We start from the raw sequence: 288,358 nt of genomic DNA on the forward strand, positions 1-288,358 counted from the left end.
CTCCCCAGGAAAAAGACTTTGTCTATTTATCCTGCCCATGCCCCTCATGATTTTGTAAACCTCTATAAGGTCACTCCTCAGCCTCCGACGCTCCAGGGAAAACAGCCCCAGCGGGCGGCAGGGTGGCTCAGTGGTTAGCACTGCTGCCTCACAGTGCCAGAGACCCGGGTTCAATTCCCACCTCGGCCAACTGTCTGGGTGGAGTTTGCACATTCTCCCCGTGTCTGTGTGGGTTTCCTCCAGGTGCTCCGGTTTCCTCCCACAGTCCAAAGATGTGCAGGTTATGTGAATTGGCCATGCTAAATTGCCCGTAGTGTTAGCTGAAGGGGTAAATGTAGGGGAATGGGTCTGGGTGGGTTGCTCTTTGGAGGATCGGTGTGGACTTGTTAGGCCGAAGGGCCTGTTTCCACACTGTAAGTAATCTAATCTATTCAACCTCTCCCTATAGCTCAAATCCTCCAACTCTGGCAACATCCTCGTAAATCTTTTCTGAACCCTTTCAAGTTTCACAACATCTTTCTGATAGGAAGGAGACCAGAATTGCATATAATATTCCAACAGTGGCCTATCCAATGTCCTGTACAGCCGCAACATGACCTCCCAACTCCTGTACTCAATACTCTGACCAATAAAGGAAAGCATACCAAACGCCTTCTTCACTATCCTATCTACCTGCAACTCCACTTTCAAGGAGCTATGTACCTGCACTCCAAAATCTCTTTGTTCAGCAACATCCCTAGGACCTTACCATTAAGTGTATAAGTCCTGCTCAGATTTGCTTTCCCAAAATGCAGCACCTCGCATTTATCTGAATTAAACTCCATCTGCCTCTCCTCAGTCCATTGGCCCATCTGGTCCAGATCCTGTTGTAATCTGAGGTAACCCTCTTCGCTGTCCACTACACCTCCAATTTTGGTGTCACCAGCAAACTTACTGACTGTACCTCTTATGCTCGCATCCAAATCATTCATCTAAATGACAAAAAGTAGAGGGCCCAGCACCGATCCTTGTGGCACTCCACTGGTCACAGGCCTCCAGTCTGAAAAACAACTCTCCACCACCACCCTCTGTCTTCTACCTTTGAGCGAGTTGTGTATCCAAATGGCTAGTTCTCCCTGTATTCCATGAGATCTAACCTTGCTAACCAGTCTCCCATGGGGAACCTTGTCGAACGCCTTACTGAAGTCCATATAGATCACATCTACTGCTCTGCCCTCATCAATCCTCTTTGTTACTTCTTCAAAAAATTTAATCAAGTTTGTGAGACATGATTTCCCACGCACAAAGCCATGTTGACTATCCCTAATCAGTCCTTGCCTTTCCAAATACATGTACATCCTGTCCCTCAGGATTCCCTCCAACAACTTGCCCACCACTGATATCAGGCTCACCGGTCTATAGTTCCCTAGCTTGCTCTTACCACCCTTCTTAAACAGTGGCACCACATCCAGTCTTCTGGCACCTCACCTGTGACTATCGATGATACAAATATCTCAGTAAGAGGCCCAACAATGACTTCTCTCGCTTCCCACAGAATTCTAGGGTACACCTGATCAGGTCCTGGGGATTTATCCACTTTTATGTGTTTCAAGACATCCAACACTTCCTCCTTTGTAATAATGACATTTTTCAAGATGTCACCATCTATTTCCCTACAGTCTATATCTTCCATGTTCTTTTCCACAGTAAATACTGATGCAAAATACTCGATTAATATCTCCCCCATCTCCTGCGGTTCCACACAAAGGCCACTTTGCTGATCTTAGAGGGGCCCTATTCTCTCCCTAGTTATCCTTTTGTCCTTAGTGTATGTGTAAAAGCCCTTTGATTCTCTTTAACTCTATTTGCCAAAGCTATCTCATGTCCCCATTTTGCCCCCTGATTTTCCTCTTAAGTATACTCCGACTTCCTTTATACTCTTCTAAGGATTCACTCGATCTATCCTGTCTGTACCTGACACATACTTCCTTCTTTTCCTTAACCAAACCCTCAATTTCTTTAGTCATCCAGCACTCCCTATACCTACCAGCCTTCCCTTTCACCCTGACAGGAATATACTTTCTCTGGATTCTCGTTATCTCAGTACTGAAGGCTTCCCATTTTCCAGCCGTCCCTTAACCTGCGAACATCTGCCTCCAATCAGCTTTCGAAAGTTCTCGCCTAATACTGTCAAAATTGGCCTTTCTCCAATTTAGAACTTCAGCTTTTAGATCTGGTCTATCCTTTTCCATCACTATTTTAAAACGAATAGAATTATGGTCGCTGGCCCCAAAGTGTACCCCACTGACACCTCAGTCACCGGCCCTGCCTTATTTCCCAAGAGTAGGTCAAGTTTTGCACCTTCTCTAGTAGGTACATCCACATACTGAATCAGAAAATTGTCTTGTACACACTTAACAAATTCCTCTCCATCTAAACCCTTACACTATGACAGTCCCAATCTATGTTTGGAAAGTTAAAATCCTCAACCATAACCACCTTATTATTCTTCCAGATAACTGAGATCTCATTACAAATCTGTTCCTCAATTTCTCTCTGACTATTAGGGGGTCTATAATACAATCCCAATAAGGTGATCATCCCTTTCTTATTTCTCAGTTCCACCCAAATAACTTCCCTGGATGTATTTCCAGGAATATCCTCCCTCAGCACAGCTGTAATGTTCATGTGAAGAACAAGAGGATGGCCAGTACGAGGGTAGGGTTGATCGCAGATAGTGGGGGGAATTTGCACCTGGTGTTGGAGGAGGTAGGGGAAGTCGTTAATAAACACTGAGCTTCAGCATTCACTGCTGAGAGGGACCTTGTCGTTTATGAGGACAGCGTGAAACAGGCTGATATGCTCAAACAGGTTGATGTTAATAAGGAGGATGTGCTGAAAAGTTTGAAAAACAAAAGGATAGATAAGTCCCCTGGGCCAGATGGGATATAGGGTGGAGAGTATGGTGCTGGAAAAGCACAGCAGGTCAGGCAACATCCAAGGAGCAGGAAAATCGACATTTTGGGCATAAACCCTTCATCAGGAATTATGCCTGAAACATTGACTCTCCTGCTCCCCTGACCTGCTGCGCTTTTCCAGCACCTCATTCTCAACTCTAATCTCCAGCATCTGCAGTCCTCACTTTCTCCCAACTGGGATACGCCCAAAGTTACTACAGGAAGTTTGGGAAGAGATTGCTGCGCCTTTGACGATAATCTTTGCGTCCTCATTGTCCACTGCACTAGTGCCAGATCATTGGACGGTGGCACATATTATTCCCTTGGTCAAGAAAGGGAATGGGGATAATCCTGGGAATTACAGACCGGTCAGTCTCACGTCAGCAGTGGGCAAATTATTGGAGAGGATTCTGAGAGACAGGATTTACGATTACTTGGAAAACCATAGTTCGATTAGAGAGAGCCAGCATGGTTTTGTGAGGGGCAGGTCATGCCTCACAAACCTGATTGAATTCTTTGAGGATGTGACAAAACACATTGTTGAAGGTAGAGCACTGGATGGGATGTTCATGGATTTTAGCAAGGCGTTTAATAAGGTTCCCCATGGTGGGTAAATTAAGAAAGTAAGGAGGCATGGGATACAGGAAAACCTGTCTGTCTGGATAGAGAATTGGCTGGCCCATAGAGGACAGAGAGTGGTGGTAGATGGAAAGTATCCAGCCTGGAGTTCAGTGACCAGTGGTGTCCGGCAGGGATCTGTTCTGAGACCACTGCTCTTTATTATAAATGACTTGGATGAGGAAGTGGAAGGGTGGGTTAGTAAGATTACCAATGACATGAAGGTTGGTGGAATTGTGGTGGGTAGTGTGGAGGGCTGTTGTAGGTTACAACGGGATATTGACAGGATGCAGAACTGGGCTGAGAAGTGGCAAATGGAGTTCAGCCTGGAAAAGTGTGAAGTGATTCACTTTGGAAGGTCAAATTTGAATGCAGAATACAGGGTTAAAGGCAGGATTCTTGGCAGTGTGGAGGATCAGAGGGATCTTGGAGTCCACATCCATAGATCCCTCAAAATTGCCACCCAAGTTGTTTGGATTGTTAAGTAGGTGTACGGTGTGTTGGCTTTCATTAGTGGGGGATTGATTTTAAGAGCAGGGAGGTTATGCTGCAGCTCTATAGAGCCTTGGTTAGACCACACTTGGAATATTGTGTTCAGTTCTGGTCACCTCATTACAGGAAAGATGTGGAAGTTTTAGAGAGGGTGCAGAGGAGATTTACCAGGATGCTGCCTGGACTGGAGGGCATGTCTTATGAAGAAAGGTTGAGAGAGTGAGGGCTTTTCTCATTGGAGCGAAGAAGGATGAGAGGTGACTTGATGGAGTGTACAAGGTAATGAGAGGGATAGATAGAGTGGATAGCCAGAGACTTTTCCCCAGGGTGGAAATAGCTATTACGAAAGGACATAATTTTAAGGTGATTGGAGGAAGATTTAGGGGTGATGTCAGAGGTAGGTTCTTTACACAGAGAGTGGTGGGTGTGTGGAATGCACTGCCAGCAGTGGGAGTAGGGTCAGATACATTAGGGATGTTTAAGCGACTCTTGGATAGGCACCTGGAAGATAGTACAATGAAGGGTATGTAGGTTAGTCTGATCTTAGAGTAGGATATAAGGCTGGCACAGCATCGAGGGCTGAAGGGCCTGTACTGTGCTGTACTGTTCTATGTTCTATGTTGTTCTGTGTATCTGCTGCCCTTGTCCTTATAGATCGGTTGTTGTTTTCAGAGGTGATGGGGATTATCTTTTACACCAAGAGTAGTGGAGATTTGGAATCTTCTCCCTCTTTCATAATCCAAAGGAAATCGGTAACAAAAACAGGGAGAGACCAGGAGAGGTGAGGGGGATTGGGCTCAGGCTGACACAGGCTGGGTGGTCTCCTCATGTACTGAGCCTCTGTCGAACCCAAAGTCAGAAGTCACACAAAACAGGGTTATAGTGCAATAGGTTTATTCGAAATCACAAGCTTTCGGAGCGCTGCCCCTTCATCAGGCGGAGTGTTTAGAACCCAAGACGTATTGTCCACCAGGAGCTATGAAGCTTTGTAAAGAGTTGGGGGGGGGGGGGGTATGAGGGGATTATACACATGATCACGATAAACTGAAATGCCAAATGAATGAATGAATGATTTTAGTGTTTCGTGTATTTTAGTGAGAAAAACAGTCAAATACAGTGAAAGGCTTTCCCACTGTCACCGTGATCATTTTCAGTAGTTTATGATTAGGAAATAAAAAATAGAAAGAACGAGCTTAAAGAGAGTCCATGGGTCCTGAGCAGCTCATCATCAAAGATGCCGGGGCCGTTATTTCTCTCCTCCACCGCCATCACCACCATCACCGCCATCATCACCGCCATCACCACCACCACCGCCATCACCGCCATCATCACTGCCATCATCACCGCCACCACCGCCACCACCGCCACCACAGCCATCACCGCCACCACCGCCATCACCGCCATCATCACCGCCATCACCGCCATCATCACCGCCATCACCACCATCATCACCACCATCATCACCGCCATCACCACCATCATCACCACCATCATCACCACCATCATCACCACCATCATCACCGCCATCACCACCATCATCACCACCATCATCACCGCCATCATCACCGCCATCACCACCATCACCACCATCATCACCGCCATCATCACCGCCATCACCACCATCATCACCACCATCATCACCACCATCATCACCATCACCACCATCATCACCACCATCATCAACACCATCATCACCGCCATCACCACCATCATCACCACCATCATCACCGCCATCATCACCGCCATCACCACCATCACCACCATCACCACCACTGGCAGTCTCTCGCAGTCGAGGATGACTCTCTCAGGGTGAGTCTGCAGGTGGCTGTACAGACCGATGGGCCTACCGCAGGCCCTGTTACACTGGGGGCAGGAGGTGGTCATGGGAAGGGGGTGGGTGGGGCGTTGGTGAGGCAGCGTGCTCCTTTCGCCCGGCTTCCGCTTCTTCCCGACGGCAAGTCTCCAGGTGCTCCACGCCTTCCCGGATGCCCCTCCTCCACTGTGGACGGTCTCGGCCCAGTGATTCCCAGGTGTCTGTGGGAAGGCCGCACTCGGCCCAGAGAGGCCTTGAGGGTATCACTGAGGTGCTCCCTCTGTCCCAGCTGGGGCTGGCCTGCCGTTTGAGAGCAGTGCTGGTGGGACTGCTCCACCGCCTGGAGGTCCCGGCTGTAGACCAATTGCATCTCAGAGCCATCCAGGAGGGCGGGAACCAGCACAACTCTGTAAACCATCAGCCTCTTTCCACACAGTTGGGGTTCTAGGTGCTAATCTCATCTGATCCATCTCCCGTGCGATTATTCTCTTCCTTAAATAGGGAGACCAGGAGTGCACATAATATTAATCTCACTGATGGGATGTGGAGAGATCCACACTGGAAACGTTAGCAAGTTCTCTCTCCGTGGGTGCTGCCTGACCCGCTGTGATCTCCCAGCGTTTGTTGTTTTCAGTAAGTGCAATGGAATCTCCCTCCATTTAGATTCCGCTCCTCTGCTGAACCTGTTGAGCGAGATGTCTTAATTCAGCTGCAATCCTTGACTCAGTGTCTTTTACTCATGGGGCAAGATGAAACGCAACACTCTATATCTGGTTTCTGACATTCAAGGATTGAAAATGCTGATAAGGTGATGGAGATCAGAAGATCAGTCTGGGATGATTCACCATCCCCTTAATGGGGGGGGGGGGGGGGGGGGGAGGGGGGTGAGAACCGAAAGCACAATCTGCAGGGAGAGTCAAAACGAAAGCAAAAGTCCTCACTGTGATAAAAATTTGTGCAACTGCCTCTTCCGAGCCCATCCCCTCTCGTCTTAATCTGGGTGCTGTACATCAAAGACAGGAGGTGTGTTTGTTTACGCACTCGGGCAAGGTGGGCAAAGCTGGCAAGGCCAGTATTTGTTGCCCGTCCCAAATTGCCCCTTGAGAAGGTGGTGGTGAGCTGCCTTCTTGAACTGCAAAGCATTAAACAGCAACCCATCTGGACAGCAGATAAATGGGAACACCCCCCCCCCCCCCCCCCCCACTCCCCCCCCCCCCCCCGCAAGTTCCCCTCCACTCACCATCCCGACTCGGAAATATACCATCGTTCCTTCCCTGTCAGAAGAGTCAAGGTGTTACAGAGATGTACATCACAGAAACAGACCCTTCAGTCAAACCCATCCATGCCAGCCAGATATCCTAAATTAATCTAGCCCCACCTGCTAGCACTTGGCCCATATCCCTCCAAACCCTTCCTATTCATTTACCCATCCAAATGCCTCTTAAATGTTGCAATTGTACCAGCCTCCACCACTTCCTCTGGCAGCTCATTCCACGCACCACACTCTGCATGAAAAAGTTGCCCCTTAGGTCCCTTTTAAATCTTTCCCCTCTCACCCTTAGGTCCCTCTAGTTCTGGACTCCCCCACCCCAAGGAACATTTTGTCTATTTACTCGATCCATGCCCCTCATAATTTTGTAAACCTCTATAAGGTCACCCCTCAGCCTCCGACACTCCAGGGAAAACAGCCCCAGCCTGTTCAGCCTCTCCCTGTAGCTCAAATCCTCCAACCCTGGCAACTTTCTTGTAAATCTTTTCTGAACCCTTTCAAGTTTCATAACATCTATCCGATAGGAAGGAGACCAGAATTGCACGTAATATTCCAACAGTGGCCTAACCAATGTCCTGTACAGCCACAACATGACCTCCCAACTCCTGTACTCAATACTCTGACCAATAAAGGAAAGCATACCAAACGCCTTCTTCACTATCCTATCTACCTGCGACTCCACTTTCAAGGAGCTATGAACCTGCACTCCAAGGTCTCTTTGTTCAGCAACACTCCCTAGGACATTACCATTAAGTGTATAAGTCCTGCTAAGATTTGCTTTCCTAAAAGGCAGCACCTCACATTTATCTGAATTAAACTCCATCTGCCACTTCTCAGCCCATTGGCCCATCTGGTCCAGATCCTGTTGCAATCTGAGGTAACCTTCTTCGCTGTCCACTACACCTCCAATTTTGTTGTTATCTGCAAACTTACTAACTGTACCTCTTATGTTCACATCCAAATCATTTATTTAAATGATGAAAAGTAGAGGACCCAGCACCGATCCTTGTGGCACTCCACTGGTCACAGGTCTCCAGTCTGAAAAACAACCCTCCACCACCACACTCTGTCTTCTACCTTTGAGCCAATTCTGTATCCGAATGGCTAGTTCTCCCTGTATTCCGTGAGATCTAACCTTGCTAATCAGTCTCCCATGGGGAACCTTGTTGAACGCCTTACTGAAGTCCATACAGATCACATCCACCCCTCTGCCCTCATCAATCCTCTTTGTCATTTCCTCAAAAAACTCAATCAAGATTGTGAGACATGATTTCCTACGTACAAAACCATGTTGACTATCCCTAATCAGTCCTTGCCTTTCCAAATACACGTACATCCCGTCCCTCAGGATTTCGTCCAACAACTTGCCCACCACCGAGGTCAGGCTCACCGGACTATAGTTCCCTGGCTTGTCCTTACCACCCTTCTTAAACAGTGGCACCACGTTTGCCAACCTCCAGTCTTCCGGCACCTCACCTGTGACTATCGATGATACAAATATCTCAGCAAGAGGCTCAGCAATCACTTCTCTAGCTTCCCACAGAGTTCTCGGTACACCTGATCAGGTCCTGAGGATTTTTAGATTAGATTAGATTACTTACAGTGTGGAAACAGGCCCTTTGGCCCAACAAGTCCACACTGACCCGCCGAAGCGCAACCCACCCATACCCCTACATTTATCCCTTATTAACGTAACACTACGGGCAATTTAGCATGGCCAATTCACCTAACTCGCACATCTTTGTGACTGTGGGAGGAAACCGGAGCACCCGGAGGAAACCCACGCAGACACGGGGAGAATGTGCAAACTCCACACAGTCAGTCGCCTGAGGCGGGAATTGAACCCGGGTCTCTGGCGCTGTGAGGCAGCAGTGCTAACCACTGTGCCACCGTGCCGCCCACAAGGAGAAGTATTTGTCCACCTAAAAGTATTTTAAGACATCCAGCACGTCCTCCTCTGCAAAATAGATACATTTTAGGATAGCACTATTTATGTCCATGTGTCCTCTATCTTCCATATCCTTCTCCACAGTAAACACTGTCGTATCTCCCCCATCTCCTGCAGTTCCTACTTTGATGATCATTAAGGAGCCTATTCTCTCCCTAGTTATCCTTTTGTCCCTAATGTATTGAAAGAATCCCTTTGGATTCTCCTTAACCTTATTTTGAGCATAAAATTACTCACTTCCACCCTTTGTATGAGAACCATTTCCAGATTGCCTTGTTAGTTACAAAACCGGGACAACCACCTGAAACACGAGATTCAGAAAGATATAAACAAACTGCATGTTAATTATATTGTTAAGACACAATAGAGACCTTTGTTTTAATTACCTTTGCATGGAGCACTTATAAAGAGGGGCTGCACATCTGCACACACACAACGTGGGGGCTGGGGAAAAGATAAGCACTACCGCAGTTAGGCGGGAGTGTGGGGAAAAAAATAAAGAAAACACAGGGATGTCAGAGGTTCTGTTCACTCTGAGAGCTAGCTCTGAGGGAGCTGGACCAGTGTAGAAAAAAAGAGAAAAAAAAAATATATAAACAGGAGAAGAAGAAAAAATAAACAAGAGTGTTCTCGCACAGCATTGCCTTTTGTGAGGGGCAGTGCTTGTCACTGGCCATCCGGGTGTTTTCCTATCTTCCTGGTGGTGGAAATTGAGTAAAGATTCATGCACCTTGTGTCTCTCACTGTGTCTCACACCTGCACACACACACACCATGGGTGCTGGGGAAAAGATAAGCACTACCGCGGTTAGGCGGGAGTCTGGGGGTTTTAAAAAAAAGGACCGTCAAAGAAAAAATAAAGAGGGACTGTTGGTACACTTATAGATAGAAAGCAGTCTGAGTCAATTTTTAAAAGTAATGTTTACTTTTAATCCATTCATGGGCTAGGCACAGCATTTATTGCCCTAATTGCCCCAGAGGGCACATAAGGGTCAAACACATCGCTGTGGGTCTGGAGTCACGTGTAGGCCAGACCAGGTAAGGATGGCAGTTTCCTTCCCAAAATGGACGTTAGTGACTCAGGTGGATTTTCCCAACAATCGACAATGGACTCATGGTTACCATTAGTCTCTTAATTCGAGTTTTTATTGAATTTAAATTCCACCATTTGCTGTGGTGGGAATCGAACTCGGATCCCCAGAACGTTACCAACAATAAAAACGGAAATTGCTGGAAAAGCTCAGCAGGTCTGACAGCATCTGCGGAGAGAAATCAGAGTGAACGTTTCATGTCCAGCGACCCTTCCTCAGAACTGGACCCGAAACGTTCACTCTGATTTCTCTCCACAGCTGCTGCCAGACCTGCTGAGCTTTTCTAGCAATTCCCATTTTTATTTCTGATTTCCAGCGTTCATAATTCTTTTTGGTTTTTATTACCCTGAGTCTCTGAGTTAACAGTCCAATGATAATACCACTAGGGCATTGCCTTCCTGAATGTGTATTTGCATCTTTCAAAATAACAAGACCTACTCAGAAATATCAGGGAACGCCATTTTTAGAAGATTGTAACATAACATTTACGACATCATGTGTAGCTTGAATAATTATTTTTCACTTCCATCTCCATCGTTAATGGAATTGGTTTGATTGCTCATATGTCACTGTAATCTTACCAGATCAGAGGGGCCATTCTCTCATTAGAGAGAGAAGCAACTGGTGGTGATTTAACCTGAGGGTCACCAGAGCTCAGGGTTGAGAAGGTAACCTCAAACAGGTGATGGGAGTTGAACCCATGTTGTTAGCATCACAGTGCTCTGCAAACTGACAATCCAGCTAACTGAGCTAAACCAACTCCCCTGTCTGCTTCGGTAAAAAAAATCACACAACACCAGGTTATAGTCCAACAGGTTTAATTGGAAGCACACTAGCTTTCGGAGTGTGCTTCTAATTAAACCTGTTGGGTACAGGACATTGGTTAGGCCACTGTTGGAATACTGAGTGCAATTCTGGTCTCCTTCCTATCGGAAAGATGTTGTGAAACTTGAAAGGGTTCAGAAAAGATTTACAAGGATGTTGCCAGGGTTGGATGATCTGAGCTACAGGGAGAGGCTGAACAGGCTGGGGCTGTTTTCCCTGGAGGGTCGGAGGCTGAGGGGTGACCTTATAGAGGTTTACAAAACTATGAGGGCATGGATAGGATAAATAGACAAAGTCCTTTCCCTCTGGTGGGGGAATCCAGAACTAGAGGCATAGGTTTAGGGTGAGAGGGGAAAGATATAAAAAAGACCTAAGGGGCAACTTTTTCACATATAGGGTGGTACGTATATGGAATGAGCTGCCAGAGGATGTAGTGGAGGCTGGTACAATTGCAACATTTAAGAGGCATTTGGATGGGTTTATGAATAGGAAGGGTTTGGAGGGATATGGGCAAGTGGGACTAGATTGGATTGGGATATCTGGTCGGCATGGACGGGTTGGACCGAAGGGTCTGTTTCCATGCTGTACATCTCTATGACTCTCTGACTCTATGACTATAACCTGGTGTTGTGTGATTTTTAACTTTCTGCACCCCAGTCCAACACCGGCATCTCTAAATCATGTCTGATTAGATGCCTTAGAAGAATGTTGGGAGATCTCATGACTGCAAAGGTGCTACACAAATTTAGGTCATTGTTATCCAGGCACGGTGGCATTCAAAGTTGAGGTATTGCGTTGTAAGTGGACTGGTGTTGTGCAGTCTGCTACTTTACCAGTGTGCCCCTGGGGGAGGGGTGAAGGGAGCTAAAGAATGCGGCTCAAGTTGCTCTTGGCTGCGTCAAATGGGAATCTGACCTTCTCATTGTCCTTTTCGGTGGCATCAAGAAAAATCGCCAGGCACCGTCTGGAGTCATAACTGAACAGGTTTCCAGGCACTGTTTGAATCACGGCTGAAGCAGTAAACGTTTAGTCAGAGGCTACAGAGCAACAAGCTAACTCCCAGAGGTGACAGCTCGACAGAAATCCAGAAAACTCGTGAAAAAAAAAATCTGCATTCAATTCAAAGCTAAACGGAAGTTCCTGACTCAGGGACTTTTATCAAACTTTCCAGTAAATAATTAAAGGCGTACATAATACCAATAAAAACACCAGAATGACTTCTGCACCCGAATAAAAGAAAGACGCAGTGAATTTGGAGACCACAGTACTGTTCAGATTTGAGAGGTTTGTGCAAGGTGCTGAGATACCCGAACGCACATTATGAAAGTGGCGATACCGCATGGGTTGAAACCAGTGTGTGTCTAACGTGGTGTACCAATCTTTCCAGTTTTATGACACTTGCTGTGATTTCTCAAAACATGACCTGGCACAATCATGTCTGACTTTAGTGTGGCCCTCATGGTTCAGTCGCTGTGGGCGGTGGTGGATACGTTACAAACTCCATCCCACATGAAGAGCATGCTGTAAGTTGTGGTCAGATTCACTGGAACTTTCTGAGTTCCACTTCGGTTTGTGATGCAACACCAACGTGGTGTGTTTCTGTCCCAGCGCCATTTCAGTGTTGCTCCTTGACAGAGGGGTAAGTGCTCACCCAGAGGTTAATCGTGCTGACCAATCGCTTCTCTCTGATGACAGAGGAGCCTATTAGCCTCTCCCTTGTGAAGATATTCTCCACAGGCTTGCCTAGTTTCTGCCTCAGGAGATTTGAAGAAGGGGCTGGGGGATGGTGGGGGTGGGGGGTTGCATTGTCGATTAGCTCAGTTGGCTGGACGGCTGATTTGCCAACATGGATTCAGTTGCCATCCCAGCTGAGATTACTGGTTCGGTACTGCCTCAGTGTGGTCTCCCGGTCTCGAGGTGATTCCAGATCGGTCTCCCAGCCTCAAGATGAAGCGCAGCTCAGTCTGGAGTCTAGGCCCAGGACAGGAAGCTAGATAGCAGGGTGGTCTGGGTTGGAAGACCCTTGTCCTGACCTTCTATATTCTCCATTTTTGTAAGTTATTCCCAAAACCTGTATTGCTGGACTTTTCACTTCTTTATTTATCTGAGAACTGTAACTGCAAAATCGTACACAGGGATCCTTGTAGCTAAGATGACGGTGACTTATCTACTCCTCGCTGTACTCCCAGGGCAATGAAGTGAATTCTCATTTAGGAAGGACTCGTGCTCCCCTCACTCTGGGTGAGGTCACTCCCAGGTTGAGCTGCTCTCTCTCTCTCTCTCTTTACAGAGGAGTAGCCTATGGGACTGTGGTGGCTTTCACTTCCAAGTGTGATGTCGGGACACTGTAGTAGTGTTCCCTACCTCCGAGCCGGGAGGTCTGAGCTCAAGTCCTACGTGCTCTGGAGGCATGTTATAAGATGTTCAAACTCTTTGATTTGAACAGGCACTCTACCTCAAGCGCTCTCTTGGAGACTCAACGTCCACCTCAGGACCCTCCAACCACACGGGATCAATGTCAACTTCACCAGTTTCCTCATCTCCCCTCCCCCCACCTCATCCAAGATCCAACCCTCCAACTTGGCACCGCCCTCTTGAACTGTCCTACCTGTCCATCATCCTTCCCAACTATCCGCCCGGTCCTATCACCATCACCTCCCACTTTCACCCACCTATCGCATTCCCGGCTAACTTCCCCCAGCCCCACCCCCCCCTCACATTTATCTCTCAGCCCCCTTGGCACCCCTGCATTCCTGATGAAGGGTTTGTGCTCAAAACGTCGATTCTCCTGCCCCTCGGATGCTGCCTGACCGGCTGTGCTTTTCCAGCACCACCTTTTTTGACGTTGGTTTGGGGCAGTTGACTCTGAGCCCCAGTAGCTCAGTCAGTAGAGCATCAGCCTCTTTATCAGAGGGTCCAAGGTCAAGTCCCTGTCAGGGTGCTGGCTAGCATCACGGAGTGACACCAACAATATGGGTTCAATTCCCAGAGCAGCTGAGGTCACCAGGAAAGACTCTCCCCTTATGGGGTGTGGTGACCCTCAGGTTAAACCACCACCAGCTCTCACCCTCTCCCATGAGAGAGCAGCCCTAATCTCTGGTAGGACTATGGTCTCTTTAGTGCTTGGTTCTGGATTATCAGTAACAGGGTGGGTTGACAAGATGACATCAATTGCTTTCTCCATGGTAACACCTCAACTAATGTGCAACTGAGGAGTGCACGGTAAAAGGCCTTAACAGGGGCATAGGGGCGGGCTGAGGGGCATAGGGGCGGGCTGCCTTAGAGTGGCCGGAAGGTGGGAGGGACGGGCGGGCCTAGCTGGGAGTCTGCATTGTATGCACTGTTTTTTATGTAATTGGACTGTCTTGTATGTACAAATGTCATCATTACTGTTTTGTGATGATTGAAACTGGGATTTGAGGTTTGTCCTCATTTCCCTGAAAACTAGTTGAATGGTCGGGTTTGGGGCCTGGCTTTGCCATTCCCCTCCCTTGTAAATTGCTGTTTCTCTGGATACAGCTGTTAATGTTAATTGTTTTGTAAACTGTGTATTGTTTAATAAATTTAACAAGGCCTTGACAGTATATCTACTGATTCAGCAAATTGGTGGCTCAGTGGTTAGCGCCGCTGCCTCACAGCGCCAGGGACCCGGGTTCGATTCCAGTCTCGGACGATTGTGTGTGTGGAGTTTGCACATTCTCCCCGTGTGGATTTCCTCCCACAGTCCAAAGATGTGCAGGTTAGGGTGGATTGGTCATGAGTTCAGGGATGTGCAGGTTAGGGTGGATTGGTCATGAGTTCAGGGATGTGCAGGTTAGGGTGGATTGGTCATGAGTTCAGGGATGTGCAGGTTAGGGTGGATTGGTCATGAGTTCAGGGATGTGCAGGTTAGGGTGGATTGGTCATGAGTTCAGGGATGTGCAGGTTAGGGTGGATTGGTCATGAGTTCAGGGATGTGCAGGTTAGGGTGGATTGGTCATGAGTTCAGGGATGTGTCGGTTAGGGGACATGTAGAGAAATAGGGAATGGGTGGGTGGGATTCTCTGCGCAGGGTCGGTGTGTACTTGTTGGGCCCAAAGGCCTTTCTACATTGTGGAGTTTCTACTCTATTCTCTCGAGGGGCAATTAGGGACAGGCAACAAAATGTTGGGCCTACCAATGGTGAACACGTGCAGTGAATAGGACTGGCACGATACGGAGAGGCGTGGGTGGAGTGGACGTGGAGAAGATGTTTCCATCAGTAGGAGGGACTAGGATCCAATGGCACAGCCTCAGAGTGAAAGGTCAGCCCTTTAGGACTGAGATTAGATTACTTACAGTGTGGAAACAGGCCCTTCGGCCCAACAAGTCCACACCGCCCCGCCGAAGCGCAATGCAGAGGAGTTTCTTCAGCCAGAGGGTGGGGAATCTGTGGGACTCGTTACCAGTGAAGGCTGAGGAGGCCTTTATCTTTAAACCCAGGAAAGACAGATCCTTGGGTGATCAAGGGTTAAAGGGAGAAGGCAGGAGTACAGGGCTGAGAAATCAGTCCTGATACATTGGCAGAACAGATTCAAGGGGCAGCACGCCTTCGAGGGACAGAACGGTTGGTGTCGTATGGAATGGAATTTTAAAAATAGCTCCCAAATACATTTCATGATGTGAGAATGCTTCCATATTTTATTTGATCAAATGTACACATACAACATAAACTTTATTTTCTTTAAAAAAAAAACAAACTGCAGCGCAGCTAAAAAGCCATCTTATATTTCAGTTTCCCCAGCCTTATGGCATGACAGTATGTTTTGGTTATAAAGATTTTTCTGCTAGGATTATAAAAATACCATACATACACTGTACAGGTCTGTATACACTGTCCCTGACCTCCAGCAAGCGGAATATCTCAGTCTTACACAGCAATGTTAAATTTGCCAATCCAGGTTTCGACGGGTCACTGTCCTTTTCACTGATTGCCCTCCGGGAAAGTTTGGCCCGATTCTAGAAGGTAGGGTGGGTGACAGGTAGTGTTGGCACTCAATCACCCTAGGGGGTGACATCTCTGCCAAAATATCACACTGCCCACAGTTCATTCTCAATTCCCACATCCCAATTGTGACAGACTTTGCCTCGCTCCCATTATTTTCTTTCTCAAGCACTTGATAACTGTCCAAGTTTGGAGAGAATCTAGTCAAAACAAAAGCTTCAAAATACTAGCCTCTGGTACGGAAGGCAGAGTGTAGATGCCCTTACCTCCCTCTCTCCAGGCCCTCAGCTCCCAGCCAGTCCAGTAACCGGTCGCCCATCAGCCAGTTGCCCTTGCTCCTGTCAATGGCAATCCCAGGTATTGGTGCTACCTGACAGTGCTGAACCACCCTCCATATTGAGACAGCATGTCACTTAAACCAAGACAATGCAGTGAAAACGAAAGCATTGTTGCTCCATGATTGGGCAATTACAGGAAGGATGTTCCTGGTGACCAGGGGAGCCCAGAACCATGGGCCCACATTCTAAGGATGTGGGGTAGGACTGAGATGAGGAGAAATGTCTTCACCCAGAGAGTGGGGAGCCTCGGTCATAGAGATGTACAGCACAGAAACAGACCCTTTCGTCCAACTTGTCCACGCTGACCAGATATCCTAAATTAATCTATTCCCACTGGCCAGCATTTGGCCCTTTTCCCTCTAAACCCTTCCTGTTCATGTACCCATCCAAATGCCTTTTAAATGCTGTAATTGCACCAGCCTCCACCACTTCCTCTGGCAGCTCATTCCATACACACACCACCCTCTGCGTGAAAAAGTTGCCCCTTTCATAGCTTTCCCCTCACCCTAAACCTCTGCCTTCTACTTGGAATTCCCTACCACAGAAAGCAGTTGAGGCCAAAACATTGAATTTTTCCAAGGAGAAGTCAGATACAGTTCTTAGGGCTAAAGGGATCAAACGCTATGGGAAGAACGCAGGAATAGAGGATTGAGTTGGATGGTCAACCCTGATCATAGTGAACAACTCGAAAGGACTGATTCGATCAGCAACTGGAGGAAAGGTTCTTTCTCCGTTTAATCCTGTTCCACCCTTCAACAGATCATGACTCATCTACCTAAAACTCCAGTTCCCTCATTATCCTTCAGCACACCCAAGGCTATTGATCTCTATCGTGAACATAAATGGCTAAGCATCCATTGCTCTCCAGTAGAGAATTGCACGCAGCCACAAGGATTTGAGTGAATCCAATTTCATCCTAGTCCTGGACCCTTACCTAGAGTTTGTGGACTTTCAGGACAGCAGTTACTGCATTTACTGGCCCCAAAGTTCAGACCAACCACCCAAGGAGCAGGGTTCGACATCCCCTCACCTCAGGGGTTAGGCATATTCCCGGAGTTGTCATTGATGGTTAGCACGGAAGGAGGCCATTTGGCCCTTTGTGTCCAGGCCAACACTAAGACTAACACAGCTACTGCTCACCTCCATTATGTTGCCATCAAATTCCCTCATGAGAGCTTCGACAGAAACGGGCCTCCAGCCACATTCTTGGATTGTGCCTTCCACATCCCAACAACTCACTCTATACAATGCTTGTTCCTCACCACACCTTTGGTTCTACATCCAATCACTTTCTATCAGGGCTCGCTAGGCCTTGGCCTGTCCACCAATATTCCCCACACCCCTCTCTATTCTGCCCAGGACCCTCGATCGAATCTCCGCACAACCCTCTCCAAAGAGAAACAGGTCCAACACCTCCAGTCCATCTACATAACTGAAGTCACACAACGTGGAACTACCTTCTTGTAATTCACAGAATCCCTGCAATGCGGGAAGAGGCCATTCAGCCCATCGGGTCTGCATCGACTCTCCAAAAGCATGCCAGCCAGACCCACCCCATCCCTACATTTCCCATGGCTAACTCACTGAGCATGAACACCATGAGTAATTTAGCGTGGCCAACCATCCTAACCTGCCCACCTTTGGACTGAGGGAGGAAACCAGAGCACCCGGAGGAAACCTACACAGATACAGGTAGAACATGCAGACTCCGCACAGACAGTCACCACAGAGGCTGGAATTGAACCCGGCTCCCTGATGCTGTGAACCCTTCACTTGAGGAGCACTATTTTGTTTAGTAAAGGGTGCACTGAATGCAAAAGACCCAGAATATTGGCATTGAGTACAATTGCACTTCCATTGTTCACACTGAGTGAGCAAACACTGGCTGAGCTAGATGCAGCATGAAATTCTACCCCAATTCCACACCTCAAGCCTCACCATGATAAAAGTCCCTCTACTCCCCAATATGACAGTGTCCCCATTTCCTACTTGTGCCCAGCTGTTGACTCCGACCTAGGATTGTTAATTTAGTGTCAAATTCAGGCCATCCTGACCAGTGGGCTTGAATTGAAAATAGGGAGAGATTCCTACAGCCAGCAACACATCTCTACGGTAGAGAGAAACCTCGATTATCCGAAGGACACGGGAGGGGTGTATTTTGTTTGGTTAATCAAATTCCGGATAATAGAGTGCGGGATAACAGTTTAACCAAGCATTGGGACCTTGTGATCTTGCCGGATAATCCGATGTTCGGATAATCGAGGTTCCTCTGTAGTTAGTGCTGGCTACAAAATTCAGAACCGGAGAACAAATGCATTACATTGAAGTCCTTTGTTAATGGAACTGGTCTGATTATTTTTTCTCCTCTTCCAGGACCCATGAATCGATGGCATCATAACGTACAAGATCACAGGATGTGGGAGAAGGAGGCTATTCAGCCCATCGTGTCTGTTCCACCATTCAGGGAGGTCCCGGATGATCTGATACCCCTCAGCTGCACTTGCCTGCCTTTTCCCCATAATCCTGGATTCTTTTACAGAGCAAACATCTCTCACAACCTTGACTTTACTTACAGCCCTCTGCGGTAAAAAGTTCCACAGATTCATTCCCCTCTGACAAGAAATTCCTCCTCATCTCGGTCTTCAATGGGTGAGCTCTTATTTGGGGAAGATGGCCTTCCGATCCTTGACTCTCCCACAAGGAGATCCACATCTGCACCTACCCTGTCAAGTTGCACAGAACGGGGAGCCTAACCTGCTGTGCTTTTCCAACACCACTCTAATCTAAACTCTGGTTTCCAGCATCTGCAGTCCTCACTTTTGCCCAGTGTTATAACAAGCTTCCAATCATTTTGCTAAATTCCAATGAGTACAGGCCCAACCTACACAAACGCTCCTCATAAGACAGTCCCTCCATACCTGCGAGTGAACCGTTTCTGGACTGCCTTTAATGCCAGAACATTTCCTCCGATAAAGGTCTGATTAGTGCCTTGTATAGTTTTAGCAAGACCTCCCTACTTTTACATTTTATTCCTTTTGATGAAAAAAAATCATGAATTTGTCTAGTTCAACACCAATCATCAGGTCTCGTTAACCTTCCTTTGTTTTAGTCGAGTCAATATGTTTGTCCTTTAACTGAACACACAAGGACCCAGCCTCAAACCAAACCACCAACATTCGTTTCAGTGTCTATGAGCCGGCAAGCCTCTCCAACACCCACTCCTTCCTACTCCGTGTTGAGCCACGTAAGGTCGTAGAGATGTACAGCATGGAAACAGACCCTTCAGTCCAACCCGTCCATGCCGACCAGATATCCCAACCCAATCTAGTCCCACCTGCCAGCACCCGGCCCACATCCCTCCAAACCCTTCCTATTCATAAACCCATCCAGCTGCCTCTTAAACGTTGTAATTGTACCAGACTCCACCACATCCTCTGACAGCTCATTCCATACACGTACCACCCTCTGTGCGAAAAAGTTACCCCTTAGGTCTCTTTTATATCTTTCCCCTCTCACCCCAAACCTATGCCCTCTAGTTCTGGACTCCCTGACCCCAGAGAAAAGACTTTGTCTATTCCCCCTATCCATGCCCCTCATGATTCTATAAACCTCTATAAGGTCACCCCTCAGCCTCCGACACTCCAGGGAAAACAGCCCCAGCCTGTTCAGCCTCTCCCTGTAGCTCAAATCCTCCAACCCTGGCAACATCCTTGTAAAATCATTCCTTTCTGTTGCTTTCGTGACGATTTTGCCTTCTCTCCTAGGAGATCCTCTCACTAGGTCTAGCAGCAACGACAGGGGAAAAAAAAAGGGTTTGAAGCACCATTAGAGAAACCAGTTGGAAGGGTTGCACAGCGGTTTGTATGCTGCTCAGCAGCGAAACACAGAGACAAGATTTTTGAGAAACTGCATAGAGGGTTATTTTTTGCTTTCCACTTTTAGGAGAGAAGGTGAAGTCCAGAGCTCAAGGAACTTTCAATTTAACTCTCCATGTTGCAGGACGTGTTACTAAAAATTCATCTCTTCACTTGAATCGCCAGCGCTTCACCTCACTGATGATTGAAGCTGGTTGTCAGTTGCCTGACTGCTGCGGTGTTTGGGCACTGCCACGTTCCTAGGACGGATGACAGATCCAGGTTTGGTCAGATTGGAGAGTAGAAGCTTGGCATCAGGCTCCATTTCGATCCAGACCACCTTCAGTTCGGCAGCAACCGCCCATCACTCAAACTATGTAGGCAATAAATCCCCACCCCCACCCACAAGGCGGGGGGGAGGGGGGAAGCTAGATGAGAAATTAGAGTAAGCAAAAAAAATGGTTGGTGATGTGCTATATAGGTTCCCACTTAGTTACAAAACACATCACTAAACAAAGAGCACCAATACGTCATTCAGGCACTAATGAAGGAACTGCTGTGCGTTGCAAACACATTCAGGCTCACTTTGAAAGAAGCATTAGATTCCCTGCAACAAAAATAAAACAGGCAACTTTCTTAAAAAAAAACCCTGGTAATGATGCCTTTACATCAGAGATTAAATGATGTCTTCAGTAGGACTTTAAATTTGCATCTCCCCAATACCCAATGAAATGGCATGCTTTCATGGGTATCTTCAGCCAATCAGAATTCTTCCACAAATAGGCAATTTTTGAGTGAGTGCAGGGATGGGGGGGGGGGATGGGGGGGGAAAAAAAAATGCTGGTTGGCAAGCCCAGGAATGACACAAACAAAGCAGGATGATTTCTTACCATTGGCACTTCGGGATTTTGGCATGTTTACCACAGCGACTGAAGCAAAGAGGGTTTGCGGCTGAACTATAAAATACAGGAGAAATTTAGGCCAATTAGCCCCCATGCCATCAGACTGTGGCCGGATTGCAGTGAGAACCCCCCACATTCTGTCTGGCCCTGCTCTCTTCTCCATTAACTCTTCACTCCCTATTCAAAAAAAAACACACACAAACCTTGAACTAAAACAGAAAATGGCTGGAAAAAGCTCAGCAGGACTTGCAGCATCTGAGAGGTCAGGTCCTCAGAGCAGTTCTGAGGAAGGGTCACTGGACCTGAAACATTAACTCCGATTTCTCTCCACAGATGCTGCCAGACCCGCTGAGTTTTTCTGAGCAATTTCTGTTTTGGTTTCTGATTTCCAGCATAGGCTGTTCTTTCAGGGTTTTAATCAACATTGAATGAATTCATCAACACAACCTCCACTACTTTCTGGGAAAGAGAATTCCACAGACCGATCACTCTCAGGAACAAAAAAACTACTGAGAGTCCTTCAGGAGATCTGGGCATCACTGGCAAAGGCCAGTGTTTGTTGCTTATTCCTAAATGTCCTTGAACCAAGCCACTTGTTCGGTTAAGAATCAACGATGTGGCTATAGTTCTCGAGCCACATGTAGGCCCAAGCTGCTAAACGTCATTAACTTTTATTCACTCGTGGGAGTTGCTGGCTGGGACACCATTTAGTGCCCATCCCTAGACACCCTTAATGAACTAGATGGGTTTTATGACAATGGATAATTCTGGTGCCATTGAATAGGTTTAAATTCTGGATTTCTAGCCACATCAAGAACCGAACCCAGTGTTCTCCAAGCATTCTGGATTACTGCTCGGTCTACGTTGGTCAACGAGACGCTGGGTTGGGGTCGGGGGGGGCTTGTCAGGTAGTGTTCACTTTGGTCACAGCCCCAGCACAGACAAGATGGGCCGAATGTCTTCCTTTCTGGAAACATGCATTCAAAGAAAAAAAAAAGTTAATGATGCTATATCTCTACAAAGAGGGAATAAAAAAGGGAAGTTTCCCCTTGTCACCTACTCTTTCTGAGAAATAGGAAGTTTGATTCTAAAATGAAGAGTTACTGGTGACTCGCAGGACTCCCGCGAGTGCTTGGAAGGATGTTGATTCTTGTGAAGGTTCTAACACACTGACCACTGACACAGGCCTCTCGACCGGGTTTAGGGACTTGCAGGAAAAAATTGCAATTGTACTTGTTGATACAGCCTCCACAAAATAGAGACATCTTCAAAAAAAAAAAGTTAATTCTCTACAGTGGAGAAACACATTCATTTTCCATTTGTATTTCTTCATTGTGATCCTTAAATCAGTTAAGTTGTATACACTTTTTAAAAAAAAAAGTCCATTCTCAGAATGTGGGGGAGATTGGTGAGATCAGATTTATAAATGACAGTGAGAGAGAGCACATTTGAGGAGCATCAGGAGGGATTTAAACCATGGTTCAGCCAAAACAGGTAGAGGGTAACAAATGTATTCGGGAATCCGTTAACAACCAAACGGCTTTGCTGCTGTCAACCAGGCCTTTACCTGATAAATCCCATCCAACTGCTTTAGTTGGGTGTCAAGGTGATGGCCGTGTGGTGTTGCCGGGTCAGCAGATTGATAACATTGGCACTTAAATGGTGCGAATGGAAGTTTAGTGCATACACGTTTGTTACTGTGCTTAGAAACAGCAATATAAAAGGATAATGGCCTGTTAGACAGGCTTTCCCGGTTGTAAATCCATAGTGTGGAAATAGGATCAGAGCCTGTGGCTATCTAATCAAACTTTGGGCTTGGGGGGTGGTAGAAAAAGAGGGAAAAAACACACTCATTTGGAAGATGTGTTAGTCCAACAAGAAAGTGAATTCCCATGAGCCAGTTGGGTTCCCATGGTGACACAGACTTGATGGGCTGAAGGGCCTCTTCCATGCTACATGATTGATCGAGGGACTGCAGTCAACATGGCAAAAGCAAAAACACTTCTTAACCCCACACCTCTCACTTAAAATAACAAACCCAAGTACTATCTTGTGGGACTAGTCTGGGAATCCCAAACTAGGTGACAATCGGAGAGAAACAAATATCGAATGGTCAGCCATGACATTTTCAGCAGATTTAGAAAATAAATTGAATACAAGAGAACTATTTTTGCCCGTTTGGTTGACTCCTGATGGTTTTAGACAGAGGGGGTCCCCGTGAAGATTCCCCACGGGCTTGAAAAGGGTCTGTCGCAGAATTGGAAACAGTGTCCCGTCCTTCAGCAGAGAGGGTGAGGAAAAGGCTCCCAGAGTTTTCACTGCTTTGGGCCATCCGTTTGAACGTAGCAGGAAGGCAACTTTGGGAGAGGTGGTGGGTCAGAGATGGAAATGCCTCAAAATCCCAGTTTGGAGACCTAGGGTGGCGCAGACCCCTTTAAACAACCCCCCCAAAAAAAAAAACACAGGCCAGGGTAGTGTTGGCGCAAATCAAATCGATCAATCATCAGACTAATCAGGATAGCCTTGGAGCAACAATAGACCTGTGCCCTCTCCTACACACCCCCTTACCCTTGTAGGGTCCAGCTGAGAGAGTGGTTTGCAGGATTCCTTTGGAATAGAATCCCTACAGGAACCAGCTGCTTACAAAAAGGGATCTCCAGAATGGATTCTTATATTGATTTTTTAAAAAAAAATGCAATGACTTTAGCACAGCAGGGGTGATGGAGACAGACTGCGAATCATTTCAATGCAGCTATAGGACTGTCCGAGTTGGAACTGGCCCAAGGAGGCTAAAGAAATTTTTTAAAAGCCATAGTGCAGGTGCTGAGGGTAGGGGAAGAGCAATAGATACCCCGTCTGCTTCCCACTAAAAAAATAAATTCAGCAAAACCGCAAAACAAAAGAGAATTGATGACTAATGAGGCACTGAAGGATGGAATCTTGCTGTGCAGTGCCCTGGCACCTCCCAACCCACACGGCTGGATTGCATCACTGGATAAAGTACGGTAACCTAAGCGACGCTCCACTGAATGACACTCATGTCCTTCCCACCAGTGGAGATCAGACTGGCGTTGTCATGGAGAAAGGCAATGTTGGTCACATGACTGCTGTGGCCACTGTACTTGTGACTTGGCGCCTGTAACAGAAACAGAGAACAGTGACAAGTCATTGCAGAGAGAACCCTTTATTAGTTGGTTTGCATGTCTAAGTATTTGCTAACCTACCTGTTCAGGGATGTTAGACACACCCTCTGGACCAGGTGAGACTTCAACTCAGGCCTTCAGGCTCAGGGCTAGAGACAGTACCACTGTACCACGATTGGGTGTTCATCGATCTACATAGGGTCTGTTTCCGTGCTGTAGGACTCTTCGGTCCAACCAATCCCAAAATAAACTAGTCCCATCTGCCTGCTCCTGGCCCATATCCCTCCAATCCTTTCCTATCCATGAACTTATCCAAATGTCTTTTAAACATTGTAACTGTACCCACTTCCTCCGTCACTTCATTCCAAATAAAATTGCCCCTCATCTTAAAAATCTCTCTCCTCTCACCTTAAAAATATGCCCACTAGTCTGGAAATCCCCGCATCCTATGGAAAAGACACCAACCATTTACCTTCTCTATACCCCTCATGATTTTATAAACCTCGATAAAAGGTCACCTGCTCAACCTCCAGTGAAAAAGTCCCAGTCTTTCTTTATAATTCAAACCTTCCATGTCCCGCAACATCCTGGGAAATCTCTTTCTGAACCCTCTCCAGTTTTAATATCCTTCCTATAACCGGGTGACCAGAATGAAATCTTCGATCTTGCTGCTCATTAGCTGCTCCCCAATGTGGATCTCTGTCCTAAGTCAGCCAAAGGGAAAGGGTGACAAACCAGTGTGAAAATTCATAATGCACCTGCCTGACAAAATAAAACCTTGAGAAAGGAAACAAAAGGCAGTTAAAATGAAGTGACCATACAAATCTGCCATGATTCAACTGAATGGCAGGACAAGCCTGATGTGCTGACACAAACAGAATAGGCCATTCGGCCCTTCGAGCCTGTTCTCCCATTCAATACAATCATGGCTGGTTGTCCAATTCAGTGCTTGGTCCCAACTTTCACCTCATACCTGTTGATTCTTTTCTCCCTCAGAACAATATCTAACTCTTTGAAAACATTCAATGTTTTGGCCCCGACTGCTTTCTGTCACAAAGAATTCCACAGACTCCCCCACTCTCTGGGTGAAGAGATTTCTCCTCATCTCAGTCCTACCCTGTATCCTTTAGATATTGACCCCCTGGTCATCAGGAACATTCTTCCTGCATTGACCCAGTCTAGTCCAGGAGAATTTTATAGGTTTCTGAGATTTATTTATTAATTTTATTGTCACATGTACTCAAAAGTACAGGAGTACAGTAAAGAGTGCATAATGTCACTAGCCAAGTGCCATCTAAGTACATTAGTACAGAATCTTAGGAGCAACGTGGAAAGAAAGAGTAAAGTTAAAGTTAAACATTGCAAGTGATTATAGTACAGTGATGCCTTCTTAGTTTTAAGTAGAAAAAAAAAAGAAATAAAGCTTCAAGTTCAAACATTTCCCCCCCCCCCTCAAAACTCGAGTGAATATAATCCTATACTGGAAATTAAAATGGTCTTCTCAGGTGTCCTTTCAGGGTGTGTCTCAAACACTCTGGGATAGTTAAAAGGTGGATGTGACAGAAGTGTCCATTGTTTTGTTTTGAGAGAAAAAAAGAGATCTCATGAGCCTGAAATGAGTAATGGTTAGTCTGTGCTGGCGCTGTGAGATACAATACACAGTAAAGAGAAGTGACGGGTTCACCTGCTTTTATTGTTTGTCAGCCACTGCAAATGGTCAGGACTCACTCCTCTCAGACCTAAACGTTTGGCCCCTTATCCAGAGACTGTGCCTCCCACGGTCTATATTCCCCAGTCAAGTCGGACAGTGCAGCATTTGGAGCGTCCGCCAGGATTGTGAACAAGAGCTTATATTTGCAAAAGCACTTAATGTCATAAAAATGTTCCAAGGTGACTCATGGCTACATTATGAATGATGCTTCATACCATCCTGCAATGTTGATGAGCCAGAGCAGTGTGGAGGAACAAAGATGGACTTTCTTTCATTTATAGCCTTCTATTCTTCAACTACACAAAATGGCACCAGATTGTGTTGACAGTTGAAACTTTAACTGTATTTTGCGGTGTTGTTCATTGCAGAGTGCAAGTCACTATTATTCAATCAATCATTCAACTGACGAAGGTGCAGTACTTCGAGAGCTTGTGGTTTTAACTAAACCTGTTGGATTATAACCTGGTGTTGGGTGACTTCTTAGTGTGGAAACAGGCTCCTCGGCCCAACAAGTCCACACCGACCCTCCAAAGAGTAACCCACCTAGACCCATTCCCCTACATTTACCCCTGACTAATGCACCTAACATCATTCAGTTCGCTCTGACTGAGCTCCAAGTTTTCCAAGAAGAGGTTTAAAAAGGAGTATCTTTAAAAAGGAGGAATAAACTGAAGGCGGAGGGGTTTGAGGAGGGAATTTAGTGCTAGATGGTTGAAGGTAGCACAGCCAATGGTGGAAGTGATTAAAATCAAAATGACGGTGAAGCTAAAGAGGCAGGAATTGGAAAATCATAGACTTCAGAGACTTGCAAGGTTGGGGGCCTTTACAAAGATCGAGAAGGATGAGACTGTGGAGAGATTGAAAATAAAAGACGAACATCATTTTGTTTTTAAAAAAAAAAAATCAAAAATGAGGCATTACTTCACCCAAACCAGTGTCAGTCAATAGGGGATTTGGAGAGATTGAAGAGATTGCAGAGTTTGGCATGACCAGAGTTTACAGAGGGTAGGGCCTGGGTACCAAGCCAGACACGTGCTTGAAGAGTCGAGGGCAGAGGTCACCAAGGTGTGAACGAGGGCTTCAACAGCCAATCAGCCGAGATGGCAGTAGAGTTAACAGAGGGAAGCTTGGAAACAGCAGGATTTGTCTGATTGGAAGCTCATTGGAGGGTGCAAACATGGTCTGGCCGAGTGTCAGACAGTTGCCAGGGCTGAAGTTAGTAGCTAGGGACTGAAAACAATGGCTTCCATATTCAACTGGAGGAAGGATTTCTGGTCAGCCTGAATCCAGTGTGCAGCCAGACACCACAATAACTGTGGCACGGTGGCTCATAGTGCTAGGGACTTGGGTTTGATTCCAGCCTAGGGTGACTGTGCAAACTCCACACAGACAGACATTCTCCCAGTGTCTGCGTGGGTTTTCTCCGGGTGCTCCGGTTTCCTCCCACAATCCAAAGACGTGCAGGTCAGGTAAATTGGCCACGCTAATTTGCCAAGTCAGGGGTAAATTATAGGGTCTAGATGGGTTACTCTTCAGAGGATCAGTGTGGACTTGTTGGGCCGAAGGGCCTGTTTCCACACTGCAGCGAATCTAATCCTGACTCTGCAGAGTGCCAGAATATTCAGAGGGTGGGAAAAGTAGTGATATGATAATCATGACATTTAAAAGCAAATAGGTCACCTACAAATGTGACTTAAAAATGTTTAATAATTCCTTTCCCCTCCCTCTGCTTAAAAGTAAATCCACCTTCAAAACAGACAGACTGAGATGATGCGGAGGGGAGTGAGCGAGATTAATAGAATAAAAAGGCACTGAATTAATTGAGCGCACACATTAATGCGAAGCGAGATTACTGGACTGTCACAGGCTGCTGATAGCCATTAATTTTGCTATATTAAAACCACAGCAGAAAGCCATAGGTTGATAGAATTCTTTGAGAGAGAACTTTCAGGAAGAATCGGAGCTCAGTAAGTAGAATTCATATGGTTCTCTCTCGCTCTCTCTCGAAGCCAGAGATGAATTTGTTGATTCTCAAATTGGCAAACCATGAGTTTTCTGAAAAAACAAGGCAAATAGCAAAAAACCAAAGACAGTGGGGCGATACGGTGGCTCAATGGTCAGCACTGCTGCCTCACAGTACCAGGGTCCCAGGTTCAATTCCACCCTCGGGCGACTGTCTGTGTGGAGTTTGCACATTCTCCCAGTGTCTGCGTGGGTTTCCTCCGGGTGCTCCAGTTTCCTCCCACAGTCCAAAGATGTGCAGGTTAGGGTGGATTGGCCGTGCTAAATCGCCCATTAGTCAGAGGGAAATGGGTCGGAGTGGGTTACTCTTCGGAGGGTCAGTGTAGACTGGTTGGGCCGAAGAGCCAGTTTCCACGCTGTAGGGAATCTAATCTAATCCTACTGAACTGACCAATGGCCAAGGGCTATGCACTGAAGTAGAGACAGCTGCTGCCATGTCACAGTGGGGACAGACCACTGTCTGAGGTCTTCCTGCTGCAAGTAAATGGGGGTCCGTTCAGTTATTGGACCCTCATGGTGCCCTCATTAAAGTCCTGCATGTGTAAGAGATGACTTTAGTCTGTTGGGATAGAGTCAAACTCGAACGGTTTGTTGGATATGCTACTGCATTCGTGATTGTGTACGTACACAGAGATTTGTTTTAGGAATATCTGAAATTTAAAGAAAAGCCAAGGGCTACTTTGTGCTGTTTTTACAGACAAAAGAAATGGCAGGCAGCAGGAAACTGGGATTTAAAAAAAGGGTTATTCTGACCAGATCCAGAAAGAAATAGGAGCTGGCCCACTCTCCTTCAGTCAGCTCTGCCATTTTTAACTCAGTCATGACCGATCCAGTTCAGTGCTATTTCAGAATCCCTACAGTGTGGAAACAGGCCATTTGGCCCAACAAGTCCACACCAACCCTCCAAAGGGTATCCCACCCACAACTCTACATTTACCCCTGACTCGCACACCTAACATGCACATCTTTGGACACTATGGGAAAATTTAGCATGGCCAATCCACTCTAACCTTGTTGTGGAAGAATCACTCAATGTTCTATAAAAGAATTACTAGGAGACACAGAAAATCCTTCATGAACTTAAACTTTAATCTTGCAAAATCAAAGCTGTGGGAGCCAGCAAAAGGTCTTCCCTGACTCGCCCCAAGCTTTGTTCTTCCCCTGGTTATATAATTGTTGGTCCCGAGCTTATCTGATAACGTTAGCATAGCCAACCATGCTGGCATGCCTTATCGTTCTAAAGAAATCATCTATCGCACTGGTTCCCTCCATCACACTACAAACACCAGCATTAGGTCATCTACCAGTGAAGTAACTAGCCTAACACAATGCACCACCATTATCTGGTGCTAGAGCCCTGTAACATGAGCTCAGGCACACACTGCAACACTAAGTTAATGACATAACTGTCAGAGTAACTTCCATAACCTGGACCTGCTTGGACTGTGGGAGGAAACCCACGCAGACACAGGGAGAACGTGCAAACTCCACAAAGACAGTTGCCTGAGGGTGGAATCGATCCTGGGCCCCTGGCGCTGTGAAGCAGCAGTGCTAACCACTGAGCCACGGTGCTGCACATTTTCTCACACTAAACTCCATACCCTTTGATGGTTTTTAAATGTCAACAAAAAGAATTTTGAATACTTTCAGCAACTGAAGCACATTTTTTGTTAAAGACTAAGCGAATTGCAGGAGGATGAGGGGATTGGGGGACGTTTTTCCGCCCCCTAGTCTTCCAGCTGATGTTACGAAAGTGAACTGCACTGACCGGGAGGGTAGTTGCAGCAAGAGCCCGCAATCTTTTTTCAAAAGGAAAATGGAAAACCAGGTATCGTAACATTCATGGATCGAGTGCAGGAAAGTGGCACTGGTGTAGACTTACAGCAATTTGTGTCACGGCAGATTTCCTGGGGCTGAAGGGCCTTTTCTGTACTGCCACAATTCTGTAACTATTTCAGTGAATTCCAGTGGAGCCTGTGAAATTTTCCAGTTTGAAAATAAAAGAGACTTGCAAAGAGTCCCAGGCATTAGGGGACATAGCAGTATTTTCCATTTTTCCCAGGCAATTCCCCCCGAATCTGCTAGGCAGGGGTTCTGCAGAGCACAGAGACACAGACACAGAGACACAGACACAGAGACACAGACACAGAGACACAGACACAGAGACACAGACACAGAGACACAGACACAGAGACACAGACACAGAGACACAGACACAGAGACACAGACACACGCCCCTCCCATTGACACTGGACAAATGACTGCCTGGCCGTTGGGAAAATCAGGGGGGCAAAATTTAACTTCAGGGCCCAATAGGACTCTTCTTTGTAAGAGAGGATTCTTGAACTTGCAAAAGAGGGAAAAGGATTCTAAAAACTAAAAGGTGATAGTTGGGGGGGGGGGGAAGGGAATAAAAAAGGGACTTAGCTGTTGGATCAGTACCAGTGAGCAGAGAGCATACTGGAGGACAGTATGAGGAGAGGTTGATCTGGATGATGAAGGTCAATGAACAAATGTGGATGAGCTACAGAGGAGCGAGAGCTAACAGGGTAACAAGAGGCAGCAACTGCATATCGAGGGAGACCACTAGGTACCAATGTTCACTCTACACTTACCCGAGGGTGCAAGCACGGATAGGAAAACAAATTCACTTTCCCAAAGTCATCTGCTGTGACAAGGAGTTGATCATCGGACGACCTGCAAATGGCATTGATATCAGTCCCGTCAGCTCCCTCTGGCCAGACACCTGGGAAAAATAAAACCAGGAATGAGCTGGGCACAATGCCCACTAGGGGGAGGCAATGGGCTAGTGGTATGTTCACTGGACTATTAACCCAGGGACCCAGGTAATGTGCTGAGGAGCATGTTATTGCAGAAACTGGAATCTGTACAGGAAACAACAAATGCTGGATCTCACAGCGGGTCAGCCACCATCCATGAGAGAGAGCGCACGCTAATGCTTGGAGTCTAGATGACTCTTTAGAGCTAATGTTCTGAGGACCCAGGTTTAAATCCCACTGTGGCAGACAGAGGAATCGGAATTCAATTAAAAATCTGGAATTAAAGAGTCTAGTGATGACCATGAAGCAGTTATGATGCTGGAAAAACTCACCTGGTTCATTAAATGCCCTTTAGGGAAGGAAACTGCCATCCTTACCTGATCTGGCCTACATGTGACTCCAGACCCACAGCAATGGGGGTGACTCAATTACCCACTGGGCAATAGAGTGGAGGAAACTTATTTAAAGTTGGTTTCTTGGCATCAATATGTGGCTACTGCTTTCCTCTGGTAACCACTTTGCAGTTTTAAAAAAATCTATATTGACTGCTGCTGGTCTGGAGAGAAGTCCTTAAGCAGGTTTGCCATTTTTAAGACAAGGCGCTATCCCGTGAAGGAATAATAAACACACTCTGGGATGAGATGTACACGTGTGACCAGTTTAGCCACCACATTTCACACCAGCATGCACAATTAAAATACCTCAAGCAGCTACGAAGAGCGAGCAAACATCACCCTTGCTATTTACATGGCTCTGCCCTGTCCTTCCATGGGAGATTGAGGGGTTTCCTATACACCGGTTTCTGCTGCTGCTGCTGTCCATTTGTCACTCCCGCGCCCTCTGTTTGGACATGCCCTGGCACTTTTTGACTGGCTGTTTGGAAATGGCACAACATTCCCCAATCCCCCCACTCCCCAAAACCAAACACCTTGCCAATCAGGCTATCGTAATGCAGCAATCTCAGTTTCCCCCTTTCTTGTACAGAGTTGCTCAGCTGCAAGTTCTACAAAGGAAGGCAGATCCCATGTTCTAGTGCCGGATACAGTTAACAGAAATTTATTTACCAAGTGGTGGCCAATCCCTTGTATATGGTTGGTGCCTTGTTTTCAAGCAACACAAGTTTAAAGACTTCTCATAAGACAAACAGCAATCAATATATTAAAAAAACAAAGTGGTTACCCAAGGAAGGCAACAGCCATACACATTGATGACAGGAAGCCAACTTTGAGTGGCTACCCCTCTAATGCCATTTCCAAAATGAATGGCGGCAGCACGGTGGCACAGTGGTTAGCGCTGCTGCATCAACACCAGAGACCCGGGTTCAATTCCTGCCTCAGGCGATTCGGTGTGGAGTTTGCACATTCTCCCCGTGTCTGCGTGGGTTTCCTCTGGTTTCCTCCCACAATCCAAAAATGTGCAGGTCAGGTGAATTGGCTATGCTAAATTGCCCGTAGTGTTAGGTGAAAGGGTAAATGTAGGGGAATGGGTCTGGGTGGGTAGCGGGTCGGTATGGACTTGTTGGGCCGAAGGGCCTGTTTCCACACTAAGTAATCTAATCTAAAATATCATTGTACTGATAATATAGGACTTGGATAAGGGGAGGAGCCAGGCTTCACTTTAATACTCACCAAAGACCTGGAAGGACAGTACACAGGAAGAAGTTGCCCACTCCAAGTCCCGCACCACATCCATGCTCGTCACCTGTTTACAGTTAGGAGTCCCTATTGGAGGGAAGGAAGGGTTAGAGACGTCACTTAGAGACACAAGCCTTAGAGAAAGGAAGAAACAGAATCACAAAAATCAGAACACGGGCTACAACAGAAAGGTTTTAACTTTTTCCTGAGAGGGATCTAAGAATTAGCCAAGCATTACAAGTGAGTCTGAAGTAGGATGAAACTTTTTCTCTAAACTCAATCAAAAAGCAGGTACAAGGAATATGGAGTTAGGTGACAAAATCAGCCAGGGTTGCTTTTGACCGGTGAGACAGGACTGAGGGGACAAATGGAATTCTACTCAGAATATACAAACTAGTACACTCGCTCCTCACCATCCACAAATTCACTGCCCTCCCCATTCACTCGTCTAATCTGACCACGCTGGCCTTCACTGTCGATAGGAGAGTTACAGTGTACCAGTATTCACTGGTTGGTAGTCATTGTGTTGCCATAGTCTTACCAGACCATTAGAGAGAAGCAACAGGTGACGATTTAACCAGAGGGCCACAAGAGCTCAGCTGAGGGAAGGGGTTGAGAAGCAGAGTCCTTCATGGTAACCTAAAACCGGTGATGGGAATTGAACCCATGCTGTTGGCATCACCCTGCTCAGCAAACTGAGAACCAAGCCAACTGAGCTAAACAGATTCCCAAGTTTGGTGGCATCCATGGGAGATCTAAAGCTCCTCTGTCCCACGGATAACAAGGATTTGGTGCAAAAGGGAGTTTTGGGTCAGTGTTGACCCAATTTCCAAATAGATAGCTACAGATTAAATATAGTTCGGAAACACAAATTGCTGGAGAAACTCGGCAGGTCTGGCAACAGAAAGCAAAGTCAAACGTTTCTGGTCCTAAAACTCTTCATCTCGCTTGACATTTTAACAAAAGTTTCTGATGAAGGGTCACTGGACAGGAATCATTTATTCTGCTTTCTCTGCCCCCAGACTGGCTGAGTTTCTCCAGCAATTTCAGTTTTTGTTTCAGATTTCCAACATCCACAGTTCTTTGTATTTTATTTTAAACTATGGTTCTAAAAACGGTTTATTATTTTATTATAAAATCAAGATCAAAGAGTTACAAATGTTAATGCTAAAATTTGAAAAAAGTAGGCCATTCAGCCCCTTGAGGCTGTTCCACCATAGATCATATAGTGGCCCCAATTTCACTTTCTGGTCTAATCCAAAATCCTGTGACCCCCTTACGGCCGAGATTCTCTCCCCGCCTTAGGGGATATTTAGTGACCTGGTCTCTACCACTCAGTCACGAGTTCAGCATGTTTCCCTTAATTTCTTGTCCCAACTCCTATACTCAAAAGGCTATCATGTTGATGTTTTAGAGAGGACATTGTTCCAGAAGAGGCCTCATCATTGTGTCCAGTTCTGGTCACCCTGTTATAGGAAGGATATTAAGCTGAAGAGAGTTACCAGGTCATTGCTGGGAATGGAGGGCTTGAGTTATAAAGAAAGACTGGGACTTTTTTCACTGGCGTGTAGGAGGTTGAGGAGTGACCTTAAAAGTTTAAAATCATAAGGGGTATGGACAGAGTTAATGATGGTTATCTTTTCCCTAGAATGGTGGGGAGGGGGGGGGGGGAAACTTCAAGACTCATGGACATATCGAGGGGAGAGAAGAGGGAGAGATTTAAGAAAATACATGAGGGGCAATTTTTTTCTTCTTTAAGAGGGTGGTTTGCATGTAGAGTGAACCTCCTGAGGAAGTGGTAGATGTGGGTACAACTACAACGTTTAAATGCCACTTGGATAAGTACATGAAGAGGAAAGGTTTGGAGGGATATGGGCCAGGAGCAGGCAGGTGGGACTAGTTTAGTTCGAGATTACGTTTGCAATGGACTGATTGGACCAAAGGGTCTGTTTCCGTACTGTATGAGTCGTGAGAACTTTCTTACCCAAGGTATTTCTCAATTTGTCTGAAATGGAAGCCCCCTCATTTGTAAACATGTACTAACCTCTCCCAAAAAAGGGGAACAGCCTACCAGCATCTACTCTGTCAAGTTTCCCTCAGGACTTTACATATTTCATTTGGATCACCTCTTATTCCTCTCCATTCCAGTGGATACAGGCTCAGACACAAGCTGTACAACCTCCCCACACAAATAATTCCTCCTTCCTCAGGGATCCATCAACTGAACCTCCTTAGAACTGTTTCTAAAGCAATTATGTTCTTTTTATTAATAATGAGACCAAAATTGTACACATTACTCTAGATATGGTCTCACCAATGTGCAGTTCAACGGTGTCAAGGAGTGTGGTACTGGAAAAGCACAGCAGGTCAGGCAGCGTCCGAGCAGCAGGAGAGTCGACGTTTCAGGCATAAGCCCTTCATCAGGAATGAGGGGATGGCCCAAGGAGGCTGAGAGATAAATGGAGGGGGGTTGTGGTGGTGGTTGTGGTGTTGGAGGGAAGCTAGCTGAGGAGGTGATAGGTCAGAGGCGGAAGGTGGAACAGAGGTGGGAAGGAAGGTAGACAGGTAGGACAATGCAAAAGGGTGGTGCCTAGTTGGCAGGTTGGATCTGGGATAAGGGTGAGGGGAGGGGAGATGAGGACACTGATGAAGTCCACATTGATCCCATGTGGTTGGAGGGTCCCAAGGTGGAAAGTGAGGCGTTCTTTCTCCAGGTGTTGGGTGGCTAGAGTTTGGCAGTGGAGGTGGCCCAAGACTTGCATGTCCTTGGCGGAGTGGCAGGGGGAGTTAGTTTTTGGCCACAGGGCAGTGGGTGTCCCAGAGATGTTCTGAAATGTTCCACGAACAGGTGTCCTGTCTCCCCAATGTAGAGACGACCACATCGAGAGCAACTGGACACACTAATTGTGGCAAAACATCCCCGCTCTACAGTTTATCCCCCTCACAAAAAACAGCATGCTAGGAAGGAGTCACGCACTCAACATAGTTACCATCTGAATAAGAGACCAGACATTTGTGAAGACTTTCCCCAGGTTTAAGTAGCATCTGCAGAATTTGACAACAATGTTAGAGGCTCTATACTCACAGAAGAGGACCTCATAGTCTCCAGAGTTTGTGACTATGTAGCGACTGTCAGTCGACCAGTCCAGATGTGTTAGAAAACTCGAGTGTCCCTATACCAGAATAAAAGAAATTCTTTGGTTAGGAATCAAATAAAGATAGATTTCCACAGCCCTCCTCTGGAAAGAGCAGCAAAAATATGGGAATAAAACAGGGAATGCTGGGAAATTACACAGCTGCTGCCAGACAGAGAGAGAGACAGACAGAGAGAGACACAGAGAGAGAGAGACAGAGAGAGAGAGACAGAGAGAGAGAGACAGAGAGAGAGAGACAGAGACAGAGAGACAGAGACAGAGAGACAGAGACAGAGAGACAGAGACAGAGAGACAGAGACAGAGAGACAGACAGAGAGACAGACAGAGAGACAGAGACAGACAGAGAGACAGAGACAGACAGAGAGACAGAGACAGACAGAGAGACAGAGACAGACAGACAGACAGACAGAGACAGACAGAGAGAGAGGAAGGAGTTAACATTAAGTACAATATGACACTTCTTCAGAATTCAGAACATTTATGGCTGTTCTGAAGAACTGGATTCTGAATATTAGTGGGATTAGAATAGATAGTTGCTTGATGACTGGTGTGGATATGATGGGCCAAAGGGCTTCATGACAGTAGCTTTAAAACAAAAACTCAAGAGAGTGTGTGGTGCTGGAAAAGCACAGCAGGTCAGGCAGCATCCGATGAGCAGGAGAATCGACTGTTTGGGCATGAGCCCTTCAGCAGTAATAATGAAGGGCTTATGCCTGAAACATCAATTCTCCTGCTCCTCGGATGCTGCCTGACCTGCTGTGCTTTTCCAGCACCACACTCCACTCTGAACACGAGCATCTGCAGTTCTCACTTTCTCCCCATTGAAAAAAAACTGACATTTTCCAGCCCTTTCTGACCTAGAGAAGAGTCCTGTTTGTCTCTCCACAATTGCAGAGTTTCTCCAGCATTATTTTGTTTTGGGTCCAGATTTCCAGCATCAACAGAATTTTGCATTCAGTGAAAATAAAGTTCTGTGCCTCAAACTGCCACCCTTAGTTGCTGGAGATAAACCTTGACAAGCAAGCTAGCAATATGGAGAGACACCACATCAACATGTTCAGGCTACCCCAGACCAGGGAAGTAGATTGGGAGAAAGGGCTCAGGCTTGTAACATTCACAGACAATCCAACAAATACAGGAGCGAGGAGGAAGACATGCCCACTCACTTGCGAGGGATTTTAATAAACGGAAGTATTTGGTGTTTTAATGGCAGAGGTAAACCGTCCAGCCCAGAGATGGGACTTGAACCCAAAGCACCCGGCTCAGAAATGGTGACTCTATGGCAGTACCACCAGGGGCTGCTGCAACTGTACAATAAGCCAAATGGCTCTCCTCTTAATCTTAACGTTCTCAAAACTGGTCACATGTTGTTTGCAGAACATTAAGGGGGGAAAAGCTGCAGTTTGTTTAGATGCATTGCCAGATGGTCACTGCAGTTTGATCAGGCATTGACCAGCTCCAGGGTGAGGGTGGGGGTGGGGCACCATTTTACTTACGGAACATCTTCCCACTCGATTGTACTTCCTGCCATTTTCAGCCACTGTGTACATGTAAACATAGTTGTCGTGCGATCCAATGGCCAGGTAATTGCCATCTGTGGACAAAGAAAGCAAGATACACTTGGAATATGGTGTACAGTTCTGGTCCCCATATTTTGGGAAGGATGTGGAAGCATTGGAAAAGGTGCAGAGGAGATTTACCAGGATGTTGCCTGGTCTGGAGGGAAGGTCTTATGAGGAAAGGCTGGGAGACTTGAACCTGTTCTCATTGGCAAGAAGGCTAAGAGGGGATTTGATAGAGACATACTAGATGATCAGAGGATTAGATAGGGTGGACAGCGAGTCTTTTTCCTAGGATGATGATGTCAGCTTGTACGAGGGGGCATAACTACAAATTGAGGGGTGATAGATTTAAGACAGATATCAGAGGCAGGTTCTTTACGCAGAGAGAGTGGTAAGGGCGTGGAATGCATTACCTGCTAATGGAGTTAACTCAGCCACATTAGGGGCATTTAAACAATCCTTGGATAAGCACATGGATGATTTTGGGATAGTGTAGTGGGGACGAGCTGAGAATAGTTCACAGATTGACACAACATCAAGGGCCGAAGGGCCTGTTCTGCGCTGGATTGTTCCATGTTCTGTGATAAATGAAGATCTTCAGAGTCTGGATGAATGGCTTCAAGCTAGCCAGGGACACAAGGCCTTATCTCCCATCACAAATTGACATTTTAGTTAGGGTGGCATGGTGGCTCAGTGGTTAGCATTGCTGCCTCACAGCGCCAGAGATCCAGTTCAATTCCAGCTTTGGGTAACTGCCCATGTGGTGTTTGTACATTCTCCCCGTGTCTGCGTGGGTTTCCTCCGGGTGCTCCAGTTTCCTCCCACAATCCAAAGATGTGCAGGCGAGATGGATTGGCCATGCTAAATTGCCCCATAGTGTCCAGTGATAAGTCCATGAATAAGACATGTTTGGAGGGATATGGGTCAAGGACAGGCAGATGAGATTACAGCGGAACCTCAATTATCTGAACAACACAGGAGGGGAATATTTTGTTCAGATAGTAGATTGCCAAATAACAGTTTAGCCAAACGTTGGGACCTTGCAATCTTGTCAGATTATCCGAATTTCGGATAATCGAGACTCCTCTGTATTTTAGTTTGGGAAGATGGTGGCTGTGGACTGTTTGGATTGAGGAGTCTGCTCTAGTGATGTATGAACATCAGCCACAATTCTGTTGAATGGCAGAATAAGCTCAAGGGGCCCACTGGCCTACCCCTCTTCCTATTAATATTTTCTATGCAGTACTGAGGGAGTGCCGTACTGTCAGTCAGAGATACTCTCTTTTCTGAGTATGTTCTGTGCCGTCACCAACATCAACGATAAACACAGTAACACAAACTAAGCAGCCAAGATCAGAAGAAACTACACTCAACAGGGTCGGAAGGATGCCATTCAGCCCATTAGACTAAAAGCAAGCAACAACCAAAAAAAGTACTCTGAAGTTAGTTCTGTAAATTCTCCTACTATCCTTTTCAAAATGGCCGACGTTTAAATGGCCAGCCAAACTGATCACATGATTTTAACCAAAATGGATAAGACAGCAGCATTCAATGGGAAGGCGCGAAAAAATAAAAACCTTCAAATCTGAAACTCGCTTCAGCTAGAATTCTCTGGTTTACCCGGAGTGGACTGGTCAGCTCCAGGCTGCGCCCGAGAGCTCTCGTACCTGGAGAATAGCTCATCACAGACAGCTTCTCATTCCCATCGGTGTGCACAGTAATGGGATCCTTTGTTTCAGCATCAATTACCATCCACCTGCAGGAGACAAGAGCCAGGGAGAGAGTCACTGTCGATGCTACCACTTGGATGTAATTAAGCGCCCAAAAAAGAGAAAAAAAAAGTTTCCATACAGGAGTGCGGTCAAACAAACTTTGAAGCACACAAAGAGAGATAGGACAGGCAATTGAAAGCGTGGCCAAGAGGCGTTAGTGTTAAATAGGAGAGGAGAGAGAAACAGATTTTAAAAAGGAGTTCTAGAGCTTGGTGCTCCAATAACTGAAAGCCCGGCTGTCAATAGCAGAGCAATTAAAAATCAGGCTACTCACGTGGTTAGAATTAGGGGAATCTGGATATTGAAGGGACTGGGAAACATGGATTTTACCCCTCTCCCCCCCATTTAACTCGAGCTTTGCCAGATCAGGAACCAGTGTAGGTCAGTGCAGAAAAAGTCAATGGGACCGAGAGCGCGTTTGGGTTTGTTGGATAGAGTCAAACTCCCGATGTTTTATTTCTTGTATGGTACTGTACAGAACTGGACTGTGTTTGTGACTGCTTATACAGAAAATATCTTAAATGTATTTTTGAAATAAATAGGGAAGTAGTAAAAAGCAAAAAAAAAAAAAGTGTAGAAACAAAAATCAGAAATTGCTGGAAAAGCACAGCAGGTCTGGCAACATCCAGACAGTGAAATCAGAGTTAACGTTTCAGATCGAGTTCTGAGATAGGGTCACCAGACCAGAAACATTAAGTCCGATTCCTCCCCACGGATGCTGCTAAACGTGCTGAGCATTGCCAGCAATTTTGAGTTTTGTTTCGGATTAACAGCATTTACAGTTCCTTTGGTTAAGAGCAAAAGTAGCCTTGCGTATAATTCACTCCACAGAGAGTTGTACAAACAATTGCCTCAGTGTTACAGCTTTGTGTTACAACTGTTGTAGATAGAACCTCACTGAAGAGCTATTCCCTTGGACCCAGGCTGAAATTGAGAGTGTTGACAGGTCATTCAAGCAGAGGAAGGTCACATACAAACCAAACCCCACTGTGTTCAAGGGACAGAAATATTTCCTTTGCTCATCAGCAAGTACTTGTGAATGCAATGCACCCACAGGCAGAGACAAGGACAAGGTGGCATATGGTTACTGTTAGAATGATACACCATTTAAGAAAACCAACACTAATTAGGGATTGGTCAACATCACGGATTAGTTTATACGATGTACAGGCACACACACACACACACACACACACACACACACAGAAAGGAGACATCGTTGGAAAAGGTCAAGTATACAGGTCATTCTGTATTGGTAACACAAATTCCCTGTAACACGATTGATGAACTGGGGACACTGTTTCTAAAGCAGGAACTTTTAAAAACAGGTGTTGGCTGTATTGAGATTACATCATTGACACTAAGCGCTGCTTCTAATGTGCGATTTTTCTCTAATGTGCGAAAGCAATTATCGCGTTAGAAGAAACTGTACCCACAACTACTAGTAATCCAGAGGCCCGAATTAAGACGACAATAAGACAGAAGCAGGCCATTCAGCCCATCAAACCTGTTTTGCCATTCAAGGAGATCAAAACCAATCTAATAACCTTTAGCTCTACTTCCCTGGCTTGCCCACCCCTGCTTTTTAAAAAAATTGGTTTTTCTCAGCCTTGAGTATACTTGACATAGCCTAGTTTAAAAAAAGCACATCAGGTTATAGTCCAACAGGTGTAATTGGAAGCACTAGCTTTCAGAGCGCTGCTCCTTCATCAGGTGGTTGTCAAACAAACACATGACTTAACCTATACAGCCTTATGGGTTAAAGGATTCTACAGGTTCACTCCACAGACTACAGCATCTGGGGGAGATCTGGTTCATGAAAACTAGTCATCACAAAATGGAGAGAGAGAGAGAGAGACATCATTCACCCATTTGCAGCCTTTACTTGGTCTGGCCTAGAGGGGAGTCCAGATCTGCAGCAATGTTCTTTTTTCTGAAATGGCTACAGCTGAAAACTGCTACACTGTTAGGGTAAACAGCACGGTGGGTTTACACATGCCATGGACTTCAATGGTTCAATGTAGCAGCTCACCAACCTGCCGCCCCCCGCCCCCCAAGATTAATTAGGGATAGGCTGCAAACGCTGGCTTAGCCAACATTCATATGAAAAGTAAAAGTGACAGATATGGCACTGGGGAACTACAGGCTTGATATGAAATAATACATTTAAATAAAGTGAGGAGTTTTAGAAATTTCACTTCAAACTGTTATTTTTATCATAATAAACTTTTCTTTTGCTTTCAGTTCCTTTTGCCTCTGTACCAGGCCACCGTGTTCTCAACTCTTCATGGCCAGCCTGGCACAGGAGGGAGGAAAGGCTTTAAAGACACTATTGACACTGTCCCTGATCACAGCATTAGTGACCAGGGAAACAGCGCACTCCCAAAATCATTCAAACTGTTGACATGCCCATCAAAGCTGAACCTTATTTAGTCTCAATCTTAAATACTGGAGGTGGAGAAGAAAATTAAACATGGAAGCAATCCTGCTCTCCCAGTGAGGTGTCCTGCTCCAGGTGCCCAGCTGAACAGCAGATCCAGAATTGGCCTGTCGAATCAGGTGAAGTCCCACAGCACAACGTGACTCTGAGACAGTCAGACAGCACAGAAATGGACCCTGTAGTCCCAACAGGCTGTGTCAACCATGTTCCCAAACAAAACTAGTCCCACCTACCTGTATTAGGCCCATATCCCTCCAAGGAGGAAGAAGTGAGGACTGCAGATGCTGGAGATCAGAGTCAAGAAACAGTGGGGCTGGAAAAGCAGCATCCGGGGTGCTCGAAATGTCGACTCCCCTGCTCCTTGAATGCTACCTGACCGGCTGCGTTTTTCTAGCACCACACTCCTTGATGCATATCCCTCAGAGCCTTTCCTATTCATGTACTTATCCAAAATGCCTTTTAAAACATTGCAACTGTACCTGCATCCACCACTTCCCCAGGAAGTGGATTCCACACTTGAAACACCCGTGTAAAAAAGTTGCCCGTCATGTCAGTTATTAAACCTTTCTCCCCTCATCTTGGATATATGACCCTGGTTTTGAACTCCCCTCCCAGCCAGGGGAAGACTCTTGTCATTCACTTTACCTATGCCTTTTTCGCCTGTAAATTGAGGAACTTCAACAACCGACTGCACCCCAGTCGTGCCTTCTCAAAAGCGCTAGTGTTATTGCGTTAGAACAGATATGAAAATTAAAGAGACTCTGCTAGATGTGCCTGCAGCACGATCAACGAGTACCTGGTTTGTACTTAGCAATTACCTGGAGCATGCTTACCTTGCAGTTTGCATTCCCACTGCGATAACAGACCCACTGGGATGGAAACCAACTGACTGAGCTGCATCCTGGCAAGAAATAAAGGTGGGGGGGGTGCAGGTGGGGATAAACAAAAAAAAATATGTATAGTAAACCTCAAAATATAACTCATCCATTTCCTTCTGAAAATCAGATATAAGTAGAGCCTGTTATGGACCATACCAGACCCCTGCAAATATTTTAAAAAGGTGGTATCCTGGACCCTAACCTTTTCTTAGTTTATAAAGACAAATATAAAGCCTTGCGTTCCAGATGCAACTGGACTACTCCACATTAAGCAAGACACAAATTTATTCAAACGCTAGTTAAAACAAAAACAACAAAAAAGGAGGAAGAACTTGAAATAATAGATACAGTAATTATTACTAATTAACTGTTCCAATATAGTACCATCCCATAAACACACCCCTTGGCAAAAAGGCAAATTCAGACACAGATTGTCTCACATGTAATCCAGCAGAATAAAAGCACCAAGTGGAAACTCCGTAGCAGTAAGGAGACATTTACTGCAGCTTCCAACTCTGCTGAGACCCCAGCAGCAACTGCTGCCTAATCTTCAAAGCTAACTAAAAATCCTTGGTCTAAAACAGCTTGACCACACCCCTTCAGGCTGCTTCTATTGTTCCAACTTTAATAAGCCCTCAAGGCCCCACAAATTGTCTATCTTCTCACAGACCTGTCCCCCAATCTCTCTAAAAGAAAACAGGACAAAAACACACCTCAAAGCCACAGTATCATCACAGGATCAAGACAGCACTTTGCAAAACGTTAAGCACGCACATCTTTATGTTGCCAGTTTATCAAACGTGAAGGCCACCATGAACATCTTGGGATTGAGTCTCTTGTCCTATTGCTTTCTGACCAGGTTGTTATGTGCGAATTTGCGTGCGGAGGAATATCTCAAGAATTAGCAGGAGTTGACCCCATGGCTCCTAGAGCCCACTCGAATATTCAAAATGATATGACCAACACCTTAACTCAACCTTCCCGCCTCCTCCCTTGGCTCCCTGAAGGGCCGAGAGAGGGTGTCTGAATCACTGCCTCAAGAAGTTTTCAATCATGGAGCAGAAACAAATCTGAGGAGGTGGAGGAGGAGAGAACTCCAAAATATTCACAACCTTTTCAGGGACATCGTTTCTCCCCCTTTTGGTCCTAACCGACCAGTCCTTCATCTGGAGACTGCGGACCCCTGTTCTAAATTTCCCAGTGGGTGGGGAGAGCACTGTTCCTCAGCGTCTACCCTGAGAAGACCCTTCACTCAACCAAACCCCCAGAGGTCAGTCACATTTACTCACCCACATGACAGGAGACCCCCCTCACTGAAGTTGTCGTGTAATATATACAGTTACCGACGGTGACATCGCAAGGACTATTCTCAGCATTTAAATAAAGCCATTAGAGGTAGCGGCAGAAGTAGGCCATTTAGCCCACTGAGACTATCCCGCTGTCCAATGACATCATGGCTGATCTGATAATCCTCAACTCCACTTTCCCACCCAACCCTTAAGCGAAATCAACCCTTAGCTAGATCGTACAATCGAGTTCTGGAGGAGGGTTACTGGACCTGAAACATTAACTCTGCTTTTTCTCCAGAGGTTTCTAGACTGGTGGAGTTTTGCTGATTTTGTTTCCAAGTACAATTACTGACCTGACTCTGGAAATGGCAGGTCAAAAGGAAAAAGCAAGAAAAAAAAACGTCAGAGCACAGGAACCAACTCTTCCATTCAACCAGTCCATGCCGACCATAATCCCAAACTAAACTAGTCCCACCTGCCTGCTCCTGGCCCATATGCCCCCCCAAACCTTTCCTATTCACGTACCAATACAAATATCTTTTAAGCGTTGTGACTGTACTAGCATCCACCATTTCCTCTAGAACTGTGAACAGTGTAAAAAAAGAAATTGCCTCTTGTGTCCTTTCTCTGCTTACCTTAAAAATATGCCCCCCCCCCCAATTTTGAACTCCTCCCATCCTAGGGAAGAGGTTCTCCTTATCCTTGCCCCTCATGGTTTTATAAGCCTCTATAAAAGGTCACCCCTCAGCCTCCTAACCCCCAGTGAAAAAAGTCCCAGTCTCTCCTTATTACTCAAACTGGTAAATCTTTTCTGAACCCTCCCCAGCTTAATAATATCCTTCCTATAACAGGGCAACCAGAACTGTACACAGTACTGCAGAAGAGGCCTCACCCATATTATCACCTTCCACTGTATAATCAAAGCATTTTACAGACAACCGCACAGTTTCCATCTCAGAATCATAACAGGCAATTTACAGACAGCAAGCTCCAACATTTAGAAAGATGATAATACCCAAGCACCTCCCTGCAATTTTTCAAAATAGTGATGGTAGTATCTTTTACATTCCCCAGACCTCAGAGGCTAGATGTCTGCTTTCATGCCTGACAGCACATCAGACACAGCAGCTTTCCCTCAGAATTATCACTGGAGGGTTAGGCTAGATTAATTGTCCATTTTGGTTTAAATCAGAGTAGGACGTGAACCGACAGCAGACTGAGACGAGAGCATTACCACTTGCTCACACCTTTTTACTGGTGGGTACCTGGACTCCAGGTGCCTGGTTATTTCTTTCCTTTATGCTGCCATGTGATGGGGGAATTGTTGGAAAGGCTAACATTTGTAGCAGACCCCTAACTGAACTTGAACAGTGGCCTGCCGGGGTTATTTCGGATGGCAGTTAAGAATCAAATCCCATTGCTGTGGGTTTGGAGATAAATGTAGGCTGGGCCCAGATAAGTACAGACAACTTCCTATTCTCAAAAGAAAAAAAAGTGAACCAAATTAGTTTTTACAACAATTAATAGCATTACCCAGTCATTATGACAGAGACTACCTTTATAATTCCAGATTTACTAACTGAATTCACATTCAGATGTGGTGGGATTTGAACCAAAGGGGGTTAGACTGGACCCTTCCAGATTTACTGCAGCATCAGCACCATCTACACCTTCATCACCAGCTGCCTAGCACTGCACATCTGAGCCCTAGTGATAAAGTAAAGTAATGACTTGTACTTTCTCAGTGACTTACATCGAGAATCTTACTCCAGACTGGCTGGTGTGACTTGGAGTCCCAGAAATGGATCAACTTGTCTTGCCCACATGTCACAAACCTGTCCTCACCCGGGTGTGCAGAGAGTCCCCACAGCTCATCAGTATGACCCTGCGGAGGAAGAGTAACACCATGACACAAGAATCAAGTAGGGGGTTAGCATACACCTTCATCCTGAGAAACAGAAAGGCTTAAGTTTGTCCCCACACACCATTCAGTCTCTGGTCTAGAACAGGAGCAAAAAACAAAAAAAAAATGAACATATGATTTTTTTAATATCTTTGAGGAACAGCCAAAGAGGAGGATTCTGAAAAGAAATAGCTGGTCAAAGATGTACAGCATGGAAAGAGACCCTTCGGTCCAACTCGTCCATGCTGACCAGATATCCTAACTTACTCTAGTCCCATTTGCCAGCCCCTGGCCCATATCCCTCTAAACCCTTCCTATTCATATACCTACCCAGATGCCTTCTGAATGCTATAATTGTATCAGCCTCCACCACTTCCTCCTGCAGCTCATTCCATGCTCAGCAAGAAGTTGCCCCTCAAGTTCCCTTTTAAATATTTCTCCTTTCATCTTAAAGGGTATGCCCTCTAGTTTTGGACCCCCCTACCCGGAGAAAGAAAAATGACCTTGGCTATTCACACACCTCATGATTTTTATAAATCTCTAAAGGTTCCCTCCTCAGCCTCTGACACTCCAGGGAAAACAACCCCAGCCTATTCAATCACTCCCTATTGCTGAAACCCTCCAACCCTGGCAACCACCTTGTAAATCTTTTCTGAACCCTTTCAACATCCTTCCTATAGCAGGGAGGGCAGAATTGAACAGCTTTTCAAAAGTGGCCTAACCAATGTCTTGTATAGCTGCAACATGACCTCCCAACCCCTATACTCAATGCTCTAACCAATAAAGGAGAGTGTACCAAACATCATCTTGCCAGTGATGCTGCCTGACCTGCTGTGCTTTTCCAGCACCACTCTAATCTAGACTCTGGTTTCCAGCATCTGCAGTCCTTGTTTTTACCTAGTTGATTTTAACCCTACTGCAAATCCTCTTGCAAGGATGCCTGCCTTGAAGAAGTTTTCCTCCTCTCTCTACAAGAATCTGAGTGTCTCTCTCTCAATGGTCATCTCCTCTGCCCTGAAGCTCTTCAACCATGTCTTCTCTGACCCATCACCTCCATCCCCACCCCCATTCACCTATTGTACTCTATGCTACTTTCTCCCCACCCCCACTCATTTATCTTTCCACTCTGCAGGCTCCCAGCCTCATTCCTGATGAAGGGCTTTTGCCTGAAACGTCGATTTCCCTGCTCCTCGGATGCTGCCTGACCTGCTGTGCTTTTCCAGCACCGCTCTGATCTAGACTCTGTGCCTCCTCTGTCAAGGATCATGATTGGCCCATTTTTCCAAATGACTGGTCATGGCAACTATTTACTTCCTGCCCTCACTCCCCACATCTAGTGGGGACATATATTTCACGGTAGGCAAGAATAAACAATTATACTGCACCTTGCAGAGTGAAGAGGTTACCAAAAGGTACTTCATTGGGGCTTTCGAAAATTAAACACGACACTGACAAAAGGAAATATTTGGAATTTTGGGCATCCGATTTTTTTTTTATAAAAAGGAGGAGACATTTTAAAGAAAAAGTCTTGAAGAAAACAAAAAAAAAGGACAGAGAGAGATAGACAGGTGGAGGGAGTTAGAGAGAACTTCAGAGCATGGGGCTCAGGGAACTGAAGGCACAGTGACTGGTGGTGGATGCTCACGAGGCCAAGATTGGGGAAGAGCTGAGATTTCAGAGGGCAAGGAAAAACACAAAGATAGGCTACAGTGATTTGAAAACAAGCATGAGAACTTTACAATTGGAACCACTGTTCAAAGGGCCTAGGCAGATCAGCGAGCACTGGGTGGGTGGGGGTCGGGGATGTTGGGAGAGAGTAAAACAGAACATGGCACAAACTAAAGGCACTGTTTTGATTACCTTCACTTCAGAGAATCAGAGGACACTGAAGTCATACAAAAACAAACCCACTGGTAAAAATCGTCTTTCTTCTTCAAAACGCTCAGAGCCAGCACAGGAGCTAACTAGGACCAGGTGTTTCATTTAACATGAATTCGCTTTATGGTTGTGGCCCGTAGCTCAGTGACACCCTCCATACAGTAGCCCCTTCACCCTTCGTTCCTCTTCCAGCATTGTTCCTTTAAAAAAGTGTTACACACTGCCCAATTAAAACAACCTCACCATCTTGCCTCAGCACCTTGGGAAAGCAGTCGACACTCAACCCTTTTCGCCAACCTCCCTCTCAACCAGCATTCATTCATTAGCTGCCTGAAGCATACCAGAGTACCAAAGATGCTACGCTGACTGCAGTTTAAAAAAAAGTCTTTTCCCCCCCAGGACAGAGAGCTAAAGACAATCAACATGAAAAAGGGTGAGGGGAGGGTAAAATAAAAAGGATTTTGTTCAACATTTGCAGTTTCTTACTTGTACAATAGGGCAGTATCCCCCGCTCAGTGTGCCTTGAAGGATGCAGTTCCTTGTTGTGCCAATAAATAATCCATCACCTTTTCCTTCTGCAATTGTCCTCACCGGGCCAAAGGCCTCAGGGATCTGTGTTTAATAAAAAACAAATACACAAGACAGACATTAAGGGAAACACAATTTGGATGCACCGGTGTCATCTAATAGTTGGAAGCAGAGTTATTAGGGTCATTTAAGCGACTGCTGGATATGCACGTGGATAGCAGTGAATTGAGGGGTGCGTAGATTAAATTATTTTATATTAGGATTAAATCTCGGCACAACATCGTGGGCCAAATGGCCTGTTCTGTGCTGTACTTTTCTATCTATGTTTAGCCTCTCCACTAGTCAATCCACTACAGAAGGAACGTAGCGAGGTTTACACCACACCCAAAAAAAAAGGAGACTATTCAGCCCATCATATTCACACTAGCTGGAAACAAGTGGTCCTGCCCAAAACTCAGCTTCCAGTTCTTGGCCTATAGCACCCTGACAGGGACAGCACCTCAAGTCCACATCTAAAGCAGTTTTCTTTATATAATGATGAGGGTTTCCACCTTCCAGGCAGTGAGCTCCAAGCCTCCACCATCCTGTGGATTTCCAAGTTCCCTCTAACCACAGGAGATACACAGTCTCAGGATAAAGGGTCAAATCATTTAGGATCGAGGAGGAGAAATTACTTTATTCCAAAAAAAAAAAGGTTGTCTCTCTTTGGAGCTCAAGCACAAAAGGCTGTGGAGTCTCCATCACTGATAGAGAAAAGGATTTTGGTATCTCACGGAATGGCAAATATTGACTTTAAAGCTGCCCTCATATGGGGCAAGTTTGGTCTCACAGGAGACAGTGAGGACTGCAAATGCCAGCGATCAGTAAAAAGTGTGTGGTGCTGGAAAAGCACAGCAGGTCAGGCAGCAGCCGAGGAGCAGGAGAGTTGACATTTCAGGCAAAAGCTCTTCATCAGGAATGAGGTTATGCTTGAAACATTGACTCTCCTGCCCCTCAGATGCTGCCTGAGCGGCTGTGCTTTTCCAGCACCACTCTTAGACTGGGGTTAGTCACAGGGAGACCCACAGTGGCTCGTCAGCAAGGTTACCCCAGAGGGAACCTGCCATCCCAGAGTTGAATCGGAGCACTGAAACGGGCTTCCTAATCACCTCGGTTTCCTGGACCTTGTGGTACTGCCTGTCCCAGAGGATGACTTTGCGATCTTTCCCTCCACCGGACACAAGAGTCCCATCATTCAGCACGCAGAGGCTGAAAATGCCACCTTCGTGAGCCCCCTGAACCGCTGAGCTGATCCGGTTAGTTCCTGCAAAAAAAAAGAGAGAGAGAGATGAACCACATAGCAGGGAGGATAAACCATTTAGCAGAAACCAGGGGACTGCAAATAAGAAAGAAAGAGTGGGTAAAAGAGAGAATGAAATGCTAATCTATACCCTCCGAAAACAGGATGCACCACAGAAACAGTGGGAGTATATCTTGTTCCAATGTTTAAAAAAAAACTGAAAAAGACATTTAGTTAAAATTGCCTGAATTTGCTGTTGGGGTTTTAGTCATTGAAGTGAGAACATCTTTCTCATTGATGGTCTATAATTTAAGAGGAGACGTCTTATCAGAATGCCTCTACCTTCTCCTCAGAGGGAGAGGAACCCATTTCTGCTTTATCTTGGGACTTTAAGCCAGTTCTGCTCCCTGGCCGTGGAAGAACTCCGGTCTGGGGCATCACTGGGATGTTTCCCCATATTAAAACAAGCAGCAGGCAGCCTAGGAGGAGTGCAAGTAAGACTTTTGAGCTACATAGGTAAAGCACAATCTTAATTTACAGCCATATCAAGTAGATGCCCAACCCCAATACCTTACTGTCCAAGTCAAAATGTGGGGCACTGGGACAGCACAACAGGTCAGGCAGCACCTTACTGTCCAAGTCAGCCACCCTGTCACTTGCTCGTTCTAGACTGGTATCTTCTCTTACTGATGAAAGTCAAGTGATCAGCTGCAGGCATTAACATGGGGCAGCACAGTGGCTAGCACTGCTGCCTCACAGTGCCAGGGGCCTGGGTTCGATTCCCACCTCAGGCAACTGCCTGTGTGATGTTTGCACATTCTCCCAGTGTCTGTGTGGGTTTCCTCCCACAGTCCAAAGATGTGCAGGTTAGGAGAATTGGCTGTGCTAAATTGCCTAGTAGATTAGATTAGATTACATTACAGTATGGAAACAGGCCCAACAAGTCCACACCGACCCGCCAAAGCGTAACCCACCCATACCCCTACATTTACCCCTTACCTAACACTACGGGCAATTTACCATGGCCAATTCACCTGACCTGCACATCTTTGGACTGTGGGAGGAAACCGGAGCACCCGGAGGAAACCCACGCAGACCCGGGGTGTTAGGTGTATTAGTCAGGGGTAAACGTAGGGGAATGGATTACTCTTCAGAGATGTGGTGTGGGCTTGTTGAGCTGAAGACCCTGTTTCCATACTGTAGGCAATCATTTACATGATCCTCATTATACTCAAATTATGGGCACCCTTGTCCGAAAAGTAGAAGTTGGGATTGGTCACAGAGAGCAACAACTGATGGCAACTTTAACCTGAGTGTCAACATGCCTCAGATGAGGGCTGAGATTTGGAAGGCAGGATCTTGAAGGTAAGCTCAACTGGAGAGAGAGCTGAACCCACACTGTTGGCATCACTGTTGTAAGCCAGCTGTCTAGCTAACTGGCACTTCCTCTCCTCCACCTCCAGCTTTGTAGTAATCAGCTGTTCAATAATAGCATGACTGATCTGCAGCACAACTCCATCCACCAGGCTTGGGTCCATGATCCTTAAAAACTCTTGAGCCCAAAATCCCACTGTTAAAGCATTTCATGTCTTCCTCTCCCAGTCAGGATCATAAGTTTCCACTTCCCGTGTTGGTATATGGGATACACCATGGTTGGCTGTCCTATGTGATGGTGATGCCTCTTAGTCCTGGACTCACTCCCCCAACCCCATGAAGAGGCAACACTTTCTCTCTATATCTAACCAAACTTCTTAAATACACATACGCACATCAAGGGGACTGCCCCTCAAGGTCATACAATTCAGGAACAAGTTTAGGGTGAGAGGGGAAAGATTTAAAAGGGACCTAAGGGGCATCATTTTCACACAGAGGGTGGTGCGTGTATGGAATGAGCTGCCAGAGGAAGTGGTGGAGGCTGGTACAATTACAACATTTAAAAGGCATCTGGATGGGTATATGAATAGGAAGGGTTTGGAGGGATATAGGCCAAGTGCTGGAAAATGGAACTAGATTAATGTAGGAAAGCTGATTGATGTGGGCTGGTTAGACTGAAGGGTTTCCATGCTGTACATCTCGGACCATTCAGCCCATTGTGCCTACTCTTGCAGTCAACAGTATCAACAGATTGGTCTGAAGGCTGTCTCAGAGTTCCTTTCCTTTCTGTTCTCTATAACCATGGACTCACTTTTGAGTTACACAGGTCTGTCCGATAACCCAACTTCACTGCTTTCCTTGGAGGGAAAAGGGAGGAGGAGTGACAGCAAGAGAGAATCCCAAAGACTAAAGACCCCCAGATGAAACTCCAACTCACCTCCAGGTGAGAAACCCCCTCAGTTTAGTTCTACAAGCCCCCATAACCAGAAACATCCTCTCAGCATCCACACTGTCAGAATCTTAGGTTTCAAGAAGATCACATCAGACTCTCGCAAACTCCAACGAGTACAGGCCTAACCTACTCAACCTGGCCTCAAGAGGCAACAGATTCACCCCAGGAATCAGCAGAGTGATCTTTCCCTGAACAACTACCAAAGTTTAATCCTTTAAAAGGTTCCCAGAATTGTACTCCGTACTCCAGGTGCAGTCTCAAGGCCCCGTCAAGTCAGATCAAAACTTTCAAACTTCACTCTCAATGCAATAAAGGCCGATATTGATTGGCCTGCCTCAAATGCATGCAGGTACGACAAGTTGTGACTCATAACACCCAGACTCCCCTGCACCTCAGCATTCTGCAATCCCTCACACATTAAACCTCAAAATCAGTTGCAAAGTACACTGGCATGGCCAGAGACCACACAAAAAAAAAAGGCATCATGCAAATGTACATGCCTTTCAGTTTCTGTTGTCTTTACAGCAGATTCCAGAACAGCAGGTCCAGGAACACTAGCCAGTTCTGCAATCATTACCAGTTACTTCCTTACCTTTTCCCCAAACAACCAGATTTCCACTTGAGTCACCAGTGATCACATCCCCGTTTTCAGAAAAAGCCAAACACAGAAGGTATTTGGGTTTCTCTTGCTTCTGTAAAAACAAAAAATAAAGTTTCAAAAAAATAAAAAGAATCAAGTGATTGACAGCCCCAAAAATAAAAGGCCATTCGGTCCATCACAGCTGCGCTGGCTCTTTGAAACAGTCGTCCAAATAGTCCGACATGCCTTCCGCTTTCCCCATAGCCCTGCAAATTTTCTCCTTCAGAAAAAAAAAAAGGACCAATCGATGTAGGGGCAGCACAGTGGCTAGCACTACTGCCTCACAGCACCAGGGACCTGGGTTCGATTCCAGCCTCAGTGTGGAGTTTGCACATTCTCCCTGCGTCTGCGTAGGGATGCTCTGGTTTCCTCCCACAGTCCAAAGGTGTGCAGGTTAGGATGGATTGGCCAAGGGAACTTGCTCCATAGTGTCCAGAGATGCACAGGCTAGGTGGATTGGCCATGAGAATTATAGGGGGTGGGATGTTTTTTGGAGGGTTGTGGACTCTATGGGCTGAATGGCCTGCTTCCACACTATTGAATAAAATAGCCAGAGCTCCCCAAATGGGTTTGTTAACCTGGGCCTATCAAGGATCTCAGTCAACTAGATCTACTCGGCCCTTGTTCCAATGACCACACGGACAGAGGCAGGAAATTGGAGTTGAGGGTTATTAGATCAGCCATGATCTCATTGAGTCCGCATTGCTGTTCAATGGGCTGAATGGTCTGCTTTTGCTCCTGTGTCATCTGGTCCCTTACATTCCCAAAAGTGCAAAAGGCTGGTGGGACTGGATTGGGTTGGGATATCCAGACAGCACGGACGCGTTGGACCAAAGGGTCTGTTTCCATGCTGTACATCTCTATGACTCTATGGCTATTTTGCCTCGACCCCGAATAAACCCAGCAGATGAGCTCTGAGATAGATTAATTTGAATCTTTCGAATACTCTAAAAAAAAACTTCATCTCCAACTTAAAATAGATATCCTTTATTATGAAGCTGTCGGTCCTATTTCTAGATTCCCCAGTGGGGAGGTTTGAAGGGGGAAGAGAGAGTGGGGGAAAATCAAAGTCTTCACTATACTGGGTAGAGCCAAAGACAGCGACTGGGTCGACAGATTTATCACCTGGACAGGGACCCCTACCCTTGTCCCTACAGTCTCAGGCCCCAGTTATATGGTCTCAGAAGAGAAAGAAAAGTTTGTCTCAAAAGATTCATTATTTACAAAATGTCAAAAACTTTTGCTTTTGATTTAAGCATAATAAAAGCACAGACTGTATACAGGCCATGTTTTAAGCTCTGCAGGCAAGACAGGACCAACTCCCAGTCTACATGTAATCGTCCCAATGACCACGTAAACTAATTGCCTACTAACATTTTTACATGTCCACAATTTTAAAAAGGAACACCGCACAAATCCCAGAGAGATGGGACAGTGAGGGAGTGCCATTCTCAATGACTTGTATCTCAGATATTTCCTGAAAAAACAAATTGTACTGAACAACTGACCTGATGGAATTTTACAAGAGTGCGAAAGGCATGGATAAAATGGATGGTCAGAGACCCCCACCCTCCCAGGGTGGAAACGTCAGTTACTAAGAGGATGCAGGTTTAAGGTATAAAGGAGGTGGTGGAGGGGGGATGGTGTTGATGAAGATTTGATGTATTTTTGAATGCTCGAATGGATGTTGAAATTTGATTGATCTAGAAATCCCAGCGCAGGGCTGCTATCTACCCTACACAAAATGGTGTGATGTAGATCCCCTCTTGCTCTGTGACCCTCGATCAGAGTTCCCCTTACCTCCAGCCTGGTGTTCTCATTGGGACGGGGGTTTATGAAGAGTTGGAGTGGAAAGCAGGTTGGCCACTCCCTCTGTCCGACTGAGCAGCCAATTAAGTATCACCTGAAAGGGAAGGTGCTGTTGGGATGGACTCCACACCCAATGCGACATCTAGGCCATGACATCATCGCCACAAGTTTATAAAGGACCACCGCTCAAATCCCACAGAGATGGGACAGTGACGGAGTGCCATTCTCAATAGCTTGCATCCCAGACACCTCCTGCAAAAATATTCCACTGAACAACTGGGTGGCACAATGGTTAGTACTGCTGCCTCACAGTGCCAGAGGCCTGGGTTCGATTCCTGCCTCAGACGACTGTCTCTGTGGAGTTTGCACATTCGCCCCGTATCTGCGTGGGTTTCCTCCCACAGTCCAAAAATGTGCAGGTTAGGTGAATTGGCCATGCTAAATTGTCCATAGTGTTAGGTGTAGGGGAATGGGTCTGGTGGGTGGCAGGTCGGTGTAGACTTGTTGGGCCAAAGGGCCTGTTTCCACACTAAGTAATCTAATCTAAACTGTTCTGATGGAATTTTACAAGATGGAGAGAGGCATGGATAGAATGAGTGGTCAGAGATTTTCCACCAGGCTAGGGTGGTAGGGTGGCATGGTGGCTCAGTGGTTAGCACTGCTGCCTCACAGCGCCAGAGACCCAGGTTCAATTCCCGCCTCAGGCGACTGACTGTGTGGAGTTTGCACATTCTCCCCGTGTCTGTGTGGGTTTCCTCTGGGTGCTCCGGTTTCCTCCCACAGTCCAAAGATGTGCAAGTCAGGTGAATCGGCCATGTTAAAGTGCCCCATAGTGTTAGGTGGGTCAGTCAGAGGGAAATGGGTCTGGGTGGGTGACCCTTCAGAGGGTCAGTGTGGACTGGTTGGGCTGAAGGGCCTGTTTCCACACTGTAGGGGAATCTAACCTTAAGGATAGAAATTAGAGTTACTAAGGGATGCAGGTTTAAGGCATAAAGGGGGGGGAATTAAAAGATGAGAGAGACTTTTTTTTTGTTTTTTAAAAAATAGTGCAACAAGTGTCTGGAATACACTGCCAGAGGTGGTGATAGGAACAGATAATAACAATGTTTACAATGCATCTGGACAGATGTAGGAATAGAGGGATATGGATTGTGTACAGGCAAACGGTTTTTAGTTTAGAAAGGTGTCATGTGTCAGTGCAGGGTTAGTGGGCCGAAGGGCCTGTCCCTGAGCAGCTCTTCCAGTAGCACAGGGGCTTTCCCACCACCCATCTGCAAGAACAAAGCAGCTCACCTCAAAAATGCCATGCCTCTTGGAAAGAGTGTTGCCTTCCATAGTCCAGAAGCAAATGTGGGATTTGCCGCAGGTGATGAGGAGCTGGGCTTCAGTGGGGTGGAAACTCACTGCCAGCACTGACTCGTTGGAACACTGTTTAAAAACAAAAGAATGTGGAACACACAGACAGAGGTTAGACAGACAGTCACCTGCACACAAGGAGCAAGTCATGGAGAAACTCCCTTCCAATGGGCACAAGGTGGCTACAGGGCATTACATGACTGTAAGAAATACAAAAAGCAGGAGTGTGCCATTCAGCCCATTGAGCCTATACTCAATGTGATATGGCCTTGGCTAATCTGGGGCTTCAATTCCACTTCCCCCCGACTGCTCCCCAGTCTTTAACATACTCAATGACAGAACATGAGGCAGCCTTCGATTTGATGGTCTTGGGATGAGTTGAGAGCACTCTTTAAATGAGATCCCTTTTATGTTGAGTCTGATGAGCTCAGAATGCTGACACCAATGGTGCCTGCTAAAATGGCAGGTGTCTTTGTTGGGTTTATTTTGAAGGCGGCCACTTATTTCTAAGTCTCTCTTTTTCCAACAATAACACTACAGGACGGGTTCAATCCATCAGAATACAAAGGCCTGCTTCCAGGGAAGGTACATGACATCGTTAACAGAAGGGATGGGGCTCGGGTGTTGGTAAATATTTTGTAATTCTGTTTATTTATTCATCCCTTTTTTTTCAAAATCTCACACAACGGAGTGCTTTCCCACCGCCAAAATCACCATGACTGGTTTTTTTGTTTTCCCTTTTTAAACATTAACCACCACCAGTAACACAGCCATGTAGCCAATTAGATCATACAATCCCTACAGTGTGGAAGCTGGCCATTTGGCCCATCAAGTTCACACCAACCCTCCAAAGAGCATCTCACCTGGACCCACCCTCCAATCCTATCCCTGTAACCCTACATTCCCCATGGCCAATCCACCCTAACCTGCACATCTTTGGGCTGTGGGAGAAACCAGAGCACCTGAAGGAAACCCACATGGAGACATGGGAAGAATGTGCAGACTGCATACAGAGACTGCATACAGAGCCCGAGGCTGGAATCGAACCCAGGTCCCTAGTGCTGTGAGGCAGCAGTGCTAGCCACTGAGTCACCATGCCACTTTAGGGCTCGTCCAGGACCTTTCACATGTCTACAATGTAGAAAGCCCTAAGCCAGGATCACACGCCTAGACCAATGAGCTATTGCCACATGTTTATGTGCAAAGCCCATTGAGGGCAATGCAAAGCATGAAAAGGTGAAGGGGAGATGGGAAGAGAAGAGAGGGACTAAAATGGTTACATTAGTTCAACATCTTTTATAAAGATCTCAGGCTAGACCCAAGACTAAATATTCCTCATACCTGATGAAGGGCTTATGCCTGAAACATCGATTCTCCTGCTCCTTGGATGATGTCTGACCTGTGCTTTCCCAGCACCACACTCTCGACTCTAATCTCCAGCATCTGCAGTCCTCACTTTCTCCTTACGACTAAATATGCATTACTGATAGCTATGGAACTTAACACTGAACTGGAACTGAACTAAATCTGGTCAGCTTCTCCCAGGGAAAGAGTCCTTTCATAGTTGGGCCTTATCTTGACATTATTCAACTCTACTCTAATAAATGGGCCTTTTACAAAACATTAACATCGAACAGAGACTTCAATTTTATTTATTATTCATTCACAGGATGGGTGCCTCACTGGTTCGGCTAGCATTTATTGCCCACTCCAGTACAGATGTAGTGATGATGTGCCAACAGAGAGGGAGATGGTGTGATTGCCATGTGACATTGTATGCCTCACAGGAAATGAGGCAATCTCATTTGCAAATGATGCAGTCATCCTTGTGAATTACTGAGAGCTGTGGCACATTTCAAACCAGTCACAATAAAAACACAACCAAAAACATGGTGCCCTACCTTCACGTCAGCCACTTTTAGCTCTTTCTGCCAGTCCCACACAGACAGGACATGTTCGTTGGAATCATCCACTGCACACAGGTGAACCCCTCCATTCTGCTCAATTCAAATATAGGGAGAAAAGAAATACACCAGATTCAACATCAGACAGTGACAGAATTGGGAATAGTTCCTGTGTGGGTACCTATATGGAAGATGTATCGACACAGGGATCTGTGTGTGTAGCACTACCTGGGAACTGTCCTCCCTGCTCCTGTAGGAATAGCCAAAGGTTAAGAGGCCTGGCACAGAAGCAGATTCAGGAATTGAAGAGGATTTCACCCACCTCCAGAATCTAATGGCACAGCGAGTAGAACCTCACAGCTAAGTAGTATCAGGCTCAAGTGCCCACTCCAGGACTTGTTTTGTCCATGCTCAACATAAAAGTTAGAAACAGGAGTAAGCCTCTGAGCTTGCTCTGCCATTCAACAAGATCATGGCTGACCACTTCAACTCCACATTCCTGTCTGCTGTGGTATGTGCATGTTCATATTGCAGTTGTTAATAATTAGCCAGCTAAATCTCTCAGTGCATACACTTCACTCCTATTTTGGAGAATAGTGAAGGTACAAACTAAGTTGAAACAGACTCGCTACTACAGTCACATTTGCTTCCTCAGTGCCTGCCCCCGTAACCAACTCATCCCACACGGACTCCGGGCCACCTTTAAACCAGCAGAGTTCGGATCCGATCAGGACAAACAGTACAGACTACGGATTCAAAAACACCAGCAACTGGTTCCCCTTCAAGATCCTCCGCTCCACGTTTGCAGCAATGCGCCGGTACCTAACTTCTCTCAGCACCGTCCCCATGACTTGTCCTACCTGCCTATTTTCTTTTCCACCTATCCACTCCACCCTCCTCTCTGACCTATCACCTCCATCCCCACCCCCATTCACCCATTGTACTCTTTGCTACCCTCCCCCACCCTCCTCTGACCCATCACCTTCATCCCCACCCCCACTCACCTATTGTACTCTATGCTACTTTCTTCCTCACCCCCACCCTCCTCTCATTTATCTCTCCACCCTTCAGGCACTCTGCCTGTATTCCTGATGAAGGGCTTTTGCCCGAAATGTCGATTTTCCTGCTCCTCGGATGCTGCCTGACCTGCTGCGCTTTTCCAGCACCACTCTAATCCAGAATCTGGTTTCCAGCATCTGCAGTTATTGTTTTTACAAACTAAAAACTTATCCCTCTGACTTTTAACATTGTAAAGTGGTTTTGGCTCACATTTCACGTGTGTGTGTGTGTGTGGCCTCCTAGCCCACAGAGGGGGAAATATTTCCAAAATGGGAATACATTAAGCGAATGCACAATGGCCTTGAAAACAAATCAATGAATGACACTTACGGACTTGGAGAAGGACACGCAAGAAATGCCTCGTTCGAAGACTCCGGATCCGATAACGTGCAGCGTGCTGAGGCTCACTGAATCCCACACACGCACGTGAGGTGGAAGATGCTGTTCGGGAAGGGTAGAAAGTTACTTAACAAGTGTCATAACTGAGATAACTCCATGAAGGCCGGTATCCTGTCACCAAGCCACCCATTATTTACACTAGCATAGTGCTTGACACTGATCCAGCTCCCTCAGAGAGCTCTGAGTGAACAGGACCCCTGACACTTCTGTTTATATTGGTCAGCCAGGGCTCCCTGATTGGAGCAGATCAACAGCCCCAACCAGGGAACTAATTCTATGAGAGATTCACCCGGCTGACATCTTTCATGGGCAAAGTTAAAAATCACACAACACCAGGTTATCGTCCAACAGTTTTATTTGGAAGCACTAGCTTTTGGAGCGCTGCTCCTTCATCAAGTGGTTGTGGAGAATAAGACCGTAAGACACAGAATGTTAGCAAAAGGTTACAGTGTCATGCAACTGAAATTATATATTGAACAAGCCTGATTTAGACTGAGGGAGTACTGCGTTTAAGTGGAAGATCCCTTCTCTTTAAAAAGACACTGATGAGAAAGAATCTCTTCTCTCGGGAGAAGATTGTGGAGAATCCCACGACCAGTTCCATCTAGAAGGACAAGAGCAGCAGATACATGGGAACACCACCCCCTGCAAGTTCCCCATCACTCACCATCCTGCCTTGGAAATAGATCAGCATTCCTTCAGTGTCTCCGGGTCAGAATTCAGAAATTCCCTCCCTAAGGGCATTATAGCTTGACCCACAGCAGGTGGACTGCAATGGTTCAAGACAACAGCTCACCGCCCCCTCCTCAAGGGCAATTAGGGACGGGTAATAAATGCTGACCCAGCCAACAACGCTCACATCCCACAAATGAGTATTTAAACAAGGAAGCTGGCTGGGTTGTATGGCCTCTTCCTGTTCCCATTTCATATCGTCCCAGCAGCGTTTACTGATTCCACAGTGAGTAGTAAGCAGACAAAAAGCCTTTTCCTTGTGTGATAATGTCTAAATAACAAGGAAAACTTCACCACTTTCCACATTTCTCACTAAATTCTTCCATATATGGTTCCGTAATTGGGATATCGTGTAGCATTAACAGACTGCATATCTTTCCCACCAGATCCACAGCTCACTTTCAGAACATGCTAGAATGATTACAATAGAGGACCCAATGAAAAGAAACCGGATCAGGCAAGTCTGCCTAGAGCCTGCTCCGCCATTCAATATGTTCATGGCCAATCTTTTATTTAATACAACCGTTCCTCATTATCCCAAAATCTTTTAACTCCTTACTATGTGAAATTCTGTAACCTCAGCCTTGAATCTTCATAATGGTTATTCACAGCTGATGGAGTTTGTTTTGGAGGACGTAACCAAAAACGATAGAGGGCAGAGTTGTTGATGTTGTTTAATGGACTTTAGTGAAGCCTTCTGCAAGGTTCAACATGGTAGACTAATTAGTAAAGTTAGATCACATGGGATTCAGTTAGAGCTTATCAACTAGATACAAAATTGGCTTGACAATAGGTGACGGAGGATTGTTTTTCAAACTGGAGGCCTGTGACCAGCGATGTTCCACAGAGATCAGTGCTGGGTCTACTGTTCTTGGTCATTTATATAAATGATTGAGGAAACTATTTGAGGCAATGGTTAGTAAGTTTGCAGATGACACCAAAATTGATGGTATAGTGGACAGTGAAGAAGGTTACCTAAGATTCCAAAGGGATCAATTGGGCAAATGGGCTGAGGACTGGCAGATGGAGCTTAATTTGATTAAATGCAAGGAATTGCACGTTGGTAAAATGAACAAGGGTATGAGTTACACAGTTAAACGGTAAGACCCTGGGTAGTGTTATCAAACAGACAAACCCAAGGGTTCCGTTATATTGTTTTTTAAAAGTCATGTCACAGGTAGACAGGCCGTTTAACACACACCGTCATCGCTCAGACCATTGAGTATAGGAGTTGGGACGTCATGTTGAGGTTATACAGGACATTGGGGAAGTCACTTTTGGAGTACTGTGTGCACTTCTGGTCGCCCTACTATAGGAAGGGTATTATTAAATTGAAAAGGGTTCAGAAAGGAGTTAACAGGACTGGAGAGGTTGAGTTATATAACAAAAAAGGACAAAAAAGGCTGGGACTTTTTTTAAAGAAACACTGAGCATAGGAGGTTGACAGGTGACCTTATAAAAAGATTTATAAAATCACGGAGTGGCATAGATAAGTTGGCACTGAAAAAGCACATCAGGTCAAGCAGTGTCTGAGGAGCAGGAGAGTCAATGTTTAAGGCATAAGCCCTTCATCAGGAAAGACTATGCTCCTCAGATGCCGCCTGACCTGCTGCGCTTTTCCAGCGTCACAGTCTTCAACTGACTCTCCAGCACCTGCAGTCCTCACTTTCTCCTAGGGAGATAGATATAGGTGAATCTGAGACTTGGGGACATATTTACAAAGTACCATTAAATCCTTCAGGAGTGACACTAGGAAACACCTCTCTAGGGCCAAGTCGGGTAGAAACTTGGAGCTTTCTTCCAAAAGAAGAGAAATCAATGTTAGATTGCAAATTGAGAAACTGAGACAGATAATACTTTCAGTTGATCGAACTCTAAATGGTACCAAGCCAAAAAAGTGTCAAGTCACGGCACGGTGGCACGGTGGTTAGGACTGCTGCCTCACAGCGCCAGAGACCCGGGTTCAATTCCCGCCTCAGGCGACTGACTGTGTGGAGTTTGCACGTTCTCCCAGTGTCTGCGTGGGTTTGCTCCGGTTTCCTCCCACAGTCCAAAAATGTGCAGGTCAGGTGAATTGGCCGTTCTAAATTGCCCGTAGTGTAGGGGAATGGGTCTGGGTGGGGGCGGGTCAGTGTGGAAACTGAAAATGTGTCGCTGGAAAAGCGCAGCAAGTCAGGCAGCATCCAAGGAACAGGAGAATCGACCTTACGGGCATAAGCCTCCTGAAGAAGGGCTTTATGCCCGAAAGGTCGATTCTCCTGTTCCTCGGATGCTGCCTGACCTGCTGCGCTTTTCCAGCAACACATTTTCAGCTCTGATCTCCAGCATCTGCAGTCCTCACTTTCTCCGCGAGTCAGTGTGGACTTGTTGGGCCGAAGGGCCTGTTTCCACACTAAGTAATCTAATCTTAGTGAATAGAATGATGACCTGAGGGACTGAGTGTCCTCCTCCTGTTCCTATGCCCCTTGCTTTCTGCAGTTTAAGATAATAGGTCCTTTGTTGGGTCAATGTTATAGCAGAGAACTCAGAAACCCAATAGGCAAATATACCTTCTTTATTTAAAGAACAGAAATTGAAATTTGAATAGATTGTACCTTTCCATCTTTTGTGGTTCCTGCCACCTGCCCTGTTGCCATGGTGACTCTGTCAGGATGTACTGCAAGGCTGAGAGAGAGAGGAATGAGTCACAATGTTGGCCTTTAATTCCTCATCAATAACAGTGCTAGGTCCAGAATAAAGCCAGAGTCATAGCAAGAGGCCCAGTCACATGCTGTGTACAACCTTTAACCATGTTACTGTTTCTACTTAACTTCTGCTTCCCTTTCACTTTGTTAGTATTATTTTATTGCATAAGGTTTCATGAACAATACTCAGTCCCTAACCAAGGCATAAATTGGACATTTACAAAAAAAGGAAAAAAAAAGCTGTGAATTTCACCACACAGTAGGGGGCAGTGATTGTCCAAGTGGCTGATGAGAACCCTTTCCAAATGGTGGCCATTGTGTTCTCTTCCCATCCCAAATCCTGATAGTCCTTGGATCAATAGCGAACACGCCACACCACCGTGGAGGCTCAAGAGTACCAAGGCTGTCACCAACACAAGGCGATTGGGTCAAAATCCTGGAATTCCCTCCCTAATGGGAGTGTGGGTCAACCTATAGCATTTGGACTGCAGTGGTTAAAGAAGGCAGCTCATCATCACCTTCTCAAGGGGCAACTAGGGACTGGCAATAAATACTGGCCCAGCCAGTGACACCCACATCTGAGGGAGAGGTTAAAAACTTCTAATGCATGAAACTGCGACTGAACTACTCCTGCAGTAATGGTGAGAGTCCGCAGAGTTAGCAATGACACACGTGGCTCACAGATAGGATTCAACCCTTCTGGTTGGCTGACAGTGAAGAAAGTTTGGCACTGACAAAACACGCGAGTCACCAATGCCCTCCGTTTGCCAATGCCAGTAAACTCCAGGCAATCTCACAGTAAGGAGACCATATGGCAAAAAAAGCTTGTGGTTGTGAAGAAAGGCAATGCAACTAGCCAGCAGCAACTCATCATCGCGATGAGATCACTTGCAGAATGCTGCCTGACCTGCTGTGCTTTCCCAACACCACACTCTCGAGTCTAATCTCCAGCGTCTGCAGTCCTCACTTTCTCTTGAAGTTTACACACTGTCCAGTCAACGCTAGAAATGTCATCGACTTAGGTTCAAGGTCCCCATGGACCACAAACTTCAGCGATATCGTTCATTAAAAAGTGCATCACTGCACAGACACGTAGGCAGAGGGTCAGTGGTGCATGTGTTACCAAGAGACAACGAGGGGGAAGGTTTCCATTCACTACAATGAAAACGGTTTTGGTATCAACCTTTTACTTGACAATGCAGGTAAAAAGGAGATTGGTCCACACAGTGGACACAAGGAAAAAAAATAAAAATGTAATAAAAATCAACCTGTTTGGATATAGCACTGGGGCAGGTGGCACTTGAGTCTTGTAGCCTAGAAGCAGAGACCACCATGAGATACTCACCATTTCACATCGTCATTATGTCCAAGGTAATGACGCTGCAGCTGCTCTTCTACGTTGTAGAGCACAACAACCGATGCGATAAAGTAAACAATCTCGCCTGTCGGTAGGAGATAGAGATTGGACCGGCAATCGCGCCCTCGATAACCATACCTGGATCGAATGGTTAAGGTAACAATACAAGGAGACTGAAGTCAGTGTACCACTATACAGAACAGTGTACAGTGGAATCCTCATGGGGGTCAAACATCAGAGTCCTAGAACTGCATAGCACAGAAACAGACCCTTCGGTCCAACTTGTCTATGCCAACCAGATATCCTAACCTAATCTAGTCCCATTTGCCACCAGTTGGCCCATATCCCTCCAAACCCTTCCTATTCATATACCCATCCAGATGCCTTTTAAATGCTGTAATTGTATCAGCCTCCACCACCTCCTCTGGTAGATCATTCCATACACGCACCACCCTCTGCATGAAATTGATAAACTTTTGACATTTACAACAAAAGAGTTAAACATATGAAGAATAAAAGCATAGTCCGCAAACAGGAGATTTATCATGTTCACATTTCAGTCAATAATCAGTTTTGATTAACATGACCTGGAATGTTAACTTAGTATCTCTGTACAGAGATACTGTCTGAGCTGTAGACTATTTCCGGCTCTTAGTTCAGATTAGCAGCATGAGTGCAATTTTCTTTTGCACTGGATTCAAGAATGTTCATCTCAAAAAAAAAAAGACATCACTGCCAGGGAAAAAAGAAGTTTAAAAATAATAAAATATATTTATCCTCAACATTAAGGGCTTGTAAACACGTGTAAAAGTAGTTGCAAATTAGTCCGTCAAAGAAATGGTCAATTTTTAAACCAGTGAGATTTGAGAGGTTGAGACTTATTCCCCATCACCACCCAAACCCATGAACTCTAACCATGTAGAAGGGCAAAGTCAGAGGACAGCAGGTTATAGTCCAACAGGTTTATTCAAAAATCACAGGCTTTCAGAGCACTGCCCCTTTGTCACCTGTGATTTCAAATAAACCTGTTGGACTACAAGTTGGTGTCGCGAGACGTCCGATTTTGCCCAACCCAGTCCGACACCGGAGCCTTCACAAATCACCTCCACAAAATCGTGTTGAAGAGCAGCAGCTAACTGGGAGCCCCACCACCCTTCTGTTTCTCGCTAAGCCATTCACCATCTCCATTTAGCATTGGATCAGCCATTCCCTCACCATCGGATTAAAACCCTAGAAATTCCTCCCCCATCAGCCCAGCGGGTGCCCCTACACCCGAAGAAATGCCATGGTTCAAGAAAGCAGCTTACCACTAGCTGACCTAGCTAGTGACGCCCGTATCTCAGGAATAGACAAATGCCCTTTGCCATCAATCGCTCTTTTGATTCGGAGATGCTGGTGTTGGACTGGGGTGTACAAAGTTAAAAATCACAACACCAGGTTACAGTCCAACAGGTTTAATTGGAAGCACTAGCTTTCAGAGCGCTGCTCCTTCATCAGGTGGTTGTGGAGTATAAGATTGTAAGATGCAGAATTTATAGCAAAAGTTTAGAGTGTGATGTAACTGAAATTATATATTGAAAACGACCTGGATTGTGTTATAATTTCAATATATAATTTCAGTTACATCACACTGTAAACTTTTGCTATAAATTCTGTCTTACAATCTTATACACCATGACCACCTGATGAAGGAGCAGCCCTCCGAAAACTAGTGCTTCCAATTAAACCTGTTGGACTATAACCTGGTGTTGTGTGACTTTTAATCTTGCAGAGTTGCCAGGCTGTTCCTGCCACCTGCAAACGAAAGTAAAACAAAAAATCTCAGAATTATTAGATGCAAACGAAGACCATTTAACCTATTGGGCCTGCACTAGATCTTCAAAACGAGCATCAATACATTGAACCTGTCTCCTGCTGTTTCAACCCTTGTTTCTAATCTAAACTGGATTGGTTGACCCATTGAGCACAATAGCCACCTGGATGGCCTGCTGTTCTATGTATAACACGGTGGTTTGTACCAGAGGCCGTCTGACTTCCGCAGTGAGAGAGAGGGTGGCAAGCACAAAATATATTGGATTTCAACCAAAAATATCAGGAGGTACGTGAAAAAGAAAAAGCTTACAGGCCAGAAGTCAGCGTTTACACAAGATTGACCGTGACTCATATGTCTAGTAGGCATTTTTAATGTAGGATAGATATTCTGCAATGCAATGATTTGAGACAGAGATAGGATTTCTCGTCAGCAACAAACCACCCAGAAACTCCTGGAGAAGCTCAGCAGGTTTGACAGCATCCAGAAAGAAATCAGAGTTAACGTTTCAGGTCGAATGACCCTTCCTGAGAACTGATGGGTGAGGAAAAGTCACCTGACCTGAAACATTAACCCTGATGTCTCTCCACAGCTGCTGCCAGACCTGCTGAGCTTCTCACAGCATCCACAGTTGTTTTTTCAGTTTTTAAATAGGTTGTCTGGTGGAGGAGAGCATAAACTCCTAAAACAAAAAAAATGAGAGATGAAAGCGACACCAGCCAGAATACAAACTGCAGGAAACTCTGGATCCTTCTATCCACTGAAGTGAGAGGCAGAAACTCACTAGAAAAGAGAGAATTAAGAAATATTTAAGTGGCTATTTTGCAGATCCTGCAACATATTGGAAAACGTCTGAAAGGAAAAGAAACAAATCTGTTGTAAGGTGGAGGATACACCCATTCCATCTTCAGTTTGCAGGCTGGTAATTCAGTCGTGGCCTGCAACTTGTATGTTCCAGTCAGTGCCTGTGGCATGTACAGAGTGATGGGTCGGCCACGTAGGAACATCTTCACATAGCCATCCTCTGTAAAAACAACAGCAGAGAGAGAGAGAGAAAAAAGAAGAGGGTGAGACACACAGTGACCGGCTGTCTGCTTCTAAAGCAGAAAAAGTTATCCCGCTTCATCACCTTCAGAAATCAATCCTCAGGTACTGCACCACCTCACCTTCAGGAAACATCTGGAGAAATTTTTTAAATGGCAAACCTGCCGATACAAATGGAAATTAGATTTCGGCTCTGATGACTGCAGCTCAGTGGATAGCAGGTCCTGTTGCGAATGAAGGAGGTTGCAGGTTCAATTCCTGCTCGAATTGTCTACAGTGTGCAACCCAGACAGAAAACAAGTGCAGTACTGGCAATGCTGAGTAGCATCATTACCTCCAAGCCAGGAGGCCCAGGTTCAAGTCCCACCCATTCCAGAGGGATGTAATACATCCAAAAAGGCTAGAGTTATAGAGATGTCCAGCACAGAAACAGACCCTTCAGTCCAACCCGCTCATGCTGACCAGATGTCCTAAATTAATCTAGTCGCATTTGGCTCAAATCCCTCTAAACTTTATAAAATCATAAAAAAAAAAGAGTCATGGATAGGGTAAACAGACAAGGGGTGGGTGAGTCCTTAACTTTAGGGCATAGATTTAAGTTGAGAGGGGAAGATATGAGAGACCTAACGGGCAATCCTTTCACCCAGAGGGTGGTGTGTGTATGGAACGAGCTGCCAGAGGAAGTGGTGAAGGAGGGTACAATTACAACATTTAAAAGGCATCTGTTATATGATTATTGTATATGTATAGGAAGGGTTTGGAGGAATATGGGCTGGGTACCAGCAAGTGGGACTAGATTAGATTGGGATATCTGGTTGGCATGGAGATGTTGTACATCTCTAAGACTCTACAAACTTTTCCTATTCATATCCCCATCCAGATACCTTTTAAATACTGTAATTGTACCAGACTCCAGATTTGGGAATCATCCAACCTGGGGAAGGGACTTTGGGTTTTCATTCATGGATAATGTGAATACTATCCTGACAGAACGCTGCACCATCTCCAATGCCAACTTTGATGAACCCAAAAAAAGGTTCCATCCGCTCTCAAAAGTGGTTGTAAAGATCTGGTGGCATTACAGGGTGACCCCTGTATCCGTGGAATTGTTTTCTGCAGTTTCCTGTGGGCTGAACATACTACAGGGAACCTTCTAGAAGCAGGAGGCTGTCGGGAAGGTAAATTTTCCCACTGAAATGAATGGGTTCACTCCTATCCCCGGTAGGTCAGGGAACCTACTATATTTTAAACAGAATGGAGGTCCCTCCTGATCAATCTCTATTTCTCAAAAGCATGGGTGTCCAAAAACCAAAACTACTACAGATGCTGGAAACCATAGCTAATAACAAACAGAAGGGAAAAAAAAGAGGAATTCAGGTCAGGAAGCAGCTACGAGGAGAAACAGTTTGTTTCAGGTTAATGATCTCTCAGAATTTGTTCTAATGAGAGACCACCCAACTGAAATGATTCAGGGAGGGAGGGAGAGAAACCAATATATCTTTTCCACGTGTGTGATCTCTGAAGATCTGAAAAAGGTCAACCTGAAACATTAACTGTTCCTCTTCACAGCTGCTTCCGGATTTAAATTTTCCCTTTTCTTAAAAAAAAAAATTGCTACTGGTTCAACCCAGTTTCCTACTTTCCGTTAACAATTTGAGAAGTTATTTGACTGTGTAGAATTTTGGGATGGTCAGTGGATACAAACATTACCCACTTAAATGCAAGTGTTTAGCAAATCCATTTTGATATACATCAGAAGGAATGCGGTGATCACAGCTCAAACATTTGAAGGTACATAGATTAGATTAGATTCTCTACAGCGTGGAAACAGGCCCTTCGGCCCAACTAGTCCACACCGACCCTCCAAAGAACAACTCATCCAGACCCATTCCCCTCTAAATAATGCACCTAACTCTATGGGTAATTTAGCAATTCACCTGACCTGCACATCTTTGGACTGTGGGACGAAACCACAACACCTGGAGGAAACCCACGCAGAGAATGTGCAAACTCCACACAGACAGTGGCCAGAGGCTGGAATCGAACCCGGGTCCCTGTAAGGCAGCAGTGCTAACCACTGAGCCACCATGCCGCCCCAGCTAGCTTTAAAAAAAATGGTGGGGTCTCTCTAAGAAGAGCATTTTTCCCCCACCCATCCCTCTTTCCAGATGTTGAGCATTTCTGAAACTTAGTCTAAAAACTTGGACTGGATGGTGGCTCAGTAGTTAGCGTTTCTGCCTCTCAGTACCAGGGATCGGAGTTCAATTCCACATTCTGGCAACTGTGTGGAGTTTGCACATTCCCCCTGTGTCTGTGCGGATTTCCTTCCAAAGATGGGCAGGTTAGGGTGGATAGGCCAGGCTAGGTTGCCCACAATGTCCAGGGATGTGCAGGCAAAGTGGATTAGTCATGGTAAATGTGGGCCTACAGGGATGGGGTGGGATGCTGTGCAGGTCAGTGTGGACTGGATGGGCTGAATGGCCTGCCCCCACACTATAGGTATTCGAAACTATTGCAAGTGACACTGTCATATTCTAACTGGGTTTGCAAGTGTGTAAATCACTCCAGATTGATCTCATCCATACTGCCATTGATTGTAACAGTGTGCTCACAGAGCACACAGAGGTTGTGAATAAGAGTTACATAGAACAAAAAGGATAAACTCTTTATGGTTTTGTTATTGCTTTACTCTGGATTAATTACTGACAGACTCAAAGTCATTTACATTTGGGATTTTGGCCAAAATCCCAATCATTTACAGCTGGAAGGGTCTGTCAAAAGGACATACATAAAGCATGGAACCTGAACAAGTCAGTAACAGGAGACACACTGACTCATCTGATCATTAACTCGAAGTTCTACATCCTAACAGTGAACATAGTAAGTTGGTTATAAAAGGATGCCATTGATCACTTTGCCCTGGGCAAGCCCAGTACAGAAAACTGTCCAAATGAATTTGGAGGACACAAGTGAAGAAATAAATATGCTCAATGATTTTGTAATAAAAAAGTTTAATGATGTGAGTAGTTAAAGATGGGATAGTAGGCAGATAGGACAAGGCTAGCAGGCTGACGAGGTCATAGCAGACATCGGTGTTTTTCTAGCAACATAAAGTGTCAAAAAGGAAAAGCAGAGACAGAATACCTGACCTCATGCTTGCTAGTCTAGCCGTTACAGATTCACCTGTCCATGACAGTACTGAGGGAGCACTATAGTCCCTGGAGATGAGGCCCAGTCTGTATAGTGGCGATACCCTTTCTCATCTGTCCAATGGGACAGTTGTTTTCCCCCTACCCCCATTCACTCATGGGACATTGGCATCTCTGGCTAAACCAGTATTTATTGCCCAACGGGCAGTCAAGAGTCAGCCACATTGCTATGGGTCTGGAGTCGCGTGTAGGCCAGAAGAGGTAAGGATGGCAGTTTCCTTCCCTAAAGAACACTTAGTGAACCAGATGGGTTTTTCTGACAAATCAGTGGTTATGGTCATTATTAGACTTTTAATTCCAGATTTTTTTTTTTATAAAACAGAATTCAAGTTCCAACAGCTGCCATGGCAGGATTTGAACCTGGATCCCCAGGTTACTTGGTTTCACAGATTCTGACTACAGCTAGCAACTCAAAACCCAGCATTCGTGAGATGCTATGGACCATCAGCAGATTTGTGTTCATTCATAATCTGGAACCTCATGATCCAGCATATCTCCATTCTACTGGTGGTGCCATCAGGCTGGGAGGTGGGGGGAGGGGCTGGTTGATGATTATCCATGGTTCCAAAGAGCATCACAGCAGGGCATGCCAGGAGCAGTACAAAGCATTGTCTTTGTGATGTGACAATACTGGAATACTTGCACGATAAACAGCAGAATCGGCTTACAATAGACAGAGCCAAGAGGTCTCAAAAACAATGAATCCTTACTGGTTGGAGTCATAACCAATGCTAAGGAAGCCAGTCATTGTTGGAGGTCAATCCTCCCTCTGGGACATTTTTGCAGGAGTTCCTCAGGGCAATGTCCTCAGCTCAAACCAACATCTTTAATGACCTTCCCTCTAACACAAGGTCAGAAGTGAGGATGTTTGCAATGGTGCAATTGATCAGCACCATTTGTGAATCTTCAGGTCCTGAAGCAGTCCAATGTCCAAACGCAACAAGACCTAGACAGTCAGGCTTGGGCTGATGATCGGAACGTTGCTTGCCACTTAAGTGCGAGAGAATGACCATCTGATTATTACCATCACTGAATGCCCCACTATCAAACAATCTGGGGGTTACCATTGACCATGGACTAGCCATATCAATACAGTGGCTACAGAGAGTAGCTCAGAGGCTGGGAATCCTGCAGTGAGTAACTTGCCTCCTGACACCCCCCCCCCCAAAGCCTGTCCACCAATCAGGAGTGTTACAGAACACTCCCCACTTGCCCTGGACGGGTGCAGCTCCAACCCCACTCAAGAAGCTTAACACCATCCAGGACAAAGCAACCTCATTTGATTGGATTAAAAGTCACAACATCAGATTATAGTCCAACAGGTTTAATTGGAAGCAAATCATTTGATTGGTATCACATTTGCTACCTTCCAAAATTCATCCCCTCCACCGCCAAAAACAGTAGCAGCAGCAAGTATCATCTACGAGACACACTGCAACAACCCTCCAAGGCCTCCCTGACAGCATTTTCCAAACCTGTGACCTCTATCTCCTGGAAGGACAAGGGCAGCAGATACATGGGAACACCACCCCCCTGCAAAGTTCCTCCCTCAACCACTCACCATCCTGACTTGGAAATATATCAGCATTCCTTCAGTGTTGCTGGGTCAAAACTCACAGCTCCCTCCCTCCAACTACACAGTCTACATAGTGTTCCAAAACAAGAGGCAGCTCACCAAACCCACTCCCCCTCCAGGGCAATAAATACTGGCCTATTTAATAATACCATCATCCCACAAAACAAATTTAATTTAAAAACCCCAAATTCTCACCCTGTTTCAAATCTCTCCATGGGGTTGTCTTCCCCAATCTCTAATGTCCTCCAGTTCAACAGCAGATCTCTGGCCTGTTGCGTCTACCCAATGTAAACACTTCATGGGTGATTGTCCCTTCAGCTGCCTGGCTCCAACCCCTGCAATTCCTGTCCTACACTTTTCCACCTCAATTTTCTCCTTTAAAACACCCTTAAAAGCCTACTTTAGCTGCACTTAAGACCCGTTATTAGATCATAGTCATTCCGAGCTCTTTTATAGCATTTCTATAGCTTTTATAATGTGGAGAGAAGATTGCATATTGCCCAAGGGGCTAGATAAATACAAATAGATCGGTTTTTAACATACTCATTCAGGCTACAGAAAGTGCCTTGGTTTTTGTCAGGGGCAGTGGTCCTTATGTCACTTGGTGATGAATGAGAGATGTGGACAACCTACTAGTAATGGGTCAACTGGTAAGAAGAATTGCATTGATCAGAGATCTGTTTGTAGTATTACCTGGCCACCAGATAAAATTCCCCATCAGCAGCATGTTCTGGCAAGATGATGCATGCCAGGTATCAAGGCCATGTCCAGCAGAATTTCAGCTTGACCAGGTCAGTCATACAGTTTGGACAGGGCCTTCTGGATACTCTAGGCTGTGCCCTTCAGATCAGAAGAACTTGCACCTCTAGATATCCCAAAACGTTGACAAAGATGGTCTGAAAAATCCAACCTCAGAGCTTGCAAGCTGGAGCCCCAAGACACAGGGTAAAACAACTTGAACAGAAACTCCTCCATGTGGCTCTATTGAGTGACTGCAACATTTGGAGGGAGAAGAGAAAGTCAAGCATATTTAGGATGAGGGAATACACCAGAAAAACATCGCTATCTGTCCCTCCAAAACAAATTTCACATGCAGCGCTTGTAATTAGATATGCAAATCAAGGTGTGGTCCAATGTCACAGGAGACATCAGCCTGGATTGTAACTGTTTCATTTCAGCTGGAACTTTGTCTGAAGTGATGGGAGAACCCATTGTTCTTGGTGTACTGTCACACCCCATTTGGGAACGTGAGCGGAGACAAGCCCCGCTCTTCCTATGGCTGTCACTGAAATTAAAGATTTAATCAAAGTGTACAAAGCACCTAATTTGCCAAACTGAAAATACTGATTCCTGTTATGACCTACTAAACCATTACAAATAAGTTCTAGCCACAAGTAAACAAAAATGAACTCCCAACTACTAGTTGAAACTAACCCCCTTTGTAAACACACTAAACAATGGGCGTTATAGGTGAAAGGAAAACTCTGGGGAAACATAGTTCAATAGCACCAGTCCACAGGCTTCAATGAGAAGTTTGTTGTTTTCCTTCCTTCTGTTCTGTTCTTCATCCAAGCTCTTGGTCAAAGAGGTACAGTGGATGGATACACTTTTCAGTTTCACAAATCACCAGTTAGAGACAGCAGCTTAGAGCAAGAGGTAGAGAGAGAGTCTGACCTCGGAAAGACCTGGTTCAAGTCTCACCAGCCCTGGAGAGGTGTCGTAGCATATCTGACCAGGGTGATTTCAGTAAAGTTAAAATGATCCTATTGGATCTAGTATAGATCTGACGCAGAGACATGGAGACCTTCAAAAAGCATTTCATTGACTGGAGTGCTCTTTGGGAAGCCTTGTGAACCAAGAGTTTCAGGTTCAGGTCCCACCCAATGGGTGTTTTATTGCAACACGCCCAAACCACTTGGTTATCAAGCTGCATCTCCACAGCGGGCAATAAGTGGGAGAGTCTCCCAATCAGCCAGGACTGATGTGGAATGGCCTCGCCTTAAACTACAGCATCTAGTCCCCTGTTCCAGAGAAAACAAGCTATGGGAACACAAAAGTACATGTGTTTTTTTCCTTGCCTTGTATGTTACTAGGCTTGGGAAGAAAGTGACACACAAGTGCTTTGGAATGTCCGTACTTGCAAAAACAACTCAGTTGAAATGTTAACATGGAGGGGCCATGGTGTTATTGCTGGACTATTGATCTGGATAATGTTCTGGGGACCTGGGTTCGAATCTCACCATGGCAGGATGGTGGAATTTGAATTCAATAAAAAGAAAATCTGGAATTAAGAGTCTAATGATAACCATGGGTCCATGGTCGGTTGTCAGGAAAATCCCATCTGGGTCACTAACCCCTTTTAGGGAAGGAAGCTCCCATTCTTATCTCGTCTGGCCGACAAAAGGCACGGGGCGGCATGGTGACTTAGTGGTTAGCCCTGCTGCCTCAGCGCCAGGCTCCCAGGTTCAATTCCAGCCTCAGGCGACTGTGTGGAGTTTGCACATTCTCTCCCAGTGCTCTGGTTTCCTTCCACAGTCCAAAGATGTGCAGGTTCAGGTGAATTGGCCATGCTAAATTACCCAAAGTGCTAGATGCATTAGTCAGAGGGAAATGGTTCTGGGTTGGTTATTCTTCGGAGGGTCAGTGTGGACTGGTTGGGCTGAAGGGCCTGTTTCCACACTGTAGGGAATCTAATCTACATGTGACTCCAGACCCACAGCAATGGGGTTGACTCTTAACTGCCCTCTGGATAATAAATGCTGGGCCTAGCCAGTGACACCCTCATCCTGTGAATTAATAAAGAAAAATTCCACAGTGTATGATGCACTTCAGAAAGATTTGTGCAGAGAATTAAGGCTCAGATAGAGTCAATTCTTGTTTGCTTGCATTCAGCAGTCCAGCTTAACATGCAGTTCACATGTAGAAATGATGGGACAACACTCCGGTCAAAGCCATGATCAACAGCCAAAGTAAATCAGTGAAACAAAATTAGTGCAGTGTCTTAAATAAAGACCAAAGAAAATTTACAGCCCAGGAACAGGCCCTTCGGCCCTCCAAGCCTGAGCCAATCCAAATCCACTGACTAAACCTATCGCCCAATTCCTAAGCATCTGTATCCCTCTGCTCCCCTCCTACTCATGCATCTGTCCAGACGCACCTTAAATGAATCCCCCGTTTCTGCCTCTACCGGCAACGTGTTCCAGGCACCTATCACCCTGTGTGAAGTACTTGCCGCGTGTATCCCCCTTAAACTTCTCACCTTGAAACATGACCTCCCGTTATTGAATCCTTCACCCTGGGAAAAAGCTTATCTCTACCCTCGCTATACACGTCATTATTTTGTAAACCTCAATCAGGTTTCCCCTCCCCCCCCGATCTCCTTTTTTTCCCCCCAATGAAAACAATCCTAACCTACTCAACCTCTTCATAGCGAGCACCTTCCATACCATCCTCAAACCTTCTCTGCACCCTCTCCAAAGCGCCTACATCGTTTTGGTATGTGGCAACCGGAACGGTACACAGTATTCTAAATGCGGCAGAACCAAAGTCTTGTACAATTTTAACATGACCTGCCAGCTCTTATACTCAATACCACGTCCGATGAAGGCAAACATACTATATGCCTTCTTGACCACTCTATCCACCTGTGCAGCAACATTCAGGGTACAATGGACCTGCGCTCACAGATCTCTGCATAGGACCTGAACTCCCAGATCTCAAGCTTAAAAGCATGTAGCCGATGTCCTGAAGAGAGACATGTGTACAGCTAGACCAGTATATTTACCAGTAAATGTATTAATAACAGTTGTATTTAATTTTTACTTCTAAGCCATTTGGATGGAGAAAGGCAAAGACACCTAACTTTTCTTCATTTAGAGTTTGGCTTGTTTCGTCTTACTCCTCATGGAGATTTTCTAAATATAGAAACAGCTTGTTTAGCAATATTACAGACACATCTGGGGAGCAGGTGCGACTTGAGTCTGGGCCTCCTGATTCAGATGTAGTGACACTACCACTGCACCAGAGCAACCACCCCTTTGTCTAATAATCTGTGCTCAAGCTTGCTTTTCTAAAAGAAAACTAGCCTGTTTCTTAATCAACCTGTTCAGAGATGTTATTACACACCTCTGGAGCAGGTGGGTGTGGATTCTGGGCCCTTCAGTCCAGGGGTAGGGACACTACCACTGCACCACAGGAGGACCTTTGCTCAAGTTCCCTTACATGTACTCAAAGATAATTAAAGCCAACCAATCTTCAATGACATTGACAAAAACCAAGCATTTTCTTTTCGTAAGAGATCGTATATGAAGTGCAACTTAGAAGCAGCTGTGTTCAAGTGGTAACGGTCTATCAAGTTATGGTTGGTGTTCAATGTTTGTCTTTCCAGAGGCAGTATCCAGTGGATGGGAAAATTAATGACGAGAGTGTTTTAATGCTATGTTAAAAAATCAATGAGGGGATCATGCCTTTACCACAGGGAGGGGCAGAGACTATCAAGTCAAGCTACAACTATTCCACTGGGTAGCTGATTTCCTATTGAAGTGATATGCATTAAATCAACAACTCATTTCATACAATATTCATGAACTGCAGCTGGATGGCATCCAGCTTAGAGACGTCCATTTCCGCATAAAATGGTTCTTTTAAAAACACAAAGGGCCTTTGGCCTAGCACTTTGGAAATTAGTCCCACATTCGCACAGCCATTGGAAAATAAAACAGCTATGCAATTAAATCTGCTTTCACAGAGGGGAACAGGCTTCACTGGTCCAGGAGTCTAGGTCAAGGGAGAGATTTAGAGTCAGAGTTGTACAGCACAGAAACTGACCCATTGTATCAACTCGTTCATGCCAACCAGATATCCAAGATTAATCTAAGTTAAAAAAAAAATCACAACACCAGGTTATAGTCCAACAGGTTTATTTGGAAGCATTAGCTTTCAGGGCGTTGCTCCTTCATCAAGTAGTCGCGGAGTATAAGATTGTAAGATGCAGAATTTATAGCAAAAGTTTACACTGCGTGATGTGACTACAGTTGGGGAACACTTCATCAGTCTGGGACATTCGATCTTCAGGTGACCATCCTCCAAAGCCGACTTCAGGACAGGCAATACCATAAAGTGGCCGTGCAGAGGCTGATAGCCAAGTTGGGTACCCCGTTGGGATGGCCTCAACCAGGACCTGGGGTTCATGTCACACTACAGGTTACCCCAATGCACTATACTCAGACCCTCCCACATACACAGCCCCCCCTCCCCACAGACTTCTACCCCTTTACACTCAAGTTTGTGGGGTGAAGTTGTACTTGCAGAATTACATTTTATTTTGCACAAAAACTGCATTAATCCATGCAAGATTCTATAAATCCCTTTAGGGATAGAATTAGGCTGAACATTGGGACACAGACAGATTTTAACCTCACACCTTCAATGCATTATCGGTGCTGACATGGCACTTATTGTTAAAGTTCATTTGAGAATGGAGTTTTAAAAAAGTTCCGGGTTTACATATGAAAGAACTGAAGCCATTCTAAAAGCTGAGAGACTTAACAATCTAAGTCTTTTTCAATACATCATTTGAGTTGCACCACACTAAACGTTTGCTTAGATCTTACGATCCATTTCCGCATAAAATGGTTCTTTTAAAAACACAAAGGGCCTTTGGCCTAGCACTTTGGAAATTAGTCCCACATTCGCACAGCCATATCTAATACAGATACGTTTGGAAAATAAAACAGCTATGCAATTAAATCTGCTTTCACAGAGGGGAACAGGCTTCACTAGTCCAGGAGTCTAGGTCAAGGGAGAGATTTAGAGTCAGAGTTGGGGAGTCAGAGTTGTTCTTACGATCTTATACTCCACAGCTACCTGATGAAGGAGCAGCACTCCGAAAGTTAGTTCTTCCAAATAAACCTGTTGGACTATAACCTGGTGTTGTGTGATTTTTAAACTTTGTTCACCCCAGTCCAACACTGGCATCACCAAATCAAGATTAATCTAGTCCCATTTGCCAGCACTTGGCCCATATCTCTCCAAACCCTTCCTATTCATATACCCATCCAGATGCCTCTTAAATACTTTAATTGTACCAGCCTCCATCACTTCCTCTGGTAGCTCATTCCATACACATACCACCCTCTGCGTGCAAAAGTTGCCCCTCTTTTGTATCTTTCCCCTCTCACCCTATACCCTGTAGTTTTGGACTCCCCTACCTTGGGAAAAAGACCTGACTATTCATCCTATCCATACCCCTCCTGATTTTATAAACTTCTGTAAGGTCACCCCTCAGCTTCTGATGCTCCAGGGAAAACAGCCCCAACCTAGTCAGCCTCTCCAGATAGCTCAAACCCTCCAGCCTCAGCAACATCCTTGTAAACTTGAAATGATTCAGAGAAGATTTAACAACATCTTTCCTATAGCAGGGAACATTGCCACACAATCAGGCAGAAGAGGTTTGGAATGACCTTCTGCCAATGGGTGATAGATTAATTGTTATTTTTAAATCAAATGTTAGGGTATTCCTCCCCCCCCTGCACACAAGGGGTATTAAAGGCAATAGAGCGTATATGGAGCTAGGTCACAGATAGGTCATGACCTGATTGACTGGTCATCTAGGATTGAGGGGCTGAATGGCCTACTCCTGTTCCTACATTTTGATGGTACACTCCAGTCCCTCCAGGGTGCCAATGTGGACTGTGATCCCAAAGACCTCTTGCATTGTAAGTTACTCGGAGATTGTAACTTCTTGTTTTTTGGGAGTTGAGCACTGTTATATTTTCAGGCAGATACTGTATTCAGATCCAGATGACTGGATACAGAAACAAAATCTCATATCACCTTTATAACTGGTACAGAGCTGTGCTGGAAAGATTACTTTTATTACAGACAATTTAGTTCCCTACAGTCACAAGATGACTAAAGATGTAACATTAACACTCACCTGCACTGAAGATGGAGTCTTTATGTTTGCTGCAAAAACAAAAAGACGGAAATTAAAGACATTTCTAACTCAAAAGACTAACGGCATGTTGTCTCAATAGAGTACAGTCAAACCCTTTGATGTGGTTCATCACTGCAGGAAGTTCTAAAACCCTTCATTCCATCGATTTCTCCCAGACCCCTCAAGGAGCTCAAAGTCATGATTTAACCTCATCTGTCTCTTCTCTAAAGGAAGGGAACTACGTGTCATCGAATTCCTATATAGTGTCGAAGCAGGCCATTCAGCCCATCGAGTCCACACTGACCCTCTGAAGAGCATCCCATCAAGACCCACCCATTCCTGTAACCCTGTATTTCCCATGGCTAACCCACCTAGCATGCACATCCCTGGACATTATGATCAATTTAGGGGAGAAAGTGAGGTCTGCAGATGCTGGAGATCAGAGCTGAAAAGGTGTTGCTGGAAAAGCGCAGCAGGTCAGGCAGCATCCAGGGAACAGGGGAATCGACGTTTCGGGCATAAGCCCTTCTTCAGGAATGAGGAAAGTTTGTCCAGCAGGCTAAGATAAAAGGTAGGGAGGAGGGACTTGGGGGAGGGGCGTCAGAAATGCGATAGGTGGAAAGAGGTCAAGGTGAGGGTGATAGGTCAGACTGGGGTGGGGGCGGAGAGGTCGGGAAGAAGATTGCAGGTTAGGAAGGCGGTGCTGAGTTCGATGATCTCATTATGATTCAATTTAGCAAGGCCAATCCACATCTTTTGAGAGGAAACCAAAGGAAACGGGGAGAACATGCAAACTTCACAGACAGTTGCCCAAGAGTGGAATCAAATCCAGGTCCCTGGCCCAGTGCTAACCACTGAGCCACCCATGTGCCCAATGTATTCACGTGTCTGATTTTAGAGATGAGGAATGGCAGTCTTGTGCATCGCATGCTCAAAACGCAATCAGACATATTTATTAATTAAAAACGTAGTCAGTCAATCTATTTCCCACAATAAAAGGCCGTCAATCCACTCAGATTTTTTTAGTAAAAAGCAAAATCAACTTTTATTTTGTGATGTTCTTTTTAAAAAGTCAGTCACAGTTAAAACCTCACCCTGCCTGCAGGCATCAATTTTCTGTGTTCCAGTAATTACTAACGTACACAGCCTGACTGACTGACAGGCAACTTTGTTTGTTTAGCTAAAGGCCTCATGATCAGAAACCTTTCTATATATAAAAAAAGGAGACAGAAAGAGACACAGAAAATAATGCACCATGACAACAGCTTCCAAAATGTGGTTAATGAAGAAACAAACAAGAAAGCAGAGGGAGGGTTAATGAATATTTGAGAATAAACAGTTTCGTTAGGTGAGAGCTACAGAACTAAAAAGAGTGTTGATGGAACAAAGTTACAGTTCAGCCAAGAATCTGATTGAACAACGTAATAGGGTGGATGAGCTATGTGTCTACTTCAAATGTTTACAAGTTAATATCCACATATAAATTTTAGATAAGTAGATCATGTCAGGGAACTATAACAACCACTTATGTTGCTGTTCAGCTGAGGTTCAGTGGATAGTCGTTTTCACCCGAGTCATAATGGGCCTGGGCTTCACTGCCACCCCAGCAAGTGAGGACTACAACAAGGCAGAGTTGTTCCCAGAGCAGTACAGACAGAGTGCCACACTGTTGGAGTCACCATCTTTCAAAGAGATTTTAATCAGGCATGTGGGGGAAAACATCCCACAGCACTATTTTGAAAGGGAGCTCTCCCTGAGAATGTGGCCATTTCAGCCCAGATTACACAAGGAATTGGTCATTATCCCCTGACAATTTGTGGGAGCTTACTGTATGAAACTTGGCTGCCACATTTCGTACGCTGTAACAGTGGATACAAAGATATTTAATTAGCTGTAAAGCCCAGTGAGGTGGCCAGAGGACATGGAAAGCACTATATAAAACAGCAAGACTCTTTTCTTTGACTGCTAGGTCCTATAATGTAAATTGGGGAAGCAATGGCCTACTGGTATTATTGCTGGAGTGTTAATCCAGAGACTCAGATAACACCCTGGAGACCTGGGTTCAAACCCCATCATGGCAGATGGCGGAATTTGAATTTCAATAAGTTTATTGAATTAAGAGTCTAATGATAAACATAAATCCATTGCCAATTGTTGTGGAAGAGCCCATCTTGTTCATGAAGTGTCCTTTAGGGAAGGAAACGGTTATCCTTACCTGGTCATGGATGAATGTGGGTTAGATGGGCTTCAGATGGGTATGACAGGTCGGCATAACTTGAGGGCCGAAGGGTCTGTACTGCGCTGTAATGTTCTATGTTCAATGGCCTACACATGACTCCAGACCCACTGCAGTGCGGTTGACTCTTAACAGCCCTCTGGGTAAGAAATGCAGGCCTAGCCAGAGATGCCCTCATCCCATGAGGGAATAAGAGAAGTTTGTGCCCACATATTGGTGCCTGCACCAATTTCTGATCATTTTCCCCCAATGTCCCCACAAGTGGGCACCAAGAGAGATCCTTCTTCCCAGAGTCATTTTAAGGTCACAGGCATTTTAAATTGTTGGAATGCAGAGAATACTGGTGAGACCAACCTAGCTTTCCAGTTGGATTGACATCTATCCTGTTGTATCAGACAGCTACAGAGATGGATTTTGGTGGGATGACGACATTGATTAAAACTGTGGAGCTCTTTAATGCCAAAACCCTAATCATGCCTTTTCTGTTCCATTATTAGTACCAATATCTTTGGCCCTCAAATCTGAAAGGTTCCCTCTCCACCACAATTTACAGCAATAGCTCATGTTTGACTAGTGATTAGCCACTCACATGCATTAAAGAAACAAAATTAAAATGCCCACAATAATATTAGAGCAGATGACCAAAATGTTTAGTCATAGATGTGGTTTTAAAAGGGAGTATCTTAAAAAGACAAAGTACTTTCAAGAGAAATCCTAGACCATAGAGTCTGGCTGGCTGAAAGCTCAGGCACCAATGATGGCATAATTAAATTCAGGCATGCTCCCAAGAAACTAGAATTAGAGGAGCACAGATCCCCAAAGGATTTTAGAGCTTTTTTCTTTTAAAATTTACTTGTGGGACTTGGGTGTTGCTGGCTGGTCTTGCCCATTCCTAGTTGCTCTTTGAGCAAGTGGTGAGCTGCCTTCTTGAACCACTGTAGGTAGATTCACAATCCCATTAGGTAGGGAATTCCAGGTTTTGGACCCAGCAACGGTGAAGGAATGGCGATATATTTCCAAGTCAGGGTGGTGAGTGCTTTGGAGGAAAACTTAAAGGTGCTAATGCTCCCATGTATCTGCTCTCCAGGTCCTTCAGGATGGTAGAGGTCATGGATTTGGAAGGTGCTGTCTTGGGTAAATTTCTGCAGTGAATCTGGTACATGGCGCTACTAGGTAAAAACAATGACTGCAGATGCTGGAAACCAGAATCTAGATTAGAGTGGTGCTGGAAAAGCACAGCAGTTCAGGCAGCATCCGAGGAGCAGTAAAAATCGACGTTTCGGGCAAAAGCCCTTCATCAAGAATACAGCTGCATTCTACATGGTGCTGCTGAAAGGTGGAGGGAGGAGATGCAGTGTCCTGGATGGTGTTGAGCTTCTTGAGTGTTGTTGGGGCTACCTCCATCCAGGGCAAGTGGGGAGCATTCCATCACACTCCTGACTTGTGCCTTGTTGATGGCAGACAGGCTTTGGGGAGTCAGGAGGGGAGTTACTTGCCAAAGGATTCCTTGCCTCTGACCTGCTTTTGTTTATGTGGTGAGTCCAGGTGAGTTTGTGGTCAATGGTAACCCCCAGAATGGTGGGTGATTCAATGATGGTAACAGCAAGGGCAGTGATTAGAATGTCTCTTGTTGGAGATGGTCACTGACTGGCATCTCTGGAGAAAGGAAGTAGTGATGCCATGATACAGTTTGAAAAAGAGGGGGAGAAGATTAGATTACTTACAGTGTGGAAACAGGCCCTTCAGCCCAACAAGTCCACACCGACCCGCCGAAGCACAACCCACCCATACCCCTACATTTACCCCTTTAACCTAACACTACGGGCAATTTAGCATGGCCAATTCACCTGACCCGCACATCTTTGGACTGTGGGAGGAAACCAGAGCACCCGGAGGAAACCCACGCAGACACGGGGAGAATGTGCAAACTCCACACAGTCAGTCGCCTGAGTCGGGAATTGAACCCGGGTCTACAGGCGCTGTGAGGCAGCAGTGCTAACCACTGGGCCACCGTGCCGCCCACTTCTTAAAAAACAACAAGGCATTGTGCAACCAAGAGCCAGCATGTGGAGGATACGAGAGGGGAATGGAACTTGGTGTAAATTAGGATACAATAAAAGAAAATAAAAAACAGTCACATTTTTGGGAGAGTCATTTTAAAACAAAAGCTCCTGGCATTATGAGCATCACTGGTGAGGATAACACTTAGTGCCTTTGAGAAAAATAGCAATCAGCCACCTTCTTGAGCCACTGAACTCCCTGGGGTGTAGGGACACCCACAATGCTGTTCGTTAGACAAAGTTCCAGAATTTTGACATTGAACGAATAGCAATAGAATTCCAGCCTCAGGTGACTGTCTGCATGGAGGGTGCATGTTCTCCCCATGTCTGTGTGGGCTTCCTCCCACAGTCCAAAGATGTGCAGGTTAGGGTGGATTGGCTGTGCTAAATTTCCCCGTAGTGTTCAGGGATGTGCTAAGTGGGGTATCCATGGGGTTACAGGGATTGGGATGGAGAGTCAGTGCAGACTCAATGGGCCGAATGGCCTCTCCCCAGAATGTAGGGATTCTGAGTCAGGATGATGGGTAGCTCAGAGCAGAATCTTCAGATGGTGGCGTTTCCTTGTCCTTCTCGATGGAAGTGGTCGAGGGTTTGGAAGGTGCTGTCTAATGGAGCCTTGGTGAATTTCTGCAGTGCATTGTGCAGATGGTACACACTGCTGCTACTGAGGATGTGGTGCTAGTCACAACAGGTTGCTTTGTCCTGGATGATAAAGCTTCAAGTGTTGTTGGAGCTGCACTCATCCAGTGATTCCCAACATCACTCTTGCTCTTGAAGCTAAAAAGCAAGCTCCAAAGCAACTGAAGGAACTAACAACTACACAGGACAGTTGAAGACCGACTCAAGACAACTATGTTGGTGTGGGCGTGAAACATACTACAAATAATATTTCAGCAAGTTACCTGTATTACTACATCATGCAACTGGAAGTTGCAGATATGTGGTCACTTTTGGAATACTGCACTCAATTCATGTCTCCCTGCTTTAGGAGGGGTGTTGCAAAAACTGAAAGGGCTCAGAAAAGATTTACAAGGATGTTGCCAGGGTTGGAGGATCTGAGCTACAGGTTTAGGCTGAACAGGCTGGGGCTGTTTTCCCGGGAGCGTCGGAGGCTGAGGAGTGACCTTATAGAGCTTTATAAAATCATGAGGGGCACAGATAGGGTAAATGATCAAGGTCTTTTTACTCAGTTATGGGAGTCCAAAACAAGAAAGCATAGTTTAAAGGAGAGGAAAGATTTAGAAGGCCCCAAAGCAGCAACCTTTCATGGGAAGAGTGGTGCCTGAATGGGGTGATCTGTCAGAGAAAGTTTTCATAGAATCCCTACAGTGTGGGAACAGGCCCTTTGGCCCAACAAGTACACACCGACCCTCCGAAGAGTAACCCACCCAATCCCATTCCCCTGACTAATGCACCTAACCTACAGGTCCCTGAACACTGAGCAATTTAGCATGGCCAATCCACCCTAACCTGCACATCTTTGTGCTCATGGGAGGAAACCGGAGTACCTGGAGGAAACCCGTGCAGAAACAGGGATGCAAACTTTACACAGACAGTCGCCAGAGGCTGGAATCGAACCAGGGTTCCTGGCGCTGTGAGGCAGCAGTGCTAACCACTGAATCAGCATGCCACCCATGGAGGAGGCTGGTACAATTATAACATATAAAAGGCATCTGGATGGGTATATAAATAGGAAGGGGTTAGAGGGATATGGGGCTAATGGGACTGGATGTATATAGGATAGCCAGCCAGCAATGACAAGTTGGACTTAAGGGTCTGTTTCCACGCTGTACAACTATGAATTTCTGTTGCATGTGCTGCAGTAGGTCATTGTTTTTAAACATATAGTTTGAGTAGTAAAGCTGGTCAGCCAGATTTCAAAAATCAACAATTTAATTCTGTAATTGGAGACTCACTTTATACAAATTGGAAGAGAGAGAACAAGTTAGCATTTTGAACACAAGTGAAAAAAAAGTTGGCTTTGCGTCTAAAAACTCATTAAATATTTCTTCTCAGAAACCAAACACGATTAAAATGCTACAAAAGTAACTCTCAAGATTGCAGTTTTGAATAAGATACACCCATTGTGCAAAACAAGCCAAACTGGAATTGAAAAAAAACAAGAAAATACTAAGAATGTATCCTGGCAACAGAAAAACCACACAAACTTTTCACTATCTTAAGAAAGACAGACCCTTTTTGAGAGGGATATCATGCTTTACAAGTCAAATAGACCAAACAGATTACTGGGAGTAGCAGCTTAAAAATAGACCAGCAAAGTGAAACACAGTTGCGCAGCGACAGTGGTCAGCCACATCCTGTAGTCTTTAAACTACATTTTACAAAGTTGGAAAAGCAAACAAGAATAAGACACCTACTTCAAAGCAGCTTTGCTCATCTTTCTGGATGAGGGAGGAAGAATTGGGTCAGGATTTTAAATACAAGCTACAAACTCTGACACCCAAGAGGGCAGACTTCAGAACACTTTGCTTCCCAACAGTCGGTCTGTTATATACAGCAAATTGACTCAATCAGCTTGTAAAGTCAGTCCAGGCCAATCAGATGCCACTTCCTATTGGATGAGTGCCAACTGGATTTCCAGCATCACCTGATAGCAGTGAAACCACAAGCACAGGGTGAGTGCCTGGAGGTAACAGAAAATATTCGTAAACTGTTTCAGCACAATTTGATTTCGAAATCGACAATTTTGTTCTATAAACATGAAAAGATTATTTTCAAACTGCCCTCCCCATTAACCTTTTGGACTCTCAGCAGTCCCAGGGAAAGATGGATTGACAGAGCGTCACGCAACAACTGAGCATGTTCAGCCCTTCTTCAGGGGTTAGCGCTGCTGCTACATAGCACCAGGGACCTGGGTTCGATTCCAGTCTCAGGCGATTGTGCACATTCTTCCCCGTGTCTGCGTGGGTTTCCTTCAGGTGCTCCGGTTTCCTCCCACAGACCAAAGGTGTGCAGGTTAGGGTGGATTGGCCATGCTAAATTGTCCGTAGTGTCCGGGGATGTGTAGGTTAAGTGGATTAGCTGTGGGGAATGCAAGGATAGGGCGGAGGCGGTGGGGTGGGTCTGGTTGGGATGCTCTTTGGAGGGTCAGTCTGGACTCAATGGGCTGAATGACCTGCTTCCACACTGTAGGGATTCTATGATTGTGCCAACTTTTTGGTGCGGCACTCCAATTGGTCACCATTTCCCTCATCGTTATCTGTAACGACCACAAATGTTTCCTCTTCAGCTATTGAGGCGGTTCCAATTTGAATACCATACTGAACCATGCCCTGCAACCCCCTCAGCTGTCTCCCAGGGCAACAGCTCACTCCATTAGAACAAAGGTTTCCTTGTGTTGTAGCTTTGAGTATACATAAATGGTCTGGAAGAAGGTATAGGTAGCCTGATTAGCAAGTTTGCTGGTGACACTAAGATTGGTGGAGGAGCAGATAGTGTAGGGGACTGTCAGAGAATGCAGCAGAATATAGATAGATTGGAGAGATGGGCAGAGAAATGGTAGATGGAGTTCAATCCAGGAAAAATGTGAGGTGAAGCATTTTGGAAGATCCAATTCAAGAGCGAACTGTACAGTAAGTGGAAAAGTCCTGGGAAAAACAGAGAGATCTGGGTGGTCAGGTCCATTTTACCCTGAAGGTGGCAATGGAGGTCGATAGAGTGGTCAAGGAGGCAGACGGCACGCTTTCCTTCATTGGACAGGGTATTGAGTACAAGGAGAAAGTGAGGTCTGCAGATGCTGGAGATCAAAGCTGAAAATGTGTTGCTGGTAAAACACAGCAGGTCAGGCAGCATCCAAGGAACAGGAGAATCGACGTTTCGGGCATAAGCCCTTCATCAGGAATGCAAGAGTTCTGCATTGAGTACAAGAGTTGGCAGGTCCTGTTAGAGTTGTATAGGACTTTGGCTTGGCCACATTTGGAATACTGCGTACATTCTTGGTTGCCACATTACCAAAGGACGTGGATGCTTTGGAGAGGGTGTAGAGGGGTTTTAAGCAAGATGTTGCCTCATTTGGAGGGTGTTACCTATGAAGAAAAGTTGAGTAGATTAGGATTATTTTCATTAGAAAGACAAAGGTTGACGGGGTCCTGAGTGAGGACTACAAAATCATGAGAGCTATAGATAGGGTGGATAGCAAGAAGTTTTTTTCCCCAGAGTGGGGGTCTCAATTACTAAAGGTAATAGGTGAAAGGGGAAAAGTTTAAGGGAGATATGTGTGGAAAGTTCTTTACGCAGAGGGTGGTGAGTGCCTGGAACGCATTGCCAACGGAGGTGGTAGAGGCGGGTATGATAGCATCATTTAAGATGTAGCTGGACAGATACACGAAAGGGCAAGGAGCAGAGAGATACAGATTCTTAGAAAACCGACGACAGGTTTAGATAGAGGATCTGGATCGGTGCAGGCTTGGAGGGCTGAAGGGCCGGTTCCCATGCTGTAATGTTTTTTGTTCTTTGAATTTGCTTTCACCTCATGGTACCTGAAAATTGAGATACTCAAAATATGATTTCTTTAAAATTCAGACATGCTAGTGCACATTTTGAGAACATTAAACATTGCTCCAGTTAACCTGAGTAAGTGGCCTCTGATCACACATTTCTTTCCATTTTCTCAGTTCTGTTTTTATCTCAGCTTCTCTTGTTTCTTCAGATTCCTGTAATTATTCCTTTGTCTCCCATTCAGAGCCGAGAATTCTGACTCTTCTACTGCTCAGATGAACTAGCCATGTCTCCACGGTATTATCTTCTTGTCCCTGGTTCACGTCCCACGTGGGAGACCTGAGCCCTATGTCTAAGCCAACATTCAATACTGAGGGAGTGCTACACTGTTGGAGATTCAATCCCTCAGAGGAGACATTAAATCAGGGCCCTGTCTGCTCTTTAGATAAGAATAAAAGTTCTCTTATTGAACACTATATCAAAAAAAGGGAGGTGATAGTCTAATAATAATACCACTAGGCTACTAATCCAGAAACTCGCTAAAATTCTGGTGACCTGAGTTCAAATCCCACAATGGCCGATAGTAGCATTTGGATTCATGAAAAAAAATCTGGAATTAAGAATTTAATGATGACCATTGCTGACTTTCAGGATGTACCCATCTGGGTCACTAATGTCCTGTAGGGAAAGGAATCTGCCATCCTTATCTGGTCTGGCCTACACGTGACTCCAGACCCACAGCCAATGTTGTTGACTTACTGCCCTCTAGGGCAATTGGAAATGGACAATAAATGCTGCCTAGCCAGCGATGCCTATGTCCTGCAAATGAATGAAAATAAATGCAGGGAGTACTCCCAGGTTAATATTTATCCTCAAAATTTAATGGATTATTTAATGGACTTTGAACCAAATGCTGAATTAGGTGGCAAAAGCTTTTCAGAGATTTTATTGTAAATCTACAATGTATCGCAAACTCGTTTCCACCTTTCTCATCTGGAAACAACTCTTCATTAGGGAAGAACCCAGTGTGATTTTGGAATATTAATCACCCTAATTCACAAAATTGCCATGTTAACAAATTATTAACGGGGCAGCACAGAAATAACAAATATCAAAAAGATGTAGTCGAATTATGGGTTGGGAGCACATCAAGATGGTGTTGGTGGGTGTAGTGATTGGAACCAGGTGGATCTTGTTGAGCATGAGATCCCTGATTGGGGTTGTTAACCTGGATCAGTCAGAGAGCCCTGGCTGACAGATATAAATAGGGGAGGATGCCCAGTGGAGGGCTCTCTACATGGGAGTCCTCCCCCTTTCCCTGAGGGATCTGGGGTGGAGGGTGCTGCACGCAGCAGTCCCCTGCAACCGCAGATTGCGGTGGTTCACAGACTCCCAGCCCAGTTGCTTGTTCTGTGGCGCTGTGGAGTCTGTGGACCATGTATATATTGGGTGTGGGCGCTTACACTCCCTTTTTGATTTTCTAAAAAACCTTTTTCTCTGCTTTTGGCTGCACTTCAGTCCCACGCTCCTGATCTTTGGGCACCCGGTACGGAGGGGGGAGGGCAGGTCTGAAGACCTCCTCGTGGGTCTGCTCCTGGGCCTGGCCAAACTGGCCATCAACAGGTCCAGGCAGCGGGCCGTAGAGGGGTCGTTAGGGCCGACTGCCTGCCCCTCTTCCGTGGTTACGTTAGGGCCCGGGTGTCCTTGGAGAAGGAGCACGCGGTGTCCACCAACACCCTGGAGTTGTTCAGGGAGAGGTGGGCGCCGCAGGGATTGGAGTGCATTATTTCTCCCTCCAACTCTATTTTGTTCAATCCCTGCCCTTCCCTTCACTGTTTGATCACACAGCATTGCCCTTTGATGGCCATTAACAGGTCCAGGCAGTGGGCCTTGGAGGGATTGTTAGGACCGACTGCCTACCCCTCTTCCATGGGTCCGGGTGTCCATGGAGAAGGAGCACACGGTCTCTACCAACACCTTCAAGATTTTCAGGGAGAGGTGGGCATCGTGGGGTGTGGGGTGCTCTATTTCCCCCTTTGACTCTATTTTGATTTAATCCCTGTCCTCCCTTTCACGTTTTCAATCACTCAGCATTGCCCTCGTTGAGAAGGGCACTGCTTGGCACTAGCCACTCGGATGTTTCCTTTCTTCCTGCTGGTGGAATATAAATATTTACGCACTTGTTGTTCTTCACTATGTCCTAAAAAGAGAAAAAAATATATAACTAGGGGATTATTAGAAATTCCTCAGTTCAGGGGCTGACTCTGAGCTGGCAACCACTGTACTTTGCATGAGTAAATAAAGGGTGACTTGGTGAGGGAATACCAGCCTCTGTGCAGTTTTATTTCTGTGGGAGAGCTGTTGTATGCTAGTCACCATCCTGCTCACTCATCCCAAAAGGAAAACTGCAGCTCTTTCTCCAGAAGTGCTCTGACAAAAAACCCAACATTTCTTTTTTCACCATCACCAAATCACCCGTGATATTTTTTCCACCGCCAGTAAGTCACCCATTTTCCAATTGATTAATCTATGCCCAAGGCCCTGTTAAGGACAATGCTAACCATCAAAGGTGATTAAGAGGTCGGGAGAAAATGAGGGGGCTAAGTCAAAATGGTTTGGAAGGGGTGATAAAGAGTCCCACCACCCTCTGGTGCCCACCTCTCACTACAGAATATTGGTGACACCATATGCTCCCTCTCCAAGGACACGCAGGCATGAACGTAGCCGCGGAAGAGATGTGGGTAGGTAGCAATTAGGACATTTTCCACAGCCTGCTGCCCGGGCCTGTTAATGGTCAGACCCCAGCTTTTGATATTTTTCATCAATCCATTCAAACACGTTATTACACACTAACTAAAAACTGAAAGAACTGTGGATGCTGTAAATCAGAAACAAAAACAGGAACAGAAATTGCTGGAAAAGCTCAGCAGGTCTGGCAGCATCTGAGGAAAGAAATCAGAGTTAACGTTTCTGGGTCGAGTGACCATTCCTCAGAACCTCTTTCTCTTCTCCATCACCAAATCACCTGTGTTTTTTAAAAAAATAATCTATTAACCAGTTAGCAGACCATGGGGGCTTCTCTCATTGGACAGAAGCAACTGGTGGTGATTTAACCTGAGGGTCACCACATCTCGGGCAAGGAAGAGGTTGAGAAGGAGAGTCCTTCACTGTAATCTCCAAGCTATATGAATCAAACCCATATTGTTGGCATCACACTACTCTGTAAACCAGCAATCCAGCCAGCTGAGCTACACTGATTCCTAAGTTGAAAAGTGTGGTGCTGGAAAAACACAGCAGGCCAGGCAGCATCGGGTGCTGTGTTTTTCCAGCACCACACTTTTCAACTCTGGTCTCCAGTATCTGCAGTCCTCACTTTCTCCTAAACTGATTCCTAATCTATTAACCACCATCAGTAAATCACCATTTTTTTTCCAATCGACTAAGGCCATCCAAGGACAAAAAAAGAAGCTCTTAAATCCAAAGTCTATTTGGCATCACTTGTTCTCAATCAACTCTAGAGCTGTTCTGGTTGACCTTTGCATTTCTGGCTCTGAAATTAGTAAACTACACCCTTTCCTTGTCTCAGTCTGCAATTGTTCTGGAAAAGGGATGGACAGAATCACATCAAAATCTCAGCGGCAACGCAGAAATAGATGATATAACTGGTGAAAAAGGCACACCCTTTTGTTTGCCTCAGTGTGTCCTCACCCTCAGTGTCTGTTCACAATTCATTGAGTTGTTTGTGACATGACAGAACAATTTGAAATAATCTGGTCAAAATTCAAATTAGCAACAGCTCATGTAGCGGTTCTAATGGAAATACAGCGACAGGTGCTGCAATAGATGCTCACCTCAGATCATCATTTATTAAAATGCATTCAATAGTTTCAGGGAAAACGGCTATTGGTTGGACAAAGACTTCCATCCTTTTAGGATGTGGAGATGCCATTGTTGGACTGGGGTGGACCAAGTTAAAAATCACACAACACCAGGTTATAGCCCAACAGGTTTATTTGGAAGCACTTGCTTTTGGAACGCAGCTCTATCAGCTGGTTACCACCTGTTGAAGGAGCTGTGCTCCGAAAGCTAGTGCTTCTAAATAAACCTGTTGGGCTATAATCTGTATTGTGTGATTCATCCTTTTATGGTTCTTTCCCATGCCTAGTGAGACAGTGACAGGTAAAAAACATGCAGATTTCTGTCTCAGTGGCTAGTTTGTTATTGCTGGGATAAGTCATTAGTCTATTCTCAGAAGCAGTAGTGTGAACTTGGTGGGGGAGACATTCTACATTAACGATGGTGCTCCTCTTCCATCTTACTGCCTTCTGTCGGCATATCCAATGGTTTACCGGTTGATGATCACTTTCTAACGCTTCTCTTTCGTCATCAGGACCTGCAGTGTGTCTTGAACCAGAGCCAACAACGCTACTCACTGGGCCACAAAACTGGGGAGATGACTACGCTATTTGAAAAAAAAGGAACATTGCCAAGGAATTAGAATCTAAAATTAAACAACAAATTGAAGTTTCTCAAGTCACACATCAGCTGGTACAAGGATCTTTTCAGAAACAAGGAATTTGAGAATCCAGGGTCATTCTGCCAAGTTAAGTCTATCCTGAACCAGTTGGTAAAGCATGAAATCTAACACTATTATATTTTTCCAGATGATAGCTTTATTGAAAAATGTAGCATTACACATGCCCAATTCACAACTGAAACCCCCGTGTTCCTGCAGACTCTCTATAAACTATTTTAATTAACCAATTAAGCCAAATCAAACAAATTCACAGGGTGAAAGAACTTTAGATTAGGTTCCCTACAGTGTGGAAACAGGCCCTTTGGCCCAACAAGTCCACACTGACCCGCCGAAGAGCAACCCACCCAGACCCATTCCCCTACATCCACCCCTGACTAATGCGCCTAACACTACGGGCAATTTAGCATGGCCAATTCACCTGACGTGCACATCTTTGGACTGTGGGAGGAAACCGGAGCACACGGAGGAAACCCACGTAGACAGGGGGAGAATGTGCAAACTCTACACTGACACTGCCCGAGGTGGGAATTGAATCTGGGTCCCTGGTGCTGTGAGGCAGCAATGCTAACTATTGAGGCACCACGCCACCCATTTAAAAGGACATTGCAACACAAATCGACAAATCAAAAGAAACATTAATGCAGGTTTCTGGAAAACTATTCCAGTGACATAACCAATATGTGACAATAACAGCAGTTTCTCTTTCGAAGTTCTCTGGGTATTTTATCTTTTAACTCAACCTATTTTTCTAACCAAACTCTTTAGAGACATTATTACCCACTTCTGCAGCAGGTGAGACTTGAACAGGGGCGTCCTGGTCCAGGAGTAGGGACACTGCACCACATGAGGGCCCTTTGTTTTATTTCACCTATTTTACTAATCAACCCATGCAGAGATGTTATTACACACCTTTGGAGAGGTAGCACACGAACTCAGGTCCAAGGGTAGGGACACTACTGCTATGCCACAGCCAGCCTAGAAGTGTTCTAGGCACTTACTTAGATAATGCCCTTCATTTATGGATCTTAAAAATATAATAGAAGTGTCTATAATATAGTAGGCTGATGAGAAGGGCCTTACGGTGCAGTGGTAGCATCCCTACTTCTGGGCTAAAAGGCCTGATTTTCAAGCCCTCCCTGCTCCAGAGATGTATTGTAACATACCCAAACAGATTTCTTCAAAATATTGTGCACGCAGATGACCTGACACACAATGGCCAGGGAAGCAGTTCAGACTAAAGAAAGGAAATCTAGCAAAGGAAGGAGGGACTAAAAAAATGGAGTGAGAGGGGAATAATGCACCTCGGTGATGAGGGGAGACAGTGACCTAGTGGTATTATTGCTGGACTGTTAAACCAGAGACCCAGATAATGTTCTGGGCACCCAAGTTCAAATCCTGCCAGGGCAGATGGTAGAATTTGAATTCAATAAAAACCAGGAACAAAAAGTCTAATGATGACCATGAATCCACTGTCAGAAAATCTCATCTGGTTCATTAATGTCCTTTAGGGAAGGAACCTGCCATCCTTATCTGGTCTGGATCACACGTGACTCCAGACCCTCAGCGATGCGGTTGACTCTTACACTGCCCTTCTGGGCAATTAGGGACGGGTAATAAATGCAGCCTAGCCAGTCACGCCCACATCCCATGAATGAATAAAGATTAGATTAGATTCAATTCCCTACAGTGTGAAAACAGTCCCTTTGGCCCAACAGGTCCATACCAACCCTCTGAAGAGTAACCCACCCAGACCCATTTCCTTCTGACTAATGCACCTAACACTACGGGCAATTTAGCATGGCCAATCCACCCTAACCTGCACATCTTAGGACTGTGGGAGGGAACCAGAGCACTCAGAGGAAACCCACGCAGACACGGGGAGAATGTGCAAACTCCACACAGACAGTCGCCCGAGGGTGGAATCGAACCTGGGTCCCTGGTGCTAACCACTGAGCCACCGTGCTGTGCCGCACAGAGTGTTTGTCTAAGAGAAGAAAATGCCCAGTGGGACCCACCCATCTTCAATATAAGGGTGTCATTAGCCAGGCCCGCATCTATCACCCCCTCAACTGAGTAGGTTGCTCAGCCATTTCAGGGGACAATTAAAAGTCAAACACCTCGATGTGGATATGGACCTACATGTAGGGTAAGAGCAGCAGATTTATTGTCGTAAAAGGCATTAGAGAATCAGATTTTTAAAGAATAATAAATAGACATTTCCTCGCTGAGATGAGCTTTGTATTCCAAACTTATTTGTTGAATTTATAATTCCACCAGTTGCCATGGCAAAATTTGAAGTCATGCACCCAAAGCATTAAGCCGGGCCTCTGGATTACCACTCCAGCATCATTGCCAAGTGCTATTGCATCCGCTGTAGCAAAGAAATAGACATTATTACTGGCACAGGTACATTGTACAGAAGGATTGGGATTTGTTAGGAAAACACTCCGGTCAAGAGGTGGCTGAATGAATGCTATGAATGGTGAATAACTCACCTTCTGACTCCCCAAAGCCTGTCCACCATCTATGAGACACAGTCAGGAGTGTGATGGAACACCCCCCAATTGCCCTGGATGGGGACAGCTCCAACAACACTCAAGAAGCTCAACATCATCCAGGACAAAACAGCCTGCATTCCACTCCCTCCCTCTACAGTCGCTCAATAGCAGTGGTGTGTACTAACTATATGATGCAGTGAGGAAATTCACCAAAGATCCTCAGACAGCACCTTCCAAACCCACGACCACTTCCATCTGGAAGGACATGGGCAGTAGATACAGGGAACACCACCACCTTCAAGTTCCCCTCCACTCACCATCCTGACTTGGAAATATATCACTGTTCCCAGTGTCACTGGGTCAAAATCCGAGAGTTCCCTCTCCAATAGCATTGTGGGTCTAACCACAGCATGCGGACTGCAGCGGTTCAAGAAGGCAGCTCAACCCCAAGGGGAAATTAGGGACGAGCAATAAATGCTGGGCCCAGTCAGTGATACCGATGTCCCATGAATTAATAATGTGAGGGAAGATTCACAATACAAGCTACAAGCCATTCTACGAGAGGACTGCTTCCGATTAAGTAGTCTGTGCTCAAACAACAATTTTCTCCCTTGTGTGTCTTAACCGATGTAGTGGTGCCGGTGTTGGACTGGGACGGACAAAGACAGGAGTCACATGACACCAGGTTATGGTCCAACAGGTTTATTTGAAATCACAATATCTTTCGGAGCGTTGCCCCTTCCTTAGGTGAAGCCACCTGACTTCACTTCACCTGACGAAGGAGCAGCCCTCTGAAAGTTTGTGATTGCAAATAAACCTGTTGGACCATAACATGGCGTCGACTGACTTTGATGATGGGGTTTGAATGATCTCAGCACCCTACCATTTTCAAAACCTCCAACTTGATGCATCCTGTAAACATCTTCAGCAGGAATCGATTGTGGGTTATTTGCCATGCTGAATGTAATGCAAGGGAGGCAAGCAGACAGTTTTCCTTCAAATGGTTGCTAAGTGCTTTCTTCTCTGTTGACATAGAACCTCCCGGGGGACGTTAACTAACACTCCAATATCAGATTGGCAATGATGCATAATTGAAGAGAAGTATAATTGCAAAACAATTACCTAAGTGAACACTTTGGATGAAAGAGTATTCTTGAAAGTGTTTGTAAGAACCACAATACAGGTTTGTATGAAAGAATGCCCTCCTGGCTAATTTCACATATCTTTGCTGAATATCTACAGCTTCTCTGTCACAGCATCACCTGTTCCTTAAACAAGGTGTGCCTCCTAAGCACCTGAGACATGCGAAAACAGCACGCCATCAGTCTTTACCCAATAAAAACCGAAAGAACTGTGGAAGCTGTAAATCAGAAACAAAAATGGAAATATTTGGAAAAGCTCAGCAGGTCTGGCAGCATCTGTGGAGAGAAATCAGAGTTAACGTTTTGGGTCGAGCGAGGAATTCTGAGGTAGGATCACTCGTCCCGAGTGATTTCTCTCCGCAGATGCTGTCAGTCCTGCTGAGCTTTTTCAATTATTTCCATTTTCGTTTCAGTCTTTGCTCACTTGGCACCGTCACCTAAATCGTAGGGTGCTGGGTTCACATCCCACTCAGGGCTCCAACATAACAATTCCCTCTCATACCCAGTGCGGCGCTGAGGTAGTGCTGCACTGTTGGAGGCGCAGCCTTGCAGATGCAATGATCCAATGAAGCCAGTGGGGGTGGGTATAACGTATATCACATCACAACCTCAAAGAAGAGTAGGACAGTTTCTCAGTGCATTCCTGACGAGGGCGACTCTCCTGCTCCTCAGATGCTGCCTGATCTGCTGTGCTTTTCCAGCGCCACCCTTTACAACTTTGAATATTTATCCCTCAAACAAACAGCAATCCAGGGCATGGTAAAATTGCTATAGTTTTCCTTTTTACCGGTAAAGCCAGCATTGATTGCCTCACTAAGCTTTTGCAGGAGACTGTTCAGAGTCAAGCATACCATTGTGGGTCTGAAGTCACATGCAGGGCAGACTGGGTAAAGATGGAAGAGTTAGTTAGGCAGTTGTTTTTGACTCAATGGGCTCCTGTATCGTCAACCTCAATACCTCTACTTTCTCCCCTAATGGATATGAGTGAACTAGAGCTGAAAATGTGTTGCTGGAAAAGCGCAGCAGGTCAGGCAGCATCCAGGGAACAGGAGAATCGACGTTTCGGGCATAAGCCCTTCTTCAGGAATGAACTAGATTCTGCTCATCATTAAAACCGAAAGAACTGCGGATGCTGAAAATCAAAAACAAAAACAGAAACTGCGGGAAAAGTTTTGAGGGAGGGTCACTTGACCCAAAAGATTAACTCTGATTCCTCTCCACAGATGCAGCCAGACCTACTGAGCTTTTCCAGCAATTTCTGCTTTTGCTGCTAGTCATCATTACCAGGGCTAGCTTTATATTCAAAATTTATTCATTGAATTTTTATTGGTCCGTGCATTGATTTTAGGAGCTATGATGTCATGTTGTGGCTCTACAGGACATTGGTTAGGCCACTTTTGAAATACTATGTTTAGTTCTGGTCTCCCTGCTGTAGGAAAGAGGTTGTGAAACTTGAAAGGGTTCAGAAAAGATCGACAAGGATGTTGCCAGGGTTGGAGGGATTGAGCGATGGGGAGATGCTGAATAAACTGGGGCTGTTTTCCCTGGAGCGTCAGAGGCTGAAGGGTGACCTCATAAAGGTTTATAAAATCATGAAGGGCACAAATAGGGTGAACAGCCAATGTCTTTTTCCCAGGGTAGGGGAGTCCAAGACTAGAGGGCATAGGTTTAAAGTCAGAAGGGAAAGATGGGGGTGGCACAGTTGCTCAAGTGGTTAGCACTGCTGTCTCAGTGGTTAGCGCCAGGGCCCCAGGTTCGATTCCCGCCTCAGGCAACTGTCTGTGTGGAGTTTGCACATTCATCCCGTGTCTCTGTGGGTTCACAGTTTCCTACAGTTACCTCCCACAGTCCAAAGATGTGCAGGTCAGGTGAATTAGCCGTGCTAAATTGCCCATAGTGTTAGGTGCATTAGTCAGGGGTAAATATAGGGGTCTGGGTGGGTTACTCTTCAGAGGGTTGGTGCGGACTTGTTGGGCTGAAGGGCCTGTTTCCACACTGTAGGCAATCTAATCTAGTATAAAAAGGACCTTAGGGGCAACATTTTCACACAGAGGGTGGTATGTGTATGGAATGAGCTGCCAGAGGAAGTGGTGGAGGCTGGCACAATTACAACATTTAAAAGGCATCTGGATGGGTAGATGAAAAGGAAGGGTTTAGAGGGAAACTAACAAATTAACTTGAGTCGCAAGAACAAAGGGGCGAGGTATGACAGGAATTCCACAGAAAATTTAGAGAATGTTACACTTACCTTCCTCACCTGCAAGCTGTTTTACTCAGTAATTAACTCTGCTTGTCTCCTGTTCCTTCGAGGCTGTCATTTTAAAACCTGAAGGTCCTAATCCTGCAATATGCTTGTTTCTTGAATTTGAAAAGTAAGGCTTTGCTTTTTGATCATTTTAAGTTTAGCTCGATCGAGTATGGACATTAAAGATGTTTATTGAATAGACAGGAAAGCTGGTCATTTTCGATATGCTACTTAGCATCAGTGCTGGGCCAGAGTTTTGGATGGGGTGGGCTGTTATATTGTTAATCATCCATTGACTGAAACAGGAGTCAGTCTGTCGGCCACAACTGCATTTCATTGTTCAATTCAAACATCAAACTGCTTTATCCACTTCCTGCAATCCCTTTTAGTCAGAATTTTTTTAAAAAAACAAGCCTTTAAATATATGATCATCTGCTCTCTGTTATTGAGATTAAAATGGTGTTGGAAAGGTATGGGGGAGAAAGTAGGAGATTGGCATTTGGAAATGATGCTCATTTGAAGAGACGGTATAGGTGCGATGGAATGAATGGCCTCCTTCAGGGCTGTAACACTTCTGTGGTTTCAGCAGCATGCCTCGGCTCATTCTTAAAGGGACCATCACTTGCAACATTGTCAGAGGACTGCGTACTGAATGGAATGAGGTCAGCCAGCTGGTCCTTACAGAATCTGAGGAGAAAGTGGGGACTGCAGATGCTGGAGAGTCAGGTTCGAAGAGTGTGGCGCTGGAAAAGCACAGCCGGTCAGGCAGCATCCGAGGGGCAAGAGAATCAATGTTTCAAGCATGAGCTCTTCCATGAAATGTCAACTCGAGATTCAAGATGGTCTACTGTGAACAGTCTACTGTGTTGGTCTCTGAGCCATACTCCAGGCAAGGTGGGCTCCTACCATCCTCCCGCCATTAATCACCCCTGAGGAAAGTCTGTAGTTTAAAATAAATAGAATACCTAGAGCCTCTTTAAATCAGGATTTGGAAGATTAGATTACCTACAGTGTGGAAGCAGGCCCTTCGGCCCAACCAGTCCACACCAACCCTCCGAAGAGTAACCCACTTCCCTCTGACTAATGCACCTAATGGCACTATGGGCAATTTAGCACGGCCAATTCACCTGACCTGCACATCTTTGGACTGTGGGAGGAAACTGGAGCACCCAGAGGAAACCCACACAGACACAGGGAGAATGTGCAAACTTCACACAGACAGTCGCCCGAGGCTGGAATCGAATCTGGGACCCTGGTGCTAACCACCGAGACAGCAGTGCTAACCACTTGAGCAACTGTGCCACCCGTATCTTGAGCAACTGTGCCACCCCTTCGTGCTGTGAGACAGCAGTGCTAACCACTGAGCCACCGTGCACCCTGATTTGGAGCTAATATGAAGATGTTGAAATGAAAAGGGCCTAGGGGAGAGCAGCAAGCAGGGCACTCCCCTACTACATCGGGTACACCCACGGCCGTTACCTATACTCCTTAGGCGGTGCCCTTGAGTTCAATGGAGCAGCAGCAGTTACTAACGGAGTTTACAAAACTCCGTGAAAAGATTGAGGGAGTGCTGGAACCAATCACTGCCATGTTGGCGAACCTGAGCAAGGAGACCCAGGCTTTGGATCAGCACATGGAGGCGATGAAGCAGAGGACTGCAGCCTCAGAGGGCGCGACGGAGAGCTCCGAGGGGTGGGTCTGAACCCTGGAAGGCCAGGTTTGGGCCCTGCAGGAACAAGTTGATGACCTCGAAAATCGAGGTCAGAGAAAAAAAATCTACACATCTTGGGCTTACTGGAATGTGAAGAAGGTGAAAACCTCGCTGACTTCCTCGAGGGTCGACTTCCAGGGTTGCTGGGCTGGGAGATTGAGTTAGGCCAGGTCAGTGTGGAGTGGGCCTACCAGATCGCATTGTGCAGATCCAGGTGGGCCCAGCGCCCCTGTCCAGTCCTAGTGCGACTCCAGCATTACAAGAAAAAGCACTTAATAATAGAAACAGCCAGAAGACTGGGAAAAGATCCACAGGCTTTGGCTTATAAAGGCTCGAAAATAATGTTTTTCATTAGTTTTCTGGGGCTATAATTAAGAAAAGGAAGGTCTAGTGTAAAGAAAAAAACTGAGAGATTTAAACATTCAATACTCTCTGAGGTAACCTGCAGAGCTATGTTTCAGTTATGGGGGATCTGTCTACAACTTCGATTTGGCAGAAAATGTAAAAGGATGTTTGGACTCACTGCAATGATAGATTTTGGCCAAGAAGGAAGAAAAGAGGTGAATGGACAATGGCATACCTTTCTTTTGTATCTTCTTTCTCTTTGTTCTTTTCCCTTTTGTGGTTTCAGGCTTTATAGGCTTGATATTGCTCAGGTGTAAAGTCCGGTGTGTTTTATATTATATCTGTTTTGAGGTTATTAATTATTCTATTGTTCTGTTTTGCTGGGTGAGGGGTGGTTACTCCTTTGTTCTAAAGATGTGTGGGGTTGAGATGAGGAGGGGGAGGGGTGGCCATCCATTGTTAACTGGTGGGAGTGTAAATAATAATAATAATAATAATATGTGCTTTTTTCCATTGCTTGGGTTTTGGGTGCGGTCTTATCTGGAAGGTGTTCGGATGGTTATGAAGTTGGGAGTGAATGCCCCCTATGGGCAAGGCGGGGTGGGGGGAATCTCTGGAAATTTGTGTTTATTTGTTTAAGTTAGGAGTAGAGGTTAGTTTGTTTAGTTTTGGTAGTTCTAGTAGTGCTATTGGAATAGTCTTCAGATTTGATAAAGTCTGTTTTTTCTCCACTCGTCGCACATTGAATGGGCTTTCTCTTCGCTGGGGACTACGGGCTGTAGTGTGTGGTCATGGGTAGTGATCGGTTCAGGTGGTGCACCTGGAATATAAAGGGAAGCCACTCCCCAATAAAAGGAAAAAGGTGTTCTCAAATCTTAAGGAGGAAACGGTTGACATTGCGCTGTTGCAAGAGACACATCTGACTGATAGGGAACATCTGAATTTACAGCAGGCAGGGATATGATAGGCTACTCCTTTCCTCCTTTAACTAAAGTAGAAGAGTGGCCATACTGGTACGAAAGAACCTCCTATTCCAGGTGACAGATCAAATCAAGGATGACTATAGACGGTTCGTCATTCATGAGGCGCTGATACACGGAGAAGAGTATAGCATCCTGAATGTTTACTGTCCCCCAGCACACCCTCTCAAGTTTTTACTTGATGCAGTTGCTAAGTTAATGGCTCTTGGGGCGTGCCATACAATTATTGGAGGGGACTTTAATGGACCCTGGGGTAGACAAGATACCAAAAGGGCTGTCGGGTACACCTCAGCAGTCTAGACAGTTAGTGGACTTGTGTAAGGAACTGGGGCTAGTGGATGTGTGGAGGAATCTCCACCTAAACGGAAGGGAGTTTACCTTCTCCTCCAGCCCACACAAGTGCCACACAGAACTGATATGTTCGTTGTCCCGTCGGTTTGTTCAGATTTGGTATTAGCTTGCAGAATTGGGAGCATAACTATTTCGGACCCTGCGGCAGTATACTTAGATGTCATGACCAACGGTAGTGGGGCAGGCACACGGTAGTGGGGTGCATGGATCCGTTTTTGATGAAGGATGGCAACTTTGTTCACAATGGAGTTCATGACTTTTTGGGACATCATTCGGGGTATGGCCGGCAATCCATCAGTGCTCTGGGAGACCACCAGAGCATTCTTAAGGGGTATGAGAAGGCGAAGGAGCTGGAGGGGGGAGCAGCGGCGGATGCTTGAGGCCTAGTTGAAGGCAGCCAAGTCGGCATATTACACCAGACCATCCGTGGTCAAATTACAACGGGTCATGGCTCTCTGGGCTGCTCTGGACTCAGTGCTCACACAAGTGGCGAAGAGAGGGGTCTCCTTTGCAAAGCAATGGCTGTTTGAGTATGGGGATAAGCCAGGTGGATACCTGGCTTACCAGGCTAGGAAGGAAAGTGCTCCACAATCCACACTGTCGATCAGGGAGTGAGCCGGTAACGTCAATCGTGAATTGAGGAATATCAATGCCAGATTCCAGGAGTTTTATACAGATGTGGGGATGAAAATGCAAGGATGGAATCCTTCTTGGAAAACTTGGACCTCCCTAGAATAAACGCAAATCAAGCCTCTCTTTTAAATGCAGCTCTAACAGTGCAGGAGGTGCAGGAGGTGGTAATGCAGCTCTAACAGTGCAGGAGGTGCAGGAGGTGGTAATGCAGCTCCAAAGTGGTAAGGCACCCAGTCTAGGCGGATTCCCGAGTGAATTTTACAAGGGGTTCATATACATGTTGGCTGAACCACTGCTGGAGATGTATAGTCACTCATATAACCAGGACAGGATGTTCAGGTATTTGGAAAGGCAAGGTCCGATTAGGGATAGTCAGCATGGCTTTGTGTGTGGGAAATCATGTCTCACAAACTTGATTGAGTTTTTTTGAAGAAGTAACTGCAAGCGGGCATCAGAGCCATCCCGCATTTTCCACGGGACTTTGCCTACATCGGTAAAACTATAGGAATTCATTTTGTGTTTTAAACGGCAGCCGCAGCTTAAACCCACAGAACTCAGCAGCTGCCGGTCCGCCCATGTGACCGGGAGATGGGAGCCAGAGGACAGATCAAATCCACACTAGGCCAGACACTAACCATGACTCATAGACCGAAACTCCGGAGCTAATTAATATGGAAACCCATCTCCTAATCACATCAAGAGACTGACTGAAACACACCCATATTCATCAATACAGAACCGTCCTGACACAAAGGACAGGCATCCACCAGACAGGAACGAACAGACTAATACACACCAGCATCCCAAGGGAACAAAGGGGGGTGCTAGCCCCCAGCCCTCCAGAGAGAGACAAGCAGATAGTACCCGGACCCGTTTACATAATCCAATTAGCACCCTATTGTGTGTACACTCCTGGGACGACAGGAAACCCACCATTTGCACCTACTCCAGCGATGATGGGGAACTATCATCCCATTCATACTCAAAATCCTCACATCCTGACAAAGAAAGGTATATAATGTGTAGCAGCGCGCGGGAACAGCAGACCAGCCGAGATTCGGACCTCGGTTGGTCTCCGCCGGTGTTACTGTATCAATAAACGTTACCGATTGTTGAACCGCACTCTGGGCTCGGACTGATATCATTTCATCCGCGCTAACATAACAAAGAGGATTAATGAGGGCAGAGCAGTAGATGTGATCTATATGGACTTCAGTAAGGTGTTTGACAAGGCTCCCCATGGGAGACTGGTTAGCAAGGTTAGATCTCATGGAATAAAGGGAGGCCTAGCCATTTGGATACAGAACTGGCTCAAAGTTAGAAGACAGAGGGTGGTGGTGGAGGGTTGTTTTTCAGACTGGAGGCCTGTGACCAGTGGAGATCCACAAGGATCAGTGCTGGATCCAGTACTTTTTGTCATTTACATAAATGATTTGGATGCGAGCATAAGAGGTACAGTTAGTAAGTTTGAAGATGACCCCAAAATTGGAGGTGTAGTGGACAGCGAAGACGGTTACCTCAGATTACAATGGGATCTTGATCAGATGGACCAATGGGCTGATAAGTGGCAGATGGAGTTTAATTCAGATAAATGTGAGGTGCTGCATTTTGGGAAAGCAAATCTTAGCAGGACTTATACACTTAATGGTAAGGTCTTAGAGATCTTGGAGTGCAGGCTTACAGCTCCTTGAAAGTGGAGTCGCAGGTAGATAAAATAGTGAAGAAGGCGTATGTATGCTTTCTTTTATTGGTCAGAGTACTGAGCACAGGATTTGGGAGGTCATGTTGTGGCTGTACAGGACATTGGTTAGGCCACTGTTGGAATATTGCGTACAATTCTGGTGTCCTTCCTATCAGAAGGATGTTGTGAAACTTGAAAGGATTCAGAAAAGATTTACAAGGATGTTGTCAGGGTTGGAGGATTTGAGCTATAGGGAGAGGTTGAATAGGCTGGGGCTGTTTTCCCTAGAGCATCAGAGGATGATGTTATAGAGGTTTATAAAATCATGAGGGGGGGGGGTAGATAGGATAAATAGACAAAGTCTCTTCCCTGGGGTGGGGGAGTACAGAACTGGAGGACATGTGTTTAGGGTGAGAGAGGAAAGATATAAAAGAGACTTTTTTCACACAGAGGGTGGTGCGTGTATGGAATGAGCTGCCAGAGGAAGTGGTGGAGGCTGGTACAATTACACATTTAAAAGGCATCTGGATGGGTATATGAATAGGAAGGGTTTGGAGGGATATGGGCCAAGTGCTGGTAAATGGGACTAGATTAGTTTAGGATATCTGGTCGGCATGACCGAAGGGTCTGTTTTCATGCTGTACGTCTCTGTGACTCTATGACTGTTTTCCGTCCTCTCTTAGGGAGGCTAATATCTCCCTTATCTTAAAGAAAGGGAAAGACCCCAAGGATTGCGCATCATACAGACCCATCTTATTGTTGAATGTGGATTTTAAAATTCTATCAAAGGTGTTGGCTCTGAGGTTGGAGACAGTGCTGCCCATTATTATAAAAAAGGACCAGGCGGGTATTTATCAAGGGCTGCAGCTCCTCCACAATATCAGGCAGGTGTTGAATATCATGCAAATATGTCAGCAGAGAACAGTTCCAGGTTTGGTCGTCTCCTGGATACAGAAGAGGCTTTTGATGGGGTGGAATGGTCGTATCTCTTTGCTGTTCTGGATCGTTTTGGTCTGGGAGGGGCCTTCGTCTGGTGGGTGGCAGTGTTATATAAAGACCCCAAGGCGACAGTTGTCACAAATGGGGTTAAATTGCGCAACGTTGGTGTGGGGAGGGGTAGCCAGCCAGGATCCCCTTGTCGTCGCTACTGTTCACCTTGGTACTTGAACCACTGGTGGAGAATATCCAAAAAGACCCTGAAATAACAGCATTGGAAGTGAGAGTTGGGGAACACAAAATCATTCTCTGTGTGAACGAGGTCCTTTTGTTTTTAGCTAACCAAAAAAAAAAATCCACACCCCGGTAAAAAAAAACTAAATTATTCAATGTCTACAAATGTTACAAAATTGGAGGTCATACCCATGGGGCGGATGGGTGGTGGAGGTACTGAAGCTGGAAGGCAGAATGGAATTTCCCTTGAGGTGATTACAGAAAGGTTTTCATCTTTATCTGGGGAATTTTTATTATCCCTCGCTTCCGGTAGCTGTACAGAGCTAACTTTGTGCATCTATTTGAGAGGATCAAGCAGGACTTGCAGCGATGGGAGGGACTACACATGTCATGGCTTGGCTGTGTAGCCTTGATTAAAATGAATGTTCTTCCTCGGCTGCTATATCCTATGAGGATGCTCCCGTTATAATACTGTCACAAAGCTAGTCCCTTTTTTTCTAAAAGCTGTTCCTTGGCTCAAGGATACTCTGTATTTGATTTTTTTCAGAGGGGTAATAAACCAGGCCGGGCTCCCATCAGTCTGGTTTGGTACAGAGATGAAAAGGATTTTGAGAGGCCTTTTGTTTATATGTAAACAGATGAGACTTCAGGCCAAAGTGGTCATGTTTTAGAAGTGACCTGTATAATGAACGGGGAGTAGTCAGCTCTCTCGCTGAGCAGTTTAGTTCAGTCTTGAACTGGTGAGGAGTTCAACATGGAGCTGTGTGGAAACTCTCTCTCTCTGTCACTTTCTGCCCTTCAACTTCAATCTGTAAGCATGTGTTCCATTTATATTGGGTTTTAAAGGGAGTTTGATTATCGGGACTGTTGTGTATATTCAGAACAGCATAATTAAGTCTCGTTTGGACAGACTGAGTTCTGTAGAGGTTCCTTATTCTGTTCTTTGTGTTTCATTGCGTAATTTTGTGAATAAACGTTTTTCTGTTTTTAAATCTAGTAGTCAACCTAACTAATTTAATCCGGGTAATTTTCATTGTACACTTAGCGAAATAAATTGCGAAGTTATGGTCTCAGCTGCCTGCTTCAGAATGTTTTGAGTGGTCTGGCTTAGTCCATAACGATACCCAAACAGGTGTTGCAGAGGTTTGTGGGATGGCTTGGATCATTTATTTGGTGCTGGAGGTATCCCTAAATTAAATTTGCAGCTTCCACAAAATGTAGGGGGAATGGACCTCCCGGATTTGAAGAAATATCAAAGAGGCACTTTGTTGTCATATGGAGGTGAATGGGTGCACAATGACCCAAAATCGATATGGCTTGATGTGGAGGCCTAGTAGGCAAAGTGTCCCGTCATAAACTTACCGTTCATGGATAAGATGAGGTTGGTGGTTGAGCACTGTGAAAGTCCGATTATCATAACTACGGTAAAAGCATGGAGGATGATGCAGCAGGGTGAGGGCAATTTGTTTAAGACTTCGCCGTTCACCCAATTAGTGGGAGCCCCAGGATTTAGACTGGGGTCAATGGAGTCCAGCTTCAGAGCTTGGGAGGGTAAAAGAATCTCCTGTCTGGGAGACCTATTTGAGGGGAAGTCTTGATGTCTTTTTAGCCAATTAGGTCAGAAATACAGAATCCCAAATGGGGACCTTTTCCGATATTTCTAAGTTAGGGGCACGTACAGAGGAAAACCACGCTCTTGACCCAGCCCCACAAGTCGGATGTAGGACAAAGTGTGCTCTGATGTGGGAACGCTCTCTCAGTCAATACCATATATCATCTGCAGAGAGGGAATGCCTTGGGGGATATGGAGACACTCCAGGAGATTTGGAATCAGGGGTCAGGGGAAGAAATCTCATCGGAAACGTGGGAGGATATATGGGGGAATGTAAAGAAGATTTTAATATCCAATAAGGCGCAAGCAATGCAATTGAAGCTCCTCCACAGGGCCCATATGGCGCCAGAGAGACTAGCAAATTTTAAGAAAGGATCCTCCCCAAAATGTCCCAAATGTTAAAACAGTATTGGCACCCTTACACATTGCTTTTGGTCCTGTAACAAGATCTGTGGATACTGGGGGGCCATAGTGAATGAGCTGGAGAGGATCCTGGGATCTGGTGTCCCTCCCCTTGGGACTACCAAAGTTTCCCTCTCTGGATGGGCACTGGAAGAGGTTGTTTAATATCCTGATGCACTGTGCAAGGAAGACGGTCCGAATGAACTGGATATCAGAAAAACCTCCAGGTCTTGCAGGAAGGCATGGACTTGTGATGGAGCACATCCCTCAGGATTACCTGACAGGTATGGTGCACCACGGAATGGAGCAATTTTATAAGACATGGCGGCCCTTTCTAAATTATATAGACATGGATCTGTTGGCGGTATTAATCAGGCATTTTATATAGCCACAAGGGCTGTATGTGGTGGTCCGGGGTCTCCAAGGGTGGGCAGAGAGGCCTACTAAATCTGGGTTAAATTACTGTTGCTCCAATGGACGGGAGCTCTGATGGAAGTGCAGTGGGTGGAGCAATGTAATATAATATAGTACAATGTAGTGCAATTTAATTTTTTGGATTGTAATTTAGTTTAGTGTTATCTCATTTAATTTGAGTCTGCGCTAATTTGGTTTAAGTAAATATGCATTGACTGTATCTTGGAGAATAGTAGGCAGTTTATTGTCAATGTTCCTGTAATAACAATAGCATGATATCATTTCTACGTTTCTGTACTTTTGTACTTTCATAATTTTGTTTTTTTCTGGTTTGTATATTTGTAACAAAAAAAGGGAAAATTTTTTTTTCAATAAATACATCCATTAAAGAAAAGGAAACATCGACTCTCCTGCTTCTCAGATGCTGCCTTACTGGCTGTGCTTTTCCAGCACCACACTTTTCAACTCACAGAATATGAGTTCCCTGATTGGGGCTGCTAACCTGGTCCAATCAGGGAGCCCTGGCTGACAGATTTAAACAGGAGTGTCAGGGGTTCTGTTCACTCTGAGAGCTGGCTCTGAGGGAGCTGGACCAGTGTCAAGGACGCACCATGTATAAGTGAAGGGTGACTTGGTGGTGGGATACTGGCCTCTGTGTAGCTATTTCAGAGGGGTGACAGTGAGCAATGGGGGAGGGGAGCAGGGGTTGGGAAGAGGGGTATCCAGAATTTGGGAGACTTATTTAACAAAACATGTTGTGAGTGAGTTGCAAGTCAAAAAGTTCAATACTTTTGGTAATAGTGCTGTATCTTTCTAAAGAAGACTTTGAAAATAATTCAGCATAAATTCAGGAGGTTGACTGCATCAAGTCCAAAGATGCACAGGTTAGGGTGGACTGGCCTTGCTAAATTGTCCCATAGTGCCCAGGGATGTGCAGGTTAGGGTGGATTGGCCGTGCTAAATTGTCCCATAGTGCCCAGGGGTGCGCAGGCTAAGTGTTAGCCATGGGAAATGTTGGTTACAGTGATGGAGACTGGTTCTGGGTGAAAGGGCCAGTGTGGACTCGATGGGCCAAATGGCGTCTTTCTGCATGTAGGCGTTCTATGATTCTATGATGAAGTAAGCGAGAATGATGAAAGTGCCTCTGAAAATCAGAAAGTGGCCGACATGAAAATCTCATGAGGCGACATGAGATAAGAAGTTATTTTGACATCTGTGCTTCAGTCTGACTGAGGTCCAGCAGCCACCACAGAGTTCAGAACTAACAATTGGTATTTGCAATTACTCAGTTATCTCCCCCCACCACAAATGACATCTGTGAACAATTTTGGTTTCCTTGTTTGAAAAAAATCTATAATTGTTTTAGAAGTAGCCCAGAAAAGATTCACTCATAAGGACGAACAGGTCAGTTATATCGGATGACCAGGAGGTAACAATAGATAGTTTACTCGCCATAGGTAGGCGGAAATAACCTCTGGGCCAAATTTAACAGCTCTCCCTACCTTTTTGCAGAGGACGTCTCCTTCCTGGGTGAGGATGGTGACTGAGGTATAGCATTGCTTCTTTTCGGAGGTGTTGCAGTCCCATTGGTGAGGGTGTGCCGCGAGGGCAATGTTTGCATGAAGAGACGGGCTACGGAGGACGGGGTGGGGGTAAGAAAGAGCAGATTGTAAATCAACGACATTTCCCCAGGAACGTTAAACCCACGCCAACCTCCAACCCAGACTGCATCTCCTATGTACTATTGAGCAGTGCTCCTCACAGAGTGATTCACAGAGTGGAGGCTCCTCTGGGCAGTCCAGAGTTCGAGAGCAGCCACAAATTATTGTGGATGCTGGAATCTAAACTGAAAACAAAATGTGCTGGAGATAACAGCAGGTCAGGCAGCATCTACGGAGAGAGAGTAAGCTAACATTTCAAGCATCTAGACTCTCCCTCCATGGATGCTGCCTGACCCGCTGTGATCTCCAATAATTTTTGTTTTGAGTTCAAAGGGCAAGTTGGCGATGGGCAATGCTACGGTCAAGGATATATACAAGAGAACGTTCCGAATTCTGGTCCCCAAAACAAATTGTGAGAGGAAGGGTTCTTTTTTAAAGAATTAATTCATTGGATGTAGACGTTGCTGGCTGGGCCAGTGTTTATTGACCATGCCCTTGAGAAAGTGAGGGCTGAGCTGTCTTCCTGAATCACTGCAGTCCATTTGCTGATGGTACACTCAGAAGTGCGGTTAGAGAGGGGAGTTCCAGGATTTAGACCCAACGATATCAAAGAAGCAAAGATTTACTGCAGATGTATGGAGCATAGGTAAGACCACATCTGGAGTGCTGTGTATAATTTTAGTCTCAAAAGCAGAAATTGCTGGAAAAGCTCTGCAGGTATGGCAGCATCCGTGGAGAGAAAGCAGCGTTAGCTTTTCAAATCAATGCCTCTTTTTCAGAACTGTTGGTAGGTAGGAAAGTGTCGGTTTTCAGGGAGGGAGTAAGGAGTAAATGATAGGTGGGGATAGAGTCTAAAGACATTTGGACAGACGGAGTGGGTAATGATCTGGCTTGGAGGGCGAATAGCTATTAATGGGAACTGTTAGTGGCTAACAATGGGTTGTGTGTAATAGCAGATAATGTGATAACAAGGGGCCTGGTGTGTGGGGGTTGGGGTAAGGATGTGGGAGAGCTCAAGCCCTGAAGTTGTTGAACTCGATGTTGAGTCCAAAAGGCTGCAGGGTCCCTGAGGGGAAAATGAGGTGCTTTTTTCCAGCTTGCCCTGAGCTTCACTGGAGCACTGCAGCAAGCCTGAGATGGGGGATGTTGGCCAGGGAGCAGGACGGGGTGTTGAAGTGACAGGCAACAGGAAGCTCAGGGTCTTTTTTCCGGTCACCCAGTCTACGCTTTGTTTCCCCAATGTACAGGAGACCATTACATTGTGAGCAGTGGATGCAGTCAACTGGATTATGGGAAGTGCAGGTAAAGTGGTCCTCTTGCATGGGAGTCTAAAACTGGGGGACATAATTTAAGAATAAGAGGTCTCCCTTTTAACACAGAGGTGAGGAGAATATGATTTCTCTCAGAGGGTTGGAAAAGCACAGCTGATTAGGCAGCATCCGAGGAGCAGGAGAGTTGACGTTTCAAGCATAAGCTCTTCAACACACATTCCCGATGAAGGGCTTATGCCCGAAATGTCAACACTCCTGCTCCTCGGATGCTGCCTGACCGGCTGTGCTTTTCCAGCGCCCCACATTTTGACTCTGATCTCCAGGGTCTGCAGTCCTCACTTTCTCCTTCCTTCAGAGGGTCGTTTGAGTGTGGAACTCTCTCTCCCAGAGGCAGTGGAAAGCTGGGTGTTTAAAATTTAGTCGAGGTTGCATCAGAGAGATTTTCGGTGGATGAGGCTGATGGGGTTAGGAGACAGGAGAGTGAAGCTGAGACCACAGCCAGATCAGCCGCCACCTTATTGGATGGTGGAGCAGACCTGAAGGGCTGAATGGTCTCTTCGTGACCTTGAGTCCTACCTTTCCTCACTGGACTGGCTTGGATATGTGCACCATGAGACACCTGAAGCATAAGCAACAGCAAGGTCGTCTCTTTAGCGCAACGTGTGTGACTGTCGGGTTTGGCTGATTAATATGGATGGAAACATTACTTTCTCTGAGGAATAGGATCACTCGGGAGAGAAACATGATGTCAAAGCTTTCTAAACTGCACTCATCAGGACCAACACAAGAATGCCAAATATCAGACAACCGCAACAACTTGTTTATATCATTTACCACAAGTTATTTATTTACGGATAAGAAGAATGTTGTGACGATTTTATAGCATTTATTAGAATGTTACAAATAAATATATGGAACACTAATATTTAAAAAACAAAAAGGCTACACTTTTATTTCTGACAGGATATCATAACATATGGTTAATAAGAAAAATAAATATATATCAATTTATTACATTCAGTAGCACGTAAGCTGCAAAACCTTTGCAGTTCCCACAAGTTCTCCCTTATTGAAGGGGCACATGAAAATATGCAGAACAGGCCTCATCAACGTCCTGTACAACCTCAACATGACGTCCCAACTCCAATACTCAAAGGTCTGAGCAATGAGGGCAAGTGTGCTAAACACTTTTTTAACCACTCTGACTATAGAGTCATAGAGATGTACAGCACGGAAACAGACCCTTCGGTCCAACCCGTCCATGACGACCCGATATCCCAACCCAATCTAGTCCCACCTGCCAGCACCCGGCCCATATCCCTCCAAACCCTTCCTATTCATATACCCATCCAGATCCCTCTAAAATGTTGCAATTGTACCAGCCTCCACCACTTCCTCTGGCAGCTCATTCCATAACCGTACCACACTCTGTGTGGAAAAAGTTGCCCTTTAGGTCTCTTTTATATCTTTCCCCTCTCACCCTAAACCTATGCCCTCTAGTTCTGGACTCCCCGACCCCAGGGAAAAGACTTTGCCTATTGACCCTATCCATGCCCCTCATAATTTTGTAAGCCTCTATAAGATCACCCCTCAGCCTCCGACGATGTTAAACAAACTTCAACAATTATGTACGTGAACCCGTAGATCTCTCTGTTTTACAATGTCAAGGTTAGAGTGGTGCTGGAAAAGCACAGCAGGTCAGGCAGCATCCGAGGAGCAGGAGAGTCAATGTTTCGGGCAAAAGCCTCTCTGGTCTATAACTCGGGCAAAAGCCCTCCTTTTAAATTGTATGAGTCCTGCCTTTGTTTGTTTTACCAAAATGCAATACCTCGCATTTATCCATGGATAGTGGATGGTGCATAGACTAAAGGTTTAAGAAACATTATTATGGAAAGGTAATGTTCAGTAACAGAGAAGGAATTTGGAAAGGGTTTGAGATGGTGTAACAGCCACAATTTGCACTTATGTAACACTGTGGAAATGGGCAAAGCATCGCAAGGATGCTTTGCAGAAGAATTCGGGAACATTTGAGTCACGCGATGAGGATGTGATGCAACATCAACCAAAACACGCAAAGGCTCTATTGGGTATTGGGTGATGCCAGGTATTCAGAGGCTTTGTTCTAAGGGAACCAGGATGGGGATTGGGAAGTGGGGATTGGAGGTGGAACAAGGCAAGACGGAGTTATATCTCTGTCCATTGTCCCATTGAGAAGCAGACAGACAGAGAAAGAGACACAGAGAGAGAGAGAGAGAAAGAGAGACAAAAAGAGAGAGAGAGAGAGCAAGAGAGTGTGGGGGGGAAAGAGAGAGAGAGAAACAGAGAATGAGACAGAGACGGTGTGGTGGGCGGAAGAGAGAGGGGAGAGAGAGAGAGGGGGAGAGAGAGGAGGACAGAGAGAGAGAGAGAAAAGAGAGAGAGAGAGAGAGATGGGATGTGGGCGGAAGAGAGACAGAGAGAGAGAGAGAGAGAAAGAGGAGGGCAGAGAGAGAGAGAGAGAGAGAGGAGAGTGGGCAGCACTTCAGAGGCAAAGGAACAGAGTGTGCAGCTAGAGGCAGGCACCTGTTGGGAACAAACGCAGACAATAAGAGACTGTGAAAGATTTCAAAACAGATGGCATGATCCTGAATTCAATCCAACGGCAGAACCAGTGTGGTGGGTATTGCAACATCTAGGAGCACTCTATTTTGGATACCTTGGGATAGTAAGATTCACTGAATAAACTTCCTTGTATTGTGGTACAGAACATTCTGTGATTGTCAAAATATGTCTGAACCTTTGAAAGGGAAAAGTACGATTGCTTTTCGTTTTTGGTTTTATGTACAAGAAGTTTTTAAGAAGAAAATAAATGACAATTGGTCATCAGCTCTAAATGATTATGGTATAACTTTAGTTAGGCTAGAACAGTAATTGTATGTAGAGGGATTTATTAACTACAGTAACAAATATTGTGACAACAAAAGCAGATTAAAGTCTAGAAATCCTTCAGTGAGTAACTCCTGACTCCCCAAAGCCTGTCCACCATCTACAAGGCACAAGTCAGGAGTGTGATGGAATACTCCCCACTTGCCCCGGATGGGGGCAGCTCCAACAACACTCAAGATGCTCGACACCATCCAGGACAAAGCAGCCCCCGCTTGATTGGCACCACATCCACAAACATCCACTTCCTCCACCGCTGACGCTCAGTAGCAGCAGGGTGTACTGTCTACAAGATACACCGGCCTAATCAGCGACAGCCACATCCCATGAATACATTCTTAAAAATGGAAGACAATGCTTCAGAAGATACATTCTGTAAAAGGGATTCAGAATATTTGCACCAGGAATGTTTGTTGAGAGAAACAGCTGGAGCGTAAAGAACTAAAAGGGTCACATGAATAGAGTTACAGAACCATTGGTTATAACACAGATGAAGACCAATCAGCCCATGATTCTCATCCTGCAAGAACTTATCCCACTTACTCCACAACCTTGCAACATTTCAAATAATAATTAATACACTCTTGAATGTCTGGATTGAACCATCCTCCACTGCATTCTCAACCAGCACCTTCTCGATCCTAACCACTCACTGCAGTGAGAAATTTTCCTCATGTATTCATTGGTTCCTTTCTCAAACATTTTAAGTTTGCGTCCCCTGGTCTTGACCCTGACTGTCATCCACACAGATATAGAAATGAAAGCCAACCCCCACTTCCCGATCCCCACCCTGGTTCTCTTAGAACAAAGCCTCTGAACACCTGGCTTCACCCAACAGAGACTTTGCGTGTTTTGGTTGGTGTTTCATCACACCCTCATCGCGTGGTTCAAATGTCCCCTAACTCTTCTGCAAAGCATCCTTGCGATGCTTTGCCCATTTCCACAGTGTTACATAAGTGCAAATTGTGGCTGTAATTTGCTGAGGTCGCAGTTGACTGGGATGTGGCCTCAACTCCACTTTCTGATCTACACCTGATAACCCTCACCGACCTTGACAGATGCACTATAGAAAGCATTCTATCTGGATGCATCATGGCTTTGTAAGGCAACCGCTCTGCCCGGGCCCGTAAGAAACTACAGGCAGTTGCGAACTCAGCCCAGTCCAACATGCAAGCCATTCTGTTGTGTTTCTTCCCAACATGTGTCTTTGCCTCTGAAGTGCTGCCCACTCTCCTCTCTCTCTCTGTGTCTCTTTCTCTTCTCACCTCGCTCTTTCCATCCATTGACTCCATTTATAATTCTTGCAGCTTCCAGTAAGCAGCCAGCATCAAAGACCCCCTCCCACCCTGGATATAATCTCTTCCAAACACTTCTGTCAGGCAGAAGATACAAAAGATTAAACACACATATCAACAGATTGAAGAACAGCTTCTTCCTCTCAAATTTCTAATCTCATTCTGATCTTGCTTTTTGTACACCTTCTCTACAGCTGTAACATTATATTCCTCGCTCTGTTTGATCACCCTATGATCGTTGTATGGTATGATCTGCGTGTACTGCTCGCAAAACAAAACTTTTCACTGTACCGAGGTACATGTGACAATAATAAATCCAATCAAACTTTTAATTTCCTTGTTGGTCAAGAACCTACTGCCTTGTAGCAATTACAAAACTTCAACATCTTCTGTGTGCCTGAAACATTTTGTTGTGTGTGAGGACGGTGAGGGGGAGGAGGGCAGGAGCAGGCAGAGAGTGGATGAATGATGACAAGCCAATGAGACTGACGGGCAGCTCATTGTTACCAAGACAAGGTCACAAAAAAATCGCAGCAAACTCCAGCCTTCTAATCCCTCCATAGTCTCTGTCGTGTGCATTATCCTCATGAGGCTTCACTCCCGGAGAGATCACAGTCCTACATCAGATCTTTTCCAACTTGGATTCAGAATTGGCAAGGTCCCTTCCATCAGAACTCCCTGTTTAATAAGAAAGATACGTTGACTTCAAATATTTACAGAAGTATTTTTCCAGCACCATTGCAAACCATTGTGTGATTGTAAAGCTTGGAGCTGCAGCATCTGGCACTTCCCAGGGTGCCCAGAAAGAAGGAAATGAGCTACCAGAACAGGAAGCAGGAGGCCATGTTTGATCACGGTCGCTGCGATCTCAGCTGGGCGGAAACACAATGTTTCAGCATCTTCTTCCAAATTTTTGGTCCAATTTTCTCATTTTTTCATTTGTTGTCCATTGCTACTTGCCCTCAAGAGCAGCAAAGGGTCAACCTCATCGGGTGAAGACCCTCCTTAAAACCCAACTCTTTGGCCAGACTCTGCCAATGAGCTTTCGTTGGCCAGGCTCTGCCAATGAGCTTTCATTGGCTAAGCTCTGCCAATGAGCTTTCATTGGCCAGGCTCTGGCAATGAGCTTTCATTGGCCAGGCTCTGCCAATGAGCTTTCTTTGGCCAGGCTCTGCCAATGAGCTTTCTTTGGCCAGGCTCTGCCAATGAGCTTTCTTTGGCCAGGCTCTGCCAATGAGCTTTCTTTGGCCAGGCTCTGCCAATGAGCTTTCGTTGGTTGATTCTCCATTCATTTTGGATTGAGCCGCTGTGACATGCCATGAGGGTGCTACACAAATGCAGCTTGCTGTTGTAGGTCTTTGCCTAGACTGAACCACAGGATGTCAGCAAGAGGACTCTGATCCACGCAAGGGAGTAAACAGAAGGTTGGTGAAAACTCCTAACTGACATCCATTGTTAGAGAAAGGAAGACATGCATTTGTATAGCGCCTTTAGCTGTCCCACTGCACTCAACAGCCAATGAAGCTTCTTTTCCTTGGATAGTCCCTTGGGACTGAGGATGACTTTATTCCATTCTGGTGTTGTGGGTCCTGAGGTGATGAGACAATCCAATGCTTGATGTACACAGCCTGCCACAGGTGAGGAATTTCGTCTGCTCCATTTCATCTGCTCCGAGCTCGGGCTCGGGACTGCTATGGATTGGTGAAGATCTTGCATTTCCATGAGAAGGCATTCAGGACGCCCTTGAAGTACTGCCGCTGCTCTCCTGCTCTGCACTTGCACGACAAAACTCCGAGAAGAGAGCTTGATTCTGGAGTCTGGTATCAGCAGAGCATGTTTGTGTCCAAGACATTAAATGCTTTCAGGAAGGAGTTAGATATAGTTCTTAGTGTTGAAGGGACCAAAGGGATGGGGAGGAAGCTGGAAGAGGGGACTGAGTTGGATGATGAGCCTTGAATGAATGGGGGGCAGGTTTGAAGGGCTGAGTGGCCTACTGCCTGCTCCTATTTTCTACGTTTTTATGCCATCAACCTGGCCCATCCAACACAACTGACTGATTTCAGCCAGAGAGTGGTGGCCTGTGGAATTCATTGCCACGGAGCGCAGTGGAGGCCAGGATGCTAAATATCTTCAAGGCAGAGTTTGATAAATTCTTGATCTTGCAAGGAATTAAGAGATACGGGGACAGTGCGGGTAAGTGGAATTGAAACACCCATCAGCCATGATTAAATAGTGGAGTGGACTTGATGGACCGAATGGCCTTGCTTCCACTCCTATGTCTTACAGTCTTATTGCAACCAGTGCCTCAGTGTTAGGTATGTTGGCCTGAGAGAGGACTCTATCATTGGAGTGTCTGTTCTTAAGGAATTTCAACAGATTGTCCTTGTCTCTGACAATATGGAAGGGTTGGTAACACTGCAACCCTGTGGACCAGGAGCCAGTGCCCCGATTGAGGTTGTCCGTTATCTGACACACTTTCCCTCAAGATGGCCCATGGCAGACCTGGCACACAGTGGGGGCAATTTTGAGTTTCATCACTTGCCCTTGATGTGCCACTTTTAAAGGTAGTTGCATTGTAGGTGCAGAGCAAAATCCCTCAAACACTAATGCATCATTGACCAGATCCTCTGAGAGGCAGCACGGTAGCTCAGCGGTTTTGCACTACTGCCTCTCAGCTCTAGGATCCCAGGTTCAATTCCAGCCTCAAATGATTATCTGAATGGAGTTTGCAGATTCTCGCTGTGTCTGCGTGGGTTTCCTCCCACAGGCCAGAGATGTACAGATTGGCCATGCTAAATTACCTCATAGTATCCAGGGATGTGTAATTAAGATGGATTAGCCATGGGAAATGTAGAATTACAGTCATAGGATAAGGGGGCGGGTCTGAGTGGGATGTTCTCTTGAGCATCTGCAGGCTTAGGGATTCTAGTATTTTTTTTCCAATAGGATATTGAGCGTTAAATCCCCCTAAGAGATAACATGAAAGGCAACTCCACAGTAGCTCAAAAATCCATTTCCATTGCTGTTCCAAGCTTCAATTACCCAATGCATGAAGAAATTTATTTTATTTTTAAAGTCTGAAAGTTTGGCTCTAATTTCTAGAAACCCACCGGCTCCCACAGATACCTAGAATACCCTGCCTCCTGCAAAAATGCCATCCCCTATTCCCAATTCCTCTGCCTCCGCCCAGGAGGACCAGTTCCACCACAAAACACACCAGATGGCCTCCTTCTTTAAAGACCGCAATTTCCCTTCCCACATGGTTGAAGATGCCCTCATCCATGTCCCGCACCTCCGCCCTCAAACCTGACCCCTCCATCCACAACAAGGACAGAACTCCCTAGTCCTCACCTTCCACCCCACCGACCTCCGTATACATCGCATCATCCCCTGCCATTTCCGCCACCTACAAAAAGCCACCACCACCAGAGATATATTTCCCTCCCCCCCACCCACTTTCCGTAAAGACTGTTCCCTCCGCGACTACCTCATCCACGCCCCCCCAACAACCCACCCTCCCCTCCTGGCACCTTCCCCTGCCACCGCAGGAATGCAAAACCTGCGCCCACACCTCCCACCTGACCTCCACTCAAGGCCCCAAAGGATCCTTCTATATTCATCAGAGTTTCACCCGCACTTCCACACATGTCATTTATTGTATCCATTGCTCCCGATGCGGTCTCCTCTACATTGGGGAGACAGGATGCCTTCTCTCAGAACACTTCAGAGAACATCTCCGAGACACCCGCATCAACCGAACACTTCAACTCCCCCTCCCACTCCGCAGGTCCTGGGCCTCCTCCATCGCCACTCCCTTACCACCCAAAGCCTGGAGGAAGAACGCCTCATCTTCTGCCTCAGGACCCTCCAACCCCATGGCATCAACGTGGATTACACCAGTTTCCTCATTTCCCTTCCACCTACCTTATCCTAGTTCCAACCTTCCAGCTCAGCACCACCCACCTGACCTGTCCCAGCTGTCCATCTTCCTTCCCACCTAACCACTTCACCCTCCCCTCTGACCTATCACCTTTACTCCCCACCTATTACCTTTACCCCCCACCTCCATCCACCTATTGCACTCTCAGCTACCTTCCCCTTAGCCTCACCCCCCTCCCATTTATCTCTCCACCCCTGAGGCTCCCAGCCTCATTCCTGACGAAGGGCTTTTGCCAAATCTTCCTGCTCCTCGGCTGCTGCCTGACCTGGTGTGCTTTTCCAGCACCACAGTCTCGAGTCTAATTTCTACACTCTACCCCAAGTTCCAGAGTCCCCAGTCAGTGGAAAAAGTTTTTCTTTATCAACTCCATCAGTTCCCCTCAATATCTTGAAGCTCTTGATCAAATCATCCTTAACCTTCCAAATGTCATAGGAATATTTGTGAAATTGCTTCCCATAGTTTAACACGCAATGCCCAGGTATCTGTGAAGTTCTTGGAACAGAAGGAGAAGACATGAGATGTTGTTGGCGGATAGGATCAGGGTACTAGACTAGGTGCGATTGAGGTTCACAAGGACGAGGTATTAGAAATCCTGCAGAGTGTGAAAATAGATATGTCCCCTGGGCCGGATGGGATTTATCCTCGGATCCTTTGGAAAGCCAGGCAGGAGATTGCCGAGCCTTTGGCATTGATCTTTAAATCGTCATTGTCTACAAGAATAGTGCCAGAAGACTGGAGGACAGCAAATGTGGTTCCCCTGTTCAAGAAGGGGAGTAGAGACTACCCTGGTAATTATAGACCAGTGAGTCTCACTTTAGTTGTTGGTAAAGTGTTGGAAAAGGTTATAAAGAGATAGGATTTATAATCATCTAGAAAAGAATAATTTGATTAGGGACAGTCAGCACAGTTTTGTGAAGGGTAGGTCATGCCTCACAAACCTTATTGAGTTCTTTGAGAAGGTGACCAAACAGGTAGATGAGAGTAAACCGGTTGATGTGGTGTATATGGATTTCAGCAAGGCATTCGATAAGGTTCCCCACAGTAGGCGATTGTACAAAATGCGGAAAAATGGGATTGTGGGAGATATAGCAGTTTGGATCAGTAATTGGCTTGCTGAAAGAAGAGGGTGGTGGTTGATGGGAAATGTTCGTCCTGGAGTCCAGTTACCAGTGGTGTACCGCAAGGGTCAGTGTTGGGTCCACTGCTGTTCGTCATTTTTATAAACGATAAGGGCGGGTTAGTAAATTTGCAGACGACACTAAGGTCGATGGAGTTGTGGATAGTGACAAAGGATGTTGTAGGTTACAGAGAGACATAGATAAGTTGCAGAGCTGGGCTGAGAGGTGGCAAATGGAGTTTAAAGCGGACAAGAGTAGGTGATTCACTTTGGTTGGAGTAACCGGAATGTAAAGTACTGGGCTAATGGTAAGATTCTTGGCAGTGTAGATGAGCAGAGAGATCTCAGTGTCCATGTGCACAGATCCTTGAAAGTTGCCACCAAGGTTGACAGCGTTGTTAAGGCAGCATACAGTGTTTTAGCTTTTATTAATAGATGGATCGAGTTCTGGAACCATGAGGTTATGCTGCAGCTGTACAAAACTTGGAGTATTGTGTACAGTTCTGGTCACCACATTATAAGAAGGATGTGGAAGATTTGGACAGGTGCTGAGGAGATTTACTAGAATGTTGCCTGGTATAGAGGGAAGGTCTTACAAGGAAAGGCTGAGGGACATGAGGCTGTTTCCGTTAGAGAGAAGAAGGGTGAGAGGTGACTTAATAGAGACATATAAGATAATCAGAGAGTTAAATAGGGTGGACAGGGAGAGCCTTTTTCCAAGTATGGTGATGGCAAGCACGAGGGGGCATAGCTTTAAATTGAGGGGTGATAGATAAAAGACAGATCTCAGACGTAGTTTCTTTACTCAGAGAGTAGTAAAGGTATGGAATGCTTTGCCTCTAACGGTAGTAGATTCGCCAAATTTAAGTACATTTAAGTCGTCATTGGACAGGCATATGGACGTACATGGAATACTGTAGGTTAGATGGGCTTCAGATTGGTATGACAGTTTGGCGAAACATCGAGGGCCGAAGGGCCTGTACTGCGCTGTAATGTTCTATGTTCTAGAGAAACCGATATCTTCATGGCAGACACCCTCTGCTGGTACATGTAGGTATGGTGACCTCAAGTGGACAAAATGAACAATGCAATTTTCAACACAATACAGTATCATTCTGGTACATCTATGGAACATCATCCCCTTCAAGATCCCCCAAGCCACTCCCCGTTCCAACTTGGGAAATATATTGTCATTCCTTCAGTGTTGCTGGGTCAAAATCCTGGAATTTCCTCCCTGAGGGTATTGTGGGTCAACCCCACACAGGTGAAATGTAGCAGCTCACCCCCACCTTCTCAAGGGGCAACTAGGGACAGGGCAATAAATGCTGGGACTAGCCAATGATGCCTACATCCCAGAAATGAATAATTTTCTAAAAATGCTGCATCCTATCTGAAGGCAAACTATCCTTTGTAAAGGTGCAGTAACTGGAATTACTCAGGCTTGATCAAACCAGTTTGCCTGGGTTGACACATGAAGGATAGCTGGCAGTGTTTGTGAGGAGCAGGCTGCTCTCTCCTCTCGTTCAGGCTGAACCAACACGATTCTGGTCTCCTTCCTATCGGAGGGACGTTGTGAAACTTGAAAGGATTCAGAAAAGGATGATGGAGGGTTTGAGCTATAGGGAGAGGCAGAATAGGCTGGGGCTGTTTTCCCTGAGGGGTGATCTTATAGAGGTTTATAAAATCATGAGGGGTATAGGTAGGATAAATAGACATGGTCTTCTCCCTGGGGTGGGAGAGTCCAGAACTAGAGGGCATAGGTTTAGGGCAAAAGGGAATAAAATTTAAATGGATCTTTTTCACATAGAGGGTGGTGCGTGTATGGAATGAGCTGCCAGAGGAAGTGGTGGAGGCTGGTACAATTACAGCATTGAAAAGGCAACTGGATGGGTATATGAATAGGAAGGGTTTAGAGAGGTACGGGCCAAGTGCTGGCAAATGGAATGAGATTAGGATAGGATATCTGGTTGGCATGGCTGAAGGGTCTGTTTCTGAGCTGTACATCTCTATGACTCTATGAGTGTGTGGTAGGTGCCATTGACATACCTCTGCTGGGTGCTCTTTTGTTGAGCAAGGTGTGCTGCTCCTCTGCGTGGGCTAACCGCCGGACCACATCAGCAAGCGCTGCTTTCAGGACCTGAATCTCGTCATCTTGTAGCTGCATGCGCTGCTCGAGGTAGGAGATACGGTCATCCACATCCATGCTACTTGTGGCTGAAACACTGTCATCTGCAGAGAGGAGAGGTTAAAGAGGAAAGGCATTACCTCTCACATTGTCAGCTGGAAACCTCATTAGCAGCGTGACCTGGGTTTGCAGCCCCATTCCTAGGGAAAAGCTACATCCATATGACGCCCTCTACAACACACTGAAGCGCTTCACCTCCCACAGATTTCTCCGAGTTGTTGTCACGGTCACAAGTGCTTATGCCCGAAACGTCGATTCTCCTGTTCCCTGGATGCTGCCTGACCTGCTGCGCTTTTCCAGCAACACATTTCCAGCACAAGTGGACAGCCAACCGATGCACAGCAAGCTCCCAGGAACAACCAGCTAGCGATAAAACAATGAACTGCAAGAGCTGAAGACCTGAAACGAAAACAGAAATTGCTGGAGAAACCCAGCAGGTCAGGCAGCATCTGTGGACAGAAAGCAGAGTTAAGGTTTCGAGTCCGGTGACCTTTCTTCAGAACACAAAAGTTTTGAAGAAGTTTTCTGTAACATTGGTTAAATTACATCTACATTAAAAACTGCTCAGAGAAGCACTTGAGCTACCATAACATACAAGGCTTTTTAAAATTCATTAATGTGATGTGGGTGTCACTGGCGAGGCCAGTATTTAATGCCCTAATTACCCAGAGGGCAGTTAAGAGTCAACTGGTTCACCATGGGTCTGGAGTCACATGTAGGCCATGTGACCTAAGGATGGCAGTTTCCTTCCCTAAAGGACATTAGTGACCCAGATGGGCTTTTCAAACTATCATTTTGTGATCTTCATTAAAGTAATTCCAGATTTTTATTAAATTCAAAATCCACCGTCTGACACAGCAGGCTTTGAATGCAGGTCCTACGGACATTATTTGGGTCTCTGGATTAACAGTCCAGCAACATTACCATTAGGCCATCACCTCCCCTCTATGGGATTAGAACTGTTGGATGTTTGATGACCACTGTGGATATGATGGGCTGAAGGGTCTCTTTCCATGTTGTAAAAACTCTATGACGTCAACAGATCTATTTTCCAAAACAGGCACCACAGGTCCTTAATTTAACACTGCCTCTGACAGTGCAGCACTCTCGCAGTATTCCAGTTTTTTTAGAATTAGGTTTAATATCAGAAGATCTCAGGGGCAGCCTTTCCACACAGAGGGTGGTACGTGTACGGAATGAGCTGCCAGAGGAAGTGGTGGAGACTGGTATAATTACAACATTTAAAAAGGCATCTGGATGGATTCATGAATAGGAAGGATTTGGAGGGATATGGTCCAGGTGCTGGCACATGGGACGAGATTAGGTTAGGATATCTGGTCGGCGTGGACGGGTTGGACTGAAGGATCTGTTTTGTGCTGTATACCTCTATGACTTTGGGCTTGCCACGTTTACAGAGGACAGAATGTGGGAGCTGAATTGGGAGTGCATTACACAGGCAAGCTTGCTGGGTTAAGTTCTTCTCTCTGCGTGGATATGATTTTACGTACACCACAACATGGAGCACAGACTTAAATAGACTCAGAGCCTGGAGGGTGGCAGGTGAAGGAGGAGGCCTCTGGCAGCGGCAACGCCAGGATGAGCCAGACCCCAACCCGGGGTCTCCCGGCGAGTCAGTTGCAACCTGAGTCCCCTGCCCTGGACTCGTAGGCTAGGCCGAGGCTTCTAGTCCACGGCTAGGCCCAGGCATATAAAGGAATGGAAGCACCGGTGAGTGTGATGGACGGAGACAGCGTCGGATCAGGAGTAAGACGGATGGAAAACACACATGTCAAGATTAGAATAGTGCTGGAAAAGCACCACTCAGGAATGGCTGATGAAGGGCTTTTGCCCAAAACATCAATTTTCCTGCTCCTCGGATGCTGCCTGACCTGCTGTGCTTTTCCAGCACCACACTCTCCACTCTGATCTCCAGCATCTGCAGTCCTCACTTTCGCCTAATGGAACACACACATCCCCAGGCCCATGGCTACAGCTCAGATGCAGAGGAGTGGAGGCAGCAAAAGCCCATAACCGAGACCCCAGAGCCCGTTACAGAGACCCCAGAGCCCCGTAACCGAGACCCCAGAGCCCGTTACAGAGACCCCAGAGCCCCGTAACCGAGACCCCAGAGCCCGTTACAGAGACCCCAGAGTCTGTAACCGAGACCCCAGAGCCCAGTAACCGAGACCCCAGAACCCTGTAACCGCGACCCCAGAGCCCGTAACCGAGACCCCAGAACCCCGTAGCCGAGACCCCAGAGCCCCGTAACCAAGACCCCAGAGCCCTGTAACCGAGACCTCAGAGCCCCGTAACTGAGACCCCAGAGCCCGTAACTGAGACCCCAGAGCTCGTAACCGAGACCCAGAACCCCATAACCGAGACCCCAGAGCCCATAACCGAGACCCCAGAGCCCATAACCGAGACCCCAGAGCCCGTTACAGAGATCCCAGAACTCCGTAACCGAGACTCCAGAGCCCGTTACAGAGACCCCAGACTCTGTAACCAAGACCCCAGGAAGCTGTTACCAAGACTCAGAGTCTGTAACCAAGACCCCAGAGCCTATTACAGAGACCCCGGGGCCCATTACGGAGATCCCGGAGCCTGTTACAGAGACCGTGGAGGTCATTACGGAGACCCTGGGGCCTGTGACAGAGACTCTGACCAACGTCAAGCGGCATCTGAAGGAGCAGTGGAGGAGAAACATGAAGTAGAGGGAAAGATGGATTCTATTGCAGTAAAACCTTGCATTATGTTCAGTGTTTCAAGATGCAAGTGTGTTGGAACGTGGTTACACTTTGTGTAAGGCACATGAGAAAACAATATTTTTATACACTTGTGACAATCAATCTAAATGTAAAATACCAACTTAAACTAACAGCCAAGAACACAGAGCCGGGCGGGTGGGGGACATGAATAGATTCCAATCACTTCCTGAAGCGTAGCAATTGCACCATCTGTTGGTTACGTCTGGTGGCATCAACTGAAAATAGAGACAAAGTTAAGAGCCAGCGACCCCACCCATCGCTCACTCTAATACTATCCTAATTGTAGCCTGCCTCCTGCGGGAGACAAGCTGCTATGACATGCGCTTAACAAACATGATGAAAATCTGGATCACAGGCTGCCATTCAATGTGTGTTTATTAAAGTGCCCAGAAGGAGTACAGCCAAAAACAGTAATTTGGAAAAGATATAGAGTCGTAGAGTCATAGAGATGTACAGCACGGAAACAGACCCTTCGGTCCAACCCGTCCATGCCGACCAGATATCCCAACCCAATCTAGTCCCACCTGCCAGCACTTGGCCCATATCCCTCCAAATCCTTCCTATTCATATACCCATCCAGATGCCTTTTAAATGTTGTCATTGTACCAGCCTCCACCACTTCCTCTGGCAGCTCAATCCATACATGTACCACCCTCTGTGTGAAATAGTTGTCCCTTAGGTCTCTTTTATATCCCATTAGTTGCTGCCAGAGACTAGAGAGGGCACTGGGTTCAAATACATCTGTCTCTGTCACATAGCCCTCACATCAATACAGGTGATAAATAAATGTATTGATTCTTTTAGGCATTAGTAAACCAAACATTCTCGGCTTTAAGGCACAGAACTGTGCAAAGCAAACTCCCACACCAGAAGCAGGGTCTACAATTACAACATTTAAAAGGCATTTGGATGGGTATATGAATAGGAACTGTTTAGAGGGATTTGGGCCAGATGCTGGCAAATGGGACCATATTAGGTTAGGATATCTGTTCAGCATGGACGGGTTGACCGAAGGGTCTGTTTCTGTGCTGTACATCTCTGACTCTATGGTACAAGTGGGTATTTTAGGGGCCCAATAAATGGTTCAGGACCTTAGAGGGATCATTGTGCTCCGTGTGGATTGGAAAGGGGTCGTAAGGCCACCATGCTCAGGTCAAAGAGGGGGGGCTACTGTGCTAAGGGCAGGGACTGAGGCCACTCTGCCCGTGTCAGGGGTTGGGCTGCGGTGCTCAAGGAGCACGTATGGGGGGGCAGCACTGGGGTCAGGTGCAGGACTGGGGTCAGGGGCAGCACTGGGGCTTGTGCTTTCCGTCCTTGTTAATGACTCCATTGGAATCTGTGACAAGTGCAGAAAAAAAGCTCCATGCAAAATGACAGATTTATTCTTCCTGAGCTCGAACTCATGTTTAGCACAAAGTGACATAGTGATAATGTCACTAAACTATCAGTTTAGAGATCCAGGTGAATGCGCTGTGGGAGAACAGACCCAAGTATGGGCTAAGACGTAGAAATGTGGTTAAGATTTACAAGAAAGGAGGTTGAGAGATGACCTTGTAGAAGTTAGGAATTGGTTTAGTTCAGTCAGCTGGGTTGTCAGTTTACAGAGCAGTGTGATGCCAACAGCGTGGGTTCAACTCTCATCACTGGTTTGAGGTTACCATGAAGGACTTTCCTTCTCAACCCTGAGCTCTGGTGGCCCTCAGGTTAAATCACCACCAGTTGCTTCTCTCTCTTATGGGAGAGCAGCCCCTATGGGCTGATAAGACTATGGCAACACAACAACCGTACAGAAGTTTATAAAATAATAAAGGGTGGAGATAGAGTTAATGGTAGCTGTCTTTTCTCCAGGATGGGGGATGTCAAAGGTAGGGGGCACATTTTTAAGGTGAGATGAGAGAGATTTAAAAAAGACACAAGCATTTTTTTTAAACACAGAGGGTAGTCCGTGTGTGTAATGAACTTCCTGAGGAAGGGGTGGATGTGGGTACAACATTTAAAAGACATTTGGATAAGTACACGAAGAGGAAAGGTTTGGAGGGATATGGGCCAGGAGCACACAAGTTGGATTAATTTAGTTTGGGATTCTGGTTGGACCGAAGGTCCTGTTTCCGTGCTCTATGACTCTATGGTATGGATGTACACCTCAGGAATGGCTCAGAATCTTTTCTCGTGAAGGATACAGACTGCAGGATGAGCAGATGATGAAAGGTTTTGGAGACAGAGACAACTTTACCCCTTCTTGTGAAAGAACATAATTGAAGGCTGTCAATACAAGTTCATCATCGAGAAATCCAATCAAGAATTCAGGAGAAACTTTTTTACCCAGAGAATGGGGCAAATGTGAAACCCATTCCCACGGAGAATGATTGAAGCAAACAGTGTGGATGTGTTTAAAGAGAACTCAGAGAAACAGATGAAGGAAGAAAGCCAGGAAGTACTGGAGAAACTCAGCAGGTCTGACAGTCTCTGCGGAGAGAGAAACTGAGTGAACATTTCACGTCTGATATGATTCTTCTTCAGAACTGCGTCCAGAAGTGTTCTGAATTCTGAATAAGAGTCATACTGGACTTGAACCATTTGCTCTGTTTTTCTCTCTCTCTCCAAAAATGCTGCCAGATTTATTGATTTTCTCCAGCACTTTGTGTTTGCTTCCAGCATCTGCTGCATTTTGCATTTTTTATATGCCAGTGAGAGAGAGGGGTTTATGATGATGGATTTAGATGAACAAATGGAGCAGCTCAAATGGTGTATCAGCACAAATGTGGACTGGATGGGCTGAGTGGCCTGTTTCTATGCTGTACACACAATAGTATAATGTCACTGGACAAGTAATGTAATGCCCTGGGAATGTGGGTTCAAATCTCAATGTGGCATCTGGAGGGTTTTAAATTCAGTATTCATAATTAATCTGGAATATAAAGAAAATCTCAGCAATGAGGAGCATAAAACCATCATTGATTATTGTAAAGGCCCATCTGCTTCACTCATAGCCTTGAGGGAAGGAAATCATCAGTCCTTAGCTGGTCAAGGCCTACATGTGATTCAAGGCTCACACCAATATGGTTGAAATGCCTCTGAAATGGTCTCTTAGAGTTGGGCAACAAATGCAGGCTTTGCCAATGATGCTCACATGCCATGAAAGAATTTTTAAAATGTACATGAAAAGCTAGTTTGTAGCAAGATTAGATTCCCTACAGTGTGGAAACAGGCCCTTCAGTCCAAACTGACCCTCCAAAGAGTAATCCACCCAGACCCATTTCCCTTTGATTAGTACACCTAACACAATGGGCAATTTAGCACGGCCAGTTCACCTAACCTGCACATCTTTGGACTGTGGGAGGAAACTGGAGCACATCCAGTGGAGAATGTGCAAATTCCACCCAGTCACTCAATGCTGGAATTGAACCTGAGACGCTGTTGCTGTGAGGCAGCACTGCTAACCACTGAGTCACCAGGTTGCAAGATAATAACGTGGCTTTAGAGAATTCCAATGTAGCTCTGACTCTCAGCCTCCGATACACACTGGAAGATTGATAGCTGTTATTCATCTCCAAAAATGCCACAACAGCAGACTTCATGTTTACATCGGGCGGGGGTCCAGAACTAGAGGGCATAGGTTAAAGGTGAGAGGGGAAAGATTTAAAAGAGGCCTAAGAGGTAACTTTTTCACACAGAGGGTGGTGCGTGTATGGAATGAGCTGCCAGAGGAAGTGGTGGAGGCTGGTACAATTACAGCATTTAAAAGGCATCTGGATGGGTATATGAATAGGAAGGGTTTAGAGGGATATGGGCCAAGTGCTGGCAAATGGGACTAGATTGATTTTAGGATATCTGGTCAGCATGGACGAGTTGGACCGAAGGGTCTGTTTCTGTGCTGTACATCTCTATGACTCTACCTGTGCCTCGTGTTACCTCTAGATTTGACAATCCCAATACTATCCCAGTTCACCACCCACCCTTCAATATCTTGTAACTCGTGCCAAGTCCCTTTATAACTCTGTGCTCGGTGACTTAAATTGCCTCACTATCTGGTGAAGGCTTAATTTTAAAATTCTCATTCTTGTTTTCAAATCCATACACCCCTCTGTGTCTCAGCAACCTGCTCCAGCCCTACAACCCTCCGAGATCTCTGCACTCCTCTGATGCTGACCTCCCGCTTGTCCCCAGTTTTAAGTGCAGCATCGCCGGAGTCTGTGTCTCCAGCTGCCCCCTGACAGGGGGCCCCGTTTCTTGGGAAAATAATTCAGTGGGCACAATGCCTCCACATTGGGAAGCAGCTCAAATGGAGCAGAGAGGCAAGTGTGCTGTAGTTGGGCTGAATGGCCTGCTTAGGTACAAAGGCAAAGTGGATTACTAGCTCTTTCACGTTACTAATCCTCTGAGGATCTGTGTTCAAATCCCACCGGCTGTTGCTATGGGACTGGAGGGAGCCCAGCAGCAGAGAAATGGTGCCTCAAGTAGGGTGGTTCTGGCACAGGCAGCAGTGAGGCTATGGAGGTCTCCCTTGATGCCAGGTGCCAGTATGGACTGGGTTGGAAAGACCGATATTCTGAACTTATTACTTGTCTAAGTTATTCCTATTGCTGAAAATGTGTTGCTGGAAAAGTGCAGCAGGTCAGGCAGCATCCAAGGAACAGGAGAATCGACGTTTCGGGCATAAGCCCTTCTTATGCCCGAAACGTCGATTCTCCTGTTCCTTGGATGCTGCCTGACCTGCTGCGCTTTTCCAGCAACACATTTTCAGCTCTGATCTCCAGCATCTGCAGCCCTCACTTTCTCCTCTAAGTTATTCCTATTACCTACAATGCTGGACGATTTATTTCTTTATTTTTCTCAATTTTAAGGAGCCAGTGTTGGACTGGGGTGGACATAGTTAAAAATCACACACCGCACCAGGTTGTACATCTTTATGATTCTATACCCTACGTACTCAAAAGAGTACAGTTAAAAGTTTACAATCACAGCATTACAGCACCATCTTAGGTACAAAGGTACAGGTAGTGAAAATCAAATTCTTCAGAAACAAAACAAATGAGAAAAGTACCTTTGTACCTAAGATGGTGCTGTAATGCTGTGATTGTAAACTTTTAACTGTACTCTTTTGAATACATAGGGTATAGAATCATAAAGATGTACAACACAGAAACAGACCCTTCGGTCCAACTCATCCATGCCAACAAGATATACTAAATTAATCTAGTCCCATTTGCCAGCACTTGGCCCATATCCCTCTAAACCCTTTCTATTCATGTACCCATCCAGATGCCTTTTAAATGTTGTTATTGTACCAGCCTCCACTACCTCTCTAGCAGCTCATTCCACACACGCACCACCCTCTGCGTGAAAAAGTTTTCTTTTAGGTTCCTTTTAAATCTTTCCCCTCTCACCTTAAACCTATGCCCTCTAGTTCTGGACTCCACCACCCCAGGGGAAAGACCTTGTCTATTCACCCTATTTATTACCCTCATGATTTGATAAACGTCTATAAGGTCACCCCTCACCCCTATTCTCCAGGAAAAAAAGCCCCAGCCTATTCAGCCTCTCCCTATAGCTCAAACCCTCCAACCCTGGCAAATTCCTCAAATTTTTACTGAACACTTGAGGCAATAAAGCTAATTCAATTCATTTATAGACAGCAGGTTTCCTTCACAGAAAGGCGAAAGTGAGGACTGCAGATGCTGGAGATCAGAGTCCAGATTAGAGTGGTGCTGGAAAAGCACAGCAGATCAGGCAGTATCTGAGGAGGAGGAAAACTGAAGTTTTGGGCAAAAGCCTTTCATCATGAATGAGGCTGCCTCATTCCTTCACAGAAAGACAACCATGAACTGGTTGGAATTTTTCATGACAATCCAAGCGCCTTTATAGACTTTTGTTTCAATCTCAAATCACTCTGGTGGGATTTGAACTCACGGCTACCCGAATCATGAGTGTGGGCTCTGGATTACTACTTGTCCAGTAGCGTAACCATGTGTTCACTGCTTTCCAGATTTATAAAGTTCATAGGCTATTAAACTCGTTAGCTGTTCCTTTCACAATGATATATCTGACACTTGACTTATTCCTGTTCTTAGTTCCCATCCTCAATTTTAATGTCTGGTCATATTAAAGGGATCATTAATCTCCCAGCTTTCTCTGCTCTGATGGTAGTGCAGCAAATGTTCATCTGTCTTTTCTGTTGCTGGTGTTTCTTTCACCTGAAGTTATCATTTCAAGTTGACAGAGGGAGTTCGTTTTTAAAATCACTCAATCTTTGTCTCCATATAAAACTATCAGGAGAGTAGCTGAGAGTCAAACTTTGACCTCCATCGCACTGCCCCTCCATACCATAACGCTCCCAAAACATGAATCAGCACATTCTAGAGATGGATAGAAACGTTTCAAAGTCTTTTTGAGCATTTCTACTAAATTGACGGCCTTCTTGAGCCATTCCCACGGCGATTGTGCATTCCAACAGATCATTCACCATCAGATTTCACACTCTGTCGGTCACATATTCCATAGGGTTTGACAGATCACACTCCCAATGGATCACAAGCTTCAGCAGACCGTGTACTACACTAGATCACACTCTGTAAGATGGTTCACTCTGCTAGGTCACACACACCCACACAAAAATCCATTAGATCACTTAATCCCACTAGATTACACACGATTGGATTTCGCAGTCCACCACAACTCTTAGGCAAAAAAGTGAGGACTGCAGATGCTGGAAACCAGAATTTAGATTAGAGTGGTGCTGGAAAAGCACAGCAGGTCAGGCAGCATCCGAGGAGCAGGAAAATAGACGTTTCGGGCAAAAGCCCTTCCATCACCACAACTCTTAGTCTACCGGATTATGCAATATTAGATCATATGTTCTACTAGATCACATACATCACTCATACTACCTGATTACACATTGTATTAGGTCTTACACGCCACTCAATAACACACATTCACTAGATCTCTCACTCCGTTAGACCACACACTCCACTAAATGACACCAGATCCACTAGATCACTCATTTCACTGGCTTATACACTCTATTCGATTGTACACTCCACTAGATCACTTATTTCACTGGATTACACACTGTTAGATCACACCCTCTGCTCATTGTCTAGTAGATTAAGCATTCCACCAGCTCACGGTTCCCACCAGATCACACTCCAGCTTCAGTTGACAGATTAGCAGGAACGCCTTACCCACACAGTGGCCATTGATGGACGTGACCTTTGCACCCTCTCACCTGTCATGTTGATATTGTCTGCAGCATTCAATCCACCAGCTGATGAGCGAGCAGGGCCCACATCCCCACACTGGCCACCTTCTATTCCACACGATTAATGCAGTTTAAAGCTCAAGATTTCTCTTCCTCCATCCACAATGCGTCAAGATGCTTCGTCATTATCCCCAGTACTGGCTCCGGCCCAGACACTGAATTAGCCCAGGGATAATGGATAGCATAATCTCCTTAAAGCGATTCAGAGATTATTACCCAGCCCTCTCGTGGGTAAGGTGGGTCGGCGTTTTTCAAATACCTGGAGCCAGCCACTCATAGAACGAGAAATGACAAAAAACAAAGTCCCAAATCCTGTAGCTCAGTGACACAGGTTGGCACTCTAACTTAACAGTGCTGCCATAAATAACGCTTCAAGGTGCACTCTCTTAAATTGGAGACCACAACAATCACCAGCAACCTCTGACACACAACGATAACTGCTTCAGTTGCTTAGAATGCACCTACTCGAAGATCAATTTTCGACTTCCACCCACGGGAGTGTGCTGCCTTTGACTCCAGATTCCACTGTGTGTGTGTGTATATTTTATATATATATATGAGTGAGTGTGAGCACTCATTAACTCATTCAAAGCACTCTTATTTGTCAGTGAATATCTCCTCCTCCTCCTGCTCCTGTCCCTCCCCACTCCCTTTGACAAGCCATAACAACAGGGCCATCTGGAGCCTTCCCAAGGCCAGCAACTGCAACTTACTTTTAAATGAGTTAAGAACGGAAATGCAGGAATAGAAATTGTGCTGCTCTCTCAATATCCAGGATTTCTTTCAGTCTTTAATGTGAAAAAGATATTACGGCCACTATTTATTACCCATGTTTTGAACAGAGCAGTTTACTTGGCCATATCAGGCGGAAACGTGGGTCTAGAGTCACATGTAGGCCCAGACAGGGTAAAGATGGCAGAACTCCATTCCCAAAAGGGCAACAGTGAACCAGATGGGTTTCTAAAGACAATCCAGTAGTTTCATAGGTACCATCACTGATTAATCTGGACTGAAACAAAAGCGTGTTATATAAAGAGGTACCTCCATTATCTGAACGTCGATTATCCGAATTTCAGATTATCCGAACAAGATAGCTCCCCACGGCCATCAGATCAGCTATCCAAACTTCGATTATCCGAAGAAAATACTCCCCGCCTGTGTCATTTGGATAATCAAGGTTCCTCTGTAATTAACCGGACTGAATACCATGGTGGCATTTGAACTCTTATTCAAGGCCTTTGGTATTACTAATGTAGGAACATATCCAAACCCATATTTCCCGAATAATGTTGCCTAGTCAAACAAACTTGAGTCTTGCTGTGAACACTATGCTGTCAAAGTTTCTCCTTCTTCTGATCATCAGGACACATACTAGGATGCCACATTTCAAACATATTGCAGGAGTACAGGGTACTGATTCTTGGTAAGTCAACTCCGATTGGCTAAGGTATTGCCATGGAGAAAGCAACTGGGAACTATAGGCTGCCTAAGCTCCTGTGAAAAGCTTCAGCCTCACATCGCTATCTGCAGGGACATCCAAGATAGAACAATAAAATATCCATTATCCCACTCAACCCACCCCTATCCTGTCACTGCCCTATCCTTACCAAACTCTAATGGCTCCTTTAACCCTTTTAAATCCTTCCAATTTCTTTATCCAAGCAGCAAAGACAGTGTGGAACCTGTCCCCACAGGGAGTGATTGAGTTGAATCACATTTATGCCTTTGAGGAGAAGCTAGACAAGCACATGACAGGGAAAGGATTGGAAGGATTGGTTGAAAACAGTGACATGAAGAGAGGACAGTAATTTGAGAATCAACAAAAACAGACCAGTTGGACCAAATGGTCTGATTCTGCACTCTAAGTAATCCCAACGTGTATTCCAGGAACGATCGATCTCCCAGTCAGGATATTACTAATCTCTGGAATCCTCACCACTTTACATTGTCTAAAACAAAATGCATCCCACCCTAGGGTGACTGACTGTGTGGAGTTTGCACATTCTCCCCGTGTCTGCATGGCTTTCCTCCGGGTGCTCCAGTTTCCACCCCCAGTCCAAAGATGTGCAGGTTAGGGTGAACTGGTCATGGGAAATTGCCTATTGTGTCCGGAGATGATCAGATTAAGTGGATTAGCTATGGGAAATGCGAGGTTATAGGGAGCGGTGCTCTTCAGAGGGTTGGTCTGGACTCAATGGATCAAATGGCCTGCTTCCACACTGTTGGTATCCTATGAATTGGAACTTTCAGGCACTTAATCATTCTCTGCTCAAGCCATGTAACATGTTCTAAAGGATTCATTACTGTTCTGTAAATGCAGGAACAGTTTATAATGAAGCCAACTCTGGATTAAAACTGCTGCTGTTACTTGGAGACAATCTGTAAACCTGTTCTTATGGCACACATATACCTGCCATCTGGTATAGAGTTGATTCAACGTAATTATTCTATAGTGCATTCCCTGAATGTTATACAGTTTCTAATACATTCTGTGTCCATTTTATTGATGGCATGGGTTAACTTAAATATCAGGGTTTTGTATAATTAAAAGAAGACAGCCTCGCATTTATGTTATGCTTATCATGGCCATTGCCCACCTTAAAATGTTTTACAGCCAATTAAAGGGAGGCACAGTGGCTAGCACTGCTGCCTCACAGCACCAGGGTCCCAGGTTCGATTCCAGCCTTGGGCAACTGTCTGTGTGGAGTTTGCACGTTCTCCCCGTGTCTGCGTGGGTTTCCTCCGGGTGCTCCGGTTTCCTCCCACAACCCAAAGATTAGGTGAATCGGCCGTGCTAAATTGCCCGTAGTGCTAGGTGCACTAGTCAGAGGGAAATGGGTCTGGGTGGGTTTCTCTTCGGAGGGTCGGTGTGGACTGGTTGGGCTGAAGGGCCTGCTTTCACACTGGAAGGAATCTAATTTTTTTTAAAAAAATACTTTTGATGTGAGCCACGGATGTGTAGCTGTGAATTTGTGCACAGCATTTCCTAAAAACAACATTGTGATAAAGACCAAATTATCTGCTAACGTTGGCTCCATAATAAGAGAGATGCTCACCAATGATTTTAATGCAAATGTTGCTGGCCAGACCAGCAGTTATTAGCCATCCTTAATTCAACAGTAGCTTGGAGTCAACCACACTGCTGCAGGGTGGCACAGTGACTCAGTGGTTAGCACTGCTGCCTCACAGCACCAGGGACCTGGGTTCAATTCCATCCCTGGGTGGTTGTCTGAAATGAGTTTGCATGTTCTCCCAGTGTCTGTGTGGGTTTCGTCCGGATGCTCTAGTTTCCTCCCACAGTCCAAAGATGTGCAGGTTAGGGTGGATTGATCATGCTAAATTGCCCGTGGTATTTTGGGATGTGCAGGCTACGTGGATTAGCCATGGGAAATGCAGGGTTACAGGGTAGGGGGTGGTGGGTCTTGATACAATGCTGTTCGGAGAGTCAGTGTGAACTCGATGGGCTGAATGGCCTGCTTTCCACAGTGTACGAAGTCACATGTGGACCATACCAGATAAGGATAGCCCTAAATGGCATTAACAGAACAAATAGGTTTTTACAACAATTAACTCTGGTTACAAGGTCTCTATTTGATGAGCTTTTATTCAAGATTTTTACTGATTTCAAATTTCACCATCTACCATTTGGTGGGATTTGATCCAATGTTCCTCTAAAACAGTAACCTAGGGTTTAGGATTATTAGTTCAATACCATTACCATTGTCTGCAACATGCTATCATAGGACATTAAATAGAGATGGGGTCTTCTCTCTTAAATACCCTCCACACTTCCATCACCTCCTTCATACAGTGCATTGTGTCATCAGTCTGTCATTGACACTACGCCATCCAGAAGGTTAGAAACCCATTTAGGCTGTGAAACATACACCCCGTGTGCCCTCGAGAGGTTTCAATTAGGTTCGGTTTTTAGTCTGAAATTGAAACCATTAGCTCCATGTTGACCCTTGACCCCAGAAAGTGCTTTAGAAATAAAATTACAGTGAGGGAGAGAAAAAAAAAATCTAAAAGATCAGTCAATGTGAGGATACCAAACAAATGGCCACTTCTGTTCAAATGGCTGCAACGATAATAGTTACCAGCTGAAGAGAGGAAATAACAATGGAAGTCACTCGGCACATTCCACCTCAGTAAGGAGGGATGAGACACAATTAGGAGCACTCAAGGAGTTTATGAGTTCATTTCCCGGCAACAATAAGAGTGGCCTTGTTATCCCCTGCAGTAGGTGCTCCACACAGTGTGGTGGTGACAAATACTACGGCCCAAGAAGGTCATTAATAAATCTAATAGGGAATTCAGGAGAAACCTGCTTACCAGAACGAGTGTGTGTGGAACTGGGTACCACAAGAGCTTTGAGGTATAGATGCTTTATCAGGGGCAGCTTGGTGCACTCAAGAGACAGAAAAGAATAAGGATAACAGTGGCTAAAGGTGCTCAATGAGGAGAGTGGAGGAGTTGTGTGTGAAACAAAGACCCTCAGGGAGGAGACGGTCGTGCATTCAGAGGCCCAGGCTAATGGTCTAGGGCCAGGGGTTCAAATCCCATCATAACAGCTGGTGGAATTTAAATTTAACTAATTAATATCAATCCAGCAAAGAAATCTGGTCTCAGTCATGGTGACCATGACAACTATCTTTAGTTGTTGTTGGAAATCCATCAGGCCCACTTAATTCACTTGTTTACTAATGTAAAGGACAAGGCATTAAGAATTTAAAAGATTAAAAGTTAATTATTTGAAAACTACATTGGCAGTTTGGCCATCTATTTTCACACAAGTTAAAAACTCAAATAAATGTTGCAGGAGTAAGGGACGGTAAGTACGCTAAAGTAGACTGTGAAGAAGATCAGCAATAAATGTAAAAAAAAAAACAGCAGAAGGACACCATCAGGGCCCATTCGCAAGGGACTTTATGTTGGACTTGATGGATAGGAAAAAAAAAACACTTTCACCTTTCATTTTGTATACAATGGCAACTAGATTTAATTAGGGAAGGAAATTTGACATCCTACATGTGACTCCAACCCACAGCAATATGGTTGGCTCTTAACTGCCATCTGAAATGGCTGGACAAGCTACTCAGTTCATGAGCTATTGGGCATGGCCAACAAATGCTGCCCTGGCCAATAATGCCCCTGTCCCATAAAATAATTTACAAACTTATTGTGTTTCAAAGTCTTCCTAAGTGTGCTACATAGCTATACAAGGAAATAGAGTCAAGATTAGAGTGATGCTGGAAATGCACAGCAGGTCACACAGCATCCGAGGAACAGGAAAATCAACATTTCGGGCAGGAGACCTTCATCAGGATCCTGACCTGCCTGACCTGCTGTGCATTTCCAGCCCCACTCCAATCTTGTCTCTTATCTCCAGCATCTGCCGTCCTCACTTTTGCCTATAAGGAAATAGCTCGTCGCTTCACTCCCTGTAAATACCAAGTTAAAAATGACACAACACCAAGTTATAGTCCAACAGGTTTATTTGGAAGCACTAGCTTTCGGAACGCTGCTCCTTCATCAGGTGGTTGTGGAGTGTAAGATCGTAAGACACAGGATTTATAGCAAAAGTTTACAATGGGATGTAACTGAAATTATATATTGAAAAAGACCTGGATTGTTTGTTAAGTCTCTCATCTTTTAGAATGGACATGTTGGTTTCAGTTCAGAAGCTAGTGCTTCCAAAGAAACCTGTTGGACTATAACCTGGTGTTGTTTGATTTTTAACTTTGTCCACCCCAGTCCAACACCGGCATCTCCACATTGTAAATACCAAATTAATTAATCTCAGTAAGGGTGTTACAAGTCCAATTTAAATTAAAAATTCACTCCCATTGTTAGTACAGCAAGTAGTTATGAAGGTGCTTGGGTTTAACTAATTAATTAATTGACTGGATAGATATATAGAGGGGATACAGGTGGACTGGTGGAAGGAAGGAGCTATAATACTGAATAGTTAATAAACTCTATCCACAAATCTTATAATTGGTACAATTCCTAATGCTTGATCAGTATCACCATTTTCTCTTTGAATCTTCTATGTGATGTGTAATTTTGAAAGCCTTGTTATCTAATTTAGAGCAATTAATTGCATTATGCTATTTTGAATTTCACTTAAAACACCTGCTGCCCATTCCCAGAAATTCCTGGCTGCATTTGTCTGCTATCCTAGAACTGGACTGGCCTGGCTCATACAAATGCATTGTAAAGAGAAACAAATTATAGTGGACAAGGCAATAAAGAAATGAATAGACATGGGATAAGGGGCACTGGCTAAAGTCTGAACTGACAATGCATGGGGGTAAAGGGGGGTGAATTTGCCAATAAGCAGTCTTGGGATATGTGTGAATATATGAACGTTATGGTAATTAACACCACAGTGAAAAGATCCCTTTTGTATTCGAGGGTGTGAAAGAAATCACACAGATATAGATGAGATGCTTCATGAAATAGCTAACAGACCAATCTCGTTGTAAATTAACACCTGCTAGCACACTCTGTAATGGTGTTGATGGTGGTGCAGTTGGGGGGTGGGGGTGGGGGGTTACAGTCCAGAATAATTGTTTCGAGAAGAAATCCCAAAATTCCTTCAGTAATAAATGATCATCCTCTGACTTGAGAAAGGACTATAAATAGCTCGACTTTATCTGAAATCTGATTGTCCTGCATTCAGTGACAAGGGCGTTCATTAAGCCAGAGGTTTCAAAGGAAATTCAACGAGCTTTACAGCATCATGCAAGGCCACCAGAAATAAAACTTAATCTAGGGACATAGAACATTATGAAAGAGAAGGGCAGAAATAGGGTAAATGTCGGGTTAGGTAATTGGTAGTGATAGAGAAATAACAATTTCATAGCATGGCAACCAAACTGTTATGCCAAAGTTAGTAGGCACTTACTATATACTTAAAAATATCTGAACAAGTCATAAAGTAAAGATCGTGGGCGGCACGGTGGCACAGTGATTATCACTGCTGCCTCACAGCGCCAGAGACCCAGGTTCAATTCCTGCCTCAGGCGACTGTCTGTGTGGAGTTTGCACATTCTCCCCGTGTCTGCGTGGGTTTCCTCCGGGTGCTCTGGTTTCCTCCCACAGTCAAAGATGTGCAGGTCAGGTGAATTGGCCATGCTAAATTGCCCATAGTGTTAGGTAAGGGGTAAATGTAGGGGTATGGGTGGGTTACGCTTCGGCGGGTCGGTGTGGACTTGTTGGGCCGAAGGGCCTGTTTCCACGCTGTAATGTAATGTAATGTAATCTAATCTAATCTGACATGTAATTCACCTATACGTATGTTGGGCAATTATAAAGGATCACATTAGGGCAGATGAAAGGTTTACAGAATTTGGACCAAGTGATACAACTTGGTGTTTTCAGAGGCAGCGTGGCTACAGAGTTGGCCAGCCTGCGAAGTGGGACTCTCGCTTCCACGCAACATTCGGCAGGGGTAGCCCAGAGGAGGCACTCTGGCAGTGGCATGGTAAAGGCTGGTGTAGCCCGGGCAGGACTGTAGCAGAGAAGGAAAAGATGGACTTAACTTATCTTCTTTTATCTTTTTTATTTTAAGTCAATGTGAATTGGGCCTGTGCATGACGATGGAACACACTTTTCACCAAATTTCATGTTGAATACATGAGACAATAAATGATTCGGTTCAATTCAACAGGACAAGGCTATTTGACCCACAGGTAACTTGGCACCATAGTAGCATGTATCCAGAAGGAGTCAGTGAATGGAGGAGTACTGTTATTATAGAGGGATCAGGGAATGCCACTGACAAACACAAACATTGATTGAATATACAAGATGAGGAACAGGAGCTGAGATCCGTGAGGTAAAGATGCAGAAACCCAGAAAAGACGGTTTGAATTTGGAAAGTGGTTCTGGAGGTGAACATGGCCTTAGGAAAAGATCATAAGCTTACAAAAGGAATCCTAATCATAGAGAGGGGCTCTCTTGCAGCTGTAGTGCAAAACAGGGTAGGAAGATGAGTCAAGGTTGGAGTTTGACAAGAATTAGGAATACGGAACAGGCCAGGAATACCAGGAGAAGTAGAAGCCCTTACAATCGAGAAGTTTTAATGGTTACAAACAAGTTAGATGATAAGTTGACAAGGAACGTAAAACAAAAATAGCTGGAGGTGGAATGAATTTGGTCTATACACAAGAATATCAGATAGGGCTCAGCCAGACTTATCACACAGATAGAAATGCACAAGAAAAGTGATCCCTGATGGCATATATCAGGCTAATGCCACATTACAGGCTCAGTATCCTAAAGAGAAACTGGTTAACAAGATATTAAAATGACTGCCATACTGCAGGAGAAGTGATCCTGAATATTCCCTTACCTCTGTTCGCAACATACTGCTGGAAATTTAAGTCATTAAAGCTACAGGGAGACATTTCCAAAGGGAGACATTCTGAAGCCAGCTAAAGTAGTAAGTAATATAGAAGGGAAGCTGTGGAAATTAAACAAATGTGTTTCCGTGTTCAATGTTGCAATAATAGTTTAGCATTTTCCAGTCAGGTCCATCTTTCTGAAAGTAGGTTGCCTTCAGCTTAAAGCAGACCCAGCAACCTTCTACTGGTATCCCAAAGAGAAACTGGCAGACATCTTTACAATGCACAATGATGACTTTCTGAGGGGAAGTTCTGCAAAGTTTAAACAACAGATAAAATTTTTAAAAAATTTAAATTAGGCTTCAGGAGACTTCAAATATATTGGATTTGACATAAAGCAAAATAACTTAGGAGTTACTTTGAAGCAACACTTAAGAAGTTTGATTGGAAATCTAGGGTTGGTTCACAGACTAATTTTATGGATACGTGTTTGAGTACAGAATAATTTACAATTTTCCTGCTGGGAAAGAATAATACATGTTGTTCAGGGAAGTTAATAAAAATAAAAAGAGTAGTTGAAAGAGCCATTAATGTTCAGTAGCAGCAGTGCACCATCCTCAAAACGCACTGTAGAATTTACCTAAAGATCCTCAGACGGCACCTTCCAAATCCACGACCACTTCCATCTAGAAGGACGAGGGCAGCAGCTACATGGGAACACCACCCCCTGCAAGCTCCCCTCCGAGCCCCTCAACATCTTGACTTGGAAATATAATGCTATTCCCTCACTGTCGATGGGTCAAAATCCTAAAATTCTATCTCTAAGGGCATTGTGGGTCAATCCACAGGTGGGTTGCAGCGGTTCAAGGCGGCAGCTTACTAGGGACGGGCAATAAAAACTAACCCAGCCAGTGACATCCACAGCCAACAAATTAAATGTTTTAAAAATTTAGCTTAGCTGCTCAAACATTGGCCTAGCAGAAACTATAGCTACTGGGGTATATTTATCAATTATTCTAAAGGAAATCCTAAACAAGGGGCAAGCTGAAAAGGGGTTGTCCATAGATTGTTATGTGGGCAACTGTTTTCTTTGAAACTAAGTGCGTTGTTGAAAACGGTTGAGATTTGGCCTTGCTATTATGAAGAAAATGTTCCTAAAATTGTGACTTAATGCAAGTCACCAATTCTAAGATTATATAACAAAAAAAGGCTCTTGATCCAATAAATTATTGGAGATCCTTTGTAGGGTGCTGTCTCATGGTATAGGATGTTATAGGACGATGAATAAAAATCATTTTTGTTTGGATTGTTTTGTGATTAAATATAGTGCGATATTTTTATTTTTAAAAATATGAAATGCAGAAGGTTGACTTAGAGTCATAGAGATGTACAGCACAGACACAGACCCTTCGGTCCAACTCATCCATGTTGACCAGATATCCGAAATTAATCTTGTCCCAGATGCCTTTCAAATATTGGAATTGTATCAGCCTCTACCACTTAGTCTGTTGGCTCATTCCGTACATGCACCACACTCTGCGCGAAAAAGTTGCCCCTTAAGTCCCTTTCAAATGTTTCCCCTCTCACCCTAAACCTATGCCCTCAAGTTTTGGACTCCCCTACCCTGGGGAAAAGTCCTTGGCTTCTTACCATTTTCATGCCCCCCACGATTTTATAAACCTCTAAGGTCACCCCTCAGCCTACGATGTTCTATGGAAAATAACCCGAGCCTATTCAGCCTCTCCCTGTAATTCAAATCCTCCAACCCTGGTAACATCCTTGTAAATCTTTTCCCTTTCAAATTAAACATCTTTCCTATAGCAGGGAAACCAGAATTGAATGCTATATTCCAAAAGTGGCCTCACCAATGTCCTACACAACCACAACTTGACCTCCCAACTCCTATACTTAATGGACTGACCAAGTGGATCAAACACCTTCTTTACTATCCTGGCTATCTGCGAATCCACTTTCAAGGATATGTGCACCTGTACCAAAGGTCTCTCTGTTCAGCAAGATTCCCCAGGAGTATGAAAAATATTGTGACTGATTGGTCGTATTGCAAGGTAAAACAAAATATGGGAAAATAGATTGAATAAAACTAATGCAAGTTAAACAATGATTGTTTGTCTATCTTCAGTTGGAATCACACTCCAGCTTCAAGAGTCTACCTATTGTGCTTAATTCATCTGTGAACCGGTCTCCAGGACAACTAAGGGCATGTCACTGCTGTCCCGGGACAGATTTTAAGTTTTAACAAATTACTTCAGGGGAGGGCAATCTGTTCATATAGTGAAGAGTTAAGAGGTGACTGGGGCTAAGGAATTGAATTGAATTGAATTTATTGTCACGTGTACTGAGGCACAGTGAAAAGCTTTGTCTTGCGAGCAATACAGGCAGATCACAGAGTTAAATAGCACAGACAAGTAAATAATAGGGAAACAGTGGCAAAACAAAAACACAGGTACAAGTGAATGCTAAGAGTTTGTGAGTCCATTCAGCATTCTAACAACAGTAGGGTTGAAACTGTTTTGAAACCGGCTGGTGCGTCTGTTCAGGCTTCAGTACCTTCTCCCCAGTCGTGGAGGTTGTAGAAAAGCATTGTCAGGGTGGAATGGACCTTTGAGAATGCTGGCGGCCTTCCCTTGATAGTGGGCCTGGTAGATGGATTCTATAGATGGGAGGTTGGCCTTTGTGATTGTCCGGGCTGAGTTCACCCCTCTCTGTAACTGTCTCCGATCTTGAATGGTTCCATTGCCATACCAGGTAGTGATACATCCAGACAGAATGCTCTCGATGGTGCACCTATAAAGGTTGGTAGGGGTTTTGGCCCTCATGCCAAATGTCCTCAGCTGCCTGAGGAAGAGGAGATGTTGTTGGGCCTTTGTAACCAGTGCGTCCACATGAAGAGTCCAAGAAAGCTTGTTGTGGATGACCACTCCCAGGAGCTTGACACTCTCCACTCATTCCACCTCTGTGCTGTTAATGTGTAGGGGGGACATGAGTAACATCGCGCCAAAAGTTAATAATGAATTCCTTGGTTTTACCGGCATTGAGAGCTAGGTTGTTCTCAGTGCACCATTTTTCCAGGTCTTCCACCTCCCGTCTGTAGTCTGTTTCATCGCCATCTGAGATTTGACTGACCATGGTGGTGTCATCCGTGAACTTGTAAATGGCATTAGTCTGGTATTTGGAACACAGTCATGGGTATACAGTGAATACAGTAGGAGACTGAGTATGCACCCCTGGGAGACTCTGGTGTTGAGTGTTAGTGAGGGGCAGCACGGTGGCTCAGTGGTTAGCACTGCAGCACAGCACCAGGGACCCGGGTTAGATTCCAGCCTCGGGCGACTGTCTGTGTGGAGTTTGCACATTCTCCCCATGTCTGCGTGGGTTTCCTCCGGGTGCTCTGGTTTCCTCCCACAGTCCAAAGATGTGCAGGTTAGGTGAATTGGCCATGCTAAATTGCCCATAGTGTTAGGTGCATTAGTCAGGAAAATGGGGCTGGATGGGTTACTCTTCAGAGGGTCGGTGTGGACTTGTTGGGCCGAAGGGCCCGTTTCCACACTGTAGGGAAGCTAAAAACAAAATATTGTCCCCAACTTCACTGCTTGTGGCCTGTGGGTCAGGAAACAGTTGCAGCGAGTCTGAGATCATTAAGTTTAGTAATCAGGGATAATAGTGTTGAAGGCTGAATTGTAGTCAATGAGTAGGATTCTTTTACACAGCTGTTTTTGGTGGCAAGATGTTCTAAGGAGGAGTGAAGGGCAAGTGATATGGCATCTGACGTGGATCTGTTGGTCTGATGGGCAAATTGGAGTGGGTCAAGAGTAGTTGGGAGCTGGGAGTTGATTAATGCCATGACCAGCATTTCAAAGCACTTCATGACCACCGAAGTTAGGGCCACTAGGTGTAGTCAATGAGACATGCTGCATGAGCCTTCTTAGGCACAGGGATGATGTTGGCCCTCTTGAAACAGGCAGGGACAATGGCCTGCTGCAGGGAGAGGTTGAAGAGGTCCGAGAAGATCTCTGCCAGTTAATATGCGCATGCTCCGAGTGCACGGCCAGGTACTGTCTGGTCCCAGCGCTTTCCTTGGATTCACATGAAGGAAAACTGATCTGACCCCTGATGCAGTGACAGTCGGGATAAGTTCATCAGGACTTGTCGGAATAAGTGTTTCCTCTCCACCGATATTCTGCTCAAAGCAAGCATAGAAGGTGTTGAGACGGTCTGGGAGGGATGTGTCATCTTCTGCTACCTTGCACTCTCTCTTTTTAGAACCTGTGATGTCATTCAGTCCATGCCATACTTGCTGGATGTCTGTTTGGGTCTCTAGTTTGGATTGGTATTGGTCCCTGGCTGTCTTAATGGAGCTGTAAGACTGAGTAGTTAGTAAACTCTATACACAAAGAAAAGTGTTTTCGTTCCTTTCTCACCGACTTGATCGAATCTGAATAGATACTGTACTCTCTCATTATCCAATGGCTCATACTGAAAAAAGTCTTCATCAATAATGACAAATGGAATACATCTACATGCACTTCTTATCAATTCTTCCTTCTGTCGGAAATCCAAATTTATCATTACATCTGCCCATTTAATGAATCACTAGCATACTGGCCCAGTGGTTAGCACTGCTGCCTCACAGTGCCAGGCACCCAGGTTTGATTCCAGCTTTGGCGACTGTCTGTGGAAATTTGCACATTCTCCCTGTGTCTGCTGATTTCTTCCGGGCACTCCGGTTTCTTCCCACAGTCCAAAACTGTGCATATTAGGCAAATTGGCCATGCTAAATTGCCTGTAGTATCCAGTGATGTGCAGGCTAGGTGGGTTAGACATGGGAAGTGCAGGGTTACAGGGATAGGGTAGATCTGGGTGGGATTCTCTTTGGAGGGTCAGTGTGGACTTGCGTGACCTGCATTCCACACTGTAGGGATTCTACAATAATTGACCAAAGACCATTGGACACCACCTTCCAAACCCATGACCATTTCAATCTAGAAGGACAAAGGCAGCAGGTATATGGGAACACCACCCCCTGCAAGTTTCCCTCCGAGATACACACCATTCTGATTTGGAAATATATCGCCATTCCTTCAGCGTCACTGGGTCAGATTGCTGGAATTTCATCCAAAAGGACATTGTGGTTACGCCAAAGTACGTGGACTACAGTGGTTAAAGCTGATAGCTCATCAGCACCTTCACAAGAGCAACTGGGAATGGGCAACAAATGCTGCGCCCAGCCAGCGATGCCCACGTCCCACAAGTGAAAAATAAAAACTAAAATTCAGGCTGGGGTGAGGAATAGTGCAGGGTTGCTGGTGGCTGCTCTTGCAGCCTGACAGATAGTAAATGTCTAAAGGCCTGACTGTCACTTCTCCAGGAACCTACATGCCAACTGGATAATCCCAGTCAGTCACTGCTCTTTAATAGGCATCAATAGTTCAATACTGACCGACTCTCTGACACATGCGGGTTAGTGGCCCTGCCACCCCTCCACCATGACCTTGTGAAAAGGACCTGGAAGCAGAGTGGAGTCAGGGACCCTGTGTCAACCCCAGGGATCTCTTTCATGTCCCCCTCATGTCCTATCCCAGCAAAGGCTGAAATTCCAGCCCACTGACTTGGCAGTCCCAAGGAGAAAAAAGGCAACATTTGAATGCAAACGTCTTGGCGTTTTGCATCGCCCCTGTCTTGATGCTAGCAAGAACCAAATGCAGAATGATAGTGCAGTATAGGTGGGAGACAGGGACCTGTGGGTTGACATAAAGGAGCATCTCAAGATGCTGGAACTGTCTGCTCCTCCCAAACTGGGTAAAGGAAAACAACTCTGACAGAATGAATGCAGTTTGGGAAAGCGAGTGGGCCAGGAGGACTGATTTATTGGCAGTGATGAAGGGGTGACAGCTGCTCTCACCTTCCACGCCTGTGGCAATATACAGTCTCCTGCAGGTGACTCTGCAAAAGCTCAGCTCATTCCGTGTCAAACCAAAAGCTGCTTTGCATATGACAACAGATGGCTGTAACAGTTTTAACCAACCTCCGCCCCATACCCATCCCCCCCCCCCCACCTGAATGTTACAGAAACGAGACATAACAGATGACAAGGTCTGAAACGAGAATCCAAATTTCCTAATCACCAAGAACACCAGTGACACATTCACTGCCACACCAGCCCAGTAACACAATCAGAACACTTTTAATTCAGGGTGAGAGACAAACCAAGTATTTGTTTCCCCATTTCTTGACGGGATGGGTTTGTTTTAAATCCCAAATGACATTAAGTCTCCAACCGGCTTGAATTTCCAGTTGCCAACTTCTGCTGGATGCATCCCCAGAGCTTTCATCACATGACCTTTCTCCTCCTGCCCAGACTCTCTTCACAATACGCTTTTATGACAAAATTACTCAAAGGAAATGATTGAAGACAAATTTTGTTTCTAAATTTACTGCAATTTTTCTCGGTGCATCATCGAATTGTCTTTTTCATAGCTGGAGGACACCAGAATAATCCTGTAAAAGTTGGGGACTTAGATCTGTTAATTTTGATGTTAAAAAAAGTGTTTTAACCGTTGAATTATTCCCATTAATCTCCTTTGTACTCTATCCAATGCATTCATATCCTCTCTATAATGCGGTGCCCAGAACTGAACAAAATACTCCATCTGAGGTTCAGCCAATGTCCAAAACAAGTTCAGAGTCTTCCTGCTGTTGTACTCTGCATTAATAGAATAGTCTATTCTAGAATACTAGGAGAAAGTGAGACCTGCACATACTGGACAGTCAGAGTTGATGAAGTGTGGCACTGGAAAGAACACAGCAGATCAGGCAGCATCTGAGCAGCTAGAGAGGTGACATTTTGGGGCATAATCCTTCCTCAGGACTAGAATACTGTCTGCTTAATTGTGAACAACAGGCCATCAGACAGGATTAGAAGTAAGCCATTCAGCCCATCAAGTCTGCTTCACCATTCAATGAGACTTTGACTGATATGTTAATCCTCAATTTCACTTTTCACTCCAAAACTAGAGGGCATAGGTTTAAGGTGAAAGGGGAGAGATTTAAAAGGGATCCAAGGGGCAACTTTTTCACGCAGAGGGTGGTACGTGTATGGAATGAGTTGCCAGAGGAAATGGTGGAGGCTGGTACAATTGTAACATTTAAAAAGGTATCTGGATGGGTACATGGATAGGAAGGGTTTAGAGAGATATGAGCCAAATGCTGGCAAATGTGATTAGATCTATTTAGGACATCTGGTCGGCATGGACAAGTAGGACTGAAGGGTCTGTTTCCGTACTGTACATCTCTTTGACTCTATGATTTTTCTGCCTTACCTCCATAATCCTTGATTCCTTTATGGATTAAGAATCTGTCTATCGGAGCCTTGAATATATTAAATGACTCACCTTCAGTAGCCTTCTTTGGGAAGGAATTTCACAGTGTTACCATTAACTGCTCTCTCAACCAGCCCTGCTGTCTTTAACGATTTTTTGATGTACACCTAGGTCTTTCTGCTCCTGCACACCCTTTAGTTTATACTGTCTTCATGTTCTTTATACCACAATGTATCACTTCACGCTTCTCCCCATTGAACTTCCTCTGCTTCCTATCTACCTGCTTTCCCAACTTGTCAATGGCCTTTTGAAGTTTTACCCAATCCTTCACACAGCTTACAATCGCCCAAATTTTGTCATCAACCAACGTTGAAGTTGTGGCCTGCACATCAAATTCTAAATCATTTATATATTACGAACAACAAGGAAAATCTTTACAATACAACTAACAATACCCACTAATAATCTTGCCCGAGTAACGTCACAACACCATAACATAAAAGGAGGCCATTAGAAACATTGTGCCTATGAAAGTATTGTGAAATTGGCCCCACTCATATACTCACAGAGTCATACAGCACGGAAACAGACCCTTCAGTCCAACCAGTCCAAACCGATCATACTTCTAAAATAAACCAGTTTCACCTGGCTGCATTTAGTCCATGTCCCTTCAAACATTTCTTATTCATTACTTATCCAAATGTCTTTTAAACGTTGTAAATGTACTGGCATCCATCACAACCTCTGGCAGTTTATGCCTCACATGAAATACTCGCTGCGTAAAAAAAATTACCACTCATGTCTTTAAATCTTTCTTCTCTCACCTTAAAAATATGCTCACCTAATCTTAAAATCCCTAACTTTGGAGAAAGGACACCTGCCATTCACCACATTTATACCCTTCATAATTTTATAAACCTCTATAAGAGCACCCCTCAACCTCCTACACTCCAGGTTAAAAAGTCCCAGCCTAACCAGCCTCTCCTGATAATTTAAACCCTCCACTCCAGGCTACATACTGGTAAATCTCTTCTGAATCCTCTCCAGCTTAATAATATCCTTTCCATAACAGGCTCCTTCTCAATGACTTCCAACTACTTGCCTTTTCCAGTATCTATCCAATTTTCTTTGAAATGTTACTATTGTATCTTCAATCCTTCCTGTCAAGCAGCGAGTTCCGGATCCTAAAAAACTCATTAGCATAAGCAAACTGGTGCCTCATCCATCCTCACCGCACATTCGTTGCAGTGTGTACTATCCATAACATACACCCACAAATGTTTCAACTGCTCCTTCAAAACACATGATCTCTATCACTTGGAAGGACAAGGGCAGCAAATGCTTGGGTATACACCACCCACAAAAGAGTCCCTTCACACACCATCCTGACTTGGAAATATAAAATCGCCATTCCTTCACAGTCGCTGGGTCAAAATTCTGGAACTTCCTCTCTAATGGAACTGTGGGTAAACCTACACCACACAGATTGCTGCGGTTCCTGAAGGCAGCTCACCACTACCATATCAATTAGGGATGTACAATAAAACGTCAGTGATACCCACATCTTCTAAATGAAGAAACAACATTTAACACCTCAACTCTCTCCCACCGGCAATTTGTCAATTATCTTTAAAGGACATGTTCTGGTTACTGCTGTGGGAACAGTTTCTCCTTATTTTCTGAATTGAGCCTTTCATAATTTTTAACACCTCATAAATCCCCTGTCATCCTTGCTCTGAGGGAGAACAATCTCAGTTTTAAAATGTTAATGAATGTGTTCCTACATTCTCAAGAAATACCTCCATTGTCAGAACAGTGACAATGAAATACCCCCAGGAAATGATGATCCATCATTTTGAGTTTAGTTAATCTGCTGTGTATTGGGTTAACAGTTGTTTTTCAACAGCATAGGTTAAAATTATATCTGCTTTCCCAGGACTTGGGGGTGGGGGGCACATTTCAAATCGATGATTTTCCCTCTGTCCCTTTGAAACACTTGTTATTCTGAGAATAGACCACTTCTTAGACCTGGACTTCCAACTCTAGGTCCAGAAATACAGGGGGATCTGTTATGGACCTCAAAATATATCAAGGAGATAGCTTAGACCCTAACTTTTATCTTGAAGGCAAATGGAAAGCTCTTGGTTCCAGATGGGATTTGATTGGTCCAACACCAAGCTTTAAGCAAAACACACTTTATTCTTACAACACAGTTAGAATATAAACAAAAGAAAAATTGGCATAACTTTAACTCTATTGAAATATTTAATAAAATAATATATGATTTAACTGCTCGTCATCAACTATTCCAATATAGAAGCATCCCAGGATCACACCCTTAGCAAAGGCAAATTCAGCAAAACAGATTTTCCTCACGTGCGGTCTCCTTTCCAGTCCAGGAGAAGGAACCAGTATCAAAAAGATACTAGCCGCAGAGAGAGAACGCAAGCTTATTGCTGCAGCAGAAAGAGAGCTGTATCTATCAGCTTCAACAGCTAACTCCAAACCCTAACTTAAAGAAACACTAAAACGCTGGCTTTGTGCGAGTGTAACTCCATCCACTCATGCTTCTTCTGTCTAATTTTTAAACAATGCTCAGGGAGCTCCAAGCTAGTCACCCTCCGATTCTGAAGCAGACATTCCGGGACAACTGTGGCAACACCTTGCTGTGAGAGAAATGGCACAGAAGGAAATCCTCTTAAAGGCACAGTACTGTCACAGATCACAAGACAAGATTCTGGGGTCTGAGCTCCGAGGCTGTGATGGTGAATGTGGAGCTCTGACTTGATGCTAACAATTGCAAGACCCCTTTAAACCTCTGTCTTTTTCAAGGGTGGGCGCACCCTAGCTGAATGATTTTCTTTACAGCCCAAACACAGTACAGTTCTGGCGATCGGGGGGGGAATGAGTTCCCAGAGAACGTCACAGTTGGTGGTTTTGATGAATTGCAAAGATGGCTGCCCACTCCAGGAACATCTCAGAGGAGCAAACATTGGAGTCACAGAAGGTGAAACACACACAAAGAATCACGCAGATAACTAAATTCATGAAGGGCAGGCACAAAAATGGTGGGACCTCACTTCACTGCTCTAAAAGAGCCAATGAAAAGGCACATTGTCAAAAAAACAACCCCATCGGCCTCACAGATTTACTGTGCACTTCTAGTCTCACATCTCCCCAGCTCCCACAACATAGCCCCTCCATCCAACCAACGATCCACTGTGTGCATGTGCACACACAGAGTTCACTGAATGATCGTGGCAACATTCAAATCTCAGAACAGCAGGCATTCAGAGACCTACTAAAAGGTGAGCCTCCAAATCTCTGACAAAAAAAAACTCCTGAAAAGTTCACATCACAAGCTTGCATTTCATGTAGATGGAAAAAAATCAGTCAAATTTGACGCATCACAGTTCTACTCCTCTCGTAATCACCTCAAAATGGAGCTCTATTTTAACTGATATGATGATTTCCAAGTCTTGCTGATTGTTTTACGGGTTTTGTACAATGATATTTTTGCATTACACAGCTAAGTTCAGGAATATTACAAACTAGCAGAAGAGGAGAGCAAATAGAGAGATACAAAGAGAATGCTCTCCTCCAAGGTGCATCTTTTCAGTAAAATGTAATTTCCATAATATTGTAGAATCATACAGCACTGAATTAAAGGGACTTTTGGGCCCAAAATGGCTCCCAGGAGCTACCAATTTGTCCCATTTTGCACTGTATTTTCCTGAAAGGCTTGAACTTTTGCAAAAAGTTATTATAGGAGAATTTGCACAAACTTCAAAAGGAGACAAAGACCTGCAGTAGCCTGATGGAGACAATCAATGATGCTGGGAGTGGGATCAGAAGAACATTTCTACATATTGGACAGAGCTGGAAGCACGACAGCCTTTTACTGAGACAAACGAGAAACTTACACAGTGATGGCTATCTTGAAAAGGTCATGAATCTGGATAAGAAAACTCTAGCAGAAGAAATGACTGATCTACACCATAATTTTAATGCATTATAAAACATCTTGCATTTATGTAGCATATTTCTATGTAGCAAACTGTCACAAGGACTTCTCAACAACATTAACTTAACTTTGAAACCAAGCCGCTTAAGCAATTATTCACACTAAAATGTAGGAAGAGTTCAGAGAGATACAGGCCAAATGCTGGCAAATAGGACTGGATTAATATAGGATGTGTGGTTGGCATGGACAAGTTGGACTGAAGGGTCTGTTCTATATAAACTCTATAACTTGGTGAAGTATTTCAAAAGAAGAAAGTGAGACAATGATGGAACAATTTAGGCATGGAGTTGGGACCCAGAATTGAGGGTCTGGTCATAGAGATGTACAATATGGAAACAGACCCTTCAGTCCAACTCATCAACGCCGACCAGGTATCCCAACCCAATCTAGTCCCACCTGCCAGCACTCGGCCCATATCCCTCTAAACCCTTCCTAATCATATACCCATCCAGTTGCCTTTTAAATTGTACTAGTCTCCACCACTTCCTCTGGCAGCTCATTCCATACACGTATCCTGGAACATTAAGCTGCCAGTCTTGTAATTCAACAGCAAAGGCAGTGACTGCTAACTCTGTCAGTTAGGAACGTGGGTTTCTCTCTCTCTCTCTCCTGCACTGACCTCGCCATATGCTTCCTTTGTCTGTTCTTCTCCCTTTTTGTCCTTCCTGACTTGTCACATTGGAAGATACAAAGAATGGAGAAGCAAAAGAATTCTTCCACTTGGCTCATTGTGTCTGCACCAGCTCTTCAAATGACCAGCATTACCCTGTGCCAGTCTCTTGTTTCTTCCCCATCTCCTTGCATGTTATTTCTATCTAAATAACCACCTTTCTTGAATGCCTCAATTGAACCTACCTCTACCACATTTCCAGGCAGTGTATTCTGTACCCTGACTCTCGCTGCGTGAAAGATTTTTTTTTCTCACATCATATTTGCTCCTTTCGCAAATCACTTTAAATCTATGCCTTCTCGTTCTTGATTCTTTTATGATTGGGAGCAGTTTCTCCCTACCCACTTTCTCATGACTTTGAAAACTTCTAAACTTCCTAGCCTCCTTCTCTCCAAAGAGAACAGTCCCAACTTCTTCAATCTATTAACAACATTGAAGTCCCTCATCTCTGGAGCCATTCTTGCAAATTGCTTCTGCATTGTCTCGAAAGCACTCTCCCCATATTGTGGCAACCGGAACTGTAGACAATTCTTCAGCTAAGGTCTAACAAGTGCCTAATATTTCTGCCATGCCTGGGGTTATAATAACACCGCTGGTGCTGACAGGCCTCACAGCAGTATCTTAAGAAACAAGTCTTGCCTGAAGCTGTTCATGTCACACTTACAGTTCCACATAAAGCTGATCATTGATAATTGAAAGCTCCAAGTATTTCTGCAACATTTTCCCCATTATTATGCATTGAGATAGCTTGCAAGCAGTTTATTTAAAAGTCCAGCTCTCTGTATATTGTCAGCACTGTGTAGCGTAGTGTTTTAATATGCACTTAAGCAGAACAAGACTCTTTCTGTTCAAACCCACAGGCAGTCTTGTGCAGTTTGAAGTACAGTGGGGAAAGTAGTCACAACCCATTTTTAGCTGGAATGCCATCATTAAAATATTTTCCTTCTACAACTTGTAAAAATCAACACAACTCTGGGTTTATGAACTGTGGAATGTACCATAAAATGATAGAACACAGGGGGCCATTTGTCCAACTGTGCCTCTGTTGGATCTTTGAAAGACCTTACACTTACCCAAGAGGCAGTGCAGCAAAGATTTATTAGGCAGATACCTATAATGGTAAGATTGTCCTAGAGGAGAGATTTGGGTCAACAGGGCCTGTTTTTGCTAGAATTTACAAGAATGAGAGGGTATTTTACTGAAACGTACAAAATTCGAACAAGACTGGAGAGACTGAGTGCATCAAGGATGTTTCCCTTGGTTTGGGGTGTCTAGAACCAGGGGGTCACAGTTTCAGGATACAGGCTAGACCATTTTGGACTGCGATGAGAAAACATTTCTTGACTCAAAAGGGCAGAATCCTCTACCATAGAATATGTTCAAGAAAGAGATACATAAATTTTTAGATATTAAAGGCATCAATGAGTATGGGGAGAGCACGGGAATTTGGCATTGAGAGGGAGCATCAGCCATGATCATATTGAATGGAGGAGCAGGTTCAAAGGGCAGATGGTCAGCTCTTGCTCCAAGTGTCCTTGTAATGCATTCTGTCCCCCTGCATATTCCCCATAGCTCTGCAAATTCTTTTCCCTCAAGTATGGGAGACAATGGTGCAGTGGCGATATCACTGTATAAATAATCCAGGAGACCCAGGCTAATATTTTGGGGATGCAGGTTCAAATCCCACCACAGCAGCTGGTGGAATGTATGTAAATCTAGAAGTCGAAGCTAGTCTCAGTGACCATGACAACAGAGATTGTGGCCATCAAAACCCACCTAACTCACTAACATCCTGTAGGGAAAGTTATAGACTTTCCACACCAGATCTGGCCTACATGTGGCTCCAGGCCCAAAGTAATGTGGTTGACACCCTCTGAAATAGCTTAGCAAGGTTCAAGGACAATTAGGGAAGGGAAACAAAGGATGGCTTAGTCTGCAACACCCCGATGGGACAGATTAGAATTAAGAAACAAAAAACAAGAATTGCTGGAGAAGCTCAGCAAGTCTGGCAGCATCTCTGGAGAGAAATCAGAGTTAATGTTTCGGGTCCACTGACCCTTCCTCAGAATGTCGAACTTTTCCAGCAATTTCTGTCTTTGCTTCTGATCTTCAGCATCCACAGTTCTTTTGGTTTTTATTTAGAATTCGGGAACATAGTTTAAAACGAAGGGATTTCCTGGTCAAGACGAAGATGCTGAATTTCTTTTTCTTTCACAGGATAGCCAGTCTTCTCCAGAGAGCATTGGAGGTTAGATTATTGAATACTTTTAAGACTGAGTTGGACAGATTCTTTACTGAAGTGCGAGTCAAAGAATAGGGGAGGTAGACAAGAAAGTAGATTCAAGGACACAACCTGATTAGTTATCAGCTTATCATATGGGCTCAAAGGGGCTGAGTGACATTCTCCTGATCCTAACTTTTACGTCACACATGAGCATCAAAAGAAACTTATACAGTTTAATGAGAAAGTTAGTTACATCATAAAATTATTTACATAGAACATCAGAAGATAATATTTTGATTTGCAATACTTAGAAACAGCAAATTAATTTTCAACTTGACAAACAGAATTAAATGCCACAATATTATTTGTCAATCACTTCACAGAATCACAGAACCATTGCAGCACAGAAGGAGGCCATTCGGCCCATAATGTCTGTGTTGGCTGTCCAAGCAAGCGAAACATTGAATGGCATTCCCCTGTTTCTTTTTTCAGATAATTATCCAATTCTTGCTTGAATACTCAATTGAATCTGCCTCCACCACGTTCTCAGGCAGTACATTCCAGATCTTAACCACTTGCTGGTTGAAAAAGTTATTCAACATGTTTCTGTTGCTTCTTTCACCAATTATCTTAACTCAACTGTGCTCTTTCGTTTTCGACCCTTACAGCAATGGGAATTGTTCTTCTATACCTACTTTGTAAAAACAGTGGACCAGTGATTTCTATCATTTTTTTCCCCATTTCTATTACTTGGATTTATTCTATAACTCATTGCCCCCGCACATGTACATCTGTAAACATTTGACAGACTTCCTGCCAGATCCCACTTTGAACTTAAAAACATGCACGTCAGCTCAGCCCCAAGCATTCCATGTAATGCAACAGCTTGCTCTCAATCAGATTATGCAGCTATAAACTGTGAGTGGCTGTTAATCCCAAATCAAGAAAGGAAATCTGAGACTTAGAAACAAAAGCTCTCGTTTCTGCAGTTGGCTGCAGGTGGAAGAAAAACAGAGCAAGAAAATAAGAGTTAGAATGTCAGACCCAATCAATAATCAGCTCAGACTGTGCATGTTTTCTATGAACTAATGGCAAAAAGTAACAGTAAATGGCAGCCATGTGGCAGAGCACAGCCCCAAACTGTGTGTGCCTGAAGCAAAAGGAACAGGTGAAGGAAGCTATGATTTTTATTTAAAGTTAATTTGAGCACCTCCATTTGCTGGAACTCAGAGACTAACAGAAGCAGGTTATTCTGTATTAAAGAGGGATGTTAAATTCAACAGTTATGCATTTCTTCACATTCTAATAGAAAACCTTGTATTTGGTTTCTGTGGTACAGGCCTTTCTGAAGGCCTCAGACTGTGAGAACTTACCAGTGCAAAACTGCAGCAGGGAGCTGGTGTCATACAACCCACCGTAACCAGGAATACGATCCGCCATTCCCCTTTCCTTCTGATCTCTTTTCAGAAAACAAAATACACCAACAAAAGCTTTTCTCCCTCCTTATTTCACTTTCTCGGGCTCCTTCTGCAGCCTCCTGTTACCATAGCAACCAGCTCACTCCAGCTCCTTCACATGCCTTTGAATGGGGGGAGAAAAAATTTCCTCTCTGTCTCCCGCACTGAAAAATTCATGTAAATGCTCTTGCTGCATCTTCTTTCTCAGAAGGTTTTGATCCTGCTACCATCTTTGTTTTAAAAGCTGACTGAGGATGAATAACGAGATCTTATTGTTTTAAATCAATAGGCTTGTTACAGCACACCTAAGGATGTGATGTGATGCTCTTCCTCAAACTCCAGCTCTCTCCTTGCTCCATTCATCGCAATGAGCTCATTGGTCTGCTACCTGCATCTGAGGCTAATTTATTAACGAGTTCTCGGCTTACTTCACCTTTTTATCAGCCAATGAACTGCCGCTATCTCCTTGGCACAGCCAAAGAGCTGATAAACTAGGCGTGAAATCAAATTAAACTAGGGTAGCTTGATAAATGGTATTTGATGACAATGTTCAGCTAGTTGAATGTTTGGGCTCAAACCTTTTGCGATGCTGCCTTCATGAGTTAACCCTTTCAAGGGCAGAACATCAGAGAATCCTTCCCATCCTCAATAAGCAAGTTAAAATAAGTTGTGGGTAACACTGATTTCCTTTTACACTTGATTCCACACCGTTTTTTTTTGTGAGTGCATTCAAACATTTCAACACATAAACAGTGGGGTGAACATAGGCAGAAGTGGTCTTGAATAGTTACTAATTCAGACAGTGTAGGGCAGCTGAGTTGGCACAAACAATTGAAGAGGGGAGTTCATGGAAGGGGCTGAATGACTATCATTGTTGTTTCAGGGCCTGTCGCACCACTGACCTTTGGATTCCCTCTCGGCCACTTTCCCACAATGGTGTTGTCAGCACTCCCATTGTCTAAAGCAGAACATTCAAATGACTATAAATACAGGGAGGAAGATGTGAGAAATGGATCAGAGTAACATCTCTCCAACCCATTATTGTTCAGCAGTAAAGGCTTCAGGGTTGCATCTTGGAAATGGATAGAGTGAGAGTACTCACTCTGAAATTAAGCAGGGGCTCCTTAAGGAAAAGACAATGAGACTTAAAAATGACTCACCTTATGTCAAACTCCAGTTCGGGGGAGGTGGCAGCATAATGGTAATATCCAAACCCCAGGTTAATGCCCTTGAGGACAAAAGTTCAAATCTCACCAATATCAATCGGAATTAAAAGCTAGCCTATAAAAATACAGTTAGTGCCCTTCAGGGAAGGGAAATCTGCCATCCTTACCTGGTCTGATCGACATGAGTCTCCAGAACCACATTCACTCTGTTAAAGGCACTATATAAATATAAGTCATTATTTGCTATTATTGCTATTAGGTTAATGTGCTTTTTTTGCCTTAGTAGTGTTCCTGATTAAGTGGGAGAAGAAATTGAAAGGAATCCTCTAATAACCAGCTGAATTTATGGTACAATTCTCCTATGCCCCCCCTTATACAGGGGAGGTGCTGATGTAGTGGTAGTATCATTGGACAGCAGGGAATAATGTTGTGGAGTTGTGGGTTCAGTTCTGGAATAAAATTGAAGTCTAATACCAACCTTTGATCGTTGTGGAAACCCATCCGGTTCACTAATATTCTGCAGGGAAGGAAATGTGCCATCCTTACTCATTCTGCCTTATATGTGACTCCAGACCCACAGCAACATGGTTGACTCTGAACTGCCCTCTAAGCAATTAAGGATGTTGACCCGGTCAATGACACCCACATCCAATGAACAAATAGAATTTTACCAATGTGGAGTCAGAATATAATTTCAACTGTCTAGACTTATTACCGTCCTTAGTATGTAAAATCTGCCAATTTCTACTGATTGTTTAGTTCAAAGAGTCAGCATGACTCAAAAAGGGAGACAGTGACATGGTGAGTTTGTCACTAGATGAGTAATCTGAGATCCTAAACTAATTGGCCATGAGTTCCAAATCCAAAATGGCAGCTGTGGAATTTATATCCAGCAATTTAAAAGAAAAGACGCAATGAAGCTGGAACATAAACCAATCTCGGTCATAATGAGCATGAAACTCTCGTTCATTGCTGTAAAAACCCATCTGGTCTTACTTATGTTCTTCAGGGAAAGAGATCTGCTGTCCTTACCCAGTTGGACTTACCTGTGAGTCTAAACCCACAGCAATGTGGCTGACTCTGAAATTGCAACCACTCAGTTCAGGGACCACTGGGGACAGATAACAAATGCAGGCCTTGCCAGAAACACCCACACTCCATGAAAAACTATGTAGGATGTAGAGTTTTACACCGCATAAGCAGACCATCATGTCTTTGCCAACTCTTTTGGAAAATCTATCTAATTGGCCCCACTCCTCTCTGCTCTTTCTCAGTAGTTCTGCAAATTTCTCCCAAGTATGTAATCTAATTCCATTCTGAAAGTTGCCATTTAATCTGTTTCCGCTGCCCATTGAAAGTAGTGCATTCCAGATTACAACTTGCTGCATTTTTATTTTATCTCAAGTCCTTGGGTTACAGGTCTTTCCAGCAGGAGAAATTCTCTTTCTCTCTCTATTAAGGGAACACAGCATAACTTTGAACACTGATATGAAATGTCTCCTCACCTTTCACTGTGGTAAGAACAACAATCCCAACCTCTCTAGACTCTTCACATATGGCACTGAAGGAGGCCATTTGACTCTGTATCATTTGAGTTCTCCACCAACTTCAAGGCACAAGTCAGGAGTGTGATGGCATACTCCCCACTTGCCCTGGATGACTGCAGCTCAAGAAGCTTGACATCATCGAGGACAAAGCATCCCCCACTTGATTGGTACAACATTCCCCACCTTCCACATCCACTCCTTCCACCACTGATGCTCAGTGTGAGCAGCAGTGTGTACTATTTACAAGATGCACTGCAGAAATTCACTAAATATGCTAAGACACCGCCTTCCAAACCCACAGCAATTTTCATCTCGAACGATAAGGGCAGTAGATACTTAGGAACACCACCAAATTCCCAAGTAGATTCCCCTCTTAGCCACTTACAATCCTAATTGAAGTTCCATCCGTGTTGCTGGGTCAAAATCCTGAAATTCCCTCCCTAAGGGCATTGGGGGTCAATGTACAACATGTGGACTTGTAGTGGTTCAAGAAGGCAGCTCACCACCACTTTCTCAAGGGTAATTAGAGACAGGCCAGCCAGCGACGCCCTTGTCCCATGAGAGAAATTTTAAAAACTCTCCTCTGCATCCCCTCCAAAGACTTGATGTCCTTCATGTAGTTTGGTGCCCAGAATTAGACACAATTGTCTGGATGGACAGTATTAATCTCCAAGGAGATTTTTCATCACTGCAAGTACCCAGTAGGCTAACATTCAAAGCATAATCTCACTGGCCACTTCAAAAGTAGGTGAAAATGTCACATTAAATGAGTCTCAGGTTATAGGCTTGGGAGATGATGTGATCACTGATAGGACTTTTAGCTGTTTATTCTCCACACATCAAGCTGGTAAGAAAATATTAAAAGAAGCCTTTAATTTAGATAAATGTGAGGTGCTACATTTTGGGAAAGCAAATCAAAGCAGGTCTTATACACTTAATGGTAAGGTACTAGGGAGTGTTGCTGAATAAAGAGACCTTGGAGTGTAGGCTCATAGCTCCTTGAAAGTAGAGTCACAGGTAGATAGGATAGTGAAGAATGTATTTGGTATGCTTTCCTTTATTGGTCAGAGTATTGAGTATAGGAGTTGGGAGGTCATGTTGTGGCTGTATAGGATGTTGGTTAGGCCACTTTTGGAATATTGCGTACAATTCTGGTCTCCTTCCTATCGGAAGGATGTTGTGAAACTTGAAAGAATTCAGAAGAGATTTACAAAGATGTTGCCAGGGTTGGAGGAGTTGAGCTATACGGAGAGGCTGAATAGGCTGGGGCTGTTTTCCCTGGAGCATCGAAGGCTGAGGGATGACCTTATAGAGGTTTATAAAATCATGAGAGACATGGATAGGATAAATTACCAAAGTCTTTTCCCTGGGGTGGGGGTGTCCAGAACTAGAGGGCATAGGTTTAGGGTGAGAGGGGAAAGATATAGAAGGGACCTAAGGGGCAACTTTTTCACACAGAGGGGGTGCGTGTATGGAATGAGCTGCCAGAGGAAGTGGTGGAGGCTGGTACAAGTGCAACATTTAAAAGGTATTTGGGTGGGTATATGAATAGGAAGAGTTTAGAGGGATATGGGCCGGGCGCTGACAAATAGGACTAGATTAAGTTAGGATATCTGTTCGACATGGACTAGTTGGACTGAAGGGTCTGTTTCCATGCTGTACATCTCTATGACTCTAAGTCAGGAAAGGGTGACCATATTGAGCTTCTCAAGGGGAGAACATCTTGATGGAATGGGAGGGGAGTTGGGCAAATACAGTTTCTGCGTTACTTGAGGCCAGATCACTTTTTGACATTGCAATGCAGTAAAAGGATAAATGAGCTCCTCCAAGAAGCAAGGAATTAGGCCATTCAGCCCTCAAGCCAATCTAACCTGATTCTTAAGTCCATTGACCTTCTTTGACCCCTATTCCATACATGACAAAAATATCATCAATCTCAGTTTTGAAATTTTTAATTGACCCCTGGACTCAAACAGTTCCAAATTACCCTTTGTATGAACTCATACACCCCAATGTCAGACCTGAGGTAGTTCCAAGCTTTATAATTATGATTCCTTGTTCTAGACTCGCCCACTTGAGGAAACAGTTTATCTCTGTCAACCCTTTTAAACCAAACTTGAATTAAACAGTCTCTAATGGGGCACTGTAACAAAAACACAAGCTAACAATTCGATGAAATCCTTTGATCATCTTAAATACCTCAAATTAGCTTCTAAACTTCTATGCTTAAGGGAATACAAACCTAATCAGCCAGTGCTTTCTGGCTATAGTACCTCTGTGCTGATTAGCCTAACATCAGACCGCATAATAACTGTCAACTTTTGAAGAAAAGTTGAAGAAGTAGGATTTTCAGTGAAGTTTATAAGTAGAGGTGCAACATATTACATTCTGAGGGAGCTTGACAATGTAGATTCTGAGAACGGGCAGCATGGTGGATCAGTGGTTAGCACTACTGCCTCACAGTGCCAGGGACTCAGATTCGATTCCAGCCTCTGGCAATTGTCTGTGTGGAGTTTGCACATTCTCCCTGTGTCTGCATGAGTTTCCTTTGGGTGCTCCGGTTTCCTCCCATAATCAAAAGACGTGCAGTTCAGGTGAATTGGCCATGCTAGATTGCCCATGGTGTTAGGTGCATTAGTCTGGGTTAAATGTAGGGAAATTAGTCTGGGTGGGTTAGTCTTCAGAGGGTCGGTGTTGACTTGTTGGGCCAAAGGGCCTGTTTCCACACTGTAGGGAATCGAATCTAATCTCAGGAAGTTTTCCCTCGTGGGTAATATAGAAACTGAGAGCAGTGTTTCAGAATAAGGGGTCTCTCATTTAAGATGATAATGAGGAATTTCTTATGTCAGAGGGATGCTAATTTGTTTTACTCAAAGAGTGGTTCGCGTGTGGAATGAACTTCCAGAGTAAGTGGTGGATGCGGGCATAGTTACAAGATTTAAAAGACATTTAGATAAGTACATGAATAAGAAATGTTTGGAGGGATATGGGCCAAGTGCAGACAGGTGGGCCTAGTTTAGTTTGGGATTATGGTTGGCATGGACTGGTTACACCAAATGGTTTGTTTCTGTGCTGCATGACTCTATGACTCCATTAATCTTTGGAATTCTTTACCCTAGACAGCATGAGGCTAGGTCATTAAATATATTCAAGGATGAGTTATAAAAATTCTCAATCTGCAAGAGAGCCGAGGATAGGATGGGGCAGGCCAGGTGTGAGAGTGGGGTTGAGGATGCAATCAGATCAACCATGAATTAATTGCAGCTGCAAGCAAACAGTTGAAAATAACTAACAAAACAGTACGATCACACTGGGGAAAAGGCTATGTTTGTGATGTTACCTCAGCTCCCATTAACTCCTCTTAGTCAATTCCCCTGATGATAGAGCAAATGAAAGGATGCTGTACAGGCAACTGACATTGGTTTTACCCACCAAGCTTTCTGATTCGTACCCAATGTGATCAGACTTTGCTGAACGTATGAATTAGGAGCAGGAGTAGGCCCTTCAGCCCTTGATTCTGTTCTGCCATTTAGTAACATGTGTGATCTGATACTACACTTCCTGCCTACCTCCCCATAAACATTCACTCTTTGCTCAGCAGCCCTTCCGCTCAAAGAAACTGGCTTTCATAACTATAGCTCCATCAATGACAGCAACTCCACTGACATTTTTCTAGTTTAGATCTGCTTCATGTATATGAGAGGTAGCAGGCTGCTCAACCATCAGAGATCTATCCACATTCAATAGCCACACCTAAGCACTCTCTGTCAAGGATCACGGAACCATGTTTAAAGGGTTGGAATTCTGCATGACATGCCCCTCCCCCAGCTGTCACTCATTACTGAAATATACCGGGGTCAATAGTAAGAGTCCTAACACAATCTGGACTGCTTTGATGATCGTGACTCAACAAGTAGCACACTTGCCTCTGAGTCACAAGATTTCTGGGCTCATGTCCTGCTTAAGCACAAAAGCAAGGCAGTACTGAGAGAGTGCTGTACTGCCAGAGGTGCTATTTCCAAGTGAGATGTCAAACTATGGGTTCATCTACCTGCTGGTGTGGATGGAAAGATCCCAGGGACAAGAGCAGGGGAGTATTGGTGCCCTAGCCAATATTTATCACAGAAATAGATGTTTTGGTAATTATCCCAATGCTGCTTGTGGGAATTTGCTGTGCATAAATTGGCTGCCACTTTCCATATAATACAATTACACTTCCAAAGTACTTAATTGAGTGTAAAATGCTTTGAGTGTCCACAAGTTATTAAGAGCGATATACAAAACCAAGTCTTTTATCCCTAGACAGCTTTGATTAAGGTCAACCATTTCAAAGCAGATTAAAAATGCAGTTAGGAACAATCTGAGGCTCACTACCATTATGTGCAAAGCCTCAATCAAAACCCACTCAGCAGCTAAAGCACTTAAAGTGGAATTCCTAATGAGAATGAAACAGGAATAAAGCAATACAGCAAATCCTACATACCTAAATATCTAGCCAGTTTATAGAGAGCTCTTGTGCACAGTAGTAATGTCCATACCTCTAGGTGAGGAGTCCCAGGTTCAAGTGCCACCTATTCCAACAGTGTGATCCTGATCAGTTTGATTAGGAAAATGATCAGCACGTAGGTTATACATGATTTTACAGAAAGGTTGCTCATGTGTCAACTTTTCAATATAAGGCAAAATAATTAAGAATCAATCATTCCTAGCTAGAACTCCTGCTATTATTCTTTGTAACAGAACAAACTTTGAAGTTACTGACTGTTACAACATGGCAACACAATGTCGGGATCGAAATTAGTTTCTCAAAGAGTTTTTGACAACACCTGACTTCAACTGATTTACAATCTTGTAACATGCTACAAAGCAGCTGTGTATGTAACAAATATGACAAGTGAAATGCTTGGAAAAGACTTGTTTTCCAGTGATAACATTAAAATTATGTAACTTGTAGTGACATTAAGAAATAAATAGCAGGGTACAGGAGTAATCGGGATATTAAAATAACACAAAAGGCTCTGGTTTACTTTAAGCCTTATTAACATATAAGTCACACAGTATCAATAACATGCAAATACATCGTCCGAGAATGACTAGTACTCGTTCCTACTTCGGATCTATCAGTCCCAAATTCTAAGTTACAACATTTACATTCAAATGGCAGTATTTGATTTCAATGCCTACATGGTGCCTGCAAATGACTGGCAACAATGCAAGGCGTCAAAGGTACTGCCAAAATTTACAAATTATATTTATATAGCATCTTTTGATAATGGTATATTAAATACATAAAGACACACAACTGGAGGGCATTGCTTAATTAAGTATTTAAAACACTTATGAAGTGACTGTATGCTATTGAACACTATCTCCTCCCAAGACCACATCTCAATTTAAATTCTTAAATTGTCTTTGAGATGTTGTCCTTCATTACATGCCCATTTAAATGGCTTCCACCTGTTCACTTTGCTTTAATTTAAAATAATTGCTTTAATTGATTTGTCAAGAGTGTGAAGAGAGACTGTGTTTCAGGTCTCCGTGACCAGTGGACACCACTGGGGGTGGAGAACATGATTTTCATTCAAAAGCACATTTCTGTTCATTTTACCATACATATCGTATAAAAGTTGACTTTTTAGACTATTTTTAAAGGTTCAATTTATAGGGTCGACTAACATAGTTTTGAGGGGCTGAAATTTATGCTACAGTTCGAAATACTGTATGATTAGCATAAGTCGATTTGATCGTACAACTAATCCCAGGTAAAGAAGAAAACTGCAATGAATTATAGTAAAGGTAATTACCAGATAAAAGCAAGAAGAACAAGAATGAATTACTGGTTGGAAATTTTATTTATACATACCGGTACGAAAATTTAACATTGTCAAAGATTCATTGAAATCCTGCAAAATCACACTGTTCAACATCATCAAGGCTTGGTATAATGGTACACTTAAAATGAAACACTTATTAAATTCTGAACGTGTAAGCATCTTGAACTTTCCCATCAAATTCTTCCATTTCCCTCCCATTTACTCTCGTATGTTATGAATCTCAGCAACATTAACAATAAGTTAAAGAATTAAAGATACATATCGCTAATATATCTCACTTTTATTCAGATGTAATGGCACAATTAAAATGATGAATGTTTAAACTTTTGGATTCAAAGTGAACAAAGTGCTTTAAATACTGATAGACTTAGATTAGATTCTCTACAGTGTGGAAACAGGCCCTTCAACCCAACAAGTCCACACCAACCGTCCGAAGGATAACCCAACCAGACCCATTCCCCTACACTATATTTACCCCTGACTAATACACCTAACACTACAGGCAATTTAGCAATGGCCAATTGACCTGGTCAGCACATCTTTGGATTGTAGGAGGAAACTGGAACACCCGGATGAAACCCACACAGACACTGGGAGAATGTGCAAACTCCACACAGACAGTCGCCCAAGGCAGGAAAAGAATCCGGGTTCCTGGCACTATGAGGCAGCAGTGCTAACCACTGAGCCACTTGGTACCGATCTGAATGAATGGATGAATCAAAATGTGCTGTAGTAAACTAAGTGGGCTAAGTAGAGTTATGAATGAATGAATAGAGATACAATAAAATAAACAAAGAGCGATGAGTAGAGTTACCAATGTGAATGAATGAATACGATTTCATTTAAGTGGGTTAAGAGAAACATGCAGTTTCGTTTGTAAGAGGTTTATAATGCGATATAGTAGTAGACTTTTACGTGAGATACATGGAAAATATAAGATTTTTTGGCCAAAAGTAAGGGGTTGACCTTTACATGAGATTGACTTTTACACGAGTATATACAGTATTAAGTTTCCTTTCAGATTTTACCCTTACTAACAATGTCCCTTTAAAGGGCTGCCACCGGTTTGACTAAGTTTAACGTGGCGCAATTTGGGTTAATTCAGTTTAATTGTTTTCATTGGTTTATCAAAAGAGTATAAAGGAATTGGCAGGACTGTGGATCAGCAGGAAGGATTGATGTGGAGGTACTGGTGTTGGACTTAGGTGGACAAGGTCAGAAGTCACACAACACCAGGCTTTCACCTGACAGTATTTTCACCTGACAAAGGAGCAGCACTCTGAAAGCTTTTGACTTCAAATAAACCTGTTTGACTATTGTTGTGTGACTTCTGGCCTTAGCAAGGGGGCAGACATATGCAATGCTGGATCCTATAAATAAATTAGTGATCATGATAAGGATTTGCATCTCATTTCATGCTTTACCATCTGTCTTGGGATTCATTTAACAAAGTCCCAAGGCACTTCACGTCATAAAACTGAGTATAATACACTGGAAGAAAGTGAGGACTGCAGATGCTGAAAAATGTGTTGCTGGAAAAGCGCAGCAGATCAGGCAGCAACCAAGGAGCAGGAGAATCGACGTTTCGGGCATAAGCCCTTCTTCAGGAATGAGGAGGGTGTGCCAAGCAGGCTAAGATAAAAGGTAGGGAGGAGGGACTTGGAGAAGGGGCATTGGGAATGCGATAGGTGGAAGGAGGTTAAGGTGAGGGTGATAGGCCGGAGAGGGGGTGGGGGCGGAGAGGTCGGGAAGAAGATTGCAGGTCAAAAAGGCGGTGCTGAACTCTTCCGCCCTTGAACCCCACCCCTCCAATCGCCACCAGGACAGAACCCCACTGGTCCTCACCTACCACCCCACCAACCTCCAGATACATCGTATCATCCTTTGTCATTTCCGCCACCTCCAAACAGACCCCACCACCAAGGATATATATCCCTCCCCTCCCCTATCAGCGTTCCGGAAAGACCACTCCCACCGCGACTCCCTCGTCAGGTCCACACCCCCCACCAACCCAACCTCCACTCCCGGCACCTTCCCCTGCAACTGCAAAAAATGCAAAACTTGCGCCCACACCTCCCCCCTCACTTCCCTCCAAGGCCCCAAGGGATTCTTCCATATCCGCCACAAATTCACCTGCACCTCCACACACATCATTTACTACATCCGCTTCACCCGATGTGGCCTCCTCTACATTGGGGAGACAGGCCGCCTACTTGCGGAACGTTTCAGAGAACACCTCTGGGACACCCACACCAACCAACCCAACTGCCCCGTGGCTGAACACTTTAACTCCCCCTCCCACTCCGCCAAGGATATGCAGGTCCTTGGCCTCCTCCAGTGCCAGACCATGGCAACACGACACCTGGAGGAAGAGCGCCTCATCTTTCACCTAGGAACCCTCCAACCACAAGGGATGAATGCAGATTTCTCCAGCTTTCTCATTTCCCCTCCCCCCACCTTTTCTCAGTCCCAACCCTCGGACTCAGCACTGCCTTCTTGACCTGCAATCTTCTTCCCAACCTCTCCGCCCCCACCCCTCTCTGGCCTATCACCCTCACCTTAACCTCCTTTCACCTATCACATTCCCAACGCCCCTCCCCCAAGTCTCTCCTCCCTACCTTTTATCTTAGACTGCTTGGCACACCCTCCTCATTCCTGAAGAAGGACTTATGTCCGAAACGTCGATTCTCCTGCTCCTATGATACACTGGAGTCAAGCTGTTAACTCTGTTTTCTCTGCACATATGTTGCCAGACTTGCTGAGTTTCTCCAACAATTGCTTTGTTTCGGATCTCCAGCAACTGCAGTTCTTTGTTTTATTATCATGACTGTCCTATCTGTGTTTTGAATTCCATATTCCTATCTATCCCAAATAACCTTTGATAACTCAACCTAAGTAGAATCTACCCCACTTTAAAAATATTCAATGATCCTCCGTACAGCACATTCCAAGGCCGATAGGTTCCAAAGTCACATAACCCTCTGAGAGGCAATGTTCCCCCTTATTTCTATCCTAAAAGGGTAATCCTTCATTTGAAAACTCTACCCTAGTTCCAAACTCACCCATAAGAGGTAACATCCTTTTCACATCCTACTTCCCAAGACATTCAAAATCTTATGAACTTCAATCAAATCAGCTCTTGCTCTTTTGAACTCTAGTGAAAACCTTTTCCTCTTAAGATAATCCAGTCACTCGCTGTATCAATTCAGTAAAGTTCCTCTGAAACTGCTTCCAACGCATTTATATCCTTCCTGAAATAAGGAGACCAAAACTGTACAATGCTTGAAGCATAATATCCTTATATATATATTTCTAGTATTAAAGGATAGCATCACATTAGCCTGCTTGATTACTTGCTGTTCCTGCATACTAACCTTTTGTGACTAATGCACCATGCTACCTGGATCCCTCTACACCTTGGAATTCATTGCCTCTCTGTTTAGGTGGCACGTGGCTATTTTATTCTTCCTGTCAAAGTGAAAATATTCACACTTGCCCATGTTATACTCCACCTGCCAGATTTTTGTCCACTCACTCAGATTTTTGTCCCATCCAAGTCTGTCTGCACCCTTGTTATGTCATCTTCACAACGTACCTTTCTACCTATCTAGGGGTCATCTGCAAATGGGACTAGTAATCCAGGTCCCAGTGTGATGTTCGACGGACATGGGTTTGAATGGTGAAAGATGGAAAAATTCAAATTCAATACAAATCTGGAATTAAAAACTAAATAGCAACCACTGCTGACTGTCGCACATATCCACCTGGTCCACCAATACCCTTCAAGGAAGGAAATTCTTGCCTGTTCTGGCCTACATGAGACCCACATTAAGGTGTTTGACTTTTAACTGCCTTCTGAAATGGCCCAAGCAAGCCACTCATTCTGGCATTCCAACCGGAACTCTATCAACAACCACATTGACTTGGATCCCATTTATCAGCCTCTGAGAAAAAAGAACCGGAAATGACATCATCGTAGGAAATGACGTCACCACATGAAATGACATCACCAACTCTATGAAACTCAAACATATAAATAGAAAGCAGGCTACAGCACCAGTGCTTCATTCAGAGGCTCACTGAAGATGTTACCTAGTATGGTGATGAAACATCTGAAAACGAACCTTCCAGCTTAGCAAGCAAACCTACATCCAGAAACTCAAGCTGAGCTATAAATCTTCTCAAAACTCGCCAGGCCACTCAGTCAAATGCCCATTGGGGATGGCCAGTGACATCCATATACCGTGAATGAATAGAAAAATAAATATTTTGGAACAAATTCATTGCTTTATTATAGAAAACGTGGCAACCAATTTTCATACAGTAAGCTCCCACAAACAGCAACGTGATATTGGCCAGGCAAGCCACTTCTTTGAAGTTGATTGATGGGCTAATACTGTCCTGAGATAATTTCTCTATTCTTCTTTCAAATAGTTCTTGTGGGATATTTTGCATCTATTAGACAGGGTAGACAGGCCCTTAGTTTAATGTCTCACTCCAATGTTGTCAGCCTAGATTACGTGGTTGGCTTACTGGGGTGGAACCTAAACTACAATTTGGACTCAGAACCAGTGTAGTAAACGAATGCTGACATAATAGATTCTGTTAAGTATTTTGAGATGCCCTGAAGTCATGAAAGATCCTACCTTCATAAATTAATTTTCCATACAATTGATGGAAACTTTCCCAAATGGTTAATTCCTGATTGCCAATCATCGCTTTGGCAAAAGCTGTGTGTGCTATTTATATTACGGTTAAAAGTTCTGTTCTTTTCATAATTCTCTTCCATCAATTCCCAATATAATTAGCAACTTCTTAATGAATCTCAGAAGTGTTACGGTGCACAAGGTAGCCATACAGCCCATCATGCCTGCACCAACTCTTCAAATGAGCGTCATTCACTTGTGCTAATCTGCTTTTTCCCCATATCCTTGTGTATTATTTCTGTCCAAATAATTATCCAGTACGTCTGCAATCCCTAAATTGAATCTGCGTCCACCATATTTCCAGGCAGTGCATGCCAGACTCCAGCTACTCGCTGAGTAAAAATGGTTTCTCTAACCTTGCATTTACTTCTTTTGCAAATCACTTTAAATCTAACCTTATGGTTTCTGATGCTTCACAAGCAGGGAACTCTCTCTATCTACACTTTCCAGCCCACCCATGATTTTGAAAACATTTCTTAAATTTTTTTTATTCATTTGTAGGATGTGGGTGTCGCTGGCTGGTGCAGTGTTTATTGCCCATCCCAAGTTGCTCTTGAGATGATGGTGGCAAGCTGACTTCTCGAACTGCTGTAGTCCGTGTGCTGTACATTGATCTACAATGCCCTTAGAAAGGGAATTCCAGAATTTTGACCCAGTGACAGTGAAGGAATAGTGATACATTTCCAAGTCAAAATGGTGAATGGCTTTCAGTATCTGAGGAGTCACGAATGATGCTGAACATTGTGCAATTATTGGCAAACACACCACTTCTGACTTTATGATAGAGGGAAGGTCATTACTAAAGCAGCTGAAGATGGTTAGGCCTAGGAACCCTGAGGAACTAGTGCAGAGATGACCTGGAGCAGAGATGATTGATCTCCAATAACCACAACCATCTTTCTATGTGCCAGGTATGACTCCAGCCAGTGGAGAGTTTGCCTCCAGAACTCATTGATTCCAGTTTATCTAAGGGTCCTTGATGCCACAGTCGGTTGAATGAGGCCTTGATGTCAAGGGCTGTCACTTCACCTCATGTCTGGAATTCAGTTCTTTTGTCCATGTTTGAAACAAGGGTGTAATGAGTTCATAGCTGAGGGGCTCTGACCGTACCTAAACTGTGCATCACTGAGCAGATTATTGCTAAGCAGATGCTGTTTGATAGCACTGTTGCTGACACATTCCATCATTATACTGATGATCAAGAATAGCCTGACAAGGTGGTAAATGGCCAGAACGGATTTTCCTTGCTTTATGTATCCAGGACATACCACTGCAATTTTCCACATTGTGTCAGCGTTATAACTTCCATAATCTCTCCAAAGAAAACAGTCCCAATTCTTCAAACTATCCTTATAACTGACATTCCTCATCTCTGGAACCATTCTTGTGAATTGCTTCTGCATTCTCGTCAATGCGTTCTTCCTATAACATGGCACCTAGAACTATACACAATACTCCAGCTGAGGTCTAACAAGTTGTTTTATACACAAACTAAAAGCTCAATAGGTTTGTGACTCTACTCATTGGAATTTAGAAGAGTGAGAGGTGATCTCAGTGAAACATTTAGGATTCTGAAGGGGCTTGACAGGGTAAATGCTGAGAGGATGTTTCTCCTCATGAGAGAGTCTAGGACCAGAGGGCAAAGTCTTAGGATATAGGAGTGCCAATTTAACACTGAGATGAGGGGGGAATTTCTTTTCTCAGAGGGTTGAGTGCCTTTGGAACTCCTTGCCACAGACAGCTGTGGGGGCAGAGTCCTTGTATAAATTTAAGATTGAGATATATTCTTGATCAGTTGGGAGATCATGGGTTCCAGGAAAGAGCAGGAAAGTTGACATGAGGAATGTCAGATCAGCCATGATCCTACTGAATGGTGGAGCTGGCTCAAGGGGCCGAATGGCCTACTCCTGCTCCTATTTCTTATGATCTTGACATTTCCACAAACCCTGGCCATGAATCTTAAACTGGCATGCAACTGATTGTTCAAAATTTAAAATCTCTGAATCTTAAAGATGGAACGCATTCCAATTTGCTGACCTACCGGAATTCACCAAAAACATATTTCAGAGAAAAACTGTTTCAAGGATTGTTAGGTTGATTGGATTTGGAGGGATAATGTATGTAAAAATTCAGAATGAAGTAAAATTCAATGCTCATTATAACAAGGTGGGTTTTTTAAAACTTTTAAAGTGTCATCTAAATATCTGACAATGTCGCGTCCACTCAAGTATAGGGAAATATTCAGATATAACAATGTGCATTATCATCTGCTAAATTCAATTAGGAATTCAAAGTGAAGCAACATTCAGTTCTCAATATAACGATGTGTAATTTAATCTGTTAAATTGTTAGGAATATAAAGTGAGGTAAAATTCACTTCTCAATATAGTGAAGTGTAGGGAAAGATAAGCACCACCAGTAATGCAGGCATAAAGAGGAAAGTATAACCAGGACATTAGAATCTCCTTAGAGAAAAAAATGTATATAACCAGGAGATTTAGAATCTCCCCTCAGTTTAGAGAACTGACACTGAGCTGGCTGAGCCAGTCAGTGTATTACTGCTGCTGTTGGTTTCTGCTTTGGGTGGGGGGAGTTTCTTCTTCTTTCCCCCTTTCCAAAATAGACACTTAACTTTTGGTTTTCTTTTTTATTATTATTTGTTTGGCTGTATTTCTTCTTCTTCCTGATTTAAAAAAAACGAAGTGTATAAAATGGCAAGCACTGCAGGATCTAAATATCTGAAAATGTCTCCATAAAGAAGGGGAGGGTAGAAAAATTAGATGGAGGAAACCTAATGACCAAAGTAAGAAATGGGCATCATGATGAGAGACATTTTAAGAGCAGCGGCGAACATACCCACCCTGCCTTGGCACCGCCCGGAGGCGGTCTGAAGAGATTCCCTCTCCGACACAGTGCCCGCTGCAGCCTCCGCGCCTCTGCCCTGCCCCTAGCAACGGGGGCGTCAGCCAATCGCGGCCGGCGTTGCGGCGGCCAATGCCAGGCCGCTCTCCAGCGCGAGCGACAAAGCGACGGTTCGTACGGCAACGGCCGAAGGTGGAGCGGGAAACCTGGTTTGGTTGGATGGGGGATGGGGGATGGGGGAGAGAGGAGGGACACGTGACACTGCAGGTGGTGGGTGGGGTGATGGAGGAGGAGGAGGAGGAGCGGGCACCACGTGACCTGCTCCCTAATGGGGCATTGAGGTGTAAAGGTGAGGCTGAAAAATGGCCAAGGGCACAAATAAAACCCCCAAAAAGACCAAACATACTGTGGATCCTGGAGATCCCAAAGGTTTATGAAAGGTGGGATCAGGCCTGGAGGAGGGTTAAGGTGTTGTTGTGGGGGGGCAGTGGAAGATGAGGACTGTGCGGAGGCCATTTGTCCCATCCTGTTCATGCCCTCCCCTTTGAGCCATCCATACCCCCATTCCCCTGGGAGCGATGGGGGGGACTACATGACAGTATTTTCCCATCCATGCAAGTGCTTCCTGTGCTTTTTTTAAAAAGGAAACTAATGGATGGCCATCAGACAAGAGAGTTTGCAGTTGCCCCTTTAGAGGGGCCAGGGCAGGGAAAGTAGATGTGAGGAGTGTCGGATCAGCAATTATCCTGTTGAATAGCGAAACAGGCTCGAGGGGCCGAACGGCCTACAGGTCGTTCTGCTATAACGCGTGTTTCGTCAGCACGAATTGGCTATAACGCAATTGACGAATTGTGGACGTTAGTTGGGTAATGTGAACGTTCTATAGTGATTTTGTATTAGCTTCTACAACGCAATTTTCTATAGCAGTTTTCCATAGCGTGATTTTCTATAGCACGAGGTTGCAGAGGAACACAGCTTTTGTGTTATAGCAGAACGATCTGTACTCCCGTTCCTGTTTCTTATGGTTATGCTAAAAGAGACCCCTATTCACCTTTTGTTGGCTAAGGATGTGAAATATTCTGGAGTTCATCACTGCCTACAGATGTAAAAGTAGAAAGTGAGGCTTGTGCAACTTTCTCACACAGAGGGTAGTGCGTATATCGAACAAGCTGCCAGAGGAAGTGGTAGATGCAGGTACAGTTACAACATTTACACTCATAGAGTCATACAGCATGGAAACAGACCCTTTGGCCCAACTGGTCTGTGACAACCATGTTCTGAAACTAAACTAGTCCCACTTGCATGCATTTGGTCCACATCCCTCCAACCTTTCCTATTTATGTACATATCTAAATGTTGTAACTATACCTGTATCAACCATTTCCTCTGACAGTTCATTCCACAATCAAGCCACTCATTAAATTGAAGAAGGTTCAGAAAAGATTAACCAGGATTTTGCCGGGAACGTTTGAGTTATAAGGAGAGGCTGGAAATACTGGGACCTTTTTCTCTGGATCGTAGGAGGTTGAGGGGTGACCTTATAGAGGTTTATAAAATCACGAGGGACATTGGATAGCAAAGGTCATTCCCTAGTGTAGGGGCGTAAAAACTAGGGGGCATATTTTAAGGTGAGAGGAGGGTTTTAGAAAGAACATGTGAGGGATAATATTTATAAACGATATTTGGACAGGTACCATGGAAAGGAAAGGTTTGGAGGGATATGGGCCAAATGCAAGCAAATGGAGCTGGTTTAGTTGGGAAACCTGGTTGGCATGGACGAGTTGGGTTGAAGGGTCTGTTTCCCTGCTGTATGACTCTAGCACGTCTCTTTGAGAAAATGTACCGCTGGAATGACAGGGTGTTATTTCTTTCTATTTCTTTCTCTCCCGGTCTCCTTTTAAGGCCTCCCTTCGGTTTCCCTGTGGAGGGGATGTAGAAGAAATGAGCGTTTGAGAGGTCAATCAGAGATTTATTTTGACCAAGAGACATCTTCATTGGCTGGCAGCCGTCGGCGAAAGAAAAATCGTGGCTTCGTCCCTGTGGGTTAGAGATGTCATCACAACCATAATGTGAGGTGACTGCCCTTCTTTCTGTCTGACTGGCACACAGATCAAAACGTACACATTTTCAGAATGAGGGCAACTTAGTTGCCAGCGCAGTGTTTCTTTACGGGTCATTGACTGGAAGAATCTAGAACTTCCTGTGAGAACTCAGGTTCTAGAATTTACACGACCAAACCCAGAAACAATCCAGAAAGCAGCTGGAGAGATGAACACGTTTTTCTGCAACTGTGCACAGCCATGGCTCGATCCCGTTTGGCGTAACTGTGTTCATTCATGGGCATCTTGGTTCAGCCAGGATATTGTAGACCTTGAATGGAATGTGGTCAGGGTTCAGCACAGTGACATTGGGGCTTAAAGGGTTAAATTATGAGGCAAGGTTACCTGATGAAAGGGATAGTCATCATGACACAGAAGAAGGCCATTTGATGGCGGGTTTTTAGAAGATTTGTAGCTCAGATTGAGGTTCTAGATTTAGGTTTGCTCGCTGAGTTGGAAGGTTCATTTTCAGACGGTTCGTCACTATACTATGTAATATCTTCAGTGAGCCTCCAGACGAAGCACTGCTGATGATTCCTGCTTTCCTGCTTCCATGATGTCACCAACCCAAAGAAACCCAAGCATTTCAATAGAAAGCAGGAATCATTAGCAGTGCTTCGTCCGGAGGCGATGTTACTTAGCATGGTGACGAAACGCCTGAAAATGAACCTTCCAATTCAGTAAGCAAACTTACATCTAAGGCCAATTGATCTATTGAGTTCATGCCAGCTTTTTAATAGAGCAACCCAGTCAGTGTGATTCTTCCTCTCTATCCTCATTGCATTGTAAATGATAACCCTCAAGCACTCACTCAGTCAACAGATCGCAGGTCATTATTACATGTTGTGTAATAATGTGTTTGCTTGAGGCGCTGTTATGGTGCGGTCGCAGTGCCCCTAGTTGTTGATCAGAAGTCCTGGGTTCAGGTCCCACCTGGTGCAGAGGTGCATCACTGAACAAGTTGATTAGAAATATATAAAAATATGCTTTCATATATTGCACAATTACCGCCCCTTCCATTCTTCGTAAATTACAAGTACAGGCCAAATTGCAAGTAAATGGAGCTTGTTTAGTTTGGGAAACCTGGTTGGCATGGATGAGTTGGGCTGAAGGGTCTGTTTCCGTGGCTGTATGACTCTATAGCACGCCTCTTTGAGAAAATGTGTCACTGGAACGACAGGATGTTCTTTCTTTCCATTTAATCTCTCCCAGTCTCCTCTTAGAACCTCCCTTTGATTTGTGAAATTCTAAAACAATTTACTTTGTCCCTTTGTAGATGTCCAAATGTCTTTTATAAATGTTACACCTCATGTTCTTTCTTCTCCTCTCACCTTAAAATTACAAGGAACCATTCAGCCCAAGTTCAGGTTCCACCTGCTCCAGGAGGTGTGTAGTGATGTCTCTGAACAGGTAGATGAGAAAATATCTAAATTGCATAGACTTGGTTTGTCATTTTACTGAGCTACATTCCTACCACCAAATCACCATGATTTTCTTTGCCAGAACTCACTGCCCATCCCTAATTGCCCAGAGGGCAGTTAAGAGTTTACCACATTTCTGTGGGTCTGGAGTGATATGTAGGCCAGACCAAGTAAGTTTCCCCCCCTCGGGAGACGTTACTGACCCAGATGGGTTTTTCCCAACAATCGATAATGGTTTTACTTATTAATTCAGATTTTTATTGAATTCAAATTCCACCATCTGCTGTGCTGGGATCCGAAAACAAATCCACAGACCATTACTGGGGTCTCTGGATTAACAGTCAAGTGATGATGCCACTAGGTCATTGCCTCCCTGAACTTGAAAGGATCTTTCCCCAAAAGGCTCCAAGTTTTGAGACAGTTGACACTTTCAAGGCTGAAAATGCATTTTGTTGTGTTAACTAAGGATGTCAAGGTATTTGAAGGCGAGGCAGGTGGATGGGGCTGAGGTACAGATTGAGTTAATTGCATTGAATGGCAAGGCAGATGCAGGAAGGAAGTGGCAAACCCTTATGTTTATAGACCTGATACAATCCAGGTAAACTTATCATCCTCTTCGGGGAACCTGGGTGTGAGAAAGTGAGGACTGCAGATCAGAGTTGAAAAGTTCGGCGCTGGAAAGGCACAGCAGGTCAGGTAGCATACAGGGAGCAGTGGAATTGACGTTTTGGGCATAAGCCCTTCATTAATAATGTGGGTGGCTGTGGCAGTTGGTGTGGGAAGGGGGCTAAGAGATAAATAGGAGGGTTGAGGTTAGGTAGCTGGAAGGGCAGTAAGTAGATGCAGGTGGGGGGTGATGATGATAGGTCAGAGCGGAGAGTGGAACAGATAGGTGAGCAGGAAGGTGGATAGGTAGGGCACTTCAAGAGGGTGGTGCCCAGTTGGAGTGTTGGATCTGGTATGAGGTGGCAGAAGGACAGATGAGGAAACTGATGAAGTTGATGTTGATGCCATGTGGTTGATGGGTCCCAAAGTGGAAGATGAGGTGTTCTTCCTCCGGACTTTGGATTTGGCAGTGGAGGTGGCTCAGAACCACTCAGGTGGAGTGGGACGGGGAGTTGAAGTAGTCGGCCACAGGGCGGTGGGGTTGTTTGGTGCTTGTCCCAGAGATGTTCTCTGAAACGTTCCGCGAGTTGGCATCCTGTCTCCCCAATGTGGAGGAGACCACATCGAGAGCAATGGACACAGTAGATGAGGTCGGTGGATATGCAGGAAAATCTCTGCCTGATGTGGAATGATCCTCTGGTCAGGACAAACATATTTTTAATAAGCTGAAAATATGTTGCTGGAAAAGCGCAGCCGGTCAGGCAGCATCCAAGGAACAGGAGAATTGACATTTCGGGCATAAGCCCTTCTTCAGGATATTTTTAATAACCCTATCTTCACTTGTCAATGTTGCCTGCCGAATTTATTTCCTCTCCTTAAGGTGTTCACTCCTCACTGGAGTATGATGCAGAAATACTGTCTTGGTTCAAAGGTTGTTCATCCACACGGACCACATGATGTTATGGACCAGACCAAACCCCCTTGAAATATTCAGAAGATAGTCTAGACACTAATATTTTCTTAATACAAAGGTAAATGTAAGTTGTTGTATTCCAGATGGAATTTGATAGGTCAAACTATCAGATTAAAGCACAGCATACTTCATTCACCCACGATAGTTAAAATGCAACAAAAGAAGGAAGGGGTTGGAAACAACTCTATTGGAAAATTTATCAATCATAGATACAGTAATTATTACTATTTAAATGATCCAATATTGTAACATTCCACAAACACACCCTTGGCAAAAGGGCAAATTCAGACACAGATTATCTCAGATGCAAGTCCTGTAGCAGGCAGAGAACCCCCAGCTTTTGGCTGTAACCAAGCGAGGGAGAAAAATTAATTTCCACTTCTTCAAGACCCAAACACCAACTGGTGAAAGCTAAACTAAAGATCCTGGTTCTGTGAGAGTTTAACCACACCCATTCAGGCTGCTTCTATTGTTCCAAATTTTAAAAAACCCAAGGCCTCACAAGCTATTTGCTGTAGTGGTTCTAGTAAAGTGCTCGTCACCTCTGCCTTAAAACCTCTCTTCTGAAAAAACCAAGACAGTGTACACCTCTTGTATCCACAGCGTCGACACAATGAGCACTTTTCCACAGGGAGCATTGGACACTAAGAAGAAGCAGAATTACTGACTAATTATTCTTTGTCCTGAAGTGCTAAAAACGATTGAAACAAATGTCCATTTAGAGCTATCCAGGCCTCTTCCTTTTCACTATAGAATCATAGAGTTTTATTGTATGGAAAGAGGCTTTTCGGCCCATCATGCAGTCATTAAGCATGGATGCTCAAGTGCTTATCTAAATAATTCTTAAATGAAGTATATAGCTCCATAAAATTTCTTTTTCTCTGTTGGTTATTGGGGTGTGAGGCATGGCAGACTGGGCCAACATCTGTTGATAATCCTCAAGAAAAACCTAGTTGGCTGATCTCTCTTATAGAGTCACATAGCATGGAAACAGAACATTCGGTCCCACCAGTTCACCCGGACTATGTTCCCAAACTAAACTAGTCTGACTTGCCTTCTTCTTTAATTGAGCTGATGGATTTCATGTTGTACAGATACAACCGTACCGCTGATGGGCAAAAACTGCTTTGCATTTCCAGTAATAGCTGAAAGAGAAATGACGGCTTTAACAGTAGAATCTACAGCATAGAACGAGGATGCCATTCAGCCCATCACCACGATACTGGCTGTTTGTAAGAGATATCCAATTAGTCCCACTCTCTCTGCCTTTTCCCCTGTAACACTACAATTTTTTCCTTCCAAACTGGTGGCAATGGATTTCGCTTTGATGCTGGGTCAGTGTTGCAGCTACAAAGTCATTATGAAATTGTTAATCTTTGCCAATTAACCCTGGAGTTTGCAGTGTAAATCCTACTTGATTAGGTATGAATACTTTTCCAGCTTGATTGAATGCAAAGTACGGTTGAAGATATGAAGCTCACATTGCACAATCTGAGCTTCTGAAATTTTTAACTCATTATGTTTTGGTGGAAAAATGTTACAAATTAGAGCTGGAGGAGATCATTGGCCCCTTTGAGCCTGATTAGATTACTTACAGTGTGGAAATAGGCCCTTCGGCCCAACAAGTCCACACCCACCACCACCCATACATTTACCCCTTCACCTAACACTATGGGCAAATTAGCATGGCCAATTCACCTAACCTGCACATCTTTAGACTGTGGGAGGAAACCGGAGCACCCGGGGGAAACCCACGCAGACGCAGGGAAAATGTGCAAACTCCACACAGTCAGTCGCCTGAGGCGGGAATTGAACCCAGGTCTCTGGTGCTATGAGGCAGCAGTGCTAACCACTGTGCCACCCATACTTTCCTATTCAGTAAGATCATGCTGATCTTCTACTTTGATTCCACCATCTTGTATTATCCTATGCTTCCCTGAATATCCAAATATCTGTCAATATCTAACTGGAGAATTCATGACGAGTGAGATTGAAAATTCTGAATTAATTCTCAAAAGCGAGTGATATTTTTAAAACACTGCAGAAGTAAATTCTCCAATTCAGCTTGGTTAAGTTCACCTTCAATTGACAGCACTCTTGGTGATGACGGTCGTTGTCGAAAGGTCTGGCGCTGGAAAAGCACAACAGGATGGGCAACATCTGAGGAACAGGAGAGTCAATGTTTTGGGCACCGCGGATGCTCCCTGATCTGCTGTGCATTTCCAGCGCCACACTTTTCGACTCTGATCTCCAGCATCTGCAGTCCTCACTTTCTCCCTGTGGATGATGACCCCAACCAAATGCTATTGCACCAATCTTTTCTCGCAGCTCCTCTGTTGTGCAACAATTTGCAAAGAGAGAAATTTCAGTAACTTCCTTTCCTTTTGAGATAAAATGACTTGACGATTTCCTCCACCCCCGCCTTCAACCTTTCACTGTAACCACCGCCACAAGTAGGGCACATAATCTGACATACAAAGGCTTTGGGTGACATAACCCACGAGAGTTCAAACAATTAGCGGTCACAGAATTGAATTTAATTAGCTTTATTGTCACACAAATGAGTACAGTGGAAAGTTTACACATCATCACTTATGGCACCATCTTAGGTAGCTAGATACAGATTCTTCAATACAAGTTCTTAGGAAGAAAAAGTGTAACATAAAGAAATAAAAAGTCCAGCATTATTGCTTGTAGGTATACATTAGAAAACAGAAAAAGTTTTGAAGGAGACTGTTGACCTGGGTTGGCTACCAGCAGGTGGAATCTGCCCAGGAGGAAACGAGTGATCTTTCCAGAGGTGGCTTGATAATGGCAGAAACTAGCGGCCAGTTATGTCCTTAGCTGAGATGTGTCACCAATTCCCTGTTTGTAGACTGATACTTAATCGCCCATCTCAGTAGATCTGCTAGGAAAGCACCTGACAGCCACTGTGAGTTCAGGACCCGCAAATGGCAGGGGGCATTTTAGAGAGCATAAAACTCTACTCTGCTAAAGCAACTTAGCCAGCCCTCTCCCTGAAAACCTAAATTATTTTTATCTTCAGGTGTTTAGCCTATTTCACATAGAAAGCTATAGTTGAATCTGCCCAGCCACCCTTTCAGACACTGCCTTTCCGTACCCTTATCAGTAACTATACACTTTGCAAACACAAACTATCCTGTTCTTAATGTTTGTGGAAATGATTTGTGTTACTCATACCTTCATATTGAGAACTATATAATGCCAGATCTTTCATCGTGACTATTCTTAGTCCTGTCAAAACATCATGCAGCCAGATGGGATACTTTGCGTGTAATCCTAAATGCTGAGCTGCTCATTTTGCACATTCTGACCAGCTCTGAGTGTTTCATTTCTCTGAAGCTTTTGTTTTATACTTTCACGGGACATTAGCAACTCTGGCAAGGCCAAGATTTATTGGTTATCTTTACTTTGCCTTGAACTGAGGGTCTTACTTGGTCATTTCACAAGATTGTTAAGAGTATAAACCATATTGCTGTGAGCCTGGAGTAACACCAGGTAAGGAAATTGTGAACCAGGACTTTTTTTTCACAGTAATTCATATTACGATCATTCCATGTTCACGATTACTGAGGCAAGCCTTCGATTGTAGGTTTTATGAATTGAATGCAATTCCTTAGCTGGCATGGTAGGATTTGAACTCATTTCTCCAGATATTAGCCTGAGTTTACCACTGCACCGTGACCCCCCCCCCAATTTATTCATCATTGGCCAGTCTATAACAGGAGAAAGTGAGGTCTGCAGATGCTGGAGATCAAAGTTGAAACTTTATTGCTGGAACAGCACAGCAGGTCAGGCAGCATCCAGGGAACAGGAGATTCGAAACAGGAGATACAGTCTATAACAAACTGTAATGGGACATTGAACAGCAGATGGCAATGGTGAGGGAGTTTCCTTGACTCTGGAGTGGTGCTGTCACAGGTTCAATGGGAAGAAAAGAGCAAAGAGCCGTTATTCCTTCAGTCCAGTCGAAGTCTTAAGCTGAATGAGAGGAATATGGATAATTGCTCCAGTATGAAACCTAAAATTTTGAGTTGGATTATTTCCCAGAAATAGAACAAGCATTGAATGATGGCAAAGCTGACAGCGCCAACGTCGACCAAACTTCCCAAACTAAACTAGTCCCACCTGCCTGCGTTTGGCCCATATCCCTCTAAACCTTTCCTGTTCATGCACCTGTCCAAATGTATTTTAAATGTTGTGACTGTACCTGCATCTGCCACTTTCTCTGGCCGTTTATTTCACACATGAACCACCCTCTGTGTAAAAATCTGTGTAAAAAAGTTGCCCCTCAGAGCCATGGTGAATCACATAACTCGCACTTTGGATAGGACTTTAAACTAAATAGTGCGGTGATGGGTTCAGTTACACAGAAAATTATGAAAAAAATGTTAAAGGAGGGAAGGGTGGAAGTTTTGATTAGATTCTCTACAGTATGGAAGCAGGCCGTTCGGCCCAGCAAGTCCACACTGACCCTCCGAAGAGTAACCCACCCATTCCCCTACCTTATATTTACCCCTGATTACGGGTAATTTAGCGTGGCCAATTCACCTAACCTGCACACCTTTGGATTGTGGGAGGAAAACGGAGCACCCGGAGGAAACCCACGCAGACACGGGGAGAATGTGCAAACTCCACAAAGACAGTTACCCGAGGCGGGAATCAAACCTGGGTCCCTGGCGCTGTGAGGCAGTAGTGCTAACCACTGAGCCACCGTGCCACCCCAATATAGTTGTTCCACTATAATATTTAAAAGGCATCTGCATAGGAAGGGTTTAGAGGGATATGGGCCAAATGCTGGCAAATGGGAGTAGATGAATTTAGGATATCAGGTCAGCATGGATGAGTTGGACTGAAGGGTCTGTTTCCGTGCTGTACAACTCTATGAGTCTGTGGCTCAGCAGAGGTTAGTAAAGTTTCTAAAACAAGTAATAGGGCAGAGGGTATGGAAAGCATCAGCAATCTAATTTAGGCAGAGGCGCATGGACAAGTTGGACCAAAGGGTCTGTTTCCATGCTGTATGACTCTATGATTGTCAGATTTCCTTCCCCAAAGGGCATTTGTGAGCCAGATGGGTTTTTAAGGTCTCTTTCCATTATGCACAATGGGTGCAAGGATATTCCTCCGGAATAAGGCGCACAATGACACCTGAACCCACAGAGTTGTCAAGTGGCTGCACAGAAGTGGCCAGACTCATGTTGTTGAACCAGCAGTTGGAGGGCGGCCTCAGAAAATGGTTCACAGGGCGAGTTGCACAAAGCCAGAAGGCTGGTAGACAGTTGGGAGGCAAGCAAATCACTCAGTGGCATTTCAGAGCCTGAAATAAAACAAAGTACAAAGAAAATTACAGCACAGCAACTAGCCCTTTGGCCCTCCAGGGCTGCACCAATCCAGATCCTCTATCTAAACCTGTCACCTATTTTCCAAGGATCTGTATCTCTCTGCTCCCTGCCCTTTCACGTATCTGTCTAGATACATCTTAAATGACACTACTGTGTCTGCTTCTACCACCTCCACTGGCAACACGTTCCAGGCACCCACCACCATATGTGTAAAAAATGTTCCATGCATATCTCCCTTAAACTTTTCCCCTCTCACCTTGAACACATGACCCCTAGTAATTGAGTCCCCCATTCTGGGGAAAAAAGCTTTTTGCTATCTACCCTGTCTGTACCTCATATGAGTTTGTAGACCTCAATCAGATCCCCACTCAACCTCCATCTTTCTAATGAAAATAATCTTAATCTACTCAACCTCTGTTCATAGCTAGTGCCCTCCATACCAGGCAATATCCTGGTGAACCTCCTCTGCACTCTCTATGGCTGATCTTTTTGTGAACTCAGCTGCACTCACCTGCCCACTCACTGCAACCCTTAATTCCTTTACAGTTCAAAAATTTATCTGTCTTCACCTTAAAAACATTCAACGAGGTAGTCTCGTCTGCTTCACTGGGCAGGGAATTCCACAGATTCACAACCCTTTAAAGTTCCTCCTCAGCTCAGTCCTAAACCCGCTCCCCCTTATTTTGAGGCTATGCCCCCAGTTATAGTTTCACTTGCCAGTGGAAACAGCCTCCCTTGCTCAACCTTATCTACTCCCTTTGTGATTTTATATGTTTCTATAAGATCCTTCCTCATTCTTCTAAATTCGAATGACTCAAGTTCCATTCCACACAGTCTCTCCTCATAAGCCAATCCTCTCAACTCCGGAATCAGTGAACTAGTGAACCTCCTCTCCAACCCTTGTAGTGCCAGTGCATCCTTTCTCAAGGAGACCAAAACTGTACACAGTACTCCAGATTCTAGACTGATACTCCCATGTAGTATTGAGAGAGTTCTGCAAAGTCTGAGGTGCAATCTTCCAGATTAGCCAAGGCACCACCTACCTGCTCGGGTGTGCACAAAATACTGCATGACAGCCTTTTGAAGAAGAGCAGAGGTGTTATCACCAATAACCTGACCAATACTGAATCCTTTATTCATCATCACAAAAACAGATTAGTCATTCATTATCACATTGCTGTATGTGGGATCTTGCTGTATGCAATCTTGTTGCCAAGTTCTGATATTTCAAAGTTACACAATTTTCATAAAAGATAAGAATAATGACAGGTGTTGTCTCCCGAGGGTCGGGGATTTCAAGACCGGGGGACATATTTTTAAGGTGGGAAGAGAAAGGTCTGAGAAGAACGAGAGGCAGCTTTTCACACAGAGAGTGGTTTGTGTGTGGAATGAACTGCCTGAGGAAGTGGTGGATGCAGGTACAGTTACAACATTTAAAAGACATTTAGATAAGTACATGAATAAGAAATGTTTGGAGGGATATGGGTCAAGCACAGGCAGTTGGGACTAGTTTAGTTTGGGATTATGGTTGGCGTGCCCTGGTTGGACCGAAGAGTCTGTTTCTGTGCTGTATTACTATAAGTGCACAGGGAGACCCTGTAAGGTGCTGTATACATGTATTTCTTTTCTTTAATTGTGGGGTTTGAGGAGATGAATGTCCTACTAATATGCCTATAACAATAGAGCTGACTCCAAATTAATATAAATTGTATACAGTGATGTGATGTTTAAAAACATTAGTGTGGCAAAATTTGTGTTATGCAGCACGCACCAAGAAAATGTGGTGCCAGATTAGGTAAAAAAATAGTGGTTAGCGGCCTTACAGTGGGATAGATGGAAAAGTTTGAACATTGACTTCTGTTGTGATGCTTTTGAGAGACTCAGAAAGGAAATGCGGAATGTTGTAGATAACTAAGACACCCTATCTCAAGCTTAGTAGAAAAAAATCAATATCTGTAATGTAATTGATAGGAGGGAAAGGGATGTGTGACATGGAAACAAATTCTGCTGCACACTTGTCATGTTGAGTTTCTCCTGTGCACCACTTCCTGGCTGGTTGTACTAATGCGTTGTTACATTTTGCAAAGAGCACAGCCACACTGCCTGCTAAAGTAGGGACAAGAATCACAAACCAGGAAAACATATAGGAGTGGTTTCAAATAGGGAAGAGCAATCTCATCAGAAAGTCAAAAACTTTAATGTGTATATTGACTGATTTATTGTCTTAGAGATGTGCAGCACAGAAACAGACCCTTCGGTCCAACTCGTCCATGCTGACCAGATCTCCTAACCTAATCTAGTCCCATTTGCCAGCACTTGGTCCATATCCCTCTAAGCACTTCCTTTTCCTATACCCATCCAGATGCCTTTTAAATGCTGTAATTGTACCAGCCTCCACCACTTCCTCTAGCAGCTCATTCCATACATGCACCACCCTTTGCATAAAAAGGTTGCCCATAACGTCCCTTTTAAATCTTTTCCCTGTAACCCAAACCTACGCCCTCTAGTTCTGAACTCCCCCCAAGCGAGGGAAAAGATCTTGATTATTTACCCTATCCATGCCCCTCATGATTATATAAACCTCTATAAGGTCACCCCTCAGCCTCCAACGCTCTAGGGAAAACAGCCCCGCCTATTCAGCCTCTCCCTATAGCTCAAACCCTCTAACCCTGGCAACATCCTTGTAAATCTTTTCTGAAACTTTTAAGTTTCACAACATCGATTCTTTGGAGGGAGATCGGAATTGCACGCAATATTCCAAAAGTGGCCTAACCAGTGTCCTGTACAGCGCAACATGACCTCCCAGCTGCAGAGAAGATGCAGAGAGAGATCAGAATTAACATTTGAGAGGTTCATTCAAAAGTCTGATAACAGTGAGGAAGGAGCTGTTCTTGAATCTATTCATAGATATATTTAAACTTTTATATCTTATGCCCGAGGGAGAAGGGTGAAAGAGAGTATAATCGGGGTGGGAGGGGTTTTTGATGATGTTGACTGCTTTCTTGAGGCAGTGGGAAGCGTATACGGCGTCAGTGGATGAAAGGATGATTTGAGTGATGGACTGGACTGTGTTCACAACTCTCTGTAGTTGCTTGCAATCTTGGTAGCAGCCTTTGTATATGATTTCATTTACAAATATGTGTCATCAAGGGAATACCAGTGAGTCCAGTCAACAGGACATTCCAGTTTTGGTATTGGTTATAATATGAAATAATGTGCAGAAGCTTAGAAATAATCTTTTTTTGTGTGCTTCCAGGATCTTTAATCTTAAAGAGGGAATGTATAATGGCCTCCTTAATTGAAGTGAAACATGAAGTGGAGGTGAGAAGTCACTTATTCCTCGCTGCATCCTCATCATTTTGAAATCCGGCATCTGCTGTGTTGTGCTTTTCTCTTGAGGATTGAAATCTGCATTAAAACCAGGAAATTCTTGAAAAAAATCAGCGAGTCTACTCAGAGAGACATACAGAGTGAACCTTGCAGCCAGTCAGAATTGGAAAAAGGTTTGAGATGCTACAGGTTTTAATCAAGTACAGGGGCAGAGAAAGAGGGAAGATGGGGGTAGAACAAAACGGAAGTTATGGTGCAAGGCAAAAAGAGAGTGTTCTTGTGGCAAACAAAGAAATGAAGTCTAAATGGGGGGAAATGCAGAATCATCACTGACCACTGAAAACCAGAAGCAGTAAATTAAAAGGGCAGAGATTATCATCTGAAATTGTTGAATTCGAAGTTAGGCCTGAGAGGTTGGAAAGTGTCTAATGGAGAGATGAGATGCTGTTCTTCATACCCCTTAATGAGCTTCATTGGAACACTGTAAATTGCTAAGGACAGAGAAGTCAGAGTGGAAAAGGGACAGAGAATGAAAATGACATAGAGTCATACAGCATGGAAACAGACTCTTTGGTCCAGTTAGTCCATGCCGACCCTGTTCCCATACTAAAGTAGTCCTACTTGCCTGTGTTTGGCCCATATTAGTCTAAGCCTTTCCTGTTCATGAACTTATCCAATTGTCTTAAAATGTTGTAACTGCATCTGCATCCACCACTTCTTTTGGCAGTTCACTCCACACATGAGCCACTTTCTGTGTAAAAGAAAGTTGCCACTTATGTCCTTTTTAAACCTTTTCTCTCCCACTTTAAAAATATGCCCTCCTGTTTTGAACTCCCCCCATCTTGAAATGTGACCAAATGAGTATGGGGTCATGCTTGCAACCTGATCTAAGGTGTTCCACGGACTGCATTTTAACTACCCAGTGTAAAGGATATCACCTGATGGACAGTGAACACAGTACACTTAAGTGAAATAAGTGTGTGTAAATTGCTGCTTCGCCTGGGAGATGTATCATAGTACTGACTTCTACAGCTGGTAAGTTCACAAACAGAATTAATGCAAGACAGTCCCCCAGAAATGGAGGAGAGAGGTGGTATATCAGAATTCAGCATGCTGGGCTGTCATTGAACAGTTTTGATTTGATCTGTATCAGTTTTGCGCTGATGCAGGCATGACAGTAAAAGTGTGAATTTTCTTCCAAGTGTCGCAAACCTGTCGAAATCCTTCCACCCCATCTTTTCCACCACTACCTAAAGTTTGTTTTACAAGTCTCAGGCATTATTGAACCCCTGTTTCTCAGTTTTGCTTTTCGTATAATGAAATTAACTTTCCTCTGGTAGCCTACAGGTGAAAGTCTTGTTATATTTCTTTGTGGAATTTTAAGACTGTCCTTAAACCATTTGTTTATCTGTTGGGGTAACAGTGGAAAATAACCTTTCTTCTGTCCTACTCTTCAGCTTTCATTCCATGGGAACTCCCTCCCTAAAAGCACTGGGGATGTACTTACATCTCATGGAATACAGCGGTTCAGGAAGGTGGCTCAACTCTGAAATAGCTTCACAGAGGCCAGTATCCATCACCATTTATTTACACATGGAGAGTCCTTTACACTGATTCAGCTTCCTCAGAGCCAGCTCTTAGAATGAACAGAACCTCCAACACTTCTGTTTTTTTGTAATCTTCCCTCACCCCCCACTACTGCCTGACAGGGGTAGTGTTTATTTTTCCCCAGCACCCATGTCGTGTGTGTGCAGGTGTCGGACACAGTGAAGAACAACAAGGGTGTAAATCTTTATTTATATTCCACCACTAGGAAGAAAGGAAACACCCGAGTGGCCAGTGACAAGCAGTGCCCTTCTCAGAGGGCAATGCTGCATGATCAAACAGTGAAGGGGAGGGCAGGGATAAAATCAAAATAAAGTTGGAGGGGGACAGTCCTGTTTCTATGTGTCAGCCAAGACTCCCTGTTTGGACCAGGTTAACAACCGAAATAAAGGAATTCCTGTTCTGTGAGGTCCATTTGGCTGACCTCGTTCCAATCACCATCCAAGGAACAGGAGAATCGACGTTTCGGGCATAAGCCCTTCTTCAGGAAGGGCTTTCCTGAAGAAGGGCTTATGCCCGAAATGTCGATTCTCCTGTTCCTTGGATGCTGCCTGACCTGCTGCGCTTTTCCAGCAACACATTTTCAGCTCTGATCTCCAGCATCTGCAGTCCTCACTTTCTCCTCGTTCTAATCACTACAATCACCACCTTCTCAAGGGCAATTAAGGATAGCACAAATGCTGGCCTAGCCAGCAACATTCACATCCTGTGAACAAATGTTTTAAAGAGTGTAATTTGCTGACTGAATCATAGAATCATGCAAGTCAGAAGGAGTCCATTTAGCCCATTATGCTGTATTAACTTAATGGAGACTTTATGTAATTAATTTCTTTCCCCTATTCCTCCCAAGAGACTTGCAAATATTTCCTTTTCTTTTCGGTATGCTTGCTTTTATTGGTCAGTGTACTGAGTAAGGGAGTCGGGAGGTCATTTTGAGGCTGTACAGGACATTGGTTAGGCCAGTTTTAGAATACTGCGTTCAGGTCTGGTCTCCCTTCTAAAGGAAGGATGTTGTGAAACTTGAAAGGGTTCAGGAAACATTTACAAGGATGTTGCCAGAGTTGGAGGGTTTGAGCTATAGGGAGAGACTGAATAGACTGGGGCTGTTTTTCCTGGAGCGTCAGAGGCTGAAGGGTGTCCTTATAGAGGTTTATAAAATCATGATGGGCATAGATAGGGTGAATAGCCAAGGTCTTTTCCCCAGGGTAGCTGAGTCCAAAGCTAGAGGGCATAGGTTTAAGGCGAATATTTCTTTCTCAAGTATATATCTAATTTCCTTTTGGACTTTACTGTTAAATCTGCTTCAACCACCCTTTCAGGCAATGCATTCCAGACAAATTATCCCTATCTCTCCTCTGGTTCACCTACCAAACTAATGTAGCCTTGTATCGAATGTCACATAAGGAAAAGAAAATGTAGTTTGTGAGTAAAGACAGATCATTTGTTCTCTGTCTGACTTTCTAGTGGTTATTATGAAAATTGTGCAAACTAGAGCACTAACTTATATACTGGGTGTACAAAAATGGGAACAAGATATTGGACATAACTAGTTAATGAAGCATTGAGAACCTTTTTCACTTTCACTTTGCAATTCTATTCCACTCCTTCACTACTGAAGCTGCTGATTATATACTGACACATGAATGGGAGGCAAACAGGGGGATTGAAACTGTGTCTGGGCAGTAAGTAGTAGGTCTAAATAAGGAATGGAATCGGCGCAGGCTTGGTGGGCCGAAGGGCATGTTCCTGTGCTGTACTGAATTGTAATTATTGTGACAGTATGGTACTTGTGTTAGTCTGGATGGTTTTTTATGTAATGGTTGCCCAGATGTGAGCTGACAGGCTTTTGAATATGGTGATCAAGAGGTGGGGAGCATGGCAGTTGGAGAGGGCAGGAGACATCACAGTCAAGTCCAGTCCTGTCCTTGCCTGATGCCTGAATACCCTCACAACATCCAGAAATGGATATAACAGAAGTGGGAATAATGAGACCATCTCAGTTACTTAGATTATATCAGTCATACAGCGCAGAAACAGGCCATTCAACCAGCCCGTTCTGGTGTTTTTGTACATTCTCCCATCCTTCCTTAGCCCACTTCATTGACATAACTTTTATTATAGTCTTCCTCATACGTTTGTCCATTTTTTTCTAAAATGCATCTACGCTATATTATTCGAATCAGTGACTCTTTATAAGCAACAGGTTCTGCATTCCCCTTTGAAATTACCTAATTATATCCTGTACTTGAGGTATTTCTGGTCATTGTGACTCACTGGCCATTCCAATACTTCTAGCCATTAAGCCATTAGCTCTCCTTTAAAGGATTTATAAGCATTGTGTTGTTTTCCTGAAATTTACCTTGATTGTGTTCCTCCACCTTGGAGGTCTTTGTTACTAATGATGGTTCTTAAGCACCATCATTACTGTCTTTGCTTCCTTGATGAACTCTTTTATATGTTAACTAACTGCAGGATCGGGACTTTGAACAAAATATGGAGATCCCAGCAAGAAGAGATGGCATGGCTTTGAATTATAGAGATCTGCTGATCCCGGATAGCCAGAAAATTAAACTGTCACCTTTGCAGCATCGAAGAAAACAAAGGTAAAATATTCGGGTCAGAATGTGGCAAAACAAAAATGTTGCGTGAACAATACAAACCATTAATGGTACACAGAATTGACTAGCAACAGGGCAAGCAAGAAATAACCCATGAATTGCGAGATGTTTAGTGTGCCTATGCCATCTGCCTCTCAAGAAGTGCATTTCATCCTTAACCACCTCATCAGCTTCATGAAGGTACTGTATTTGTACATTAGTAACCTATTAAATTTGACGTCAAAATCAAATCTGACTAGAGCTCACAGTGTTCCTACCTGTGAGCCAAAAGGCCTGGGTTCAAGTTTCATCTGCTTCAGAAGTGTATAATAACTATAAGACTGTAAAATATAGGAGTAACATTAGGCCATTCAGCCCAGCCAATCTGCTCTGCCATTCAATCATGTCTGATATGTATCTCACCCCAATTCTCCTGCCTTTTCTCCGTAACCTTTGATCCATTCATTAATCAAGAATCTATCTATCTCTGTCTTCAAAACATTTAGTGACTTGACCTGCACAGACTTCTGTGGCAATCAGGCAAAAAACACACCTGAACAGGTTGATTCAAAAATATCTAGAAAATGAAGTCTAAAATTTGTAACAGAAGTAGGCTTTTAACATTGTGATAATTGTTAACAGCCACTAATTATTGTCTGTGGTCCAACAAGTCAATGGTGAGTGGATGTCATTGGACGAGTAATCCAGAACACCTGGTCACAGTCCTTGGAACACAGATTTGAATCCCACAATGGCAGATGGTGACATTTCAATTCAATAAAAAAAAGACTGGAATAAAGATCTGGCCTGATGGTAACTATATTGTTATGATTGTCACAAAAAACACCCACTATTGCCCCTTAAGAAAGGAAATCTAATATCCTTACCTGGCCTGACCTTTATGTGACTCAGGTAGTTGTCTCCTAACTTCTGTCTGTGCAACTCATTCCTTCACGGGTTGAGGGTGTTGCTTGCCAGGTCAACATTTATTGCCCAGTCAACCCCATTGCTGTGGGTCTGGAGTCACATGTCAGCCAGACCAGGTAAGGATGGCAGTTTCCTTCCCTAAAGTACATTAATGAATAAGATGTGCCTTCTCAGCAGTTGAGAATGGATTCATAGTCATCAGTAGACTCTTAATTTTAGATTTTTATTGAATTTACAATCCACCACCTGCCACGCAGGGATTTGAACCTGGGTTCCAAAACATTATGTGGGTCTCTCAATTAAAAGTCTCGTAATGATACCACTAGGCCATCACCTCCTCTGATGGGTAATAAGTGCTGGCTTAGCCAGCCTTGTCCATTAGCCATGAATGAGTAATAAAAACACGGAGGAGCAAATTACTACAGATGTTGGAATCTGTACTGAAAACAACAAATGCTGGACATCACAGTGGGTCAGGCAGCATTCATGGAAAGAGAGCAAGCTAATGTTTCACATCTAGTTGACTCTTCCTCAAAGCTCTTACAAAGAGTCCTCTAGACGCGAAACGTTAGCTTTAAAAACATGTTTTCTCATTCCTTCATGTATTAAATTATAAAAGATATATATTAAGCATAAATGTTAATATTGCTATCCTTTCTCTTTCAATCTAATCTTTCTTTCACTTTTTGTACATGATTTGACATTGAGAACACCACAATAATTTATTCTCTTTGTCAGGTCGACCTCAGCTTACTACTCAACCCTTCAATCTTTTGATTAAAGACACAGATCTTTGGTAACCAAGGTCCCAAATGCTCATTGCCCTCAAGGTACTGTGAGCAACTTGCACTTTCAGAAACTTAAAACCTTTGAGATGAAAAGGACAGAAAACTGCCCAACTTGAGGGGATGCCATTGGAGGTCTCAGTCTAGGAAATCCATGCCCTGTGCACAAACTGTGAATGATGTAGGTTTACCACTGTAACATAAAGGCTTTCAAACTGTGGCAAAACAAAAATGATGCATGAATGATACAAACGTTTATTAATATACAGAATTGACTAGCAACAGGACAAGGAAGAAATAACCCATGAATTGCGATATGATTAGCGTGTCGATGCCATCTGCTTCTCAAGAACTGCATTTCATCCTTAGACCCTTAGAAGTTGTGCAGTGGGAGCCCCTGGAGCGAGCTCAGTTCCAGTGCCTAGAAATGAATACAGGTTGTACCAAGAGATAAGCAATTGTGTGAATTATCCCTTTAGTTTTGTGGCAGGGTCCACTGATTTTAAAATAAGTGATTCAATGCTTACATCACACAAAGAGCCAAAACCCATCACAATGATCAATCTCAGATCATATCAATAACAGTAATTTACATTTTCCTTCCTTCTATATTTGTGTCTGCCTAATAATAACCTTTCAGAAACTGATTCGGCTTTTCATTACAATACCAGTATGTCAGTGTCTGTAGTGGCAGTGTGCCAGCAAACTGTACAGGTGCACAGCAACACAGAAGCCTGAAAGTGCCACAAATGCTTTGTTACGTGAGAAATAAACATATGTCCCCAACGACAGACAAATATTTAAAAGGGCTGCACAGTGGGAAAAAAAAGTGAACATCAGCCAGTATTTGTAGGGTATATATGTATGTGTCAGCATTTTCAGCAGCTTTCTCGACATTCCAGTTTTTGTAGGGATCCCTACCCATGTTGGTATTTGTAAGGCATCCCTGCGTGTGTCAGTATTTGTCTGACATTCCTCTGTCATTATTTGCAGGACCTAACTAGGTGTGTCTGTATTTGCAGGAACTCCATGAAATCTGTCAGTATTTACAGGGATTCCTGGGTGTGTTGGTATGTGTAGGGAATTTTCCCCAACCCCCATGTATACTCCATTTGCAAGGGTTCCTGGTGTGGGTGTCAATATTTGTAAGACACCTTCCCACTTGTCAGAATTTGCAGGAATTCCCTGCCGGTGTCAGAATTTTCAGGGCATCTTTCTGAGTATTAGCATTTTCAGGAGCTCCCTGAGTGTATCAGTATTTGCAGGATTTCCCTGAGCTGTCAATATTCATAGGGCATCCCTGTGTGTATTTGCAGGGTTTCCCTGCGCTGTCAGTGTTTATAGGGCATCCCTGTGTGTATTTGCAGGGTTTCCCTGCGCTGTCAGTGTTTATAGGGCATCGCTGTGTGTATTTGCAGGGTTTCCCTGCGCTGTCAGTGTTTATAGGGCATCCCCGTGTATATTTGCAGGGTTTCCCTGCGCTGTCAGTGTTTATAGGGGATCCCTGTGTGTATTTGCAGGGTTTCCCTGAGCTGTCAGTATTTATAGGGCATCCCTGTGTGTATTTGCAGGGTTTCCCTGAGCTGTCAGTATTTATAGGGGATCCCTGTGTGTATTTGCAGGGTTTCCCTGCGCTGTCAGTGTTTATAGGGGATCCCTGTGTGTATTTGCAGGGTTTCCCTGAGCTGTCAGTGTTTATAGGGGATCCCTGTGTGTATTTGCAGGGTTTCCCTGAGCTGTCAGTATTTATATGGCATCCCTGTGTGTATTTGCAGGGTTTCCCTGCGCTGTCAGTGTTTATAGGGCATCCCTGTGTGAATTTGCAGGGTTTCCCTGCGCTGTCAGTATTTATAGGGGATCCCTGTGTGTATTTGCAGGGTTTCCCTGCGCTGTCAGTGTTTATAGGGGATCCCTGTGTGTATTTGCAGGGTTTCCCTGAGCTGTCAGTATTTATAGGGCATCCCTGTGTGTATTTGCAGGGTTTCCCTGAGCTGTCAGTATTTATAGGGGATCCCTGTGTGTATTTGCAGGGTTTCCCTGCGCTGTCAGTGTTTATAGGGGATCCCTGTGTGTATTTGCAGGGTTTCCCTGCGCTGTCAGTGTTTATAGGGCATCCCTGTGTGTATTTGCAGGGTTTCCGTGCGCTGTCAGTGTTTATAGGGCATCCCTGTGTGTATTTGCAGGGTTTCCCTGCGCTGTCAGTGTTTATAGGGCATCCCCGTGTATATTTGCAGGGTTTCCCTGCGCTGTCAGTGTTTATAGGGGATCCCTGTGTGTATTTGCAGGTTTTCCCTGCGCTGTCAGTATTTATAGGGCATCGCTGTGTGTATTTGCAGGGTTTCCCTGCGCTGTCAGTATTTATAGGGCATCCCTGTGTGAATTTGCAGGGTTTCCCTGCGCTGTCAGTATTTATAGGGCATCGCTGTGTGTATTTGCAGGGTTTCCCTGCGCTGTCAGTATTTATAGGGCATCGCTGTGTGAATTTGCAGGGTTTCCCTGCGCTGTCAGTATTTATAGGGCATCGCTGTGTGTATTTGCAGGGTTTCCCTGCGCTGTCAGTATTTATAGGGCATCCCTGTGTGTATTTGTAGGATTTCCCTGAGCTGTCAGTATTCATAGGGCATCCCTGTGTGTATTTGCAGGGTTTCCCTGCGCTGTCAGTGTTTATAGGGCATCCCTGTGTGTATTTGCAGGGTTTCCCTGCGCTGTCAGTATTTATAGGGCATCCCTGTGTGTATTTGCAGGGTTTCCCTGCGCTGTCAGTATTTATAGGGCATCGCTGTGTGAATTTGCAGGGTTTCCCTGCGCTGTCAGTATTTATAGGGCATCGCTGTGTGTATTTGCAGGGTTTCCCTGCGCTGTCAGTATTTATAGGGCATCCCTGTGTGTATTTGTAGGATTTCCCTGAGCTGTCAGTATTCATAGGGCATGCCTGTGTGTATTTGCAGGGCTTCCCTGAGCTGTCAGTATTTATAGGGCATCGCTGTGTGTATTTGTAGGATTTCCCTGAGCAGTCAGTATTTACAGGGCATCCCTGTGTGTATTTGCAGGAGTTTCCTACATATGTCCATACTTCCAGCAGGCTGTGACACTAGTTTCTATGTATTTCTGCAAATATCAATATGAGTAGGGGATTCCTAGGTAGGTAAAGATTTCTAGGAGGGGCCTGGGTGTGTCATTGGTTATAGGTGGTACCTGGGTGTGTCAATGTTTATAGGTGGTACCTGGGTGTGTCAGTGTTTATAGGGGGTCCCAGGGTGTGTCAGTGTTTATAGGAGGTGCCTGGGTGTGTCAGTGTTTATAGGAGGTCCCAGAGTGTGTCAATGTTTATAGGAGGTGTCTAGGTGTGTCAGTATTTATAGGAGATACCAGGGTGTGTCAGTGTTTATAGGAGGTGCCTGGGTGTGTCAGTGTTTATAGGGGTCCCAGGGTTTGTCAGTGTTTATAGGAGGTGCCTGGGTGGGTCAGTATTTATAGGAGGTCCCAGGTATGTCAGTGTTTATACGGGGTCCCAGGGTGTGTCAGTGTTTATAGGAGGTGCCTGGGTGTGTCAGTGTTTATACGGGGTCCCAGGGTGTGTTAGTGTTTATACGGGGTCCCAGGGTGTGTCAGTGTTTACAGGGGGTCCCAGGGTGTGTCAGTGTTTATAGGAGGTCCCAGGGTGTGTCAGTGTTTATACGAGGTTCCTGGGTATGTCCGTGTTTATAGGAGGTGCCTGGGTGTGTCAGTGTTTAAATGAGATCCCAGGGTGTGTCAGTGTTTATCGGGAGTCCCAGGGTGTGTCAGTGTTTACAGGAGGTCCCAGGGTGTGTCAGTGTTTAAAAGGGGTCCCAGGATGTGTCAGTGTTTATAGGAGATCCCAGGATGTGTCAGTGTTTATAGGAGGTCCCAGGGTGTGTCAGTGTTTAAATGAGATCCCAGGGTGTGTCAGTGTTTATAGGAGGTGCCTGGGTGGGTCAGTATTTATAGGAGGTCCCAGGGTGTGTCAGTGTTTATACGGGGTCCCAGGATGTGTTAGTGTTTATAGGGGGTCCCAGGGTGTGTCAGTGTTTATAGGAGTTCCCAGGGCGTGTCAGTGTTTATACGAGGTTCCTGGGTATGTCAGTGTTTATAGGAGGTGCCTGGGTGTGTCAGTGTTTAAATGAGATCCCAGGGTGTGTCAGTGTTTGTAGGAGGTGCCTGGGTGTGTCAGTGTTTAAATGAGATCCCAGGGTGTGTCAGTGTTTGTAGGAGGTGCCTGGGTGTGTCAGTGTTTAAATGAGATCCCAGGGTGTGTCAGTGTTAATAAGAGGTCCTAGGGTTTGTCAGTATTATTAGGTGGTGCCTGGGTGTGTTCAGTGTTCATAGAAGGTGCCTGGGTGTGTCAGTGTTTATAGGAGGTGCCTGGGTGTGTCAGTGTTTATAGAAGGTGCCTGAGTGTGTAAGTGTTTATAGGAGGTGCCTGGGTGTGTCAGTGTTTATAGGAGGTGCCTGGGTGTGTCAGTGTTTATAGAAGGTGCCTGAGTGTGTAAGTGTTTATAGGAGGTGCCTGGGTGTGTAAGTGTTTATAGAAGGTGCCTGGGTGTGTCAGTGTTTATAGGAGGTGCCTGGGTGTGTCAGTGTTTATAGAAGGTGCCTGGGTGTGTCAGTGTTTATAGAAGGTGCCTGGGTGTGTCAGTGTTTATAGGAGGTGCCTGGGTGTGTCAGTGTTTATAGAAGGTGCCTGGGTGTGTCAGTGTTTATAGGAGGTGCCTGGGTGTGTCAGTGTTTATAGGAGGTGCCTGGGTGTGTCAGTGTTTATAGAAGGTGCCTGAGTGTGTAAGTGTTTATAGGAGGTGCCTGGGTGTGTAAGTGTTTATAGAAGGTGCCTGGGTGTGTCAGTGTTTATAGGAGGTGCCTGGGTGTGTCAGTGTTTATAGGAGGTGCCTGGGTGTGTCAGTGTTTATAGAAGGTGCCTGGGTGTGTAAGTGTTTATAGGAGGTGCCTGGGTGTGTCAGTGTTTATAGGAGGTGCCTGGGTGTGTCAGTGTTTATAGGAGGTGCCTGGGTGTGTCAGTGTTTATAGAAGGTGCCTGGGTGTGTCAGTGTTTATAGGAGGTGCCTGGGTGTGTCAGTATTTGTGGGAGGTCCCAGGGTGTGTTGGTATTATTCGGTGCTGCCTGGGTGTGTTAGTGTTTATAGGAGGTCCCAAGGTGTGTTAGTGTTTATAGGACATCCCAGGGTGTGCCAGTGTTTATAAGGGGTCACAGGCTGTGTCAGTGTTTATAGGAGGTGGCTGGCTGTGTCAGTATTTGTGGGAGGTCTCAGGGTGTGTCGGTATTATTAGGTGGTGCCTGGGTGTGTCAGTGTTTATTGGAGGTACCAGGATGTGTCAGTGTTTATCGGAGGTCCCTGGGTGTGTCAGTGTTTATAGGAGGTGCCTGGGTGTGTCAGTGTTTATACGAGGTTCCTGGGTATGTCCGTGTTTATAGGAGGTGCCTGGGTGTGTCAGTGTTTAAATGAGATCCCAGGGTGTGTCAGTGTTTATAGGAGGTGCCTGGGTGGGTCAGTATTTATAAGAGGTCCCAGGGTGTGTCAGTGTTTATACGGGGTCCCAGGATGTGTTAGTGTTTATAGGGGGTCCCAGGGTGTGTCAGTGTTTATAGGGGGTCCCAGGGTGTGTCAGTGTTTATAGGAGGTCCCAGGGCGTGTCAGTGTTTATACGAGGTTCCTGGGTATGTCAGTGTTTATAGGAGGTGCCTGGGTGTGTCAGTGTTTAAATGAGATCCCAGGGTGTGTCAGTGTTTGTAGGAGGTGCCTGGGTGTGTCAGTGTTTAAATGAGATCCCAGGGTGTGTCAGTGTTTGTAGGAGGTGCCTGGGTGTGTCAGTGTTTAAATGAGATCCCAGGGTGTGTCAGTGTTTGTAGGAGGTGCCTGGGTGTGTCAGTGTTTAAATGAGATCCCAGGGTGTGTCAGTGTTTGTAGGAGGTGCCTGGGTGTGTCAGTGTTTAAATGAGATCCCAGGGTGTGTCAGTGTTAATAAGAGGTCCTAGGGTTTGTCAGTATTATTAGGTGGTGCCTGGGTGTGTTCAGTGTTCATAGAAGGTGCCTGGGTGTGTCAGTGTTAATAGGAGGTGCCTGGGTGTGTCAGTGTTTATAGGAGGTGCCTGAGTGTGTCAGTGTTTATAGGAGGTGCCTGGGTGTGTCAGTGTTTATAGGAGGTGCCTGGGTGTGTCAGTGTTTATAGAAGGTGCCTGGGTGTGTCAGTGTTTATAGGAGGTGCCTGGGTGTGTCAGTATTTGTGGGAGGTCCCAGGGTGTGTTGGTATTATTCGGTGCTGCCTGGGTGTGTTAGTGTTTATAGGAGGTCCCAAGGTGTGTTAGTGTTTATAGGACATCCCAGGGTGTGCCAGTGTTTATAAGGGGTCACAGGCTGTGTCAGTGTTTATAGGAGGTGGCTGGCTGTGTCAGTATTTGTGGGAGGTCTCAGGGTGTGTCGGTATTATTAGGTGGTGCCTGGGTGTGTCAGTGTTTATTGGAGGTACCAGGATGTGTCAGTGTTTATCGGAGGTCCCTGGGTGTGTCAGTGTTTATAGGAGGTGCCTGGGTGTGTTAGTGTTTATAGGAGGTGACTTGGTGTGTCAGTGTTTATAGGAGGTCCCAGGGTGTGTCAGTGTTTGTAGGATGTGCCAGGGTGTGTCAGTGTTTATAGGAGGTCCCAGCGTGTGTCAGTGTTTATAGGAGGTGACTTGGTGTGTCAGTGTTTATAGGAGGTGCCTGGGTGTGTCAGTGTTTATAGGAGGTGCCTGGGTGTGTCAGTGTTTATAGAGGGCTCCTGGATGTGTCAGTGTTTACAGGACGTCCCAGCGTGTGTCAGTGTTTATAGGAGGTACCAGACTGTGTCAGTGTTTATAGGAGGTACCAGACTGTGTCAGTGTTTATAGGAGGTCCCAGCATGTGTCAGTGTTTATAGGAGGTGCCTGGGTGTGTCAGTATTTGTGGGAGGTCCCAGGGTGTGTTGGTATTATTCGGTGCTGCCTGGGTGTGTTAGTGTTTATAGGACATCCCAGGGTGTGCCAGTGTTTATAAGGGGTCCCAGGCTGTGTCAGTGTTTAGAGGAGGTGGCTGGCTGTGTCAGTATTTGTGGGAGGTCTCAGGGTGTGTCGGTATTATTAGGTGGTGCCTGGGTGTGTCAGTGTTTATTGGAGGTACCAGGATGTGTCAGTGTTTATCGGAGGTCCCTGGGTGTGTCAGTGTTTATAGGAGGTCCCAGGGTGTGTCAGTGTTTGTAGGATGTGCCAGGGTGTGTCAGTGTTTGTAGGATGTGCCAGCGTGTGTCAGTGTTTATAGGAGGTCCCAGCGTGTGTCAGTGTTTATAGGAGGTGACTTGGTGTGTCAGTGTTTACAGGAGGTACCTGAGTGTGTCAGTGTTTCTAGGAGGTCCCCGCGTGTGTCAGTGTTTATAGGAGGTGCCGGGGTGTATTAGTGTTTATAGGAGGTGCCTGGGTGTGTCAGTGTTTATAGGAGGTCCCAGGGTGGGTCAGTGTTTATAGGAGGTGCCTGGGTGTGTCAGTGTTTATAGGAGGTGCCTGGGTGTGTCAGTATTTATAGGAGGTCCCAGGGTCTGTCAGTATTTGTAGGATGTGTCTGGGTGTGTCAGTGTTTATAGGAGGTCTCAGGATGTGTCAGCATTTGTGGGAGGTCTCCGGGTTTGTCACTAAGTGTTTATAGGAGATCCCAGGATGTGTCAGTGTTTATAGGGGGTCCCAGGATGTGTCACTGTTTATAGGAGGTCCCAGGGAGTGTCCGTGTTTATAGAGTGTCCGTGTTTATTAGTGTTTATAGGAGGTGCCTGGGTGTCAGTGTTTACAGGAGGTGCCAGGGTGGGTCAGTGTTTATAGGAGGTGCCTGGGTGTGTCAGTGTTTTTAGGAGGTCCCAGGGTGTGTCAGTGTTTACAGGAGGTGCCTTGGTGTGTCAGTGTTTATAGGAGGTCCCAGGGTGTGTCAGTGTTTATAGGAGGTCCTAGGGTGTGTCAGTGTTTACAGGAGGTGCCTTGGTGTGTCAGTGTTTATAGGAGGTACCCGGGTGTGTCAGTGTTTATAGAAGGTGCCTGGGTGTGTCAGTGTTTATAGGAGGTACCAGGGTGTGTCAGTATTTACAGGAGGTGCCTTGGTGTGCCAGTGTTTATAGGAGGTGCCTGGGTGTGTCAGTGTTTATAGGCGGTGCCTGGGTGTGTCAGTGTTTATAGGAGGTCCCAGGGTGTGTCAGTATTTGTGGGAGGTGCCTGGGTGTGTCAGTGTTTATAGGAGGTCCCAGGATGTGTCAGTATTTGTGGGAGGTCCCAGGGAGTGTCTGTGTTTATAGGGGGTCCCAGGGTGTGTCAGTGTTTATAGGGGGTCCCAGGGTGTGTCAGTGTTTATAGGAGGTCCCAGCATGTGTCACTGTTTATAGGAGGTGCCGGGGTGTGTCAGTGTTTTTAGGAGGTCCCAGCATGTGTCACTGTTTATAGGAGGTGCCTGGGTGTGTCAGTGTTTATAGGAGGTGCCTGGGTGTGTCAGTGTTTATAGGAGGTGCCGGGGTGTGTCAGTGTTTATAGGAGGTCCCAGCATGTGTCACTGTTTATAGGAGGTGCCTGGGTGTGTCAGTGTTTATAGGAGGTGCCTGGGTGTGTCAGTGTTTATAGGAGGTCCCAGGGTGTGTCAGTGTTTATAGGAGGTCCCAGCATGTGTCACTGTTTATAGGAGGTGCCTGGGTGTGTCAGTGTTTATAGGAGGTGCCTGGGTGTGTCAGTGTTTATAGGAGGTCCCAGGGTGTGTCAGTGTTTATAGGAGGTCTCAGGATGTGTCACTGTTTATAGGAGATGCCTGGGTGTGTCAGTGTTTATAGGAGGTGCCTGGGTGTGTCAGTATTTATAGGAGGTCCCAGGGTCTGTCAGTATTTGTAGGATGTGTCTGGGTGTGTCAGTGTTTATAGGAGGTCTCAGGATGTGTCAGCATTTGTGGGAGGTCTCCGGGTTTGTCACTAAGTGTTTATAGGAGATCCCAGGATGTGTCAGTGTTTATAGGGGGTCCCAGGATGTGTCACTGTTTATAGAAGGTCCCAGGGAGTGTCAGTGTTTACAGGAGGTCCCAGGGTGTGTCAGTGTTTAAAAGGGGTCCCAGGATGTGTCAGTGTTTATAGGAGGTCCCAGGGTGTGTCAGTGTTTATAGGGGGTCCCAGAATGTTTCAGTGTTTATAGGAGATCCCAGGATGTGTCAGTGTTTATAGGAGGTCCCAGGGTGTGTCAGTGTTTATAGGGAGTCCCAGGGTGTGTCAGTGTTTACAGGAGGTCCCAGGGTGTGTCAGTGTTTAAAAGGGGTCCCAGGATGTGTCAGTGTTTATAGGAGGTCCCAGGGTGTGTCAGTGTTTATAGGGGGTCCCAGGATGTTTCAGTGTTTATAGGAGATCCCAGGATGTGTCAGTGTTTATAGGAGGTCCCAGGGTGTGTCAGTGTTTATAGGGAGTCCCAGGGTGTGTCAGTGTTTATAGGAGGTCCTAGGGTGTGTCAGTATTTATGGGAGGTCCCAGGGTGTGTCGGTATTATTAGGTGGTGCCGGGGTGTGTCAGTGTTTATAGGGGGTCCCTGGGTGTGTCATTGTTTATAAGAGGTGCAGGGGTGTGTCAGTGTTTATAGGAGGTCCCAGGGTGTTTTAGTGTTTATATGGGGTCCCAGGGTGTGTCAGTGTTTGCAGGAAGTCCCAGGGTGTGTTCAGTGTTTATAGGGGGGGTCCCAGGGTGTGTCAGTGTTTATCGGGAGTCCCAGGATTTGTCAGTGTTTATAGGGGGTCCCAGGGAGTGTCAGTGTTTATAGGAGGTGCCTGGGTGTGTCAGTGTTTATAGGAGGTCCCAGGGTGTGTCAGTGTTTATAGGAGGTCTCAGGATGTGTCACTGTTTATAGGAGATGCCTGGGTGTGTCAGTGTTTATAGGAGGTGCCTGGGTGTGTCAGTATTTATAGGAGGTCCCAGGGTCTGTCAGTATTTGTAGGATGTGTCTGGGTGTGTCAGTGTTTATAGGAGGTCTCAGGATGTGTCAGCATTTGTGGGAGGTCTCCGGGTTTGTCACTAAGTGTTTATAGGAGATCCCAGGATGTGTCAGTGTTTATAGGGGGTCCCAGGATGTGTCACTGTTTATAGGAGGTCCCAGGGAGTGTCCGTGTTTATAGGGGGTCCCAGGGTGTGTCAGTGTTTACAGGAGGTCCCAGGGTGTGTCAGTGTTTAAAAGGGGACCCAGGATGTGTCAGTGTTTATAGGAGGTCCCCGGGTGTGTCAGTGTTTATAGGGGGTCCCAGAATGTTTCAGTGTTTATAGGAGATCCCAGGATGTGTCAGTGTTTATAGGAGGTCCCAGGGAGTGTCTGTGTTTATAGGGGGTCCCAGGGTGTGTCAGTGTTTATCGGGAGTCCCAGGATGTGTCAGTGTTTATAGGGGGGGTCCCAGGGACTGTCAGTGTTTATCGGGAGTCCCAGGATGTGTCAGTGTTTATAGGGGGTCCCAGGATGTGTCAGTGTTTATAGGGGGTCCCAGGGTGTGTCAGTGTTTATAGGGGGTCCCAGGATGTGTCAGTGTTTATCGGTGGTCCCAGGGTGTGTCAGTGTTTATCGGAGGTCCCAGGATGTGTCAGTGTTTATAGGTGGTGCCTGGGTGTGTCAGTGTTTATCGGAGGTCCCAGGATGTGTCAGTGTTTATAGGAGCTCCTAGGGTGTGTCAGTGTTTATTGGGGGTCCCAGGGTGTGTCAGTGTTTACAGGGGATCCCAGGGTGTGTCAGTGTTTATTGGGGGTCCCAGGGTGTGTCAGTGTTTACAGGGGGTCCCAGGGTGTGTCAGTGTATAGAGGGGGTCCCAGCGTATGTCTGTGTATATAGGGTGTCCCAGGGTGTTTCGGTGTTTATAGGAGGTCCCAGGGTGTGTCAGTGTTTATAGGAGGAGCCTGGGTGTGTCAGTGTTTATAGGAGGTCCTAGGGTGTGTCAGTGTTTATTGGAGGTCCCTGGGTGTGTAAGTGTATATAGGAGGTGCCTGGGTGTGTAAGTGTATATAGGAGGTGCCTGGCTGTATCAGTGTTTATAGGGGGTCCAGGGTGTGTCAGTGTTTCTAGGAGGTGCCTGGGTTTGTCAGTATTTAAAGGAGATGTCTGGGCGTGTTAGTGTATATAGGAGGTACCTGGGTATGTCAATGTTTATAGGAGGTGTGTGAGTGCTTCAGTATTTGTAGGAGGTCCCAGGGTGTGTCAGTGTTTATAGGAGATCCCAGGGTGTGTCACTGTTTATAGGAGGTGTCTTAGTGTGTCAGTATTAGAAGGAATTCCCAGGGTTGTCAGCAACTCTAAGGAGATCCAGGTGTCTAAATCCTCCATTCAATGATGTTTCACTTCTAATAGTGTGCTGGAATGTATCCCATGACACTTTTTTTCAGTAAAGAATAATTCAGGCTGCTAACTAAATATTGGTTTCACTGGTAAACTGCAATGCATAGGCACATTGCAAATGTCAGTCAACGTAATCGAGACACTTCTGAATTTCTGCTGCTCGATGCAAATCTCCTACATCCTCTGATAGGCCTGTCACGTTAGGCAAGGTGCAAGATGTGTACTTAAGGGTATTTGACTTAAGCCATTCCTGCACATACTTGGTCACCTTGGGACATTCACCCCTCTAGAACAGATCAGAATAAGGGGCCTTTAACTGTAAATAGCCATTAATAAACCCAGCAGGGGATTCAGGAGGAACATCTTTACCCAGAACTTGTGAATCTGGAGCTTGCTGCTGCAATGGAATGGGTTCCGTGGGAAGCCAGATAAGCACATAAGGGAGAAAGGAACAGAAAGATGTGCAGATGGTATGGGAATAGGCTTATGGAAAAAAAACAGTGGCTTGGACCAAGTGGTCTTCTCAGGTGCTATAAATTTGCAATATGACATCAAAGGAATGGGGGGGGGCGGGTCTTGTGGCACACTGATAGCATCTCTGCCTCTGAGCCAGGAGACCTGGGTTGAAGTCCTATCTGCTCCAGAGACATATAGTAACATTGCTGAACAGATTGATTTTTAAAAAGGTTGCTACATAAATGCAAGCTGTCTTATGCTTGTAATGTGTTTTAATATCCACAGCTCCCCAGTAGATGGTGCTGCAAGGTCCCATCTTGTGAAAAGCAGCAACAACACTAGTCTGCAGAGTTTAAGATGAAGCGATTCTCGGGGTGGGAGGTGGGGGGGCCTTAACACTGACATTAGAGTTTGATTTCAGAATTATTCTGATCCAGGTTTAGGCACCTTCCTCAACAGTGAAAGTTCAGAAATTATGTTGTCTGCACCAAGAATGTGTAATTGGCACAAGGAAAGCAGGAGCCAAATTTGAACCTCTCCCTGCCCTCTCTCCCACCACAAACCGTTCACTTCTCCCTCCTTCACCTCACCCTTACCGCCATTTCTCCCCTTCCAACCTTCACATGTCCATCCTCATATTATTTTCTTTTATTGAAACAATCCATTTCTGAAGCAAGTGTCCTCTCAGGAATCTGTTGTGTGATCTCTTCCCAGGGAGCAGTATCGTAGTAATGTGAACTCATTACGGGAGCTGGCTGCCATTCTACCAGTCCCTCCACAGAAACGGGAGAAAAGGCTTACAAAGGTACAAGATACAGCAACTTGCTCGCTTAGCTCAGCAAAACCAAAATGAATCCACTGTCCCTTCTGCCACTGTTTCATTGCCTGTCAGTTTTCATGTCCTCAGTTTAAGTGGTCTTTGCAGTTCACCAATACTTCGTCAACAATGCACAGTCCTTCATAACATACAGACCTACGGCTAGAATTGGACCTACTGACTCCAGAAGCAGACCATAGATGGCCTGCGGGTGAGTGAGTGAGTGCTGAGGTGACTTGATTAGACAACCCAGTTGTTTTGAAAGCTGTTCACCCATCACCCTTCAAATAATGACAATTCTGATGTTTTTTTTTAAAATTACAACAGCTGGAATATGGATTGGTAGCGGCATTGAAAGGTAAAATCACTATAGTCCCATAGGGTTAGTGTCTCATTTAAAGATAGACAATTGGTGAGTTTAACTTGATGGTCACCATGGCTCAGGCAAGGGGAGAGATTGAAAAGGAGGGTCCTTCATGACAGCCTCAGCTGGTGCAGAAATTGAACCCAAACTGTTGTGATCACTCTGCATCACCAACTGAGCTATCCACCCCCCTCTCAAAAAGGCCTATCAGGTTATTTAGAGAATTGTCAAGTAGAAATCACTGATTGGCCACAGAAATAGCTGTAGTAACACCCTGGGGAGGTGGTGTTGCTAGTAACATAACATCCCAGCCTAATGTTCTAAGAACATGGCTTTGAATCTCTCCAGGGCTGATGGTGAAATTTGAATTCAATTTAAAAGAAACCTGGAATAAACTACTACATTAATGCCAACCATGTAACGGTCATGAATATGCATCTGGATCTCTCGTGTCCTTTAGGGAAGGAAACCTGCCATCCTTACCCAGTCTGGCCAACATTGTGATTAACTTTTAACTGGCAGTTGGAGATGGACAGTGTTGGAGATGAGTATACTGGCCCAGTCAGCAACACCCATATCCCAAAAACAATGGTGTTGAATGTTTTGAGTGTTGTTGGAGCTGCACACATCCAGACAAGTGGAGAGTTACACATCACAGTCTGCACTTGTGTCTTGTGGACAGGCTTTAAGGAGTCAAGAGATACGTTACACACTTCAGAATTCTCAGCCTCTAACCCACGCTGTCAATGAATATATATATATGGAGTGCCTGTGTGTGCAAAAAGCTGTCTGTGAGCAATGTGTCAGAGATATCAGATACAGATTGGCATACAGCACAAATTGGTCCTTGATTTGATACTAATTGACAAGCTCACTCAGAGGCTAATGTGGGTGAAACTGACCAGAAGCAAACAGGAATGCAGGCTTCTAGGCTGCTGCGGGAGACGGAAGTGAGACAACACCATTTGCATCTGTTCAGTCAGAATCTGATTTGGGGCAGCACGGTAACTCAATGCTTATCACTGCTGCCTCACAGTGCCAGGGATCTGGTTTCAATTCCACCCTCGGGCAACTGTCCATATAGAGTTTGCATGTTCTCTCTGTGTCTGCAGGGTTAGCTGGTGACCAGACTAGCAAACATCAGCCGCTGTCTCCATCAGTCTGGCCCTAAAACAGCAGAAGCATTGTCAGAGGAAGATCAATGTCAATGCAATTGGATACAATGTCAAGGCTGCTGGAAAGGAAGACCTACTCACTCAGCACTTCACAGTCAATCTGGTGATGCTCAATAGTCATGAACGTCAGAATATCCACAGTACCTGGTCTGCCCTTGAGTCCATCAGAAACAGTACCTGTGAGAAAATTTTCGTTAGCTCCATCAGGAAGCCTCGAGTCTGATTTGACAAGAATGACTCAGAGATCACACAGTTACTGAGTCGCAAGTGCGAGATATTTGGGAATTGGAAACACAAACAATATTCACGAGGTAGAAAACAGGTCACCAGTACAATGAAGGCCTAGGTTCAACAAAAAAAACCCATGAGCTAAAGAACAGCTGGAGAGTGAAAAAAAGCCTAACAAATCTGCAATTTATGGACAACTATGATGTGTGTGACTTGTTGAGCAAAATCTATACCATCTACAGCCCAAGGACCTAATCCACTGAGAGCTAAGAACGGAGTCATTCTTACAAAGGACAGAGAATTTGTTGAGCATTTGTTGGAAGGAACACTTCAAGGATCTCCTCAACCAGTCCTCAATATCATTCCATAGCATGCTACCCATCACCATCCTATCAGAATCCCAGCCCAAATGGGGTTGGAAAGACCACCTGACAGCCAAGAACCAACAAGGCCTCTGGCGCAGACAGAATCCCCAACATGATACAAAAATAGGACAGTGAAGCAGCCTAGGCATGTATTCACAGCCTCTGGAGGATCAGCTCAGGATTTTAGAGGATCTCTGAGACACTAATCATGGCCATCCTCAAGAGAGGAGATTAGACCATTTGTGGTAACTAAGTGGGTTATTCTTGTTTTCTGGCACAGGGAATGGGTGTATCAAAATCGTCTTCACTCATCTCCTCCTGCTGGTTGAAGAATTCCTGTCACGATGTAGATTCTGTCTCTCAGGAGGCATGGTGAACATTGGCTTCAAAGCAAGATAAGTGCACAGAGCTGCTGCAGTCCTTGCATATGGCCTTCTTTGACCTTACAAAAGCCTTCAACTCTGTCAACCAGAGGGGACATCTCAAATTTAATTACACACAGACATTTGTCACCATCTTCCTCTGCCTCCTCCCACCAGTGGATCCAACACAGATCCAATATGAGTACAAACTGGGATCAGACAAGTCTGTGTCATTACAGTAACGTTCTTCCCCATGTTTCTTGTTTCAACGCTTCACCCCATACCAATGAAACCTCCTGTTGGAGTGGAACTTCTCTGCAAGATGAGCAGAAGCTGCCCAACCTGTATAACCTCCAGTCCACAACCAAGATGACCAAAACCTCTGATGTTGAGCTACAGTATGCAGATGTTTACCTGTGCAAACTCTAAGACGCCGAGCCCCTAACTGTTGTTGATGCATTGACACGGTCATCTAAGAGAATGGCTGACGTCCAGAAGAATCCAGGTCCTCTACCAGCCAGGTCCCATTGTGCAACACTGCTGTTGATGATGAAACTAACATTGACTCCAATGTTTTATTATGATATTGTGTCATCTGGGGAAAAGTATGCCCGATAACAGAAGATCTAAAACCTAGTATAAAACTCATGGTCTCTAGAGCAGCAGTATTACTCGGCCTTCTGCATGTATCAGAGTCATGGACAATGTCCAGCAGACACCACAAATTCCTTGAGAAATATCACCAGCATTGCCCCCCTCAAAATCGTGTAAATCCAACAGCAGGATAGGTATTCCAATATCACAGTCCTCTCTCATGTCACTGTACCTAGCATCAAGGCACCAGTTACTGTCAATAGCTGCATTGGGCAGCCCCATCACCCCCATGCCTGAAGAAGACTCCCAAAACGAGCTCTCTACTCTGAGCTTCGTCACGGTTACCAAGAGTACAGAGGCAACGTTTCAAGGTTGTTGTCAAAATCTCCCCAAAGAAAATGCCATATCTCCACCAACTCGTGGGAATCTATAGAACAATACAGCACAGAACAGGCCCTTCGGCCCACGATGTTGTGCCGAACATTTGTCCTTGCTTAAGCACCCATCCATGTACCTATCCAATTGCCGCTTAAAGGTCACCAAAGATTCTGACTCTACCACTGCCACAGGCAGCGCATTCCATGCCCCCACCACTCTCTGGGTAAAGAACCCACCCCTGACATCTCCCCTATACCTTCCACCCTTCACCTTAAATTTATGTCCCCTTGTAACACTCTGTTGTACCCGGGGAAAAAGTTTCTGACTGTCTACTCTATCTATTCCTCTGATCATCTTATAAACCTCTATCAAGTCACCCCTCATCCTTCGCCGTTCCAATGAGAAAAGGCCTAGCACTCTCAACCTATCCTCGTACGACCTATTCTCCATTCCAGGCAACATCCTGGTGAATCTTCTCTGCACCCTCTCCAAAGCTTCCACATCTTTCCTAAAGTGAGGTGACCAGAACTGCACACAGTACTCCAAATGTGGCCTAACCAAAGTCCTGTACAGTTGCAACATCACTTCACGACTCTTGAATTCAATCCCTCTGCAAATGAACGCTAATACACCACAGGCCTTCTTACAAGCTCTATCCACCTGAGTGGCAACTTTCAAAGACCTATGAACATAGACCCCAAGATCCCTCTGTTCCTCCACCTCACTAAGAACCCTACCGTTAACCCTGTATTCCGCATTCTTATTTGTCTTTCCAAAATGGACAACCGCACACTTGGCAGGATTGAACTCCATCTGCCACTCCTCAGCCCAGCTCTGCATCATATCCAAGTCCCTTTGCAGCCGACAAGAGCCCTCCTCACTATCCACAACTCCACCAATCTTCATATCATCTGCAAATTTACTGACCCACCCTTCGACTCCCTCATCCAAGTCATTAATAAAAATTACGAACAGCAGAGGACCCAGAACTGATCCCTGCGGAACTCCACTTGTAACTGGGCTCCAGGCTGAATATTTACCATCTACCACCACTCTCTGACTTCGACCAGTTAGCCAGTTTTCTATCCAATTGGCCAAATTTCCCTCTATCCCATGCCTCCTTACTTTCCGCATAAGCCTACCATGGGGAACCTTATCAAATGCCTTACTAAAATCCATGTATACTACATCCACCGCTCTACCCTCATCCACATGCTTGGTCACCTCCTCAAAGAATTCAATCAGACTTGTAAGGCAAGACCTACCCTTCACAAATCCGTGCTGGCTGTCCCTAATCAAGCAGTGCCTTTCCAGATACTCATAAATCCTATCCCTCAGTACCCTTTCCATTACTTTGCCTACCACCGAAGTAAGACTAACTGGCCTGTAATTCCCAGGGTTATCCCTATTCCCTTTTTTGAACAGGGGCACAACATTCGCCACTTTCCAGTCCCCTGGTACCACCCCCGTTGACAGTGAAGATGAAAAGATCATTGCCAACGGTACTGCAATTTCCTCTCTTGCTTCCCACATATATCCCATCAGGCCCGGGGGACTTGTCTATCCTCAAGTTGTTCAAAATGTCCAACACATCTTCCTTCCTAACATGTATCTCCTCTAGCTTACCAGTCCGTTTCACACTCTCCTCTTCAACAATACGGTTCCTCTCATTCGTAAATACTGAAGAAAAGTACTCATTCAAGACCTCTCCTATCTCTTCCGACTCAATACACAGTCTCCCACTACTGTCCTTGATTGGACCTACCCTCGTTCTCGTCATTCTCATGTTTCTCACATACGCATAAAATGCCTTTGGGTTATCCTTGATCCTATCCGCCAGAGATTTTTCATGCCCTATCTTGGCTCTCCTAATCCCTTTCTTCAGGTCCCTTCTGGCTCTCCTGTATCCCTCCACTGCTCTGTCTGAACCCTGTTTCCTCAACCTTATGTAAGCCTCCTTCTTCCTCTTTACAAGACATTCAACTTCCCTCGTCAACCAAGGTTCCCTCACACGACCATTTCTTTCCTGCCTGACCGGTACATACATATCAAGGACACGTCGTATCTGTTCCTTGAAAAAGTTCCACATTTCCACGACATCCTTCCCCGACAGCCTATGCTCCCAACTTATGCTCCTCAGATCCTGTCTTACAGCATCGTAATTACCCTTCCCCCAATTGTAAAACCTACCCTGTTGCACGCACCTATCTCTCTCCATAACCAAGGTGAAAGTCACAGAATTGTGGTCACCATCACCAAAATGTTCACCCACTAACAAGCCCATCACTTGTCCCGGTTCATTACCGAGTACCAAATCCAAAATGGCCTCCCCTCTGGTCGGACAATCTACATACTGTGTTAGAAAAGCTTCCTGGACACACTGCACAAACACCGCCCCATCCAATCTACTTGATCTAAAGAGCTTCCAATCAATATTTGGGAAGTTGAAATCGCCCATGACTACTACCCTGTGGCTTCTGCACCTTTCCAAAATCTGTTTCCCAATCTGTTTCTCCACATCTCTGCTGCTATTGGGGGGCCTATAGTAAACACCCAACAAGGTGACTGCATCTTTCCTATTTTTCTGACTTCAGCCCATACTACCCCTAAAGGCAGATCCCCCTCGAACTGCCTTTCTGCAGCTGTTATACCATTTCTAATTAGCAACGCTACCCCCCCTCCTTTTTTACCACCCTCCCTAATCTTACTGAAACATCTGTAACCAGGAACCTCCAACAACCATTCCTGTCCCTCTTCTATCCACGTTTCCGTGATGGCCACAACATCGTAGTCCCAGGTACCTATCCACGCCTTAAGCTCACCGACCTTATTTCTGATACTCCTTGCGTTGAAGTATACGCACTTGAACCCATCTCTGTGTCCGCAAGTATTCCCTGTCAGTGCTACCTTCTTCACAGCCTCCCCACACACTTGGACATCCTGACAAACAGCTAACCTACTTGCTGGACTACAAGTCCGGATCCCATCCCCCTGCCAAATTAGTTTAAACCCCCCCGAAGATAGCTAGCAAACCTGCCCCCCAGGATATTGGTGCCCTTCTGGTTCAGGTGCAACCCGTCCTGTTTGTACAGGTCCCACCTTCCCCAGAATGCAGTCAAATTGTCCAAATACCTGAAGCCCTCCCTCCTACACCATCCTTGCAGCCATGTGTTCAACTGCACTCTCTCCCTATTCCTTGCCTCACTGTCACGTGGCACCGGCAACAACCCAGAGATGACGACTCTGTCTGTCCTAGCTTTCAGCTTCCAGCCTAACTCCCTGAGCTCTTGAATGACCTCCCCACCCCTCTTCCTACCTATGTCATTGGTGCCAACGTGCATCACGACTTCTGGCTGCACACCCTCTCCCTTAAGGATTCTGAAGACACGGTCCGAGACGTCTCAGACCCTGGCACCCGGGAGGCAAAAAACCATCCGAGAATCTCGCCCATGCCCACAGAATCGCCTGTCCGTCCCTCTAACTAGAGAGTCTCCTATAACTAGTGCTCTCCTCCTCTCCCCCTTTCCCTTCTGAGTCTCAGAGCCAGACCTCACGCTACAGACCCGGTCACAGCAGCTTACCCCTGCTAGGCTGTCCCCCCCACCAGTATCCAAAGCGGTATACCTATTGTTTAGGGGAATGACTACAGGGGATCCCTGCACTGCCTGCTTCCTCCCCTTCCCACCTCTAACTGTTACCCAGCTACCTCTGTTCTCTGGCGTAACTATGTCCCTGTAGCTTCTATCTATCACCTTCTCAGCCTCTCCAATAATCCTCAGTTCATCCAACTCCAGTTCCAGTTCCCTAACTCGTTCTGTGAGGAGCAGAATCTGACTGCATTTCCTGCAGATGAAGTCGGCAGGAGTATCGGTGGTCACCCCTACCTCAAACATCCGGCAGGAGGAACATTCCACTGCCTGCGCTGCCATTACTCTACACTTCGTCTCCAAAGCAAGAACACTGAGTAGCTTACCTGTGAACTTTAAAGTTAGGTTAGAGGAGGAGGATGGGAGGGAGCTCAAGGGCTGCCCAATTTGGAAAAGAAGCATCCAAGCATCTCCAACAAGTCCAAGTGGAGGCCAAGTTTAAACAGGGAAGGAACATGTGGAAACTCAAGCTGGCCACCCATCGAACCATTTGCACAAACACCACATGCTCCATCTTTGGCAGTGTGTGTGCATTCAGAATTGGTCTGTTTAATCAGTCACCTCAGGACCCACAACACTGAAGTGGAAGAAAATCATCCACGGAATTTGGGGACTATCTAATAAGGAGACATAATGTCTCGTTGTTTCCCTGAGGCTGGCGCATGTTAAAATGTCTTGTACTTTGCATTTAGCGTTTAACATTGAGGGAAAGAAGAAAGGCAGGATTTTGGTTAAATTTCCACTGTGAGGCAAAAAGCATAGGGTGGAAGTGAGATAAAAATCATGCCATACAAACAGGAACTTGCAGTGCTATGTCTATCTCTGGTTAAGGAACAGATAAATGCACAATTATGAAGTTCCCATTTATGTTGCTCAATTTCAACCTAAAACCATGGCTTTCCCCTTTTTCAAGTGCTGTATATATTCAGAATTTTCTGTTCTTACTTCAATTTTCTGGTATTTCTGATTTTTTTTTGTTTCCTCTCTATTGAGGTAGTTCCAAATATTGAGAGATCATGTCACCATCCACAATTACTTTCAACCATGACTGTCACTTCAAAGTCTGAACAGTATGGGGTCAAGCCCCATTCCAGAAATTCAGTGAGGTACTGCCTGAGTACAACACTGTTGGAGATACTCTCTTTCAGATAACACCACAAGCCATTGCCCTATCTGCCTGTTCAGGTGGATATTAAAGATCCCATTTTAAAAAATGCAGTGGACTTTCCTAGTGCATTATCCAAACATGTATGCCTGTGACCAAATGCAGGTTGACAAGTTGTTGAAAGACTTTTCTGTGTGAAATCTATCTGCTGTGTTTGTTCGTATCACAACTTGCAGTGTTTTACACAAACACTCAATTTGCTGTGAATCACTTTGGCATGTTCTTATTGATAGGAAAAATCCATCTTAATGCAAGTTCTGTTCTCTGTTACAGAAGGAGATTCTGAATCAGGTTTTGCGATACATTGCATTTCTTAACAGGCACATCAGCAATACCAAAAGCTTGTTGAAGGATCATTATGTGGTCATAGATGAAAGAGGTGAGTGTATGATATCTTCCAATGCCTTTACAAGTTTCCCAGAGATCATCTGAATTATCTCTGGTGATCTTTGAATTCCTAGCTTAGTGGACTAAATGGTCCTTTTCTTGTTGAGGACTTCTTTGTATTTTGGACTAACACAGTCACAACGTGGGCAGCAACAGGAAGTCCAGAACCTTTGAGAGTTTAGACAGCAAATCAGAGATTGTCTGTTTTTTCTTTACGCCTGGGTTATAGATAAGGCAAACATTACTAGATCTAGTTGCCCTTTGAAAAAGTGGTCACATGCTTTTTTCCTGATCCACTGCTTGAGAGATCTGCAAGGTTTTAATCCCAGTATGAAAATCTTAATCCCAATGAGAAAAAATTCAGGTTTGGATCTGGGCTGTCCCATCTAATAGAGCAACAAAAAGTCATCAATCAATAGTGGGTGGCAAGATGGCTCTGGGTTCGATTCCAGCCTTGAGTAACTCTCTGTGTGGAGTTTGTACATTCTCCCCGTGTCTGTGTGGGTTTCCTCTGAGTGCTCTGGTTTTGTCCCATAGTCCAAAAATGTGCAGATTAGGGTGAATTGGCCATGCTAAATTACCCCGTCGTGTGTAGGGTTCCAGGGATGGGCCTGGGTGTCACACTCTTCAGAGGGTCAGTGTGGACTCAATAGGCTGAATGGCCTGCTTCCGCACTGTAGAGATTCTACGATTCTATGACCTGGAGTCAGCTCAAAGATCAAAATACTGCACTAACTCCTGCTTTGCTATTCTTATCACCAATTCTTTCAAATGCAATTGAATGTCATATGCTCGAGTAAATCTGCTGGTTGGATAAGCTTTGAAAGACCATGCAACCTGAATTTTCCTACCTTTTTGGCAACATCTTGATAAGTCTTTCTATGACCTTGCTCCTTCCCCTTCTCTGGAGCATCCTCCAGTCCCAGAATTGTTTTCCTCCTCCATAATCCCCCTTCTGTTAGATTCCTATTGCCCAAAATTGGTGGGCTCAGCTTTAAACTGTCTAATGTACTAAAGTCGGAATTCTCGCCCTAAACCTCCACATCTCTCTCTCTCTCTGTTCAAAGAATGCTTCTCAAAACCTGCCTCCTTGACCAAGCTTTTTGAACCTAATACTCTTCATGTGCCTCCGTGTCAAAATTTATTTAATAACACTCTTGGAAAAGGCCTTGGGCATTTTGCTCCATTAATAAAGGTGATATTTAAATAGTTATTGCGCAATATATCTTCAACCAGTGAAGCAGACAGCCGGCAATTTTTTCTTTCCCAGAATATTGCTTAAATGGAGAGGAGTCTACAAGCCCAGAGGAAGCTACACAGAGTAACACAGAGGAGATAAGTCCTTTCTCCACACCTCCAAGCATCAAGAAAATGAGGTTGAGGAACATATGTCACAAGCCAAGGAAAAAGAAGTGGATGGAAAAAACAGGTACAATATTCTAGGCTACACCTCATCAGTTTTCCTTTTAGTATTTCTCAAGGTGAGGAGTGTCAATCAAGCAAAACTTTTCCTCTCCTGTCAGCTATGTAAACATTACCTGCTGAGCTGATGCATTAGTCATTCATGAACATTTCCAATTTAGTCACCAGTCTCAGCATCAAGCACTCCCAAAGAGTACAGCGCAGAACACAGACTAATACTCCATCCACATTGACCCCCATCTAAAACATCCAGACTGAATAGAGAAAAGGTATCTTGCCACGTGGTTGCATCAGCACTCCATGGGCAGGAATAGCATGGGTTAGATACAAACTAATGCTTCATGTGCACTGTCCCATCTAAAAGACGCAGGAAACCACACATTGGAAACAGCGTAAGGCTTTGGCAATTCTAGCATTTAATATACCCAGCCCAGGTATAGTGTAATGCTAACTCTACATTGCACCAGCCTCAGTACAGTACACCAACAAGGCAACCTCTATTTTCTCACAGTGTTGCCTTGTGGTTTGCTTTTATCCAATTCAGAGTTGTGTTAGTAGATTTTTAAAGTTGAGAATGCCCCTAATTCCTTCCGTGTTGGCAGTTTGCAGCTGGGTTGGGCCAACTCGTGAAGCTTTTAAAAGTGGCAGGCAAGACCATATAACAGGATTCTCAACCCACTGTTCCCTTTTCTGACAGTTTCATCAGTGCAAAGAAAGGATGTGGTTAGCCAGCCTGCATGCCTTCCTGGCGTCATTGCAGAGGGAAGTTCAAATTCTCTGCAATTTCATAGAATCCCTACAGTGTAGAAACAGGCCGTCGAGTCCACACCAACCCTCCAAAGAGCATCCCCCCTACCCCATCCCTGCAACCCTGCATTCACCAAGGCTAACCTGCACACCCCTGGATACTATGGACTATTCAGCATGGCCAATCCACCCGAACTTGCACACCTTTGGGAAGAACCCGGAGGACACACACAGGCACGAGGAGAATCTGCAAACTTCACACAGACTATCCAAGGGTGGAATTGAACCTGGGGGCCTGGCACTGTGTCGTAGCAGTGCTAACTAGTGTGCCACCCCAATGTTGCTGAAGTAGTTTGGTTCACAGCCAGAGGAGTCATAAACAATACAGTCCCCATTCTCGTGTGATCAACCAAATAAGGCAGTCAGCATGCTATTGAGATACCTCTGTAATCAGAAACAGCTATCTGTATTTCAAGGTGGTCTCATGAATGTTTAGCTGAACTTCAAGAGTGACGAATGCACTCCGCTCAGCATGTAATGTTTACATGGTTTACAGGGGAGTTAGAACTTTGTTTGATTGGCACTGCCATTACCTTGTAATACATATTTTTTTTTGATATGGCTTGTGTGGATAATCAGGCCAAAACTTAAGAGAAGTGAAGTGGAGAAGAGCTGCCTCACAGCGCCAGGGACCCGGGTTCGATTCCAGCCTCGGGTGACTGTGTGGAGTTTGCACATTTTCCCCGTGTCTGCGTGGGTTTCCTCCGGGTGCTCCAGTTTCTTCACACAATCCAAAGATGTGCCGGTCAGGTGAATTGGCCATGGTAAATTGCCCATAGTGTTAGGTGCATTAGTCAGAGGGAAATGGGTCTGGGTGGGTTACCCTTCGGAGGGTCAGTGTGGACTGGTTGGGCAGAAGGGCCTGTTTCCACACTGTAGGGAATCTAATCTAATCTAATCTAATCTAGTGCTATTGGTTTGATGTGATTGGTTGACACTTTTAATCGGTTGTAGTAGTTTTTGTCAAAACAATTTTCCTTCTGTTGTTAGTTTGAGTCATCTCAAAATACTTAGCAATGGCTTGTTGGTTGTGTATATACATAGGAAGAGTCGAAAGTGTGGTGCTGGAAAAGCACAGCAGGTCAGGCAGCATCCGAGGAGCAGGAAAATCGACGTTAAGAGCTTTTGCTCCTCTGATGCTGCCTGTCCTGCTGTGCTTTTCCAACACCACATTCTTGACTCAAATCTCCAGCATCTGCAGTCCTCACTTTTGCCTATATACAGAGGAACCTTGATTATCCGAAGGACACGGGCAGGCAATATTTCGTTCAGTTAGTTGAATTCCGGATAATCAAATGCCGGATAACATAGTTTAGCCGAGCATCAGGACCTTGCGATCTTGCCAGATAATCTGATATTTGGATAATTAAATGCTGGATAATCGAGGTTCCTCTGTAGTGGGTTCTCGGAGAGTGGATGTGGAGAATGCCTTGGGGCAATGGAAGGGGTATAGTATATATACAAGGATTGAAGATTTGAGGATACATAAAGGGAGAATGGGAGATAAGGAAAGGAATGGAGGGTACATGAGGGTTAATGAAGAGTTATGGGGAGCACAGTGAGTGTTTGGAGAGTGAAAGGTTGAGGGCCTGACAGTCATGGTTACAACTGAGTCACTGTCCCAGTAAATGGGGAAAGACCTTTAGCCTGTCAGCCTCATCATCAATTCACCTCTGCTGCTATGTACAAGAGGCAGCAGTTCTGATTCCATGAAACAAAAATATGGCAGGCACAGGCCCCTTTTATGGAGACAGATTTGTGGGAGTTTGCTGACTCCCACTTCCTTATTACTTCACAAAAATCTGCCCCCTAGTTTCTAACTGTAGCAATTGTTACTCCACTCATTGGAGTTTAGAAGAATGAGAGGTGATCTCATTGAAACATATAGGAATCTTAAGGGGCTTGACAGGATAAATACAGAGAGGATGTTTCCCCTCAGGGGAGAATCTAGGACTAGAGGGGTATAGGCTCAGAATAAAAGAGTGTTAATTCAAGATTGAAAAGCATAAGAATTTCTTCTCTCAGAGAATTATGAGTCTTTGGAAATCCTTGCTACAGAGAGCTGTGGAAGCAGAGTATTTGTGTCTGTTTAGATAGACAGATTGTTGAGCAGTCAGGGAATCAGGGTTATGGGGAAAATGCAGGAACATGAACATGAGGAATAATCTGGCCATCCTTGATCCTATGTTTTGAGGGACTGAATGGCCTACTCCTATTTCCTCAGGTCTTATTATTTTAGTGTTCTTGTCACATTGTCTTGAGAAAGTAATTAAAGTTCAAAGGAATGAAATGTAAATCTGACTGAGGTTTAGTCATAATAATAATGCCCACCACGTAATAATTCTCAATAAATTCACAAATTTACATTCAAAAATTATCAACTTCTCCAAAATGATGATGTCTATTTCAGAAAAAAAAAGCAGAGTTAAAGTTTCGGGTCCAATGATCTGAGTAGGGATCACTGAACTTGAAATGTTAACTCTGATTTTTCTTCACAGATGCTGCCAGACCTGCTGAGCTTTCACAGCAACTTCTGTTTTTGGTCCTGAGTTACAACATCCGCAGCTCTTTTGGTTTTTATTGACAATTTCAGAGACTTATTGAAATGATTCGCGTGTTGAAGATACTGAATATTTTTCTTCTGTGGTACATGCAGAAGTGTACATACATTTATAGATGTATAGTTATGTGTATTGAAATATTCTTGCCGCTTGTTGATTATGGTGTTTTGTGGGGAACAGCCATGGGTTTAGAATTAATATGCAGGATTATTCAGGAACATTCAAGGAGAGATCCACTGTTAGGCATCCACGCACCCTTGATTGAATAAGTCAGAGAAGAATAAAAGTTTGCAATTTATAAAGTAATGGTATGATTTTGCGCATTTTCTCTCTAACTGCAGAACGGAGACAAGGGCTGAAATCACGCCGCTGCCTCTACAATGAACCGACACTTGCCGATAATTACATGCGAGGAGAAGGCCAGCGGGAGGTCAGGATGATGTGGCAAGGATCATCTGTGGATACCTCGTCTTCCAGCTCCTCTTCACAGGATAACACTGCTATACCCCAAGGACGTACTGTGTTCCTTACCTTGTTGGAGCTTGCAGAATCCAGAGGCCTTGAAGAAACCAGAGGCCTTGCAGGATCCAGAGGCCTTGCAGGATCCAGCCTCAGAAACACAGGTGACTATTTAAAAGAGATTTCACCTTCACTGGAAGAAAGTTTAGTCAATGCGTAGAGTGACATGGAGCCAAGGTCAGCATTGGGATTAGCAGCAAGCGCCCACAATTTGGTACTATCAGTAGGTAGCAGGTATTCAGTTATGTGCAAACGTATTTAATTAATGGGTGTGTGTGTGTGTGTTGACTGACCACACGAGGGATCCCACCTCACCTTCACCTATCATGGCTATGTCAACAGGTGACAGAAACATTACCCACACAGACCCCAACTTAGGATCGAGAGCTTCCAGCTCTGCTGTTTGAGTTGTCAACTTGAGATGCTAGAGGTTGTCCCAGCTTGGAGTCAGGTCTCCAATCGTAACTCTGATGTTGGGGTGAATTACTCAGTCATCACTATGCAAACCAGGAATGTTGTTACCATGTACAGCTGGGAAAAGACCAATAGATCCATTAAGCTTAGTCTTTATCATCATTCAAAGTTTGTGAGAAGATTTGTAGCTCGGGTGCTCGTTGCTGTGGTTCTGTTCTTTATCATCATGGTCGCCCAGTTGTAAGAAGGATATTATTAAGCTGGAAAAGATACAGAAGAGATTTACCAGGTTATTGCTGGATATGTAGGAGAAAGTGAGGACTGCAGATGCTGGAGATCAGAGCTGAAAAATGTGTTGCTGGAAAAGCGCAGCAGGTCAGGCAGCAACGTGCTCCTTGGATGCTGCCTGACCTCCTGCGCTTTTCCAGCAACACATTTTTCAGCTATTGCTGGATATGGAAGGTTTGACTTATAAAGAACGGCTGGATAGTCTGGGACGTTTTTCACTGGAAGAGTAGGAGGTTGAGAAGTGACTTTAAAGAGGGTTATAGAAAGAGTTGATGGTAGTTTTTGTCTTTTCCCTAGGATGGGGGGGAGTGGGGGGGGGGTTTCCAGACTACGGGTCACATTCTTAAGGTGAGAGGAGAGAAATTTCAAACAGTCATAAGGGGCAAACTTTTCACACAGAGGGCAATTCATGTGTGGAATGAACTTCTAGGGGAAGTGGTATATGTAGGGACAGTTACAATATTTAAAAGACATCTGGATAAATACATGAATAGGAAAGGTTTGGAGGGATATGTGCCAGGAGCAAGCAGGTGGGACTAGTTTAGTTTGCGATTATAGTCAGCATGGACTGTGTGGACTAAAGATGTCTCTTTCCTACTGTATGATTCTATAATTAACTCCTGCTTGTAGTTAACAATCTGAGATAGTTAGGAATCATTTATCTCTTTGTGCTTACAACAAATGCACAGCAACTGCACGGGGCCACAACTCGCTTCAAGGATCAATCGAAGGTGCCTAACACTCTGCTTCTGTAGTACATATAAAAACACGCATTACCATGTTTATTTAAGCTATGCTGCACACTTGCTGATTAGGATGTTCTATTAGGGATGGAAAATAAATTCCATCCTTGTCATTCATTTTGTAATGTTAAATAGGGTTCGGGTTCTTATTCTCTAGAAAAGACAAGGCTGATAAGGATTGTTAAAATAATCAAAGGGATTTCACATAAGGGTATAAGACACAGGCACTATTTGGGACTTTTGTAGTGTAGTGGTGGTGTCCCTAGTTCTGAGCTAGGAGGCCAGGGTTCTGGTCCTACCTGCTTTAAAGGTGTGTCAAAACTTATTTGAACAGGTTAATTAAAAACATCTGTTAAGAAGCAGGAGCAGGTCACTTGACCATACCCTTTGATTCCTTTAGCCCTAAGAACTATATCTAACTCCTTCATGAAAACATTGATTTTTAGCCTCATCTGCTGTTTGTGGCTGAGAATTCTTCAGGTTCACCACTTTCTGGATGAAGATACATCTCCCCATCTCAGTCCTAAGTGGCCTACCCTGTAACCTTGGATGTGACCCCTGAAGGGTTACACCCAAAACAATGACTTCTCCACCTCCTGATGCTGCCTGGCTTGCTGTGTTCTTCCAGCCTCCTGCCTGTCCCTCCTGACGCTGCGTGCCTTGCTGTGTTCTCCCAGCTTCCTGCCTGTCCCTCCTGATGCTGCCTGCCTTGCTGTGTTCCCCCAGCCTCCTGCCTGTCCCTCCTGACGCTGCCTGCCTTGCTGTGTTCTCCCAGCTTCCTGCCTGTCCCTCCTGATACTGCCTGGTTTGCTGTGTTCTCCCAACTTCCTGCCTGTCCCTCCTGACTCTGCCGGGCTCGCTGTGTTCTTCCAGCCTCCTGCCTGTCCCTCCTGACGCTGCCTGGCTTGCTGTGTTCTTCCAGCCTCCTGCCTGTCTCTCCTGACGCTGCCTGGCTTGCTGTGTTCTTCCAGCCTCCTGCCTGTCCCTCTTGATGCTGCCTGCCTACTGTGTTCTCCCAGCCTCCCTGTCCCTCCTGATGCTGCCTGGCTTGCTGTGTTCCCCCAGCCTCCTGCCTGTCCCTCCTGATGCTGCCTGCCTTGCTGTGTTCTCCCAGCCTCCTGCCTGTCCCTCCTGATGCTGCTTGCCTTGCTGTGTTCTCCCAGCCTCCTGCCTGTCCCTCCTGATGCTGCCTGCCTTGCTGTGTTCCCCCAGCCTCCTGCCTGTCCCTCCTGATACTGCCTGCCTTGCTGTGTTCCCCCAGCCTCCTGCCTGTCCCTCCTGATGCTGCCTGCCTTGCTGTGTTCCCCCAGCCTCCTGCCTGTCCCTCCTGATGCTGCCTGCCTTGCTGTGTTCTCCCAGCCTCCTGCCTGTCCCTCCTGACGCTGCCTGGCTTGCTGTGTTCTCCCAGCCTCCTGCCTGTCCCTCCTGACGCTGCCTGCCTTGCTGTGTTCTCCCAGCCTCCTGCCTGTCTCTCCTGATACTGCCTGCCTTGCTGTGTTCTTCCAGCCTCCTGCCTGTCCCTCCTGACGCTGCCTGCCTTGCTGTGTTCTCCCAGCCTCCTGCCTGTCCCTCCTGATGCTGCCTGCCTTGCTGTGTTCTCCCAGCCTCCTGCCTGTCCCTCCTGATGCTGCCTGCCTCGCTGTGTTCCTCCAGCCTCCTGCCTGTCCCTCCTGATGCTGCCTGCCTTGCTGTGTTCCCCCAGCCTCCTGCCTGTCCCTCCTGATGCTGCCTGCCTTGCTGTGTTCTCCCAGCCTCCTGCCTGTCCCTCCTGATGCTGCCTGCCTTGCTGTGTTCTCCCAGCCTCCAGCCTGTCCCTCCTGATGCTGCCTGCCTTGCTGTGTTCCCCCAGCCTCCTGCCTGTCCCTCCTGATGCTGCCTGCCTTGCTGTGTTCCCCCAGCCTCCTGCCTGTCCCTCCTGATGCTGCCTGCCTTGCTGTGTTCCCCCAGCCTCCAGCCTGTCCCTCCTGATGCTGCCTGCCTTGCTGTGTTCTCCCAGCCTCCTGCCTGTCCCTCCTGATGCTGCCTGCCTTGCTGTGTTCTCCCAGCCTCCTGCCTGTCCCTCCTGACGCTGCCTGCCTTGCTGTGTTCTCCCAGCCTCCTGCCTGTCTCTCCTGATACTGCCTGCCTTGCTGTGTTCTTCCAGCCTCCTGCCTGTCCCTCCTGACGCTGCCTGCCTTGCTGTGTTCCCCCAGCCTCCTGCCTGTCCCTCCTGATGCTGCCTTCCTTGCTGTGTTCTCCCAGCCTCCTGCCTGTCCCTCCTGATGCTGCCTTCCTTGCTGTGTTCTCCCAGCCTCCTGCCTGTCTACTCTTTTCATCAGAAACATCCTTCCTACTTTTACCCTGTTGAGTCCTGTCAGAATTTTATGGGATTAAGTGAGATTTCCCCCCCCCCCCCATTATTCTAAACTCCAGTGAATATTGTCCTCATCAATAATGTGGGAGGAAGGAGATCTCTGAGTTCAGTATTCTATGTAATTCTCTGTAATTAGTTCTGTGCCCCTATGAATTAAGCTCTGACTCCCTGCCTTAACCTAACTATGCAAACCAAATCTAATCTTTCTATCATTGTAAAAGGCCTCAGTCAAATCTTCTTGCATCCTATTTATTGCAGCCATGATGTGGAGATGCTGGTTGTGGACTGGGGTGGACAAAATCAGAAGTCAGACGACACCAGGTCAGAGTCAGGTTCATTTAAAATCACAAGCTTTCAGAGCGCTACTGCTTTGTCAGATGAAGTCAGCCTCTTGAAGGAGCTTGTGATTTTAAATAAACCTGTTGGACTATAACCTAGTGTTGTGTGATTTCTGATTTTGTACTTATCATAGAGTGCCACCTTTCTGAACCTAATAACCTGAATATTGATAAAGAAAGAAAGGAGTTGGGGCCGAGATGAAAGGGATTTTTCACTTGATGTAAACATTCTACAAAACACTACAGCACATATGTTTAACCCTGAGATTTTCTACTCTGCTGAATTGCTTGACCTACGTCCTGCTGTTGGACGAAGCAAGTTTGCCAGCTGCATTGCAAAAGAGAAAGTCAATAACAGATTCAACATTGGTCAGATTGAGCTTGGGAGTCAGTCTTGCTGGGAACTGGTCCACAGAAGCAAGGGAACCTAAAAAGATGCAAAACTAGTATAGGCGTACCCTGAGTTATGTATCTGACTTATGAACACGAGCCCATTCAGGTGTATTATAATATTCATTTTAAAGTTCCAACATGTTTCTTTATACTTACAAATGGCTATTTTATGTTGTTCTACATTCTGTTACAACTGTGAACATACTCGAAAACGGAGCCCATTTGCAACCCAGGGCTAGCTGTACTATTTCATGGTAGCCTTCAGTAAGTTGACAATGCAATCTTCCTCGATTCTCCATTAAAACTTCAGGTTAGATGGTAAAAGGTTAAGTCTTAAAGTTAGTGTATCAGGCCAATAGTTTTGCACCTGGCTAGTTCCCATTGTTCTCCATCAGATATTCTGTGGTATTGGATAATTACTCACCCGATAAAGAGGAGGAAGAGTGACCAGTGTTGAGCCATTCTGGGTCAATGTCACATACTCAGCGGCTGTGCCTACAGCCTGTGTGTATATATCTCCTCACAGATCAGGCAGTCAACAAAGAGAGAAACTTCCAACAGAAGAAACACTTCTATCAAATTAAAATAAACGAAGGACGTGTGGAATTGATTTTAATACAATGTTGGCTCTCTGGGTATCCATAACTATTGATAAACGTCTCCTTGTAAATGTCCTTTCTCCATTATTTACATTTTAACTGTGGCATGGTGGCCAGCACTACTCCCTGATGGCACCAGGTTCACGAGTTTGATTCCACCCTCTGTCTCTGTGGAGTTTGCACATTCTCCCTGTCTCTGCGTGGGTTTCCACCGGATGCTCCATTAGTGGATTAAGCTGTGCTAAATTACCCGTAGTGTCCAGGGATGTGCAGGTTAGGTGGGTTAGCCATGGAAAATGCAGGGTTACAGGGATAGGATAGCAGGGATGCTCTTCAGAGAGTTGGCTTGGACTCGATGGGCCAAATGGCCTGCTTCTACGCTGTAGGGATTCTATGATTCTATGACGTTACAATGGCAACCAAGTGTCAGCTTGGCTCAGTTAGCAGCATTCTCACCTCTGAATCAGAAAGCTAGAATGAAGGCCTGCTTCAGGGCTGGAATGCATAAGTGAACCTTTAGGCATAGTTTGTGGAATCAGCGTTGCTTTGTCAGAAATGCCATATTTTGGTGTTGAGTCATAATGCCTGGGCTCCAGCGTCTGATTCATTCGTTCAGCTGGACTTTAATGATCCCATAGGCTGTATTTGAAGAGCAAGGCAAGTGTCCATAACTAACAGCAGTGCCAGCAAAATTGGCCTTTCATCTCAATGGTGATTGTGTGAATTGCAGTAATAGTCACAACAGCTCGTTAAGTGAAATTGTTGGGCTTTGGGTATTAATTTAAGTTTCACCACAGAGAAATATGAGACAAGCACTGACCCGCAGTGCTCCCCTGAAAACGAGGAGAGAAAGACAAATTGCAGTCATGAGTCCAGCGTCTATGATGCCTCAGTCAGCTCTTCATATATCAGGTAACGAAGATAATCTTTTGATATTAATGTGTCTTTTTATTTTAATTCTCTCTTCCAGTCTTGGAGGTACTGATTGACTTGGAACATCTCAGTAGACAACATTACTCTCTTGTACTGCTAAATGATCATCCATCACCCTATCTTTGCTGAACTCCTTTGGCTGTTTAAATTCTCACTGAAGTCTCTATATGGCCTCACTTTATCCTGGCTCTGTAAACTCCTTCAGCCATACAAATCTCCAAGATCTCTGCCTTCCTTAAATTCTGGCCATCTGCACTTACTCCATTTTCAGCACTGCACCCTTGGTAGATGCTCCATCAGTTGCTTCCCTTAGTTCTGGAATTTCCTTCCTGGACCTCACTGTGGCTAATTCATTATTTTTCTTAAACTCTGACCAAGCTTTTGAACTCTTTCCTAACGTCTCATTATGACACTCAGTGTTAAATTGTGTTTGATAACATATCCACAAAATGTCTCAGTGTGTTTTACTACATTAAAGGAGCTTTAGTAAATGTAAACTTTTGTTTTTCTAATGATTGCCCACAAGCAAGGGGCAAGTTAGAGGCTGTTGGTTATTGTGCTTTCCCACTCATTCACAGTATGAAAGACCAGACGCTGGTTCACTACCTCTCCTCTCACGACGAGGATGATGATGTCGACCGGAGTCCCTGGCTTCCACAGGAAACCCCTCAAGGTGTAACATTTTCTTTCTTCATGATTTCTGTGATCTGTTTAATTAAAAAAAACTGAGGGACACTGATTTTCTGAGCAGGCTGGAAAGCACAACAGTCCTGAGAAATGAATTTGTCAGAGACTAGATCTTTTGTCAGTTTTGGATTAATGAACAATTCTGGTATCCCTGCTGTAAGAAGGATGTTATGAAACTTGATGTGGAGGTGCCGGTGTTGGACTGGGGTGGACGGAGTTTAAAAAATCATACAACGTCAGGTTATAGTCCAACAGGTTTATTTGCTAACTGATGAAGGAGCAGTGCTCCGAAAGCTTGTACTGTACATCCAGAAAAACCTGTTGGACTATAACCTGGTGTCATGTGATTTTTAATGTTGTGAAACTTGAAAGGCTTCAGAAAAGATTTACAAGCATGTTGCCAGGATTTAAGGGTTTGAGCTATAGGGAGAGGCTGATTGGGTAGGGGCTGTTTTCCCTTGAGTGTCGGAGGCTGAGGGATAACCTTACAGAAGTTTATAAAATCATGAGGGACCTGGATAGGGACAATAGCTAAGGTCTTTTCCCCAGGGTAGGAGTCCAAAACAAGAGGGCATATGTTTAAGGTGAGAGGGAAAAGATATAAAGGGACCTAAGGGGCAACTTTTCACACAGAGGGTGGTGCGTCTATGGAATGAGCTGCCAGAGGAAGTGTTAGAGGCAATACAATTAAAAGGCATCTGGATGGGTATATGAATAGGAAGCTTTTCGAGGAATATGGGCCAAATGCTGGTAATTGGGACTAGATTAATTGAAGATATCTGGTCGGCATGGACGAGTTGGACTGAAGGATCTGTTTCCATGTAGTGCAGCTGTATGACTCTAGATCATTGTTAGTCTGGATAAATAATAAACTAGGATAATAATGGAATTTGTACGTTTGTTTTGAATGTCATACTACATTCAGTATTCTTACAATACCAGGCCAAGGTGAAACCTCATTCTCATAATTGGCTGTGAACCCCGTAGGAACTCCTAGCATTCTGTTACAGAGCAGACATGTGGAAGCAGGTAACCCAGTTGAATTAAGGCCATAAGAAATAGGAAAAGGAACCACCATTCAATCGGACCATGGCTGATTCAACATTCTTCACATTCATTTTCTTGCCTTTTCCCTGTAACCCTTGATTCCCTTCGTACTTAGAGTTATACAGTGTAGTCTTAGTATATTCCTAAAAATTATAAAAGAAAAGGGATCTTCCCATCTTCCATAGAGTGCAGAGAAGGTTGCTTGCAACCTTTGAGAAAGGGTTACACAGACCTGATTGTTTCAGCAGGGCCCTAATGGGATTACAAGATGAGATTTTGGTGTTGGGAGATCCAAGGCTACAATGCTTGGAGCTCAGATTGATTTCTGTCAGCCATGCGGCCCCCTTGAATCCTCATGTATATATCTGTAAATGGGTGTGGCTGACTGGAACTGGTCTCTGAGAGATGATCACTACGGCAAAAAAAGCCTTTGAAAAGGCAGACGTTCAATTTGTTTGTAGAAACCCTGCTCTTACATTAACTCGTGTTTCCCCCCGCACCTGGTCAAAAACACCTCACTTGATCAGCAGTTCCCAGAATCCCCAAATGTGTGGTCTCAGGAAGCGAGATGGAGACCAACTAGGAAAAAAATTTCAGCAGCATTCTCTGACAGCCAAGAGAAAAGGGACTGTAGGGAAGGCCTTGATAATTATTATAATGTAAATGATAAGGTGACTCTGACTTTGAAATTAGCAGTTCAGTTGACCAAAGGTCAGAAATGTTTCCACAGTATTTTGGTGTACAATAAGGTAAATTTTGTAATGATTATGTGGGATTTTTAGAAATTATTACAAGCGTTTTGAGGATTAAGTTCCATCATTTTGTCCATTTCTTCTTAGGGGCTGCGCAGCCATGCTTTATTGCTGCTTGCTTGCTCACTGGATGTAAAATGACCCTGTAGCATTCCTTCATTAGGAACAGAAGGTTGTCATTGCCACTTCCCTCTTGACCAACACCAACAACAAAAAAGATTAACATCTCACTTGTTGTTGCTGGAGTCATGCTGTGTGCAAAGTCATGCTGTGTGCAAATATGTTGCCATTTTTACTTACATAATCACATGAGCACACTATAAAGATTAAGTGTGATGCTCCTTGAACTATCATGCTTGAACAAAACAACTGTTTCCCTGAAAACTGTGTTCTTTAATATGCAAAGGAAAGTTTTTTTAAATTCACTAAAGGGCTAATGGCTAGTTTCCCCTGGAGAAGGTGATGGTGAGCTGCCTTCTTGAACCACTGCAATTCAATTGCTGCTCGCAGTGCTGTTAGGGAGAAAGTTCCACAATTTTGACATTTAAGGAATGACATTATCATCATTTCATAGTAATAGAAGTATGAGTAGGCCTTGTGGCCTATCGAGCCTGCTCCACCATTCATTAGGATCATGGTTGTTCTATCCATCATCTCAGCTCCTCCTGTCTGCATTATGCCCATAGCCCTTAATTATATTTCCAAGTCAGGAGAGGAACTTTATTTAAACTCATTCACAGGATGTGGATGTCACTGGCCAGGCCAGAATGTATTGCCCTTTTCTAATTGCCCCATAGGGCGGTTGAGAGTCAACCACATCACTGTGGATCTGGAGTCACGTGTAGGCCAGACCAGGTGAGGATGGCAGATTTCCTAAAAGGCATTAGTGAACTATTTGGCTTTTTTGACAATTGGCCACCTCTATTTTCATGGTCAGCTCTAGCTCTTAATCCCAGATTTATTCCCCATGGCGGGATATGAACCCTGGTCACCAGAATACTACCTGGGTCTCTGGATTGAGAGTCTAATGATAACACTACCAGGCTATAATCTTCCCTTACAGGTGCTTATATCCCCTTTCTAGTAAAGAAGAGAAAATGACACGTACTTTCAATGTCATACTTTATTTCTCTTATTTCTATTATTGGATAGCCAGCCAATACAATTCCCTGAATAGTGGCTCATTTGAATTGGAACTATACAAATGTGAAGGTTCTGTGCTGTGACCCGTAAGGTGATCTCAGCAATGGTACACATTGAGTGCCACAATTGTCCTCTGAACCTTTATGCTGATGAATCAAACAAAAATGTCTTATTGTTACCTTTCCTGACAGTTAGCCAGTCTATTTGCTGCACAACTGGACTCAACTGTATTTCCATCGTTCATAGCTGAATATCTTATCGCCAGGCTCTGGTTTCAGCTATGCAAATACACCATTTGACTGAGTTATCAGAGGTGACTGCATGTGGAAGTGTAAACCAGCGAGAGTCAGCAGCACGAGGAGATCAAAAAGATTCTCATATTTCTACAGCGCCCTTCACAACCTCAGGACATTACAATCTTCATGTTTTACAACCAACAAAGTATTTTTAAACAGTATTCATAGGAAATGTTGCAGCCCACTTGCATGCACCAAGACCTCACAGTCACGAATCCATTTTTATGACTGTCGATTCAGGGATAAATATTGACCAAGGCACCAGGGAAAGTTGCTGTGCTCTTCTGAAATAATGCTGTGAGACCTTTGCGATCTACTCGAGAGGCAGAACAGTTTAATGTTTTACCCAAAGGCTGGCACCTCTGACAATGTAGCATTCCCTCAATGCTGCACTAGGAAAGTCAGCCTCGAATTTGTGCTCTAATGTTTGGAGTGGGCCTTCAGTCTATGGCCTCGATATTTGAATGTAAGAATGCTGCTTGCAGCTCATGCGAGTCGAAGAGGGGAATAAAATTAAGGCACAAAATGGATTAATTCCCAAAGATGCATAGGACAAAGATGGAACAGTACAGCACTGGAACGGGTTCTTCAGCCCATGATGTTGTGCCGAACATGACGCTAAATTAAACAAATCTCTTCTGCCTGCCCTTGACAGTTGAAATCTTTCTTTGTGGTATTAGCAATAAGGCTGTGGATTGGTTTAGCAAAAAGGAAAATTTGCTGAAAAACACACAGCAAATAATTAAGAACTGAAGGACAAACCAGGGAACCGTAGACCGGTGAGCCTGACGTCATTGATGGACAAGTTGTTGGAGGGAATCCTGAGGGACAGGATGTACATGTATTTGGAAAGGCAAGGACTGATTAGGGATAGTCAACATGGCTTTGTGCGTGGGAAATCATGTCTCACAAACTTGATTGAGCTTTTGAAGAAGTAACAAAGAGGATTGATGAGGGCAGAGTGGTAGACGTGATCTATATGGACTTCAGTAAGGTGTTTGACAAGGTTCCCCTTGGGACACTGGTTAGCAAGATTAGACCTCATGGAACACAGGGAGAACTAGCCATTTGGATACAGAACTGGCTCAAAGGTAGAAGACAGAGGATGGTGGTGAAGGGTTGTTTTTCAGACTGCAGGCCTGTGACCAGTGGAGTGCCACAAGGATTGGTGCTGGGTCCACTACTTTTCGTCATTTATATAAATGATTTAGATGTGAACATAAATGTATAATTAGTAAGTTTTCAGATGACACCAATATTGGAGGTGTAGTGGACAGCGAAGAAGGTTACCTCAGATTGCAACAGGATCTTGACCAGATGGGCCAATGAGCTGAAGAGTGGCAGAAGGAGTTTAATTCAGATAAATGTGAGGTGCTGCATTATGGGAAAGCATATCTTAGCAGGACTTATACACTTAATGGTAAGGTCCTAGGGAGTGTGGCTGAACAAAGAAACTTTGGAGTGCAGGTTCATAGCTCCTTGAAAGTAGAGTCGCAGGTAGATAGGATAATGAAGAAGGTGTTTGGTATGCTTTCCTTTATTGGTCAGAGTGCTGAGTACAGGAGTTGGGAGATCATGTTGCAGCTGAATAGGACATTGTTAGGCCACTGTTGGAATATTGTGTGCAGTTCTGGTCTCCTTCCTAATGGAAAGATGTTGTGAAACTTGAAAGGGTTCAGAAACGATTTACAAGGATGTTGCCAGGGTTGGAGGATTTGAGCTATAGATGGAGGTTGAATACGCTGGGGCTGTTTTCCCTGGAGCATCAGAGGTTGAGGGTGACCTTATAGAGGCTTATAAAATCATGAGGGGCATGGATAGGGTAAATAGACAAAGTCTTTCCCCCTGTGGTGAGGGAGTCCAGAACTAGAGGGCATAGGTTTAGGGTGAGAGGGGAAAGATAAAAAAGAGACTTAAGGGGCAACTTTTTCACGCAGAGGGTGGTGCATGTATGGAATGAGCTGCCAGAAGAAGTGTTGGAGGCTGGTATAATTGCAACATTTAAAAGGTATCTGGATGGGTATATGAATAGGAAGGGTTTAGAGGGATATGGGCTGGGTGCTGGCAAGTGGGACTAGATTAGGTTAGAATATCTGGTCGGCATGGATGAGTTGGACTGAAGGGTCTGTTTCCGTGCTGTACATCTCTATGACTCTATGACCCTATAACTCTAGGTGAAGAAATATGTTATTTCATGTTGACACTCATCAGAACAGCATTTGATAGTTTCATACATTTTGAAGGTTTGCACCAAGGCTGAAATAGTACAGAAGATCATTTGCGAATATCATGCCAAATAATTTCACCCCAATCGAGATTTGTTAGCAGACTCTGATCGGCATAATTCTTTCCCAAGGGGGAGCTGCGATTCATTCTCCTGTCAGTGACTCTCTGGCTACATCGGGGCCACAGGCAACCCTGGGTTTGAGCCCTTCTCTCTTCTCATCTCCAGGGCGACATGTTCAACTTCTGCAGGACAGAAAGGAAAACCTAACTCAAGGTAAAGAGATTGTGCTAGTACTGTTTGTCAAGCCCTTCAAAACTTTGGCTATTTTGCAGTGCTAAACCCCACTCATGCCTTGATAAGCACATAAGCTCGACTAAGACATCTCCTCTCAGAATAAAAATTTTTAGAGTCATAGTCATAGAGATGGACAGCATGGAAACAGACCCTTCGATCCAACCCCTCCATGCCGACCAGATATCCCAACCCAATCTAGTCCCTCGTGCCAGCACCCGGCCCATATCCCTCCAAACCCTTCCTGTTCATATACCCATCCAAATGTCTCTTAAATGTTGCAATTGTACCAGCTTCCACCACTTCCTCTGGCAGCTCATTCCATACACGTACCACCCTCTGTGTGAAAAAGTTGCCCTGTAGGTCTCTTTTATATCTTTCCCCTCTCACCCTAAACCTATGCCCTCTAGTTCTGGACTCCCTGACTCCAGGGAAAAGACTTTGCCTATTGACCCTATCCATGCCCCTCATAATTTTATAAACCTCTATAAGGTCACCCCTCAGCCTCCAACGCTCCAGGGAAAACAGCCCCAGCCTATTCAGCCTCTCCCTATAGCTCAAATCCTCCAACTCTGGCAACATCCTTGTAAATCTTTGCATTTAAAAAATAAATTGGGATTTCTTATAATACTTATTGAAAAGTTGCGACCTAGATTGGCCATGACTTGGAGCAGTAGTTCAATGTAGTATGTAAATCCAGCTGTCTGATCAGTTGTTTCAAATCAAAGTTTAGTTTCTCAGCACACCAGATCACGAGGTGCTTTTGCTGTTGGCTTGGTTCAGCTGGCAGAAAGTGACACCATAAGGATCATAAGATGGAGCAGCAGAATTAGGCCATTCGGCCTATCAAGCCTGCTCCTCCATTCAATGAGATCATGGTCAGAAGTCACATGATACCAGATTATAGTCCAACACGTTTACTTGCAATCACAAACTCTCAGAGTGCTTCTCCTTCGTCACCTGACGAACGAACAACACTTCACCTGGTGTCGTATGATTTCTGGATCTGTCCATCCCAGTCCAACACTGGTACCTCCACATCATGGCACTGCGATCATGGCTGATCTAAAAATCCTTAACGTCACTTTTCTGCCTTTTCATCACAGCCGTCGATTCCGTTACTGATTAAAAGTCTGTCAATCTCGGCTTTTAAAATGTTTAATAGCCCAGCCTTGACAGCTGTCTGTGGTAAAGAATTCCACAGATTCACTACCTTCTGGAAGAAGAAATTCCTCCTCATCCCTATCTTAAATGTGTGACCCCTTATTCTAAGATTAAACCCCCTAAGTCTACTAAGGATTTTGTATGTTTCAATAATGTCGCCTCTCACTCTTCTAAATTCCAGTGAGTACAGGTCCAATCTATTCAACCTCTCCTCCTTACCTGGTATAAACCAAATGAACCTTCTCTGGATTGTATGTCTTTCCTTAGATAAAGGACTCAAAACTGTTCTCTGTATCCTAGTTGTATTCAAACTAGTGACTTGAGTTGGAGGCCTGGGACTGGGATAAGTTGGGAAAATGGGAAATGAGGAAACTGGTAAAATTTACAAAAAGGGCGGCACGGTGGCACAGTAGTTAGCACTGCTGCCTCACAGCGCCAGAGACCCGGGTTCAATTCCCGCCTCAGGCGACTGACTGTGTGGAGTTTGCACGTTCTCCCCGTGTCTGCGTGGGTTTCCTCCCACAGTCCAAAGATGTGCAGGTCAGGTGAATTGGCCATGCTAAATTGCCCGTAGTGTTAGGTAAGGGGTAAATGTAGGGGTATGGGTGGGTTGCGCTTCGGCGGGAGGGTGTGGACTTGTTGGGCCGAAGGGCCTGTTTCCACTCTGTAATTAATCTAATCTAATCTAATCTTGTTTAGTTTTAGCAAAACCTTCCTACTTTTATGTTCCATTCCCTTTGAAGTAAAGGCCAACATTCCACTTACCTTCCCCACTGAACTTGGATGCTAGTATTTTCTGATTCATGAACATGGATTCTAAATCCTATTCTGCAGTCTTTCTCCATTTAAATAATGTTCAGTTCCCCTATTCTTCCTGCTGTAACCCTGACATTTTCCCACATTGTATACCATTTGCCAAGCTCCTGCTTACTCACTTAACCTGTCCATATCCCTCAGCTGATTCTTTGTGTCATCCTCACCATTTGCCTTCCCACCTATTAGCCTCCACTGTCACATTGCTAAACTCAACTTCCTCATCCCAAATGAAGAAATATGCAGTTGAAAATGGTCATAGCCAGCAACTTCCAATATGTACGTAACCAGTGAGCTCTCAATACATCAAAATTTTACAATTTCACTTGTTGTTTTCACACCAAGTGGAACTGAGACCTGAAACTAACACTGGTTTAGTTAAAATCTGCAATGAGCTAATGTTCAGGAGCATGTTCTGATTACACTATGGGTTTACTGCCATATCATTGGGTTCCTTTGTAACTGTACAGGTGCCGTACTCTATCATAGACACCAAGGAGTGGGGGTCAGTTTGCTCATTTGGTTCAATGCAAAATGATGCTAACAGCATGGGTTCACATCTCTATACCACCGATGCAGGCTTGCCTACTCACCTCATAATTGATGTGTAGTGCTGTACTTCAAACTTTATAAACAAGTGTCTTTCTCTATTGGATAGATATGCTTCTGGTCCCTCATGGATTATGGCTAATCACCTGCCTAACGATAAAGTGAAAGGCACTATAGACTGCTCTCTTACTCGAAAGAAATAACCAGTGATGAGTTTAACCTGCAGGTCATGATGCCTCAAGTAAGGGGTGAGGTTGAGCAGGCAGTTCTTCATGATAACTTCAGCTGCTACATATTAATTAAACCCATATTTTTGGTGTTATTCTGTATCACAAATCAACTATCCAGCTAACTGACCTGGAACTCACACCTTTTACCTGCCCTTTGTGTGAGGACACGGACATCCTCTAAGACAGGACAGCGCCAGGGATCCAGGTTTGATTCCACCCTTAGGCAACTGTCTATGTGGAGTTTGCATGTTCTCCCCGTGTGCTTTGTGAGTTTCTTCTGCGTGCTCCAGTTTCCTTCCACAATCCAAAGATGTGCAGGTTAGGTGGATTGGCTATGCTTAAAAAACAATTGCCCCATAGTATCCAGGGGTGGTTGGGTTAGCTATGGTAAAATCCCTTTGTGAGGTTACAGGTTTAGGGTGGGAGACTGGGTCTGGGTGGGATGTTGAATGGCCTCTATCTACACTGTAAGGATTCTATGATCCTAGTCTCTTGATACCTTGCTGTCAAGAGGTGGACACCTTCTCAGGACAATAATGGTTTGGTCATAAAAGGCAGTTTTGGGGTTTGCAAGTGCACAGCCTTCTTGAATTGTTGCATTTTATATGGCGTTAACGTTCCCACAGCATTAGGGGGGGGAATTGCAAGATTTTGACTTAGGTTTGTGGAAAAGATAAAGAGGGATGTAAATTTTCAGTGACTTGTCAGTGCAGTGCACCTGATCACACCTTAATTTTAATTTTAATTTGTTGAAGTCTTCAGGTATTCATCTGTACTGGTAATGAAATCTGAAATTTAAAGCTGGTCGCAGTAATGGTGACCGTGAAACTATGATTGAGTAGAATAAAAAAGTTAGTTGACTAGTTTTTCATAAGGAGAGGAAATCTGCCATCCTTAACAAGTCTGGCCGACATGTGACTCCAGACCTACAATAACGTGGCTGACATTTAACTGCTCCTGCAAGCTACTCAGTTCAGCCCTTCCAGTGACACCCACATCCCATTAACAAAAGTTAAACAAAGAAGGGGACTTGATAGTTCTCCCTCACAGGTTGACTACCCAGTAAGTGTCAGCTGTGTCTCAGTTGGTAGCACTCTCACCTCTGAGTCAGTTAGCTGTGACTTCAAGTCCCAGGGATTTGGGCTCATAATCCGAAGCTGACTGCATATGCTCTGAGCTGTTTCACTTGCTGACGTCTAACATTTTGTTTTCTGACTGACTTACGCATTTTAGACTGAAAAGCAAACCTGTGATTTCCTGCCACAACCTTGTAACTTTCCTCCTTGCAGCCTTGTTTGCAACAGTGTGTCTGAGCCCTGAACTCCCAGCCAACAGGCCTGGAGACTTGAAGCTGCCGAATGCAGGTCAAAACCAGCAATATCTGAACAGCTACTGGAATCTCACTTTGAAGGTACTAACTCCATGAGACTGGCGCAAGCTTTTCGAATATAGTATCGACATTTTGTTTTCAATATCTCACAATCCCCCTTCTCAACTCCAGCCCTTACCTTTACTCTTCTGAAGACACTGACGTCTGGGTGATGCTCTCTCTTCTTAGTCAGAAGGTCATAGGTTGAAGTGCCATTTTGGAAACTTGAGAACGTATCTAGGTTGACACTTCCAGTTTGTACTGAAGGAGTGCAGCACTATTTGGGGTGCTGTTTTTAAAACAAAACTTTAAACTGTCCTTCCAGGTTGACACAAAGGATTCCACGGCACTACGTTGAAAAAGAGCGGGGGTCTGCTCCATCGTGTCCTGGTCAATATTTATCTCTCAATCAACATTGCTAAAAACAGACGATCTCATTCTTGTGAGATCTTGCTGTGCACATTTGGTTTTTCCTGGATGGTGATTAACATGGCCTGATCGATTAGAGCTCTTGCCAGTCCATTGTTATCCCAGTCATTACTCTGGGCAAATTCAGCTCACTCAGAGGAGAATGGCAAACCCATCAGGAACTGTCCTTGATCTATCTGTTGCAGGTTTTATTGATTCATGATGAACTTGAAAGTTCTGTTGTGTGTGTACCACTGTTTTAGTGCTGAAACATTCAAGCCTGCAGGTTGTGAGATTGATTTTTAGTATGCGCAGATGTAGGGTGCACGGTCACTCAGTGGTTCGTGCTGCCTCACAGTGCCAGGGATCTGGGTTTGATTCCACCCTCGGGTGACTGTGTAGAGTTTGCACCTTCTCGCTTTGTCTATGTGGGTTTCCTATGAGTGTTACTCCCACAATCCAGAAGTATGCAGGTTAGGAGGGTTGGCCATGCTAAATTGTCCATAGTGTCCAGGGATGTACAGGCTAAGTGGATTATTCAGGATTTCAGGGATAAGGTAGGGGGATGGGTCTGGGTGGGATGATCTTCAGAGGGTCAGTGTAGACTCGATATGCTGAAGTGCCTGCTTCCACACTGTAAGAATTCTGTGATCTAAAGTACCTTTTGTACCCTGAATGAGACGGGAAAAAAAATTGGGCAGGTTTCACGCTCCTAATGACTCCTGCTGGGATGTGGGTATTTGGAAAGACAAAATGGGATTTGGGTGTGAACCTACCCATTGTCAAATTGCCTACTAATAATCACCATGAAGAATGGACACTGGGGTGACGTGGGGAAATCGCCCGGGGAGCAGCTAGAAGCAGTGTCTTCAGGGAAACTGAGGAAGGGAAGGTATTGAGAAGCTGAGCTTCCCACTGCGAGGTACGGGGTGGGTGTTTAGGGGCGGGGACATGATGGCATCAAGGAGCTGGTGCTGTAGATGATGGATATCTTTCTTGCTTTGCTCTACCCAGGACGATCCAGATCAAATTGTGCCAGCAACTCCACCGATGACCTGTGACTCATTCCAGTCAACCTTCATTTTTGACCACTGTTATCTCCCACACAGCGAGACGAGTCGAACAGACTCCAGCCAAGCTGACAGTACATCCTCAGGGGACAATTCCTGCCAGATTTGTCCAAGCTTAGAGAAGTGGGAGAGACATCTTCTGCAGGAGGTAACTAACTCCATCATGATCATCCCTCCTTCGTACAGACACTTATGTATAGTTATATTCTTATGCTGGTCAAGGTAATTTTAAACCAGTCCCAAAGTCTGCCAAGTCAGATGCATCATTGCTTAGATGGAGAGTAAATCTTCCTCAGAACTGCCCCAACAATATACCCAAGCCAGCTTCAGACTGTAATAGTGCAAATCTTGCTTCTTGTGTCAGAACGTTGTTGGTTCAAGTCCCACGCCAGCCACTTGAGTGCAAGTTGACATTCCAGAGTAATGTTGAATTGTCTGAGATGCCATCTTTTGGAAGAGATGTTAAAGCTGAGCCTGCCCTCTTACTGCATTTAAAAGAGCCTATTTCAAAGGCAAGTCCTAAAACCCACACCATTAAAACCTATTTATCGATCATTATCTCATTGCTATTTGTGGAAACTTGCTGTGCACAAATTGGCTGTCACCCTTAACATGATCACAGTGACAGCAGTTCAGATGTACCTCTTTATCTTTATGGAAACTTGCAACCAATTGAGAAATATTTATGGAAATACATATTTTTTTAAATTTCTCTCACCTATTCTAAGTCTTTTCTAAATGAAACTGCCTTTTAGCAGTATCTTGGCATTGTGTTGCAAGCATTGAACTGCTCATTACTCTGACTAGAATTTAACCTAAAATGAATGCAAAATGCTGCGGATGCTGGAGATCTGAAATAAAATCAGAAAGTGCTGGAGAGACTCAGCAGGTCAGGCAGCATCTGTGGAAAGAGAAACAGAGTTCACTTTTAGCATCAATATGACTCTTCTTTGGAACTCATTTGGGTTCAGGTCATACAGTCATAGACATGGACAGCAAGGAAACAGATCCTTCGGTCCAACTCGTCCATGCCGACCAGATATCCTATATTAATGTAGACTATTTGCCAGCATTTGGCTCATATCATAAACGCTTCCTATTTATGTACTCATCTGGATGCCTTTTAAATGTTGCTGTTGTACCAGCCTCCACCACTTCCTCTGGCAGCTCATTCCATACATGTACCACCCTCTGCATGAAAAAGTTGCCGCTTAGGTTTCTTTTCAATCTTTCACCTCTCACCCTAAACCTATGCCCTGTAGTTCTGAACTACGCTACCCTGGGGAAAAGATCTTGGCTATTCACCCTATCGACTCCCCTCATGATTTTATAAACTTCTATAAGGTCACCCCTCAGGCCTCTGACGCACCAGGCAAAACAGCCCCAGTGTATCCAGTCTCTCCCTATAGCTCAAACCCTCCAACCCTGACTACTTCCTTGTAAATCTTTTCTGAACACTTTCAAATTTCACAACATCTTTCCTGTAGTAGGGAGACCAGAATTGCACACAGTATTCCAAAAGTGGCCTAACCAATGTCCTGTACAGCAGCAACTTGACCTCTCAACACCTATACTGAAAATGTGTTGCTGGAAAAGCGCAGCAGGTCAGGCAGCATCCAGGGAACAGGAGAATCGACGTTTCGGGCATAAGCCCTTCTTCAGGGGGCCTTATGCCCAAAACGTCGATTCTCCTGTTCCCTGGATGCTGCCTGACCTGCTGCGCTTTTCCAGCAACACATTTTCAGCTCTGATCTCCAGCATCTGCAGACCTCACTTTCTCCTCTCAACACCTATACTCAATGCACTGGCCAATAAAGGAAAACATACTAAACGCTTTTTTCACTATCCTATCTACCTGAGACTCTACTATCAAGGAGCTATGAACCTGCACTCCAAGGTCTCTTTGTTCAGCAATACTCCCTAAGGCCTTACCATTAAGTGTACAAATCCTTCCCTGACTTGTCTTTTGTAAATGCAGCACCTCGTATTTTTCTAAATTAAACTCTATCTGTCACTCTTCAGCCCTTTGGCCCATCTGATCAAGATTCTGTTGCACTTTGAGGTAACCTTCTTCACTGTCCACTACACCTCCAATTTTGGTGTCATCTGCAAACTTACTAACAATATCTTCTTTATTCACAACCAAATTATTTATATAAATGATGAATAGCAGTGGACCCAGCACCGATCCTTGTGGCACACCACTGGTCACAGGCCTCCAGTCATAAAAGCAACCTTCGCCACCACCCTCTGTCTTCTACCTTTGAGCCAGTTCTGTATCCAAATGGCTATTCTGAAGAAGAATCATATTTGACTTGAAATGTCACATTTGCTGCCAGACCTGCTGAGCTTTTCCAGTGATTTCTGTTTAGATTCATCCCTGGATCTTTAAAGTGAAAGGCCAGCATCTAGCCTTCCTCTGCTTTTGATTATTCATACATTTGCTGACTATGTTGTTGAAGTGAGTGTCTTGATATCACTTCTCAGTCATGGTTCAAACGCAGTCTTGCTTACTGACTCAACAGCTTTAACCATCCCCTAAGTTTGTTGCATGAACTGAGTTTTACATATTCTCCATTCAATTGAATTGTCAGTCGTGTAACAGAGTTGCATAGTATTGCAGAATAATGTGCTGCTGAGGCATGTAGTGAGTAATGGGTCTTGGTCCCAGTTCTGTGAACACCCTGTGCCAAGAGGAATTATGTAGCAGAGCACAGTTCAAAGCAAAGTGGCAAAAGAAGCAAAATGACATGAGAAACAGCTTTTCCACAAGTGGTTAGGGTCTGGATCGCACCCACTGCCTGGGAGTGTGGTGGAGGCAGCTTCAATCAGAAGTTCAAAAGGGTTCAAAAGTTATTATCTGAAAAGGAGCAATGTGCAGGGCTATGGGGAGAAAAAAGAATTTCAAGCAAATATAGCTTTTTCAGAGAGCCACTGCAGACTCATATGGGCTGAATGTTTGCCTTCTGTGCTGTAACAATTCTGTGAACCACAAGTGACTCCTTGCAAACTGTTTAGAACATTTAGTTAGCATAGATCAAAGTCATTGAGATAATAGTGGTTAGGCCTGTGACAACACCACATTAGAGTCACCTTTTTCATTCTCATTTCTCAGTCTTTCTCTGTTTCCTTCAATACCTTTATCTTAAATGTCAAGTTTGACTCAGCTTCAGCAGCTAAACACAGTAATAGTTTCAGAGTCAGTAACTCTTTGCATGAAATCAGACACATTCTAAACACCCCTTTTTTCAGTAATATAATCAGAGAATCTTTTCAGAGCAACATGGGGACAGTCAGCCCATTGCAGTTAACTCATGCCCTCTAGTTCCTGCTTTACAGAGAAAAATCTTTCCATATCTTCCTGATCAAACTCCCAAACCTTTCATCTGATCCATTAGACGGTTATCCACTGAATATAGCCCTGTCCTGTTAAGTCTTGATTGGCTCAAATACTGGGAAAATGCTCTTGATTATGATTTGGAGACAGAATGGAAGACACTGCTCGTGATAATCATAGAATCCCTACAGTGGTCCATCGAGTGTACACCAACCTACCAAAGAGCATCCTACCCAGACCCACCCACTTTCCCTCTCCCTTTGACCCTGCATCTCCCATGACTAACCCACCTATCCTGTACATCCCTGGTCACTGTGGGGCCAATTTAACATGGCCAATCCATCGTAACCTACACATCTTTGGATTGAGGAGGAAACCGGAGCACCCAGAGGAAACCCACACAGAGGCGGAGAGAATGTGCAAACTCCAGACAGGCAGTTGCCTTATGCTGGAGTCAAAGCCGGGTCCCTGGCGCTGTGAGGCAGCAGTGCGAACCACTCAGCCACCATGCCACTCAGCCTTGGAATTATTGGGCACAACTATCTAATAACTTTTCTTACTGTGGGGGTGAGCAGGTGAGATGGTGATGAACACTTTGCTTCCACTGGCGAGATAACTCAGTAGATTGCCCAGCATTCAGATTGTTAAGAGCTACCAAGCGAGCGATTTCCAACCAGTGAGAGGCTGGCAGCTTCTGGGTCCTGAAGTCCATTGGTCGTGCCTACATCTCTGGGGATCCAGCGGTGAGAACAAAATTCTTATTATTTTCTTCTTTGTTGTGGGTAGGGGACTGGCTTTCAGAAGCCATGCTTGTCTACTAGGCAGACGTCTGATTGCCTCACCTCTGCTAACTCAGTATGCAGGTGACCCAGTCAGGAAACTAACCACTCTTCCCACTATCAGAGAGGCAGCTGACCGGCAAGTGGTGAGTTGAGAACCTTGAGATATTAATTGGCCTCTTGAGTTCTTGGCCAGTCAAGAGACCCATCCATGGACCTTTCCACCCAACAGTTAATTGCGGGTGAGAACTGAGAAGAGGATGAGTTTCTCTCCAGGGCTTACTTGCCCAGTTATTTTCGCTGTTTGCCATTTCCAGAGGGGGGTAAATTCCACCTGCAGAATGTTTCAGCACAGAAGAAGGTCAGTGAAAGAGCTGTGCACATTGTCTCATGTTTTCCCAAGAGCGCTGACTTTTAAATTTTATTTTCATGCATATATCCACACTCCTTTTGAAAGTTGCCATTGAGTCTGCTTCCACCAATCTTCAGGCAATGCATTCCAAATCATCCCATTTGCTGCATGAAAAGTTAATTGGCACCTCATCACTCTTTTCTGCTTTTATCTAAAATTGTGTCCTCTTGAGGTTGATTCTCCTGCCATTGTAGAAAGAGATTTTCCCTTATCTCATCAAAATTATTCAATCTTTTGAGCATCTCTGTGTCATCTCCTCTTAAATTTCTCTGCTGTAAAAGAACAGTTCTATTTTCTCTAGTCTCTCCCCAGATTTGAAATTCCTCCTCACCAATAGTAAATCTCCTCTGTAATGCTTTCCCTTACTTCCTAAAATGAATTGACTGGAATTATACACCGTGCTCCTTATCAGCCTGAACGTATGCTTTGTAAAAGTCTCACATTCCCCCATGTAACTGTATAGAGGTTTAGCAAATCCTCACTTCTCGTCTTTTGAAACTAGACTTGTGCTGTGGAGTGTAGCTAGTTGACTCCCTGACTGTCACCTCCAGGACAGTGATGAAAGCGAACGTTGGCTGTCCTCAAGTGATGACAGAGAGGACAATGACACCACCTGGACACCGTACTGCAGAGGAAAGATTTTACAGCAAACTGCATTAAGCAAACAGAAGCGTGGCAAGATACGTAGGAAGAGATGCTGCGCACTCCAACTCAAGAAGAAATGTGTCAATGGTTTCATCATGTTCTGTCGTATTAACAGGAGGCTGTACATCAGGTAGCTGTCCATCAGAGAGAATGAGAGTGTGATACACACCATCAGATAGAGGCAGTGTGTGTGTGTGGTATAGTCCATCAGAGCAAGGGAGAGAGTGTGTGATAAAGTTCATCAGAAAGAGGGAGAGAGTGTGCTATAGTCCTTCAGATAGAGGGAGAAAATGTAGTATACTCCATCAGAGAGAGGGAGAGAGTGTGGTATAGTCCATTAGAGATAGGGAGTGTGTGATACAGTCTGTCAGAAAGAGGGAGAGTGTGGTATAATTCATCAGAGAGAGAGAGAGAGAGTGAGAGTGTGTGTGGTATAATCCATCAGAGTGAGGGAGAGAGTGTGGTATAATCCATGGGAGAGAGGGATGGATTATAATACAGTCCATCAGAGAGAGGGATGGAGTGTGATACAGTCCATCAGAGAGAGGGATGGAGTGTGATACAGTCCATCAGAGAGAGGGATGGAGTGTGATACAGTCCATCAGAGAGAGGGATGGAGTGTGATACAGTCCATCAGAGAGAGGGAGAGAGTGTGATACAGTCCATCAGAGAGAGGGAGAGAGTGTGATACAGTCCGTCAGAGAGAGAGAGAGAGTGTGATACAGTCCATCAGAGAGAGGGAGAGAGTGTGATACAGTCCATCAGAGAGAGGGAGAGAGTGTGATACAGTCCATCAAAGAGAGGGAGAGAGTGTGATACAGTCTGTCAGAGAGAGGGAGAGAGTGTGATACAGTCCATCAGAGAGAGGGAGAGAGTGTGATACAGTCTGTCAGAGAGAGGGAGAGAGTGTGATACAGTCCATCAGAGAGAGGGAGAGAGTGTGATACAGTCCATCAGAGAGAGGGATGGAGTGTGATACAGTCTGTCAGAGAGAGAGAGAGAGTGTGATACAGTCCGTCAGAGAGAGGGAGAGAGTGTGATACAGTCCATCAGAGAGAGGGAGAGAGTGTGATACAGTCTGTCAGAGAGAGGGAGAGAGTGTGATACAGTCCATCAGAGAGAGGGAGAGAGTGTGATACAGTCCATCAGAGAGAGGGATGGAGTGTGATACAGTCTGTCAGAGAGAGAGAGAGAGTGTGATACAGTCCGTCAGAGAGAGGGATGGAGTGTGATACAGTCCGTCAGAGAGAGGGATGGAGTGTGATACAGTCCATCAGAGAGAGGGATGGAGTGTGATACAGTCCATCAGAGAGAGGGATGGAGTGTGATACAGTCCATCAGAGAGAGGGATGGAGTGTGATACAGTCCATCAGAGAGAGGGATGGAGTGTGATATAGTCCATCAGAGAGAGGGATGGAATGTGATACAGTCCATCAGAGAGAGGGATGGAGTGTGATACAGTCCATCAGAGAGAGGGATGGAGTGTGATACAGTCCATCAGAGAGAGGGATGGAGTGTGATACAGTCTGTCAGAGAGAGAGAGAGTGAGGCATAGTTCAAAAGAAAGAGGGAGTGTGTGATACCCTCCACCAGAGAGAGAGTGTGTAATACAGTCCCATCAAAAGAGAGGGAGTGTGTAATATGGTCTGTCAAAGAGAGGAAGGGAGTGTGGTACAGTCCATTAGAGAGATAGAATATGTGTTATAGTCCAGAGAGAGAGGGAGAGAGCGTGTGATATAGTCCATCAGAGAGGGGGAGAGAGCGTGTGATATAGTCCATCAGAGAGAGGGAGAGAGCGTGTGATATAGTCCGAGGGAGAGAGCGTGTGATATAGTCCATCAGAGAGAGAGGGGGAGAGAGCGTGTGATATAGTCCATCAGAGAGAGGGGGAGAGAGCGTGTGATATAGTCCATCAGAGAGAGGGGGAGAGAGCATGTGATATAGTAAATGAGAGAGAGGGGGAGAGAGCGTGTGATATAGTCCATCAGAGAGGGGGAGAGAGCGTGTGATATAGTCCATCAGAGAGGGGGAGAGAGCGTGTGATATAGTCCATCAGAGAGAGGGGGAGAGAGCGTGTGATATAGTCCATCAGAGAGAGGGGGAGAGAGCATGTGATATAGTAAATGAGAGAGAGGGGGAGAGAGCATATGATATAGTCCATCAGAGAGAGCGTGTGATATAGTCCATCAGAGAGGGGGAGAGAGCGTGTGATATAGTCCGAGGGAGAGAGCGTGTGATATAGTCCATCAGAGAGAGGGGGAGAGAGCGTGTGATATAGTCCATCAGAGAGCGGGGGAGAGAGCGTGTGATATAGTCCATCAGAGAGAGGTGGAGAGAGCGTGTGATATAGTCCATCAGAGAGAGGGGGAGAGAGCGTGTGATATAGTCCATCAGAGAGAGGGGGAGAGAGCATGTGATATAGTAAATGAGAGAGAGGGGGAGAGAGCGTGTGATATAGTCCATCAGAGAGAGAGGGGAAGAGAGCGTGTGATATAGTCCAGCAGAGAGAGGGGGAGAGAGCGTGTGATATAGTCCATCAGAGAGCGGGGGAGAGAATGTGTGATATAGTCCATCAGAGAGAGGGGGAGAGAGCGTGTGATATAGTCCATCAGAGAGAGGGGGAGAGAGCGTGTGATATAGTCCATCAGAGAGAGAGGGAGAGAGCGTGTGATATAGTCCATCAGAGAGAGAGAGGGAGAGAGCGTGTGATATAGTCCATCAGAGAGAGGGGGAGAGAGCATGTGATATAGTCCATCAGAGAGAGGGGGAGAGAATGTGTGATATAGTTCATCAGAGAGAGGGGGAGAGAGCGTGTGATATAGTCCATCAGAGAGAGGGGGAGAGAGCGTGTGATATAGTCCATCAGAGAGAGAGGGAGAGAGCGTGTGTTATAGTCCATCAGAGAGAGGGGGAGAGAGCGTGTGATACAGTCCATCAGAGAGAGAGGGAGAGAGCGTGTGATATAGTCCATCAGAGAGAGAGGGAGAGAGCGTGTGATATAGTCCATCAGAGAGAGAGAGGGAGAGAGCGTGTGATATAGTCCATCAGAGAGAGGGGGAGAGAGCATGTGATATAGTCCATCAGAGAGAGGGGGAGAGAATGTGTGATATAGTTCATCAGAGAGAGGGGGAGAGAGCGTGTGATATAGTCCATCAGAGAGAGGGGGAGAGAGCGTGTGATATAGTCCATCAGAGAGAGAGGGAGAGAGCGTGTGATATAGTCCATCAGAGAGAGAGAGGGAGAGAGCGTGTGATATAGTCCATCAGAGAGAGGGGGAGAGAGCATGTGATATAGTCCATCAGAGAGAGGGGGAGAGAATGTGTGATATAGTTCATCAGAGAGAGGGGGAGAGAGCGTGTGATATAGTCCATCAGAGAGAGGGGGAGAGAGCGTGTGATATAGTCCATCAGAGAGAGAGGGAGAGAGCGTGTGTTATAGTCCATCAGAGAGAGGGGGAGAGAGCGTGTGATACAGTCCATCAGAGAGAGAGGGAGAGAGCGTGTGATATAGTCCATTAGAGAGAGGGGGAGAGAGCGTGTGATATCACGAGATGCAGAGCAGATGTAGGTCAGTCAGTGCATCCAGTCTGCCCTACCATTCTGTGAGATCATGGCTGATCTGATAATCCTCAACTCCACTTTCCGATCTTTTCCCCATAACCCTTGATTCCCTTCCTGATTAAAAATCTCTCTATCTCAGCCTTCGATATACTTAACGACCAAGCCTTATGTCTTCATTCACCCCCGTCCTGCACTTCAGGAAACATACTCAGAAAACCTCACTGCTTTTCTACCTCCTCAAAGTTTGGGAGAAGATTTGTAGCTCGGGTGCTCGTTGTTGTGGTTCTGTTCGCCGAGCTGGGAATTTATGTTGCAGACGTTTCGTCCCCTGTCTAGGTGACATCCTCAGTGCTTGGGACCCTCCTGTGAAGCGCTTCTGTGATGTTTCCTCCGGCATTTATAGTGATTTGTACCTGCCGTTTCCGGTTGTCAGTTCCAGCTGTCCGCTGCAGTGGCCGGTATATTGGGTCCAGGTCGATGTGCTTATTGATTGAATCTGTGGATGAGTGTCATGCCTCTAGGAATTCCCTGGCTGTTCTCTGTTTGGCTTGTCCTATAATAGTAGTGTTGTCCCAGTCGAACTCATGTTGCTTGTCATCTGCGTGTGTGACTACTAAGGATAGCTGTTCATGTCGTTTCGTGGTTAGTTGGTGTTCATGGATGCGGACCGTTAGCTGTCTTCCTGTTTGTCCTATGTAGTGTTTTGTGCAGTCCTTGCATGGGATTTTGTACACTACATTGGTTTTGCTCATGCTGGGTATCGGGTCCTTTGTCCTGGTGAGTTGTTGTCTGAGAGTGGCTGTTGGTTTGTGTGCTGTTATGAGTCCTAGTGTTCGCCGTAGTCTGGCTGTCAGTTCAGAAATGTTTTTGATGTATGGTAGTGTGGCTAGTCCTTTGGGTTGTGGCATGTCCAACGGAATGAGGACATGCCACATTTGGACATGCCACAACCCAAAGGACTAGCAACATTACCATACATCAAAAACATTTCTGAACTGACAGCCAGACTACGGCGAACACTAGGACTCATAACAGCACACAAACCAACAGCCACTCTCAGACAACAACTCACCAGGACGAAGGACCCGATACCCAGCATAAGCAAAACCAATGCAGTGTACAAAATCCCATGCAAGGACTGCACAAAACACTACATAGGACAAACAGGAAGACAGCTAACGGTCCGCATCCATGAACACCAACTAACCACGAAATGACGTGACCAGCTATCCTTAGTAGCCACACACTCAGATGACAAGCAACATGAGTTCGACTGGGACAACACTATCATTATAGGACAAGCCAAACAGAGAACAGCCAGGGAATTCCTAGATTCAATCAATAAGCACATCGACCTGGACCCAATATACCGACCACTGCAGCGGACAACTGGAACTGACAACCGGAAGCAGCAGGTACAAATCACTATAAATGCCGGAGGAAACATCACAGAAGTGCTTCACAGGAGGCTCCCAAGCACTGAGGATGTCACCTAGACAGGGGACGAAACGTCTGCAACACAAATTCCCAGCTCGGCGAACAGAACCACAACTTTCTACCTCCTCTCTGTCTGTCTCCATCTCGAATTTCCAGGCCTGGCTCTTAGACCACATCTTTGTGTATCCCTCACCAACACTAGCTCCTTCACTCTCCAGCCTTCGCTCCTTCACTCGCCAACCTTATCTCCATCACTCTCCAACCTTATCTCCTTCACTCTCCAACCTTATCTCCTTCACTCTCCAACCTTATCTCCATCACTCTCCAACCTTACCTCCTTCATTCTCCAACCTTACCTCCTTCACTCTCCAACTTTACCTCCTTCACTCTCCAACCTTATCTCCTTCACTCTCCAACCTTATCTCCATCACTCTCCAACCTTACCTCCTTCACTCTCCAACCTTATCTCCTTCACTCTCCAACCTTATCTCCATCACTTTCCAACCTTATCTCCATCACTCTCCAACCTTATCTCCTTCACTCTCCAACCTTACCTCCTTCACTCTCCAACCTTACCTCCATCACTCTCCAACCTTACCTCCTTCACTCTCCAACCTTACCTCCTTCACTCTCCAACCTTACCTCCTTCACTCTCCAACCTTACCTCCTTCACTCTCCAACCTTACCTCCATCACTCTCCAACCTTGCCTCCATCACTCTCCAACCTTCGATCCTCACTCTCCAACCTTATCTCCATCACTCTCCAACCTTACCTCCTTCACTCTCCAACCTTACCTCCTTCACTCTCCAACCTTATCTCCTTCACTCTCAAACCTGACCTCCTTCACTCTCCAACCTTATCTCCTTCACTCTCCAACCTTATCTCCTTCACTCTCCAACCTTATCTCCATCACTCTACAACCTTATCTCCTTCACTCTCCAACCTTACCTCCTTCACTCTCCAACCTTATCTCCTTCACTCTCCAACCTTATCTCCATCACTCTATAACCTTATCTCCTTCAGTCTCCAACCTTACCTCCTTCACTCTCCAACCTTATCTCCTTCACTCTCCAAACTTACCTCCTTCACTCTCCAACCTTATCTCCTTCACTCTCCAACCTTACCTCCTTCACTCTCCAACCTTACCTCCTTCACTCTCCAACCTTTGCTCCTCACTCTCCAACCTTCGCTCCTCACTCTCCAACCTTATCTCCTTCACTCTCCAACCTTACCTCCTTCACTCTCCAACCTTATCTCCTTCACTCTCCAACCTTCGCTCCTCACTCTCCAACCTTACCTCATTCACTCTCCAACCTTACCTCCTTCAGTCTCCAACCTTATCTCCATCACTCTCCAACCTTATCTCAATCACTCTCCAACCTAATCTCCTTCACTCTCCAACCTTACCTCCTTCACTCTCCAACCTTACCTCCTTCACTCTCCAACCTTTGCTCCTCACTCTCCAACCTTTGCTCCTCACTCTCCAACCTTACCTCCTTCACTCTCCAACCTTATCTCCTTCACTCTCCAACCTTACCTCCTTCACTCTCCAACCTTTGCTCCTTCACTCTCCAACCTTTGCTCCTTCACTCTCCAACCTTATCTCCTTCACTCTCCAACCTTACCTCCTTCACTCTCCAACCTTATCTCCTTCACTCTCCAACCTTCGCTCCTCACTCTCCAACCTTACCTCCTTCACTCTCCAACCTTACCTCCTTCACTCTCCAACCTTATCTCCATCACTCTCCAACCTTATCTCCATCACTCTCCAACCTTATCTCCTTCACTTTCCAACCTTACCTCCTTCACTCTCCAACCTTTGCTCCTCACTCTCCAACCTTTGCTCCTCACTCTCCAACCTTACCTCCTTCACTCTCCAACCTTATCTCCTTCACTCTCCAACCTTTGATCCTCACTCTCCAACCTTATCTCCGTCACTTTCCAACCTTATCTCCTTCACTCTCCAACCTTATCTCCTTCACTCTCCAACCTTCGCTCCTCACTCTCCAACCTTATCTCCTTCACTCTCCAACCTTACCTCCTTCACTCTCCAACCTTACCTCCTTCACTCTCCAGCCTTACCTCCTTCACTCTCCAGCCTTACCTCCTTCACTCTCCAGCCTTATCTCCATCACTCTCCAACCTTATCTCCTTCAATCTCCAACCTTATCTCCATCACTCTACAACCTTACCTCCTTCGCTCTCCAGCCTTACCTCCTTCACTCTCCAGCCTTATCTCCATCACTCTCCAACCTTATCTCCTTCAATCTCCAACCTTATCTCCATCACTCTACAACCTTACCTCCTTCACTCTCCAGCCTTACCTCCTTCACTCTCCAGCCTTATCTCCATCACTCTCCAACCTTATCTCCTTCAATCTCCAACCTTATCTCCATCACTCTCCAACCTTACCTCCTTCACTCTCCAACCTTCGCTCCTCACTTTCCAACCTTATCTCCTTCACTTTCCAACCTTATCTCCTTCACTCTCCAACCTTATCTCCTTCACTCTCCAACCTTATCTCCATCACTCTCCAACCTTATCTCCGTCACTCTCCAACCTTACCTCCTTCACTCTACAACCTTATCTCCTTCACTCTCCAACCTTATCTCCGTCACTCTCCAACCTTTGCTCCTTCACTCTCCAACCTTCGCTCCTCACTCTCCAACCTTACCTCCTTCACTCTCCAACCTTACCTCTTCACTCTCCAACCTTATCTCCATCACTCTCCAACCTTATCTCCTTCACTCTCCAACCTTACCTCCTTCACTCTCCAACCTTACCTCCTTCACTCTCCAATCTTATCTCCTTCACTCTCCAACCTTACCTCCTTCACTCTCCAACCTTACCTCCAGCACTCTCCAACCTTATCTCCTTCACTCTCCAACCTTATCTCCTTCACTCTCCAACCTTATCTCCATCACTCTACAACCTTACCTCCTTCACTCTCCAACCTTACCTCCTTCACTCTCCAACCTTATCTCCATCACTCTCCAACCTTATCTCCTTCACTCTCCAACCTTACCTCCTTCACTCTCCAACCTTACCTCCTTCACTCTCCAACCTTATCTCCTTCACTCTCCAACCTTACCTCCTTCACTCTCCAACCTTATCTCCTTCACTCTCCAACCTTACCTCCTTCACTCTCCAACCTTATCTCCTTCACTCTCCAACCTTATCTCCTTCACTCTCCAACCTTACCTCCTTCACTCTCCAACCTTATCTCCATCACTCTCCAACCTTATCTCCATCACTCTCCAACCTTATCTCCTTCACTCTCCAACCTTACCTCCTTCACTCTCCAACCTTTGCTCCTCACTCTCCAACCTTTGCTCCTCACTCTCCAACCTTACCTCCTTCACTCTCCAACCTTACCTCCTTCACTCTCCAACCTTACCTCCTTCTCTCTCCAACCTTTGCTCCTTCACTCTCCAACCTTATCTCCTTCACTCTCCAACCTTACCTCCTTCACTCTCCAACCTTACCTCCTTCACTCTCCAACCTTACCTCCTTCTCTCTCCAACCTTTGCTCCTTCACTCTCCAACCTTACCTCCTTCACTCTCCAAACTTACCTCCTTCTCTCTCCAACCTTTGCTCCTTCACTCTCCAACCTTACCTCCTTCACTCTCCAACCTTATCTCCTTCACTCTCCAACCTTACCTCCTTCACTCTCCAACCTTACCTCCTTCACTCTACAACCTTACCTCCTTCACTCTCCAACCTTTGCTCCTTCACTCTCCAACCTTACCTCCTTCACTCTACAACCTTACCTCCTTCACTCTCCAACCTTTGCTCCTTCACTCTCCAACCTTACCTCCTTCACTCTCCAACCTTTGCTCCTTCACTCTCCAACCTTATCTCCTTCACTCTCCAACCTTACCTCCTTCACTCTCCAACCTTACCTCCATCACTCTCCAACCTTACCTCCTTCACTCTCCAACCTTACCTCCTTCACTCTACAACCTTACCTCCTTCACTCTCCAACCTTACCTCCTTCACTCTCCAACCTTACCTCCTTCACTCTACAACCTTACCTCCTTCACTCTCCAACCTTCGCTTCTTTACTGTCCAGCTGTTTTTTTAGGGACACTTTATTACTTTTAATCATGCTATAAATAGTTCAAGTTGTTGCTGACTCTCGAGGAAGAGGAGCTGCAAGGCCCATTCTTCCGAGCCCTGGGAAGAAATGAGTTAGTACAGGGCAAAGAGCGTCAAGATTTAATTTTTCAGGGGGGCCCAAGGTGGAGGAAAAGTTTGAGGGAAAAAACACTGTGTGTATGCAAAATGAAGTCCCTATTGTTTATACTTAACTCTGAGTGATTGGTCAAAACTCCTCGTGTCTCCACAGTGATCATCCTGGGACTGCTTCTACAGTTGCTACCAAAGCCCTGGCTCACGTATGGCGCACCATGTCAAAACATGAACGGCAGCCGTACTGGTAAGGTGGTGAAAAAGCCACAGGGGAGCTATCCAGTCAGTCAAAGAAAACATGACAAACTGTATTAACAAACCCTACTCTGTGGGTTAAAGTTGGATGAAGCAAATGGGAAGTTTAGGATAGGGCTTATTGAGACATACTAATGGACCAAGGGTACCTTATTTCAGGAAGGAAATAGTTGCATCAAAAGCAGTCCGAAGAAGGTTCAGTAAGCTGGTTCCCCAGATGAAGAGGGCTCTTGTGCCACTATCCAATGTCCTACCTTCGAGCAGAGGCCTGGGTTCAAGTCCCACCTACTCCAGGAGGGTGTAATAACATCTCTCAACAGGTTGTTTGGAAATACCATGTTAGGGAACTGCAACCCCACCTAAAAAAAAACACATTGAATTACTGGGCGGCACAGTGGCTCAGTGGTTAGCACTGCTGCCAACAGTATCCGGGACCTGGGTTCAACTCCACACTCGGGCAGTTGTCTGGGTGGAGTTTGCACATTTTCACTGTGTCTACATCCTCTAGGGGCTCTGGTTTCCTCCCACAGTCCAAAGATGTGTGCTTCGGTTAAGTGGATTGGTCATGCTAAATTGCCCATTATGTCCAGGGATGTGTAGGTTGTATTAGCCTAGGAAATATAGGATTACGGTAGGGAATGGGTCTGGGTGAGATCCTGTTCAGAGGGTTGGTATGGACTCAATAGGCCAAATCGTCTGCTTCCACACTGCAGGGATTCCAATGATTACAAGTTTTGAAATTAACTTTAGTCCCAATCTAATTTAGGTTGTTGAATTGCATAATTAACATTTTTATTGGCACAGAGCGGATTTACAAGGTTTTTGGCAGAATTGGAAAATTTGACCTATGAGGAGAGATTGAATAGGCTGGAGTTGTTGCCTTGGGAACAGAGGGATTGAATTCTGGCGTACAAAATTACGAGCAGCCTAGATAGAGCGATAGGAACAGTCTAGTTCCGTTCATTGGAGAATTCAGCAACCAGGGAGCATTGATTCAAAGTACTTGGTAAAATGTTTGAAGGATAGTTGAGGAGAAGTTTAGGATCTGGAACTCATTAATTGAAAAGTTGGTAGAGGCAAACCTCCTATTACATTTTAGATTAGGTTAGATTCCCTACGGTGTAGAAACAGGCCATTTGGCCTTATAGGTGCACACCAACCCTCCGCAGAGTAACCCACCCAGACCCATTTCTCTCTGACTAATGCATCGAACACTATGGGCAATTTAGCATGGCCAATCCACCTGACCTGCACATTTTTGGATTGTGGGAGGAAACTGGAACACCCGGAGGAAACGCACGCAGACATGGGGAGAGAATTTGCAAACTTCACAGAGACAGTTGCCTGAGGTTGGAATTGAATCTGGGTCCCTGGCACTGAGATGCAGCAGTTGTTACCACTGAGCCACTGTGTAGATCACTTGGACATGCACTTGATGTTGTGTAACCAACACGATTACTAACCAAGACCTAGAAACTGAGATTAGGTTGGATAACTCATGCTCAGCCCATGTAAACACGAGTGATCCAATAACTTTCTTTTGTGCAATTAATCTCAAATGATTCTGACTCTTGAGAGGAGATTTACGAAGCAAAGATGTCATTTAAATTGTCTTGAATAAGATCTGCAAGTTTGAAACAGTCCCTTAAGTAACACTTTAAGCCAGCTGTATTCCATGTTTAACGTGTCTGCCAGGCGAGAGTGTGGGGAGTGTGAAGGAAGTCAGCACAGCAAATAGTGTGGTTCAAAATGGATTCAAATGATCAGCTTGTTTTGGTGACCTGGGAGGTAAATGTTCTTTTCCAATTGTCTGCACTCAAAGGTTGACCTGATTAAGTAGGAGGGTCGAGAGTTGTGACCTTTAGCAAATACTGAATGTGCTTTTCTCTTTCATTGATAGCATTAAGGCCCGTGAGTTCAGCAAAATGAATAACCGCATCGTGAGGCTGGACAGCTCATCAAGTGAAGAGAGAGAGGAGGTGCAGATGCCTGAACCCCTCCATCTCCTGTAAGACACCTTCTTATTCTAAGACACACACAAACACACAGAAAAATAGATGCAAACACATTGCTGTTCCAGAACAGGAGGGGGCCATCTGACCTGAGCCAGATGACAAAATCATTAACCTTGAAGGTGTTGTTGGAGGTGGGAAGGTCTCATAGACTTGCAAGTTCAGCAAACTCAATAATGTCTTGGATCACCAAGACAAGTTTAAAATCCAGGAAATCATTGCGGCTCTTTTAAGACGTGGAGAATTGTGGAACAGAAAATTTCGTCAATAGTTAATACTGAATAGCAGCACTGAGAGAACATATGGACATTGGAGCTCAGGTTCAGGTGGACAATGGTATGCTCAGTGAGGTAACACTGCTGCAACAATATACCTTCCAGGTGCTTTTGAATGTGATGCAGTTATCGTTCATAGCCGGCAGATCATTTTTTAGTCTGGATGAAAGTACACCAACACTGCCTGTCAGGCTTGGCTCACGTTTGTGTTACAGGTGAGCTGCTGGTGTGACCCTGAGGGTACAGTCATTTGCAGAGTTCTCACGCCTTTATCACACAGCCTTCTGTACTCGGGGGTAGCTCGACTTCCAGTCGGCCACAAAAAACAAATCTGTTTGAGGTCTCCTTATATGACAGGCAAAGATGTCAGCTCCTTGAAATTATTTTTACCTTTGCAATCCTGGAATGTAAGTCCACTGTGAAGTGGGTTTTGGGTATTCTGCTGCACAGACCATCACCCCCACCCTCATTTCCTTGTGGGTATTGTCAACAGTAGAACCACCTCTTCTTTGGCAACCAGTTGTAATCTCACGGAGAAAGCAGGGGGGAAGCTAATATCAGGAATGGGTAATGTCTCGGAGGTTAGGGCTGGGTTGTGTTATTGAAGCAGACTGGAACCAAATTTAATTGGCATTTACATCCGATCTAAGTTTGTGCAGTGGGTCAGGGATTTTTACTCAGAGCTGAAACTTTATTGCTGGAACAGCACAGCAGGTCAGACAGCATCTAGGGAAAAGGAGATTCGACGTTTCGGGCACATGCCCTTCCTCAGGAATGAGCAGAGAGTGTTCAGCAGGAGAAGATAAAAGGTAGGGAGGAGGGACTTGGAGGAGGGGCGTTGGAAATGTGATAGGTGGAAAGAGGTCAAGGTGAGGGTGATAGGTCGGAGTAGGGTGGAGGCGGAGAGGTCAAGAAGAAGACTGCAGGTCAGGAAGGCGGTGCCGGGCTGGAGGGATTCGGCTGAGACAAGTTGGGGGGAGGGGGGATGAAGAAACTGGTGAAGTCCAAGTTCATCCCCTGTGGTTGGAGGGTTCCCAGTCGGAAGATAAGACGCTCCTCCTCCGACCGTCGCGTTGTTGTGGTTTGGCGGTGGATGAGTCCAATGACCTGCATATCCTCGGTGGAGTGGGAGGGGGAGTTGAAATGCTGTGCTACAGGGTGATTGGGTTGGGACGAACCAACCCAATCACCCTGTAGCACAGCATTGGACGAACCAACCCAATCACCCTGTAGCACAGCATTGGACGAACCAACCCAATCACCCTGTAGCACAGCATTGGACGAACCAACCCAATCACCCTGTAGCACAGCATTTCAACTCCCCCTCCCACTCCACCGAGGATATGCAGGTCATTGGACTCATCCACCGCCAAACCACAACAACCCGACGGTCGGAGGAGGAGCGTCTTATCTTCCGACTGGGAACCCTCCAACCACAGGGGATGAACTTGGACTTCACCAGTTTCTTCATCCCCCCTCCCCCCACCTTGTCTCAGCCGGATCCCTCCAGCCCGGCACCGCCTTCCTGACCTGCAGTCTTCTTCTTGACCTCTCCGCCTCCACCCTACTCCGACCTATCACCCTCACCTTGACCTCTTTCCACCTATCACATTTCCAACGCCCCTCCTCCAAGTCCCTCCTCCCTACCTTTTATCTTCTCCTGCTGAACACTCTCTGCTCATTCCTGAGGAAGGGCATGTGCCGAAACGTCGAATCTCCTTTTCCCTAGATGCTGTCTGACCTGCTGTGCTGTTCCAGCAATAAAGTTTCAGCTTTGATCTCCAGCGTCTGCAGACCTCACTTTCTCCATTTTTACTCAGAGCCTAATCATGCTTTACTTGACCGAGGAATGTTTGGTTCTGGCTCTGAGTGCCCTAAGTTTAAAAAAAGGATCCTAGTCATCATCCTAACCAGCACAGCATTTGGAACGAAAAGTAAACATTTTTCAGTCTTAAGCCAATATCATAATTGAGAACTGATTCTTACAAAAGTACATCACTAAAGTATTCCACAGATGAAACAGTTTGCATATAACTCATTAGTTTAACTTGGCCTGTAAAATGTACACAGTGAAGGTAATTTATATTCCACTTGGAGTGCTAACCATAATTCAAGGTACTTTTTATTTTACAAAAGTGCAGTTGACAGCGAGTGTATGAATCTCTTGCTGTCAGCTCACATTGCTCGTTGTAACATACTCCACCCCAGTCTATCCTGAAAGCCCTGCAGACTATTTCTCAGCTGAACAATCTCACGCAGCGATCTGTCAGTTCATTTATGTCAGTGTAGTTGCACCATGACAGGAACACTCTGTTAACACAGGGTTGGCTCACTGTGACTCTCATCATGATTGTAGTCTCGTGGCCGTGATGTTCCAGGCCTGTCCCAGAGCTGGTTTTCAGGCAGGACCCCCAGAGAGGCCAGGATGAGGTAACACTGGGAGAGTGGGCTCTCTTCAGGTACTGAAACACAAAGAAAGAGTCAATGAAACACATTTTGCCCTTGAATCCTCACTCCTGACTTGTCAGCTCAGCCAATTCATATCCACTATAAAGCATAAAATCTAACCATCTGATTATTTGAAAGGGACGTATTCATCACTATGATTCAGTATAAAACTACTTATTCTTTTTATTTAGAATCATCTCAAATGCCCTCAGGCACTAGTGATTACTCAGAAGTGCAGTCATTTATGTAGCTAAAGGTGGAACAATTTTTGTGTACAGTGTGGCCAATGAGGTGACTGGCCAGACAATTTTTCTTTTTTTTGGTTGAGGATGGGAAGGAATATCAGCTAGAACACGTAAAAATGTCCACTCTGATTTCTTCCAAAAAATTGTGCTACAGGGCAATATCCTCCGACAATGTAAAATCACACACTCAAGTCCTAGGGTAGGATATCCGACCCAGAGGCGGGAGTGAGCCTGCTGAGCCAAATTGTCATAGCGACTTCCGGTTGCAACAGTGACCTTTTACAGGTAATCACAATGAGGTTTATGCATGTATTTTGTGCCTTTTTTTTTGTACGGCAGGGCTTTGCTAGACTGACGCCCCAAATCACTGATCCAAATCCAGCAGTAGTTCTGACAGGTGCACTCCACACTCACAGAGCAGCAATGGCAGCTTCACTGAGGGCAATCACACTGTGTATTGTCGATGTTTGTCAATGAAAGAATGTTGCATGGAGGAAGTAGAAATTACGAAGGCAGGGAGTTGAGTGAGAGTGCGTGCTGCTGTGCTGATTTTTCTGGCACATGTTACTGCTGCTCTGTAGTGGAGACCATTTCTATTGTTCCACTGTCAACCTCAGCGTTGGGAAATTCAAGTTTCCTAATTGATTTGCCATTTGGAGGGTCGAGAAAATAAAGTTGCACATTGTCATTGTTTGGCAACATGTTAATAATCTGTTATTATGGTTTCTATTTATTGTTGTGGCTGTTAAAAATTTCTACATTAAATTATTGAGATCTATTTGAACAGCTTGTGTTTGTACTTATCTGCTTCAGTGGGTTTTGGTTGGTATGGGACCGGGGTACACTGGTAGCTGCTAAGTAAAAGAAGGTGCCTCCACTCAATGATTCATTGAGTGGAAGAACGCAGACACTAGGGCAGGGGTCTCTTCCATCCTTTTAGAATCATAGATTTGTACAGCACAGACACAGACCCTTCTGTCCAACTTATTCATGCCGACCAGATATCCTCTAGTTTTGGATTCCCCTATCCTGGGGATACAAAACCTTAGTTATTCACCCTATCCATGCTCCTCATGATTTTATAAATCTCTATAAAGGTTACCCCTCAGCCTCCGACAATCCAGGGAAAATAGCCCCAGCCTATTCAGAATCTCTCTACAGTTCAAACCTTTCAAGCCTGGCAACATCATTGTAAATCTTTTCTGCACCCTTTCAAGTTTAGCAATATCTTTCCTATAGCAGGGAGACCAGAATCGAAGGCAGTATTCCAAAAGTGGCCTAACCAAATACCTGTACAGCTGCAACATGATCATCCGACTCCTATTCTTAATGCACTGACAAATAAAGGCAAGCATACCAAACACCTGTCAACATGTGGCTTCACTTTCAAGGAATTATGAACCTGCATTCTAAGGTCTCTTTGTTTGGCAACACTCTACAGGACCTTACCGTTAAGTGGATAAGTCCTGCCCTGATTGACCTTACCAAAATACAATACCTCACATTTCTCTAAACTCCATCTGCCACGCCCTGGCCCTTCTGGACTTTGCGTGCCAGCTTTCCACTAGGCTACCTCGTACATTGAACATTCCTCAGTAGATGGCCATCAATAACCCAGGTTCTCAGCATCTGAGGCCTGTGAAACAGGGCTAGCTAGGTGCATGCAACTTTTCATGATTCCAATAACAAAGTCTTGAAACCGTTGACCACCCAGTTTTATTTACCACGTATTTCTCTCTGTGCTGTTCGCACCTGGTAAATTTTAAAGATGTGAAGCTTAACTCCTTAGCCCCTCATCAAAGCTCACCACACCTTCTCAAGGACAACTAGGTATGGGCAATAAGTGCTGGCCCAGCCAGAAATGTCCACATTGCACAGATGAAAGAAAGAAAATCACAAATCATAACATTAATGTTGAGATTTTCATATGTTTGAAGCTATGATTTATTTAAGATTAACTTATAGTTAGGAGATAGCCATGGTGCTTTGCATGGATGGTTATTTAACTGAGTGGCATGCTTGGGTCACTTCATAAAGTAGCCATTAACCCTGACAGCCATAGGGCTGCTCTCTCATTAGAGAGAGACACAACCGGTGGTGGTTTAACCTGAGGGTCACCATGCCTTGGATGAGGTTGAGAAGGGGGAATTTATATGATCACCTGAGCCAGTGTGGGGATTGAACCTGCATTTTTGGTCTCAGTCTACATCAGAAGCCAGCCATGCAGAGGAATTGTGATCACACGTGGACCAGAGCTTGAACCTTTTGATATGCACAGAGGCTGTGCAATGCAAACCAGGAAACAGTGCCTGAAGCTGACTTTGGTGAAGGCAAAATTCAGAGGGGAAAAGAAGTTTAAAAATAATTAACTTGGATCGCCCCCTTAAAGACCGCTAACATTAGATGACCAGGCACACTCCAGCAGATAAATCCCATGTGGTTGCCATTTCAATTTCTAAAGTTTACAAATGCTAAAAGCACAATGGGTTTCCTTCCCTAAAGGATGTCAGTGAACCTTTGGGATTTTAAGGTCAATATTACCAACACCAGTTTTTATTTTCAGATTTACTGTTCTTTAAACCAAATTCAAGTTCAAATCTGCTGTGCTGAGGAGTCACCTCCAGAGCTTTGGATAAATCCAAGCGTCTGGAATACCCACCCAGTAACATATCCAACAGGAGGTCTTGTGGTGTAGAGGATAGCATCCCTAACTGTGTACCAGAAGGCCCTGGTCCAATACCCACCTCGAGACTTGATGGTCATGGAAGAAGGGCTTATGCCCGAAACATCGATTCTCCTGTTCCTTGGATGCTGCCTGACCTGCTGCGCTTTTCCAGCAACACATTTTCAGGTCATGGAAAGTGTCTCATGATGTGGCCAAACAGCTTAATAATCAGTTGATAGAATTTTGTGACACACCAGTGGCAGACAGCCAAAGAGTTGGACAGAACCATGTAGAAGCTGCAACACAACCGCCTCCCCATGTGCAGACTGTTGCTGTGACTAATATCATCCTCATTCTAAGGGCCTGCCATGCACATGCACACACACACCCCCCGACATTCTCACACGTATTACCATGAGGTCCATAGTTGTTCGTCTGAGCAACGTGCATTCCCTGTGCAATGTAGGCAAGGCGTGGCAGAGTTACAGGAAGAGTTCAATGTATGTGCACACAATGAAGACTAATCCTTGTCTCGTTTCCATAAAATGGATATTGTTGAGAAAGGTTCACATCTGGCTTCTAGGTCCCAACTAGGTCAGAAGATAGAAAGGAAGGAAACATGCCTTCTTGGTCACTGGTCTTAAAAGATCCTGTGGCTTTTCAGGCTGACACAGGCTGCCTGAAGCAGACTTTGGCGAAGGCAAATTCAGTGAGGAAAAAGTTTAAAAATAATTAACTCCAACCTCCCCCTTTACGACTGCTAGCAGCAAATGAACAGGCATACTCCAGCAGATAAATTCCATGTGGTTGGCATTTTAATCTCTAAAGACTGCAAATGCAACCACCAAGAGGAAAAGTCTGTGGTTTCTTTGTGTGACAGAAGGAGATTATATTTGGAGGGTTTGGTTGAGATGAGGAGAAATGACTGAGGCAGCCACTATAGTTGTCATTCGAATGGTGGAATAAGATAGCTGTCTAGAATTCATTCCAACTTTCCATGCAGTGTATGGTTCCAGTATTCATACCCATTCTTTGTGCAGTGCCCTGAGGAGTGAGTGCTTGCAGAGTGCAGCCTCACTCAATTCTGTTTTCCTGCATTTTCCAGTAGGGATCATTTTTATCTGCAACAGGTTTGGGTACTCCAGGTTGCCAACCTTCCAAGTTTGCCCTGATGCCTCCAGGAATCAAAGATTAATCTCCAGGATTCTGTTCACAAGCAAAATCTGGGATAAACATCACGAAGGGGTGTATGGTTAGCCTCAAAGTGCCTAATGGATTCTTAAGGTCTGATTAAGATGAATACAAGAAGATATGTGGGCTTCAATATAAAACAAATTTATTAGCTTATTCAACTTTAGATTTATGCAAACTAATGAGTGGATCTATTAACTTAAACTACATTAGGCATATTCAACAGGCGAGTCTTGGTGCCTTGTCTTCACGTCAGAGTTGTCCTGGGTGAAGGCTGCCACTTGGAGTTCTATCTTTGCACCTAAGTCCCCCATCTCGCGAACCCCTTGTGTGATGAGAGAAAGTCCCTCTAGGTGGGGAAAGTCCTTGATGTTATTCTAAATCTGATATGTGCTGTATTGCCGTGCTGAGTACTTCCCCAGCTGCAGCAATGTTGTTAGGCTGGCAGTTTCCATTAGTGGTCATTTAATTTCTTCCTGAACAATCCAACCCATTAATACCTGATCCAAATTAAAACCACCTTGACTGTTTCCATTGGTTCGTGTTTTAAATTAAAATTTAAAGATTTAAATATATTTGCCCTTTAAAATTCAATTGAATTTCTTGTTGCACACTTGAACTAGCCACTTGTATCAAGGCATTTTATCAATCCCAATTTCAGAAACAATTGCATCTAGGCTTGGTGGTTTTAAACAGTGTTCTTATGTTGGAGATTCCAGTGACTGTAGTTAGTTCAGGGTTCCCCTGTTTTAAAAGGCTCTGTCTCCATAACAGTCATGTCATTGAATCCCCTACAGTGCAGAACCAGGCCATTCAGCCCATATTAATCCTTCAAAGAGCATCCCACCCTGTCCCTGCATTTCCCATTGATAATCCACCTAGCCTGCACATCCACGGACATTATGAGAAATAAGCATGGCCATTCCAACTAACCTGCACAGCTTTGGACTGTGGGAGGAAACCCACACAGACACAGGGAGAATGTGCATACTCCACACAGGCAATGTGAAGTTCCAGCCAGAAACTGGAATCGAACCCAGATCCATGGCAGTCTGAGGCAGCAATGTGAACCACTGAGCCACCGTGCCGTTCTAAGACTAACGACTCCCTTACTGCTTTCTTGAAATCTGTTCAAAACAAAATCCACTTTGGCTCAGGAAGACACCCAGTGGGTTAATAAGGTCCAGAATTTAGTCCTGTCCAAAATTACACGTCTCTGTTCTGCGCTGTATTGTTCTCCTCATGGCAGGAGGTGTGTGAGAAGATTTAAAACTGTCAGTAGAAGGAGTTAACTCTACTGGTCTCAAAAACAGCAGGCCCAAGTAACCAGGTGACGTCATGTCGTACTGTCACGTTTAAAACTGTCAAAATCTCCTGATCATTTCAAACTGACAGTTTGAATTTTTCTTGTCTCAAAGAGAAAAAGTTTTCTATTTCTTCCTTTTAACACCACCTTCAAAATATGAATATACAAAAAAATTCTCATTCTGAACTCGGAGTTCAGTTTGGAGGCTTTCCAAAACAGGTTTATCTGTGTTATGAGAACAAGTCAGACTATGTTTTTTTCCACAACACCTTTCTACAGCAATTAAAAAAAAGCACCTTTTAAACCTTTCAATGAAATAAGATTTGAAAGTATTGAACCTATGATGCTTTCAGTTTACTTTGTTTTGGTTCTGATCTCCGTTGAATGTGAGAGATGCCATCCCTGTAACTATCATGGGAACTCTCTGTGATACAGTCCAATTTTCACAGAGGGCTCCTTTAATTTCGTTGGGGTGAAGGGACTTTTTAATCTCTTCCCTAACTTTGCATAAAGGTCCTATTCCTTCGTCCAACCCTTCCAGCACATTGGTGACATTACACACCAGCCTTGCCTCACTGCACAGAGATGAAACTGTTGGGGAAACCCTGTCAATTACATTCTCAAGGTTACCTGCCCTGTCTTGCAAGATAACAGCCCCAGCTGCTATCTGTTCTCCGATTTCTGTCTGGTTTATTTTACTTTTTGCTCTATCATGGGAAAAGTCCATTTCATCATTGCTTTCCAGATCAACATCCAGTCAATCCAGTTACAATGTTGTGTCTACCCAAAGTCCTTTCCCTTGTATTACACATAATGGGTACTGTGCTTTGTTGTTGGTAATCGGCTTTACCCTGTAACTTCCCCGCAGCTTTCTGTTTTCTTGTCCAACTGTAAAGCAGACAAATGGACACTAACTTATTACGGAGGAGAACTTCTTCAAGGTAGGCATCTCTGGAAAAGGTGTGGAATTAGTCCTCCTGGGAGCAGATGCGGCGGGTGGATTTGGGAATAAGGGATAGCATTTTTACAATGGAATTGGTCCTCTTCCACTGTAACTTATTATGAACTGTTTCAAATTCAGTAGTTCCGTTTGGAGGTCTAGCAGCATATGTGGAGAGAAATCAGAGTTAATGTTTTGTGTCCAGTGACCCTTCCCCAGGACTGAACAGTTTATGAGGAATATACTGGACCTGAAACATTAGCTGTGATTTCTGTCCACTGATGCAGCTGAGTGTTTGCCAGCAATTTCTGTTTGTTTCTGAATCTGGGTTCTTTGTTTTTTTGCTCCTTTCATAACCTCTTTTGCAAGTCCATCTATTACCGTCACATATTTCTACAGTTTCCAGTAAAACGCTTGCTACCAATGCTCCTAACTTTCCCATTAAGCTAAGGATCAATAGCATTTTGGAATACCCGGTGTTCATGGTAACTTCAATTAAAAATTGCTGCTTCTCACAGCTTCTCAAACTTAAAGCCAATTAAACCATTACTCCCATGGTACACTAATTAGTTAGATAAAGAAAGTGTACGCCTGTGACAATTGGAGATGTTCATTGACACTGGAGGACAAACAGACAGCATCTCCTCTCCAGCCAAAGGAACTCATCCCTCAGTCTTTCACCTCTTCCTTTACCCTCTTGAGCATTTTGTTCAAACGCTGCTCACTGTGCCAAGTGTACTGTTAGATTGAAATTGCTAACGGGTTCTTTAAGTTCTGATCAAAATGCATACAGGAAGACACATGCACTTCTAAATAAAGCAAGTTTGTTGGCTTAATGTAACTTGCCTTTTTGCAATGTTGGACTTTTTATTTCTCTATTTTCTAAGCTCTGGTAACTGAAGAAGCTGGACCTGGGTAGGTTTGCGATGTAAGTGGGGACTTATAAATTTTTCACTGTACTCGTTTGAGTACATGTGACAATAAAACTAATTCTAATTCATCTACTTCAGATATACAAACGAATGAGTAAATCGATTAACTTAAACTACTTGAGACGTATTCAACAAGTCTCACTGCCTTGTCTTCATATCAGGGATTGATGATTGCCACTTGGAGCTCTACCTTCATTCCCATTGGCCCAGTCTTGACCCCAATGCAATGGTGAAAGTCCCTGAAGCTGGGGAAAGTCCCCATTATTAATACTTTCCCAGGCATTCCTCTGTGCTCGGCGGCCAGAAACAAGTCCAGGTGCCGCTACAAAACAGATTGTTCCCAATCTCGAGGCAAGGTCATTGCAGTTACCTTCCTGCCAAAACAGGCTGCTTTTACAGTTAGGTAAAACAAAACTCTCCAGATACTGGAGATTAGATTACATTACATTACAGTGTGGAAACAGGCCCTTCGGTCCAACAAGTCCACACCGACCCGCCGAAGCACAACCCACCCATACCCCTACATTTACTCCTTACCTAACACTACGGGCAATTTAGCATGGCCAATTCACCTGACCTGTACATCTTTGGACTGTGGGAGGAAACTGGAGCACCCGGAGGAAACCCATGCAGGCACGGGGAGAACGTGCAAACTCCACACAGTCAGTCGCCTGAGGCGGGAATTGAACCCGGATCTCTGGCGCTGTGAGGCAGCAGTGCTAACCACTGTGTCACCGTGCCGCCTACATCAGGAGATGTGAAACAAAACCTGAAATGGCTGGCTAAGCTCAGCAGGTCTATGGGAAGGAAGCAGAGTTAACATTTCGAGTTGGGTGACTTCATCAGAACTCTTACACTGAGCAATTTTTGAGAAGGTATGTAGCTCAGGTTGATGATAAGCATGTAAGTTAGCTCGCTGAGCTGGAAGGTTTGTTTTCAGATGTTTCGTCATCACGACGAGGTAACATTATCAGTGAGAGTCTCCGGTGAAGCACTGATGGTATGTCCCATACCACACCACCAGCGCTTCACCAGAGACTCTCCCTGATTATGTTACCTTGTCATGGTGACGAAACATCTGAAAACAAACCTTACAGCTCAGCGAGCTAACTTACATACTTATCTTACACTAAGTTGTTTTTCACATATTTTCCTTCGGTTGCTTATTGCCATCTCCAGTCAACTCTTAACGATTAACGATCTAGTTCAGAGATATCACTTTTACACTAAAAGAGGCTTGTTAACTTTTGAAATATTCTTCACACAGCTTTTTTTAAATTAGATATAAAAGTAGTGGGAATAAAGTCTGCATGGCTGAGTTAAAATTCAGGCAGTGTCTTTCCAAATAGCCATGGAAAGGGAGGACACAGTGAGCAGTTGGAGAGATGGTGGGGGTGGACTTTGCAGGCTAGTTGAAGGTGTGTGGGAGGGCAGTGTCATGTGATTTAACCTCTAGGAGAACACCAAATCAGGAATGACAACTTTATTGGGATCCCTGGTTCCCCCCTCCTCGAGACCAAGAATATTCTGGAGTACTGTGTACAGTTTGGGTCTCCTTACTAGAGAAAGGATGTACTGGCCCTGGAGGGGAGGGGGGGCAGAGGAGGTTCACTAGGTTGGTTCTGTAGTTGAGCGGGTTGGCTTATCAGAAGAGATTAGATAGACTGGGACTATACTCATTGGACTGAGACACGATCTTATACAAACATATACAATTATGAAGGGAATAGATAGAATAGAAGCAGGGTGGTTGTTTCAGCTCCTGAACTAGAGGGCATAGCCTCCACCTCCTGATGCTTGCTGTGTTCTTCCAGCCTCCTGCCTGTCTACTCAACATAAGGGAGAGCAAATTTAGGATGGAATCCTGATGAAGGGCTCTTGCCCGAATTCTCCTGCTGCTCGAATGTTGCCTGACCTGCTGTGCTTTTCCAGCACCACACTCTCAACTCTGATCTCCAGCATCTGCAGTCCTCACTCTCTGCTAGATTTCAGACTGAACTGAGGAGGAACTTCTTTGTCCAAAGGATCGTGAACCTGTGGAAATCCCCCCCCCCCACCCCCCCACCCCCCCCCCCCCCCCCCGCCCCAGTGAAGCTGTTAAGGCTACCTTGTTCCTTGTTGAATGTTTTGAAGCTATGATATGGAGGTGCCAGTGTTGGACTGGGGTGGACAAAGTCAGAAGTCACTCGATACCAGGTAATAGTCCAACAGGTTTATTTGAAATCACAAGCTGCTCCTTCATCAGACGGGGGCAAGGACAAGATAGATTGTTGAACGGTAAAATAATTAAGGGTTATAGTGAGTAGAGGAGAAAGTGAGGTCTGCAGATGCTGGAGATCAAAATTGAAACTTTATTGCTGGAACAGCACAGCAGGTCAGGCAGCATCCAGGGAACAGGAGATTCGACGTTTCGGGCACAGGCCCTTCCTCAGGAATGGGCCTGTGCCCATTCCTGAGGAAGGGCCTGTGCCCGAAACGTCGAATCTCCTGTTCCCTGGATGCTGCCTGACCTGCTGTGCTGTTCCAGCAATAAAGTTTCAACTTATAGTGAGTAGAGCTAAGTCCACAAAAAAGATCAGTCATGATCTTATTAAATGGCGGAGGAGCCCCAAGAATGGCCTACTCCTGTTGCTGTCTCTTATGTTCTTATTTAAGTGTGCAATTTATGAGGTCAAGTAACAGCCTGTGATAACAGACCCGGGACTTCCTGATTGCCACATAGTCTAGTGCTGCTATCAACCAACGCGCTAGACAATTAACCCTTCCGTTTAAAAACCGGCTCGAGTAGAGATGCAATAGTTCAAGTCGAAGAAATGGAGAGAGCTTGGCCACTTGTTCCCATACCTGACAGATCTCTCGGACGCTGGCTTATCAAGGAGGTTTCACCTAAATCAGGTTCCCCAAATTAAAAAGAAATTCCACAATTCTAACCACTTAGCATTCCTATCTGAATGCCTACTTTGTTTTATGTACATGGCCTTCCCTCATCTTGTTAAAAACATCAATACCAAATCCAGAACACTATACAGATGTGGGAGTGACCACAATTACATTTAGAGTCATGGAGTCATAGAGATGTACATCACAGAAACACACCCTTCGGTCCAACTCGTCCATGCTAACCAGATATCCTAAATTAATCTTGTCCCATTTGCTAGCACTTGGCCCATATCCCTCTAAACCCTTCTTATTCATATACCCATCCAGATGCCTTTTTAGTGTTTTAAGTGTATCCACCTCCACCACATCCTCTGGCAGCTCATTCCATACACACACCACCCTCTGTGGAAAAAGTCACCCTTTAGGTCCCTTTTAAATTTTCCCCCTCTCACCCTAAACCTATGCCCTCTAGCTCTGGACTCCCCAACCCCAGGGAAAAGACTTTGTCTATTTATCCTATCCATGTCCCTCATGATTTTATAAACCTCTATAAGATCACCCCTCAGCCTCCGACACTCCAGGGAAAACAGCCCCAGTGTATTCAGCCTCTCCCTATAACTCAAACCCTCCAACTCCGGCAACATCCTTAAATCATTTCTGAACCCTTTCAAGTCTTTCTAAATGGTTAACAAAAACAATTGAGAATCAAAAACATGGAATGCTAGATAAACTCAGCAGATCTGGTGGCATTAGTGGAGAGAGAAAAACAGAGTTCACAATTCGAATCCAGTTACCCGTTGTCAGAACAAGACATCACAGTAGACTCGAAACGTGAGTCTGCTGTGATGTCTTGTTTTGACGAAGGGTTACTGGACTCAAATTGTGAACTCTATTTTTCTCTCTCCACAGATACTGCCAGAATTGCAGAGTTTCTCCTGGAATCTGTGTTTGTTTCGGATTTTCAGTATCCACAGGATTTTGCTTTTATTTCAATTGAGAAAAAAAACCCTTGTGCCAACATTTGGAGTCTCTGTCCTTTCCCTGTCCTGGTGCTATAAGATATTTACCCATTTGGAGAGGGTCAATTAGCCTCAGTTGGCTGGATGGCTCATGAGTGACGCCAACAGCATGGGTTCAATTCTTGTACTAGCTGGGGTTACCATGCAAAACTCTCCTTCTCACCCTGTCCCCTCGCCTGAGGCGTGGTGACCCTCAGGTTAAACTCACTGCCAGTCGTCACTCTGGAATGACTGAGCAGCCCTATAATCTGATAGGGCCACAACTTTATCTTTACGCCTTGGAAGGTTAAAAAGTTGCTTTGGCACCAATGGAGTGTGGTTGGGGTAGCTGGTGGATTCATTCAGTGGTAGAGGAGCTGCCAGTTGCTTGCCCTCAGTGAACTAAAGCAGAGTTCAATGAGTCTGGTCAATAATGGTCTCTGGCCCCAACATTGTAGCCAGCTGAGAATTGTTAAACATTAGCCGCCTGGTCAATTGGCACCAGCAGTGACCTATTCCCTTGCCCTAACTCCTGAATAGTATTTCACAGAGTGCAGGAGAAAGTGAGGACTGCAGATGCTGGAGATCAGAGCTGAAAATGTGTTGCTGGAAAAGCACAGCAGGTCAGGCAGCATCCAAGGAGCAGGAGAATCGACATTTCGGGCATGAGCCCTTCCTCAGGAATCGTTTTACGTGGCTGAAGAGCTTCTGGGCAGAGGAGATGACCTGGGGTGTGCAGTGAGAGAGGGACTCACTGAAATCCTTATAGAGGGAGGAAGAGAGCTTCTTCAAGGAAGGCATCCTTGCAAGAGGATTCGCAGTAGGTTAAAATCTTCGAGGAGAAAGTGAGGACTGCAGATGCTGGAGATCAGAGCCGAAAATGTGTTGCTGGAAAAACGCAGCAGGTCAGGCAGCATCCAAGGAGCAGGAGAATCGACGTTTCGGGCATGAGCCCTTCTTCGATTCTCCTGCTCCTTGGATGCTGCCTGACCTGCTGCGCTTTCACAGAGTGCAGGCAACAATGGGAAATTTTGTCATCCACCTCTAATCGCTCTTGAACTGGATGTCTTGCTGAGCTATTGCAGAGGGCAGTTAAGAGTCAGCCACATCGCTGCGAGTCAAGAGAGTGGTGCTGGGAAAGCACAGCAGGTCAGGCAGCATCCGAGGAGCAGGAGAATCGACGTTTCGGGCAAAAGCCCTCCATCGCTGAGAGTCTGGAGTTACGCGTAGGCCAGACTGGGTGGGGATACTTCCTTCCCTTAAAGGCATAAGTGATGCCTGAACTGTTTTGTTTTGCAACAGTCAGCACATGGTAACATGGTTGCCATTAGTCTAGCTTTTTAATTCCAGATTAGTTAATTGAATTTAAATTCCAATGTGGGTTTGAACCCGCTCTCTCCAGAGTATTTGCTGGAGATTATTGATCCATTGACTTTACCGCTGAACCACAATGTTCCTCAATTTGTTATTTTTTAATGACTCAAGTGGTTAGCACTCAACTCTTGAAAGTCACTTTCAAATGTTGGAATAGCAGCTCAGTGGTTAACACTGCTGCCTCACAGTACCAGGGGTCTGGGTTTAATTCTACCCTCGGGCAACTGTCTGTGTGCAGCTTGCACATTCTCCCTGGGTTTGATTAGATTAGATTCCCTACAGCTTGGGAACAAGCCATTCGGCTCAACCAGTCCACACCGACCCTCTGAAGAGTAACCCACCCAGACCCATTTCCCTCTGACTAATGCACCTAACACGATGGGCAATTTAGCGTGGCCAATTCACCCTGACCTGCACACCTTTGCACTGTGGGAGGAAACCAGAGCACCTGGAGGAAACAAACTCCACACAGACAGTCACCCGAGGCTGGAATCGAACCTGGGACCCTGGTGCTGTGAGGCCGCAGTGCTAACCACTGAGCCACCGTGCCACCTCATTCCACCCACAGGGCAAAGATGTGCAGGTTAGGGTGGATTGGCTGTGAGAAACTGCCCCATTGTGTCCAGGGATGTGCAAATTAGGTGGGTCAGCCATGGGGAATGCAGGGTTACAGGGACTGTGTAAGATGCTCTCTGGAGGGTTGGTGGGGACCTGATGGCTGATAACCTGCTTTGACGCAGTAGGTATTCTACGAAATGTTAAACTATAAATAGAATTTATTCTCTAATTTTGTCATAAGAACAGAAGTCAGCCATCTGTCCCCTCCAGCCTGTACCACCATTCAATAAGACCATGGCTGATCCTTATCATGGCCTCAGCTCCACTTACCCACCTGCTCACCATAACCCTTAATCCCTTTACTGTTCAAAAATCTATCTTTGCCTTAAAAATATTCAACAGGGAAGCCTCAACTGCTTCACTGGTCGGGGAATTCCACAGATTCCCAACCCTTTGGATGAATAAGTTCCTCCTCAGCTCAGTCTGAAATCTGCTCCCCCTAATTTTGAGGCTATGCCCCTAGTTCTAGTTTCACCCTCCTTGTTTCTATCTTATCTATTCCCTTCGTAATTTTATATGTTTCTATACCCACTTGTCCTCACTTCTTATTTGATCTGTTATAGGGAAAAAATACTTGCATTTATATAGCACCTCGAGCAATCCCAACACACTTCACAGGCAACAAAGTACTTTTGAGGCTTAGTGAATGTTATAACGAAATGCAAATTTTCCCACAAACAGCAGGTTATGTGTTTTGTGGTGTTGTTAGAGGGTGGGGGAAATCTACCTTCTTTCCAAATAGTGGTGTCTGTTAAGTCCATCTGAGGGAGAAGGTGTGGCACGTCTGGCCATGCAGCATTCGCTCGGGACTGCAGGGCCCTCACGACTCTGCAGTGGAGCCCAGAGAGAGGGAGAGTTGAATTATCCTCCCTGTTCATCTGCCCTTTTAAGGAGATCTCTACCGTAGCCCTTTTAAATTGCACAGTGCTGGCGGAAGTGCAAGGCTGTGCATTGTGGGGCTGGTCGAATATGTGAATACTGGGACCAGGGAGTGGAGGGAATACAGTGTAACATAGAGTGGTTATAGTGTGGCGGGGAACAGTTAGGAGGGAGCATGTTACGACAGGACTGTGTTCACTGCTGAAGAGGTATGCAACTTACTGCAGTGATCTAGAGAAGTGCAATAACAACAAAAAAACATCCTGGGCAGGTTAATAACTCGCCTCTTTACAGAGAAAGAAACAGAGGAAGCAAGAGAAAAATCGGTGTGTGTGTGCAAGCAAGCCTGACACACACGTTAAGGACAGGAATTTGCTTTGCAGAATCTTTACCAGCCTCTGAAAGAGAATCTTCAAAAAAAAAACCAAACATGAGGTAGGACTTCAAGCTTTTTTTTGTGTGTGTCAGTTTCTGGGCGTGTGTGCATTTCCACCAGTTAATAACATGCTGCGGAATGGGATTAATTTCCTTGGGTTCGTGTTATAACCAGGGCACAAGTCCCTGCTGAGTGTTGCGTGTGAAACGCAATGGGCAAAGTTTCCCCACGCCTCGTGCACGAAAATCTTAATTTTTGTTTTCCAAGACGCGAATGCCTCCACTTAATTATGACAGTATAGTTTAATTAAGGTTTTGTTTAGTCCGCTGGGTTTGAATTCAGTGAGAGAGAGATCAGATTGAAACTTCTGTTTTTGATTCCGGTTTCCTCTTGAGTAGGGATTTTTTTTAAAGTGGGCATTTGAAATGTGTGTTTTTTTTCCCCCCCTGAGTGTATTATACAGAAACATCAATTCCTAATTCTGTCATTGTCCTTGTACATGTTTCCCCTCCTGAGTTATTTGAAGAAACTTAATTTCAAGTGCACTTTTTTTCCAATTCTAGTTTCAAAACAATGCAACATACCTCTTTAACCTGGGTTGTTAATTTGTTTAGTTGTTCAATGCTGATTTTCGGAGGAGGAACACCTCTTTCATAGGTTCTATTTAGCCTGAGTTCGGTGGGGAATGTAATTAATGTGGTTTTGATGATGTTTTGTTACAAGAATTCTTGCAGAGTAGTAACCACAGCCTAGAATAAAGTATTAAACTGCAAGCAACCAACCCCCAGCCAACTTTCCCCTTGTTTATTCCATCGTCCCATCTCTTCCTCTTCTCTTTTACCCCCCCTTTTTTTTTTAACTTAGACACCATAGTGAAAGTCTTCTGGTGCAGAAAATCTAAAAGTGTTTTTCAAACTTATTTTCTGTAATGGCTTAAACATGACTTCCTGAATCATTGTTTTCAACTCAGCTGCTTTATATTAGCCTTGGTTTTACAACCGGGTTTCTTGGTAACAAGAGAGTGTGTGTGCGTACACACCTTGTGTGTGTGTGTGTCTGCATTTAAAGTGTCCTTTTGTCACTTGGCTTAATTGTCCAGTTCCAGTTGCTGTGTGACATCACGGCATGTTTAAATAAGGGAAACAAATAGTTGGTGGGTGATGTGGATTTCTTCCCAAAGAAGACATTCCTTGGATTAAACCCACGTCGCTTTTAATGTAATGAGTAACTGGTGCAGAGGTTTTTATTTCAAGAGACATTTGGTGTTACTTGGCCATGTATGGAAGAGATTCCAAGGCAGGTAGAACTCAAGCTACATTGAAAATGAGAGTTAATGTTTCAAATCTGCAGACCCTGCATCAGAAGAGTCCTGATTCAGAGTAAGGGGTCTCTCTGTAAATCCATGGACCCAGGTTTGACAGATGGTGGAATTCAGTAAACGTCTGGAATTAACATTCTAATGTTGTTTGATGGAAAAACCCATCTGGTTCACTAATGCCGTTTGGAAGCCAGCTGCCATCCTTACTTGGTCTGACCTACTTGTGACTCCAGACCCGCAGTAATGTGTTTGACTCTCAACTGCCCTCTGGGCAATTAGGGATGGGCAATAAATGCTGGCCCAGCCAGTTACTGAATTAAAGAAAAAGTCCCCACCCATGGGAAACATCATCTTGTCTGCACCAATTCTATACATCCCTTTTTTTTTAAAAAAAGTATTTTCCCACATTTGTGTGGGGGAGACCCTCAGCTACAGGAGGCCACCTGAGATGGCCTCCGTTCTATCAGCACCTCCAGCAAAGTTGCACTCCCTCGGTGCTGTGATGGGATCTTTGGCCTCGCTCCTATTTTCCTTCCTTCTAGTGAGATTTCAATCGGTAACCTTTGGACTGTAAAGGGACAACGCAAGCAATGAGTCATGGTCATTCATCCCTGAGCTCCCTCCCAAGCCGGATATGGAGCAGCTTCGACATTTACTGTTTGAATACAAAACTTTAACTAAGGTAGACTTTTACCTCTGAGGAAAGGCTGCGCCTGTCTCCTCGGCAGTTTAGTGGAAAGGATGGTTCCTCTTGTTGTAGATTCTCCCACAAGGGCGTGCTGTTTTAAAAATAAGGGGGCGCCCATTTAAAACAGACATGAGGGAACGTTTTATTTCTAAGGGTTGAGAGTCTTTGGAATTCCCTTCCTCAAGAGGCAGCGTCAGGGGAACCCAAAACCCAACCAGAAATGTAAAGGCATTACTTTTGATTTTTAGGGAGTGATGGGAGCTGCAGGTGAAAACATAAACGTGCAGAATCTTTAAATGTGTTTAAGGCAGAGGGAGATCGATTCCCAATGACCGAGGGGGGTGAAGGAGTATCGGGAGGGGGTGTGCAGCAATGTAAAGCTGAGGTTCAAATCAGATCAGCTGCCATCTTAATGAAGGGGGTAGCAGTCTGGAAGGGGGTAGCAGTCTGGAAGGGCAGAGCGGTCTACTCTTGTTCCTCTTTTTGTAGGTTAGACATCCCCTGGCGGGTGACTGTAATAAAATTAAATGATCAATGGGAATTGATCAAAATTAAAACACGATAATGTTACCCAGGGAGATGATCACTCCAGCCCTTCTGACACCCACTGGTCTCTGGACCCTCTGTGGTGCCAGTAGACACTGCATGCTCTCTCTTAATGGGTACCAAAGATCAGACATAACTGCACAGTGGGGCAGCTACTTGCAGCCCCTGCACAGCCAAAACCTCAGCCCGTTGATGGCCACGTTGGCCAAGCTCGTGAGGAGATCCTCAGCTCTGTCTGCACCTCCCTCCCTCCCGCCCACCGGTAAGGAGTACGGGACCCAAAACCCAACCAAAAATGTGAAAGTGTTCTTTTTTTTTTAGGGACTGCAGATGAAAGCATAACCGGGCCTCTCAGACTGCCCGTGACCTGACACCGCGTGAACCCGCTTAACCTTATATTGCATTGGAGTGCCACCTGTGACACTGTCCAGCCCAGATTCACAGCATTGCCCATACTTGCAGCGCTCAGATATAGCACAGGATAGATACAGAGCATTTCCCCATTGACACATTACCAGCCTGGTTAGATCGTGTTTTGTTCTGGGGGGGGGGGATTGAGGATGTGGTACATGGCCCATTCTGCCTGGGTGACGTTGATGGTTTCCTTTCCCTCAGGGGTTTGAGTGTTGGACTCTGCGGTTGGTCAGACCAGGAGAGGAAAGCAGGTTCCCTGAAGGACATCTGGAGGAGCATCCAACTCTGGTTGCCCTGCTATAGGAAGGATGCTATTTAAAATGGAGAGGGCTCAGAAGAGGTTTACCACGATGTTGCCAGGTCCAGAGGTTTTGAGTTATTGGGAGAGGCTGGGACTTGCTTCACTGGAGCGCAGGAGGCTGAGGGGTGACCTTTATAAATGTTTCTAAAATCATAAGGGGTATGGAAAGCAAAAGTCTTTTCCCCAGTGCAGGGGAGTCCAAAACCAGGCAACATATTTTTAAGGTGAGAGAAGAAAGGTTTGAAAAGGAAATGAAGGTCAACCTTTTTACACAGAGTGGCTCATATGAGGAATGAACTTCCTGAGGAAGTGGTGGATGCGGGTGCACTTACAACATTTTAAAAGATGGTTGGACAGGTACATGAATAAGAAATGTTTGGAGGTGGGAAATGCAGGAGGTGGGACTAGTTCAGTTTGGAAACGTGGTCAGCGTGGGCTAATTGGACCAAAGGATCTGTTTCCATGCTGTATGTCCTGATGAAGGGCTCATGCCCGAACCGTCGATTCTCCTGCTCCTCGGATGCTGCCTGACCTGCTGCGCTTTTCCAGCGACACACTTTCAGCTCTGACTCTTGGGCAACATTCAAGGTCGTTTTGCTGCCTCCATCCCCACAACAAGGAAAATTTTATGGCCTTCAATTTTCCCACTTCCCTCGGTGTGTTTGCTGTCTCGCTCCTTGGATTGTTCCATCGCTGCCACCACCTGCGGAACAGGCTGGAGGGGTTGGATGGCCTACTTGTGTTCCTAAGCCGTGCAACCCCGCAGTGCAGCCTGCATTTACATGGCGCTGTTTAATATTGTGAAATGTCCTGAGGTGACTCCCAGGAGTGTGCTTGGACGTGCTGCTATAACGTGCGTTTTGTTAACCCGACTGACGAACTGGGGACGCTGTTTCTGAGTTTTAAATTGTGTGCTGGTTATGACACAATTCCAGCAACCTGTTGGACTATAACCTGGTGTGTGATTTTTAACTTTGTACACCCCAGTCCAACACCAGCATCTCCAAATCATAGTTTAAATGTAGTTGCTATTACGGAGATGTCTAAAATCACAAGGCTCCTGGACAGAGTAGATTGGCAAAGGGGACACTAACTTTTTGGGCCGAAGGGCCCAAAGGGATAATTTTCTTATAGCACAGGGTTGCATGAGAACAGAATGTTACCGTGTTAAAGCAGAACTGGCTGTAGACTGTCACTGAGGTATTGGGACGATGCAGTTGGCTTTAGTAAAGCAGGAGATTGTGGTGGAGAGGCAGAGCTTTGCTTCACCCAGTGGAGAGAGCTGATGCAGGATACAACCAGAGCCGAGTTTGTACGTGCTTTACAAGCCTTTGGTGGCAGAAACTCACTGTGCCAGCTTGCACCTCCAAACGCAACAGCGCCATTTGTTTGGGAATTGAGTATGAATACAGGCACCCAATTAATGCCCACTTGGCAAGGTTTAGGAAGAAAATTCTAGAGCTTGGCGCAGAGGCAGCTGACAATAGGGGAAAGATGCTCCTAACGTTCAGCACAATAGGAGGCTGATGGTACTGAGGCTGGTTCTCTCCGAGCTAGTCCCACTCACCTGCCTTCTCCTCGCGGTCTGCAAATTTGTTCTCCTCTGGGAACGGTTAAATTCTCTTTTGAAAGCCCCAAATAATCTACGCACTCGGGCTGCGCATTCCAGAGTCTAACCACTTGCTGTGCAAAAGAACTCCTTTCTTGTGATGCTCTTCGTTGTTTTCCTGGTGATGATTTAGATTAGATTCCCTACAGTGTATGAAAATGGGCCCTTCGGCCCAACAAGTCCACACCAACCCTTTGAAGAGTAACCCATCCAGACCCATTCCCCTACCCTATATTTACCCCTGACTAATGCACTTAACATTATGGGGAACTTAGCATGGCCAAGTCACCTGACCTGCACATCTTTGGATTGTGGGAGGAAACCCACGCAGACACGAGGAGAACATGCAGAATTCACAAAAGCAGTCATCTGGAGCTAGAATCGAACCCAGGACCATGGTGCTGTGAGGCAACAGTGCTAACCATTGAGCCACTGTGCTGCCCCCACTGATCTTAAGTTAGTGTCCCCTTTGCCAATCTACTCTGTCCAGGAGCCTTGTGATTTTAGACATCTCCATCAGATCTCCCTTATAATGGGTTAATCCCCATTTTCACCAATCTATCTACGCAATTACTGTCTCCTGCCATCAAAACATTGAGGTTCCTCTCAACCTGTCTGCAACCCTTACAGTGTCTTTTCTTCATTTTAAGAGTGACGTGCTCAGAATTGTAATTGTCAATCTATCGTAGAATCTCAACAGTGTGGAAGCAGGCCACTTGACCCATTTGAGTCAATCCAGACACACCCTACTACCTTATCCCCATCACCCTACATCTCCTATGGGGCAACCCACCTAACCTGCACATCCTTGGACACTGTGTGGGCAATTTAGCATGGTCAATCCACTCTAACCTGCACATCTTTGGACTGTAGGAGGAAACCCACGCTGACACGGGGAGAATGTCTGTGTGGCGTTTGCACAGTCACCTGAAGGTGAAATTGGACCCAGGTCCCTGGTGCTGGGAGGCAGCAGTGCCAACCACTGAACCACCACGCCACTCCTTCTGTTAATAAAGTCGGGAATTGAAAGCTGGTCTCGGTGATAGTCACCAAGAAGCAATGGGATTATTGTTGGGAAAAACCCATCTGCTTCAGTAATGTCCTCTTTAGAAAGGGGAAATCTGGCCCAGTCTGGGCCAATGTGTGACTCCAGACTCTACAACTGCGGTACGGTGGCACAGTGGTTAGCACTGCTGCCTCACAGCGCCAGAGACCCGGGTTCAATTCCCGCCTCAGGCGACTGACTGTGTGGAGTTTGCACGTTCTCCCCGTGTCTGCGTGGGTTTCCTCTGGGTGCTCCGGTTTCCTCCCACAGTCCAAAGATGTGCAAGTCAGGTGAATTGGCCACACTAAATTGCCTGTAGTGTTAGGTAAGGGGTAAATTTAGGGGTATGGGTGGGTTTCGCTTCGGCGGGTCGGTGTGGACTTGTTGGGCCGAAGGGCCTGTTTCCACACTGTAATGTAATCTTAAAAAAAAAACTGCCCTCTGAAATGGCCCAAGCAAGCCAGTTGATTCGGGGGCAGTTAGGAATGGACAGCAAACACTGGCTCTGCCAAGAATGCATACGTCCCATGAAAGAAATTAAAGAATTGAGATGCTGTTAAAACAAAATAAGTAAATTGTTTGGTGCTACGCAGAACTTTGTTTGTACTGAACGCCTTCTCTTGTTCTGGGAGTCTCCTGAACTGTCTCCAAGGCTCCGTGGATCTCCGTTTGTGAATCCCTGTTTTAACGTTACAGGGACCCATTCCATTTCTGAACCATTTAAAACAGCTGCGAAGCTCTTTGGAAATGCCCCCATGGTTGTGAAAGGCACAATAAGTTTTCATCACCACACAGGGTGGGTGCAAGTTGCTTTAACGTTTTTGAGTCAATCGATTTCAACACAGACATTGCACCAGAAACAATGGAACTGAGGAAATAAAGAATGATTTATATTTGTGCACCACTGACTGTGTGTGTGTGTGTGTGTAAGTAATTAGATTAGATTACTTACAGTGTGGAAACAGGCCCTTCGGCCCAACAAGTCCACACTGACCCTCCGAAGCGCAACCCACCCAAACCCATTCCTCTACATTTTACTCCTTCACCTAACACTACGGGCAATTTAGCATGGCCAATCCACCTAACCTGCACATTTTTGGACTGTGGGAGGAAGCCGGAGCACCCGGAGGAAACCCACGCAGACACGGGGAGAATGTACAAACTCCACACAGTCAGTCGCCTGAGGTGGGAATTGAACCTGGGTCTCTAGGGCTGTGAGGCAAGAGTGCTAACCACTGTGTAATAATTGTTGGAGAAAGCAAACTAACCGTGAATGTGTGCACTGAACTTGAAGATGTGTTGGTTAGGGTGGAATGGCTGTGCAAAATTGTTCCATAGCGTCCAGTGATGTGCCATGGAAAATGTAGGGTTAGAGGGATTGTGTAGGGGCTGGGTCTGGTTGGGATGCTTATCGGAGGGTCAGTGTGGATTCGATGGGCCAAATAGCCTGCTCCTACACTGTAGGGATTGTATGTGAATTTGAATTCCATCATAGTGACTTAGAGTTATAGAGATGTACAGCATGGAAACAGACCCTATGGTTCAACTTGTCCATGCTGACCAGATATCCTGAGTTAATCTAGTCCCATTTGCCAGTACCCGGCCCATATCCCTCTCGACCCTTCCTATTCACATACAGCATTTAAAAGGCATCTGGTGTGTAATTGTACCAGCCTCCACCACTTCCTCTGGCAGCTCATTCTCATACACACGCTACCCTCTGTCTGAAAAAGTTGCCCCTTAGGTCCCTTTTAAATCTCCCCCACCCCCCACCCTAAACCTATGCCCTCTAGTTCTGGATTCCCCAACCCCAGGAAAAGACCTTGACTATTCACCCTATTCATGCCCCTCATGGTATTATAAAACTCTAAAAGGTCACCCCTCAGATTTGAGCCAAAGTCTCAAGTATTGCCCGCTCCTCTGGATGACCCCAGTATGACCTCTGTGTGCTTTATTGTAAAGTTGAAATGTTGGAGGTGGTCCCTCTAGTTCCCAATGCTCTTCAGTGAAATGAGACGGGGGGGGGACAAGCACAGATGGAGAAACTGGAATGACCGAGCAAGCTCTGTTAACGGTGATAAATGACTGATTCATCTCTTTTAGTCATGTTGGGTGAGAGTTAAATATGGGTCAGGAAGTGTTCAGAAGTTCCTCTTATCTTCAACAGTCCCCCACCACTCTCTGAAGATGCTGAGTCATGGTGAAATGTTGCCTGTGCTTGGTGTGAGTTGTCACAGTGTGATATTTGCTGAATGTTTTCCTGTGGAGTGAGCTTACACTATAGTGGGTAGTGGTAGACTGGCACAGCTTTTCCATTCAGTAAGATCATTCTAACGATGACCTTCACTTTGCTTGCTCCCACTTGCCGTGAAGTCATATCAAGTCTTTATCTAACCTCTCTTTTTAATGATTCAGCCTCTCACAGCTCTCGGGAAGAGAATTCCAAATCCCTCCTGACTAAATGCGCCGCATTTTCCACCCTAAATTGCAAACTCCTTTTGAAGTTATACCTGCCCCCACCATTCTAAATTTCCCACCCCAGGAGGGTAACAACCATTTAGCATCTAAACACCCCCACCAAGAGCTCCCTTAGGATTTACATGTCTCAGCGCGACCAGCCCAGCTCCCCCCATTCTCCTGAACTGCAGTGAGGACAGAGAAAGAGAGCTCTCTCATCCCAGGAATCAGTTGGGTCAACTTCCTCTCTGAACCTGAAGATGTGCAGGTTAGGGTGGATTGGCCATGCTAAATTGGCCCTGTAGTGTCCAGGGATGTGCCATGGGAAATCTAGGGTTACAGGGATCGTGTAGGGGCTGGGTGGTTAGGATGCTTATCGGAGGGTCAGTGTGGACTTGATGGGCCAAATGGTCTGCATGGATCAAGATAATTTTTCTTTTTTTTTCCCCCCCAAGGGCTTTTCTTCAAACTTTGAGGGCTACATTTTCCTTCTCACTCTCTCCTTTTTTCGGGACAATGCTGTCATTTTGGGGCACCCTACGGGGTTTTAAATTCACTCCCAAAGCAGAATTAGAATCATTCGTCAGTATCCCCATCATTATTGATTCTCCAAAATGAACTCTATGCTGACTGGAGCTCAGCAGCTTTAATTTCCTTGGCACCACGGTGTTAAGAAGGGCCTGTGCCCGAAACGTCGTATCTCCTGTTCCCTGGATGCTGCCTGACCTGCTGTGCTGTTCCAGCAATAAAGTTTCAACTTTGATCTCCAGCATCTGCAGACCTCACTTTCTCCACCACGGTATTAATGCCAACAAGCGACAACAGCCCTACATTAGCAATTGAGGGTATTTTTATCTCCAATGCGGTCAGTTCTTCTGTAATGCGATGGTTGCATTCATGTGCAGCCCTTCTTTATAGAAAAATCTCACTTCAGAAACAGTGCTTGAAGTGCTGGCGATGTAGTCCCGTTACAGCCAACGCAAGTTTTAAAGGTCCCCAATTCGTCAATCAGCGAATTCGGGTTGATGAGACGTGCGTTATAGCAGAATGACCTGTAACTGACCACACGTTGCAACTCAATGTGACATCAGGTTTCCCTGGCTCCCAGTTAGCAAGGTATTGCTTTGTTGGTAGTCATTTCCCCCCACCACCCAATCTCTCGCCCTCTCCTGGCCTAAGCTGGACTTGTCTGTCCCAAATTACATTGCAAAAGCTTTTTTTTTAAAAAAACAATTATTCACAATTGCAACATTTAAAAGGCATTTGGATGGGTATATAAATAGGAAGGGTTTGAAGGGAAATGGGCCAGGGCTGGCAGGTGGGACTAAATTAAGTTGGGATATCTGGTCGGCATGGACAAGCTGGACTGAAGGGTCTGTTTCTGTGCTGTATAGCTCTTAATACATGGGATCTGGGCGTCAGTGACTAGGCCAGCATTTATTACCCCCAAAGGTGGGGGTGAGCTGCCTTCTTGAACCTCTGCAGTCCACGAGCTGTCAGGGCACTCACAATGTCCCTTGGTGAGGGAATTCCAGGATTCTGACCCAGTGACACTGAGGGGACGGCGATATATTTCCAAGTCAGGATGGTGAGTGGCTCAGAGGGAAACTTGCAGGGGGTGGTGTTCCCAAGTATCTGCTGCCCTTGTCCTTCTAGATGGAAGTGGTCGTGGGTTTGGAAGGTGCTGTCTGAGGAGCCTTGGTGATAACATTTGTTTATAAAGTATCTGGTTTGCAAAGAGCTTGGCAGGCCAATGTTAAAATCTGCTGATAACACTGCAACATAATTGCAGTGGAACACAGCAACTTGAGTGATCTGTTGTTTTTGTGGTCTTTGAATTGACTCAAAGAAATGAGGCCATTAGACCCACAAGCCTATATTCTTCCTGTGCATGAAATTCTATGTCTGCTTGTCATTTCTTGGACTCTGTCAATGTTGCCATCTGTGTCTTTCTCATTAAGCTGCTCCTGGATTGATTGATCTTCGTGTGCGCATGTTCCTTTTCGGCCTAGTCTCATTGACTCTCCTTGGCATTTGAATGTTATTTATGTCCTTCCAATTTACCTCATGTGTATGCTGCCTGTGTTCTTTAGAATCATGAGGGGCATGGCTAAGGTGAATAGGCAAGGCCTTTTTCCCCAAGGGTCGGGGAGTCCAGAGGGCACAGGTTTAAGGTGAGAGGAGAAAAAATTTAAAAGGCGCCTGAGGGGCAACTTTTTCACACAGAGGGTGGTACGTGTATGGAACGAACTGCCAGAGGAAGTGGTGGAGGCTGGTACAATTACAACATTTAAGAGGCATCTGGATGGGTATATGAATAGGAAGGGCTTAAAGGGATAGGGACCAAGTGCTGGCAAATGGGACTAGATTAATTTAGAACACGTGGTCGGCATGGACGAGTTGGGCCGAAGGGCCTGTTTCTGAGCTTGATGACTCTGTCCCTTGCCTTTTGAAGCTCCTGGAGTTGGCACCTGACTTTCATGTCGTGCATCGATTGGCCACTTTGTTGTGAGGGAGGAGCAAAAATAGTTCACCACCGGGAGCTCTCCTTCTGCCAATTGGTATTTGGGTAACCACACTGCAGGGGCTGTCTGGAGTGGGGTTTGAGCTCTGCACTTCCTGTCTCTGATGTGCCGATGCTGTCAGCCAGCACATGGTTTGGTGTAATGTTTGTGTGTGTGTGTGTGTGTGTGTGTGTGTGTGTGTGTGTGTGTCTCAAACGTGTGGCGCTGGAAAAGCACAGCCGGTCAGGCAGCATCCGAGGAGCAGGAGAGTCGACGTGTCAAGGAGAGCTTAATCAGATGCTGCCTGACCTGCAGTGCTTTTCCAGCACCACACTTTTCAACTCTGGTCTCCAGCATCTGCAGCCCTCACGTTGTGTCTGACTGTCTGTCAATTAGTGAGACACAGCATTCCTCCAGACTGCTGTTTGACTGGATTGTAGGTTGCTCTCTCTCACTACTGGACTGGGTGTGGCTGTTGGCTGCCTATCCCGAATTGCCCTTGGCCCCGAGTGCTTTTTTGGGGCTGTTTCAGAGGGCAGTTAAGAGTCCACCGCGTGCCAGTGCGTCGAGTGATCTCGCCGGACAATTAATCCCGCGACCTGGGGAATGTTTTGGGAACTGGGTCCAAGTACCACCAGACAGAGCTTCAGTTCAACAAAAATCTGGGACTCGGAGTCTGCTGGTGAGATTAATGCCTTTTGTTGGGGGGAGAGGGGGTAAACCCCATCTGGAATCTGCCATCCTTACCCACTCTGGCCTACACACAACTCCAGACCCACAGGAATGTGACTGACTCTTAGCTGCCCCCTGGGCTATTAATGATGAACAATGACTGCTGACCCAGCCAGTGGGACTCTAATCATCTGTCTCAAAACCATCAATCTCAGACTTGAACTTAAATGCTGAGCTCCCCCAGTCCTTGCGCAAAGAATTCCTGTGATTCACCACTTTCTGAGTGAAATTCATGTGTGATTAACTCAGAAAACATCAAGGAACAGGCCTCTCTAATCAGAAGGTTCACAGCCGCACAGTGCATGGGCACTGTTTCAGTTAGCTGTGTTTCTTTTTGACTTGAAGATGTCAGTGTTGGACTGGGGTGGACAAAGTTAAAAATCACACAATACCAGGTTATAGTCCAACAGGTTTAAATTGGAAGCACTAGCTTTCTGAGTGCTGCCCCTTCATCACATGGTTGTGGCCATCGCTCAGAAAGCTAGTGTGCTTCCAAATAAACCTGTTGGACTATAACCTGGTATTGTGTGATTTTTAACTTTTTTTTTGATGCATGCACCCTTGGTGACTCAGTGACTTCTGTACAACGTGGCATGTATTTACCTGAACCGAGTGTGTGTGCGCGCGCGCGCAGCATTTTCTGCTCAAGTTAGTTGTATGATTTTTCTGTTTATTCACTTGTGGGTGTCAACTATTGAAGGATCGGCGATGTATTTCCAAATCAGGATGGTGAGTGGAGGGGAACTTGCAGGGGGTGGCGTTCCCGTGTATCTGCTGCCCCTTGTCCTTTGAGATAATGTGGCTGCGATGGTGTTGACAGACGACACTGCATCAATCACTCACTCGCACTGGACAGTGCTGCTCTGGCACAGTGAGGAGTTCCTCCACGGAGGTTAAAGTGAACTGTTGGAGCAGAGGGAGACCATTTTAAGCTTTGTATCTGATCTGGTTACTACTGAGCATGAACCCCCGCCCTTCCATGCTTGCCCACCCGTTCCGACATTCCCAACTGTCCCCCTTGGAGCCAAGCCTCTACCAGTGAGATCTTCAGGACCCAGGGAATAGTCCCAGTGGTGATGAATGCCATGATATTTTTGGAAGTGGTGTTTGAACAGGGACCCCATCCCCCACCCTTTCCAGCCCCGGTGGGTTGTGAAGGATCCCATGGCCAAGGTTCTGAAACAGACCAGAGGATCCCCGCCCTGGTGTTCCCCGATTGACATTTACCCCTTGATCGGCTTCCCAAAGGGATGATGATGATGATTGTTGCTTTGCTGTTGGTGGGAGCTTGCTGTGCGCGCATTGGCTGTCGTGTTCACCGCGTTGTAACAGCGACCGCGGTACCTGGCTGTAAAGCACTTTGGAATGGGCTGAGGTGGTGAAAGGTGCTTTGTAAATGCAAGCTCTCCTGTAGCAGTTATCGGAGACCGCGATTGGTGGGGTCAGAACAGAGCACAGCCCAAGGCTGTTATAGATCTGCAATTAAGGAACGACTGGACAGACACAAAATCGAAAGAGATGGTATTGATATTTGGTTTCCCTCTGCCCCTCCATTCCTCTGTGTCTCTCTCTCTCTTTCCCCCCACCCCGGCTCTGTTATATTTGAGCCTCTCTTTATTGTGGCCTCAAATGTTCCTGATTTTAATGGTTCCCCTCTCAGCTCGGAGCTGCCTGCACCCTCCCTCGGCCTCTCCTCACCTCGAAGCCTGGATCAAAGAGCTTCGCTCATCCTCGTTATCTGACTCTGTGATTAAATTCACCAGCATGGAGCTTTCTGGAGGATCTGACTTTGTTACATTCACTGAATCCGTGAAATTTTATTTGAATCCATTGAATTAAAAATGTGCTGAACAGTGGGGAAGGATCGAAGTTGTGTCTCCTGAGTTCAGGCGGGGTTGGATTTGACAGACTCAGCATTGGCCATTTCCTCTGTTTTGTGTTAAAGTAAAAGGAACCACAGCATCATGCACTCTCTCAGTCTCTGCTCTCAGCCGCACAAACATATGAAGCCATTTCAGTAAAGATCTTCCTCCCTCAGAGCATCCTTTTTAGCTGCTCCCCTCTCAGTTGACTGACTAGATTGTTGTGTGTGTACAGGGCAACCTTGGTTGTCCGACTTTCAGATTATCCGAACAAGACCTCAAGGTCCCGTTGCTTGGGTACGCTGTGTTGCCCAAGCCCAATATTCGCTGCCCGTGTCGTTTGGATAATCGAGGTTGCGCTGTGGTCTTACTGGGCTGAACAACGTCCTGGTGTGCATGATTCTGACTCATCCCAGAGGAATTTGCCTTTGACTTTCGCTCCCGTGACTTACGTAGCAGAAAGCAGTGTCCACTGGAGCACAGTAAGATCCCATGAATAGCGTTGATATGGGTCCCCGGCTGCGGTTTTCGCTGGCCTCTTCAAGGGCAAGCGTGGGCCATTTAAGTCAGAAAAACCTGTTGGTACAGGTCTCTTCAAGACCCATCCAATGTTAGGCTAAAATGTGTGTTACCAACTTTTACAGCGGTCAGGAGAGATGGGGGAGGGGAAGAGGAAGGATTCAGACATCCCTGGTTCGGCCAGCCTTTATTGTCCATCCCTTATTGCCCCCTTCAGAAGGTCGTGGTGAGCTGACTTATTGAACCGTTGCAGTCCGTGTGCTGTAGGAATACTCACGATTCCCTTAGTGAGGGAATTCAAGGGTTTTGACCCAGCGACAGGAAAGGAACGGCGATATATTTCCCAGTCAGGGTGGTGAGTGGAGGGGAACTTGCAGGGGGGCGGTGTTCCCATGTGTCTGCTGCCCCTTGTCCTTCTGGATGGATGTGGTCATTAGTTCGGAATGTTCTGTCTGACAGGTTAACTCAGTGTATCTATGACTCTCTATGAGGCGGAGAATCTGGAGACTTTAACTCTCAGCTGCTGTTTGAAGCCAAGCCCGTGACATCTTTCAGAAAAGGAATGGGAGGTCTGCTCGAAAGGTTAAAAAGTATTGAAGGGGATGAGCAGCAAAGTGAGATTACACAGGGCTGCTGTTGAGAAAACCATTGAGCCACATAACCCAGGCAGAATACCCTCGTACTGTGTCTTGGGAGAGTCACTGAATCAAAGTGAGGGCTGGTGAGATTCTCTCTGTGCTGAGTCTCTAGGTGATGTGTTTAAGAATTGGAACTTGTGAGAGAGTAATCTGTGAGTTTGACTGGTAGGCGAGAGGGTGGTGCCCAGGAAACCGCAGTGATATTGAGACGGAGCTCTGGCCTGGGTCTGACATGATCGTACATGCGGACTAGTCGTTACTGAAGGGCAAGTACAGAACTGCAACATTGCTCAACTCTGAATAAGCAACATTTTTTAAAGAAAATAAGTTCTTTTTAAGTCATGAACATGCCTGCTTCTGTTTGTCTGAGCAGTTTACATCTCCTTTAGCGCACACCCCTGACCAGGAGAGAACCTGGGGAGGAGGAGGTAGGTTTGAGAGGTTCCTGTTGGATACCCGTGACCAAAAAGGTTCCTTCAGTTACAATTATATCTGACCCTTCCCTTCATCGGGTTTATATTTAAAAGAGAAACAGTCATTTTTTTTTGGTGTATGCATTGCGACATCTGCTTTGTCAACAAATCTCTCTTGTTGCTTATTCGCGGACACAGCCTATGTTTTCTTTATAAAGGATGGAACTTTCATTTGCATAGCGCCTGTCGTGACCTCTGGGTGTTCCCAGAACGCTCCGCAGTGCTGTGGTATGTAAACAAGGAGCAGGAGTGGGTCACTGTGCAGCTGTTAACTGTCAGTTAACGGGCATAATCAACAGGGCAACACCCCTACCAATCAGAGTCCACTTGCCAACCAATCAGCACTCTCCTGTGATACAATCTAAAAGTCTGTTTTACCTCCAAGTTGGTTTTCTTGCAAGTTGTCCTGATGAGTTAAGATAAAAATCTTTGACAAAATAAGTCGTCTTTTCAACAGCAGTAATAATCTGAAGTTGCAAACCTATAGTAACCATGAAACCATCACTGATTTGTTGGGAAAAGCCATCTGGTTCACTAATATCCTTTTTTTTAAGGGAAGGAAATCTGCCATCCTTACCTGGTCTGACCTGCGTGCAACTCCAGACCCACAGCAATGGTGTTGACTCATAACCGCTCTCTGGGCAAATAGGGACAGGCAATAAACATTGGCCTGCTCAGTGACTGCCTCGTCCGGTGAATTAATTTTTAAAAAAATTCACGGGCACCATGTTGGGTTTTCAACATGGGGAATATATAGATATAATACCTGAATATGTTAATGGCAGCTTTCATAGACTATAACACATTACAGCGCAGTGCAGGTCCTTTGGCTCTCAATGGTTCCATACGTCGGCACACCCATCTGAAGCCCATCGAACCTACACTATTCCATTCTTATCCATATGTTTATCCAATACCCATTTAAATGCCCTTAAAGTTGGCGAGTCCACTATTGTTGCAGGCCGGGCATTCCACGCCTTTACTATTCTGAGTAAAGAACCTACCTCTGACATCTCTCCTATATCTATCACCCCTCAATTTAAAGCTATGTCCCCTCGTGCTAGCCATCACCATCCGAGGAAAAAGGCTCACTGTCCACCCTATCTAACTCCATGATCTTGTATGTCTCTATTAAGTGATATCTCAACTTTCTTTAATGAAAACAGCCTTCAGTCCCTCGACCTTTCCTCATAAGACCTTCCCTACATACCAGGCAACATCCTAGTAAATCTCCTCTGAACCAGAACTGTACGCGATACTCCAGGTTCAGCCGCACCAGAGTTTTGTACAGCTGCAACATGACCTCGTGGCTCTGAAACTCAATCCCTCTACCAATAAAAGCTAACACACCGTATGCCCTCTTAACAATCCTGGGTAAAAAAAATGACTGCAGATGCTGGAAACCAGATTCTGGATCAGTGGTGCTGGAAGAGCACAGCAATTCAGGCAGCATCCGAGGACAGGCAAAATCGACGTTTCGGGCAAAAGCCCTTCATCAGGAATAAAGGCAGAGAGCCTGATCCAGAATCTGGTTTCCAGCATCTGCAGTCATTGTTTTTACCTCGTTGATTTTAACCCTACTGCGAATCCTCTTGCAAGGATGCCTGCCTTGAAGAAGTTTTCCTCCTCTCTCTACAAGAATCAGGCTCTCTGCCTTTACTCTTTTAACAATCCTGTCAACCTTGGTGGCAACTTTCAGGGATCTATGTACGTGGACACCGAGATCTCTCTGCTCATCTACACTAGCAAGGATCCTACCAATAGCCCTGTACTCTGTATTCCTGTTACTCCTTCCAAAATGAACAACCTCACTTTTCTGCATTAAACTCCCATTTGCCCCCTCTCAGCCCAGCTCTGCAGCTTATCTACGTCCCTCTGTAACCTGCAACATCCTTTCGCACTGTCCACAACTCCACGGTGGCACAGTGGTTAGCACTGCTGCCTCACAGCGCCAGAGACCCGGGTTCAATTCCCGCCTCAGGCGACTGTCTGTGTGGAGTTTGCACGTTCTCCCCGTGTCTGCGTGGGTTTCCTCCGGGTGCTCCGGTTTCCTCCCACAGTTCAAAGATGTGCAGGTGAATTGGCCACGCTAAATTGCCTGTAGTGTTAGGTAAGGGGTAAATGTAGGGGTATGGGGTGGGTTTCGCTTCGGCGGGTCGGTGTGGATTTGTTGGGCCGAAGGGCCTGTTTCAACACTAATCTAATCTATAACTCCACCGACCTTAGTGTCATCCGCAAATTTACTAATCCATCCTTCTACACCCTTGTGGCGTTTCCCCATCTCTCTCTCTCTCAAAAGTTCAGAAGTAATTTTAATATCTTATAATATTCTCTCAATATTTTCCTTGTGGCTTCCACGACCCCATGCTTTGCTGGAGACTCCAAGCCAATTGACAGTCCCTACCTGCCGAGACTATCTGGGAGACAGCCGTTCTGTTTTTGTTGCTCAGTGTTTCAAAGGAGAGGCTTTCTGTTGTTGGAGCACGAGGTGTAACTTGTAGAATCCCTACAGTGCAGAAGGAGGGTGTTCAGCCCATTGAGTCTGCACTGACCCTCGGAAGAGCAGCCCACCCTCCTACCCTATCCCTGCAACCCCACATTTCCCATAGCTAACCCACCCAGACTGCACATCCCTGGATGCAAGTGTAGACAGTTCAGGGACCTCCTGTTTTTAAAATATTTTGTCTCCATAAGAATTGTGTGAAAGCAGGCGATTCAGCCCATCAAGTCCACACCAGTCCTCTGAACAGCATTCCAACCTACCCCTGTAACCCTGTATTTCCCATAGCTAAACCACCTAGCCTGCACATCCCTGGACACTATATGGGACAATTTAGCACGGCCAATCCACCCTAACCTACACATCCCTGGGCACTATGGAGCAATTTAGCATGGCCAATCCACCCTAACCTGCACATCCCTGGGCACTATGGGGCAATTTAGCACGGCCAATCCACCCTAACCTACACATCCCTGAGCACTATGGGCAATTTAGCATGGCCAATCCACCCTAACCTGCACATCCCTGGGCACTATGGGGCAATTTAGCACGGCCAATCCACCCTAACCTGCACATCCCTGGGCACTATGGGCAATTTAGCATGGCCAATCCACCCTAACCTGCACATCCCTGGGCACTATGGGCAATTTAGCATGGCCAATCCACCCTCATCTGTCCATCTTTGGACGATGGAAGGAAACCGGAGGAAACCCACGCAGACACTGGGAGAATGTGCAAACTCCACACGGTTGCCAGAGCATGGAATCGAACCCGGGTCCCTGGTGCTGTGAGGCAGCAGTGCTAACCACTGAGCCACTGAGCTGATGGAGAGAAATGACCACGCGAATGGAAGGCCGTGTTTGGAGTTTGATCCCAGGAGTCCTGGTCTGGCATGTCTGTGGGGGAGGGTAACGTGACGTTATCAGTAAGCCTGACACTTCCAAATAGAGTGAGCATCTCACGTACTGTCAGTTATTGAGCTGCGGTTAGTCAGCTCCCTTCCACAATAGGTCAGTGAACTGGCATTCTTATCCAATGGACAACTCTGCTTGGGGCCTACCCCTCAACTCCCCTCAGAGTAATATTTCTGCTCGTAATGGGGGGGGGGGTCTCATTCCATTCTCAAAGACATTGCTCTACCTCTCTGTAATTAATCTGCTTTCTGCAAACCAACTATGTTTGTGACAGATTGCAAAGTTCGCATTTATGTAGCGCCGTGCATGTCCTCCAGCATCCTCCCCTCCTCAAAAGTGCTTTGCTGCCAATGACCTACACTTGAAGTGTGCTTCTGTCCTGCAACTTAGGAAACTTGGTTTAAACAAATGTGCACAGCCAGCACCCATGTGACCAGATTCCTCTGCCCTACCATCTTCCGTTTAGCCCAACTGTTCTAGTTTGATGACAGCTCTTGCTTTCGCTGCCTGTCACCTCCTTTTTATCAGGAATGAAGAGCTTACGCTCGAAATATCGACTCGACTCCTCTCAGATGCTGCCTGATCTGCTGTACTTTTCCACCGGCACACTCTGATCTCCGGTGTCTGCAGCCCTCACTTTGTCCCAATCAATGGTAGTGCCATGGTTACCCATGGCTCCGGCTGGGTTACAAGTCCAAGGGCCATAATGGTTTGGCTGTTCTTACCTG

At 45.2% G+C, this 288,358-nt stretch overlaps 3 protein-coding genes and 1 long non-coding RNA gene across 12 annotated transcripts in view; 2 read left to right on the plus strand and 2 right to left on the minus strand.

Annotated features, from left to right (window-relative positions):
* Positions 1 to 15,623: 15,623 nt before the first annotated feature.
* Positions 15,624 to 155,138, minus strand: LOC122542797 (echinoderm microtubule-associated protein-like 1). 3 transcript variants are annotated; one of them, XM_087983991.1, is made up of 21 exons: positions 154,737 to 155,138; positions 120,593 to 120,775; positions 107,843 to 107,972; positions 77,866 to 77,894; positions 65,994 to 66,123; positions 63,278 to 63,427; positions 61,843 to 61,912; positions 58,448 to 58,558; positions 57,056 to 57,151; positions 55,092 to 55,226; positions 51,942 to 52,041; positions 48,893 to 49,047; positions 47,703 to 47,828; positions 45,189 to 45,320; positions 42,102 to 42,169; positions 38,724 to 38,812; positions 36,991 to 37,088; positions 35,425 to 35,512; positions 32,334 to 32,426; positions 30,541 to 30,671; positions 15,624 to 24,185 (listed from the first exon to the last, which is right to left on the minus strand). In XM_087983991.1, the coding sequence occupies exons 1-21, from the start codon at positions 154,801 to 154,803 to the stop codon at positions 24,060 to 24,062; spliced, it is 2,307 nt and encodes a 768-aa protein (XP_087840117.1). In that variant the 5' UTR covers positions 154,804 to 155,138; the 3' UTR covers positions 15,624 to 24,059. The 3 variants fall into 3 exon arrangements, with proteins under 3 accessions (XP_087840117.1, XP_087840118.1, XP_087840119.1); XM_087983992.1 differs by lacking the exon at positions 154,737 to 155,138 and adding an exon at positions 130,725 to 130,848; XM_087983993.1 differs by lacking the exons at positions 107,843 to 107,972; positions 120,593 to 120,775; positions 154,737 to 155,138 and adding an exon at positions 84,540 to 84,704.
* Positions 155,139 to 170,877: 15,739 nt separating this feature from the next.
* meiosin (meiosis initiator) lies at positions 170,878 to 252,936 on the plus strand. 6 transcript variants are annotated; one of them, XM_087984125.1, is made up of 16 exons: positions 170,878 to 171,105; positions 172,838 to 173,009; positions 184,654 to 184,718; positions 188,805 to 188,935; positions 203,170 to 203,260; positions 211,824 to 211,929; positions 213,208 to 213,366; positions 217,069 to 217,350; positions 223,172 to 223,286; positions 223,886 to 223,980; positions 229,589 to 229,732; positions 233,796 to 233,917; positions 235,298 to 235,501; positions 240,433 to 240,656; positions 249,874 to 249,963; positions 251,872 to 252,936. In XM_087984125.1, exons 3-16 carry the CDS (start codon positions 184,683 to 184,685, stop codon positions 251,981 to 251,983), a joined length of 1,911 nt encoding a protein of 636 aa, XP_087840251.1. In that variant the 5' UTR covers positions 170,878 to 171,105; positions 172,838 to 173,009; positions 184,654 to 184,682; the 3' UTR covers positions 251,984 to 252,936. The 6 variants fall into 6 exon arrangements, with proteins under 6 accessions (XP_087840251.1, XP_087840257.1, XP_087840254.1 ...); XM_087984131.1 differs by lacking the exon at positions 235,298 to 235,501; XM_087984128.1 differs by lacking the exon at positions 229,589 to 229,732.
* A 1,345-nt stretch (positions 252,937 to 254,281) lies between these two features.
* Positions 254,282 to 268,768, minus strand: LOC122542801 (uncharacterized). The gene is made up of 2 exons (XR_006309868.2): positions 268,583 to 268,768; positions 254,282 to 254,720 (listed from the first exon to the last, which is right to left on the minus strand). It is a non-coding gene; the product is annotated as an uncharacterized LOC122542801 (long non-coding RNA).
* Positions 268,769 to 268,813: 45 nt separating this feature from the next.
* vaspb (vasodilator stimulated phosphoprotein b) overlaps positions 268,814 to 288,358 on the plus strand; it is a 73,629-nt gene continuing 54,084 nt past the window's right edge. Inside the window, exon 1 of one of the 2 annotated variants that reach the window (XM_087983987.1) lies at positions 268,814 to 269,169. In XM_087983987.1, the coding sequence (XP_087840113.1) occupies positions 269,165 to 269,169 (5 nt within the window). In that variant the 5' untranslated portion in view covers positions 268,814 to 269,164. The remainder of the gene's footprint in view (positions 269,170 to 288,358) is intronic. The other variant, XM_087983986.1, reaches the window with a different exon arrangement.

This window comes from Chiloscyllium plagiosum, unplaced genomic scaffold (assembly GCF_037043375.1).
Source record: "Chiloscyllium plagiosum isolate Xiang-an unplaced genomic scaffold, Cpla_swu_hap1 HiC_scaffold_47, whole genome shotgun sequence".
NCBI classification, from domain to species: Eukaryota; Metazoa; Chordata; class Chondrichthyes; order Orectolobiformes; family Hemiscylliidae; genus Chiloscyllium; species Chiloscyllium plagiosum.

Coding starts and splice junctions, on each gene's coding strand:
- meiosin (XM_087984125.1), top strand. CDS start 184,683: ATGGCCTCCTTAATTGAAGTGAAACATGAAGTGGAG. Junction 184,719..188,804: donor AAGTGAAACATGAAGTGGAG/GTGAGAAGTCAC, acceptor AACTAACTGCAG/GATCGGGACTTTGAACAAAA. Junction 233,918..235,297: donor ACTGGAATCTCACTTTGAAG/GTACTAACTCCA, acceptor TGCTCTACCCAG/GACGATCCAGATCAAATTGT.
- LOC122542797 (XM_087983991.1), bottom strand. CDS start 154,803: ATGGCGGATCGTATTCCTGGTTACGGTGGGTTGTATGACACCAGCTCC. Junction 77,895..107,842: donor GAGACGTCCTCTGCAAAAAG/GTAGGGAGAGCT, acceptor TTGTTTTTGCAG/CAAACATAAAGACTCCATCT. Junction 45,321..47,702: donor GATACTGCCCTATTGTACAA/GTAAGAAACTGC, acceptor CTTCCTCCGCAG/GGTCATACTGATGAGCTGTG.